Source organism: Schistocerca cancellata, chromosome 5 (assembly GCF_023864275.1).
Source record: "Schistocerca cancellata isolate TAMUIC-IGC-003103 chromosome 5, iqSchCanc2.1, whole genome shotgun sequence".
NCBI lineage: Eukaryota > Metazoa > Arthropoda > Insecta > Orthoptera > Acrididae > Schistocerca > Schistocerca cancellata.
Window position 1 is genome coordinate 126877904 of NC_064630.1, and position 288358 is coordinate 127166261.

At 42.1% G+C, this 288358-nt stretch overlaps 1 protein-coding gene across 1 annotated transcript; it reads right to left on the minus strand.

Annotated features, from left to right (window-relative positions):
- Positions 1-31683: 31683 nt before the first annotated feature.
- On the minus strand, positions 31684-167057 carry LOC126188390 (uncharacterized). Its single transcript, XM_049929991.1, has 7 exons — positions 166994-167057; positions 133286-133492; positions 133007-133200; positions 124812-125013; positions 106662-106918; positions 54616-54871; positions 31684-31857 (listed from the first exon to the last, which is right to left on the minus strand). Exons 2-7 carry the CDS (start codon positions 133475-133477, stop codon positions 31684-31686), a joined length of 1275 nt encoding a protein of 424 aa, XP_049785948.1. The 5' UTR covers positions 133478-133492; positions 166994-167057.
- Between the last annotated feature and the right edge of the window lie 121301 nt (positions 167058-288358).

Here is a 288358-nt window from a genome sequence, read left to right on the forward strand (position 1 = left end):
GATAGGATATTGGCATAGCTATCGGTGTATCACCTGTGTTTACCCTTTAATAGGGAATTCTCACAGCTGGATGGCTCACTGTGCTGTTAACATGTGAAACAAGCAAGCAACCATACCATGAGATGCACTTTTACTTCCTAAAGCCAACTGAGAGTTTGAAAGGGGTCAAATTGTGGCAGTGCGAATGATGAGATAATTCTTTCAGAGAAATGCCACACAAGTTGGAAGTGCTGAGTCAGCTGCACAATGATGTTGGTAACAGTGGTCATGTGAATATTCTCACAACTGTAGACAAGATTCTGGATGTCCACACAGCACAGACACCTGCCAGGATCATTGTAAGGGTAGCATTATACAGCTACCACAGCACAGTGTTGTGAAATGGTTATTAGCACTGGGACTACAGGCACGCATACCTACAGCCCATCTTCCACTCATGAAGTTCTTGCACCAGGAAGGTAATGTGTTGTTCCAACATGATGATGCTCCCACATGCACTGCCTGTGAAACTTGATATGCTCTGCAAGACGTGCAGCAGCTTCCCTGGCCAGAAAGAACTCTGGACTTGTCTCCAGTGAACGTGTGGGATGTGATGGAATGAGAGTGACTCGTACAACTCATCAACCAAAAACTGTCGCAGAACTACTTGAACATCTTGAGCAGGCACAGCATAACATAACCCACAACAGTATTTGCCATCTGTATGATCGACTGTGTGCCAGAGTTAGCACCTGCACTGTCTCCTGTTGAGACTACATCACATACTAATTAGAGTGTTTCTGTATGGGTTGATACCTGGTACCTCGGAACTGCTTGTGCTATTGATCCATAAATGTAATCATTTCACGTTCCCGATACGCACAGTGGCAGCAATAAATCTTGAGTGAATTGGATAGGTACCCAAGAATGTATGTCATAGGTATTGAGTCTTTACCATAGGGATCAAGGGAGAGGATGCTGTTTGGTGGCTGGTACCCTCTTTCTACAACACTACTGCACGCATGTATGTATGAACAGGGTTCTTTTTGTACATAAACAGAAGCTCAGAAGCTACTTAACATTAAGAGTCCATGTGTTGTGGTACATGCTCTTCATTAATAGTCCATGTTGGCCTCACTGCTGGTGAAGTACAAGTCCCGCTATGCAATGATGACAGATGCTGACTTTGAGTGCGAGTTGGTACACCAGCGACTTGGTAACTGTGCTAGTGACAGACTGAGACAGACTAGATGGTTGGTTGGTTTAAAGGCAGGAGAAGGGACCAAACTACAAGGTCATCAGTCCCTTGTTCCTAATAAAACAATGCCACAAGTGTGAGGATAATACTGACAAAACATATAACACAAAATGGAAAGAAAGGAAAAGTCAGAGAGACTGGAAAGCTAGTAACTGAGATTGACAGTCAGTGGTGGTGATCTAAACACTTGCTGTCAAGAGGAAATTAACAGCATGTTGCTTGAAAGAGTCTCTTGGTCTCCCTCCTGATAGGCATGCTTGATCCAGTGCCTACTATCAATCTTCTCGCTACATCTTTGCCGACCGGTGTGCGGGCAACAGCTTATGCCAGCACATTAGGCAGAGAGACTGCTGGCATATTTAACAAATGTTTTGTTCACCAAATTCCAGCACCATCCATGGCACAAATATTTTTATATAATCTCGACCACTACACAATCTCAAAGCACTGTGTGTGGAGCTTTATGTTGTTAAATCATACAGTTTTACCAATTTCTTGAACTTGTCTTCATTTGGAGGCTTGTTCAATGAATCAGAAAGCATTTCCCCTGTACACAAGTCTCATTATCTTTATCTGGAAACATCTTAAGTATTTATCATATGTGACGTATGCCATAAATTTATGTCCTTTGTTGCTGGAGTTCCATGGATCTCATTATCCATTTCATTTTCAATAAACATATCTGATTGTTCCTGGAAAATTTCTTCAGGTCCTTTAGTTTCTAAGTTTACTGGTACCTTGACATGTTCTTGGACATCTTCAGGATTCATATGTACACATACTTTTTCACCATTTGTTTCATTGTCACCACATTCAAAAATTTTACATCTCTGCTACTTATAACCTCTTTCTTTTTAGGAATTATGAATCTGTAAACTATGGAATCTTTGCAGTATTCAATAAAAATATGCTTTACATATTTGCAGTCTCATCATCTAAGTTGTTTGGGTACCTGTACCATGGCCTTACATACAAAAATTCTTAGATGATCTAGATCAGGGTTTTTTTCCAGTGCAAACTTCATGGAGTCTTGCTTGTTGCAGCTTTAGTGATATAATGCAATTGGTACTGCTTCTGCCAAGTAACATTTTGGTTATCCTGTATCCTTTAGCATGCTCCTTGCTTTCTCTACAATTGTTCTGTTGGCCCATTCTGTTAGTCCATTTTGAGCAGAACTATGGCAAATTGTAGTTTGATGTTTGATTCCTAATTCATTCAGTAGCTGTCTAAACTGTTTATTGACACATTTGGTACCATTGTTTGATCTGATCTGAGAACTTTTATTTTCTTCCTAGTCTGTCTTTCACCCATATCGTGAAAATCGTCAAATATTTCACTCAATTTGTACTTGGTTCCATGGACATAAACTTGGGCATACCTTGAAAAATCATCAGTCAAGGTAAGAAAATAAGAACAACTACCCCCTATATATTACTTTTCATTGGCCCACAAAGATCTGCGTTTATCAGACAAACACTCAAATCTTTTTTTTACTTGTTTTAAAATGTAATCTGGCTTTGCTATACAAATTTCACAATATTGTTACAACTATTACAATCCTTTGAGCCCTGTTGTCACACCTTTTAATAAGGCCATACTTTTCCTATTAAGATTATGGAGTCTTTGATGCCATAAAAAAAAACTTTTTGCAGAACTTGACTATTTCGAACTTTAAGAAAATCTAATTTATAAACACCCCTTATTTTATTTGCTGTGACTATCCCACTGCCACTCTGATACTGTACTTCTGTGTCATTTAAATAAGAAATTGACTTGTTGCCCTTATTCACCATTTCACAACTGAAAGCAAATTTGTAGTGACATTCTTCACATAATGTACATTATGTGCTGTAATATCTTGTGATTCTCCTTTAACATTTGAATTAAAGTTTATCTTTCCTATCAGTTCACACTGTAATTAACAACCATTCAATGTTGAAACACCAATGTGTGTTCTAGAAGAAACAGCATATAAAACTGATTGGTCTTTTGTAATATGCATAGATGCTCCAGAATCCAGGAAGCAGTCTATATTCTTGCCTTGAGTTTTATCATAAGAATAATATGCAGCAAGTGCTTGCCCCTTTTCTGAATCTTTTGAAAACTGATTTTCTTCCTTGTGTACTTTTTTTGTGTAGTTTGATGCAAAATGTCTCATTCTTTGGCATTTATAATACCGAACAAACTTATTTTTGGAATTTGAATACAAAGCTGCTTCCTTTTTGTTGCCAGGATATTCTTTCACATTCTTAACATCTTGCAATATATTAACTTTTATGGTTTCACCTGTAATTGGTATCCCCGAACTCTCTATGTCAGTTATAATGGGGAAGTACTTATCACTTAGTGCTGCTAGTAACAAGGTATCAATCCATTCTTCAGCAACATTGAATTCAGTATGTCTTATACTATTCAAAGTAAGATGATTATGTTTATGGATTCTTCAACGTTTTTACATTTGCCTAAATTTGTGGTGATAATCTCTCTTAGCAAATGTGCTTTCCTAAGTAAATATCTTCAAAAGCTCTTCTTAGATTGTTTCATACTTCCTTTGCTGTGCTGGCCTTTTATTATACATAATTTACAGGATTGACTAGAAGAGGTAATTTGGATTTTGTCTTACAAATTTATTTTCTTCACCAAACCCAAACAGTTACCCACGTAGAATGACACACATGGTTGCAGCAAAGTTGGTAGATCACATGGCTGCTTTCACTGATGACCCTGCCTTTGATGAGGTAGGAAGTGATTGTGATAGGACTGGAGTAGACACTTGTGAGAGGATGTTTGAGATAGGGCTTGCATTCAGGTCTAGTGCAGGGAGAAGTGCCATGGAGAAGAGTTATGAGCAGGGGTGAAACAGACAGATAAGGATATTGTGTAGATTAGATGGGTGGCAGAATACCTCAGCAGGAGAGGTGGGGCGGAAATTTCACATTTCAGGACAAGACAAGAGGTAGTCGAAATGTTGGCAGAGAACATGATTCATTTACTCCACAGTGGATAGTAAGTACCTAGAGAGTCAAGGCAGGGAGATCTGTCTCTTGACAAGGCTGGGAGGGTAATTTTGATCTGTGAAGGCATCAGTGAGACCTTCAGCATATGAGGAAATGGGCTGACCATCACCTCACATGCGACAACCACAGGTGGCTAGGCTGTATGGAAGCACTTCTAGGTGCAGAATGGGTGGCTGCCATTTAAATAGAGGTACTGTTGGTGGTTGGTAGATTTGATGTGGACAGAGGCACTGATGGAGACATCTATGAGGTGAAGGTCAACTTTGAGGAAGGTGGTTTGTTGGGTTGAGGAGGACAAGGTGAAGCAAAGGGGGCAAAAAGTGTTCATGTTCTGGGGGAATGTGGATTGGGCCTCCTCACTCACAGTGAAGGTCAAGAAGATTACAACATTGAATGTGACCCAGGTGAGAGGTTCGAGATTCTGCGTGACTAGGAAGGATTCCTCTATACAATCCATGAACTGTTTGGCAAATGGGTGCCCATGGCTGTATCGTGGATTTATTTGTAGGTGATGCTTACAAAGGAGAAGTAGATTTTTATCAGAATATAGTTGCTCATGGTGACCAAGGAGGAGATTGCAGTCAATCAGGCATTAAGAAAGGTGATGATTAATGATGGTGAGGCCATAAGAGTAGGGGTGATAGTATAGAGGGAATTGGCATCAGCAGTGGTGAGCAGGTTACTGTGTGGTAAAACGACTCGCACACACTCCACAGTTGCTGAGCTGAAGTGGGAAATATCCTCCCTACCCTTCCCATGGTAGTCATCTGCCATCCACCAAACCTATAAAATATATTTGTCCATCCTTATTACACCACTGCTCACAACCCCTTCGCACCATGACTATTCCTGTAACAGAACTACATGCAAGGCCTGCCCCATACATCCTTCCACTACCAACTACTCCAGTCCTGTCACAGGTGTCCCAAACCCCATCAAAGGCAGAGCCAACTGTGAAATCAACCAAGTGGTTCACTGATTATCCTGTAACCACTGTGCAGTACTCTCACTAACAAGCTGTCTGTCCACCCAAGTTGTTTACACACCATCTAACATGATGTCTTTGGTCTTTGGTTTAAACATCTGTGCTGTTTCCATTCCAAAGCCACCAACTTTTCTGAACTGTGTTTCTGAGAACTCTCCCTACAACATCTCTCATTCCTGTAACCCCCCCCCCCCCTCCCCCCAATCAACTTCTACCTGTCCTTGTCCGCAGCTGCCTCTATAGACTTCCTTACTCCTACTCTGGCCTCACACGTGCCTATTACACCCCCCCCCCCCCCCACCCAGTGCACCTGCAGAGTCCCTTCCTCTTCACTGGTTTTCTGCTTCTCCCTTGCTACCCTCTCCACCCCACCTATTCTCCCCTAGCACAGCCTTCTAATGTTACACATAGCAGCACACCACCCTGTCACTGTCATGTCCCTATACATTCCCACAGGCAGAATTATGGGCTCTTTCACCACTTCTACCCTGTTATTTGTCTCAGTCCCCATCCCACACTACTAATCTACCCCCACCATCTGCCCCAAGTGTGAGAGCAGCTACTGCAGTCTGGCCTTTACATCCAGAGATGACTGTGGCTATGGGTGTGTGAATTATACGATTATGAATATGAGCGCGCGCGCGCGCGCGCGCGCGCGTTCCAAAGATAACCATTAGTGTCTACTTTAGATGCTTGAAGAACTGTTCAGTTATCACATGTGCTTTGTCTGCCAAGACCAAGTCTCAACTCTTGATCGTATGCTTGAGTCGTCAGCAAAGAATACAGCCACTGAACTGCCCTTAAAACTCATTTGAACATCATTCATGTAAGTTAAGAATGAGATTGGGTCCAGTGTCCATTATTTTGGGACCCCAAACATTATGTTCACCCATTCTGGGGTTAGTTTCAAGTCTTTAATACAACCTGTTAATGTGGCAACCTGCCTCCCAGTATATTTATTCCACAGTGAAATTTATCATAAATATTTCTCTCTCTCTTTTAAACCAATTGCTCAGTACTGGAAATAATAATCTACATGAAGGTTTGATGTCATTTACTTTGGTCCAGAAAGGTGTTCATTATTTAGGAAACCACAATTTTAGTAACTTGCAAGCAACCATAAGGAGTTTATTTACTAATAAAATCCAGTTTAAGAGAATTATAAAGGATATATTGGTGGTCAACTACTGCTAATCCATTGATGATGTAGTGATATATGTATTATGTATTAATAATATCAAACTATTACATGAAATTTGATTTTTAGCCTATTTTCTTCACTTCATGGAACAGGATTACAGCACGTTACATCTTCAATGAAGTAGGTCATCCTTCATCTCTCTTTCTCACTGGTATAATTGCTTACATGTTTGACTAATCTGACTTCAGCCATTCTGTGGATATGATGTTTCCATTTCACACATCCTTGCTCTGTTTTTCATTTTTACAGTATATATCAAGTTGCTCTCCTATAGTACTGCTTTGCATTTGACCTCTGATGCTACATCTGTAACTTACCTAAAAAATTTCATTACAGTGAGTTCTTGTCTTCCTTAGTTATTATCTAAGGTTTGCTTCTATATGTTAGAATATGTTAGCCATTGTTTTTTAAAATGTTGACTTTGTAATCCTCCTTGTCTTCTCGGCTATTATTCTGTGTTTGGTGCTCAGTGTGACAGGTTAGTTCCTGTCTTGGTTCACAGAGCCCAGGTCATCTCAGTCTCTTGAGAGCTTTCCAGCTGAGTCAGTCCATCTTGAGCTCACCTTTCATTAGAATGGTTATAGTGGAAAACATGTGTGTTGTGCTACATGGTGAGTGATGATAATACCAAGGTAGCATTAAAGTCTATGGCCTTTTTGTCTTATGCAGGAAGTATTTCTCACAGGACTGATTTTATTTTATGGAAATATGATGTGAAACGTGTTTTTTTGATTGCCATCTAAGATTATGGTCGTTTTAGGATCTGTAAAGTAGGCCTTGATTTGGGGCAGGAGGGGGGTCTACTACATTTCTTGCAGTTGTGGCAGGTCATATACTGATCTGACCTTCAGGAACATGGGGGACCAGTGTACTGAGCATCAGCATCACACACACAACAGCAAAGCAAATCTGCTATTGCAGAAATTTGTCTTGGCACTGGTCATCCTATGGAACCATAACACTTGGATATTCTAACATGAACTTCCAGCTATTGGGATAATATTATTAATAAAGTGGTTGAAATTAAATTAGCAAGAAACTTTACAGAGATGGTGGTTTTTGCTTAAACTCTTCATGAACTTGTCAAAATATTGGTGGTTGTTGAAGATGCCACCTGGCTTAACACCATAAATTATTTGAATACTGTATATGCTGGGAGGAACTCATTTTACACTACTGACATCATTTTACAAAACTGTTGAGAGGGTCACGTATTCTACAATACTATCCCACCTTAGCAAAAATATCATCTTGATTACATTACAATTTGGATTTCAGAAGAGATGCTCAATGACATTTACATGCTGCCTCACCAAATTTTATAAGCATTAATTAAAAAAATAGCACCATCTGGCATTTTCTGGGACCTATCTAAGATACATGAATGTGTGAAGTTCAGTGTTCCCTTAGATAAGTTGAGATTTTATGGAACTGATTGTGCAGCCAGCCAATGGATAATCTCGTATCTAAGCAAAATAATGCAGAAAACTGTGGTTAACAATTCAGCTAACTTAACCAGTGAATATTTTTCTGACTGGGGAGAAATCACTGTGGGATTCCACAAGGCTCAATCTGATGTCCCCAATTGTTTGTCATTTTGTAAAAGATCTTTGTCTAATATACAATAAGCAGAATTAGTTCTTTTATGGATGACAATAGTATTGTAATCAATCCAAACACACACAGTAAATGGTAAATAATATTCGTTGAAGTATCACTGAGTAGATTTCTGCAAATGGTCCCATTTTCAGATTCAAAAAGACAACATATTTAGTTCTGCATATCTAGGGGTACCACACCAATGATAAGTGTATCACACAGTGAGAAAGTCATAAATAATGTGGATACTTCAAAACTCTTAAGTTTCAGTACTGATGAGAATTTTAACTGGAAAAAGGACATTTTTGGAACTCCTAAAACAACTTTGTTCAGCCATATTTGCACTTTGAATTACTGGAAATCTTGAGGAGAATCAAATAACTAAGTTGACATATTTTATGCATTTTCATTCAATAATGGAATAATGTTCTGGGGTAATTTTGCAAAAGAAAGTCTTCATTGGTCAAAAACTTGCTGTAGGAATAATATACACAATCACCTTGCAGATATCTGTTTAAGGAATTAGGAATCTTTACTACTGCTTCACAGTATATTTATTCCATCATGAAGTTTGTTGCAAATAATCCACTGCAATTCAAAAGGACTAATGATGTACATAATTACAATATAAGAAGAAAAAAATGACATTCATTACTCCACGTTAAGGTTGTCTTTAGCACAAATGAGTGTGCAATGTTGGTGCCAAAAACTCTGATCACTTACCCAAGGACATAAAATGTCTGATGGACAACAAAGTTAAATTGAAAAACAAAAAGGGATATTTTCTCCTTGATAGTGTTTTCTGTTTCCTGGAGGAACTACCTTTGTAATCTGTAAAATATGGTGTGTAGCCATTACTAACTCCCACATTTACATAGGAATGTGTAATGTGAATGTAAAATAACTTGTTTCACATATAACAATTAATTGTACAAATGATTCATGCAAACATGAAACTAATTAACTGACACAAACAGCTTTAAGCTGTATGGTGACAGTTTGTTGTTAATACAGTATACAGTTGAAGTTTCCACTATTTGCTTGTGTTTTCTTAGTGTATTCATGGACTCTTATCACATCCCTGAAGGCTCTCCTTCATGGTGGAATCTGCAGAATGTGATGAATGAACAGATGAATCAATGTATAAGATGTATGCACTATACCTATCTTACCACCACTTTAAACAGACTGTGTTAGACAAACGTATGAGTAGGATGTTGTTACCAAATGAATGTATGTTTCAGTTGAACCTTATAATATGTCTCAGAACATGTTATTAACTTTGAATTCTGTTATCACTCATTATTGAATTTCTGTAGTAAAATTTGCCCACTGCACAATATTTGTTTTAAAAGAAGTTTCACAATACTAAAAAGATACTTGAAAAGATACAAAAGGGCACTTGAAAATAGATCAATTCTGAAACTGTTTTATAGTAAATATATTTACTATCTTACCTAGACTTTTTGGACGCTTAAAATACATACATACTATTTGCAAAAAATTAAAATTAAATGTTTTAGGTTAGGAAACAAGTTTTACTCTCTAGGTATAAATAAAATATGCCCCATTGCTTACAGGCAACTGAAGTTTTGAACTGAATGATATATAGCTTCACAGTCATCATTTGCTACATTCCACATGTGGATTAGGTATTTCATCTTCTCTGTGGTGCATACATGTGTTGGCAACATTTTATTGTACAGCAAGTATCGCACAGTTGTTCTGAAACAATGAGAAATTTGTTTATTATTGTTCCTTATAGAAGAGACAATTTCAATTGGTTTGATAGAGTCAGACTGCTTCATCTTCAATAGGCTGCTGATAGAATAAAAGAGAACATAGGTTGAGACAATTGTTAGCAAGACTGTGAACAAACAAGCAAAGTAGTAAAATAAAACAAAATTTCGAACCCTGTCGTCAAATACTCTTTCACAATGGAGAATCAGTGAATGATGCCATCATTTAACAGAATTTGTATTTAATTTGGAAGAGAATTGCCCTTAGAGATTAGAAAAGGGCAATGGGCACACCCATTTATTATATACGAAAAACAAACAATCCACAATACTATTGTCCAATATTATGATCTTTGTTTTGTATGGATAGGGCCTTAAGAACATACATCTACACCACAATTCTCAACCATTCCCTTTTGTCTAATGCACTAGTTGGTCAGAACTGATATTCATTCTGCTTACATCATTTCGAATATTGACCTGCCATCATAATCATAATCATAATCATAATCATAATCATAATCATAATCATAATCATAATCATAATCATAATCATAATCATAATCATAATCATAATCATAATCATAATCATAATCATAATCATAATCATAATCATAATCATAATCATAATCATCATCTTCTCCTTCCCCTTCTCCTTCTCCTTCTTCCTGCTCTCCTACTCCTACACCTACTCACATTCCATCTATTTTGCTAGTGAATCCTATATTAGATAATCTAGCTATTTATTTTCATGTTTTATGGGTCATAATTTTAATTCTTTACAATTATGCAAAATTAATTTTAATCTAACTTTGTCGAAGTCCTATTTAGGGTAAATCCAAACAGGTTGCCCTGCCTAAAAAGTACCACCATCAGTATAAAGAAACTGCTGATGTAAGCACTCACAATATGGAGTCTGACAAAGAAGATGGGATGCTTACTAGACATCATAAAGAAGAACAAAGAACTGTACATTTCAGAGGCTTAACAATCTTTCATTAAAAAGTAAAACCATCTTTGAACTATGTGGTATTGTGTGTCACAGAACACTGGTGTAGATAAACAGAAATTCAATGCCAGTAATAACATTGGTTGAAAAACAGATTCTCACTGTAGAAATTCTTCGCTATGTGGATGAACATGTGTTTACATCAGAGAAGCAACATTTGAAACACTTACCTTAGTACAGTTTGTAACCTCCCCCTCTCTTACCGACCTTAATGACAGTGAAAAATGAAACCGCGTGTACCTAATGGGAGTTTTGGAAAAGCAATCGTCACCGAAGTTAACCTGTCGGTAAAGAGGGAGGAAAGGGTTACATCTAAATGAAAGGAAATGTGCTAATGAAACTGGTGGAAATTAATTTTGAAAAGGGGTAAAGTTAATAAAGAAAGTAAATGTGCAGCCGTTACGTTAACAATTAACTAGCGGTAATTAGGTATTTGAGATTTGGGGGAAATCACGGTCACCAGTCCTAAGGACAATTACTATAGTAACTGAAAAAGAAAGGTTATTACACATATAATTAGCACTAGAAGCGTGGCAACTGAAGGTTGACACGTGTAGTGTGAAAACTGAAAGTTTGTCAGAAGTAATAAATTTCGCTACACCCTGACTTAATTTAGCAAAAGAATTAATAAAACCGGAAAATCGAAAGTTAATTTAGTGACTGAAGTTAATAGTGAGCTTTCTTTCTGAAGCACATCGAAATTCAGTAAAATACGGTTAGTCTTGGACTACCTCAACAATCATTTCAAAAACTCCTTGAATCTACGCAATTTAGAAATAAGAGATATAACTTTGAACTTTAATTAAATGATTCCAAACAATTAACAATAGTAAAATTTAGTACGTACCAAGCTGAGCTGCAGTCACAGGTAAGCTAAAATATGGTAACAAAACTCGCACTCTTAATTTGTGCTTGTGTAATCTAAATAGTGTAGCCAGCTATAAATACTTTAACCGAATTTTGAAATTAAAGCAGTGAAAACAAGTTAGCTATATTACTTTAATGCTGGCGTTTGAATTTCAACGACACTCGGGTTCATTTCGGAAAAGGAAGGGACTCTGCTTGGTAATGCAATTGGGACAATGAGCAACAAACGTTCATGCTAAGTTGCTGTAATTATAGTGACGAAAATGGAACAGTTTGAAAAGCTGAGGTCTGCCATACAGTTCTAAAACTTTACGTGCGTCCAGTCTTCCTTGTCGGTTGATTGAAGGTTTGAAGCCGTCGGTCGAGGAGGTGGCGACAGTCACTCATTGTCGGCCGTCGCTGTTGCAGAAGCTGGATGTTGGCGCGCCTTCTTCTCGACACGGTCACCAGACGAAACGGGCTCTTGATGTGCGCTAGTTAATGTTTCCCGTCCGTGACACCATGTCAGAAACTATCATCGCAAGTCGAGCACAATTACATGCTGCCAAACCCCGAAAGCGCGGCAACTCGCGGGAGCGTCACACAACACACCTGCTCCACTCGCTACTCCCGCCAGACTCCCTCTGCTCAGCCCGCGCTCCACGCGGCAGAGTTCACACTCCCAAAGATCCTACACACTTTGATTCTTCACACGACCTATCGACGTAATCGTTCGATAGCAGTCTTCCCTAGGCAAGACCCAGCGTAAAAATACAAATAATATTTACGAAACAAACCAATTATACATCGACATAAATGTATAAATATATATATACAAACAGTAAAACAATTACAATATACAAAGAGACAGAAATGTCATATCTTGAGGTAACAAAGCAAAGAAAAAAAATAGTACAATAGATGGAAATAGGAGGCTATGCATTTCCGGCGTTACAAGTTAGTTATGATAGTCAAACAAGTATCAGTCATTGAATTATTGGGGCTTGACATCAGCAAGAAATTAATCATTTTGTGCATGTACCAGTTACCTAATGGTAGTGTATATAACAGAAGTGCTTGTGTAAGTCTCAACTACAAAAGTTCAGATAATTTTGTGTACAGTCATAGACATAACAAAAATTGTCACAGATGACACTAGTTGCCCCTTGTAGACATCCTTCACAGTTTAGCATGCCCTGCTGGTCAACAAGGATAACTACAATGACAGAACTAATGTAAAATGACCACTGACCACAAATACTGACAGGGGAAAGTGTGATGTACCTGTAGAAGATCTTCAACTCCAAGACCATGCTTGCCAAATAATAAGTGCTCATGGTCAACGGGTAGTGCCTCTGACTGGTAACCTTCCTATTCAAGGCCAGTTCATGGTTGACAGAGTATCAACACATTGTGATGGCAGTCATGTTTTTGGCCATTATAATGTGAAGTCTGAAATTATTTTTGGTCTTGACACATTCACTGTCTTTCAGTTCCAAATTCAGGATGCTATGCATCTCATTTCTGACTTCACCATGTTCCAGGCATAAGACAATCTTAGAGGCCCACATCACACTTAAGCTGATGGCCATTCTGGAAGTGTGTCATAGTTGGGCTGTCAAATTGCTCTGTTTCCAGCTGCCAAGAAGCAGCTGGACAGGATGCAGGGGCTGGGCATCACTGCACCCATTCCTTCCAGCCAGAGGGCTGTGTGTCTGTTTGTTATCCAGAAATCTATGGAAGTACTTTGTGTGGGGATATCAAATCCACCCTTAACACCCAATCAGTAGTGGATTCCTACCATATTTTCCACCTTTAGAAACACTTGTGAAACTGGTGGGTAGTGAGTATTTTTTTAAAAACTGATACTGCAGTGGCATAACTGTAGCTTTGGCTGGATTCTGCATCCCAAAATATTATGGTCGTCAACACTCCCTCCACATTGTGTGCCATTATACATTCTGCTATTCAGCACTGTGAGTGCATCCACAATTTTCCACAGCTTTTTAGAACAGTTAACACATCATATTCTGTGCTGGGCTAATTATCTTTATGACATCAGTGCCACAGGTTCCTCACAGCAACACCATCACACTAACCTTCAGATTCTGTTCACTGCATTGCAAGAGGTGGTCCTTCAGTGTAATCTTCATAAATTGAAATTTTTTCAGGTTGAAATCAAGTACCTGGTCCACCACCTTTCGAAGGATATCATCAAAACTCTGAAATTCTGCATAGTTGAGACTGATGACCTATCTAAACCATGAAACCTTAAGGCACTCCAATCTCTTTTGGGCAAAAGAGCTATTATTGGAAATTTCTTTTGAACGAGGCAAATGCCATTCATCAACAGAACAAGCTGCATAAAAGAGATGTCCTCCATTTGGTCTGCAGACTAACAGAGTATTCGCCCACATACAGTTACTACTGAAGGCATTGCCATACATCAGTAGCTTTATGGAAGGGAAATCACTTGTCCTCTCAATGGATGCATCCTAATGTGTTCTTGGCTCACAAAAATACTGATAGTTGGAAACACTCTGCTTTTCATGCCTCCTAAACATTGACAGCCACTCAGTACAATAATTCTCAGATGGGAAAGGGCACTTTAGCCATCATGAATGCAGTCTGGAACTTCCAAATAATCTTCTATGCGCCTGGTCTAATTTTGTGCTTAGTTTTTTGTATGTAAGTAATTTCCTAATTTATTTTGTCCATTACCAGTTAATATCTTTTGCTACAGATTATAAGGTGAAATCAATAATTGTTTCACAACTTAGATTCTATTGTTGACTTATAAACAAATATAAATTCTGTACTAATTATAAACATTTGGAAGAAGAACTACTAGGATTCTTAAAGTATTTATTTGTCTCTATTCAAAAACACATTAGGAAAGCCAGCCCTTAATTCCAAAATAATTACTGGGTTTGTCAGAAGTATTGTTTGTATAACTATATCTGTTAATTTCATTATTTAAACAAATGATTTGGCCTAATCTTGGTGGTAGAAGGAACTGTTAAAAAGAAGAAATTTTTTGATTTATACAGTTAATTGAATGAGACTCATTTTAATTTTAATTTCTGTAACTTAAACATCTAACAGTGTATAGTTTCAGTTCCTATTATTGCAGGGATATATAAAGGACCAAATTTTGGCCCTAAGACTTATTAATGAGGCTTATCAACATTTACCAATAGTAAACTGCCCATATAATTGTGCAATATTGGGGGGTTGTGAACAGTGATAGTAAAGAACTGTGAAACGAGATTGTGCAACTGTTGGCTACATCATTTACAGTTGTTAGTGTTGAACTTCCACCCCCTGTTTTTTGGCCAGTAAAACAATGCAATACGTTGACTCAGAGGACTGTCAACGAAGAAATACAGTAGGTGAATGTCACACACATGAAGGATACATTTCTAATAGTGGACTATGGCATGGTGCAAGTTATCTGGTAAGACTCTATGCTCTAAGAGATAGCTGATTTTGTGTACAATGGTTAACCCAAGTGACTGTTTTCCAAGCTTGGACAACACATGGGTCATTGTTTCTCTGGTTCTGCAGGCTCCTATCCTCCCTCTGCTACATTGTGGCCACTGGGGTATGAGCCACATGAAGGTCCTTGCATATCTTCGTCTACTGATCTGGCATTGATTTCCAACAGTGAAGATCATCCACATGTGGAAAAAGCATAGAAGAGCAGGTGGCGCCACTAAGAACTTTGTTCCATGGCCCACGCCGAGCCAGCCAAAGAGCTGCATCCTGATTGACTCTGTGGGCCTATTCTGTAATTCTGTGCAGTTGGTGACAGTTGAGACACAGTTCATTTATCCACACATCACACCCTAGTGCCCCACAACCATGGAAACATGCGGGTCCTCATCCTGGTCTTTGTGATTAAAGGATTTCCCCTGACAAACACATCCAATAATGGTCCACAGTTCGCATCAGTGTCGCTCAAGACTTCTGTGTCAGCAACAGTACTACCCATCTCATGTCCATACTGTTTCATCCTTAATTGAATAGGGAGGTGGAGTGTATGGTGTGCACCCTTAACATACAGTTAAAAAACTGCTTGGCAAACTAGTCAGCAGACTCATTGCTACCTTTGTTTTTCAGCACTTATAGGACCACACGACTGCATGGTAGAAGCCTGGCAGAGATCCTACATGGCTGGCAGATCCAGACACTGTTAAAGTTACTGTGCCCAATGCTGCAGCCCGAGTTGCACTTGTGCCTTTGCGACACATCCCTGGTGTCCATTTCAGTTAGTGGACTGAATGGACACCAGTTTTTTTGTTTTTAGGGCACAAAAACGACTAGAGTCCTATCAGAACGATAGAGCACGAACATGAAAAAGGAGTTAAAAGCAACTACACTTTAAGTCCAGTCGATGGAAGGAAAGACAGCTAAAAACAGAGATGTGGAGAAAGGTCCATAAAATTGCTGTAGAGACAACAGAAGTCCTGACCTATGGATTAAATGTCTTTCACCATATTGTTACGATGGATAAAAAGTAAAACACATTTGACAGCCTGTATGTCATTCGCTAAAATGGCGAACAACTCAGAAGACAAACATAAATGATAATGTAAGTAGTTAAAAACAGGGCATTCCATCAGGAAATGGTGAACCATCAAAGGTTGAGGACAATGGGTACAAAGTGGTGGGGGGGGATCATCACTTAACAAATGATGATAGCTAAAAAGAGTGTGACCCTTATGCAATCTAGTTAAAATGATCTCACAACAAGAGGGAGAGGTGGTCAGCCAAGTTGCTGGGAGTGGTTTCATTCCCTGGAGCTTGTTTCTGTGAAGCGAAGGCCAGTGGTGATACCAAAAATGGAAGATCTAGTGGGCCACGGTACAAGGACTGCAGCCTTGGAAGCAGTATCAGAGGGCACATTTATTGTCAGACCAATGTGACCAGGGATCCACTAACATCACAGTGGCTCCATCAACAGTGAACAAGTGAAAGTTTTCCTGAACCCACTGTGCTAAGGGATGGACAGTGTACAGTACACACAAGCTCTGAAGGGCACAGAGAGTCAGAGCAAATGACAGTTTAAAATCCTGTGTTGTTGGATGTACTGTTTGGCCTGATACTGGCAAAGAGCTCCACTGTAAATACTAAAAGCCAATACTGAAAACTGTTGGTGCCAGTGATGGAGGTACATCTAACATCACGATCGGCTTGAGAGCCATCGGTATACACAAAGGCACTATCGTGAAGTTCTGTGCAAAGGTTGAGGAACTTAAGGTGATAGAGCAAGTTTGGAGTAGTGTCATTAGGAAGTAATATAGTCCACACGAAGCCAAGGTGGTGAAGGGTTCACAGCCATTGGGAAAGTGGCAGGTAGCAGGGAGCTAAGCTGCTCGAGTAATACCCGAAACCAAACCCCAGGAGGTAACAGAAAAGACAGACTTGTCCCATACCGGGAGGTCATCAAAGATGGGGGTGTAGAATGGGTGGCCAGCCATGGCAGACACACTGCATGTGAATCTGTTGAGAAAATCACGGCAGTATGACAGTGGTAGTTTGGCATCTTCTGGATTCGGGCTCTCAACTGGGCTAGTCTAAAAGGCACCAGTGGCCATGTGGATGCCACGATGGTGGATTGTATTGAAATGGCGTCAGATGTATGGATGTGCAGATGCATAAACAAAACACCCATAGTCTAGCTTTAAATGGACAAGGAACCAGTACAAATGAAGGAGGGTTGTCTGATCCGCTCCCCAGGAAGTTCTGCTGAGGGCACAAAGAACACTGAGGGGCTGTGTACTGTGGACAGCCAAGTAGAGATATGTGGGGGAGACCAAGGAAGATTCCCATCAAGCATGAGCCTCAGGAATTTCATAGTTTCAATGAAAGGATGAGCAACACGGCCAAGACATAGAGGATGGAAGAAACCAATTGTGCCGCCAGAAATTCATGCAAACATTTTTGTCAGTGGAAAGGCGAAAGCCATTATCAATGCTACACGAGTAAAGATGATCGACACAATGCTGAAGATGTTGCTCAAGGAGGCAAGTCTGTGGAGAACTGTAACAGATGGAAAAATCCTCAATGAAAAGGTAGCCAGAGATGACAGCTGGGAGACAGGCATGATACGGTTATTGGTGATAGCAAAGATGATGGTGTACAGCACGGAACGCTAAGGCACACCATTTTCCTTGGTAAAGGTGTCTGACAAGGCAGAACCCACATGTACATTGAATTCTCAGTCTTTTTAAAATTCCTGAAGGAAACGGGGCAAGCAGCCTCTGAAGTCCGACATGTAGAGAGTATGGAGGATACCAGTCCTCCAGCACAGGTGTCTTAAGCTGGCTTCCTCCAAACTGAAAAACATGGCCACAGTCTGGTATTTCTAAAGAAAACCATTATGACATGTATTGACAAAGTGATAAGATGATCAACTGCAGAATGGCACGTTAGAAATCCGTGTTGTCCAGTGGTTATTAAATTGCAAGACTCAAGCCACCATACCAGCCGGGAATGAATTGTATGTTCCATCACCTTGCAGACACAGCTGGTGAGAGAAATGGAGGGATAGCTAGAAGGAAGGTATCTGTCCTTACTGGGCTTAGGTATGGGTATGGGTACGACAATGGCTTCATGCCAGCACCTGGGAAAAGTGCCCTCTGCCTAGATGTGATTGTATTTATGAAGAAGAAAGTACTTGCCCGTAAGAGAAAGGGTCTGCAACATCTGAATGCAAGCATATTCTGGCCCTCTGTGGAGAATCCAGATAAAGTTAGAGCATGATCTAGTCCCTCATAGTAAAGGTGGCATTGTAGCACTCACGATTCAGAGAAGGGTTTTGCCCAAACCTCCACCACTTGTTTTCCATGGAGGAAGGCTGAGTGATAGTGGGAGTAGTTCGAAATCTCCACAAAATAGCAGCCCAAGGTATTGGAGATGGCAGTAGGGTCCACTACGACATCTGCTATGGTCAGGCCAGAAATTGGGGAATAGAACTTGGTCTCAGAGAGCGCTCAGAGGTTGACTCCAATGACAGAAATGGGATTGGAAATGCTAAAAGAACTAGAGAATGAAATCCAGTTAGCTTTTTCACTGTCCTGAAGAATGAAATGACACTGCAAACACAACTGTCTAAAACAAATGCAGTTTGCCATTGTAGGATTACAGTTAAAAAGGCAGGCAGCACGTACCCATGCACAAATTATGTCGTGGCATGTTTCAGTCCACCAAGGGACCAGAAGATGGTATGGTAAAGGTTAAGTCTGAGGAATGGAATGTTCTGCAGCAGTAAGGATAATGTTTGTAAGGTATTTTACATGGTCATCACAACTTGGGAAATGTTGTTTGTTGAAGGTTGCCAGGGAGGAGTAAAGCCTCCAGTCGACCTTAGAAAGCTGCCACTTGGATGTGTACATTGATGAGGTAGGAATCAGCAAACAAATAGCACACAGGAAATGGTTGCTCAAGCACGTGTCAGAGAGAATGGACCACTCAAGACAACGGGTAAGCTGGACAGTGCAAAATGATAGGTCCAAATGGGAATAGGTGTCCGTGGAGTCTGAAAGGAGTGTGGGTGTTCCTGTGTTAAGACAAATGGGGTTAAGTTGCTTGAGAAGGTCAGCCGAAAGGACACCCCTCAGGCAGATTCCGGGTGAACTCCAGAGGGGATGGTGCACATAACAGTCGCCAAGCAGCAAAAAGGTGTGAGGGAGTTGCGCAGCAAGCTGGAGTAAGCCTGCCCTGGTGACACCGAAGGACAGAGGGATGTAAACAGTACAAAGGGGACAGAAGAAGTGAGGAAGGAAAAGATGGACTGCAATAGCTTGCTGGTCAGGGAGATGGTTTGACTATGAACATTATCCTGGGTGAGTAACAAGATTGCCCCATGAGATGGACTGCTGTCATCAGGAGGAAGGTCAAAGTGTACTAGTAAGAAATGCAAGATGTCAAAGCAGCCGTGAGGACACAATTTTGTTTCCTGGAGACAGAGAACAAGTGGACACTGCAGTTACAAGAGTAGCTATAATTACTCTTCATTGGATCTAAGTCTGTGAATGTTCCAGTGGAGCAGAGTCATGATGAGGAAACGGGAGGAGGGAAAAAATGGAGGAGTGTCACCTCAGCGGCTGCTGAGTGCCAGCCTTCGAAGACTCACTGCTAGAGGGCACAGAGGCTGGAGTATTCTGCTCTATGATATCTACAGAGGCGTTGGCAATCTCCCTCTGTCAGTCTGCAGAGTCCAGGGCAGAAAAATGGTGGGTGGTACGCACCTGCGACACAGCAGTTAGCCGAGTGAGGGAATCACATGGTGACTCCCAGACGGTGAAGGAGAAGATCATTTGCCTTTGTTTGATTTCTTGGAGTCTTTCCAGTTGTCAGAGGAAGACTCAGATGTTTGCTGGCTGGAAGGATGTAAAAAGTCTTCGGAGGAGTATTCCTTCTTTCCTTTCTGGCCTGCCAGTTGTGTAGCAGGTGACTTCGCCCTACGAGGCAAAAGTTTGCTGGCTTCATGCACAGTTGGAGGAGGAGGAGGAGGAGGAGCAGGAGGTGAGGATGCTACAATGAGCCAGTGGCAGATACATATGGAGGGTATGTACGGAGAGCGTGTGAGGTGCGCCCCTCCCCCGTTGGAGGGCTGCCTGCATTGCCACCCGTGCCGACCCCGCCAGTCAGCCCACACACTATTCGTTCATTTCTTTTGTCAATGAACTCGGCTGAATCAGTTATATTCTGAATATCTTTGGCTTCCCTCTGACAACCATGCCTCCATCCTTGCTACCCTCCCTATTTTCCTTTCCCTGTTGCTTCATAACCTGGGTTGTGAGTAACTGAATCTCTTTTCCCTTCTTCCCTTTCTTTCCCCTCTCTCCTCCCCGATGAAGGAACATTTGTTCCGAAAGCTAGGAACATAAAATTTTTGGTTCTGTTTTATGTGTATCTATCGGCTGTACTGAGCTGAGGTAAGTACTGGCCAGCCCCTCTATCTCTTTGGTAGTATTTGAAGCAGAGGTAGAATATGAGAAGGGGGAAAAAAGAAACAGAAAACAGTGGAGAGACTGTTCTGACGTCAGGCTACTGAAAATTCAGAACACATTTCCAAAATCGTCCCAGACGTGTTCTCCAAGGATGGGGAAAAAGAATAGCAAGAAGAGGACTTGCAGCATGGAAGGGATAAGATGCCGTGAAGGCTGGGTCCCCGTAGTAGCCAAGAAGAACCCATTAAAGAGTGGTAAGCCCCATGGAGGGATGGACACCAGTGACTGCGAGCAACACATGGTTGCTGAATGTTCACTATGGACACTGGCAGGATGTCAGTCTCCTGTAATCAGAATCAGCTGTGCCCTCCATGTGACCCCAACCCTCCATCGCCACAGGTGCAGGTGCAGGTGCAGGTGCAGGTGCAGAGTCTACCCCCAAGTACCACTCCTGTCCAGGGGCTTGATGAGCTGTTGGAACTGACAACACTAAGGCATAACTGTTGGGTGCACCAACTTGCAACCAATGTTTCATGGAGGATGCCTCAATGCAGCCCTTCCACAGGAGCAACTTTATGACCCCCCCCCCCCTCCCGGCCTTTTCCCCATCATCCTCACCCCTGGCCCTTGCCGCCAAAAGCATGTTTTCCATATTACCTGTGTGTACGGTGTTTTTGTCATGCCTAGCTCACCATCGTAGGGCCCTTCTGGCTATTTCCCTGCTGGGTCAGAAGCAGCTCACTCCACCCTCAAGAAAACAGTGACACTGCATTGGATGCTATGACATGACTGAAGCAAATGTCATTATGCATCTGCTACCACCACCACCACGACCGAAGCTACTGCAGTCACCTGGGCAGATCCTATAGCCTCCTTGGCCACCGCAGCACGTCACCAGCAACAGGCCCGCCAATATGGGCCTCTACCTTCTTCCACTGATGCCTGCAGCTATGGCTCAGCACATGGTGGGAGGGATATGGTGGTGCACCCACATATGCTGCTAACACAACTGCAGAGCTCATATTTGGTAAGAGACTGAAATTATGACATCTGCTTCACTGGCAGGACTAACTCTGTCAGCCACATGCCAATGTCCACTTTTTAACAGCATGCCTTGCTCTCTCTTATTTCAGTTGTATTCAGTGAAGTTTCTACCTGCCAAAGAGGACTGTTCTGCAATTCTGCTACAGCAAACTTCACCCTGTTATCAGACTCAGCCTGGACTGTTCTTTGCTTTGTTTCACTGTTTCTTGCACTTGTGTAACTATGGTGCTAAGTCAATGCTGTTATTTGTTCTGTGTCCTTGGTTGATGTAATGAAACTTTGGATACAAAAACAAGTTCACAGATAATCATGCTTTTACCAGTGACAGCAATCTCATCACTTCTGTGCTTTAATGAAAAATATTTTACTGCAGATAGCTTCACAAGATTACTATTGAAATATCATTATCACTGATATCACTACTATTTACATCTGAGGTGTTACACATGACTTGATTGTGAGAAAACCTTAGCTAACATTTTACAAACCATCACTGCTAGTACTGGACTGGACACACACATCCTTATGCAATGGTATAGGTCCTTACATACATTATACATATTCTGTTGTGCTTACTGCTAATAGCAGACACAATCACCCATCCAGTAAAATCAAATTAAGCAGATGAGGAGGATTTCTCTACAATCTGAGGCAAAAGAAAATATTTACATTTTGTAAACACTACAGCTCATGCCATCATTTCCAGCACCTTTACATTACTTAGATTAGGCACAGAGTATATGAATATAGACAGATGACAGCGATAATCAAACTTTATTATGAAACACACACACACACACACACACACACACACACACACACACACACACACACACACACTTAAATAAAGATGCTGTAACTTGTGAAACGGGAAAGCACTGGTAGATAGACACAATAAAAAACACACAAACACACACACAAATATCCAGCTTTCGCAATCCTCGGTTGCTTCATCAGGAAAGAGGGAAGGAGAGGGAAAGATGAAAGGATGTCGGTTTTAAGGGAGAGGGTAAGGAGTCATTCCAACCCCAGGAGCGGAAAGACATACCTTAGGGGGAAAAAGGGACACACACACACACACACACACACACACACACACACACACACACACACACACACACACACATCCATCCGCACATATACAGTCACAAGCAGACATGTGTAAAGGCAAAGCATTTGGGCAGAGATGTCAGTCAAGGCGGAAGTACAGACTCAAACATGTTGTTGAGTGACAAGTGATGTATGAGGGGCAGCAACTTGAAATTAGCGGAGGTTGAGGCAAGGTGGGTAACAGGACGAGAGGATATATTGAAGGGCAAGTTCCCATCTCCAGAGTTCTGACAGGTTGGTGTCAGTGGGAAGTATCCAGATAACCCGGACGGTGTAACACTGTGCCAAGATAAGCTGGCCTTGCATCATACTTAAAGTTCCCATCTCTGGCTGTAACCCTTCTTTCCATCAGTCCCTATACCAGTTCCAAACTGAACAATCCATAGCCCTCACCTGCCTAATCCTTCACCTACACATCAACTCAGCCAATGAACACACCCATCAACTCGTATCCCTAATCAAAGTCCTCAATCTTTCCTCTCCCACATCCACACCGGCTGTTCAGAGCTTCCTCCTACAGGCCAACCGCAAATTAGAACAGCATTCCACCCTCCAACTCAAAAAACTATCCAATCTCCTGGTTTCCCACCTCTGGAAAGGCAACTCACTCACCCTCCACAACCTTTCCAACAAACCTCAACCTCCTCTCATTGCACACAGACCCAGTCTCTCCCATCTACTCAATCTCCCACTTTCACCTCCACTCCCCCCAAAAACTCAAAATTCTAATCAACACAATCTGGAACCACAACACCCCAATTCAGTAGTTAACCTTTCCTCCAAACCCCTCTCCCAATCCGAAACCTGTGTCGTATCCAAAGGCCTCACCTTCAGCCCCACTCCCAGATTCAACCAAACAGCCCTTGTCGAAGATTTACTGCCCTACACCCATACTCTCTGCTGGAAAGATCACTTTGCCATGAAGAAAAATAATCCTAATCCTACTCCCAATGATCCAACTCCCAAAGACACTATCCAAATTGAACCCTACCTGGAACAGTTCCGTCCTCTGTCACAGCGGGACCCACCTCCTCTTCCTCAAAATCACCCTCTCCAAACCTTCCAGGAATTTCTGACTTCCAGCCTTGCCTCTCAATCTTTCTTGAAAAACCTTAATCCTACTCCCAATATCACCACAGCTGAAGCCCAGGCTATCCATGATCTGAAAGCTGACCGATCCATCGTTATTCTTCCGGCTGACAAGGGTTGCACGACCGTGGTACTTGATCGTCGGGAGTTTGTGGCTGAGGGACTGCGTCAGCTTTCAGACAATACTACACCATTACACCAACAACTTGAAAACAGCTTTCGCATCCCACAGCTACCCTCCCGACCTGGTACAGAAGCAAAAAACCAGAGTCACTTCCTCATCCCCTCAAACCCAGAAACTCCCACAGAAGAACCACAAAAGTGCCCCTCTTCTGACAGGATACTTTCCAGGACTGGATCAGACTCTGAATGTGGCTCTCCAGCAGGGATACAACTTCCTCAAATCCTGCCCTGAAATGAGATCCATCCTTCATGAAATCCTCCCCACTCCACCAAGAGTGTCTTTCCGCCATCCACCTAACCTTCGTAACCTCTTGGTTCATCTCTATGAAATCCCCCAACCACCTTCCCTACCCTCTGGCTCCTACCCTCATAACCGCCCCTGATTAAAGACCTGTCCCATGCACCTTCCCACCACCACCTACTCCTGTCTTGTAAGCCGGAAGGTGTACACGATCAAAGGCAGAGCCACGTGCAAAAGCACCCACATGATTTACCAACTGACATGCCTGCACTGTGAAGCCTTCTATGTGGGAATGACCAGCAACAAACTGTCCATTCACATGAACGGACACGGGCAGACAGTGTATGTTGGTAATGAGGATCACCCTGTGGTTAACATGCCTTGGTGCATGGCCAGCACATCTTGGCACAGTGTTACACCGTTTGGGTTATCTGGATACTTCCAACTGACACCAGCCTATCAGAACTCCGGAGATGGGAACTTGCCCTTCAATATATTCTCTCTTCCCATTACCTACCTGGCCTCAACCTCCACTAATTTCTAGTTGCCGCCCCTCGTACATCACCTGTCACTCAACATCATCTTTGCCTCTGTACTTCCGCCTCGAATGACATCTGCCCAAACGTTTTGCCTTTACATATGTCTGCCTTTTTTTGTTATGGTTTTACGTCACAAAACTGCTATGGTCATTAGCGCCTGGTCTGTTTCTTAGGAAAAGGTAAAATTAAACGAAACTGGAAACCAGCAGCAATGAGAATGAAACTAAAAAAATTGGAGAAACTAAAAACAGAAGGAAAGCCTAAAAAACCACTATAGAAGGGGGTTGGTTGTCCCCAAAGAGAGCTTCAAATGACTGACATCTAACTGGCACTAATAAACTCGAGAACACGATCGGCTGAGCACGTGTCATATGCTAAAATGGAAGATATATAAGGCGACAGCTGTAGACAGGTGTGTAACAGAGGAAAATAGGGGCACTCAATTAAAAGGTGTCTTACCGTCCACAGCCGAGAGCAGTGGGGACAGAGTGGGGGAGGATCGCCACTTAAAAGATGTCGATGGCTAAAAAGACAGTGCCCTATCCGGAGTTTAGTTAAAATTACCTCCTCCTGACGATGCGTTCGGGAGGAAGAGGTCCAAGCACAGGGAAGAGCTTTCACGTCCCGCAATTTATTATTGGGAAGTGTCGACCAATGTGCGTGCAATAAAAGAACAACATGACGACATAAAACACTCTGTAGATCGGCAAAGGGAATCATGCGAATAGCTGGCCGAAGAAGAGAGACTGTAGCCTTGGCCGCTATATCGGCCGCCTCATTTCCACAGATACCAACGTCTCCTGGGATCCAGAGGAATGCCACAGAGACGCCCCCCAAGTGGAGCAAGCGTAGGCAGTCCTGAATCTGGTGGACAGGGTAGAGAGCTTGGTAGTAGGGAGGAAGGGCGGCCTGCATACCCTAAATCCAAGGAGGCGTCAAAAAACATGTCATGGGCTGGATTAGCAGGCATGGAAGACAGATGGCTAGCATAACGACTCTGAAGGACTGCTTGCCGATTGGACAGCGGAGGTTCAGCAGTCTCAGCATAAAGGCTTTCCACAGGGCTGGTGTAAAAAGCTCCAGACACTAAACGTAATCCACGGTGGTGGATAGAGTCGAGACGCTGAAGATTAGACGGCCGGGCATAGGAGTAAACTATGCTTCCATAGTCCGATTTTGAGCGCACTAAGGCGCGATAGAGGCGGAGAAGGACCACTCTGTCCACACCCCAGGAGGTACCATTCAGGACACGGAGGGTGTTGAGGGATCGCAGACAGCGAGCCAAAAGATAGGAAAGGTGAGAGGACCAGCACAGTTTTCTTTCAAACATAAGACCCAAGAATTTAGCGACGTCCGAAAACGGAAGGTTGACAGGTCCTAGATGTAAGGAAGGTTTAAGAAACTCCGTACGATGCCAAAAATTAACACAAACGGTCTTACTGGGAGAAAAGCGGAAGCCGGTTCCGATGCTCCAAGAGCGGAGGCGATCGAGACATCCTTGAAGACATCGTTCAAGAAGGCTGGTATGTTGAGAGCTATAGTAGAACGCAAAATCGTCCACAAAGAGGGAGCCCGAGACATCAGGAAGGAGACAATCCATAATGGGATTTATGGCAATGGCAAACAGTACAACACTTAGCACAGAGCCCTGGGGTACCCTGTTTTCTTGGAAGAAAGTATGGGAGAGAGTAGTGTTCACCCACACTCTAAATGTGGGCTCTGCCATAAATTCGCGAAGGAAAAGGGGCAGCCGACCTCGAAAGCCCCAAGAGAACAGTGTGCGGAGGACGCCTGTCCTCCAACAGATATCGTATGCTCTCTCTCCAGATCAAAAAATATTGCTACTGTTTGGCGTTTCCGGAGAAAATTGTTCATGATATAAGTGGAGAGAGAAACAAGATGGTCAACTGCAGAACGATGCTTTCGGAAACCGCATTGGGCAGGTGTTAAAAGATGGTGGAACTCCAGCCACCAAGCTAAATGGCAATTCACCATACGCTCCAAAACCTTAGATACACTATTTGCGAGAGAAATGGGGCGATAGCTAGAGGGGAGATGTTTGTCCTTTCCAGGTTTTGGAACAGGGACGATGATAGCTTCCCGCCACCGTCTGGGAAAACTACTGTCCGTCCAAATTCGATTATAAAGGCAAAGGAGGTAACGCAGACTATGGTGTGGTAAATGCAGCAACATTTGGATGTGGATACCATCCAGTCCTGGGGCGGAACAGCGAGAAGAAGAGAGTGCATGTTCGAGTTTCCGCATGGAGAAAATAGTGTTGTAGCTTTCGCGATTTTGAGAGGAGAAGGCAAGAGGGTGCATTTCCGCAGCACGTTTCTTTGGGAGAAACGCTGGCGGGTAATTTGAAGAGCTCGAAATCACAGCAAAGTGTTGACCCAATGAGGTAGAAATTGCGACGGGGTCCACTAATGTATCATGCGCAACAGTGAGCCGAGAGACTGAGGAGAAACTAGATGTGCCAGATAACCGTCGAATCCGACTCCAAACTTCCGAGGAGGGAGTGAAGGTGTTAAATGAGCTAGTAAAGAAGTCCCAGCTTGCCTTCTTGCTATCGCGGATGATGTGACGACATTGCGCACAGAACTGTTTATAGCGGATACAGTTGGCCAATGTAGGATGATGTCTGAAAACGCGAAGAGCACGCCGCCGCTCACGTATTGCGTCATGGCATGCCTCATTCCACCAAGGAACTGGGGGGCTGGGGCAATTCGGAGGTGCAGGGTATTGAACGTTCCGCAGCTCAAAGAATAACGACTGTAATATGAGTGACCTCATTGTTGATGCTAGGAAAGTGACGGTCATTGAATGTCACTAGAGACGAAAAAAGTGTCCAATCGACTTGGGAAAACTTCCAGTGTCGTTGGCGCATATATGGCAGGTGTGGCTGCAATCTAAGGACACATGGAAAGTGATCACTTGAGTGTGTAACAGCAAGGCTGAACCATTCGAGGCTCCGAGCTAGTGGAACAGTACTGACTGAAAGGTCCAAATGAGAGAAATTTGTCGTGGAGGCAGACAAAAATGTAGGGTCCCCAGTGTTGAGGCAAACAAGATCCGCTTGGTGGAAGACGTCTATCAATAGTGCGCCGTGTGGACAAGGATGTGGAGATACCCAAAGCAGATGGTGGGCATTGAAGTCCCCAACCAGCAAACAAGGGGATGGAAGCTGACCAAGAAGATGAAGGAGATCAGCTCGTGCCATTGGTGTGGATGATGGAATGTATACAGTTCAAAGAGAAAAGGTATATCCAGAAAGGGAAAGACGGACAGCGACAGCTTGGAAGGAAGTGTTTAAGTGGATTGGGTGATAATGGAGAGTATCATTGAGAAGAATCATGAGTCCTCCATGTACTGGAGTGCCTTCAACAGAGGGGAGATCAAATCGGACTGACTGAAAATGGGGGAAAACAAAGCGGTCGTAGGGATGCAGCTTTGTTTCCTGAAGACAGAAGATGATTGGCAAGTAGGATCGTAAAAGTATCGACAATTTGTCCCGATTGGCTCGAATGCCACATATATTCCAATGGATAATGGATATAGGGTGGATAGAAAATGGAAGAATGTGACCAAGGTTGCCCTCAACTCAACAACAGCTCAGAGCTTGTGACTGACAGCATGGAACGGCAGTCAGCCGAAGGCAGAAGACCCTGATCCATAGGTTGTTCAGGAGCAGCTCCTGCCACCAGCGATCGGCCAGTTGATCGGCCGCCAGCAGTGTGCCTCGGCGACACAGAAGATGGCCGAGGGCGGCTACCGCCAGATGGTGCTGTGGATGAGACACGCCTTGGCGGAGGAGGAGATGAACTGGGTTTCTTATTAGCCTTCTTGGAAACAAGATGTTTAGATGAAGGAGTAACTGATGGTTGTGAATTTGGGGTACATAAAAAATCTTCACATGTAGGCTCTTTTTTGGAAGTCCGGGTGTCTAACTTTTGGGCTCAAGATTTAGCAGAACCCGATGAAGGGTGAGCCTTAGAGTGAGCAGGCAGAAGTGGGGAGGTTGAACGGCTGATCTGATGACTGTGGCACTAAAGGTGGTATCACAAGTCTGCGTGGCTGCCTCCTTTGTTGGCCGAGGAGAGGCAAGGACAGTGCTGTACTTACCTGTCTGAGGCACAGTGGGCTTTCGACTGGCGAACAATTTTCGAGCAGCAAAGGTCGACACCTTTTCATTCACTCTGATTTCCTGAATGAGCTTTTCGTCTTTAAAAATGGGGCAATCTCGAGAGGAAGCAGCGTGGTCACCCATACAGTTGGTGCAACGAGGGGCTGGAGGTGGACAAGCACCCTCATGGGCATCCTTGTCACACGTAACACATTTGGCCGGATTGGAACAGGACTGGCTGGTGTGATTGAACCCCTGACACCGATAGCAATGCGTAGGGTTTGGGATGTAAGGGCGAACGGAAATTATCTCATAGCCCGCTTTGATGTTCGATGGGAGTTGAACTCTGTCATATGTCAAGAAGACAGTACAGGTTGGAACGATGTTCGTGTCAACCCTTTTCATGACTATGAACAGCCGTTACGTCCTGGTCAGACAGGTAGTGTTGAATTTCCTCATCGGACAATCCATCAAGGGAGCGTGTATAAACGACCCCATGTGAGGAATTTCAAGTGTGGTGCACTTCCACCTGGACAGGGAAGGTGTGGAACAGTGAAGTACGCAGCAATTTTTGGGCTTGGAGGGCACTGACTGCTTCCAACAACAAGGTGCCATTTCATAATCTGGAACAAGACTTTACAGGACCTGCAATTGCGTCGACACCTTTCTGAATAATGAAAGGGATGACCGTGGAGAAGTTGTGACCTTCGTCAGACTGAGAAGCAACAAGGAACTGTGGCAACGACGGAAGAACTGTCTGTGGCTGAGACTCATTGATCTTACGCTTGTGAGCAGACATAATAGAAGATGAGGAAACCATTGTGGAAGAATCCCCCATGATTACCGGCGTCTCCGATGGAGCACTCCTCCCTTGTGGGGGCCCTCTCTGCGGGCACTCCTGCCTTAGGTGATTGTTCACACCTCAGGTCACACCACACGAGAAACGGACGGAAGGACCAATCGGCACTTTCAGAAGGTATCAGCTTGGGTAATCACCCCTCCCTGGGCCTGGCCGTTACCAGGGGGTACGTACATGTCCTACCTGTCTACCCGGGGTGGGGAATTACGCGTTACCCCATCACCGGCTACGCATGGAAATGCATGGGTCGGCCTTCAGACACACACAGGAAGGAAAAAAGAGAGAGGGAAAAACAAAGAAGGGGAAAGGAAAGAAGAGAGGTCTCAAACGCCGCAGCGGAGAAAGGGTAAAGAGAAGAGGTAAGGAAAAGAGAAGGACAAAGGAAGGACGAAAACTTGCAAGCAGAGAAAGTGAAGAATGTGTTACTTTTTCGAGTGTCTGTCTCCGGACATAAGCACAAAACACACTCCCCGAGGGGGAGAAAGGGAAGGAAAGAGGCAGAGGTGATTGGGGCGGGGGGGGGGATGCGGAAAAGGAAGGTATGCAGACCGGAAAGGATTGAGGGCTACATTAGCTCGGGGTCCCTTGCTCGCTATGCACGTATCCACAAAAGAGTTGTGGACCCCCTGGGGGGATATGTCTGCTTGTGACTGTATATGTGCAGATGGATGTGTGTGTGCGTGCGTGCGTGCATGAGCACGCGCGAGTGTATACCTGTCCCTTTTTCCCCCTAAGGTAAGTCTTTCCACTCCTGGGATTGAAATGACTCCTTACCCTCTCCCTTAAAACCCACATCCTTCCGTCGTTCCCTCTCCTTCCCTCTTTCCTGATGAACCAACCATGGGGTGTGAAAGCTTGATATTTATTTGTGTGTGTGTGTGTGTGTGTGTGTGTGTGTGTGTGTGTGTGTGTGTGTGTGTGTGTGTGTGTGTGTGTGTGTCTACCAGTGCTTTCCCGTTTGGTAAGTCACAGCATCTATTTTAATATATTTTTCCCATGTGGAATGTTTCTTTCTGTACCATCCTACAAAGTCTCCATATTTATATTTATTATTTTACTTGATTCTAACTCAAAAATTAATCAGTGTGAGTCAGCACCAACTATAAAATTATAAAATGGAAAAAGTAAATCTCAAAAAGACTAGGATGACTCAAAGTAAACACTGATGCAGTATAGTAATTCATTTTTAAGAAATAAATGTGTGAGGACATAGAACCACTAGCTCTGCCTGCCGCCCGCCCCCCCCCCCCCCCCCCCCCCCCGAAATAATATCACTGCCCTACCACAGCAAGAACAGCCCCGCACCTTTTCCAGATCTGTTTTCTGTACTTCTTACTCTATACTACACGCATTGTGTATATGCTGTGAGAATAATTGTAGTAAGTGACGGAAGTGTGAGTGATTATTATCATAACTACCATGCCTGCTCCCCACTATCCACAAGTGTATCACTAATAATTTTTTATGTTTGGAGCACAATAATTATGCACTTACTATGCCTTACACATTTTGGCTTTTGCCACTTTAATAGGCAGAAATAAGTAACATTGTTTGTGTACAATAAACCAAATGGCCCAATATGGACACTAAGTATCAACTTTACTTATACCACCATATCAAGTACTGTCTTATCAAGTACAAGAAATCTAGATACTTTGTATCCACAGTGCACAGATCCATTTGGCTTATTACACATCAATGACACTACAAACATCTGCCTTTGGAAATGGTGAAACCTCTAACGTGTCAGGCATAGTATGTGAATAAAAACTGTGTTCCAGACCTGTAAAAGTGTTTGAGTGCAATCAGTGGACGCGCCATTTGAGAGTGCACTTATGCAATTTGTAGTTGAAATAACATATAATAGTGGGTCATTAGATGAATTAAAATATGAAGCACTCACTTATCTCGCCACGATGATGTCTCTTTTGTAAAAACTTCTAAAATTAATCCCAACAACCAGGTCAGTTTTGTAGTTAGTTCGAAATTTAAAAGTGAAATCAATTTTTGCTGGCTGCTACAGTGTTCATACATTTCTGCCAATCCATAGAGTGCTGCATGTCTCACGGAAACCTATAAGGAAATGCGCACAAAAACGCAAGCACATTATAGTACAAGAAAGATACAAATATCCATCATACATAAGTAGTTTATCAAACTGAGTTATAAAATGAAGAAAACAGAATATATCATCAAAATCTGTTAACTCCTTTAGAAGTTAGCCAACATTGGTCACAATATGCATGTGGCCATACTTATGAACCTGCTGCTGCAACTTATAGTGAAACATCTCACCTTGCTGAAGTGATGTGTTACAAAAGCACTTTTTGAACTATGAATGATGGTAATCAATACAAAAAGTTTATTTTTGTAATGTATTAGATAATCTACTGTTTGGATGTATGTTTTATTTGTGTGTCATGAGATGGATGGATGCAGTGTATCTGCAAGCCAGGACAATGATAAACATCATAACATGCTCACGGTACCTGCTGGTGAGGTGGTTTATTCTGTGTCATTGGGTCCTGCCTTGGAGATGTGGTGTGAACCACAGAGGAAGAGAGGTGGTCACAATGCCTACCACGTCATTGGGACAAGACAGAAGTTGTTTTATTGATACACTCAACTGAAAACTGTTAAATAAGACAGACTATTTTTTGACTTTGTCCTTATCAATGTTTTTGCGATGTTCCAAATAATTCAACAACTTTGTAATGAACAGTTACTGTAAACGGGAGTACAGTACACAAGACACTATCAATGAGAGGCCTTGCTTTTATTTTAAAAGTTCAAAGTTGGACTTGTACTCTTAACTTCCATCACCATACACAACTCTCTTTCTATGTTTTTCTTTACAAAAAAATATGATGGAGGAAGAAGAGAGAGAGAGAGAGAGAGAGAGAGAGAGAGAGAGAGAGAGAGAGAGAGAGAGAGAGAGAGAAAGGGAAAAGACAGAACAGAGAGCATTAGGAATGTCGGGGAACTGGTGTTTCCATTCATTCAGCTCAGGTCCTTGTCAGCAGAAATTCGAGCATGCCTGGCTGCTGAGTACCATGCCCGATGTTTGAGCCACTGTTGCCTGTGTTTATTATTGGTGGCATGCAGACTGCCTGAAGAACATGGCCTGGAGGTGTGAGGGTGGCAGCTGCTAGGTCCCTTGTTTCCATATCCTGATGAATCAGTTTAAGTCATTCAATAACATCACCTTCTCATTTCGCTCTGATGAATATTGAATGTATGTGGCCCCCTGTGTATCACTTTAAATGGTGCCATGTAAGGAGGCATTAGAGATGGGTGAGCTAAACATGGGATGAGTTGGACAGGTACCTGTGGACAAAAATAGGTTTGTCCTGTGAGGCCTGGGAGTTTTTTTTTTTTTTTTTTTTTTTTTGTTGGGCGCAAAACTTCTATGGCCATTAGCGCCCAGCCCGTGACTTAAGACAGTAAAAAACCGAAATTTAAAACCAGCAGCAATGGGAACAAAGTCAGAAAATTGGAGAAACTAAAAATAGAAGACTGCTTAAAAATCCACTACAGAAAGGGGGTGATTGTCCCCAAAAAAAGCTTCAAATGACTGACGTCATTTCACTGTCACTAATAAACTGTAGAACGCGGTCGGCGGAGCGCGTGTCATCTGCTAAAATCGACGATAGATCAGGCGATAGCTGTAGACGGGAGCGTAACGGATTAAAATAGGGGCATTCAATTAAAAGGTGCCTTACCGTCCACAGCTGAGAGCAGTGGGGACAGAGTGGGGGAGGATCGCCGCTTAAAAGATGTCGATGGCTAAAACGACAATGCCCTATCCGGAGTCTAGCTAAAATTACCTCCTCCCGACGACGCATTCGGGAGGAAGAGGTCCAAGCGCAAGGAAGGGCTTTCACTTCCCGCAATTTATTATGGGGAAGTGTTGACCAATGGGCATGCCATAAATGAGCAACATGGCGACATAAATCGTTCCGAAGATCGGTGAAGGGAAGCGACTGAATAGCTGGCCGAGGAAGAGAGACTGCGGCCTTGGCCGCTATATCGGCCGCCTCATTCCCACAGATACCAGCGTGTCCCGGGAGCCAGAGGAACGCCACCGAGACGCCCCTCAGGTGAAGCAAGCGCAGACAGTCCTGAATCCGGTGGACCAGAGGGTGCACAGGGTAAAGAGCTTGGAGACTGAGGAGAGAGCTGAGAGAATCTGAGCAGATAACGTACTGTATCCGCTGATGGCGGCGGATGTAGTGGACAGCCTGGAGAACAGCGTAAAGCTCCGCAGTATAAACCGAACACTGGTCGGGAAGCCGAAAGCGATTTGGGGTGTCGCCAACAATATAGGCACTCCCTACACCTAACGATGTTTTCGAGCCGTCGGTGTAAATAAATGTGGTGTCCGTCATTTCTGCACATAGAGCAGCAAATGCCCGACGATAAACAAGTGTAGGGGTACCATCTTTGGGAAATTGACAAAGGTCACGGAGCAGGCAGATCCGGGGACGGAGCCAAGGCGGTGCTGTACCCCAAGTTGTCAGGAAGGTTTTAGGAAAGCGGAAGGAAAGAGAATGGAGCAGTTGACGGAAGCGGACTCCCGGGGGTAGTAGGGAGGAGGGGCGGCCTGCATACCCTACATCAAAGGAGGCGTCGAAAAAAAGGTCGTGGGCTGGATTAGCAGGCATGGAAGACAGACGGCTAGCATAACGACTCAGGAGGACTGCTCGCCGATTGGACAGCGGAGGTTCAGCAGTCTCAGCATAAAGGCTTTCCACAGGGCTAGTGTAAAAGGCTCCAGACACTAAACGTAATCCACGGTGGTGGATAGAGTCGAGACGCCGAAGAATAGACGGCCGAGCAGAGGAGTAGACTATGCTTCCATAATCCAATTTCGAGCGCACTAAGGCGCGATAGAGGCGGAGAAGGACCACTCGGTCCGCTCCCCAGGAGGTACCATTCAGGACACGGAGGGTGTTAAGTGATCGCAGACAGCGAGCCGAAAGATAGGAAACGTGGGAGGACCAGCATAGTTTTCTGTCAAACATAAGACCCAAGAATTTAGCGACGTCTGAAAACGGAAGGTTGACAGGACCTAGATGTAAGGAGGGCGGAAGAAACTCCGTACGTCGCCAAAAATTGACACAAACGGTCTTACTGGGTGAAAAACGGAAGCCAGTTTCGATGCTCCACGAGTGGAGGCGATCGAGACATCCTTGAAGACGTCGTTCAAGAAGGCTGGTCCGTTGAGAGCTGTAGTAGATCGCAAAATCGTCCACAAAGAGGGAGCCCGAGACATCAGGAGGGAGACAATCCATCATTGGATTTATGGCGATGGCAAACAGTACAACACTCAGCACGGATCCCTGGGGTACCCCGTTTTCTTGGGAGAAAGTACGGGAGAGAGTAGTGTTCACCCGCACCCGAAAAGTGCGCTCTGCCATAAATTCGCGAAGAAAAAGGGGCAGCCGACCTCGAAAGCCCCAAGAGAACAGTGTGCGGAGGATGCCTGTCCTCCAACAGGTATCGTATGCTCTCTCCAGATCAAAAAATATTGCTACCGTTGGGCGTTGCCGAAGAAAATTGTTCATGATATAAGTGGAGAGAGCGACAAGATGGTCAACTGCAGAACGATGCTTCCGAAATCCGCATTGGGCTGGTGTTAAAAGACTGCGGGATTCCAGCCACCAAGCTAAACGGTAATTCACCATACGCTCCAAAACCTTACAGACACTACTCGTGAGAGAAATGGGGCGATAGCTAGAGGGGAGATGTTTGTCCTTTCCAGGTTTCGGAACGGGAACGACAATAGCTTCCCGCCACCGTCTGGGAAAGGTGCTGCCGGTCCAAATTCGATTATAAAGGCGAAGGAGGTAACGCAGACTATGGGTGGATAAATGCAGCAACATTTGGACATGGATACCATCCGGTCCTGGGGCGGAGGAGCGAGAAGATGAGAGGGCATGTTGGAGTTCCCGCATGGAGAAAACAGTATTGTAGCTTTCGTGATTTTGGGAGGAGAAAGCAAGAGGTCGCACTTCCGCTGCACGTTTCTTTGGGAGAAACGCTGGCGGGTAATGTGAAGAGCTCGAAATCTCAGCAAAGTGCTGACCCAACGAGTTAGAAATTGCGACGGGGTCCACTAAGGTATCATGCGCGACAGTGAGCCCAGAAACCGGGGAGAAACTAGGCGCGCCTGAGAACCGTCGAAGCCGACTCCAAACTTCCGAGGAGGGAGTGAAGGTGTTAAATGAGCTAATAAAGAATTTCCAGCTTGCCTTCTTGCTATCGCGGATGACGCGACGGCATCGCGCACGGAGCTGCTTATAGCGGATACAGTTGGCCAAAGTAGGATGGTGACGGAAAATGCGAAGAGCACGTCGCCGCTCACGTATTGCGTCACGGCATGCCTCGTTCCACCAAGGAACTGGGGGGCGCCGGGGCAATTCGGAGGTGCGTGGTATTGAACGTTCCGCAGCTGTAAGGATAACGTCGGTAATGTGTGTGACCTCATCGTCGACGCTGGGAAAGCGACGGTCATCGAATGTCGCGAGAGACGAAAAAAGTGTCCAATCGGCTTGGGCAAACTTCCAGCGTCGCGGGCGCATATATGGCAGTTGAGGCTGCAGTCTGAGGACACATGGAAAGTGGTCACTCGAGTGTGTATCATCAAGGGCGAACCATTCGAAGCGCCGAGCTAGCGGAACAGTACCGACCGCAAGGTCCAAATGAGATAAGGTTGTCGTGGAGGCAGACAAAAATGTGGGGACCCCAGTGTTGAGGCAAACTAGATCCGCTTGGTGGAAGACGTCTAGCAATACGGAGCCACGTGGACAAGGGTGTGGAGATCCCCAAAGCGGGTGGTGGGCATTGAAGTCCCCAACCAGCAAATAGGGGGGTGGAAGCTGACCAAGAAGATGAAGGAGATCAGCTCGTGCCATTGGTGTGGACGATGGAATGTATACAGTACAAAGAGAGAACGTGTATCCGGAAAGTGAAAGACGGACGGCGACAGCTTGGAAGGAAGTGTTTAAGGGGATTGGGTGATAATGGAGAGTATCACGGAGAAGAATCAGGAGTCCTCCATGGGCTGGAGAGCCTTCAACAGAGGGGAGATCATATCGGACAGACTGAAAATGAGGGAGAACAAAGCGGTCATGGGGACGCAGCTTTGTTTCCTGAAGACAGAAGATGACCGGCGAGTAGGAGCGTAAGAGGACCGACAATTCATCCCGATTGGCTCGAATGCCGCGGATATTCCAGTGGATAATGGACATGGGGTGAAAAGAGAATGGAGGAATGTGACCAAAGTTGCTGTCAACTCAAAGACTGCTCGGAGCTAGCAACCGACAGCATGGAATGGCATTCAGCCGAAGGCAGAAGATCCTGATCCATAAGTTGGTCAGGAGCAGTCCCTGCCACCAGCGATCGGCCGGTTGACCGGCCACCAGCAGTGCGCCTCGGCGACACAGAAGATGGCCGAGGGCGATTTCCGCCAGGTGGTGCTGTAGAGGGGGCACGCCTTGGCGGAGAAGGAGAGGAACTGGGTTTCTTTGTAGCCTTCTTGGAAGAATGTTGTTTAGATGAAGGAGGAACCGATGGTTGTGAAGCTGCGGTCCGTAAAAACTCTTCACGAGTATGCTCTTTTTTCGAAGACTTGGCGTCCGACTTTTGGGCTCGAGATGTAGCAGAACCCGACGAAGGGTGAGCCATAGAGTGGGCAGGCGAAAGTGGTGAGGTTGAACGAGCGATCTTTGCGCTGGCCGATCTGACGACCGTGGTACTAAAGGTGAGGTCGCAAGTCTGCGTGGCCGCCTCCTTTGTTGGCCGAGGAGAAGCAAGGACAGTGCTGTATTTTCCTGTCTGAGGCACGGTGGGCTTGCGACTGGCGAATAATTTTCGAGCAGCAAAGGTCGACACCTTTTCCTTCACCCTTATTTCCTGGATGAGCTTCTCATCCTTAAAAACGGGGCAATCTCGAGAGGAAGCAGCGTGGTCACCCATACAGTTGATGCAGCGAGGGGATGGAGGTGGACAAGCACCCTCATGGGCATCCGTGCCACACGTAACACATTTGGCTGGATTGGAACAGGACTGGCTGGTGTGATTGAACCGCTGACATCGATAGCAACGCGTAGGGTTTGGGACGTAAGGGCGAACGGAAATTATCTCATAGCCTGCTTTGATTTTCGATGGGAGTTGAACTGTGTCAAATGTCAAGAAGACAGTGCGGGTTGGAATGATGTTCGTGTCAACCCGTTTCATTACTCTATGAACTGCCGTTACGCCCTGGTCAGACAGATAGTGCTGAATTTCTTCGTCAGACAATCCATCGAGGGAGCGTGTATAAACGACTCCACGCGAGGAATTCAAGGTACGGTGCGGTTCCACCCGGACAGGGAAGGTGTGGAGCAGAGAGGTACGCAGCAATTTTTGTGACTGGAGGGCACTGTGTGTTTCTAACAACAGGGTGCCATTCCGTAATCTGGAACAAGACTTTACAGGACCTGCAATTGCGTCGACTCCTTTCTGAATAATGAAAGGGTTGACCGTGGAGAAGTCGTGACCTTCATCAGACCGAGAAACAACAAGGAACTGTGGCAACGATGGAAGAATCGTCTGTGGCTGAGACTCAGTATGCTTACGTTTGTGACTAGACTTAGTGGAAGGTGAGGAAACCATTGCGGAAGAATCCCCCATGATTACCGGCGTCTCCGATGGCGCGCTCCTCCCTTGTGGGGGCCCTCTCTGAGGGCACTCCCGCCTTAGGTGATTGTTCACACCTCAGGTCACACCTCCCGACAAACGGACGGAGGGACCAATCGGCATTTTCGGAAGGTATCAGCTCGGGTAATCACCCCTCCCTGGGCCTGGCCGTTACCAGGGGGTACGTACGTGTCCTACCTGTCTACCCGGGGCGGGGAATTACGCGTTACCCCGTCACCGGCTACGCACGAAGGGCGTGGGTCGGCCTTCAGACACGCACAGGGAGGAAGAAAGAGAAAGGGAAAGGAAGGAAGAGAGGTCTCAAACGCCGCAGCGGAGAAAAGAGAAAGAGAAGAGGTAAGGAAAAGAGAAGGACAAAGGAAGGAAGAAGACAGAGAAGGACAAAGGAAGGAAGAAGACAGAGAAGGACAAAGGAAGGAAGAAGACAGAGAAGGACAAAGGAAGGAAGAAGACATAAAAGCAAGGAAGGCTAGAAATGCAGTACATTTACGAGCGTCCGTCTCCGGACGTAGGCACAAACCATACTCCCAGATGGGGAGAAAGGGAAGGAAAGAGCCAGAGGTGAGGGGAGGAGGGGCGAAGATAGGGATGGGGAAGGATGCGGAATGGGAAGGTATGCAGCCCGGAAAGGAAGGAAGGCCACATTAGCTCGGGGTCCCGTGCTCGCTACGCACGTATCCACAAAAGAGTTGTGGACCCCCTGGGGGGGAGGCCTGGGAGTGACTGGTTGGAGGAAGCCCATGGTCAAATGGAACTGTCTTGCAGACTCAGAAATCAACAGCACTGCAGAGACATAGATCGGCTTCTCCTAGATCAATTCAGTTGGTAGTTGTAATGCTTCACCATTAACCAACTGTGCTGGAATATGTTCCATATCTTCCTTCAAAGCTGACTATAACCGTAACAACACAATTGGTAAAGCCTCCATCCATGGAACCTAATTACACATCAGTGCCACCTTCAAGGTGTGGTAGCATCTTTTCACCTTCCCATTGCCAGTTGTGTTTCAGCGCATCATGTGAATGTGAGTGCAACCACACAGATGAAGTAACTCCTGGAATAATGTGGCCTTCAAATGTTGATCCTGTTTGTTGTTAGTTTTTGGGGTGTGCCAAATCTTGTAATTCAACTGCTGAGCAATGTCCTCGCCATGGTTGCGGTGGTGATGGTGAAGGGCTCAGGACATCTCGTGAAATTGTCCTTGATGTTAACCAAATAACAATAGCCATTCAAGTATGATAATGGCTTAACCAGATTCACAGATGTGCCCAAACTGTGGCATAGGTGTGACAATAGTTCGTCAGTCCAGACACATGCCTATCCATTTTGCATCTCTGGCAGACATTCAACTGGTGTGTCCTTTTATGACTCTCTTCACTGATTCTGGACCACACTACCTTCTTAGTAAGCTGCCATAGGGTAGCCTGTACTCCTGGGCGCAACAGATCATGGAACATAGTGAAAATGTTGCACCAAAAGGCCTGGATATGAAAGTGGACATCTTGCCATGTGAAACATTGCTTCACTTGCTTCAGGTTCAAACTGGATCATCCCTGCACTGCACACAGCTCCCTGTGAATAGCACTCCAACACCTTTGCATGTCTGTGGGTAACTGGGAAAAAGCCAAAGGTTGCCAAGCACTCTCAACAATTTGCCGTGGTGGCTTGTGCCAACCACGAGATCCATCACCCCCCTTACACCATGAATGTGGCAGTAGAACTGCCCAAGCAGCATATTTCTTCACTTTTCTGAACACTGTCACTTTGGATTGCTGTTCAGAAGAGATCTCCACACTCTCATACTCTTACAGATTTATGGACAGCCCTGCAGGATTCATAGTGTCAGTTCCCTCCAGCACTACATCAGACACTAGTTGAGTCCATGCCACATCTTGTGGTGGCACTTCTGTGTACTTGAGCGCACCCTACTGGATTAGGCAGGTGTACCAGTTTCTTTGACTCTGGAGTGTATAATTGTGTAATTGTGTAATTTTGTCCAGCAAAGAAAAACTGTAGAAAATTAGTCACACTACATATGTCAACAGGGTGCATAGATGTACTGAACTGTGTTATTGTGTTTAATATAGTTAATTTATTCTGACTGGGCTGTAAAAAGAATGAAGAAAAGTTCTTGTATTTAAACCATCTATTCTGTATGGTCATTTTGTACACACACATTTGCTACTAAGCCCATCATAGCATACAGTTCCGAAAATGAAATGAATATAAGCACAGTTTTTATCAGTCCTTTCCCACTAGCAACCCGTTTAAGGTTTAAATGCAGATCTGGTACTGAAAGGGCCATACTTTTCCTCTGTTAAATAATCGGAGTGTAAAAACACATGGTGTTTAATACCCAAATGCTAGCTCAAATGCTATGCAGGTCATCACTTTTGAACTCTGAAGGCTCATGGTTTTGGGATCACATGTTGAGTGAATTGAATAATGCATATACTCAAGCAGGACCACAGTTTGAATTTAATGATCATGACTTAGCATTAATTGATGACACATTAACACCTGATGTAGACAGAACTTATGATATGTATGGTATCATTAGCTTGTTTTCTGATGAAGGTAAGGATAATGAGGTATCTATATTAGTAGAAATTGGTAGCCAAAATCAGGAAATAACAACTGACTTAGATAATGAAACAGGTAGCGATTTCAGTAGTGTAACTTCAGATGTTGAACACTTAGTAGTTAAGGCAGATGTGCATGCAGAGGCATCACCCACAGATTATTTTGATGATGATTTTGATAAAGACATATATATATATATATATATATATATATATATATATATAACAAGAAAGATGATGAGACTTACCAAACGAAAGTGCTGGCAGGTCGATAGACACACAAACAAACACAAACACAAACACAAACATACACACAAAATTCTAGCTTTCGCAACCAACGGCTGCCTCATCAGGAAAGAGGGAAGGAGAGGGAAAGACAAAAGGATATGGGTTTTAAGGGAGAGGGTAAGGAGTCATTCCAATCCCGGGAGTGGAAAGACTTACCTTAGGGGGAAAAAAGGACAGGTATACACTCTTACACACACACATATCCATCCGCATATACACAGACACAAGCAGAGATTTGTAAAGGCAAAGAGTTTGGGCAGAGATGTCAGTCGGGGCGGAAGTACAGAGGCAAAGATGATGTTGAAAGACAGGTGAGGTATGAGCGGCGGCAAATTGAAATTAGAAATTAGTGGAGATTGAGGCCTGGCGGATAGCGAGAAGAGAGGATATGCTGAAGGGCAAGTTCCCATCTCCGGAGTTCTGACAGGTTGGTGTTAGTGGGAAGTATCCAGATAACCCGGACAGTGTAACACTGTGCCAAGATGTGCTGGCCGTGCTCCAAGGCATGTTTAGCCACAGGGTGATCCTCATTACCAACATACACTGTCTGCCTGTGTCCATTCATGCGAATGGACAGTTTGTTGCTGGTCATTCCCACATTGAAAGCTTCAGTGTAGGCAGGTCAGTTGGTAAATCACGTGGGTGCTTTCACACGTGGCTCTGCCTTTGATCGTGTACACGTTTCGGGTTACAGGACTGGAGTAGGTGGTGGTGGGAGGGTGCATGGGACAGGTTTTACACCGGGGGTGGTTACAGGGGTAGGAGCCAGAGGGTAGGGAAGGTGGTTTGGGGATTTCATGGGGATGAACTAAGAGGTTACGAAGGTTAGGTGGACGGCGGAAAGACACTCTTGGTGGAGTGGGGAGGATTTCATGAAGGATGGATCTCATTTCAGGGCAGAATTTGAGGAAGTCGTATCCCTGCTGGAGAGCAACATTCAGAATCTGATCCAGTCCCGGAAAGTATCCTGTCACAAGTGGGGCACTTTTGGGGTTCTTCTGTGGAAGGTTCCGGGTTTGAGGAGATGAAGAAGTGGCTCTGGTTATTTGCTTCTGTACCAGGTCGGGAGGGTAGTTACGGGATGCAAAAGCTGTTTTCAGGTTGTTGGTGTAATGGTTCAAGGATTCCGGACTGGAGCAGATTCGTTTCCCACGAAGACCTAGGCTGTAGGGAAGGGACCGTTTGATGTGGAATGGGTGGCAGCTGTCATAATGGAGGTACTGTTGCTTGTTGGTGGGTTTGATGTGGACGGACGTGTGAAGCTGGCCATTGGACAGGTGGAGGTCAACGTCAAGGAAAGTGGCATGGGATTTAGAGTAGGACCAGGTGAATCTGATAGAACCAAAGGAGTTGAGGTTGGAGAGGAAATTCTGGAGTTGTTCTTCACCGTGAGTCCAGATTATATATATATATATATATATATATATATATATATATATATATATATATAGAGAGAGAGAGAGAGAGAGAGAGAGAGAGAGAGAGAGAGAGAGAGAGAGAGAGAGAAAGGGGGGGGGGCATTTTGTCAGGAAATGGCGATCTATCAATTGTGATTGACAATGAGGACATAATGGTGGGGGCTCATGCCTAATAAATGACTATGGCTAAAATGACAGTACCCAATATGCAACCTAGATAAAATGGTTCATCAAGAGGGTTGAGAGGAGGTCGGCCAAACCACTGGGAGAGGTTTAATTCCTTGGAGCTCGTGCCCATGAAGAGAACACCAGTGGTGATGCTAAAGTGAGGCCACCTGCTGACAGATGGCAACAGAGAGATCATCTGATTGAATGGATGAGCTAGCAGACTAAGGTAGGAGGACTGCAGCCTTGACAGCAGTGTCAGCAGCCTCATTTCCCATCAGACCAATGTGACCAGCAACCCATATAAACATCACAGTGACTCCCTCAAGAACTAGCAAGTGGAAGTTTTCTTGGATCTGTTGCACTAATGGACAGACTGTGTACAGCACACAGAAGCTCTGAAGAGCACTGAGACAATCTGAGAATATGAAACAATTCGAAAGCTTGTGCTGCTGTGTTGCCAGATGTACTGCATGGCCTGATAGAGGGTAAAAAGCTTTGCTGTAAATATTGAGCAGTGTTCTGGAAGCCAATACGAAAAATGGTTGGTGCCAATGATGAAGGCATACTTGACACCAAGGTAAGTCTTCAAAGTAACACTACCCAAGCACCACTGGCCAATTCTGATGCACTTTGAATATGTTGCAGTCAATGTCAAAATATGAGAATTTTTTATATGTGCCCATATGGCTGCTGAAGTAGTGAAAAGCCTCACAAAGAAAATGCAGTTGTTATCTTTCTAAGCACATATCAGCAAAAGAGTAGGAGATATAAAGAAAATGCGGAAACATGATTTCTGTGGCTGCTGCTGTACTTTACAACCATACAATCACATCTTTAAAAAATTTATGTATTTTGAAATCCTCCCCCTCATCTCACAATGTCTGAAACAGTGGAAAGTTCTTGTGCGGTAATTCTGATGGTATATTTAACAACAAATGCAACCATATACGATATACTTACATCCCAAAGATGCAGTAGTCAGATATTAGTTGAAAGTATGCCTATATACTGCTATCTGTGCTCTCTATCTGCCATATGATGGTTGTCATAGATGGTGATAGTGTTGTTTGTAATTTCATAGTGCAGCCATAAAAGACAGGCTCCTGAAGAATTTAATAGAAACAGTAAGATCTCACTCTATATTGAATCAGGGAATAACCAAGATGGAGGTGGTGAGAGGCTATTTCCATTTTGTTTTTTCATGGTATTTATTTTATTTCTTTGATTTGTTTTGTTTCTTTGGTTGTTTGGTTTTGGATATTATGTTTGATATCTGCTTTGTTATTTGAAAGTATTTAGGTTGTGCATCAGTGCAAAGACAGTTTCCAACATAACATGCCAGAGTCTTCTAAAGTTAAATTTGCGAAATGTTTTTTGGATGGCGAAGCCCTTACATGGGCAAACCAAAACATTGATACAAATACTACGTCTTTTGCCAATTTTGAACGCCAATTATTGGCAAAGTTTTGGTCAGAAAACAAACAGGCAAGAATAAAATCTGAATTTCTTAACGGTAGAAATATCACACAGGTCTTGCAATTAGCATGCGAGAATTTTATGAAAAACAGTTAAAGACATTGTCACATTTGAGCAAACCTTTGGATGAACTGATACAGATTGATGCACTGAAACGGCGCCTACCACACCGTTTTCAGTGGGGACTTGTATATGGACCAGATGACAGTGTTGAATTTTTACGTCATGTAGACAAAATTGACCATGCATGGCAGAATGATGACAGACAGTACAATCAAAACCTCAGAAACACTCACAATAGGAATGGGGGGTCACAACAATATAATGGACACAGAAATAATAACTGGCATGGTAACCAAAACAGTAGCTACAACAGACACGAAAACCATCAAGAACAGGGAAACAGTAACCAGTTTCACAACAGCAATTCCAACAAGGAAAACAGGTAACCACCTCACTGGGAGGCTGTCAATTTGAGGTGAATAGTTATGGCATAAACCAGGCAGATAGGAGGTTAAAGAGACGGAAACATAAAATGTAAATAGGGACTACTACTTAGATGATACTAGTTATAAGCAAAACTTTTGGGATCACATGTTGAGTGAATTGAATAATGCATATACTCAAGCAGGACCACAGTTTGAATTTAATGATCATGACTTAGCATTAATTGATGACACAGTAACACCTGATGTAGACAGAACTTATAATATGTATGGTATCATTAGCTTGTTTTCTGATGAAGGTAAGGATAATGAGGTATCTATATTAGTAGAAATTGGTAGCCAAAATCAGGAAATAACACCTGACTTAGATAATGAAACAGGTAGCGATTTCAGTAGTGTAACTTCAGATGTTGAACACTTAGTAGTTAAGGCAGATGTGCATGCAGAGGCATCACCCATAGATTATTTTGATGATGATTTTGATAAAGATAGTGTTGTGAAGGATGTTGTATTTGATGATATATGTACACAAGAGAAATTAGATGGCATTATTTATGTTGAAGTTATTGATAATGGTGTTGCAGCTAAAAGTAACTCTGAATGCGAAATTGGTTCATGTGAAGATGTTAAGAGTGCAAACAATGTATTGATACCAATTTGTATAAAAGAAATCTTAAGTAAATCTACTAATAAGAAGGAACAAGTTAAGTTAATAGGTGAGAAGATTTTGGAATCTATTATCAGAGAAAATGAAGTTTGTTTAGAAAATAATAAGGACAGTGAAGTCATCAAATCAGATCCATCCATGAAAGATAATTTTAAGTATAATGAAAGAAAGGTATCTGTCTCGTGTATTTAATTCCAGTCATGATGACACTCACTCAATCTTGTGTTGATTCTGGCACTGAAACTTGTAGTGAAGAAGTATGTAACAACATTGATACAACTGAATTCGAAAGTGACTTGCTGGCAGAGAATGTGAATAGTGACCCAAATATTATCTTAGGTAGCCCTTATGTAGAAATAAGCATTAACAATTGGTCAGGTCTTTGTTTGATTGACACTGGCAGTCCCATTGGTAGTATCTCAGCCAAGTTGAGGAACAGGATAAAAGACACTGAAAGTTACATCAAATTTCCCATCATAGGTGTACAGATAGAAGGTGCCACTGGCAAGTTTAGTAAGTTAATAAATAAACAAGCTTTAATTACATTTTCTATTGGCAACATTAATTTTGAACATGGTTGTTTAGTTATTCCAGATCTCAATGAGCAAATGATTTTAGGGATGGACTGGATAGTTAAAGCAAAGGTGAGTTTAGATTGGCAAAATTCAGAATTACTGTTCACTGAACCAAAGGCCAGTATTCAAGAAAAAGTAGTGATCCAGTTAAATTCAAGTACAAGCAGTAGTAACCATATTAGGGAAATAGTTTATCCAGAGTGTAGCCATTACATGGAGGAAGAGGAAAATAGCGATCACAATAACCAGAATTTGGTTGATGATAGTTAGTCCCTAACCGTATCAGAAAAGGTAAAAGAAGCAAATGACTTGACTCAGTCTGAAAAGCAGGAATTAGAAAATTTTCTCTGGGAAAACTGTAACATTTTTTGAGATCAACCTGGTAGGGTCAAAGATTATGAATGTCATTTGAAGTTAAAGCCACATGAACCCTTTTTCATTAAGCCTTATGGGGTATACATCTGTAAAAGAAAAAAGTGGAGAGGGAAGTCCACAAAATGCAAAAATGGAGAATAATAGAGAGAAGTCACAGTCCATATAACAGCCCGATGGTCTGTATTTAAAAAAAGGATGGTGGTGTTAGGCTGGTATTGGATTCACGTCACCTGAATAAGTTTATAGAAAGAGAAACAGATCATCCTGAATCCATGGAGAAACTCCTGTACAAATTCAATGACACAAAATATTTTTCTAGCCTGGATTTGACCTCAGGTTTTCATCAAATCACATTAGCACAGGATTCAAGGCAGTACACAGCCTTTTTATATAATGGTAAAAGTTTTCATTATTGTGTTGTTCCGTTTGGGCTGAATGTGTCTGTAGCTGAGTTTATTCGAGATTTGGATCATGTGACTGGAAGTGAAATACTATCTAAACTAATTATTTACGTGGATGATATATTAATAACCAGCAAAACTTGGGAGGAACACCTTGATACTTTGTACAAATTAGCCAATAAGTTCAGACAAGGCGGTATGAACCTCAAATTAAGTGAATGCAAATTTGGAGTATCAGACTTGAAGTTTTTAGGCCATATAATTAACAGAGAAGGCATTCTACCTGACAGTGATAAAATTTCTGCAATTGTCCAGTTTCCATGTCCAAAGAACAAGAAACAGCTGAGGTCATTTTATGGTCTATGTAATTTTTATCGTAACTATGTCAGCACCCAAGCTTTAAATGCACCGTGTTTGAGAGAGCAATTAAAAAAGAACACCATATGGTGTTCTTTTTTGGAATGGACAGATCAGTGTCAAGCAGCATTCGATGAGATCAAACATCAACTAAATAACAGCCAATTACTCCACAGACCTGACCTTTCACTACCATTTTGCCTAATGACAGATAGTTCAGATTATGGATTGGGTGTACATTTGTTTCAACAGAAGGAAATTGATGGAAAAATAGAACATCTTTCAATCAGTTTTGCCAACCAAGGTCTGCAGAAACATGAATGTAATTATACAGTGACTGAGAAGGAACTACTTGCCATTGTATGGGGTTTCACTAAATACAGGAACTATCTAGCAGGCCATAAAATCATAGTTTTCATGGATCACAAAGCTCTATGTTATATTCAAGACTGTAAACTTTTCAATAGTAGATTAACCAGGTGGGCCATATTTTTACAACAATTTGATTATAGCATTCAGTATATAAAAGGGGATCAGAATATAATTGCTGATGCTTTGTCTAGATTACCTGTGGGGGCTGGTCAGGAAGAAGAACTATTGGATAACAAAGTGTTTAAAATAATGTACATGAGAGGGATTAAGGGTGAAAAGGAAATTACTAACATTTGCGGTCAGCTTAGGAGATACCAGAACCAGGATGATGATTTGAAACTTGTGAAAAGCCTTATTGGTAAAAAGGGTTATGAAAAGGTTGGCATCTATCATCAAAACTTTAAAGGTATTTTATTCAGGAGACATAACACTGACTCTGACATCTGGAAGGTTTGTTGGCCTATACAATGTGTTGATGTTTTAATTAAGTACACACATGAGAGCTATGGACACTGTGGAATCATGAAATGCACTGATAAACTTAAGGAAAATGTCTATTTTAATAATATGTTTAGAAGAGTAAGACAGGTTATACAAAAATGTGATTGGTGTCAAAGAGTAAAAGTCACAAATCAGAAATACCAAGGTTATTTACAAAGCATTGTGCCAAAAGGAAACTTGGAACTGATAGGAATTGATTTGTTTGGTCAATTGCCGAGAACTAAAGAGGGTTATACATATTTGTTTGTAATTGTTGACTTATTCACTAAACTAGTAAAATTGTATCCACTAAAGAAGGCAACAAGCAGGAAAATTTTAAACTGTTTCTGTAATTATTACTTCACACAGATTGGAAAACCAAAAGCCATACTTTCAGACAATGGGAGCCAATTTACATCTAACGTTTGGAAAGATTTAATGAAAGATGAAGACATTAAGCACGTTCTTATTTCCATATATTATCAGTCTAGCAACCCAACTGAGCACTATATGCGTGAAATAGGCAGGCTTTGTAGAACTTACTGCTCTGAAGATCATACAAATTGGTCAAGTTACATATGTGATTTTGAAGATGTTTTGAACACCTTACAACATACAACAACTCGCTTTATGCCTTATGAAGTCCATTTTAACAAACACCCACCAAACATCTTGTATGAATTGATCAATTTTCCTGTCTGTAATGAGTTAACACCGGATGAGAGAATGGAAATAGTAAAGAAAAATATTGAAACACACTGTGCCAAGAGAAAGCTTAAAAAGGATTCAAAAGGAAAGTTTACACTGTACAATGTAGGTCATCTAGTCTTAACCAAAAGTTATGAGAAATCCAAGGCAATCAATAGAGAGATCAAGAAATTTTTTGATATTTACATTGGTCCATTTGAAGTTTATGAAAAACCACATCCAAACGCCTACCGACTTATCTATCCCAAATCAAAAATGCTATTTGGTTTAAGAAGTGTCACTCAGTTGAAATCTTATCTGCGGGTAAGTTTGGATTTCTCCTGAAATATTACTGTATCTCATTGCTACCTATCAGAACCCCTCGGAGAGCATTAAAGATAAACACCAGTCCTAATTGACTAATTGTAAAGTGACCTGTTTCCAAATTACACACAAAATTAACCACTATTTCAGTATACATATAATTCGAAAACGATGCTTTGCTGATTAACATTGTTCTTATGTGAGAAACATAATGTAAATGTGAAATTAATACTGTAACTAATTGAAAGAAATGTAGCACATGGTCAGGATGTACCAGTAAACCTATCATTATAAAATTACTACAGCAAATTAAATACAACATATAAATAAAGCATGTTAATTGAATCTTCGATTTATGTTAGCACTAAAATTCAGGCGCTAGTTGATTTGTTATAAACAAATTTAGAAATGTAATTGTTACCTGTAACATAATTAGTCAGAAAATGTTATATTAACTCTTAACTAAGTTGAAAATAGGTTCACCTTGTTCAGCACTGAGATTGTAAATTTTTAGCAATGTGTAGCTCATATTCGGTTTAACTTTTAATTGTGGTTTTACATAAAATTGTAATTTTCATTGTCTGTAATTGTTAACAAAAGTATAAATAGAGGTCACGCAGGTGCCTTGGGGCACTCGTTTTTTGGCTAGGGTTGTGAGCAAATGTATTGTAGGCTCACTCGTTTGTTGATTGTTGTGAACTCTGTGTCATTTGATGTCAATTTAGGGTACACATGATGTAACCAGTACAGTTCACCAGGCTCAGACACCAGAATCCTGGAAATATATTGGTGTTAAAACTGCTCTGTACTTTGTAATTTATTTGGGAGTCTTCTGCAATCCTTTTCATAGGCTGCACAGCGACGAGACGAATCCAGGAATTTTACAACACCCCAAGAACTAAACAACTCTCACTGTTGGTAGAATTGACATGAAAATGACAGAACATCGACTGGGCACTCAAAAGTCAAAACATTTGCAACGTGGAGGTGGGAAAATATAAACATCTCACTCCCTTGCTCAGACCATCAAGCAGCTGAGTGTAAATACCACACGCAAAGAATTCAGCATTCAATGGGCCTCAACACAAACAGGAAAGCCATGGAGGAGGGAAGCTGTAAGCTGCTGTTGGGCTTTAAAATCATTATTGGTCTCCAGAAGTAAAGTTCCATTACATGAATAAGAGCAGGATCTCAGAGGGCCTGCAACTGCATCAACACCTTTCTGAATAACAAACAGATTAACAGCAGTAAGGCCTGACCACCTTCAGTACGTGATACCCAAAGGGCAGCTGGGAGATTCATTGAATCTTTAGTCTCATTCCATTTATGTTTAGTAGACTTAGACTGAGGTGGTGACTGGCTCTTTGCAAAAAGACCCCTCATGATTGCCAGTGTCTCTGATGGTCTGCTCCTTCCAACTCGCCAGTCTCCTATACAGAATTACCATTTGTTTTTTACTACATGGATGATGTCTGTTTTCTGTTACAGCACAACAGCATGCAGCACACCTGTGGTAGCTTTTCAGCTGCCTACAAGAATATGGAGGTGTTATTAATGTAACTAAGTGTGTATTGAGGAAAACTGAGTTTAAATTTCCTGTGATACTTTGTCTCCCAGGCAGGACTGTCACCACTGCCAGGGTGGGTTGAAGTAGTCCTACAGATGCCTTTTATACAACTTGGAACGGACTTCAGATATTCTTAGACATCTGCCACACGTGACTGCCATCCAAGAGCAACTGACAGTGTTCTTTGGCAGCTAGAGTACTGCAAGTAATTGTAATGTATCATGGACTACAGCTACTGAAGCAGGTTTCCAGGACATCAATAAACACCTAGAACAGGCAGTGCTGTTGAGACCCTGAAGATTGAATGCCCCTTGGCACTTATGGCAGATGATAAACTGCAGTGAGAATGACTCTGCAATTTAAAGTTGATGGCAAATAATACCCACTTGCCTTTCTCTCTAAGAATCTGCCATGGTATCAGCAAAAATTGAGTGCAATTGACCCAGTGTTGCTTGCTATTTATTCCACAAATGAACATTTCTGCCCATCACTGAAGGGAGACTTTTGTAGTTTCTATTGATCATGAGCCACTGGTGATCATTTCTCAGTATGACCTGATCTCAATTCACCCCATCAGTGCAGGCAGGTTGAGTACATTACACAGCTCTAAGCAATGTGTAGCACATAGCAGGGAAAGAGAACCTGGTTGCAGACTGCCTGTGTCTGAACTGTGCCAGTTTAAACTCTATTCATTGGACAAAGATATCATTAAAACAATAGAAGGCTGCCTTTTTCTTGCTGTCACATAAAGGAGCAGCAAACTGTGCCGCAGCTCTGGTGTTGCCAGCTCACGATGTGCTAGATGCTACTTGGTGTGACACAGAAAGAAGAAAGCGGTGACCCTACGTACTGGAACAATACTGTTGGGAAGTTTTTGACACACCACATAACTTGGCACATTCAGAAGTCCAGGTGACTGCCAACTTAGTGTCCACTAGAGTTGTGTGGATGAGAGTGCAGAAATACTGTGATGCATGCCTGACGTATCAGACAATAAGATCAGCAGGCATGCTTTTGCACCTGTTGTGCACTTTCTGATGTCAGCCATGTTTCCACACATGTTTGGACATCATAGACCCACTACCATACTCCACTAGACTTTGTTATTTTGTAGACTGCGATATCTCAATGAGCTGCGCTGAACCACATGGAAAGAAAAAGGGCAATGGAAACCGAGACCGACAGGCAGACGGGGGTGCATATGGGAGTGGATTATTATTTACAGCTGATTATCTTGTGTTCTTTGTTCAGCCTAAACTTGCTTAATAAAGTTATTATGTAATACTGAAACTGAACTAGAGAATAAGTTTGAGTTTCCATAAGTTAATTTCCTATCTTGAACTATTATTGAGGTTTTGTTCACAGACTCACATATGTCAAAAACAGTGCTAATGTCAAGAATAAAGACTTCTATTGAAGGGAAAAACTAAATGGAGCATAACAATTCATTTATATTCACAAAATACAATATTAAAGTGCAGCAGGTGATTTTGTAACTTGAGTTTAGACTGTGACTGCAAAATTTCAATCATTGGCCTGAAAAAAAAAGTAGTAGATCTTTAAATGAAAAAGTGAAAATATTGGATTAAACATAGAAGTACCTACACCATGATAAAGGGAAAGCTGTTTTTGGAAAGATTTTGCTACAAAAGTTTGCAGAAGGCACAACATGTCTGCCTGTGTCTATATGTGCGGATGGATATGTGCACACCACTTATTATGTAAATACACACCAATTTTGGGAGAAGGGTGGGAATGCCTGAATGAGGATACTGCTACCTACATTTCTAAGAAACAAAAACTAAATAAAACCTAGCATTTGAAAATTCTAGTAATCATGGTTGCTAACAAGAGCAATTTAGGATGAGCTGGGCAATTCACAACAACAATACGAGAAGCAAAAATAATTTTCATATACACTATGCATTTCTACTAAGGTTAGAAACAAAGTTTTACACTCCGGTGCACAAGTCTGATAGGCTGCAGCATACACCAGGCAGACAACTGAAAATCCTCAATATTATACAAAGTACAGTAAAAGGCTATTTCATTACTCACAGTTTACCAGAAGTTCTGGACTCAAGAGAATAATTTTCTCTAATTTTCATATTAAACAGGTTTTGCCTTAGCCAGTATACAAACAACTGATGAATGTTCCATGTGAAACTAAAAATGCTTTGTTCAAAGTATTAGACCTGAACATTAAGAGAAGAAGAAGCAGCAGCCTTTTTCAAAGCAAAGTTGTTTCTCATAACATCCACATTTGATGTAATTTAGAGGCAATTATCATTACGATTAGATTACCACTGGTTATAATTTGTTGTTGTACACACTATAATAGTCCACAGTGATTTCTCCCAGTTAATGAATAACTTTAGTTGTTCGACATCCTTCAAGGCTCTCCTTCATGATGGAATTTGTGGAATACGATATGTAAATGAATTAACAAATGAGATTTTGTCCAAAAAGTTTGTCTCCTTTTCTGTGAGTAGTGATCTGTCCTCATATTATAACCCATCCTGAATTTTCACCAGATAGTTGTCTTTATTTGAGGCCAGTGCTTATGTTTTGTTAGCCATGTAAGATGGACACCACTCAGTAACTACTATCCTTATCCCTGTGATTCCAGCCTCTTTACTAAAATATTAAGATTAATTGGGGCAAGTAAAAACTTCTGTTATGTAAGTCTCAGTGAATCCACTGTATACATGTTACCAACAAAATATACTGGTACTGTACTATAAATATACAGGGTGATTCGAAAAGAATACCACAACTTTAAAAATGTGTATTTAATGAAAGAAACATAATATAACCTTCTGTTATACATCATTACAAAGAGTATTTAAAAAGGTTTTTTTTTCACTCAAAAACAAGTTCAGAGATGTTCAATATGGCCCCCTCCAGACACTCTAGCAATATCAACCCGATACTCCAACTCGTTCCACACTCTCTGTAGCATATCAGGCGTAACAGTTTGGATAGCTGCTGTTATTTCTTGTTTCAAATCATCAATGGTGGCTGGGAGAGGTGGCCGAAACACCATTTCCTTAACATACCCCTATAAGAAAAAAATCGCAGGGGGTAAGATCAGGGCTTCTTGGAGGCCAGTGATGAAGTGCTCTGTCACGGGCTGCCTGGCAGTGCTTGAACCAATTTCAGACGATAAGGTTTCATAACTAACCTTTTTCGTAGGCCTCTCCATACAGTTGATTGTGGAATTTGCAGCTCTCTGCTAGCTCTGCGAGTCGATTTTCCTGGGCTGCGAACAAATGCTTGCTGTACGCATGCTACATTTTCATCACTCGTTCTCGGCCGTCCAGAACTTTTCCCTTTGCACAAACACCCATTATCTGTAAACTGTTTATACCAACGTTTAATACACCACCTATCAGGAGGTTTAACACCATACTTCGTTCGAAATGCACGCTGAACAACTGTCGTCGATTCACTTCTGCCGTACTCAATAACACAAAAAGCTTTCTGTTGAGCGGTCACCATCTTAGCATCAACTGACGCTGACGCCTAGTCAACAGTGCCTCAAGCGAACAAATGTACAACTAAATGAAACTTTATAGCTCCCTTAATTCGCCGACAGATAGTGCTTAGCTCTGCCTTTTGTCGTTGCAGAGTTTTAAATTCCTAAAGTTGTGGTATTCTTTTTTAATCACCCTGTATAATATAAATAGTTAAATGACATTTTAAATTATTCTCTGTGCAATGAGATTAGAGTTACAAAGCTGATTATCTTCATAGCGTTGCATTTATTTTTCTTAATGTCAAATAAGCTCACACTAACGTAAAAAAAAGAACTACACACTAACACAAAGTAAATCAACAAATGTTGATTACAAGATGAACACTTTTATATGGAAATTCATTAACATACATTAAAAAAAGTGTGCCTACAACTATTCAATAGTTTACTTAGGCACATAAACTTACACTGACATCGTATCTCCGATATGCCACTATATCAACTAAGTAAGCATCACTGATTACAATCATTTGACTGATTGTAAAATAATAAAAGGAAGATCTGACAATTTCATTCACAACTTCTTCACGAGAACTGGCATCTGGCATAGTACTATAAAACATTAGCAGTTGAAACAGATCTTTTCTAAGAAGTGGCCTCTTAATAAGGAACTCAGATATATGTGCTAAGCCAAATTTTTGCCCCAGAGGATCTGTCTGCAACCTGGAAAAAAACACAATTACAATACAATTTAATCCATTACAACTGAAGATGAAATGAATAATATAGGGAAAGACAGATTGTTACTTACTGTAAAGATGACATGTTAAGTTGCAAACAAATGCAACTAAAATATGCTTACACATAAAGTGTGTTTTGATTGTGCCTATCTGCAACTTAACATGTCATCTTTATGGTAAGTAGTAATCTATCTTTTCCTCTAATGTAAAAAGTTCCAACTTGGAGTTTCCATTATCTCATGAAAAATGTAATATTGGTTGTAAAGTGGTCTCTTAAGATCTAAGCTCATGTTTAATGGTAAACTCCTTTCACACAGGGAGAGCACAATGAAGGGGGAGTGGGAAGGACAAGAAAAAGGTGCCTAAAACAATGCTGCAAAATATATGACAGTACTATTCTCAGTAAATTCAAATGTAAGAGAGAATGAAAAATCACCAACATAGTCCAGTCAACAAAGGAAAAATAGGGGAAATGATTCATACAGTCGCAACATTTTCTATAGTGGTAAGCCGGCCGCGGTGGTCTAGCGGTTCTGGCGCTGCAGTCCGGAACCGCGGGACTGCTACGGTCGCAGGTTCGAATGCTGCCTCGGGCATGGGTGTGTGTGATGTCCTTAGGTTAGTTAGGTTTAAGTAGTTCTAAGTTCTAGGGGACTGATGACCTAAGATGTTGAGTCCCATAGTGCTCAGTGCCATTTTTCTATAGTGGTAATAGAGCGTGCCTCAGCAACATACTAAACATACCAGCCAGTGGTTCAGTTTTTTTTTCTTTTTCTTTTTGTGTGTTTGTGTGTGTGTGTGTGTGTGTGTGTGTGTGTGTGTGTGTGTGTGTGAGAGAGAGAGAGAGAGAGAGAGAGAGAGAGAGAGAGAGAGAGAGACAGACAGAGAGAGAGAAAGGGTACAAAAACATTATATTTGCCACAAAAAACATTTTGTTCATTATTTCTAAAAGAGTACTTGTTTCCATGATGCAGGGAACTGAAAAAGCACAAACTACCAAAAACAGTATTTTAATGGTATAAAACTGATGTTTATTGTTAAATGAAATGGGTTAAGAATGAATATTTTGTACCACATCTAAGTGCATTAGAATCATATTAAGGGATTCTGGAAGTGCAATGGGGTGAAGTGATGGGGAGTCACTGGTGGAGAGTAGAAGTGGGAATGAAAGTTGGCTGTGAGAATGTGGTCAAGCACTACCATCTTCCATAGGTCTGCAAACAGGAAGGCTGCCCCATGAAACTATAATTGTTTCGCAGAATTATGCCAAGCCTATTGCAAAATGCCTTATAAATCTGGGAAATGTTCATTTTTTGGCAAGAAGTGTAAACTCATCATAGATAACAGATATTAGTTACCAATAAATAGTAGTATAAGCAAAACATATGGACAATATACATGAATTGCTCATTGGTGAAGGGCACAAAATCCAACTTTTAAAGTTTTGGGATAAATACAATAAAATATTATTCCACTCTTGTGATGTAGTAAGAGACGTAATTGTTTGTGTGTGTCAAGTCTGAGAGCAACAATATTCACATTCTTGGTTTATTTCTGAATGAATATAGGCACATGGAAGCATGAAAATAAAAGTGTAATTGCAGATTGGTGTTGATAGGTTTACAATGTTTTGAAGTAATTGCACCTTTGACAACATCTCAACAGCTGTATTGGTTGTCAGGCTTCAGTGCTTACAATGTTACAATGGAATATGACTTCTGGTTTTATGTACACGACATGCAAGAATTTGATAAGCTTGACAATGGCTCAGAGCCAAACTTTGCTAACAGCAAGATTTTAATAAAGCATAATACAGCCTATGATGGCAAAAATTTCTTTTATTAAACAATTAGAGGCTGTGGATTCCCATGGAAACAAAATTCCTTTATGAAAGTAAAAGGTAACATCAATGAAGTAATTATTATTTTCTTCATACAACACATGGAATTATTTATTACTTTCTTATGCAGTATTTTTATACAGACCCACTATTGATAAAACAGTGGCACTATTGTCACAGATATCGAACAACAAAACATTTATTGAAACAAGTCACACTGTTAGAAGAGGCAGGTAGTGTGTTTTTTGCTGAAACAGCCATTCTAGCATTTCAGCAAAGAATGCTTCACTTGCCTCAGAAGTCGTGACATAACTATGAGCATTCTTGAAATCATACTGTTTGGTTTATTTGATTCTACTCATCCTTCCTCATAGCCCTTCCTCAACTGGTTCCTAACAGGACCATTTCTTGATTCAGACTAAGATAAATGGAATGTGTGATAGACTATGCTCCCAATAAAGGGACAAGCAACCCACCTTGCCAAGATGATCTGCAGAATACCAGAACACTGAGAAGGAGACGGGAGCAAACAGCACTTTTATGCATCTGGGAACATTCATCCTTGTTGATTCATCATTTAGAGTTGTTTTACTTAATGGTTAGACCACTAAGCATCCACATCAATGACATCAGTTCCCTCCACCATTTGTACTAAAACATCCCTTTCTGCATTACCAATTGTACCACGTTCTTTTCGGATGTAGATTCCGTCACAGCACCTACTATTTTCCTCGAAAGCACCAAAATCCCTATTGCAAGGCAGGAAGAAATGACATCTAATAGAGAAATGGTGCATAATTTGCTTGAATCTTTTATCTTGAGCTGAGCCAATGCAGAACTGAATAAATGAATGACTCCTATTTTTGCCTGGACATACATCTGAGTACAAGTGAAGTTTCTTTGTGTCTGGTTTGATCTCACTAATGAGATAGTACAATATGAATGACCACACATCATTGGCCCCTTTCTTGGTCTGCTCCTCATCATAAAGGCATACTTTGGAACTCTTCTCTTGGAGGTTGTGTGTAGTGAGTACATCCACACAGCTGCCTTTGGTAGAATACTACCTGGACAGGTATATGAGGTAAAGGTAAATTTTTCATGTAGTTGAAGGTAACGCAGATTTTTATCATTGGGCTGACACGATTCTAAGTACAATTTGAAAGAGGAATAAAATCTGCAACTTCTGCATCTGCGAATAGTTAGAACACTTGCTGCTGCTAATTTAACATTTTGGGATAAATGGGGAGACTTCATCTTTGTTTGAAGTTCTTCACAGATACTGCATACTGGGAGTCTACCAAATCTGTAGCCAAAGTTCCTATTGAAACAATGAACATATAATGTATATTTTACTTCAAGATTAGGATGTTCCTCACAAAAATCTCATGAATTTTTTTTAAGATTCAGCCTTGCATTCAAGTAATTTACTTCTTCACTCCCACAATGAGAGGTTTTGACAAGAAACTTGAGAACTTGGTCCCAAATTTCAGTGGAGATTTCCCACGATATACACGCTTCCGCTTTACTATGTGTAAATTAATGAATGCATTCCTGCAGACCTGCAGATGCTCCTGATGTCTAATTACAAAATATGTATATGCAGTGTTACATTCCACTTTTGGTTGTTTACTGTTTTGGTTAATGGGATACCATTCAATCAGTCTCTGTAGGTGTATATCCTGTTCATTTTTTGTTTCATAATTGCAAAAGCACAAAATAACCCCAGTCTTTCTCATCTTGTAATATATTGAAGTAGTGATGATTGCCCCTAAAATGAACATGAAAGTCACCTAGGTGAAATTTTTGTCCGACTTCAATTAAGTAATCTTAACTTCAGCATTAACAATTATTTGGATACCTTTCATGGAAGTTAAATGGCTGAACAGATAATACTTAAGTAAAAGTATAACTTACACCATAGCTGTAGGAAGGTCAAATACAGGCTGTACCAAAAAGAACCATCCGATTTCAAACATCTATATTTCTGAAACTAATAAACATATACAATGAATTTTGGTTTTTGGTGAACGGGAAACTCAAAAAGTTTTTTTTCACATCTTTTTATAGGTGTTCAATATGGTGACCTTGAGATGCATTGCATATGTCAATGCAGTATTGAAATTGTTCCCACACTGCAGCGAGCATATCTTGAGTTACAACTTCCACAGCTGCTGTTATGTGATGTCACAGTTCATTCTTTGTTGTTGGTAATGGAGGCACATAAACAGAGTCTTTTCTAAATCTCCACTAGAAACAATCATATACAGTCAGATTTGCTGACCTTGGAGGCCAGTAATGTAAGCCTGAACAGTTTCCTAATATTGTCACAATCCTCCGACTTAAATTTCCTGCACTTCCCTATGCCAGTGTGGTCCGGCCCCTTCCTATTGGTAAATGAAATCATTTGAATCAGTCTCCAATTGTGGGCAAAGAAAGTTCTCAAGCATATTGAGATATGTGCTCCCTGTAACAGTATTCTCGGCAAAGAAAAATGGACCATGTACCTGTTCCCATGAACTGTACGAAACATAACATTTTGGAGAGTCCCTCATGTTGTACAACTTCATGTCGTTGTTCCATACCCTATATTCTCACAATAAGATGGTTCACCTTTCCATTTAAATGGAGTATTGTCTCGTCATTAAACACTAAGCATGGAAGAAAACTCATCTCCCATCTTGCCAAGACGTAAATTACAGAACTCCACACAAAGGACTTGCAGTATTCGAATTTTGTATGGTTTGATGTGTAAACACTGATGCAACACATGCCAGAAGGACATCGGGGGTATTCTGAGCTGTCACGGTGTACAGCGAATGTATTTATGTGATTCCTTGTGAAACTATGGCAGAAGCATTCGACATCTGTTTTTTTTTTTTTTTTGTGGTTTTAGGGCGCACAACTTCAACGGTCATTAGCGCCCAGACTATCTTAGGAATGCACCGCGAGTCACAAGTTTAAAACAGCAACGAAACGGAAAACACGATAAAAGACAGACTGAGGCATAGGATTAAAAAAAAAGGAAAACAGCATAATCAAATGTCCTTAGAGAGGGTTGTCAAATTGATAAAATGAAGAACGCGAGCAGCTGCTCGTGGGTCATCCGCTAAAAGGGCTTCTAGAGTACATGGCAGGCCAAGATCAAGACGCAGTGCGTTAAAATCTGGACAGGACGTTAAAATGTGGCGGACCGTCAGCAATTGCCCACATGGACAGAACGGTGCCGGCGCAGCCGTCAGCAGATGGCGATGGCTGAACCGGCAGTGTCCAATTCGTAACCGGGCCAAAACTACCTCCTCCTGCCGAGAAGGGCGTGAGGAGGACGTCCAAGCCACGGGAAGAGGTTTCAAGGCCCGAAGCTTGTTGTCTGTAAGTGCAGCCCAATCGGCATGCCACAGCGATAAAATGCGCCGACAAATGACCCTGTTAAAATCTGACGAAGGGACACAACAAGAAGCTGTCCGAGGCTGGAGGACCGCAGCCTTGGCCGCGGCATCTGCAACTTCGTTCCCAGGGATGCCGACATGGCCAGGAACCCACATAAAGCTAACCGGAGAACCGACGTCCACCAGCCGCTGAAGAGAGCGTTGGATCCGATGCACGAAAGGGTGAACTGGGTACGGATCACTGAGGCTCTGGATAGCGCTCAGGGAATCGGAGCAGATGACATATGCAGAATGTCGGTGGCGGCAGATGTAAAGAACAGCCTGGTAGAGGGCAAAGAGCTCAGCTGTGAAGACCGAACAATGGCCATGAAGCCGGTATTTGAAACTTTGTGCCCCGACAATAAAAGAACACCCGACCCCGTCATTGGTCTTAGAGCCATCTGTATAAATGAAGGTCATATTAATGAACTTCAAACGAAGTTCGACAAAATGGGAGTGGTAGACTGAGCCGGGGGTAACCTCCTTCGGGAGCGAGCAGAGGTCAAGGTGGACGCGAACCTGAGCCTGGAGCCAAGGTGGCGTGTGGCTCTCGCCCACTCGAAAGGTTGCAGGGAGTGAAAAATTAACGTGTTGAAGGAGGCGACGAAAGCGAACTCCAGGGGGTAGCAGGGCAGAGACATACAACCCGTATTGACGGTCGAGAGAGTCATCAAAAAAGGAACGATAAGAGAGGTGGTCAGGCATTGCCAGTAGCCGACAGGCATACCGACAAAGCAGTATATCGCGCCGGTAGGTGAGTGGCAACTCATCAGCGTCAGCATGAAGACTCTCGACGGGACTAGTATAAAACGCGCCGATCGCAAGTTGTAAACCCCGATGTTGTATGGAGTTGAGGCGGCGTAAGATGGATGGCCGTGCAGAGGAGTATACGAAGCTCCCATAATCCAGCTTGGAGCGGACGATCGACCGATATAGGCGAAGTAGGACGGTTCGATCTGCTCCCCACGACATACCACTGAGAACACGGAGGACATTTAGAGAACGGGTACAACGGGCAGCCAAATATGACACATGTGGAGACCAACTAAGTTTCCTGTCAAATGTAAGACCTAAAAATTTTGTTGTCTCCACGAATGGGAGAGCAACGGGACCGAGTCGTAAGGACGGTGGGAGAAACTCTTTGTACCGCCAGAAGTTAATACAGACCGTCTTCTCGGCAGAAAAACGGAAGCCATTGGCGACACTCCAGGAGTAAAGACGGTCAAGAGAACGCTGAAGACAGCGCTCCAGGAAACACGTACGCTGCGCGCTGCAATAGATGGTAAAATCGTCCACGAAAAGGGAGCCTGATACATCAGCTGGGAGGCAATCCATTATTGGATTGATCGCTATGGCGAAGAGAGCGACACTCAAAACTGAGCCCTGTGGCACCCCATTCTCCTGGCGAAAGGTGTCTGACAGGACAGAACCCACACGTACCCTGAACTGTCGATCCATTAAAAAGGAACAAATAAAAAAAGAGGGAGGCGACCACGAAGGCACCATGTATGCATGGTGCGGAGAATGCCCGCCCTCCAACAGGTGTCGTAAGCCTTCTCCAAATCAAAGAACACAGCCGCGGTCAGGCGCTTCCGCAAGAAGTTATTCATAATGAAGGTCGACAAGGTAACCAGATGGTCAACAGCAGAACGGCGCCTACGAAATCCACATTGTACATTGGTAAGTAGGCGTCGAGACTCGAGCAGCCAAACCAATCGAGAGATAACCATTCGCTCCATCACTTTACAGACACAGCTGGTAAGCGAGATAGGTCGATAACTGGAAGGCAAGTGCTTGTCCTTCCCCGGCTTAGGAATCGGGACAACAATAGACTCGCGCCAGCATGCGGGAACATGTCCCTCAATCCAGATGCGATTGTAAGTACGAAGAAGAAAACCTTTACCCGCAGGAGAAAGGTTCTTCAGCATCTGAATGTGAATAGAATCAGGCCCTGGAGCGGAGGACCGTGATCGGCCAAGGGCGTTTTCGAGTTCCCGCATGGTGAATGGGGCATTATAACTTTCGCGATTCGAGGAGCGGAAGTTAGGTGGCCTAGCCTCCTCTGCCTGTTTGCGGGGGAGGAAGGCAGGGTGGTAATGAGCGGAGCTCGAAACCTCTGCGAAAAAGCGGCCAAAGGCATTGGAGACGGCCTCAGGGGCCACAAGGACGTCATTCGCGAACTTCAAGCCAGAAACTGGTGAGTGGACCTTAGTGCCAGATAGCCGGCGCAGGCTACCCCAGACAACAGAAGAAGGAGTAAAACTGTTGAAGGTGCTTGTGAAAGCAGCCCAGCTGGCTTTCTTGCTTTCTTTAATAATACGATGACACTGTGCACGTAATCGTTTATAATTGATACAATTCGCCACTGTAGGGTGGCGTTTAAAGGTGCGTAAAGCACGTCGACGAGCACGTAAAGCGTCTCTACACGCTGCGGTCCACCAGAGGACCAGTACGCGACGTGGAGAAGGAGGGTGAGGGATGGAATATTCAGCAGCAGTGAGAATGACTTCCGTCAGGTGAGCGACCTGACGATTGCAGCTTGTGAAGGTGTGATCCTGCAAGGTCGCCCTGGAAGAGAAGAGCCCCCAGTCTGCTTTGGAGATGGTCCAAGTAGATGAGCACAGAGAGGGGGTATGCTGCAGGAGATGGATAACACACGGGAAGTGGTCGCTCGAATATGTATCAGAAAGTGCATACCACTCAAACCGGTGTGCAAGTTGGGGAGGACATATAGAGAGGTCTAAATGGGAATAGGTGTGAGATGTGTGCGAAAGAAAAGTAGGGGCGCCAGTATTGAGGCAGACAAGATTGAGCTGGTTGAAAAGGTCTGCTAACAGGGAGCCCCTCGGGCAGGATGCTGGAGAGCCCCAAAGGGGATGGTGGGCATTGAAGTCTCCAGTTAACAAAAATGGTGCAGGTAGCTGAGCAATAAGTTGCATCATGTCTGCCCTGGTAACGGCAGACGACGATGGAGTGTAAACGGAACAAATGGAAAATGTAAAGGTGGGGAGAGTAATGCGGATGGCAACTGCCTGCAGGCCGATGTGCAACGGGATGGGATCGTAGTAAATATCATCCCGGACCAGCAACATAACCTCTCCATGAGCCGGGATACCTACCACAGGGGGTAGGTCAAAACGCACAGAGGCGTAGTGTGCCAAGGCAATTTGATCGCATGGGCGTAGCTTCGTTTCCTGGAGGGCTACGACGAGCGGACGGTGCAAGCAGAGCAGCAACTTCAAGTCCTTTCGGTTGGAGCGAATGTTGCAAATATTCCAGTGAATAAGTGCCATCGTAAGAAGAAAAGGAAGATGAAAGAAGGGGTCACCTCAAAGGCCGCTGAGGGCCTGACTTCGAGCGAGCACTGCCGCCGCTATCAGTAGATGGACTGTCATCGTCCATTGGGTCTATAGGTTCATCGGCCATCTCGGGAAGATGGCCGGGAGGGGAAGCTTCCACCGCCGGTGAACGGCCAGATGTTCGGCTACCAGCGGTGCGGATGACGGCCTGGGGCGGCAACCGCTGGGTGGCGCAGGAGAAGAAATGCGCCGTGGCGGAGAAGGAGAACTGTGCTTCCTATGAGCTTTCTTGGAAGGTCGTTTGGTGGAAGTACCGGTCGAAGGCTGGGAGGTCGAGAGACGTAGGAAGTCTGCACGGGACGGTTCCTTCTTGAAGGCCCGTGCATCTGACTATGGGGTCTTCGTCTTAGCAGAAGCAGATGAAGGGGCTGGTGTCTGTGGGGCGATGGGAGGAAGAGGAGACGTCGACTGCGCGATCTTAGCACTGGCCGAACGGACGACCGTGGTGCTGAAGGTCAGATCGCATGTCTGGGTTGCCACCTCCCTGGTAGTCCGAGGAGAGGCAAGGACAGTACTGTATTTCCCCGCTGGGAGCAGCGTGGGCTTCCTACTAGCCAATAGATTGTGAGCAGCCGAGGTGGACACTTTTTCTTTGACCCGAATTTCTTGGATACAGCGTTCTTCCTTATAGACAGGACAGTCGCGGGAGGATGCGGCATGGTCACCCTGACAGTTCACACAACGAGGAGACGGAGGTGGACAGTCACCCTCATGGGCATCCCTGCCACAAGTGACACATTTAGCCGCATTGGAACAAGACTGTCGAGTGTGATTGAAACGCTGACACTGGTAGCAGCGTGTAGATGTCGGAACATAGGGGCGAACAGAAATAACCTCGTAGCCCGCCTTGATGCGCGATGGCAGCTTAACACTATCAAAGGTCAAGAAAAGTGTCCGGGTCTGTACAAGGTCATTGTTGACCTTTTTCATGACCCTATGGACAGCCGTCACGCCCTGCTCAGTGAGGAAAGATTGAATCTCCTTGTCAGTCAATCCGTCGAGGGATCTAGTATAGACCACACCACGAGACGAATTCAGAGTTCGGTGAGCCTCCACCCGGACAGGGAATGTGTACAGGAGTGTGGCCCGAAGCAGTTTTTGTGCCTGAAAGGCGCTCTCAGTTTCTAGTAATAAGGTACCGTTACGCAACCTGGTACAAGATTTGACAGATCCGGCTATGGCATCTACGCCCTTCTGAATAACGAAAGGGTTGACAGAAGAAAAATCCTTTCCGTCCTCAGATCGAGAAACGACGAGGAACTGTGGGGCAGGCGGTAGGACTTTTGTCACTGTTGGCTGGTCATGTTTCTGTTTTTGGGCAGAAGTCGAGAGAGATGGAGTGAAATCCATTGCGGAGGAATCCCCCATGATTGCCAGCATCTCCGATGGCGCGCTCCTTCCTTGTGGGGACCCTCTCAGAGGGCACTCCCGCCTTAGGTGAATGTTTACACCTCAGGTCACACCTCCCGAGAAACAGACAGAGGGACCAATCGGCATGGTCAGAAGGTATCAGCTCAGGCAGTCACCCCTCCCTGGGCCTGGCCTTTACCAGGGGGTACGTGCGTGCCTTACATGTCTACCCAGGGTGGGGAATTACGCGTTACCCCGTCACCGGCTACGCATGCGAACGCGTGGGTCGGCCTTCAGGCACGCACAGGGAGGAAGAAAGAAGAGGAAAAAGAAGAGAGAGAGGGAGAAAGAGGACAGACTGTCTCAAACGCCGAGGCGGAGACCAGAGAAGGCAAGGAGAAGAAGGCAATGAGAAGGCAAGGAAAAGAAGGCAATGAGAAGGCAAGTAAAAGAAGGCAATGAGGAGGCAAGGAGAAGAAGTCAAGGGAAAGAGTAAGGAAGACAGTGAGGTGGAGAAGAGCAAAGAAAGGAACCAACCAAAGGAAGGAAGAAACGAGAAGTGAAAAACCAAAAAGACCACAATAATAGGTCGTGGAACCGTCCGTCTCCGGACGCAGGCGCTAACTACACCCGTGAGGGGGATGGACTCCTTTTAGTCGCCTCTTACGACAGGCAGGAATACCTCAGGCCTATTCTAATCCCCGGACCCGCAGGGGGGATTCGACATCTGTGTCAGACACTCTGGGATGACCCAGCAATTTGCCTTTACACAAATAACCTGTTTCTTGGAATTGTCCATGCCACTGTCTAATGCTCTGTGCCATAGGAGGATCCACACCATACCTAGTATGGAAGTCACACTGAATGTTATTACTGACCTGCACCATGCAAAACGTAGAGCACAAAATGCTTCCTGTTGTCTCCACACTATTTTTACTAGAACTGAAGGGGGCTCACACTGCTGCTACCTAGTGAGAACCATGTGAAACTCTAGAGTTAGCACTTTCCAACAGTATATTGTTCCCACACATATCTCAAATAACATAGTAATTATTATTTTTTTTTTTTTAATCAGTTGATTCTTTTTGTAACACCCGGTACTTTTCTGAGGAACTATCTATCCTGCATAGCTTTTATATGCAGTATCCTTTACCCTTGATCACTTTACTTTATTCCTAGTTTAATTTTCTTCTTTGAGATTATGTTTCTTTCCTGCCATAACTTCTTTATCCATGATGGAAATACGTTTATGAACACAACAAGAAAAAGGTCAATAATATGCACAGTACAACAACCACATATGATATACCATCAATGACAACACTCAATATCCATGTAAACAAAAGCAAGCAAGTATGCCAGTCTTGTCATCGAAAACATAGCAGTGCTCTCTGTATAGGTCAGTTGGCACTGATAGATATTTTGTGTTGAAATGCACGAACTGCAGGATTAAATTCCTCTCAACGCAGCATAACTAACATGAAGGCTGGGGTAATGGCAAAAGTGCTGCCAGAGTATTGTTCCTTTCAACACTGTAACATGCAGCTTCCTTCTTAGAATGCAAAAATTGTGCTAAAATGAATTTGTCAAAAACGTAGACTTTTGCCATTCAACAGCAATTGATTCATATGTGTATTTCTGTACACTGCTCTACACTACTAGATGGGGAATTGGTTCTTTGTCATCCTTTATGGCATTTGTGGCATTCTCATGGGAAAGACCAGTTCCCAAACCACAACTTTAGTCCACATTTCAATTTACTTACAGGCTATACCCCCAAGCATTCCCCACCCAGTATGAGTAGACAGAATTACACTCTGCTTGTGTTTATATAGTGGTGTTATTTCCAGTTTATTAACCATGGCAAAGAAGTGTTTATTTTCAAAATGTGATGACAGTAGCCTATGTAATGTTGATGGGAAAGGAATTGTATTGGTAAATATAGCACCTTACTGTTGGCTATTGTTGACAGCATATTTTAAAGCTGAGCACACTGATGTAACCACCTGGTGGTGAATTAAGGAATGGCAGGAAAGTTGTTGCACTTATTTCCCCATTAATTGGGTCACTATCAGACTGGAGGGCAGAGTGTGAGTTACCATGAACAGTTCAGTTCAGTGATAGAGTTGTTCTTATGAGAATTGACAGCAAACCAACATCGACAATGATAGTTCAGGTACTCACACCAATGTTGCAAGATGAAGAGGTAGAGAAAGTATAAGAGGATACTGAATGGGTAATTTAGTACATAAAGTGAGATGAAAATCTAATAGTCATAGGGAATTGGAATGCCTTGTTCGGAAAGGAGTAGAATAAAGGATTATGGGAGAATATGGGCTTGGTGGTAGGAATTACAGAGAAGAAAGACTAATTGAGTTCTGCAATAAATTTCAGCTAGTAATAGCAAGTATTCTGTTCACTGAAGTTTAAGAGAATAGTCAGAAAGAACTGGTGCACAAAGAAGTGGGATACAGAAACACTAAGGTATGGAGAGCTATGGTGGTAGTCCTCCGAGGCTATAGATGCTGCGATAAGGATTAGCCCAGTATGTATTTCAGTTGAGGAGGAATGGATATCATTAACAAGGACAATCACAGAAGTTGGTGGGGAAAAAAACATAGGTACAAACAGGGTAACTGCAAAGAAACCACAGATAACAAAAGTAATATTTCAGTTGACTGATGAAAGAAGGAAGTACAAAAATGTTCAGGGAAATTCAGGAGTACAGAAAAACAAGTCCCTTAGGAATGAAATAAATGGGAAGTGCATGAAAGCCAAGGTGAAATAGTTGCATGAAAAATGTGAAGAAATCAAATAAGACATGATTGTCAAAATGACTGACACAGCTTGTAAAAAAAGTCCAAACAACTTTAAATGCAGGTGTGGAACATTAAGAGTGTAGAGGAGAGAGTGGATAGGTGGAAAGAGTACAGTGAAGGATTCTATGAGGCAGACGACTTGTCTGGTGACTTGATAGAAGAAGAAACATGAGTCAATATGGAGGAGACAGGGGATCCAGTATTTAGAAGCAGAATTTGAAGAGGTTTAGAAGACCTAAGATTGAATAAGGCAGAAGGTATGGGTAACATTCCATCAGAATTTCTAAAAAATCAATGGGGGAAGTCACTACAAGATGACTATTCAGAGTGTAGAATGTACAAGACTTGCTATATGCCATCTGACATTTAGGAAAAAATCATCCACACAATTCCAAAGATTGCAAGAATTGCTGCACAATCAGCAAAACAGCTCATGGATTCAAGCTGCTAACAAGACTAATATACAGAAGCATGGAAAAGAAAATATAAGGATGTGTTAGATCACAATCAATCTGGCTTCAGGAAAGGCCATTCTGACATTGCTGTTGATAACAGAAGCAAGATTACAGAAAAATCAAGACACGTTCACGTTCATAGGATTTGTTGACTTAGAAAGAGCATTTGAGAGTGTCACTTGATGCAAGACATTCGAAATTCTGAGGAAAAACATGGCTAAGATTTAAGGAAAGATGGGTAATGCAAAATATGCACAAGAGCAAAGAGGGAACAATACAAGTGGAAGACCAAGAACAAAGTGCTCAGATTAAAAATGGTGTAAGACAAGGATGTAGTCTTTTGCCCTTACTATAGACATTGAAGAAACAATTATGGAGTCAAAAGAGGTTCAAAAGTATGATTAAAATTCAAGGTGAAAGGATACTGATGATAAGATTCGCAGTTCACATTGTTATCATCAGAGAAGGTAAAGAAGAACTATGGGATCTGCTGAATGGAATGAACAGTCTAATGAATACGGTATACAGACTGGATACCAACGATATGAGGGACCTTCCATGCCAGAGTATCTCTGTAAGGAAACTTCTAAAGCCACAGCAACTGCTGCATGACAGATAGAAAAGGAAAAGCAGCAGCATATGGCTACAGAAGACCAAATGCTAAATGACATGAATATGGACTACAGTAACACTTATTAGTGGAATTATAATCACATGAGATATGAAGCAAAGCTGGTAACTCGATTGAAAATTTCTTGTTTTGTTTTAGGGCACAAAAACAACTGGGGTCATATGCTCTCACATCAAAACAATACAGGATGGAGAAAAATTTTATCACAAAATTTAAACTCCAGAGAGCTGATGCCAGTAGGAACCAAACTTACTAATTTTGTGTATGTCAACAATGCAAAATTTTTAAACTACGGAAACTTGGCACTATGCATTCCGATTGGCTGTGGGATTGCCCTGTTGCCAGATGCTCTGGACATCATATGACTACAAATGCTTTGCCTGCCAGAGATCACGATGTATCCAATGTGGCCTGCATGCTCAGTGGTAGTTTTCTGCCCTTCCACTCTGGAGGCCGAATCTGCTGGGGTCCTGACAAACATTGTAGTTTCATTATAAGACATACCAGGAACAAGCCAGTGAACAACTGTTAGTTAGCATACAGAAAGTCTTTTACAAATTGTGTCTACTCTGAAAAGGGCCTTTTTTGTACCTAGGACATTGTTTACTTAAAGCAGATGCTTGAACTGGTGACACTCTGATGTGACACAAGCTTAGTAACATTGAATCGTGTTTTGCCGAACTCTTTCGAAGATTCATGGCATTGCCCTGATGCGATTGGTGGCATGTTGAATGTAATCCATTAATTCCTCTGTTTCTAGATGGTTCGTGGGTCTGTGTGGGTGAACTAGATCCTTGAAGAATCCCCACAGGAAGAAGTCTTGTTGCACGAGGTCTGGTGATAGAGGGAGCCATGCCCTATGAGCACCTTTGCCAATTACCCAGCCATTTAAGAGTTCATTTAAATATCCGCACACAGCACAGCTCATATGTGGATGCCCCATCATGCTGCAAGCACATGCATAGCCGTATGTACAAGGAAACATCTTCCAGCAGGACAGGTAGAGTTTCTTGAAAAAGTGAAGGTAATTTGCCCAAGTAATTTAAGGAGGTAGACAGACCAGCCCAACCAGATGGTCACCCACAATGCCTGCCCAAATGTTGAGTGAAAATCGTTCCTGGTGTCCATGGACATATGTGATGTAAGGATTTCCCTTGCTCAGTAATGAACATTTTGAGTGTTGTAAAGGTCATCCCGATGGTAGGTGCATTCGTCAGTAAACAACACAATGGCAAGGAAGTCAGGGTCTTGTGCAACATGTTGCAGAAACCACCATCAAAACCCTAGCCTGTGTTCATAGTCTGCCATAGGATTTAGGTCTTTGACAGAGTGGAAACTAAATGGATGCTGGCCATCATCCCTCAAAACCTCCCAGACTAACCGATGAGTGACCCCCATGTCATGTTCAACCACTTGGGCACTACTTGAAGGTACTTCCTTGAAGCACATGAGAACAGTCATCAGCATCAACCCATCATGTTCAAGGTCTTCCAGCATCACCATCATATTCCACTAACGAGACTGTTCTGCCAAGTCACCAATGAATTGCTGTAAACATTTGCAGGTGTGGGTGGCATCTTGCTGGGTACCGTTCCTCATACAACCATCAAGCTTCATGTGCATTACCATCAGCTAGTGTATAAACAAAAACCGTATCTCCTTGTTCTTCAAATGAATACTGTGCTGCCATGGTTACTACATGACTAAATCGCAGGTGATGCGTGTATGCTCTGAAGTGAAGTTCACATGTGAATGCCTCTGATGTGAGGTGGAGACAAACAACAAGAACTACTCAACACATGTGCATATCATGTTGGGGCAGTGACGGGGTGAGAGACATTTGTATATGTGAACCAACAACCATAGCACTGCCCATCAACCAATGAACAGCAACAGGGCAATCCCACAGCCAATCAGAGTACATGGCACCAAGTTTACATAGTTTAAAAATTGTGCATTGTTGACCTTCACATCAGTAATTTTGGTTCCTACTGGTATCAGCTATCCAGGATTAAAATTTCGTGACACTTTTTCTCCACCCTGCAGAACACGAAAACAGAGTTAAAAAACTACTAAACGTCAGTCCCATTAACATAAGAGAAGACAGCTAAAAACAGGGATGTGGAGAAAGTGCTACAAAAGACACCACACAGAAACAGAGGTCCAAACCTAATAATGAAATGGCCTTCACCATACTGCTTTGATGGATAAAAGTAAAATGCTGTCAACAGCCTGTGCCTCGTTTGCTCAAATGGCTGATAACTCTGATGGAAAACCCAAGTAGGAATGTAAATGATTAAAAGATGGGCATTCCGTCAGGAAGTGGTTAACAGTTTAAACTTGGTTGCAATGTGTACAAAGTGGTGGTGGTGGTGGTGGAGTTCCATTTATCAAATGACGATGGCTAAAAAGGCAGTGCCCAATATGCAACCTAGTTAAAATGACCTCCTCCTGGTGGGAGGGCCGAGAGGTCATCCAAGCCACCGAGAGAAGCTTAATAATCCCGAGCTTATTCCCATGAAGGGAGGTCCAATGGTGATGTGAAAGGGACACCACCTCCTAACCAACGGCAACAGAGAAATCGTTGCAGGGAAGATAGGAACTAGTGGGCTGAGGTACAAGAAATGCAGCCTTGGCAGCAGCATCAGCAGCCTCATTTCCTGGCAGACTGACATGACCAGGAGCCCACAAACTTCAAAGTGGCTCCATCAAGAGTGGGAAAGTGACAGTTTCCCTGGACCTGTTACCCTAAGGGATGGGCAATGTACAGAACACAGACTTTGAAGGGCACAGAGAGAGTGAGCAGAGGACACAATTGAAAAGATGGTGTCACTGGATGTACCCATGGCCTGATACAGGGCAAAGAGCTTGGCTGTAAATAGTGAGCAGTGTGCTGGAAGCTGATATCTAAAGACATGGGCGCCACTGACGAGGGCACACCTGACACCATTGTCAGTCAGAGAGCATTCAGTGTACACAAAGGTATTAGCGCAAAATTCTATACGAGGGTCGTGAAACTGAAGGCATTAGAGTGAGGTAGGAGTAGTGTCCTTAGGAAGTGAATAAAGGCCAAGGTTACCGTATTTACTCGAATCTAAGCCGCACCTGAAAAATGAGACTCGAAATCAAGGAAAAAAAATTTTCCCGAATCTAAGCCGCACCTGAAATATGAGACTCGAAATTCAAGGGGAGAGTAAAGTTTTAGGCCGCACCTCCAAATCAAAACAAAGTTGGTCCATTGTAATATGAGACACAATTTAGGTTGAATGAATGACGATACAGCTACAGTAGTTTGGTTCGCGTAGTAAGCTTAGCAATTAGGCTTTACCAGGTAGCCATTGCTATGCATCAGGCGCTCCGTCCATATTTATACGGGTACCCTTCCTTTTTGACGTGCTTCGTCTGGTTTGGATCGATTGCTTTTTTTTCTTTGATCTGATAAGTGCCGTTCTCTTTGTTATAGGTGTTTACGTCACTCTAAGCTGAAAATGCATTACTGTACTGTGTCACGCACTGTTTGTCGCATTCTGATAATCAGTGTTTACGGCCTGTCGCTGCTCGCGTCGTGGCTTGCTTTTGTGCGCACTACCGTCGCTTACAATTAAAAAAAGAAAAAGAGAGGAATCGTCTCATTAGCGAAACAATGGCAAGAGACTGCTATTTGTTGTTACTAACACTGCTGCTTTCTTTGACGATCAACAAGAACCAAATAATAGACTGCGTATGATAGAAGATGTTCTAAACGAGAGTTTAGCGAAAATTTTTCTCTGTTTGAAAATCTTTGCAGACGTCTTTAGTACATAACATTCTGCACAGAAATTAATCATCTTAGATTTAAAAATCTAGTCAATTAACGTGCTTCATTTCTGACTGTATCACTATTAGGCATAAGAATAATACGAATATAAACATGAAATGATATGTATATTCTTCGGCGTTTGCTGTTGTCTCACTCTAGTTTCGTAGTTTATTAAGCAGACAGGATTTAAATGAGATAGCAGCAAACACGAAAGAATACATGGCAAAATGTTTATATAAGTATTATTCTTATGGTGAAGAGAATACTGCATGTGATTCACAATTCATAAAAGTTCCTATTAGCAACCATCTCTTCTCATAGGTAGAAAAAATTCAGAACGTAGAGTTGGCCATATTGACAAACATCCCAAACAGTCTTGCCAGTTGGATTTTCGTAGTACAGTACATTGAAATGTTGCTACATTCGAAGACGAACAATACGGAATTTGTATTTACTTCGTTGGATAATGTATGAATATGAAGTGGTCGAAACTCGGGGCAGAGAAAAAATTTCGTCTTCCACCTTTTTTTTTATTTATTTACTGATGCAGAGGTTTTGGTGCCAGTATTTATCTTTGTGCCCGAAAAGCATGCATGTGAATCGCTACATATATTCGACGGCAGAAGTTAGTTGTGGCGGCACCTACCAACATTTTTCAGAACTTCTGCTTACTTTGCACTCGATTCTAAGCCGCAGGCGGTTTTTTGGATTACAAAAACTGGAAAAAAAGTGCGGCTTAGATTCGAGTAAATACGGTAACACAGGTCACTTCACGAAGCCAAGATGGTGAAGGGTTCACTCCCTGGCAAACTTGCAGGTAGTGAGAAGTTAAGCTCCTGAAGCAAGTGCCGAAAGCAGACACCAGAAGATAACAGAATAGGGACACCTCATATAGGTGATCAAAGGAATTATTGAAGGAGAAGGTATGAGATGGTGGCCATGTATGGCAGAAATTGCATACATACCTGCTGAGTAGAAAGACATGGCAGTAGGACAGTAGTACTTCAGCAGCTTCAGCATACAGACTCTCAACTGGGCTAGTGGCCAAATGGATGCCATGGTGGTGGATAGTATTGAGATGGCATAAGAGGAATGGACGTACAGATCCATAAACAAAGCACCCATAGTCGGGTTTCCAATGGACAAGGGATCAGTACAAACAGAGGAGGGTTGTTCGGTCAGCACCCTAGGAAGTACCTGTGAGGACACGTGGGTTGCCAGGTAAAACACGTGGGAGGACCCAAGAGTGTTTTCTGCCAAGCATGAGCCTCAGGAATTTCATAGTTTCAAGGAACGGAAAGGCAACAGGACCAAGATGTAAAGATGGTGGGAGTAACCATTTTCGCTGTCAGAAATTCATACAGACAGTTTTGTCAGTGGAAAACAGAAAGCCATTGTCGATGTTCCAGGAGTGAAGACGATCAAGACATCGCTGAAGATGCCGCTTGGTGAGACAGGTCCCTGGAGAACTGCAATAGATAGAAAAATTGTCAACATAAAGGGAGCCATAGATGTGGGAGACCAGCCATTAGAGAGTTAATGGAGATCGCAAAGATGACGATCAGGACAGAACCGTGAGGCACACTGTTTTCCTGGATAAAGGTGTCTGACAAGGCACAACTCACACGTACCTTGAAAACTCGGTCTTTTAAAAATTCCTGAAGGAAACAGGGCAGGCGGCCACGGAAGACCCACATATAAAGAGTATGGAAGATACCAGTTCTCCAGCAGGTGTCTTAGGCCTTCTCAAAATCTAAAAACACGCCCACTGTCTGTCAACTGCAGAACACCATGCTCGAAATCCACACTGTGCAGTCATTAGTAAATTGTGAGACTTGAGCCACCATACCAGCCAGGCATGAATCATACATTCCATCACATTGCAAATGCAGCTGGTGAGAGAGATAGGGCAGTAGCTAGAAGGAAGGCTTTTATCCTCAGCAGGCTTAGGTATGGGTATGACAGTGGTTTCACACCAACATCCAGGAAATGCGCCCTCTGCCCATATGCTGTTGTACTTGTTAAGCAGAAAGTGCTTGCCCAGAAGAGAAAGGAGCTGCAACATCTGAATGTGGACAGCGCCTGGCCCTGGGGCAGAGGATTGGGATGAACTGAGGGCATGACCAAGCTCTCTCATAGTAAAGGAGGCATTGTAGCACTCACCATTCTGAGAAAAGAAGGGTACCGCCCGAGACTACTCCACTTGTTTCCGATGGAGGAAGGCAGGGTGATAGTGGGAAAAGCCAGAAATTTCCCCAAAATGGTGGATCAAGGTGTTTGAGATAGCGATAGGGTCCACAGTAACATCGTCTGCTACTGTCAGGCCAGAAATTGGAGAATGGATCTTGGTCCCAGAGAGCCATCGGAAGTTGGTCCACACAACAGAGGAAGGGGTTGAACTCTTAAAAGAACTAGTGAATTTAATATAGCTAGCTTTCTTGCTATTCCAAATAATGTGATGACACTTTACTCGCATCTGTTCATAATGAATGCAGTTTGCCATCATAGGATGGTTAAAAATGTTGAGACCATGTCTCCATGTGCAAATTGCGTCACGGTATGTCTCAGTTCACCGAGGGACTGGGACATGGTGTGGTAAAAAGGAAATGCGAGGGATGGAATGTTCTGCAGCAGTAAGGATAACAATGGAGAGATATTCCACTTGGTCATCACAACTGGGGAAATCCTTTTCTTTGAAGGTCGCCAGGGAGGAGTAAAGCCCCCAGTCAGTCTAACCTGCCATTTGGATGTGCATGTAGGTTGGCTAGGAGTCAACAAATGGGTAGCACATGGGAAATGGTCATTCGAGTGGGTGTCAGAAAGAACTAACCACTTAGGACAATGGGTGAGCTGGGCAGTGCAGAAGCGTAGGTCCAAATGGGAACAGGTGTGCGAGAAGTCTAAAAGGAATGTGGGTGCTCCATTGTTAAGGCAGAAGAGGTTAAGTAGATTAAGAAGGTCAGCCAAAAGGTCGCCTCTGTGACAGGTTCTGGGAGAAGCCCAAACGGGATGATTTGCATTAAAGTCACAAAGTAGCAAAAATGGGAGAGATAGCTGCCCAATAAGCTTAAGGAAGTCTGCCCTGGTGACATCAAATCATGGAGGGACATAAATGGTACAGAGGGAAGGAATGAGGTGAGAAAGGAAAAGGCAAACTGCAACAGCTTGGAGGTGGGCAGTCAGGGAGATGGGCAGTCAGGGAGATGGGCAGTCAGGGAGATGGGCAGTCAGGGAGATGGGCAGTCAGGGAGATGGGCAGTCAGGGAGATGGGCAGTCAGGGAGATGGGCAGTCAGGGAGATGGGCAGTCAGGGAGATGGGCAGTCAGGGAGATGGGCAGTCAGGGAGATGGGCAGTCAGGGAGATGGGCAGTCAGGGAGATGGGCAGTCAGGGAGATGGGCAGTCAGGGAGATGGGCAGTCAGGGAGATGGGCAGTCAGGGAGATGGGCAGTCAGGGAGATGGGCAGTCAGGGAGATGGGCAGTCAGGGAGATGGGCAGTCAGGGAGATGGGCAGTCAGGGAGATGGGCAGTCAGGGAGATGGGCAGTCAGGGAGATGGGCAGTCAGGGAGATGGGCAGTCAGGGAGATGGGCAGTCAGGGAGATGGGCAGTCAGGGAGATGGGCAGTCAGGGAGATGGGCAGTCAGGGAGATGGGCAGTCAGGGAGATGGGCAGTCAGGGAGATGGGCAGTCAGGGAGATGGGCAGTCAGGGAGATGGGCAGTCAGGGAGATGGGCAGTCAGGGAGATGGGCAGTCAGGGAGATGGGCAGTCAGGGAGATGGGCAGTCAGGGAGATGGGCAGTCAGGGAGATGGGCAGTCAGGGAGATGGGCAGTCAGGGAGATGGGCAGTCAGGGAGATGGGCAGTCAGGGAGATGGGCAGTCAGGGAGATGGGCAGTCAGGGAGATGGGCAGTCAGGGAGATGGGCAGTCAGGGAGATGGGCAGTCAGGGAGATGGGCAGTCAGGGAGATGGGCAGTCAGGGAGATGGGCAGTCAGGGAGATGGGCAGTCAGGGAGATGGGCAGTCAGGGAGATGGGCAGTCAGGGAGATGGGCAGTCAGGGAGATGGGCAGTCAGGGAGATGGGCAGTCAGGGAGATGGGCAGTCAGGGAGATGGGTAGTCAGGGAGATGGGTTGACTACAAAGATCATTCCATATAAGGAGCAAGATGCCCCCATGAGATGGAATGCCGACCTCAGGGGGGAAGGTCAAAATGAACCAGGAAGAAATGTGAAAGACCAAAGTGTTTGTGAGGGGACAATTTTGTTTCCTGAAGGCAAAGTACAAGGGGACGCTGAGATGCTAAAAGCAGCTGTAAATCCTCTTTGTGAGACCCAAGCCTGTGAATGATCCATTGGAGGAGAGTCATGATGAGGAAGAGATGAAGATGTGCCACCTCAGTGGTTGCTGAGTGACAGCCTGCAAAGAGAGACTGCTACAGGGCACAGAAGCAGGAGGATCCTACTCCATGGTGTCCACATAAGCATCAGCTTGCTTGTGCTATTTGTCTGTGGAGTCCAATGCAGAAAAACAGTTGGTGGTGTGCACTGGTGATGCGGAGGCCGGCCGGGCTAAGGTATCACATGACAACACTGCCAAAGAGGATCCTGAAGTCAGTGAAGGAGAAGACCATTTGCCTTAGGTGGCTTCTTTGAGCCTTTCTTGTTAGGAGAGGAAGACTCGGGTGTTGTTTGGCTGGAGGGATGCAGGAAGTCCTCATGGGAATACTCTTCCTGTCCTTTTTGGCCTACCAGTTGTGCAGCTGGTGGCTTCAACCCTTGAGATGAGAGTCTGATGGCTTGTTGAATAGCTGGATGGGAGGATGGTGATGCTACCTTGACAATGGGTGATTACACAAGCTCAGAGATGAATCTGGGGTCACATGTCTGGGTGGCCATGTCCTCCAAGGAGCAAGGGGTAACAAGAACAGAAGTATAAGTGCCAGGTGGGAGAACGCAGGGTTTGCGACTAGCCAATAACTTGCGAGCAACTGGGTAAGACATTTTTTCCTTCCAGCAGATCTCTTGGACAACCTGCTCATCAAGATACACGGGACAATACTGAGAGGAATCAAAAGTAGAACCAGTCAACTCACAGCAATATCCAAGTGCAATGATATGAAGTGGATTAATCATAGAAGGCCAATTGTTAGTAAAGCAGGTCACACTTCAGTTCATTGGTGGTATACTTCAATCTATGAAGACTGCTTAAGAAACAAATGCATGTTTTATCCCAAAATACAGCATACGTGTGGGTCCCGTAGGAAGTAATAGCACTGGAGGTTGAATGTCTATTAAGAAGTGGGGCACAAATCATGACGTGAGAGCTTCACAGAGATGCTGAACTCTTGAGCTGGAAGACAGTGGAAGACAAAGAAATTAAAGCATCAAAGTCTACTTCAAAGTTCCTAGAAGCAATTTTGGGTGAGGTTACAGGAATATATCATACCTCCTACATAGCTCTCCTACAGGGATAGGAAAGGCTAGATTACACTAATTACAGTGACCTCAGAGGCACTTATTTTTCCTGCACTTCAAATACAAATTTAATCAGCAGCAGCTCTCATTAACAGTGGTTTGCAGGGTATAGATAATAATGTGAGCTCTGCTGAATGACCTAAATTACACCAGCGGCAATTTACAAAAGTTCTTGTTCTCTACATCATGTAACTAAAAATGGATAATTAAATATTATTCACTGACTGTACTCAGTAGTAACTCATTGACCAAGCATTAATGAAGTTTTAACAGACTTATTTTCCAATGCCAGCTGAAGAGAGACTGAATATAGCATTGTAGCCAAAACTGTATTTAAAGGCTCACATAGAAGTATTTTTACAACACTAAACAATAACATATTCACTGATAACATATAAGGTATAAACTGTAAGCAATGTTTGTATGTAGTTTATAAAGTTATCGAGTTTAACCACAGCAATTTGCGTAAATACTGGGTTCTATTTCTTGAGAAGATTTTTAAATGTACACTACTTCTTACTTCATAGTAAAAACATGCCAAAAACATTCTAAAATCTAAAATCTTAGTCTCTATATTTTTACCAGCTTGTTTTTCATGTAGAAGCATACATTTTGGACATAGAAATATAATGGTGTGGTGAAACAAGCGCTGTATCATTTGAGAGAGAGAGGTGAGCGAGTGTACTGGGACTTACCCCAGTTCACCACTAGAAGAGTCATGTCACCACAACATGTCTGTACATAGCACACAAGTATTGCACCATAATTTAAGAATGAAATTAAAAGTTAAAGTTGTTTTTCCAAATTTTGTCAGCACATATTAATGTTTAAACTGTCAAATCTCAGAATGATAATTTTAAGAAAAAACTAGTGGTGCTAAATAATAAAGCTAGTAACCAAAAAATTGGTCATAAAGTGCACATGTATGTCAAAATTAACTGGTACAAGTCTCAACATGATTAAAGAATTATTTTGGTCAGAAGCCATGTTTTTAAGGAAACTGAAGGCACTAAATACACACAGCAAAAAAAAGTTTTGCATCAACCCGGTTCCCAGAACTCAGGAAGATAGATGTTGACTGTGGATGTTGTATAGCAGACACAGTTCCCTTCGACTGTTCAGAGATGTCACTAAACCCACCCAGAGAAGTAAAGTAACATGCATGAGCAGCAAGTATTGAACGCTGATCACTTCCAGTCATTCCACCAGGAAGGAGGTACATGGCTCATGTTGTCTGTAGTTCAACCACACCTAGACTGTCAATACCACAGTTTGATTGTGTCCTCATTGTTACTTTGTGCCAGGAGAGGCTCTCAACAAGGAAAGTGTCCAGGCATCTCTGAGTGAAGCAAAGCAATGTTGTTCAGACATGGAGGAGATACAGACACAGGAACTGTCAATAACATGCCTCACTAGGGCTGCCCAAGGGCTACTACTGCAGTGGATGAACGCTACCTATGGATTACGGCTCAGAGGAAGCATGACAGCAATGCCACCATGTTGAATAATGCTTTTTGCAAAGCCACAGAATGTCTTGTTATGACTCAAACTGTGCACAATAGGCTACATGCTGCATGATGTGCAACTTTACTCCCAGTGTCCATGGCGTGGTCCATCTTTGCAACCACGACACCATACAGAGCGGTACAGGTGGGACCAACAACATGATGAATGGCATGCTCAGGATTGGCACCACATTCTCTTCACCGATGAGTGTCACATATGCCTTCAACCAGACCACTGTCAGAGACATGTTTGGAGGTATCCCATTCTGGATGAGTGCCTTAGACACATTGCCCAGCAAGTACAGCAAGGAGAGGTTCCCTGCTGTTTTGGGGTGGGATTAAGTGGGGCCGACATACGCTGCTGGAGGTCATGGAAGGCACTGTAATGGCTGTATGATAAGTGAATGCCATTCTCCGATCGATAGTGCAACCATATTAGCAGCATAGTGGTGAGTCATTTGCCTTCGTGGACATCAATTCGCACCCCCATCGTGCACATCATTCACAAGATTTCCTTCAGGATAACGACATCACTCGACTAGTGGCCAGCATGTTCTCCAGACATGAACCCCAGCAAACATGCCTGGGGTAGATTGAAAACAGCTGTTTATCGACAACGTGACCCACCTACCACTCTTAAGGATCTATGCTGAATTGCCATTGAGAAGTGGGGCAATCTGGACCAATAGTGCCTTGATGACCTTATGGATAGTATACCATGATGAATACAGGCATGCTTCAATGCAAGAGGACACGCTATTGGATATTAGAGATACCGGTGTGTATAGCAATCTGGACAACCACCTCTGAAGGTCTCACTGTATGGTGGTACAACATGCTGTTTGTGGTTTTCATGAGCAATAAAAAGGATGGAAATAATGTTTATGTTGATCTCTATTCCAATTTTCTGTTCAATTTCCGGAACTCTTGGAACTGAGGTGATTCAGAACTTTTACTGTGTGTATTGGACTTAGAAGTATGAAATTTTGTGTGAAGTTTCAGTTTAGTATAGAAACATTAATTATATAATAACCCCACTGAACTACCTCTAATAGTTTCGAGTAATTTGCTGAAAACTAAATTCGGAACAAAAACGTACTTAACTGTAGTAATGAAGTATCTGTTATATTAATGCTAGGAAGTTTTTGTTACAGCATGGGATGAAATATATTCAATAATAGAGCTATAACAAGTTTCAAGGCCTGGATGTAAGTAATAACAAATATAAGGTCTCTCTAAGTTGTTGTTCAGAGGTCATATTGTTCTGTCAGTTCTGTTCTAAAAATTATAGACAGCAAAGTTTGTTTGTAGGAGAGCTAAAACTACTACTGTGATTTTAACCAACTTAACTACATGCTGACAAAAATTATGAAGATTTAAATTGATTCATGACTGTGTTATAAAATATTGTGTACCCGAGAAAGCAGCCGTTTAGAGGCTGCTACCGTGAGCATAGAGCGGATAACATCACATGTTCCCTTGGTCATCTGCTGTGCCAGTATATAAATACGGCCCAAGAGGCAAGACTAGTCTTCACATTGCACCCAGCCACCGTAAGACCTGCGTCAGTCATACGCCAGAGTATGCGATGCCTTGGATGTTGTCACAGCCGGACCGCAACTAAACACATGTATTTGGTACAAATAGGAAGTGAAATCTTGAGGATTGTACACCATCCTGGATCTCTTAGATTTCACGGAAGTAACCGTTACTGTGCCACCCATAATGTTAACAAATCCCTGTGGCAAGTGGTGGCAATTATTTTCCACTTTTGTGGCAAACAATTATTTTTATTATCAGAAGTCAGTGTGAACGACAATTCAATAGGAACTTACCACAGAGGTCACCTCTGAACTGCTGATAGTGCTGTTTAGGCTAGAGAGATTTATTATTAGTATTAACATAATGAATATTACAATGTGGTGTGTGTCAAACTTTATGAAATACATTTATCAATTAGAAATCTTCATTTATAATCATAGTCCTGACCCCACTGAGCAAATAGAGAATAGAAACATTTCTTTCAGTGGACTGGACAAGAATGAGGATTTGCAGACTGGGGAACTACTGTCAGTATGTTCTCCACCACTTTCTGGCTGACCACAGAACAATATTCTAATATTTCCTCCTATTGCTTATGACTTATTATTATTATTATTATTATTATTATTATTATTTCTTTACTTTCTCAGACATTAAGTCTGGTTAAAAATGGGAAGTGACGCGGACCTTGGTCAAGCGTCACTTCCTTTTAACTGTACGGTATATGTTATATTGCATTTAGGAACTTTCGGATAATTGAACATGTATCAATAACTACGGATTTCTGTAATTGTATATATACGTTTGGATGTAGCTGTATTGCATTGATGTACTGGTGGATATTGTATGGTATGACTCCTGTAGTTGATAGTATAATTGGTATAATGTCAACTTTATCCTAATGCCACATGTCCTTGACTTCCTCAGCCAGTTTAATGTATTTTTCAATTTTTTCTCCTGTTTTCTTCTGTATATTTGTTGTATTTGGTATAGATATTACGATTAGTTGTGTTAATTTCTTCTTTTTATTGGTGAGTATGATGTCAGGTTTGTTATGTGGTGGTGTTTTATCTGTTATAATCGTTCTGTTCCAGTATTATTTGTATTCATCATTCTCCAGTACATTTTGTGGTGTATACTTGTATGTGGGAATGTGTTGTTTTATTAGTTTATGTTGTATGGCAAGTTGTTGATGTATTATTTTTGCTACATTGTCATGTCTTCTGGGGTATTCTGTATTTGCTAGTATTGTACATCCACTTGTGATGTGATCTACTGTTTCTATTTGTTGTTTGCAAAGTCTGCATTTATCTGTTATGGTATTGGGATCTTTAATAATATGCTTGCTGTAATATCTGGTGTTTATTGTTTGATCCTGTATTGCAATCATGAATCCTTCCGTCTCACTGTATATATTGCCTTTTCTTAGCCATGTGTTGGGTGTGTCTTGATCGATGTGTGGCTGTGTTAGATGATACGGGTGCTTGCTATGTAGCGTTTTCTTTTTCCAATTTACTTTCTTCGTATCTGTTGATGTTATGCGATCTAAAGGGTTGTAGAAGTGGTTACGAAATTGCAGTGGTGTAGCCGATGTATTTATATGAGTGATTGCTTTGTGTATTTTGCTAGTTTCTGCTCGTTCTATAAAGAACTTTCTTAAATTGTCTACCTGTCCATAATGTAGGTTTTTTATGTCGATGAATCCCCTTCCTCATTCCTTTCTACTTAATGTGAATCTTTCTGTTGCTGAATGTATGTGATGTATTCTATATTTGTGGAATTGTGAACATGTAAGTGTATTGAGTGCTTCTAGGTCTGTGTTACTCTATTTCACTACTCCAAATGAATAGGTCAATATTGGTATAGCATAAGTATGTATAGCTTTTGTCTTGTTTCTTGCTGTCAATTCTGTTTTCAGTATTTTTGTTAGTCTTTGTCTATATTTTTCTTTTAGTTCTTCTTTAATATTTGTTTTATCTATTCCTATTTTTTGTCTGTATCCTAGATATTTATAGGCACCTGTTTTTTCCATCGCTTCTACGCAGTCGCTGTGGTTATCCAATATGTAATCTTCTTGTTTAGTGTGTTTTCCCTTGACTATGCTATTTTTCTTACATTTGTCTGTTCCAAAAGCCATATTAATATCATTGCTGAATACTTCTGTTATCTTTAGTAATTGGTTGAGTTGTTGATTTGTTGCTGCCAGTAGTTTTAGATCATCCATGTATAGCAAATGTGTGATTTTGTGTGGTTATGTTCCAGTAATATTATATCCATAATTTGTATTATTTATCATGTTGGATAGTGGGTTCAAAGCAAGACAGAACCAGAAAGGACTTATTGAGTCTCCTTGGTATATTCCACACTTAATCTGTATTGGCTGTGATGTGATTATCTGAATTTGTTTGGATGTTAAGTGTGGTTTTCCAGTTTTTTATTACTGTGTTTAGAAACTGTATCAATTTAGGATCTACTTTGTATATTTCCAATATCTGAAGTAACCATGAGTGGGGTTCACTATCAAAGGCTTTTTGGTAATCAATGTATGCGTAGTGTAGGGACCTTTGTTTAGTTTTCGCTTGATATGTCACCTCTGCATCTATTACCAGTTGCTCTTTACATCCTCGTGCTCCTTTGCAGCAGCCTTTTTGTTCTTCATTTATAATTTTGTTCTGCGTTGTATGTGTCATTAATTTCTGTGTAATGACTGAAGTTAATATTTTGTAGATTGTTGGTAGCCATGTTATGGGGCGATATTTGGCTAGGTTTGCTGTGTCTGCTTGATCTTTAGGTTTCATATAAGTTATTCCATGTGTAAGTGTATCAGGGAATGTGTGTGGGTCTGCAATATAACTGTTAAATAATTTAGTTAGATGTGAATGTGTTGAGGTGAACTTCTTTACCCAGAAATTTGCTATTTTATCATTTCCAGGGGCTTTCCAATTGTGAGTAGAATTAATTGCTCGGGTGACTTCATGTTGCAAAATTATCACTTCAGGCATTTGTGGTATCATCTTGTATGAGTGTTTCTGCTTGTATCCACCGTGCATGCCTGTTATGTTGTACCAGGTTTGACCATATGTTGCTCCAGAAGTGTTCCATGTCTGTTATATTTGGTAGATTGTCTATTTTAATGTGTGTGTTATCTATTGTTTGGTAAAATCTCTTTTGGTTTGTGTTGAATGTTTGGTTTTGTTTCCTTCTATTTTCACTTTCTTAATATCTTCTAAGTTATTTGGCCAATGCTTCTAATTTCTGCTTCTTTTCATCTAATTGCTCTATTGCTTCTTCTTGTGAGATTTACCTAACCTTTTTCGTTTTTTGTCTGATATTTCATTTCTTATAAATTGTGTTAGCTGTCCGATGTCTCTTCTCAGTTTTTCTATTCTGATCTGTAGCCTGTGTTGCCATGCTGGTTTTGTGGGTTTCTTCTGTGTGTTGGTTTGTTCTGATCTCTGCCTAGTGTGTATATTTAGTGTAGTGAGTGCTCCTATATAAACCAGTAGTTGGAACTCTTCCATAGTTGCGTTTTCATTTATTTTGTTGTGTATGATTGTGTTGATAGTTTTTATTATTATTATTATTGACCTTTTTTTTTTTCTCAGACTTAAGTCTGGTTAAAAATGGAACGTGACGCGGACCTCGGTCAAGCGTGACTTCCTTGTAACTGTATGGTATATGTTTTATTGCATTTAGGAACTTTCGGGTAATTGAACATGTATCAATAATTACAGATTTTTGTAGTTGTATATATATATGTTTGGATGTAGCTGTATTGCATTGATGTACTGGTGGATATTGTATGGTATGACTCCTGTAGTTGATAGTATAATTGGGATAATGTCGACTCTATCCTGATGCCACATGTCCTTGACTTCCTCAGCCAGTTGGATGTATTTTTCAATTTTTTCTCCTGTTTTCTTCTGTATATTTGTTGTGTTGGGTATGGATATTTCAATTAGTTGTGTTAATTTCTTCTTTTTATTGGTGAGTATGATGTCAGGCTTGTTATGTGGTGGTGTTTTATCTGTTATAATCATTCTGTTCCAGTATAATTTGTATTCATCATTCTCCAGTACATTTTGTGGTGTGTACTTGTATGTGGGAACGTGTTGTTTTATTAGTTTATGTTGTATGGCAAGTTGTTGATGTATTATTTTTGCTACATTGTCATGTCTTCTGGGGTATTCTGTATTTGCTAGTATTGTACATCCGCTTGTGATGTGATCTACTGTTTGTATTTGTTGTTTGCAAAGTCTGCATTTATCTGTTGTGGTATTGGGATCTTTAATAATATGCTTGCTGTAATATCTGGTGTTTATTGTTTGATCCTGTACTGCAATCATGAATCGTTCCGTCTCACTGTATATATTGCCTTTTCTTAGCCATGTGTTGGATGCGTCTTGATCGATGTGTGGCTGTGTTAGATGATACGGGTGCTTGCCATGTAGTGTTTTCTTTTTCCAATTTACTTTCTTTGTATCTGTTGATGTTATGTGATCTAAAGGGTTGTAGAAGTGGTTATGAAATTGCAATGGTATAGCTGATGTATTTATATGAGTGATTGCCCTTTGTATCCTGCTAGTTTCTGCTCATTCTAGAAAGAATTTTCTTAAATTGTCTACCTGTCCATAATGTAGGTTTTTTATATCTGTAAATCCCCTTCCACCTTCCTTTCTGCTTAATGTGAATCTTTCTGTTGCTGAATGTATGTGATGTATTCTATATTTGTGGCATTGTGATCGTGTAAGTGTATTGAGTGCTTCTAGGTCTGTGTCACTCCATTTCACTACTCCAAATGAGTAGGTCAATACTGGTATAGCATAAGTATTTATAGCTTTTGTCTTGTTTCTTGCTGTCAATTCTGTTTTCAGTATTTTTGTTAGTCTTTGTCTATATTTTTCTTTTAGTTCTTCTTTAATATTTGTATTATCTATTCCTATTTTTTGTCTGTATCCTAGGTATTTATAGGCATCTGTTTTTCCATCGCTTCTATGCAGTCGCTGTGGTTATCCAATATGTAATAATCTTGTTTAGTGTGTTTGCCCTTGACTATGCTATTTTTCTTACATTTGTCTGTTCCAAAAGCCATTTTTATATCATTGCTGAATACTTCTGTTATCTTTAGTAATTGTTTGAGTTGTTGATTTGTTGCTGCCAGTAGTTTTAGATCATCCATGTATAGCAAATGTGTGATTTTGTGTGGGTATGTTCCAGTAATATTGTATCCATAATTTGTATTATTTAGCATGTTGGATAGTGGGTTCAGAGCAAGACAGAACCAGAAAGGACTTAATGAGTCTCCTTGGTATATTCCACGCTTAATCTGTATTGGCTGTGATGTGATGTTATCTGAATTTGTTTGGATGTTAAGTGTGGTTTTCCAGTTTTTTATTACTGTGTTTAGAAACTGTATCAATTTAGGATCTACTTTGTATATTTCCAATATCTGAAGTAACCATGAGTGGGGTACACTATCAAAGGCTTTTTGGTAATCAATGTATGCGTAGTGTAGGGACCTTTGTTTAGTTTTCGCTTGATATGTCACCTCTGCATCTATTATCAGTTGCTCTTTACATCCTCGTGCTCCTTTGCAGCAGCCTTTTTGTTCTTCATTTACAATTTTGTTCTGTGTTGTATGTGTCATTAATTTCTGTGTGATGACTGAAGTTAATATTTTGTATATTGTTGGTAGGCATGTTATGGGGTGATATTTAGCTGGGTTTGCTGTGTCTGCTTGATCTTTAGGTTTCAGATAGGTTATTCCATGTGCAAGTGTATCAGGGAATGTGTATGGGTCTGCAATGTAACTGTTAAATAATTTAGTTAGATGTGAATGTGTTGAGGTGAACTTCTTTAGCCAGTAATTTGATATTTTATCATTTCCAGGGGCTTTCCAATTGTGTGTAGAATTAATTGCTCGGGTGACTTCATGTTGCAAAATTATCACTTCAGGCATTTGTGGTATCATCTTGTATGTGTCTGTTTCTGCTTGTATCCACCGAGCATGCCTGTTATGTTGTACCGGGTTTGACCATATGTTGCTCCAGAAGTGTTCCATGTCTGTTATGTTTGGTGGATTGTCTATTTTAATGTGTGTGTTATCCATTGTTTGGTAAAATCTCTTTTGGTTTGTGTTGAATGTTTGGTTATGTTTCCTTCTATTTTCACTTTTTTTGGATCTTCTAAGTCGTTTGGCCAATGCTTGCAATTTCTGCTTTTTTTCATCTAATTGCTCTATTGCTTCTTGTTGTGAGATTTTACCTAACCTTTTTCGTTTTTTGTCTGATATTTCATTTCTTATAAATTGTGTTAGCTGTCCGATGTCTTTTCTCAGTTTTTCTATTCTGATCTGTAGCCTGTGTTGCCATGCTGGTTTTGTGGGTTTCTTCTGTGTGTTGGTTTGTTCTGATCTCTGCCTAGTGTGTATATTTAGTGTAGTGAGTGCTCCTATATAAACCAGTAGTTGTAACTCTTCCATAGTTGTGTTTTCATTTATTTTGTTGTTTATGATTGTGTTGATAGTTTTTATTGTTGTTTCGACTTGTGGGTTATTTGGCGGTCTATGCAGGAATGGTCTAATGTCTGTATTTGTGTCTTTGTATTCTATATATGTCAGCTGAAATTTCTCTTCTATATCTAACACATGTGTCTCTTCGTGTTCTATTTGTGCTTGTTCTGGTGGCTGTCTTAAGATTTCGTTTTCCTCTGATTGTTTAATTGATGCGTGTTGGTCTTAGTTTGTTTGCTCTGGGATGTTTGAGTCCATTACTGTGTTTTCTTCTTCTGATTGCACATTATTTTGTTCCAGTATTTGTTGTACTTGTTGTTTGATGTTTTCTATTTCTGACTGGGGTATCCTGTTATTTTTGATTATTACACGGATCTGATCAGCTAGTCGTTGTTCTGTTAAAAATTTTAATTCCGGGTATCTGGTAATAAATGTTGTGTATACTTGTGATCTGTATCCAGTTGTGTTGGTTCCTAGGTTTGTTGCTTGGTAATAACAGAACATGAGGTGTCGATTGACTTCATCTGACCATCTCATCCTCTGTCTTTGTTTTCCATCTAGGGTGGTTGCAGGAAGCATATCCTGCAAAACACCTCTATTTGGATTTAAATCATTTTCCAGTTGGCTAGCAGTGTCGTTACCATTGTGGGCGGGCATAGGGTTCAAGCGTCGTCCCCGACCATGACGGCACTTGTCCGAGGCTTCTTTAGTTCTGTCCTGAACCAAGCAATCACACTAAAAGGGGGGTTAGCCCTATTAGTGGTTTGTTCTTTTCATCGCCTTTTATGACTGGCAGAACATACCGGAGGCCTATTCTTTTCCCGGGCCTCCACGGGGTTTATTATTATTATTATTAACCCATGACCCCACAAGGTTTACGAAATCGTAAGACTAGATTTTTGAAAGATTTGTGTTAAAAAATGCAAACAATCTGTGGTGTAGTGGCACTACCATTTAGGATAGGAAAAGTCAGTTTTGATGCTATATTTCTGAGCGCGCAAGTTACAGCCAGGTGCGGGCCTGTTTACAGTGAGTTACGCTCACCAGCAGTTGCTAAGTAAAAGAGAGGCCACAGGGGCATAGAACTGCCAGAAAAAGTACACGCAGGGGTTTGCATGGCACAAGTCACAGGTAGAAGGGGACCACTGGCCAACCTAAGTGTTCCAAGTACGTGATGCGGAGCAATGCATTTAGCAAAACGGAGGCGCACAGCTGCAGATAAATAGGTGCCGGTTCACTAACAAAGCATTCAAGTGCGATAGCTCTCCTGGATGGCAAAGCGTGTCGCACCACTGGCTACACACAGCAGCAGATGGGGCGCCAGCATTCCAGTCAATGGTGGGTCACTGGTTCGACCCTCTGAGGCCGACGTGGGGTCTGTAGCCAGCCAGCAGTGAGGCACTCCACGGCTCGCTACCGCTGGCAGTAGTCTTGGCTCCCAACATGAACTGCAGACATCCAGGGTGAGGGCCGCAGATTCAGCTGCTGGATCATGCGTGCTTGTTGCCACCATGACTGAAGCCACGCCGGTGAGGATGCACAGTGTGGGCCACCTTGCAGTTGTCAGCAGGCAGCGCAGGACGAAGGCTGCCGAGTCAGCTGCTGGCGCAGCCTTGATGTCGTCATATCACCGCAGCCGTACAAGGCCAACACATTAGCAGAGCACTTGTTGGGTTGCTGAGGTGGCGTCCTCAGCACTATGGGACCCAGTGACTCAGATCGAGGGGAACGCGGCACTAGTTGGAAACAATAAAACACTTGGAAAGCTCAGACGAGTCTTAATACCGGGCCTTCTACCTCTTCCCACTACATTTGGTGTCAGAATAGTGGACGTCGTCTGTACAGTATGACGTTTAAGCCCACCACCTACATTACAGTCACAAGATGTGATGAGTTTTGATCAGTTTTTTTTTAGCATTGGAAGTTCTTTCTTTTTGTGTTTTTGAGTATGGCTCATGGCAGACCATTATAGATGTTTTGCATGGCAATAGCATTTTTTGTTGTCAGAGTAAGTGTTAGTGTATTTGGGGCAGTAAGAATCTTTTTTTTTTCTAATGGCATTTAATTACTTTTGCATTGATTTGAGTATGATCTTACTGAGTATGACGATACTGAGGTGTTAATTGTTTTGTTTCAGGATTAATGGGGAATGAAAGCAACACAATGGCAGAGTCAGGAATGCATGGTGTATCGGAATCAGAAGTGGTATGGATTTTGTTGGAAAAGGTAGTACAGTTGACAGCAGACAGTACACACCTGAACATGAAATAACATCTAGAAGTGAGGGGAAAACTGCATCTGATCAGTCATTGTTGCCTAGGATGCTGCAGCAGGAGATTGATCCAGCTACTGCGAGTTTTGATTATTCTGTTTTCTGGCAAGGCACCTGAGGATGTGCGTTCGTTTGTGAAGGACTTGGAAACTTCAGCTGTGATGAATGGTTCGTCACATGAACAGTTGTTACATTTAGCCAAGATTAGATTAAAAACGGGTGAAGTGAAGACATATGAAAGGTGTTCTGAGGCCTTAAGGAAGGCAGGACAGTTAAAGCAGTTGAAGGAGGGGCTTTTACAAAGGTACAAGAAGCAGAACAGCGCTTGGTACTTTAGGGAGAGGTTGAGTACAATGACAAAGAGACAGGGGGAGACTGTAGAGAAATTCGCAGACAGGATAGGAGAAATTAAGGAGTACACTTATGAGTTGGGTCAGTGGAAATGAAGCAAGTGGTGTTCTGTTGCAAGAGGCTGATCAAAGGGCTCTATTTTTGAGGGTTTACCAGTGCTTATGACGTGGAAAGTGCATGAAGGGACTCCGAAAGATTTGTATTCGGCCGTTCAGATGGCAATCCAATGTGACTGAAATAGACGTGGCAATTGGGGTACGTGATAGACAAACAGTGTTTGCATCATGTATAAAAAGTTATAAGTGTGGTTGTCCGGGACATGTGCAGAGGCAATGGACCCAGTCACCGAGGAATAGAGGAAGGGGAGGAAATCAGCAACATGAAGGATGGAAAAGTGGAGTTAGTAGAGATGGACAATCGTTAAACAGCAGAGGGGGCCCAAGACCCACCTAAGGGAGCTACCGTTTAATTTCAATGCTACAAATATGTATGCAGAGGTGAAATGTTCAGTGGCAGGATCCATAAAAAACTAAAATGTCTAAGATTTTGTTGGACACAGGGGCGCAAGTGTCAGTAGCTACTAAGAGTTTAATGGGACGTTATAGCTTGTGCGGAGAGGGGGATGAGGTGGTCACACCTTTGGGGTCAGTGAAAGTTGACTTCTGCATATAGAAAGTCCAATTTGATGCATGCATGTAGGTAGGTAGGTAGGTACTACCACAGGTAAGCGAGGGCTAGACATGATCCTAGTAGTAGATTTCTTGCATCAACATTATGCCAAAATTGATCTTGGACAACGAACTGTGGAACTTAGTGGAATGTTATTTCCCTAGGGGAAACTGTTGTCAATGCAGAGATGTCGCGAGGCACATTCAATGTAATGAACAAACCAACTGAACCGTGTACATTAGCATTAAGGCTTAATTTGCGCGCGTGCGAGCGCGTGGTGGCACCAGGAAGTCACTTTGGAGAAGTGTGGCATCAAATCTACCTGTGGGTATAGTATGTGTTATTGAACGAAACATAGTATTGTATGTGTAGAAGAGGGAAACAACAGGCGAGTAGTCCCCGTGAGCGTGGATAATTGCACTGTAGATGCGAATTTGAGAAAAGGAGTTTTAGTAGCAAATTTGGATGTACGAGATGACGAAGACTGGTGTTCGAGAGGTAGCTGTAGTGATCAACCACTAACTGCTGATAGAACAGCATTGCCCGACAAAATTAAGCATTATAAAGGAGAAAGAGAGCCTATGGAAGAATTATTGTGAGAATTTAACGATTTGTTTTTCCACAAGGGCCATTACCATCAACTCCATTAGTTCAACATAGGATACCAACAGGGAATGAAGCACCTGTTTACCATAAACCATACAGAATACCAAGGTATTTGCAGCCAATTGTGAAGGATTTCATTGATTAGCAGCTTGGGGACGATATTATAGAGCATAGTAACAGATGCTGGGGAGCGGGCATTGTCATTGTGCCTAAAAAATCTATGGATGGAACTAAGAAATACAGGTTCTGTTGTGACTACCCATACCTCAATAGTGAGACAGTAACAGACGCATACCCCATTCCAAACATATTGGAGACTTTGGATCACTTAGGACAGTGCCAGTACTTTTCTAGGATTTGACAAGTGGTTATCATCAGTTAGAGGTGGCTCCAGAGGATCATCCAAAAACTGCTTTCTCTACTCCTGGAGGCCGTTACCAGTACATTAGAATGACATTAGGTTTGAAAAATGCTCTGGCAACGTTTCAGAGGTTGCTAGATGGTGTGTTAAGGGGTTTGAAACCACGACAGTGTCTTATCTATTTGGATGACACAGTATTTTCAGGTAGTATGGAGCAGCATAGACAGCAGCTAAGGGAAGTCTTTATGAGGTTAAGAGCAGCTCGTTTGACGTTGAGCCTGGAGAAGTGTCATTTTGCATTAGAAGAAGTAAAATATTTGGGTCATTTTATCAGTAAGGATGAAGTGCAAACAGATCTGAGGTTGGTACAGGCTGCAAGGGATTTTTGGGAACCAAATACAATTAAGGAAGTGCAGTCATTCATCGTAATTTGCAATTTCTATTGGAAGTTCATGAAGGGTTCTGCAGATTTAGCACAGCCGTTGATGCAATTGTTACAGAAGGGTGTGAAATTTGAGTGGACAGAATAATGTCAGAAAGCGTTTGATAACCTGAAAGAAGTATTAACATGAAGTTTGGTTCTTGTGTTTCCAGATTTTGAAAAGGAGTTTATACTAGCATCCAATGCATCAAATCAAGCATTAGGGTGTGTTCTTAGTCAGGAAATTGATGGGAAAGAATATCCTGTAGCCAATGTGTTAAGGCAGTTGAATGCAGCAGAGGAATTGCTCAACAACAGAGAAGATGATGATTAGCGTAATCTATGGAATCACATATTTTAAATGTTATTTATATGAGAGAAGATTTCAGGTAGTGACAGATCATGCTGCATTGAAGTGGTTGTTGAGATTGAAGGCTCTGTCCTCTAGACTTGCTAGATGGGCTGTGAGGCTTAGTGAATTCAACTACGAGTTGGTGCACAAGCCTGGGAAGCAGCATGGTAATGCAGATACACTAAGTAGGAAGGTGGCAAAAATAGAAGTCATAGGTTATGACCTAGCGGTATGGCAAGAATTACAGGGTGCTGACAATGATTGTAAAGTGTATCAGACACAGCTACAATTTAATATATATGACAGTCTTCTGTGCAGGTGAACAAAGTTAGGACCAAGAGTAGAAGTGCCAGTGAAGCTGAGGGATGAGGTGTCCAAGGAAGTGCATGATCACGTGTTATCTGGTCATGGAGGGTGTAGAGCGACAAATAGGAGGGTGGCAGAGAGGTAGGAAAGTGGATGTCGATCAGTATGTCAAGAATTTTATACCATGTGTGCAGAGAGCAGATTTGAGTCAGAAACAGATACAGCTACAACAATTGCCGGAAGCGACATGTCCATTTTCTGTGTTGGGGACTGAGGTCTTAGGACCTTGCAGGTGAACACCATCAGGGAACAGATTCGTTCTGACAATAACAGACCATTTTTCGAGGTATGTGGAGATGGTGGCTATGCCAAATCAATGGGCAGCAATGGCCGTGCAAGCGTTAGTAAACAACTGGATTTTCCAAGTTTGGTGTACCAGAGAAAATAATTACCGACCAAGGAACCAACTTCATGTTGGATTTAATGAAGGAACTGTGTAAATTGTTGAACATAAAGTAGTTGAAGATGAGAGCATTGCATCCACAGGCCAATGTAAGGACAGAATGGGTACAGAGGACAATCGGGAAGATGCTGAATTTTTATCTGGATTCATCACCATCAGTGGGAGGAGTATTGAAGCATATTGTATGCACATATAATGCAAAAATTCATATAAATACCGGTTTGTCTTCATATGAGGTAGTGTACCGGCAAAAAATGCCAACACCTTTTGATTTGGTGAGGCTACAAAAGGAAAGATCAGTGAATCTGTACGTCAATTCGAGAGAACAATTCGGGAGGTTTGGAAACGGGTACAAAAGGCAAATACGAAGGCTATGGAAAGGCAGGAAGATGAAGTGAAGCGGAAAGGAAGTTTACTACAGTATAGAGTGGAGCAATGGGTAATGCTGTCCAGCCCCTATATGCAGAAAGAGAAAATCAAGAAGTTCCTCACGAGGTATCAAGGGCCATACCAAGTTGTTGAACCCACATCCCCCGTTAATGTTAAGCTTCAGCTGTCAACTGACAATGATAGTACACATTGGGCGGTTATGGCCATTTAAGGGCTGCCCAGATGTGATTCCAGGCATGTCACAGGAAGGAAAGAGGAAGAAAGAGAGAGAGAAGAGAGCTGCTAAGCACAGAGAAAACTACAAAGATAGAGTACAGGAAGAAGTACTGTATGCTTCACGATCCAGGAAGTAGTAGAGTATTTGTAGATTTTTTTGTTATGTTTCATTGGGTTTGCATAGATTAATTAGGCATTGTATTTTTGTATATGTATTTTCAAGTATAACCTGTGAGGGACAGCAGTCTTTTTGAAGAGGGAGGACAGGTGATGGTGATCCCTGTCCTCACATCACTGAAGTGGGCAGCGTTGAGCAAGTTTTTAGAAGTAAAAACTGAGGTGGTATTGCTGATCTCAGCAGTTAACAGCCGGTACGCCCAGATAGAAAGGGAGGAATTACAGAGCTGCAATAGAGGGAAGGTAATGGTATGTCCAACCAGGGACATGTGCACGGTGCAGTTATTTCTAGCCAGGAGGGAAGAAACAGACTGTCCAAGGGACATCATGGAGCCAAGATTGATATTGCAACTGGTCGAGATGCATTGAATCTTCTGCACTTACGAAAAATTAATAGTAGTAGCAAGTTGTTTTGAGTAGGGAGTATTTGCCGAAGCACAATGAGAGGAGCAGAATTTTAATCAATGGAAGAACTGTGTTTAACATAACAGGACCAACCTTCCACCTACCAGCATCAATTTCAGGCGTCACACAATTGAATGTTACACAGCCACAGCTGCACTGGCCAGAAGCCACTTTAGGGGTTTTGCCAAGGCAGAATCTGACCTTGTTAAATCAAACTCTGGAACCAGGTCTGTTGAGATCCATAAACCAGTTCATTTTTGAGCAAGAGGGGTACATATCAACCTAACAGCTTATGCAGCATGTCGCTCAGTATAGGGAAAGGCAACAGCAAATAACGATCGTTTTGAGCACCTCTGTGCAAAGTGTCTTCGCAGCCTTAATTTTGTTATGTGTTGTTTTCATTCCAAATCAGGTGGAGAGCCAATACCAAGAGAGAACCAAGTGTAATCCAAGTTCCAGTGGATTGGATACCGAGGGCGTGAGATGAGTAGGTAAGGGGTTGATCGAGCAGTGGTCATCCAGTAATGAATTTTTACGCTTTGTTTCACGTCGTGTTTTAAGGGGCACTAGACCATACTTAACTTTGCTAAAAGTAAGGATATATGTCATAGGTGCTGACCCAAACAAGTTAAGAGTTAGTGAAATGTCGACCCGGGGACCGGGTCTTTCTAAAGAGGGGAATAATGTGGCAGCACTACCGTTCGGGATAAAAAAAAGTCAGTTTTTGTGCAATACTTTTGAGCGTGCAAGTTACAGCCAGGTGTGGGCCTGTTTACAGTGAGTTACATACACCAGCAATTGTGAAGTAAAATAAAGGTCACAGGGGTATAGAACCACTGGGAAAAGTGCATGCAGCGGCTGGCATGGTGCAGGTCACAGGCAGAAGGGGCCTACTGATCAACCTAAGTGTTATGAGTAAGTGATGTGGAGTGGCGCGTTTAGCAAAACGGCGGCACACAGCCGCATATAAATAGGTTCCAGTTCACTAACAAAGCATTCAAGTGTGGCAGCTCTCCTTGACAGTGGGGCGTGTAACACCACAGGCTACACACAGCAGCAATGGGGCGCCAGGGTTCCAGCCCATAACGGGTCACTGATTCGCTCCTCTGAGGCCGGTGTGGGTTCCATAGCCAGCCAGTGGTGGGCCACTCCATGGCTCGCTACTGTGGGCAGTCATCTTGGCTCCCAACACATACCAAAGACATCCAGGGTGAGAGCCGCAGATTCAGCTGCAGGACCATGGGTGCTTGTTGTTGCCACAACCCAAGCCTTGCCAGCGAGGGCGCAAGATGTGGGCCACCTTGCAGTTGTCAGCGGATGGCGCTGAGGCAGTGCAGGATGAAGGCTGCCGAGTCGGCTGCTGGTACAGCCCTGACGTTGTCATATCACCGCAGCCGTGCAAGGCCGACACATTAGCAGAACGCTTGATGGGTCACTAAGGTGGCATCCTCAGCATTGCAGGACCCAGTGACCGAGGGGAACGCAGCACTGTAGTTGGAAACAATAAATCACTTGGAAAGCTCAGACGAGTCTTAATATGGTGCCTTCTACCTCTTTCCACTACAGTGTTTAATGAGACAGTGTTTTCGGGTAGTAATTTAGATTACTAAACAGCTAAAATGGTCACCCAGTACTAGTTACAGGTTGCCTATCTAACAGCTTCTATGTGTGACAAAAATTTGATGTTCAGTATTTTGTACATAGAAGAACCTCACTAATCAATCCCCTGTGGTATAAGGAGCATGGTCAGAACACAAAGACAGTTGAATTATCAGAAAAAACACTTATTATCCAGTATCATCACAGTTCAGTGCAGTACGACTGATTTTCAGCTGAAAATACTGCCAGAAGCATTGTTTCACATAAAAACAGTAACAAAATGAAAATGAAACGTTTATATTTTAAAAAATCTTATACGGAAGTGTGATGTATAGTAGTTCCTATACTGTAAAGTATATCCATCATACATAAGATATTGTTATTGTGAGTGAAAGTTTAACACCTGCACATACTGTATTATAGAACTGCATTGACACACTACTGATATGCATTTGTTTATATGTTTAAAATAAAGAAACCAAGGAGTGAAATATATTCTGCTCTTAAGCATGACAAAAAAGGCCTGTGAAGTTCGTTTGGTTTGCAGATAATCTTCATTTTTCCATGACATTGTGCTATTTCCTATTCAACAAAATGTCTATTAGACTAGACACAGAGGTTGGTTTGATGTGCTGAGGTGCTATATCAAGTGCATTTGCAGCAACAGTACGTAATACTTGAGCCATAGGTTCATTGTCATAATCACGTTTCTAATTCTCCATCAGTTGTTTGAGTTACTGTGTGAATGATTTGATCATCAGTTAATTATTCTTTCACTGTGCAGTCAGTGTCAGCTGTACTGATCCATTCACTTACATCACTGGGCTCAACATCTGGTTGTAAAGTTTGCAAATCCTTCAAAATCAATGGAGCATCTACATTCTGACTCATCATTTACTGCATGAGCTGTTTCATTTTGATTCACTTCACTCATTTTCTTCTCATGTTCAATTTTTATTTTCATTCATTTTTGGCCACAGTTTGTGCCAAGACTTTTCAAGCATTGATGCTGGAATTTGTTCCCAAGATTCCACAATCGCATAGATTACATCTTTTATATTTATTGATGTCATAGCTTTAAACAAACTACTTCCTTCTTGTGTCCTCTTTCGAATTCATTCAATCTATTTTCAACATCATCTCTTCAAGCACTCAGCTGTCTGATCAATGGGTTGGATTAGACATGTTAGACTGGCAGAAAGAAATTAAGCTTTTATTTCACCTTCATCAAGTTCGTGGTCAGATGGATGAGATGTTGCATTGTTATGTATAAATATGGCACCTTCATGGAGGTTTTGTTTGGTTTTGTTTTGGGTGTTTTGTAATGGTAGAGATGAATTGGTCATAAAATCATTCCTTAAAGAGGCTGGATTCCATCCAAGATGACTTAATTATGGTAACATACAGATAGTGACACCATATTAATGTTTTTGAACACCCTTAGTTTTTCTGCATTTCTGAATTTCTGATCACAAACAATAGCATCTTGTGACGCCATTAGTGTTATTACAGTGAGCTACATTTGCCAAGTTTCATACCTGTTACAGAGTAGTTTTGTGTTGGGAAAGTTCTTCTGTCATCTTAGCTGCCGTCTACTTCACATCTCCTGTGCAGCAAACTACATAAATTTAAGTATGAACTGTGTTTTTCTTACTTGTCACTTCTTTTTCTGTGTGTTTTTGCTTTCAGGAAGCTTTAATTTTTTAGTACTAGTAATAGTGTTCCATAGATTTCGTGTTTGTTTTGGATACAGTCCAGAGACAGTTAGTGCTTATTTTCATAGCTTCCAACAAGAAGTGTCTAGTAACCACAGTTTAGTCAGCTATCAGCCGCCTTTAGTGAATTAGCAGTGTAGTTAAAAGTTGATTGCTTAACTCTCTACAGTAAATTGTTGATTTCTTAGGACGGATAGGATGTGTGACTGATGTGTACAGATGCAGGAGGAGCTGGCCACTGTTCGCGAACAGTGGAACATGCTGATGGCCGCGGTCAGCTGTCTTCAGGCTGCTGCCTCACAGTGTAACAGCAGTGGGGAGTCTGGTGCATCGTATGGTACACCCCAGGTGTCACATGCTTCACCCACGGTCCCTGCTGTCGAGACAACTTCGCAGGTACTGGGCGCGGTTGGGCCACCCTCTCCCCAAGGGGAGTGGTGGGTTCAACGGCGTTCACATCGCACGAGGCAGAGGGTCAATGTGGAGGCTGGCCATGTGGCATCACCCACTCTGCCGCCTGTGGGTGGACATGTGGCTGCTCCTTCAGCAAGGTCTGAGCAGGCACATGGGGGGAGGGGTTTATTAGTGATTGGGAGCTCCAATGTTAGGCGGGTGATGGAGTCCCTTAGGGAAATAGTGGAAAGGTCTGGGAAGAAGGCCAATGTTCACTGTCTGCTTGCCAGGGGGGTCTCATCCGATATGTGGAGGAGGCCCTGCCGGCGGCGACAGAGAGCACTGGCTGCACCCGACTGCAAATTGTTGCTCATGTCGGCACCAATGACTCCTGCCGTCTGGGTTCAGAGGTCATCCTCAGTTCGTACAGGCGGTTGGCGGAATTGGTGAAGGCGGAAAGCCTCGCTCACGGTGTGGAATCTGAACTAACTATCTGTAGTGTCGTTCCCAGAACTGATCGCGGTCCTATGATTTGGAGCTGAGTGAAAGGCTTAAACCAGATGCTCAGATGATTCTGCGGAGATCTGGGGTGCAGATTTCTCGACCTCCTACTATCGGGTGGAGAAACGTAGGGTCCCCCTGAATAGGTAAGGCGTACACTACATGCAGGAAGGGGCTACAAGGGTAATGGAGTATGTGTGGAATGCTCATGTGGGTTTTTTAGGTTAGAGAATTCCCTCCCTAGGATTGACAAGATGCCTGCTGAGATGCGACAAGGTAGCAGTAAGCAAAACACAACAGGGAATGACAATATTAATGTGGTAATAGTAAACTGCAGGAGCCTCTATAGAAAGGTCCCAGAACTGCTCTCATTAATAAATGGTCACAACGCCCATATAGTACTAGGGACAGAAAGTTGGCTGAAACCAGATGTAAACAGTAATGAAATCCTAAACTCAGATTGGAATGTATACCGCAGAGACAGGCTGGACAGTGAAGGGGGAGGCATGTTTATAGCGATAAAAGGTGCAATAGTATCGAAGGAAATCGACGGTGATCCGAAATGTAAAATAATTTGGGTGAAGGTCATGGTTAAAGCAGGCTCAAACATGGTAATTGGATGTCTCTATAGGCCCCCTGGCTCAGCAGCTGTTGTGGCGGGACACCTGAAGGAAAATTTGGAAAACATTTTTGGTAGATTTCCCGACTATGTAATAGTTTTGGGTGGAGATTTTAATTTATCAGGTATAGGCTGGGGGACTCAAACGTTTATAACAGGCGGCAGGGACAAAGACTCCAGTGAAATTTTTTTAAGTGCTTTATCTGAAAACTACCTTGAGCAGTTAAACAGAGAACCAACTCCTGGCAATAACATATTAGACCTTCTGGTGACAAATGGACGTGAACTATTTGAAACAATTAACACAGAACAGGGAATCAGTGATCATAAAGTGATTACAGCATTGGTGATTTCAGCAGTAAATAGAAATATTACATAAGGTAGGAAGATTTTTCTGTTTAGCAAAACTGACAAAAAGCAGATTTCAGAGTACTTGACGGCTCAACACAAAAGTTTTATCTCAAGTACAGTTAGTGTTGAGAATCAGCAGACAAAGTTCAAAACCATCGTACAATATGCGTTAGGTGAGTATGTCCCAAGCAAGATCGTAAGAGATGGAAGAGAGCCACCATGGTACAACAACCGAGTTAGAAAACTGCTATGGAAGCAAAGGGAACTTCACAACAAACATAGCCAAAGCCTTGCAGACAAACAAAAATTACACAAAGCAAAATTTAGTGTGAGGAGGGCTATGTGAGAGGCATTCAACAAATTCGAAAGTAAAGTTATATGTAGTGACTTGGCAGAAAATCCTAATAAATTTTGGTCTTATGTCAAAGCTGTAAGTGGATCAAAACAAAATGTCCAGACACACTGTGACCAAAATGGTACTAAAACAGAGGATGATAGACTAAAGGCTGAAATACTAAATGTCTTTTTCCAAAGCTGTTTCACAGAGGAAGACTGCACTGTAGTTCCTTCTCTACATTGTCACACAGATGACAAAATGGTAGATATTGAAGTAGATGACAGAGGGATAGAAAAACAATGAAAATCGCTCAAAAGAGCAAAGGCTGCTGGACCTGATGGGATACCAGTGCGATTTTACACAGAGTACACAAAGGAACTTGCCCCCCCCCCCACCCCCCTTCTTGCAGCGGTGTACTGTAGGTCTCTAGAAGAGCATAGCATTCCAAGAGATTGGAAAAAAGCACAGGTCACCCCCGTTTCCAAGAAGGGACGTCAAACAGACGGGCAGAACTATAGATCTATATCTCTAATATCGATCAGTTGTAGAATTTTGGAAAACGTATTATGTTTGAGTATAAGGACTTTTCTGGAGAACAGAAATCTACTCTGTAGGAATCAGCATGGGTTTCAAAAAAGACGATCACGTGAAACCCAACTAGCACTATTCGTCCACGAGACTCGGGGGGCATAGACATGGGTTCCGAGGTAGATGCCAATGTTTGACTTCCACAAGGTGTTTGATACAGTTCCTCACAGTCTTTTTATGAACAAAGTAAGAGCATATAGACTATCAGACCAATTGTGTGATTGGATTGAAGAGTTCCTAGATAACAGAATGCAGCATGTCATTCTCAATGGAGAGAAGTCTTCCGAAGTAAGAGTGATTTCAGGTGTGCCGCAGGGGAGTGTTGTAGGACTGTTGCTATTCACAATATATATAAATGACGTGGATAACATCGGAAGTTCACTCAGGTTATTTGCAGATGATACTGTAGTATATTGAGAGGTTGTAACAATGGAAAATTGTACTGAAATGCAGGAGGATCTGCAACGAATTGACACACAATGCAGGGAATGGCAATTGAATCTCAATGTAGACAAGTGTACCGTATTTACTCGAATCTAAGCTGCACTCGAATCTAAGCCGCACCTGAAAAATGAGACTCGAAATCAAGGAAAAAAATTTTTCCCGAATCTAAGCCGCACCTGAAATTTGAGATTCGAAATTCAAGGGTAGAGAAAAGTTTTAGGCCGCACCTCCAAATAGAAATAAAGTTGGTCCATTGTAAGATGAGATACAATTTAGGTCGAATGAATGATGATACAGCTACAGTAGTTTGGTTCGAGTCATAAGCTTAGCAGTTAAGCTTTACCAGGTAGCCATTGCTATGCGTCAGGCGCTCCGTCCATATTTATACAGGTACCCTCCTTTATCATGTGCTTCGTCTGGGTTGAATTGATTGCTTATTTTTCTTTGATCTGATAAGTGCCGTTACTTTGTTATAGGTGTTTCGTCACTCTAAGCTGAAAATGCATTATTGTACTGTGCCACGCATTGTTTGTCGCATTCTGATAGTGAGTGTTTACGACCTGTCGCCGCTCGCGGCATGGCTTGCTTTTGTACGCACTACCGCCGCTTCCAATTGAAAATAAATAAATAAATAAATAAATAAAAATAAATAAATAAATAAATAAATAAAATCGTCTCATTAGCGAAACAATGGCAAGAGACTGCAATTTGTTGTTACTTAAACTGCTGCTTTCTTTGATAATGATCAACAAGAACCAAATAATAGACTGCGTGTGATAGAAGATGTTGTGAAGGAGAGTTTAGCGAAAATTTTTCTCCATTTGAATATCTTTCCAGATGCCTCTTTAGTACATTACCTTCTGCACAGAAATTAGAGTCATCTTAGATTTAAAAATCTAGTCAGTTGTCGTGCTTCACTTCTGACTGTATCTCTAATCGGCGTAAGAATAATACTAATATAAACATGGCATGATATGTATATTCTTCCGCGATTGCTGTTGTCTCACTCTAGTTTCGTAGTTTATTAGGCAGACAGGATTTAAATGAAGTAGCAGCAAACACAAAAGAATACATGGCAAAATGTTTATATTCGTATTATTCTTATGATGAAGAGAATACTGCATGTGATTCACAATTCATAAAAGTTCCTATTAGCAACCATCTCTTGTCACAGGTAGGAAAAAATTCAGAATGTAGAGTTGGCCATGTTGACAAACATCCCAAACAGTCTTGCCAGTCGGATTTTCGTAGTACATTGAAAGGCTGCTACATTCGAAGATGAACAATACGGAATTTGTATTTACTTCGTTGCATAATGTATGAAAATGCAGTGGTCGAAACTCGGGGCGGAGAAAAAAGCTCGTCTTCCACCTTTTTTCCTTTTTTTTTTAATTTATTTACTGACGCAGAGGTTTTGGCGCCAGTATTTATCTTTGTGCCTGCAAAGCATGCTTGTGTAGCGCTACATATATTCGACGGCAAAAGTTACTTGTGGCGGCACCTACCAACATTTTACAGAACTTCCGCTCACTTTGCACTCGATTCTAAGCCGCAGGCGGTTTTTTGGATTAAAAAAAACGGAAAAAAGCGTGGCTTAGATTCGAGTAAATACGGTAATGTGTTGCGAATAAGTAGAAAGAAAGATCCTTTATCATTTAGCTACAATATAGCAGGTCAGCAACTGGAAGCAGTTAATTCCATAAATTATCTGGAAGTACGCATTAGGAGTGACTTAAAATGGAATGACAATGTAAAATTAATCGTCGGTAAAGCAGATGCCAGACAGATTCATTGGAAGAATTCTAAGGAAATGCAGTCCGAAAACAAAAGAAGTAGGTTACAGTACACTTGTTTGCCCACTGCTTGAATACTACTCACCGGTGTTGGATCCGTACCAAATAGGGTTGATAGAAGAGAGAGAGAGGATCCAATGGAGAGCAATGTGCTTCATTACAGGATCATTTAGTAATCGCAAAAGCATTACAGAGATGATAGATAAACTCCAGTGGAAGACTCTGCAAGAGAGACGCTAAGTAACTTGATACGGGCTTTTGTTGAAGTACTAGAACATACCTTCACCAAGGAGTCAAGCAGTATATTGCTCCCTCCTACATATATCTCAAAAAGAGACCATGAGGATAAAATCAGACAGATTAGAACCCACACGGAGGCATACCGGCAATCTTTCTTTCCATGAACAATACGAGAGTGGAATAGAAGGGAGAACCGATAGAGGTACTCAAGGTACCCTCCGCCACACACCATGAGGTGGCTTGCGGATTATGGATGTAGATGTAGATGTAGATGTAGATGCAGATGTAGATGTAGATTGAAGCACAGTCACAAACCACTGTCTAAAACTTCAATTTCTAAGCATTTGAGTTTCCCTGCTACAGGCAGCATCACATGTTTATGTTTAGCTGATGCCATAATTGAGTGTTTTAGACTTCAGTGTGCAAGATGAACACTGTCACTAATTTATAAAACAAATGCATGCACATTAACACTTCCTGATTGAGCTAGTCACAAGTTATTTCATACTAAAACAGATTGAACTACTGCACCTCTAAAAGGTAAACTCCATGCTGATCCATATTGCAGATGAGTCATTTCGAAGACCAGACTAACACCAGAAATGATGTGTAGCAATCTGTTCTTTTCATAATACTGTCATTATTCCATCCTGGATTTTGCTTTGTTTGAGTTTGTATCACAAAATTTATTGCTATAGGGTTAGAAGTATCACAGTTGTGATTTATTGTACATTACTACCTCCCCCTGTTACCTCTTGTAAATGCTACATTATTCATTCATTCATTCATTCATTCACAGTAGCAACTTTTTCCCTTCTTCAAAATATACTAGCTGGCAAGGTGACAATTTTCCAGATAATTTTGTAATGTAAAATTTAGACTCTGTAAGCATAAATAGTTAACATCAGTGTAGTGAAGTTTTAGTACAAGACACTGAAGCATGTACACTAATTTATAAAAATTGTTTTTTTTAAATTTGAAACAAATTTCATATTCTTCAATTTAATTCAGTAACAGTGCCAACATTATCCTCCTCAAGGTTTTCACAATGTGATCCAAAGAGCACAATGCATGAATAGACACAGGGTAATTATGGGAGCTGAGGCAAATATGTCAGCTGAATTGTGCTCTGTGTACTCACAATAGACAAAAATAATTTTGATATAGACTCAACTTCCTAGACTAGTGCTCAGTTACCCATACTCAGGCAAAGCTCTTCAACAGTGTGCCATCTATAGGAACATGAAAATAGAATTCTCTACAAGTTCATAAGACAACATGTCTCTGTATCCACTTCTCCTACAAATTATTATGTAGATTCAAATTCCTGTTGGTCATATAGCAAATAGCAGTCTCCACTGTAACGCTGGATGACCAAAAAGTAGAATATTGTCAACAGTCTTGTGTCACTGAAGGTGTAGTTGTCTAAGAATACTGCAATCCTAACATACAAATACTGAACCACCAGTATGACGAACAATAGCTGTTTAACATAAATGAAAAAGTTATGGACAGTGGAGAGAGTGTACAACAAGTAGCAGTCCACAGACCTTACAATTTTACTTACCCACAAAATACGCAGCACAATCTACATTGGCTTGGTCTGCTGTTGTGAAAGGGCATCTGTGCTCTGCACTAACTCCAGACATGTTACATGAATTGACAAAGCAGGTAGTCTGAGAATATTTTGTACAATAGTTCCATTGGGAAAGACACCTTTCTCACATCAATGTATGTTGTTCGAATGGTTCAAATGGCTCTAAGCACTATGGAACTTAACATCTGAGGTCATCAGTCTCAGACTTAGAACTACTTAAACCTAACTAACCTAAGGACATTGCACACATCCATGCCCGAGGCAGGATTTGAACCTGCGACTGTAGCAGCAACGTGGTTCCGGACTGAAGCGCCTAGAACCGCTCTGCCACTACTGATGGCAGTATATGTTGTAAAGTAAGTTCTATTTCATTGTTTTAAATAAAAATGCCTGAAAAAAAGATGCTTTGTTTAGAATAAACATCTGCCCTCAAAATGGCATAAATATTAGGTTTAATTTTTTGAAATGTATTTTTCCACGTGAACTTTTATTACTGTGTTTCAGCTAAGTCCACCAAGAAATTTCCAGGAACTGCAATTTTACATCTGGAATACTTCATTAACTGATGTATTATTCTAACATCAGCATACATTTTTCATACAGAAATACTGGGGCTACAGACAAACACTGGGTTCCTGGAAAGATTACATTTCAAGATTTAGATACTCTAGAATTCTAATGACTATAATATTGAATAGGAATATTTTTTTAATTACACCATTTTCAGAGAAGATAAAATGTTCCTTATAAAGAATGAAGTGAGTGTTTTCAATTAAGCTATGTCATCCTAAAACAAATAATTATTAGTGGGCTGAAATTTTCAAGTGCATGTGATTTTGACAAATCACAAACTTTGAACATTTCTTTTCACGAACTGTTACTGTAAAACTGCTAACAGCTGCATGTAAATTATACACTCAGTAATGAGACTTAGAAAAAATGTGACTTTGAAAAGAACTTTGAGATTTCATGTATATATGGTATATGTATTTAACATGGAATGGAGACCCAAAAAGAAGAAGAAATATTTTTTATATTAGGGCTGATATGGCAAGTGGAGCTACACCACCCGGCTAGTTTCACAGTAACTGGCAGCTGCCATAACTTCATGGATCAAAAGCGTTTTCTGATCAAGTGATCTTCCTTAGAAGTAGTCAGTGGGGGTTGAATAAGGTAAACAGAGTAAACATTCGAACATTTCGAACTCTAAAATCACATCACCACCACCACCACCACCACCACCACCACCACCACCACCACCAGCACCACCACTATTACAGTAGTAGGTGCACTGATTTCATGAATGCTCCTTGCCACATGTCATTTTCATCCCTTTGGTTCGAAAGACTTTGATAGCATTTGCTTATTATTGTTTCACACTTTGGAAAGAGATCAAGGTTAAAAAAAAACATTTTGAAACCAAAGAGACAAAGGCCACAACAATTTTCATTTGATTAAACTGACTTCACCATTTTTTCTTAGGCCCCAGCTTCCTGAGACTAATCTGTCTTCTGGTTTGCTCTGGATAGGAATTGGAGGATTCATGTCACATTCATCATAACTAACCAGAAAACAAAATGCATAGAATTTATTGCGAATATAGTGAGGACTTCATTGTTCATTAGTTTTTAGTACACATTCAGCAAGTGTCACACCTTTCTTGCACAAAGCTTTCTCATAGTTAATTGTGTATATAAAATGTCTCCAGTTTCGTTTGATATCTATGGTGCCATCTATTTCATAGCTCTTTTATTTCTGATTGTCTAATTCCATTACGCACACTTCATTTATGGTCATATTGTTATTTTTAAACAGTTTTATTACCACTATGTTACAGTATCAAGCTATTTCTAATAAGACAGGCTGCAACAAGAAAATGAATCTCTTACCGTTCCAAGAATGCTTTCCACAGAAAAATGTACTTTCCCTCACAATTTCCTTCAGTGTACAAATGTGTCAAAAGCCGGAAAGCATTTAACTTCTCCTCATTATTTTCACTGCAAAGACATAATTCCAAACTACTTATTACTGGTGCAATACTATTTGGAATTAGCTTGTTCAGCTTCTTAATGAGATTAAAGACATCAATATTAACTACAAAATCATTTTCTGGAATTGGGCCAGCATGTAGTCGTAAATGCACAACCTGCAACAGAAATTCAGAAATGAAAGAATGCAAAGGAATTTGGTTCTGCTGTTGATAATACCGGTAGTTATTCCAGTATTCCTCACAACAGCACCCTGGTTAGATTAGCATTTCAGAGAGCAGATGTTCAAAGATGAACATACGAACAGTGCAATTAAAAACTCAAATAAAAATGAGGAAAATCACACAAAAATGATGATGATACCATAAAGGGGTGCTGAAGGGAGTTCTGTGTTAATGGAGTTTATTTCCAGAAGGTTGTATGTCTAGTATCTTAGACATATGTTACATTTGTGTGGATGAGCATTCACATCTATTAGTACTAACACAACATGAACTGAAAAGCAGTAAAACTGTGTATCACAAATTACAGGGTTATGCATGAACAATTAGTTACTGCAGGTAACTACACAAAGGGTGAATAATGTCAGTATTTGTTAATGAACGTGTTCCATTTAAAAGACTCATATTTTTGACACCATACGAGAGAAGGGACAACTGAAAAAGCTGGTGTTGTGAAACAGATGAATACTCAACTACATTAGCTAAATAAAGCTAATGGGTTGTACCATTCATCAATTGCTACTGGAAACAGTCTCGATGTTATGTGTACTATGTCAGAATGTTGAAAGCATATTGCATTATACACCTAAAAGACAAATTATTCTGAGGGATAAAGTTTGAGTAACTGTGACAATACTAACCATGCTTGTGATATATTTCTTGACACTTTCATTAATATTTAAAATAAATGTTACCCTCAAGTAATTAAAAGGGTGAAAACTGATGAGACACTATGCAAACAGAAAAAATTACACCGGTATACTGAAAGCACTGAGGCAAACTTATTACCACATACACCATACTAAAACCTGGTGATCCTTTTTCAAATTGGACAGAGTGCAGTATAAAAACTGTATAAGATGGAAATACAAGCAGCAAAGATGGAAGAGAAATATCTTCATTGAAAAGTCCAACAAGAAATGAAAAGCAAGCTAGAAGGGAAATGCAGAACTGCACGAATGATGCTAACTCATCTGATGTGTTAAATAAACTCCTTATATACTGTGCAAATCATGGAAAACCTGCCACCTCAGAAAGAGATAAAAATATTTTTTGAGATACTCTAGATTACATAACTGCTCTGACATATCTTATGTAAGTTATGTTTACTTGGTTATAGATTGAAGATCCTCAGTGGCACATGCAGAGCTGAAGTCCCATAATCTGAAACTGCTTCCGTTGGTAGTCAGAGTTCAATGACAAATGCAAGACATTTTGTGACAAAGCAAACTGGGATCTTTTTACTTCCTCTCATTTTGCCATCTGGCTCCTTAAATTCATTTTTTTTTTCAATTTTTCCTAATTACCATTAGCATGCACAAGTATAATTGGCATACCCATGGAGAGGAAGGTTGGCCCTCATGCTTAAGTAGTATAGCACCAGATATAATTTTGTGCTTAGTTTTGTGTATGTAATCAATTTCATAATTTATTTTGACTATTTCTAGTTAGTATCTTTTGCTATAGGGTGAATTCAGTAATTTTTTGTCACTTAAATTATATTGCTGGATTATAAACAAATTAAATTCTGTACTAATTATAAACATTTGGAGGAAGAACTACTAGGATTCTTAAAGTATTTATTTGGCTTCATTAGAAAACATATTAGCAAGACCAGTCCTTAATTAAGTCAAAAATAATTACCAGGTTTGCCGAAGTATTTTTTGTATAACTATATCTGTTAACTTCATTATTTAAACAAATAATTTGGCCTAAACTTTGTGACAGAAGGAACTGTTAAAAAGGAAGAATTCTTTGATGTATTCAGTTAATTGAATGAGGTATGTTTTGATTGTAATTTCTGTAACTTTAATATCAAACAATGTATAGTTTCAGTGCCTATTACTGTGATGATATATAAAGGCCCAATTTTTGGTCCCAAGACAGTCAGTCCATGTCTGATTTTCAGATGGGAAGTCTGAATCAGTTAGAGTAACAACAATGACAGTGTCTGTTCAATTTGTTTGAGAAATAGTGTCACACATACCTTATTATTCTGCAAGAGCTGTGAAGTGTGTGTGGTTAGGTATTTACTGCTCATAGATGTTGAACAGCAAACTATTGTAGCAGTATGCTGATGTTTGCCTGCAAACTGTCGGTGAGCCTTAACCTTTACAGTGAGTTGGCCATGTAACTGTAATATTGGGGAGATGTAAACAGCGAATGTAAAGAACTGTTGAATGCAACAGTGCAACTGTCTGCTGCATCATTTACAGTAGTCAGTGTTCAACTTGAGTGTGATGTGAGAGGTACTATTAACTGTGGAATTGGCAGGACAGCTTTTGGAGTGTAATTTCTTGGTGATCCAAAATCTCAGCATTGATGTAATATTTGGGACTAATTTCTTGTGCAAAAAGCAGTAGGAGGTTCAGCATTCTGTGTTGGATTCAATTATGTGGCAATAATACTTACCCCAGCTGTCTGTCTCATCTTGCTTGTTTCCTGAGGCAGTCAAACTCTTCTCCTATCCTATCTGTAGTTTATAAGTGAATCAGAAACATTCTATCTTCAACTTTGATGTATTTTGTACAGCAGGATGCTTTAGTGTATGATTATTTTAGAAAAGGTTTCTCCTATGTTATCTATATATATTATGTTGCATTAGTGATAAGTAATGGAATCATAAGAGGATGGAAGAAAAGGCAACAAAACAGCAGTAGTATTTGGTAAGAATCTATGAGATACTGTGTTTATTCTGGTTTTATGAAATATGATGAAAGTAAATTGATGACATGGTTAAAAAATTTCTGCCAAAGAGGTAAGGTAATCAGAAAATGAAAGGTGTTAGCATATGTGGAGCAAAAGATGCAGATTATCTGAAAACTATAATATATTAAAGTAATCAGCTCATGTGTGAAATTAGTGTTTAAAAACTACTTTACTAGATATGGAAGTTCTGATCATCATAGTTACTAGCTTGCCTCACAGATATGACCTACAAGACAATTACATCGTAAATCTGGAGCTTGGAAAAGTAAACAGACAGTTCTACAAAATATGCAAGGCCCATCAAAATGTAACATTTTTCAATCATCCTGATGAAAGAGATTTGTTTATGAAACATGGACTACATTATAATAATGCTGGCAAGTCATATGTTGGCAAAATGCTAGCAAAATTAATACAGAAAGATGACACTTGAAGAAAACCAATTTCCATGCAACCAGTTTCAACCAAGGAAATGGAAAAATGGGAAAACAATTTCAAAATCAAACACATAGTCACAGCCACAGCACCAGCTCAAACAGGAACATCACATCCAGGACATGAGATGGTGCCAGAACCAGCCTCAGAAGATACAGCAGAGATTGAAATTATTGTCAAGAAAAGTGTACCTACTCATCATCCAGATGCTCTCACACAGGGAAACTGATGAAAGGGGCCAATTCTTTCCGAATTTGGCCCAATACAATGAATCCAGAACAAGCACTCAACACTCAGGTGGATAATCCATTACTTTACAGTCAAATTGGTTTTAAAGACCCTCTACCTAATAATATATGCAGTAGCAATTTCATTATGCACTTGAACATCAGAGGTCTGTCTGAAGGAATGATCAGGAAGCTTTATGATACAGAAATTTTGCTAGAAAATGTGAAACAATCTGTGAAAGTAATATGTCTTTATGAAAATTGGCTACAATCTGAAAATATCAGTCTCCTGAATAAACTTTCGAGGCTATAAACTGGCTACCAACTTTTGTGGGACCAATGGGTATGGAGGCTCTTGCATATTAGTTCATTCCTTGGTAGACTATGAGATCAGACAGTATTTTAGCCATCTGAATGAAGAAGGTACATTTGAAAGTTGTTGTATAGAACTTAAAGAGTATAACATATTAATTATCAGGATATATCGCACCCCTAGCTACCATATAAGCTCTATTTTTAGGTAAGTTTGATACATTGCTACATAGAGTAAAAAGTGAAAAACTGTACAAGAAAATTGTTATATATGCTGACTTCAACATAGATGTAAGGAATGATGACAAATTGTCTTCACACTTAAAGAACCTGGTAGCCACAAATGGGCTAAATCTCAATTTTGATTGGTATACAAGAATTACAGCAACCTCTGCAACATTGTGTGTGTGTGTGTGTGTGTGTGTGTGTGTGTGTGTGTGTGTGTGTGTGTGTGTGTTTTATTGTCTCTATCAACATACCAACTCTTTCATTTGGTAAGTTACAGCATCTTTGTTTTTAGATATATTTTTCCCATGTTGAATGTTTCCCTCTATTATATTCAATATTGTAAGTAGTTATAATCATTATGTAAAGGAAAAGTTTCTTCTACATTTAGGAGTATCAGACCATAAAGCGCTATTTCTATCACTAGCGAAGCAAAATTCAGTCTGCACAACAAAAATATGTAGGAATTTCAGTCAAGAATATGTGGAAGTATTTTGTAAAAAACTAAGCCAAACCAAATGGACAGTCAGCAAACACACTTCCACAAGTGACAATTACAATAACTTTTTAACTGAATTCTTGGATATCATATTCATTGAATGCTTCCCTTTTCTAACAGCAAGGACCAGGTCACATAAAAGTAGATCATGGGTAACAAAAGGAATTTGAGTGTCTAGTGCTACTAAGATGGAACAGATTATGCAGGCAAAAGTAAATCGAAGCCATGAATTTCTTAAGTACGCAAGTACATACAAAAAAAAGAAAAAAAATTTGACAAACTAGTTAAACTAGCAAAACGTACTGTGAATAATAACTTCATTTCAAATGCAAAAAACAAATCAAAAGCTGTTTGGTCAGTTATAAGAAGCAAAGTTAGCAGTAGGGTAGAGAGAAAACGCCTTTCTAAAATAGAGATAAATGGGAGAGCTGTTACAGAACCCAGTGCCATTTGTTAATCATTCAATGACTTTTTCATAAACTGTAACAAATGTGGTGACTGTTCACCACCAAACACAAAGCCCAATATGACAGACAGTAATTGCCCATGTTTTAAGTTTACTCGTGTTTCCATCTCAGATGTCAACAAAATTATAATAACAATAATAATAGTAATAATAATAATAATAATAATAATAATAATAATAATAAGCTTCCTGCAACCACCCTAGAAGGAAAACAAAGACAGAGGATGAGATGGTCAGATGAAGTTAATCGACACCTCATGTTCTGTTATTACCAAGCAACAAACCTAGGAACCAACACAACTGGATACAGATCACAAGTATACACAACATTTATTACCAGATACCCGGAATTAAAATTTTTAACAGAACAACGACTAGCTGATCAGATCCGTGTAATAATAAAAAATAACAGGATACCCCAGTCAGAATTAGAAGACATCAAACAACAAGTACAACAAATACTGGAACAAAATAATGTGCAATCAGAAGAAGAAGAAAATACAGTAATGGACTCAAACATCCCAGAGCAAACAAACAAAGAACAACACGCATCAATTAAACAATCAGAGGAAAACGAAATCTTAAGACAGCCACCAGAACAAGCACAAATAGTACACGAAGAGACACACGTGTTAGATATAGAAGAGAAATTTCAGCTGACATATATAGAATACAAAGACACAAATACAGACATTAGACCATTCTTGCATAGACCACCAAATAACCCACAAGTCGAAACAACAATAAAAACTATCAACACAATCATACACAACAAAATATATGAAAACACAACTATGGAAGAGTTACAACTACTGGTTTATATAGAAGCACTCACTACACTAAATATACACACTAGGCAGAGATCAGAACAAACCAACACACAGAAGAAACCCACAAAACCAGCATGGCAACACAGGCTACAGATCAGAATAGAAAAACTGAGAAGAGACATCGGACAGCTAAAACAATTTATAAGAAATGAAATATCAGACAAAAAACGAAAAAGGTTAGGTAAAATCTCACAAGAAGAAGCAATAGAGCAATTAGATGAAAAAAAGCAGAAATTACAAGCATTAGCCAAACGACTTAGAAGATACAAAAAAAGTGGAAATAGAAGGAAACATAACCAAACATTCAACTCAAACCAAAAGAGATTTTACCAGACAATGGATAACACACACATTAAAATAGACAATCCACCAAACATAACAGACATGGAACAGTTCTGGAGCAACATATGGTCAAACCCGGTACAACATAACAGACATGCTCGGTGGATACAAGAAGAAACACACACATTCAAGATGATACCACAAATGCCTGAAGTGATAATTTTGCAACATGAAGTCACCCGAGCAATTAATTCTACACACAATTGGAAAGCCCCTGGAAATGATAAAATAGCAAATTTCTGGCTAAAGAAGTTCACCTCAACACATTCACATCTAACTAAATTATTTAACAGTTACATTGCAGACCCATACACATTCCCTGATACACTTGCACATGGAATAACCTATCTGAAACCTAAAGATCAAGCAGACACAGCAAACCCAGCTAAATATCGCCCCATAACATGCCTACCAACAATATACAAAATATTAACTTCAGCCATCACACAGAAATTAATGACACATACAACACAGAACAAAATTATAAATGAGGAACAAAAAGGCTGCTGCAAAGGAGCACGAGGATGTAAAGAGCAACTGATAATAGATACAGAGGTGACATATCAAGCTAAAACTAAACAAAGGTCCCTACACTACGCATACATTGATTACCAAAAAGCCTTTGATAGTGTACCCCACTCATGGTTACTACAGATATTGGAAATACACAAAGTAGATCCTAAATTGATACAGTTTTTAAACATAGTAATGAAAAACTGGAAAACCACACTTAATATCCAAACAAATTCAAATAATATCACATCACAGCAAATACAGATTAAGTGTGGGATATACCAAGGAGACTCAATAAGTCCTTTCTGGTTCTGTCTTCCTCTGAACCCACTATCCAACATGCTAAATAATATAAATTATGGATATAATATTACTGGAACATACCCACACAAAATCACACATTTGCTATACATGGATGATCTAAAACTACTGGCAGCAACCAATCAACAACTCAACCGATTACTAAAGATAACAGAAGTATTCAGCAATGATATAAATATGGCTTTTGGAACAGACAAATGTAAGGAAAGTAGCATGGTCAAGGGAAAACACACTAAACAAGAAGATTACATATTGGATAACCACAGCGACTGCATAGAAGCGATGGAAAAAACAGATGCCTATAAATATCTAGGATACAACAAAAAATAGGAATAGATAATATAAATATTAAAGAAGAACTAAAAGAGAAATATAGACAAAGACTAACAAAAATACTGAAAACAGAATCGACAGCAAGAAACAAGACAAAAGCTATAAATATTTATGCTATACCAATATTGACCTACTCATTTGAAGTAGTGAAATGGAGTAACACAGACCTAGAAGCACTCAATACACTTACACAATCACAATGCCACAAATATAGAATACATCACATACATTCAGCAACAGAAAGATTCACATTAAGCAGAAAGGAATGAGGAAGGGGATTCATCGACATAAAAAACCTACATTATGGACAGGTAGACAATTTAAGAAAATTCTTTCTAGAACAAGCAGAAACTAGCAAAATAGACAAAGCAATCACTCATATAAATACATTGGCTACACCATTGCAATTTCATAACCACTTCTACAACCCTTTAGATCAGATAACGTCAACAGATACGAAGAAAGTAAATTGGAAAAAGAAAACACTACGTAGCAAGCACCCGTATCATCTAACACAGCCACACATCGATCAAGCCGCATCCAACACATGGCTAAGAAAGGTAATATATACAGTGAGATGGAGGGATTCATGATTGCAATACAGGATCAAACAACCAGATATTACAGCAAGCATATTATTGAAGATCCCAATACCACAACAGATAAATGCAGACTTTGCATACAAATAGAAACAGTAGATCACATCACAAACGGATGTACAATACTAGCAAATACAGAATACACCAGAAGACATGACAATGTAGCAAAAATAATACATCAACAACTTGCCATACAACATAAACTAATAATACAACACGTTCCCATATACAAGTATGCACCACAAAATGTACTGGAGAATGATGAATACAAATTATACTGGAACAGAACCATTACAACAGATAAAACAACACCACATAACAAACCCGACATCATACTCACCAATAAAAAGAAGATATTAACACAACTAATCAAAATATCCGTACCCAATACAACAAATATACAGAAGAAAAGAGGAGAAAAAATTGGAAAATACATCCAACTGGCTGAGGAAGTCAAGGACATGTGGCATCAGGATAAAGTTGACATTATACCAATTATACTATCAACTACAGGAGTCATACCACACAATATCCACCGTTACATCAACGCAATACAGCCACATCCAAACGTATATATACAGCTACAGAAATCTGTAATTATTGATACATGTTTAATTACCCGAAAGTTCCTAAATGCAATGTAACATATATCATACAGTTAAAAGGAACTCACACTTGATGAAGGTCTGCATCACTTTCCATTTTTAACCAGACATAATGTCTGAGAAAGGAAAGAAATAATGATAAAAATTTATTGTCATTTGACTGATTACAGCAATAGAGAAAGTCAAGAGCATGTATTTCTACATAAACTACTATATCAATGTAAATTGGTTTACATAAAATAGGTACACGTTAGAATACAGTATTTTCATCTTCAAAAGAAAGTCATCAGTGGTGTAAAACAGATTGTTCAGTAGTAGCTTGTATAATTTAGCTTTAAAAATATTTACAGGCAGTTCTTTAAGTCAGCACTTAGTCGAAGAACTAGGTAGGAGTTCTGTAATTTTGATAATCTATGACATGGCACGTCTACAGATGTTCTGTTTCTAGTATTATGGTTATGAATATCACTTTTCAACACAAAATTAGAGACATTGTTTATAATGTACAATAAAACACCGTAGATGAATAAGTTTACTACGGTAAGACACTGCAATTTAATAAACACAGGTTTACAATGTTGTATTTTATCAGAATCCGTTATTATTCTTATTACTTTCTTCTGTAAAAGTAAAATATCATTTACATGACAGCTACTACCCCACAGTAGAATTCCATAAGAGATGATGCTTTGGAAGAAGGCAAAATATACTGATTTCACACAGTAATTGGGAACATGTCATTTAAATTCCTAATTAGATAAATAACTCTTAAAAGCCTAGCCTATATATATATATATATATATATATATATATATATATATATATATATAAAAAATAGGAATATAATGAGGGAAACATTCCACGTGGGAAAAATATATTCAAAAAGAAAGATGATGAGACTTACCGAACAAAAGCGCTGGCAGGTCGATAGACACAGGCAACCGTTGGTTGCGAAAGCCAGAATTTTGTGTGTATGTTTGTGTGTCTATCGACCTGCCAGCGCTTTTGTTCGGTAAGTCTCATCATCTTTCTTTTTGAATATATATATATATATATATATATATATATATATATATATATATATATATATATATATATATATAAACAAAGATGATGTGACTTACCAAATGAAAGTGCTGGCAGGTCGACAGACACACAAACAAACACAAACATACACACAAAATCCAAGCTTTCGCAACCAACGGTTGCCTCGTCAGGAAAGAGGGAAGGAGAAGGAAAGACAAAAGGATATGGGTTTTAAGGGAGAGGGTAAGGAGTCATTCCAATCCCGGGAGCGGAAAGACTTACCTTAGGGGGAAAAAAGGACAGGTATACACTCGCACACACACACATATCCATCCACACATACACAGACACAAGCAGACATTTGTAAAGGCAAAGAGTTTGGGCAGAGATGTCAGTCGGGACGGAAGTACAGAGGCAAAGATGATGTTGAAAGACAGGTGAGGTATGAGCGGCGGCAGATTGAAATTAGAAATTAGCGGAGATTGAGGCCTGGCGGATAGCGAGAAGAGAGGATATGCTGAAGGGCAAGTTCCCATCTCCGGAGTTCTGACAGGTTGGTGTTAGTGGGAAGTATCCAGATAACCCGGACGGTGTAACACTGTGCCAAGATGTGCTGGCTGTGCACCAGGGCATGTTTAGCCACAGGGTGATTCTCATTACCAACAAACACTGTCTGCCTGTGTCCATTCATGCGAATGGACAGTTTGTTGCTGGTCATTCCCACATAGAATGCATCACAGTGTAGGCAGGTCAGTTGGTAGATCACGTGGGTGCTTTCACACGTGGCTCTGCCTTTGATTGTGTACACCTTCCGGGTTACAGGACTGGAGTAGGTGGTGGTGGGAGGGTGCATGGGACAGGTTTTACACCGGGGGCGGTTACAAGGGTAGGAGCCAGAGGGTAGGGAAGGTGGTTTGGGGATTTCATAGGGATGAACCAAGAGGTTACGAAGGGGAGGATTTCATGAAGGATGGATCTCATTTCAGGGCAGGAAAATGAGATCCATCCTTCATGAAATCCTCCCCACTCCACCAAGAGTGTCTTTCCGCCGTCCACCTAACCTTCGTAACCTCTTGGTTCATCCCTATGAAATCCCCAAACCACCTTCCCTACCCTCTGGCTCCTACCCTTGTAACCGCCCCCGGTGTAAAACCTGTCCCATGCACCCTCCCACCACCACCTACTCCAGTCCTGTAACCCGGAAGGTGTACACAATCAAAGGCAGAGCCACGTGTGAAAGCACCCACGTGATCTACCAACTGACCTGCCTACACTGTGATGCATTCTATGTGGGAATGACCAGCAACAAACTGTCCATTCGCATGAATGGACACAGGCAGACAGTGTTTGTTGGTAATGAGGATCACCCTGTGGCTAAACATGCCCTGGTGCACGGCCAGCACATCTTGGCACAGTGTTACACCGTCCGGGTTATCTGGATACTTCCCACTAACACCAACCTGTCAGAACTCCGGAGATGGGAACTTGCCCTTCAGCATATCCTCTCTTCTCGCTATCCGCCAGGCCTCAATCTCCGCTAATTTCTAATTTCAATCTGCCGCCGCTCATACCTCACCTGTCTTTCAACATCATCTTTGCCTCTGTACTTCCGTCCCGACTGACATCTCTGCCCAAACTCTTTGCCTTTACAAATGTCTGCTTGTGTCTGTGTATGTGTGGATGGATATGTGTGTGTGTGCGAGTGTATACCTGTCCTTTTTTCCCCCTAAGGTAAGTCTTTCCGCTCCCGGGATTGGAATGACTCCTTACCCTCTCCCTTAAAACCCATATCCTTTTGTCTTTCCTTCTCCTTCCCTCTTTCCTGACGAGGCAACCGTTGGTTGCGAAAGCTTGGATTTTGTGTGTATGTTTGTGTTTGTTTGTGTGTCTGTCGACCTGCCAGCACTTTCATTTGGTAAGTCACATCATCTTTGTTTTTAAATATATTTTTCCTTCGTGGAATGTTTCTTTCTATTATAACCGTATATATATATATATATATATATATATATATATATATATATATATATATATATATATATATATATATATAATAGAGGGAAACATTCCACGTAGGAAAAATATATTTAAAAAGAAAGATGATGAGACTTACCAAACAAAAGCGCTGGCAGGTCGATAGACACACTAACAAACACAAACATACACACAAAAATCTAGCTTTCGCAACCAACGGTTGCCTCGTCAGGAAAGAGGGAAGGAGAAGGAAAGACAAAAGGATATGGGTTTTAAGGGAGAGGGTAAGGAGTCATTCCAATCCCGGGAGCGGAAAGACTTACCTTAGGGGGAAAAAAGGACAGGTATACACTCGCACACACACACACATATATCCATCCGCATATACACAGACACAAGCAGACATTTGTAAAGGCAAAGAGTTTGGGCAGAGAATATATATATATATATATATATATATATATATATATATATATATATATATATATATATATATATATATATATATATATATATATATATATATTTTTTTTTTTTAATGTGTGGTTCCCATGTCGATTTATTGTCAATAGTAACACCTAGAAATTTTACCGTTTCTAATTTTTGGTAGTTAGGAATCTCTTTGAGGCTAAAGTAAAGTGTCTGGGTTTTGCTTTCATTTAGTAAGAAGCCATTAACTTTGAACCATAATGAGGACTTAGAAAGGGTATATTTGGTCAGTGTTTTCAGTGTGCCTAGATCAGAGCTTTTATATAGAAACGTTGTGTCATCAGCATACAATATTGTGTGAGAATTTATAAGTGAGGGCAGGTCATTAATCATTAATATAAACAGTAAAGGTAAAAGCACTGACCCTTGAGGCACTTCGTACCCAACATTAACCAAATTTGATTTCTCCCTTCCAATACACACAACTTGTTGACAGTTCTCTAGAACATATTTATACTGTTGTCATCAAAACCATAGTAAACTAGCTTATTCGACACAGTGTCATGCTCTACACAGTCAAAGGCTCTGCTCAGGTCACAAAATGTAGTCAGGGCATAGTCCCTAGCCTCAAACACATTTAGGACTATTTTTAAGGGGAGTACATTGCATCTGTTGTGGATTTACCTTTCCTAAATCCAAACTGTTTATCACTAATTATATTTAGTTTACCCAAGTAGAAACTAACTTGCTCATACATAATTGTTTCTAAAATTTTTGAAAAACTGGATGTAGGTCTAACTAGCGGGACAGTTCTTTTCCCCTTTTTCATATATGGGCACAACTCTACAAATTTGTAGTACATCAGGGAACTTACTTTGAATGAGGCATTAGTTAACACAAAAAGTTGAAGGATAAATCACACAATCAACATCTTTTAACAAATTACATGACATATCATAGTAATCAATACTAACTGAAGGTTTGAAATTTTTCACTATTTTTGGATATTATTTGGGCTCACTTCTTTGAAAGTGAAGGTGCTTGGAGGAAGCTTTTCAAAGCAGCTGTCCATAATACTAAGTGCATTTTCAGGGGATTTGGTTATTGAAGTACTGATTTCTTCAATGGGCTGAATGCAATATTTGTTAAATTCTTCTGGGATAATGGCGATTTCCTCTTTCTGTTTAGTGTGTGCAATGGAGTTTATTACACTTCAGGCCTTTATGCATTTATTGTTAGATTTTTCAATGTTTACTATGTTATACAGTTTCTTTGCTTCATTTATTGTCTTCCTATACTTGTATTTAGCTTTAGCATACAATTTCTGATCTATTGGTTTTGTACAGAATAGAATACAGCACAACAGTATTTTTCAGTTGCCCTAACTGTGGAGTATACCATTCCTTCGTTTTTCTTTTCTTGTAATTACTACTAATATTCACTGTACACTTTTTCAGAGGGATGCTATTTTCAAATATATTTAAAAATATGGAGAAAAACTCGGTGAAAACAATATCAGCTGAACAGTGTTGAAGCCCAATAAAACGTGTGTCCCAACTGAAATAGGTGAGGGCATGTCTAAACCTATTAATCCTCTCTCTGCTCACTGGTCTAGTAATAACAATTTTAGTTTCTGGTTTGGTGCAGTCTGAAGTTACATTACTAAGACTAAGATATACTGCATCATGGTCTGAGTAAGGAAAACTAATTACACCAGTGGACAAACAAGTTCTCTTAATATTTGTAAATATGTTGTCTAGACAGGATGAGCCTCTGGTAGGTTTGCAGTTAACATAATACAGGTTAAATTGTCGAAGCACATTTTTGAGCTCTGTCACTGTTTTTCTGTCCTGCAGGGCATCAAAACTTGCTATCCTGCCACCATTTGGTGCAAGAGGTGTTTTTGCATATATTGCAATAGCAACTAAGTAGTGTGTAATCATCCAATACTTTGTACCCAAGCTCATCCTCTTTACACCAATGTTCACTTAAACATAGAATATTTACCATGTTTTCATTTGAAAATTTGTTCACTTTTAAGTTTTTATCTGTCATACCCTGAATATTGAGGTAGCTTACTTTAAACTCTAATTTAGGCATTTCTTTTTTTGAATATTCTGTTAGTTGTCATGACCTAATGTTACCACATAAAAGTTGACCAAGTTGTGTCCTTATGTTATTAGGACACCCAGCCTGGTCTATGCATGTAAGTTTTTTGTCATCTCAGTAGAAATGTAATCCAAACACATTACTGGTCTTTTTCCTTCTCTAGCTTATCCAATATTATTGCAAGAATTCTATCACTTAAAACACATCAACATTAAAATGTTGATCATGCCTGGTATGCCATTCTCTGCTGCAACTACTGGTGTTAATTAAGGAAACATTCTTAAAGTGCTTACAGATAGCTTTGTACTCCTTGTTGGTCTGCTCCACTTCCTTATTCACACATGACCACTGGGGCAAATCATGTTGATGAGGCACATTAACGACAATCATGTTGGTGTGGATTAACACTCTGAGAGTCTTCTTCAGTGTCTGAGTAGCTATCTTCCTTTCATTTCTGCTGATGTCGATTGCTCCGGCCATTACCACTACAAAGTCTCTGTCCATGAGGGCTGTACTTTCTTTCTTGATTGATGTCGAAATGTCTCATAAACCAGCTCCTGATTTAATGCTACCCTCTCTTTCAAATTCATTAAACACATGAGGTCTGCTTTCCATTAATATAGCTGCTAATCCTCTGGTGTAACTGTCTGAATAAATCTTGATTTTACATTTTTCTTTATATTTTACTTGGCTATTTGCTAAGTTTTGAATATCCTGCAACACCTTATCAGCTGAGTATGCTGATACAGTTTCTATGTCATCTGTGTTTTGAAGCGAATTATATTTGTTATTTAATGGTAACACAAAGTCCTGCCTATATTTATTGTTAATATGTTTGTAAGAGCTCCCTTCGATTTTACAGTTACCCATCTACTGCTAGGCTTGTTGTGAGCCGTTTTAGTCATAGCTTCACTTTCTGGCAATCCTTCCATGGGTTTGGAGATATTAAGACATACCTGATGATCACTATCTTCCAATAACGTCCCTAAAAAATTCAAAATCTGTGGGGTGAGATGAGGCCCCACTGAAATAATAGAAATAGTCCGTCACAGTATTGCATATCCACTCTCTTCCAAAATCAACCAATCTTTTGATGAGGGATGTTTCCCAGATCGATTAAAATATGCAGAAGTTCAGCGAGTACATAAAAAAGGCAAACAAGGTGAATTGGGCAACTATAGGCCACTCTCACTGTTACCAATTTTCTCAAAAATATTTGAAAGAGCTGCATGTGATCAGATTGAAAACCACAATTCATCAAACAGCATTATATTATGCAATCAAAATGGTTTCAGAAAAGGCCGCAGCATAATCCATGCAATAAATGAATTAGTCACAAAAGTCAGCTGATCTTTTGTGACCTGTACAAAGCCTTCGACACAGTAAATCATGACCTGCTTCTCCAAAAATTGGCACGCTATGGTTTACAAGGCAAATCTCTTAGCTGGATGTCATCATACTTTGAAAACAGGAAACAGAGAGTACTTATTAATATCAGCGGCAAGAAATTTCTCTCTGGCTGAAAACACAATCAGGTGTTCCACAGGGTTCAATATTAGGGCCTCTACTTTTTCCGTATTATATCAATAATATGCCATGCCAGGTTCAGTCAGATACTATCCTCTAAGCAGATGATGCAACAGCTGTAGTCTGTTGTAAAAATGAGGTAGACCTAATTTGTAATATTGAACAAACACTTTGGGAAGCAGAGACATGGGTCAAAAACAATAACTTGACATTAAATTTTACAAAAACAGAAGTTGTTCATTTCACCACAAAACAATCTGCACAGTCTATAAGTGAAATAAGGTATATGGACAAAAAATTAGAGACTGCAGACTGCGTCAAATTCCTTGGCGTATTAGTCAATAAAAACCTGTTATGGAGTCACCATGTGGACTACATACTGGGTCGACTGAATAGCTTTGTGTTATTACAAATATCTTTTATCGTTTTACTGATTTAGCTGTAAGAAAAACTGTATATAATGCATATTTTGTTTCAGTCATTACATATAGTATAATTTTCTGGGCGGTCTGGGAAAAAAAAAAAAAGGTTGCTTAGAGCTTTTAGACTACAAAACAGAATCATCCGAGCAATGGTGGGAGCAAAATCAAAGCAACATTGTAAACCTTTATTTGTAAAACTAGATCTAATGAGCATTCCAGACATATACATCTATGAAACTCTCACTTTCACAAAAAAAAAAAAAAAAAAAAAATCACAACTTTTTGAGGGTAGCTGCTTCTTGCATCAATATGATACTAGATATAGAACAAGCTACATGTTACCTACCCACCAATTAAAATCATATGAAAAAACCCCATACTGTATGGGCATGAAATTTGTAAATAAAATATGGAAAGGTATGGACGACCCAAATGTAAAAGGTACCAAAAGAGACCTGGAAAAATATCTGAAAGATAAATGTTGCTAATAATGAAATAGTAAAATAATGAATAATGTTAGGGTCTTAATGGTTAGGAAGCCTGTCTCTGCAGTAGGGATTTTTTTTTTTTTTTTTTGAGAATGCACTCCATTAGCTAATCAGGTCAAAAATTTAAGCAAAATAATGGAGCTGACAGACATGATTGAGTAATGAAAAAGATAAGTCTATATAAACAAATGCGGTGTAACTATATTGATGTTCTATTTTTGAACTAGGCAACATTGAGTACTGTATAGTGTGCAATTGTCTTTCAAATTGCAGATCATCAAAAATAATAGAACACTTCATTATCTTTCAAACAATGGAAAATCCAGCATGTAATGTAACAACATTATGAGAAGGAAAATTGCTGCTCACCATATAGCGGAGATGCTGAGTTGCAGATAGGCACAACAAAAAGACACAATTATAGCTTTCAGCCATTAAGGCTTTCATCAAAAACAGACACACATGCATGCACATGAGCAAGCGATGGCAGTCTCAGGCAACTGAAACCACACTGCCTCTCGGGTTGGCAGGAGCCAGCCGGCGACGGACCAAGAGTTGGGTGCCGGCTGGAGTCTTGTTGATACCAATTGTTTACTTTTTTCCAAATACTGTACAAAATATGTTTACTACAATTTTATCAGAAATGAGTCAGATGTATGGGCATTTAAGTTTCCATCAACCTGCAAGAACATGTTAAAAGTCTCTTGGGTAATACAGTGGAGTTAAAATTGAATTCAAAAGACTTTGTTGTTTAATTCCTTCTGCTCTATTAAGATTGTATTTGGAGGAACAAAATATTACTTAAAATATGTTCTTTCAGCTTCATTCCTCATTCCTCATACCTAACATCTCTCTCCATGGAATATGAGGGACTTTCTGACGTCTATACAAGGCCCAATATGATTCACATTCCTGCTCTAGCTGCCAAATATAATGTCATCCACCCAAGTGTTAACAATATTCCTTAACAGCATGTTTATTAGTAGATGCAGGTAATGTTCTTAGGCATGCTATCTATCAGATTCAAACTAAACTGATTGTAAAAATAAACACAAAAATGTTATTGTTAGAAACCTGGAAATTTTGAAAAAAGTTATTCACTAATCTAGACAAGATCATATAATATGAACAGTGTGCAAGTTTCTGAAATTTGAAATGCTATAACTATGTAGAAGAAAAATATTAAATGAAAAGTGTTTGCAGAGTTAGATATGGCATATTTGTTTCTTTATGTTGAGATGATTCTTATAATTTCATAATGATCTTGGTTGTTATGGTGTAATTCATGTGCTTTCCTAACTTTATAAAATAGAAATTTTGCCAACAGAACAGGTGGAAAATCCATCTTTCCCTACCAACTGTAGTACCTCTATCAATAACATGACAGACATATCCACCTTGGCAGACATCAATGATTATTGAAGAAAAAAGGTACTTACTCTACATAGAGATTGCACAAAAGCTGGAATACTGCTAATTACTTTGTATGCCAACAAGAAAGCATCATTCACTTTTTCATAAAGAAAATGATGTAGAACAATATCCACACACTGTGCAGGAAATCTGTTTATTGCCATTTTATGGCAAAGCTGCCTTAGAATTTCATAGATGTGTTCCTTTATATCACAATCCTTGTCATATCTAGAAAGAAAGGAAAACATACAAATCTTTACACTTTTTTTAATGCCACAATACAGTGTAATTTTACTGCAGGAGCTCCACTGTTTTGGATGCATGCTTCATAATTCTAGACAAACATTTACTTTTTAAAATGTCAAAGTTAATAAGGTAATTTATTTAACAGCACCAAATCTTACAAATATATGCCAAATTACAGAAAGTGACTTATTACCAATGCATAAGGTTTGAAAAAACATTGTTGGCACTCTGTAGGGACAGAGTAAATAGGTTGAACATAAGTTTTGCTGGAGTTATGCTGGAAAAAGCAAACTTTTAATGTTTCCTGGCATACCACCAATATCCTTCACTGTACATTTCATCAAATTTGATCACAGTAACATGAGTTAAGTACAAAAAATAAATTTGTAAATTTTGTTAAGAACGAACCTCATTACTGTACATAATACAATTGGATATGTGTTCAGATTTACTCATCAAATGGCAGCAGACGGAATCACACATAAAACTTGGGGAAATGTGCAAACTTTCACAGCCAGTAGCAGCTCCTGGCAGAAGGGCTGAAGGGAAACAAACATGGATGAAGGGAAACGAACATGGATGAAGGGAAACGAACATGGATGAAGGGAAACGAACATGGATGAAGGGAAACGAACATGGATGAAGGGAAACGAACATGGATGAAGGGAAACGAACATGGATGAAGGGAAACGAACATGGATGAAGGGAAACGAACATGGATGAAGGGAAACGAACATGGATGAAGGGAAACGAACATGGATGAAGGGAAACGAACATGGATGAAGGGAAACGAACATGGATGAAGGGAAACGAACATGGATGAAGGGAAACGAACATGGATGAAGGGAAACGAACATGGATGAAGGGAAACGAACATGGATGAAGGGAAACGAACATGGATGAAGGGAAAGGGCTGTAGGGGTTTAGGAAATGGGGAGAGTTTGCAAAATTCGCTCAGAAACCAAGGTCAGTGGAGAATTCCCGAACAGTATGAGAAGGGACAACCGATCTTTAAGGACTGCACAGGATGAGATCTGAAAACCAGAGAGCTTAAAAGTGGAAATAGGGTTATAAGTGAGACAAATTTCTGAAAACAATCATGCAGGTGTTAATAAGAGTGGAAAGCTAAGTGCATTATATGTGATAGACTGGTGTGAGGGGAAGGAGGGTGGATAGACAGGTTAGAAAATATAAGATAAACAAACTAAAAGGGAGTGAAGGAAAGAATTGTTACTAACAAGCAGTTGTGACACTAAATAAATGAACAAATTTAGACAAGGTGGATGCCAAGAACCAAGCACATGATGTAAAGCCAAATACCACCTTTGGAGATTTGAGAAATTGGTTTCAGGAGACAGAATCCAGATGGAATGTGTGGTGAAACAGGCACCGAGGCCATGACAGTAGATGTTTTAGAGCATTCTCTGCACCAAGTTATTGCGTGTTGCCAGTATACACTCTCCGTCTATGCTCATTCATTCCAAACGGTAACTTAATGGTAGTTATACCAATGCGGAAGGCCAAGCAGTTACGTAATAAGTGGTACAAGATCTGTCATTTCACAGGTGGTTGTCCCTTTGGTAGTATATGTTTTGCCATTTGAAGGGCTGGTATGGGTGGTGATTGGAGAATGCCCAGGACTTTTTACAGGAGGGCAACCACAGGGGTAGGAGATGTAAGGTACGGAAATAAGTGCAGAAGGGACATAGCATCTGAACAGACTATAGTTGGAACTGGGGATGGGGTAGATGGATGAAAAGCTATTCTATGTGAAGTGGGTAAAATGGACCTCATTTCAGGCCATTATTTTAGGTCAAAGGTCAAGACAGTACTGAGTGAGAAAAGGTGTACTGCCAAGCTGTTTTTTGGATGGACCAGCACACTTACAGTAATACACCACAACTCTCACCTCAGCCTTCATTTCAAGTAATTATTCGACCAGCCTACTTCAAAGGCAGATTTCCCTAGCCATCATATCCAACCTTGATTCTGCACTCCTCTTGTCACTCAATACTATCCTGACCTGAATGTACTAATCAGCAACTTCAAAGCCCATACTGGCCTAAAATCATGCACAGAAATGAGTTCCATTCACTTCAGCATTTTACCTACAACATCTAGAATAACTTTTTGCACTCCCTGCTCCCTCCCCAATCTTCACAATCTCCTGCTCACATTCTATACCTATTCCCCTGCCATGTGGGTCCTACCCCCTATGACTGTCCCTACTGCACAGCTTGCCCTATGCACCTTCCTACAACCACCTGTACCAGCCCTGTCACTGGCTTACCATATACAGCATGTCCATAGGCAAAGTTACAGTTTCAAAACGCTGTAGAAAGAGAACCACTACTCTTAATTACGTTAAATTTAAACAGCATATTACTGATGCAAGGGGAAATGTCATGGAACAAAAACTGACCAATGGATGGATGTACACACAAAGAGATGCATGGCACATTGCTGTCTCTCAGTTTGTGTCTGAGAGACCCAACATGACTGTCTCAATGAAGGACCATGCACTGCTTGTGAAGCTCTTGTATGCAAAGGTGACTGTGTGCTGGTAGCCCTGCAGAAGAGCTGGACACTCAATGTTGTGAAGAATGGCACTGGTTCAATGTCTGCTAAGGATATGGAGGAAATGGTTATAAACTTTGAAAAGACATGTCTTTTGAAGTGCAGTGTAGCAGAGAGAGGAAAGCAGTTGATATGACATCTGTTGAAGTGTCCTTAGTGTTGCAGGAGTGGTTGAGTGATGGTGTGCAAACATGCAATGCCCGGGGAGTACCTAATGTTGGACATGCCTGTAAGCGTGGTGCATAAAATCCTACAAAACATTCTGGATTGCTACCCATAGAAAATCGTCCGTGTTCAGAAGTTGATTCCTGGTGACCTGTCAATAAGACAAATGTTTACTCTAGATTTTCTTGGTGGCAAGTAAATGGACAATAAATGGCCATAGAACATTCGGGATAGACAAAGTTGATTTTCATCTTCAAGGACATTCCAATACACAGAACTGTAGAACATGGGGAAAAAAATCTGTATGCACATCAACTGATACCACTTCATTCTGCAAAGCTGACTGTGGTGCAGGTTGATGGCATCATTTACCACAGGGCAAAATGTTTTTGAGGAGATGAGTCTGTTACCTGTACCATCACTGGTCAACACTATGAGAGTCTTTTGTGCACCAACATGATTCTAGCCCTTCAACAACATGGATATGTGGGTAGGATTACTTTTATGCAAGATGGATCTCCTCTGTACATTTTGGAAATGCTAGAATTATCATCTGTCATTTTCCTATAGCCTGGCCATCCGGATCACCTGGTCTTAATCTGTTTTGACTTCTAGCTTTGGGGTTATCTGAGATATGTTGTGTTCAGTGCTCCAATTATGAACACAGCAAAATTGAAGACACGCCTTGTGCATCACATTCCAAACATGACCCTGAGACTCTCCAATCTGATGTGGAGCATGCTGTTTCTCGATTTCAACCAGTGGCAGAAAACTGTGGATAGCATTACTGTACATGTCCTGCATCAGCAGTCTCACGACACTTTGAAACCACTGTCATTTTATCTTTACATGTTTTTCGACACCAGGACATTTAAAAACTGATGTCTTTTGCTGCTCATCCAGTTTTTGATCTTAGAACAATTAAAACAATTTTTTTCCATCCAATGTGATATGTGGTGGATGGGTTTACCTAGCTAACTGTGCCATAACTGTTGACTGATGAACTTTTGCAGTCATGCACATTAAACAGTGCAGACAGTGTAATGCACAGTAAACCACAGTGATCATGTTCTGATACATCTGTCATTTGTAGCTGCCCACATTTATGTTAAGATGCTCACAGCTCCATTGGCTGGAAAATTTTTCATAATTTTGTTGTTCCGTGACCATTTCCTGAATGAATAATATGCTGTTCAAATCTGATGTCATTCCGTGCCGTGGTTCTCTTTCTATTCATTATGGACACCCTGTACTATCAAAGGGAGACCACATATGCAATGAGACTTATCATGTACTGGTCATTATGTTAACACTGCTCCATCTTCCAAACTGATGTATCAGTTAGTATGAATGGACATGAATAGATTGTGTAAGATGGCAAAAAACAATATCCTATTGCATAGCATGCTCTACATCATGACGAACATGATCTCAGTGCATATTTCACCACACGCACCATCTAGATTCTTCCTGCTGACACCAGTTTCTCAGAACTCTGCAAGGGAACAGGCATCAAACTGTGTGCTTGGTTCTCACCATCCAGTGGGCCAAAATGTATCTTAATTTCATAGCATTTCTTTCCGGTACCTATTTCTTTTCTTCATTTCATTTAGTTTTCTATGTCTTATATTCTAATCTGTCTATTCCCCCCCCCCCCCCTCCCCTTCCTTCACCTGCCCATCACATATAATGCACTTAGCTTTTCACTTTTATTAACTATTGTGTCATGTTTCTTTTTTTCCCCCCAGTAATAAGTGCCTTGCTTATAGCACTATCTTCCACTAATGACCAGTCTTTACTTCTCATCCCATTCGGTAAGTCCCCTGACTTGGGGTTCTGGTTAACTTATCTATAGCTCTTCCCATTTCCTTGCCAGTCCTCTTCCTTCAACACTCTTCCTTTCCCTTGAACACTTATGCCAAAAGGAGCCAGTTGCTGTGAAAGTTTGCACATTTCCCTAACTTCTGTGCGGCTTTTCTTCTGCCAGCACTTTGTGAGTACATTTTTTAAATCTGTCCAATTATATTACATTTTCAAAATCAATCATTTTCGTTGATATATTATCCCTTGCTGCCATCATTCCTTGTAACCCAATTTTCAGTCTTTGTTGTTGTTGATCTTTTTCAAACTACCATCTGTTTTCAATTTTTTGTGCACGTTCAGTCATTTGCTTACCTGTATTGCCTATTATTGATCTACTTTATGTTCCTATATTTTCTTGTAGTGAATTCCACATGCTTAAATGTGTCACTTTTTATTTATGAACTTTCATATAACTCAACAGTTTATTATCCACTGCATGTCATCAGCTTGATTGTCTTTTGCTGATTTAATTCCATATTTGACACCACTTTACTTCTTGCCACTTACCTTAGCATCTAAGTCATTCTTTCGTGCTTTGACTGTTGCTGTCACCACCTGCATTATTTTATGCCCCACAGAAGATTTTTTCTCCAACGACATCCTCTTTATTTGCCCTATTTTTAAGCTTTTGTCCATTGTCACGTCTTTCATAACTTTCTTAATTAACACAATAAATAGCAGTTTTTTCTTACTATAAATAGTCCACTTTTCTCATTCTCTCACTACCTCTTGTTAACCCTTGCCTGATCATGAGTTTTGTTCAATTTTTTCTGATTTTTCTACATTTTTTGATTTTTCTGGGCTTCTTGCTTGTTTGTCCTCCATTTTTTGCTCTCTGCTTCTCTTCACTACTCCCACAATCTCTTAATATTCTAAACCCTTATCCTTTGTCATGATGATGAATTCCATTACATTATACTCAATCTTTTCAGAAACATGCTTTTACACCAACTAAACTAAGATCCTACATTTAGTTTCTTGGACACTGCTTGTCCCTGGGAGTTATCCCCAAAGACCTAACATTGAAAGTCCCTATTTCTGGATGTAATCCCACTCTTCAAGAGACCCTTTTACAGTGTCAAATACAGCGATCTCTTGCACTTACCAGGTGTATCAGTGACCTACATACCACATCTGTCAATTTCCACTCCACCAGAGTTCTCTCCTCCTACAAAGTCCTGCTGTTATCTGCCCCTCACATTTCCTTGGATGGTATTATCCACCAAGCCAACTTTGAACTGCAACAACAGACCAGACTTCACCTCAAAAAGCTATCCTACTTTCTCCTGAACAACTGGGGCAGGGCAGGGTGGGGCAACAGCCACCGTGTGGGAAATACGGAAAATTCTTGCTGCGTGTCTGGGGAATGGTATGGATACTGAAACATCACCAGCTGCTGTGATATAGGGCCAGTTACTTCACATCGACACTGTGCCAGAGATGAGTTTGGCCCATGCAATAGATTTGCGGGTGACAATGTATGATCGGCTGCTTCTCTGTGCACATAAATACTATGGGGTTCTACAACCAAGCTTGGCAACCTCCATAACCCCCAGCCTTCACCATTGCCTCCACAAAAGTGAATTGTTCTCAAGCTCTCATCTGAGTCCCTCTCACCACCTGAATTACCTGTATTATGAGAATCAGCTCTAAACCAGCATTGAATCATGGTGCTTTGGCTAAAAGCCTACTTTTCTTCGCTTGTAATGTCAACTGGAATTATACCTTTTCAACTCAGTCTCAGAACCTTTCCAACAGTAAACCAGACATTGAATCCTGACTAACAGATCAGACCATGATCCCAACTTGATCCACCACCACTACCCCAAAATCACCATTTCCAAGCTTTCCAAGAATCCTTAACACCCAGCACTGTTTTACAACCCTTTCTCAGGTCCCTACCATATGACCATAACCTTTCCTCTTCAGAACTACAAAACACTCTTTGCTCCACAAAAACTGATGACTACATCATTAACTTCATGGCAGACAAGCGATCTATCACTGTGGTGCTTGACATGAGATTACATAAGTGAGGGTCTAGACCAGTTTTCTGACACTTCTACATACTGCATATGCCATGAAGATCTTATCTTTGTGGTACAGACTAATCTACCGTCCCTCCTCATAAACTAAGGCCCCTCGCAAGTACTAACATCTCAATTCATAGAATTTGTTTCCCACCCAAATCATGCACTATCAGCCTTCCTCCTATTATGTAAAAACCAAATAATCCTGGCTGTCCCATAGTTGCTGGTTTCCAAGCATCCACTGAATGTAAATCAGCCTTAGTTGATCAACATCTGCAACCTGTAGTACATGACTAATCGATACAGACTCTAACCATCCCTTCTAATTGCATTCTTAAATCCAAGAAATCAAGGAGGAGAAAATTATAACAGGGCACATATTAATACCAGAAACAATGCCAAACAAAAGTATGGAGTTGTAAAAGGAGATTGCTGGCACCATCACTAGGAATAAATACATCTGTAACATCATCAATGATTACTATAGTAGCTACTTCTGTATAACACAACATTGCTATACAACAAAGGAAGAAGAGCCTCCAGAAGAAAAGAAACACTGTTACTATCTTGAGGGGAATAGATAAATTAACAGGAATTTAGTATTTGGTGTCATACTTCCACATGATGGACCTGCACTTGCTAATGAAAAGAGAATTGTTAAAAATCAGTTCCTCTAAGAAGAATGTGGGTTAAATGTGGTGAATATGTGAACACTTAATGAAGTTTTAGTATAACATAAACAAACTCACATTTTATTATATTCTGGTAACAGACTTCAAGAAAGGGCTTTTTTATATATATAATCTTTATGCTGGAAAATCCATTGACTGATGGCTTGAGTTCAATAAAAGAAGCTGTCTTTTGTTGCAATAATTTATTTTATTTATTTAGGTATACTTGATAATTTAAAAAAGCAATACTAGAGGGTTCTTTATTGGTAACTATGAACAGAGTATATAGCACTACAGTATAGTCTGTAGAATGATAATGAGAATATATTGTTTCTTTACTTGAAGAGAAACAATTTTTTAATTTATTATCATATCTGCTGTGTCTTCTAATGTGGGAATCAGCACAGGAACACACAGATAAGGAGAGAAGTTACTGTGGCCACATTCAAAATGACCTGTACGTAAAACTTTAGGATTAATTTTTCCACTTTAATTCTAAAAATAAAATGAACTTAACTGAACTTGCTTCCTTCCCCTTTCTCCCATCTCTGTGCATGTGCGTGAGCATCATGCATCATGCAGCCAGCTTCAAGTGAGTAGTTACCTATCCTCATTTTTGTTTATCAGACAAAACTGAATTTTTTAAGGATTGTAACATATAAAACTCACCTAACTAACAGAAACATAATGTCAAAAACTCTTATGAGGAATCTTTCTACATCATCTGACTGGTCCAAAGAAAAACACAGGCAAAGAATGTTTGTCTCAACTAAAGACTTCATGAGTATAACACAAGAGTTACGTATTTCCAGTTCCTCACTTATTATTTCTTCTAACTGCTCCACAATAAATGTAAGTGTAACCTGAAATAAAGGAGTAAGATAGGTCATTCCTTCCTTAAAAATTTTCATAATGAATAACAAAAATGTAGAAGTTTGAATGACATACCAATTCATTTTGTACTGATAATGGAGTTTTAATAACAGCTGTAATTTCACTAAGAGCACATGCTATCCAAATTTTCTCCAGTGGCCCTCCTGCAGTTATAATCCTCCTGCTGATTAACTCTGATGCCAAATCTCTTGCAGCATTTAAGTCTTCAGAGACTAGAAAGGTGTTTTCTTTCCTCCTCTTAATCATTTTCAAAACCAAGGACTGAAAAATATACAAACAATAACTGATATCCTTAAAAAATACTCAGGTATTCAAAAAGGAAAATTTCTTTGAGTTACTTAAAAAATCAGGAAAAATGTTTTCACAATTGTTCATGGATTGCAGAACATAATGATCGGTATGTGTATGTAAGAACTAACTGGGAACAAACTAAGCTGTGCCAATGGTTAAGTGTCAATAATATGTGGCATAAATATTTACTTTTGAAATGATAACTTCACTCACAACAAATTTCATAATGCAACAACAAAATTAGCAAAGACTGTTTACATGAAGGAGGTGGTGATATGTAGTACAAGGTGTAGAAAACACTGTCTCATGACAAAATATTAATTTTTGGGTTCAATTTAGTTTTGAGTAAACAGGGAAAATTTGTGATACATACACAGATGCTGAGTCATGATAGACAACTCAACATCTCCACTATACAGTGAGTGGCAACTTTGCTTTTCACAATATTGTTACATTCAATCCTGGATTTTCCATTGATTTTTGAGTACTACATAGACATATCTGCATATTACAAGATGAGTGTATCATTTTAAATTATTGGTTCATGTGAGAGTTATGGATTGATGTCCCACAGGAGTGATTTTTCTATCTCCCTCTGCCTAGACAGAACACAGTTTATGATCACTTGCACTGGCAGTGACAGACAGACCAGTGAAACAAACGGGCAGTTCCAGTGGGTGACGACTGAATTCAAAAAGTGAATGACCAGTCAAAATCAAAGTCCACATGTTAGCAAAAGTCATTGTAAGTATGCACAAAACAGTCCTGGAAACAATACACACTGAAAAAGCAATACAAGTAGGGTCAATCATTCTGCTATTGATGGTGCAAAGGCTTTACAGAGAACAATAAGGAACTGAGGGACAAATGCAGGGTGGTAGTGTTTACCAGTGTTCTTGTGCCAATAGACGGAGGAGGAGGAGGAGGAGGAGGAGGAGGAGTGTAAGATGTAGAAGTTATTACAATAATAAAATTAATGAAATTTAACAAATTGAAACACAAATAACACTAAATTTTAGACTTGTTAAAAAGGAAAAGTGACACTATATGACTTTGAAACATTGTTGTGGTGATTTTAGATAAAAATATAACATAGGCAAGAACAAGCTTACAGAGCTAACAAAATAATATGATCGATAAAATAACTACAGAACAAGCCAAAAAGATTAAACAGTAGTCTGAAGTAATCAGTGCCCTTTGTTGTCATAGCTGCCAGAATGCAGAATGAGTAGTAATTTGAGGAACTTAACTGCCAGTGGCCTCTCTTACCCTTTGAAATACTATACCAAGAAAAGAATAAAACACTGTACCAACCAAGAAGATTATAGTCATTGATATGAACTACAGAAAAGGGAAGGGACCATCAAATACAAGAATACTGTGATCAGTGGAAGAAGATGGAATGAATATGTCATGCACTCCATACTAAATAATGAGAGAGCAAGATACACATACAAAAGGAATTCAATGATTAATGTAAAACATTATCAAATAACTGAAGTAGGCATTAGGTACAAAATCAAGCTGCCCATTGCGCACTCTTGCTGGCTCCCATTTTTTGGCTTTATAAATTTCCAGCTCTTCTAACAAATCAAGAGTATGGCCTTTTTATGTTCTGTGGAGAATACATATACACTCCTGGAAATGGAAAAAAGAACACATTGACACCAGTGTGTCAGACCCACCATACTTGCTCCGGACACTGCGAGAGGGCTGTACAAGCAATGATCACACGCACGGCACAGCGGACACACCAGGAACCGCGGTGTTGGCCGTCGAATGGCGCTAGCTGCGCAGCATTTGTGCACCGCCGCCGTCAGTGTCAGCCAGTTTGCCGTGGCATACGGAGCTCCATCGCAGTCTTTAACACTGCTAGCATGCCGCGACAGCGTGGACGTGAACCGTATGTGCAGTTGACGGACTTTGAGCGAGGGCGTATAGTGGGCATGCGGGAGGCTGGGTGGACGTACCGCCGAATTGCTCAACACGTGGGGCGTGAGGTCTCCACAGTACATCGATGTTGTCGCCAGTGGTCGGCGGAAGGTGCACGTGCCCGTCTACCTGGGACCGGACCGCAGCGACGCACGGATGCACGCCAAGACCGTAGGATCCTACGCAGTGCCGTAGGGGACCGCACCGCCACTTCCCAGCAAATTAGGGACACTGTTGCTCCTGGGGTATCGGCGAGGACCATTCGCAACCATCTCCATGAAGCAGGGCTACGGTCCCGCACACCGTTAGGCCGTCTTCCGCTCACGCCCCAACATCGTGCAGCCCGCCTCCAGTGGTGTCACGACAGGCGTGAATGGAGGGACGAATGGAGACGTGCCGTCTTCAGCGATGAGAGTCGCTTCTGCCTTGGTGCCAATGATGGTCGTATGCGTGTTTGGCGCCGTGCAGGTGAGCGCCACAATCAGGACTGCATACGACCGAGGCACACAGGGCCAACACCCGGCATCATGGTGTGGGGAGCGATCTCCTACACTGGCCGTACACCACTGGTGATCGTCGAGGGGACACTGAATAGTGCACGGTACATCCAAACCGTCATCGAATCCATCGTTCTACCATTCCTAGACCGGCAAGGGAACTTGCTGTTCCAACAGGACAATGCACGTCCGCATGTATCCCGTGCCACCCAACGTGCTCTAGAAGGTGTAAGTCAACTACCCTGGCCAGCAAGATCTCCGGATCTGTCCCCCATTGAGCATGTTTGGGACTGGATGAAGCGTCGTCTCACGCGGTCTGCACGTCCAGCACGAACGCTGGTCCAACTGAGGCGCCAGGTGGAAATGGCATGGCAAGCCGTTCCACAGGACTACATCCAGCATCTCTACGATCGTCTCCATGGGAGAATAGCAGCCTGCATTGCTGCGAAAGGTGGATATACACTGTACTAGTGCCGACATTGTGCATGCTCTGTTGCCTGTGTCTATGTGCCTGTGGTTCTGTCAGTGTGATCATGTGATGTATCTGACCCCAGGAATGTGTCAATAAAGTTTCCCCTTCCTGGGACAATGAATTCACGGTGTTCTTATTTCAATTTCCAGAAGTGTACTATTCTCAACACACACTGTAGTATGGTGAGTTTCTTCTAAATTGTACCCAAAGGCATTTTTGTTACGTACCTGTATGTGCTTCTTAAACCTTACAATGAAAGAGTAGCTCGTTTGGTCAACACAATACTTATGACAATTATTACAGTCAATCCTGTACACCACACAGTCATCATCAAATCTGTAATGTGCACTTTTCAGCTCCATCTTTCACCAAGTTTTTGGGTAGTGTTAACTTTAAAACCCCATCTAACTTCACATTTTTCAATACATTTACCGTACTTTTCCCTTTATATTGGGGTTTGTACAATTATAAAAAGCAATGAACATGAATGAACTAACAGTAGTGATATCTCATGTGTCTACAACAAACATTTTGTCTCTGCTATACCTCAGTTCATTTTGAACAGTAACATTGCTAACATAATGACTGGTGGCACTGCAGCTTAGTGTATAACAAATTTTAAATACATTTAACAAAGGTAAGCTGATTTTGCATGTATTTCTTGACAATGCCACTAGGGCTTCATTTTATTATAATATGTTGTAAAACACAAGTACCTCACCACATTTTAAGCCTGTTTCCACATCTCTGAAGTAATACTTTTTATTATGGCATATTTTATTGTTTCAAGATGTAAACTGTCCACTAGTTATATCTGGATTTCCCATGTTTTGCTGCAGATCTGAAGATGGCCATCACTGCAACCATGTAGTCTAAGGACTGAAAAACTTTATGATCACTGACGGAAATAAGAAATTGCAATAAGTTTACTAGTTCTAATCTGAGTGTGGCTGGATTTGCTCCAGCCCACACTAGTGAAGCCACACTCCTATTTGGGAACTTAATGTGCTCCACCCTTCATTAACCATCTGTGTTGGGGCACTATGTTAAGCACTTTCTGGAAATCTAGGACTATTTTATTGCGTGTTGCCCTTCATTCATGATTCACAGGATATCTTAAGACAACAACAAGCTGTGTGTCACAGAAGTGCTTTCTAAATCTGTGCTGATTTGTAGACAGAAGCTTTTCTGTCTTTATGAAATTTGTTATATTCATAGAACACACTCAAAAATTGTGCAGTAAACTGACATTAAGGATATTTGTCTGATTTTGCAGGTCCATTCTTCTATGTATTTATTAGGCAACTAGTTCTGAACCTTACAGGTTCATTTTCAAGCCTGACCTACTGAGGCTGCACTGACAGAGCCTGATCTTAATAACAACAATAAACACATGGTCTATAAATTTTTCATCCTGCAAACACTTATAGAGCATGTGTTGCCACTGAATGTTTATTAATAATATCATGCTGTCAGCACAGCCTCGGTAGGCCAGGCTTGAAAATCATCCTGTATCATTCAAAACTAGTCACCTAATAAATACTGTAACTGTTCACAGAACCATTAATAAATGCTTTAAGAAATTTAAATAATGTTGCTGATCCCTGTCAATGAAATGCTGAAACTCAAGACAACCTGCAATTTTTCCCAATCAGTTTTAACAATTGCCACCAAAAGAAAGCATATAACTAGATATTTGCAGGTGAAGAGGAGTGATAATATTTATTAATCCACCATCCTGTCAAGCACCATCTTAATGGCATCTGAAGGGTGTTGTCATTTGGCCTAGCAATTAGTTGTGTTGTTTCCTTAGGATGATTATATGACACTGCTATGCAAGTAGTTTCTTGTCATATGTTGTGGGCAGTTATTGAGCTAGCATCATTCTGTGTCGTAACATATGACCACTTCTTTGTCCTTAGGCACCAGCCAGTACATGCTTTGAATTCTGTCATTCATCCCATTGGAAAATTCTTTATCTCTAGCACCTATATTTGGATAATTTCTTGAGTCATAACAAAGCCTTTTACTAGATGATAGAAAGTTTGTGAAAAAAAGTCATTCTAAAAATTTGTACGAAGAAGCACCTGTTTCTAGAGAAACGTAACTGTGATTTTATGTAGCAAACACAGCATAATAATAGAAAGTGTCAGAGAATCATTACCGCAAAAGAAAAAGTGAACCTTTACAATGTTTTTTGTTACCTTTAGGAAACGATCTCTTTTCTTGTTTTGAATTTATATATATAAAACAAAGATGATGTGACTTACCAAACGAAAGCGCTGGCACGTTGATAGACACACAAACAAACACAAACATACACACCAAATTCTAGCTTTCGCAACCAACGGTTGCTTCGTCAGGAAAGAGTACCCTCTCCCTTAAAACCCAAATCCTTTCATCTTCATTTTTCTTCGTGGCAAAAAATGATCCTAATCCTACTCCTAATTATCCAACTCCCCAAGATACTATCCAAATTGAACCATGCCTGGAACAGTTCCGTCCTCCGTCACAGCGGGACCCACCTCCTCTTCCTCAAAATCACCCTCTCCTAACCTTCCAGGAATTTCTGACTTCCAGCCTTGCCTCTCAGTCCTTCTTAAAAAACCTTAATCCTACTCCCAACATCACCACTGCTGAAGCCCAGGCTATCCGTGATCTGAAGGCTGACCAATCCATCGTCATTCTTCCGGCGGACAAGGGTTCCACGACTGTGGTACTTGATCGTCGGGAGTACGTGGCTGAGGGACTGTGTCAGCTTTCAGACAACACTACTTACAAAGTTTGCCATGGTAATCCCATTCCTGATGTCCAGGCGGAGCTTCAAGGAATCCTCAGAACCTTAGGCCCCCTACAAAACCTTTCACCTGACTCCATCAACCTCCTGACCCCACCAACACTCCGCACCCCTACCTTCTACCTTCTTCCCAAAATTCACAAACCCAATCATCCCGGCCGTCCCATTGTAGCTGGTTACCAAGCCCCCACAGAACGCATCTCTGCCTACGTAGATCAACACCTTCAACCCAGTACATGCAGTCTCCCATCCTTCATCAAAGACACCAACCACTTTCTCGAACGCCTGGAATCCCTACCCAATCTCTTACCCCCGGAAACCATCCTTGTAACCATTGATGCCACTTCCTTATACACAAATATTCCGCATGTCCAGGGCCTCGCTGCGATGGAGCACTTCCTTTCACGCCGATCACCTGCCGCCCTACCTAAAACCTCTTTCCTCATTACCTTAGCCAGCTTCATCCTGACCCACAACTTCTTCACTTTTTAAGGCCAGACATACCAACAATTAAAGGGAACAGCCATGGGTACCAGGATGGCCCCCTCGTACGCCAACCTATTCATGGGTCGCTTAGAGGAAGCCTTCTTGGTTACCCAGGCCTGCCAACCCAAAGTTTGGTACAGATTTATTGATGACATTTTCATGATCTGGACTCACAGTGAAGAAGAACTCCAGAATTTCCTCTCCAACCTCAACTCCTTTGGTTCCATCAGATTCTACTGGTCCTACTCTAAATCCCATGCCACTTTCCTTGACGTTGACCTCCACCTGTCCAATGGCCAGCTTCACACGTCCGTCCACATCAAACCCACCAACAAGCAACAGTACCTCCATTATGACAGCTGCCACCCATTCCACATCAAACGGTCCCTTCCCTACAGCCTAGGTCTTCGTGGCAAACGAATCTGCTCCAGTCCGGAATCCTTGAATCATTACACCAACAACCTGAAAACAGCTTTTGCATCCCGTAACTACCCTCCCGACCTGGTACAGAAGCAAATAACCAGAGCCACTTCCTCATCTCCTCAAACCCGGAACCTTCCACAGAAGAACCCCAAAAGTGCCCCACTTGTGACAGGATACTTTCCGGGACTGGATCAGATTCTGAATGTGGCTCTCCAGCAGGGATACGACTTCCTCAAATCCTGCCCTGAAATGAGATCCATCCTTCATGAAATCCTCCCCACTCCACCAAGAGTGTCTTTCCGCCGTCCACCTAACCTTCGTAACCTCTTAGTTCATCCCCATGAAATCCCCAAACCACCTTCCGTACCCTCTGGTTCCTACCCCTGTAACCGCCCCCGGTGTAAAACCTGTCCCATGCACCCTCCCACCACCACCTATTCCAGTCCTGTAACTCTGAAGGTGTACACGATCAAAGGCAGAGCCACGTGTGAAAGCACCCACGTGATTTACCAACTGACCTGCCTACACTGTGAAGCGTTCTATGAGGGAATGACCAGCAAGAAACTGTCCATTCGCATGAATGGACACAGGCAGACATTGTTTGTTGGTAATGAGGATCACCCTGTGGCTAAACATGCCTTGGTGCACGGCCAGCACATCTTGGCACAGTGTTACACCGTCCGGGTTATCTGGATACTTCCCACTAACACCAACCTGTCAGAACTCCGGAGATGGGAACTTGCCCTTCAGCATATCCTCTCTTCTCGCTATCCGCCAGGCCTCAATCTCCGCTAATTTCTAATTTCAATCTGCCGCCGCTCATACCTCACCTGTCTTTCAACATCATCTTTGCCTCTGTACTTCCGTCCCGACTGACATCTCTGCCCAAACTCTTTGCCTTTACCAATGTCTGCTTGTGTCTGTGTATATGCGGATGGATGTGTGTGTGTGTGTGTGTGTGTGTGTGTGTGTGCGCGAGTGTATACCTGTCCTTTTTTCCCCCTAAGGTAAGTCTTTCCGCTCCCGGGATTGGAATGACTCCTTACCCTCTCCCTTAAAACCCATATCCTTTTGTCTTTCCTTCTCCTTCCCTCTTTCCTGACGAGGCAACCGTTGGTTGCGAAAGCTAGATTTTTGTGTGTATGTTTGTGTTTGTTAGTGTGTCTATCGACCTGCCAGCGCTTTTGTTTGGTAAGTCTCATCATCTTTCTTTTTAAATATATTTTTCCCACGTGGAATGTTTCCCTCTATTATATATATATATATATATATATATATATATATATATATATATATATATATATATATATAGAGAGAGAGAGAGAGAGAGAGAGAGAGAGCAGCAGGTTGTTCATTACATGCAAGAGAAATGCAATGAAGGTATAATAAATTAATAAAATAACAAAAAGGTTGTGATGACCATACCAGGAACAAATGACATATGAAAGGAAATTATGCATAATTAATTGAAATGTTATTTTTACATAATATTATGAGGTCTTTAAATATGTCTGCTTGTGTCTGTATATGTGTGGATGGATATGTGTGTGTGTGCGCGCGCGCGAGTGTGTACCCGTCCTTTTTTCCCCCTAAGGTAAGTCTTTCCACTCCCGGGACTGGAATGACTCCTTACCCTCTCCCTTAAAACCCACATCCTTTCGTCTTTCCCTCTCCTTCCCTCTTTCCTGATGAGGCAACAGTTTGTTGTGAAAGCTTGAATTTTGTGTGTATGTTTGTGTTCATTTGTGTGTCTGTTGACCTGCCAGCACTTTCATTTGGTACGTCACATCATCTTTGTGTGTATATGACTTTACAAACCTCTTTATTTGCATGAGAAAATGGACTAATATTTTATATAGTATTTTATGCAAAATATACAATATAACATAGACAAGTGTTTGTGAGTTAGTTAATCACTGAATATTTCAATCCAAGCAGACTTAGCAACATTAATGTCCAACTTTCCTCCATTATGGCTAACATGGGAGCAACTGTTTAAAGGAGTGGTGACTTAATAGACCTTACAAGGATCACAAGAAACTAAGAGGTAAGAAGTAGAACTTTAAAATATTTACAGATACTTGACTGTGTGAGTGTGTCAACGACCTAATATACAGAGCTTCTCTATGTAGACGACTCACCATAACCTCCTAATATTATGTAAAAATAACATTTCAATTAATTATGCATAATTTCCTTTCATATGTCATTTGTCCCTGGTATGGTCATCACAACCTTTTTGTTATTTTATTAATTTATTATACCTTCATTGCATTTCTCTTGCATGTAATGAACAACCTGCTGCTCCAGTTTCTGGAAACTTTCCTTGGTGTGTACAACTGACATTCTTTAATTTGTTCTTCATCTGTTGCCCGAACATTTACTTCTGGGACACCAAGTTTTCTTCCTGCTGCATAGTTTGTTGCTCTACTTCATGACTCATCATTAATTAAAAATTAATTTTGTGTTGTCTGCATGAACCACTTGCAATCTGCTAATTCTTAGATCCCATGTTTCTCAACAGTTTCATGGCTGTAATCTGCTTCCATTATCAATTGCTACAACTTATAGTTCTTACAGCACTGACAATGTAAGGCAATTGAATGACAAAACATTGTTCTCTCAGCTTCCTACAGCTGTATCGACAAAAATTGCATAACTTTGGATTATCACTGTAGTCAACCTTTAAAATTAATAGTGCCTAAGGGAAGTGCAGCTTTAGTGCCATCACTGAAGATTATGTTTCACCTTCCGTACCACATTTTCAAAGAGTTCTGTGGGAACATATTTTTGCTCACATCAGTTTGTCTCCTGGACTAAAGTCTAGATAGGAGCCACTGCTGGTGAGTGTGACGTTTGTCTAATGGTCACAGGCTGGAAAAATGCAGTTACACATACCTAATGTTCCAGTTTCACCTAGCAGATTTCACTTGTATACTGATATGAGAATGTGAGAATATGACAAAATAAATTCCTTCATATTTTGCTTCTAAATACACTGAAGAGCCAAAGAAACTGGCACACCTGCCTAATATCTTGTAGGATCTCTTTGAACACGTGGAAGTGCTGCAACACATTGCATGGACTCTACTAATGTCTGAAGTGGTGCTCGAGGGAATTGACACCATGAATCCTGCAGGGCTGTCCATAAATCCATAAGAGATTTCTTCTGAACAGCACATTACAAGGCATCCCAGATATGCTCAATAATGTTCTTGTCTGGGGAGTTTGGTGACCAGTGGAAATGTTTAAACTCAGAAGAGTGTTCCTGGACCCACTCTGTGGCAATTCTGGATGTGTGGGGTGTCTCGTTTTCCTGCTAGAATAGCCCAAGTACATCAAAATGCACAATGGACATGAATGGATGCAGGTGATCAGACAGGCTGCTTACATACATGTCCCCTGCCAGAGTCGTAGATAGACATATCAGGGGTACCGTATTACCCAAACTGCAGACACCCCACTCCATTACAGAGCCTCTACCAGCTTGAACAGCCCACTGATGACCTGCAGGGTCCATGGATTCATGAGGTTGTCTCCATACCCGTACATGTCCATCCTCTCAATAAAATTTGAAACGAGACTCGTCTGACCAGGCAACATGCTTTCAGTCAACAGTCCAATGTCTGTGTTGACAGGCCCAGGCAAGGTGTAAAGTTTCATGTCATGCAGTCATCAAGGGTACATGAGTTGGCCTTCAGCTCAAAAAGTCCATATCGATGATGTTTTTTGTTCACACGGTGACACTTAATGATAGCCCAGCACTGAAATCTACAGGAATTTGGAGAAGGGTTGCGCTTCTGTCATGCTGAACAATTCTCTTCAGTCATCGTTTGTCCCATTCTTGCAGGATCCTTTTCCAGCCATAGCAATGTCAGAAATTTGATGGTTTACAGGATTCCTGATATTCATGGTACACTTGTGAAATGGTCTTATGAGAAAAGCACCACTTCATTGCTACCTCGAAGATGCTGTGTCCCATCACTCATGCGCTGACTATAACACCACGTTCAAACTCACTTAAATCTTGATAACATGCAATTGTAGCAGTAATAACTGATCTAACAACTGCACCAAACACTTACTGTCTTATATAGGCATTGCTGACTGCAGCACCACTTTCTACCTGTTTACATACACTATGTGATTGAAAGTATCCGGACAACCCCAAAAACAAATGTTTTTCATATTAGGCGCATTGTGCTGCCACCTACTGCCATCTCAGCGAACTCCACTGTCGTTAGACATCGTGATAGAGCAGAATGAGGCACCCCGTGGAACTTACGGACTTCGAACATGGTCAGGTGATTAGTTGTCACTTGTGCCATATGTCTGTATGCAAGATTTCCACACTCCTAAACATCCCTAGGTCCACTGTTTCTAATGTGATAGTGAAGTGGAAACGTGAAGGAACACGTACAGCACAAATGCGTACATGCCGACCTCGTCTGTTGACTGACTCAGACCGCCAACAGTTGAAGAGGGTCATAATGTGTAATAGGCAGACGTCTATCCAGACCATCACACAGGAATTCTAAACTGCATCAGGATTCACTGCAAGTAATATGACAGTTAGGTGGGAGGTGAGAAAACTCGAATTTCATGATTGAGCAGCTGCTCAAAAGCCACACATCATGCTGGTAAATGCCAAACGACGCCTTGCTTGGTGTAAGGAGCATAAACATTGGATGGTTGAACAGTGGAAAAACATTGTGTGGAGTGGTGAATCACGATACACAGTGTGGCGATCTAATGGTGGGGTGTGGGTATGGCAAATGCCTGGTGAATATCTGCAAGCATGTCTAGTGTCAACAGTAGAATTCAGGAGGAGGTGGTGTTAAGGTGTGGTCATGTTTTTCATGGAGGAGGCTTGCACCCCTTGTTGTTTTGTGTGGCACTATCACAGCACAGGCCTACATTGATGTTTTAGGCACCTTTTCACTTCCCACTGTTGAAGAGAAAGTCGGGGATGGCAATTGCATCTTTCAACATGATTGAGCAACTGTTCATAATGTACAGCCTCTGGCAGAATGGTTACACGATGACAACAACAACAACAACAACCCTATAATGGACTGGCCTCTACAGAGTCCTAACCTGAATCCTATAGAACACTTTTGGGATGTTTTGTAACACGGACTTCGTGTCAGGCCTCACTGACCTACATTGAATCTCTCCTCAGTGCAGTGCTCCATGAAGAATAGGCTGCCATTCCCCAAGAAACTTTCCAGCACCTGATTAAACGTATGACTGTGAGAGTGGAAGCTGTCATCAAAGCTAAGGGTGGGCTGACACCATATCGATTCCAGCATTACCGATGGAGGGTGCCACGAACTTTTGTCATTTTCAACCAGGTGTCCTGATACTTTTGATCACATAGTGTACCTCTGTATTTGAATATGAATGCCTATACCAGTTTCTTTGGCACTTCAGTGTATATCAGAGATATCGTCTACCTGCTGCTCTCACTGACAGCATAAATCCAAAAGCCGACACCATTTTTCCACTCCCATGGCATCGTACCTCATGGCGAGCAACTACAACATTGCTTCATGAAATACTTGAGTATGCCACTGGCCCATATCTAGGCTTTTACTATCTCATGGAGAAATATATAGCACTGTTGAGTGTTTGTCCAATTTTGAAGTCAATTCAGTTTTGGTTATAAATACATTCATCTTAACAGCAGTTTAAGCACAGTTCATAAAAAGCCCAGGTACATAGTATACATTCACATGGTTGGCAGCAAGACAGAATTTGATGGCTATTGACTACTACACTATTGACAACTGCCTAGTACTCAGAAAAGCTGGTGTTACTGTTCCCCCTCCAACCATTCTTCAAAATAAATCTGCATGTGACATTAATTGGCAAAGCTTCATACGTATGTGTACAAGGCGCATAGAGAAAGTAAGTTTGACTATTTGTTTTAAACAAAGACAACATATTTACATGAAAAACTTTATTGGCAACAGATACAGTGATGTTTGAGCTATTTTTTGATATATTCACAAAAGAACTGAGACATTTGTCAAATTGTGGGATCAACATTTGTATTCCTGTATCATAGAAGTCTACTGCCTGTGAATGGAACCAGCTTGTGACAGTCATCTTCAGGTTGTTCTTGGAAAAATGCTGGCTAGAGGACAGGAATTTCTTTAAGTGCAAGAAAAGATGGAAATTGCTGAGGGCAATATCAGGACTGTGTGCTAGATGATTGAACAGCTCCCAGCCGAACTTCTACAATACAGTTGCTGTGTTCTGAGCCATACCGTATTTACTCGAATCTAAGCCGCACTTTTTTTCCGGTTTTTGTAATCCAAAAAACCGCCTGCGGCTTAGAATCGAGTGCAAAGTAAGCGGAAGTTCTTAAAAATGTTGGTAGGTGCCGTCACAAATAGCTTCCGCCATTGAATACATGTAGCGCTACACAGGCATGCTTTAAAGGCACAAAGATAAATACTGGCACCAAAACGTCTGCGTCAGTAAATAAATTAAAAAAAAAAAAAAGTGGAAGACAAACTTTTTTCGCCGCCCCGAGTTTCGACCACTGCATTTTCATACATTATCCAACGAAGTAAACACAAATTCCGTATTGTTCATCTTTGAATGTAGCAGCATTTCAATGTACTACGAAAATCCGACTGGCAAGACTATTTGCCATGTTTGTCAATATGGCCAATTCCACGTTCTGAATTTTTTCCTACCTGTGAGAAGAGATAGTTGCTAATAGGAGCTTTTATGAATTGTGAATCACATGCAGTATTCTCTTCACCATAAGAATAATTCGAATATAAACATTTTGCCATGTATTCTTTAGTGTTTGCTGCTATCTCATTTAAATCCTGTCTGTCTAATAACCTACGAACATAGTGTGAAACAGCAGCAAATGCGGAAGAATATACATATCATGCCATGTTTATATTCATATTATTCTTATGCCTAATAGTGATACAATCAGAAATGAAGCATAGCAATTGATTAGATTTTTAAATCTAAGATGACTAATTTCTGTGCAGAATGTAATGTACACAAGAGGCGTCTGCAAAGATTTTCAAAAGCAGAAAAATTGTAGCTAAACTCACGTTCAGCACATCTATCATACGCAGTCTATTATCTGGTTCTTGTTGATCATTACCAAAGAAAGCAGCAATGTCAGCAACAACAAATACCAGTCTCTTGCCATTGTTTCGCTAATGAGACAATTCCTCTCTTTTTTTATTGTAAGCGGCGGTAGTGCGCACAAAAGCAGGCCATGCCGCGAGCGGCGACAGGTCGTAAACACTCATTATCAGAATGCATCAAACAATGCATGATACAGTACAATGCATTTTCAGCTTAGTGACGTAAACACCTATAACAAAGAGAACGGCACTTCTCAGATCAAAGAAAAAAAAGCAACCGATTCAAACCAGACGAAGCACCTGAAAAAGGAAGGGTATCCGTACAAATACGGACGGAGCGCCTGATGCATAGCAATGACTACCTGGTAAAGCTTAACTGCTAAGCTTACGACTCCAACCAAACTGTAGCTGTATCATCATTCATTCGACCTAAATTGTGTCTCATATTACAATAGACCAACTTTGTTTCGATTTGGAGGTGCGGCCTAAAACTTTTCTCTCCCCTTGAATTTCGAGTCTCAGATTTCAGGTGCGGCTTAGATTCGGGAAATTTTTTTTTCCTGGATTTCGGGTCTCATTTTTCAGGTGCGGCTTAGATTCGAGTGCGGCTTAGATTCGAGTAAATACGGTATATGCACAAGCATTGTCATGGAGCAGCACACTACCTGCAGTAAGCATTCCACACCTCTTGTTCTGAATGGCATGTTGCTCTTGTTCTGAATGGCATGTTGCAGTTTCCGCATAGTTTCACAGGAACATGCAACTGAACTCGTGCTCATTCACTACCTTTTTTCACGTGGCTCATCTGCAAAGGGGGGTTGGTAGTAAACGGTTGCATTTGCGCCCCTACTATTGAGTCATATATTGGCTATCTTTTGAACAGCAGTGAATTGAACTATACATGTTCAGATTGAAAGTTATTTATTCAAAAGAAACACTAACTTTGTGGCCATGCATTTTTAAGTTCACAAATAAATCCAATCTGTACAAATAATAATCGGTGCAATTTGTACACTGTTGATCCCGCACCTACACACTTTCGTGTTGTTCCTTCACATACACTGGTGTCCATGCTTACACTCATGGCACTTTGCTGCTCCCAACTTACCACCACAATGGACCAATGACAAAAGCCCTTATTTCCCCACTCATATCCACAGTCCTGAGTCAGGTCACGTGACACTACATTAGTCAAAATAATCCCTAAACATGGCCACAATTCGTTTACAATTTTTCATAAGATTTAAATACTTAAATCTAAATACATTATATAATTTTACACATTTATCACCACACTTTTACAATTCGTTGCAATTAAAAGAAAACCAAAACACTATGCAACAGAACTACAACACCGATCAAAACACAAAACAAGTATTTTCCCGTCTGTTTTGCCCAATATATTATCTCTGCTGGTGTGCTTTAAATTTAAATTACGAACTACTTGAAAGAGCTCCATATTATCCTCTGTTACCTTACAAATAGTCAGCATTCACTTTTTCACCTCTTGGCACGAAGTCAATGAGCAGAATGCCCTTCCTGTCCCAGAACACTGTGCACATCGATTTCTGCACTGACACAGTCTGTCTGAATTTCATCTAGACTGGGTATCAACTGTGACATCAATGCATTTACTGCTGCTTTGTTTCCAGGGTCACATGAGAAATCCACATCTCATCGCTTGTGATGATACTGTCAGGGAACTTGTCACCATCGCCATGATACCACTGCAGAAATGTCAGTGCAGTACTAAAGCATTTCATTTTGTTTCTGGGTGTCAGTTTTCTGGCACCCACCTGGCACAATGTCTTTAACATCAGGCACTTAGCAACAATTTCATGCAACATGGATTATGATACCTGTAGAAAATGACTTGAGCTCCATAATCATGAGGCAACCATTTCCCAGGATGTGCTGCCGCATCAGCTCAAACAGGTGATCATTGATGAGGGATGGTCACCTACTGCGCTCTTCATCATGGACACTTTGATGACCTTCGGAAAAGGGCCTAAGCCAGCACCAGTTTGCACATGATGATCGGCCTGAAGACCTGACAAAACTGACTACAAATTTCAAGAGGTGCTATGTTTTGTGCATTAAGGAACCATATCACTGACCGAACCTCACAGGTGGTAGGAGAACAAGCAAGAGACACCACTTTGGGGCACTGCTGCTGCATTACTGGCACCAGGAAAGGACCTGTCCAGCCAGCATTTGATTGTCACATGCATGCACAATTTTCCCAGCTAAATGTGTATTTTAATGAAAACAATATCAGGAAACTTACTTTCTGGATGCACCTAGTAAGATTACCCCAATATTAATCTATTACACAATCTAAAAATGCTGACCTCAGAAGCAATATTTTAACCTACAAATGTAACTACTTAGACTAAGTGTATGAAAGGTGAAATGAAAGCTCTCAGATTTCAGTTCTCATAAAGACATTCTAATTCTTCAGTAGATACAGCAATGCTACAGTGGTTATGAAGAAATAAAACTACCACAGTAAAGTTCAGGACTTTTTAGAACCAAGAAGATTCAGAGAAGTTAAGGAATCTCCCACAATTCCTGTTCTCAGGATAAAAAGTATGCCAATAGAGGCCTCTTTGATTTCTCCTATTGACAAGAATAGTCTCATCACATCAGAAGCATTTACACCAAAGTTCATGAATAGGGTATTCCACTGAGACCAATTGTTGTCTCATCTAAGGATTGCCAAACACTTAACCACTCTCCTACAGCCATTTATAGGAAAAACTCAAATATATATTAAAGATTTTGGTCAATTTATCAAGAATTTAAAACCTTCAGCCTGAGTCCAAGTGGTATTATTATCAGTTTTGAAGACATATCACTGTTTACTCTGGTTCCTCTCAATGAGATGTCACATTTGGAAAGTATTTTTATGAAGGACATGTTAAATATCTTTGAATATTGTGTGACATCAACTTACTTCATTTTTTTATTATTTAGGACAACAAATTCTATGACCAGACTGGTCAGTGGATCATGCAGTGCAGTTCTAACAAATTTTCATATGGAAATATTTGAAGAAGCAGCCCTTCATATGGCAAATAAGAAATCCTTATGTTGGTTTTGCTGTGTGGATGATATTTTCATTATCTTGTGTGATAGAGAAAAATAGATCTGAATTTCTACATCTTCTGAATAACATTAATTATAATACAAAGACCACTATGGAAAAAGAGAAAGAAGATCAAATTTCATTTTTTGGATGTACATATACTTAGAAAACTTGATGGAACTTCGGGCATAATGTCTACTGAAAGCGCACTCACATGAACAGGTATCTTCACAGAAATTCCAATCACCATCCCAAGCAGAAAAAAAGAGAGTCATGAAAACACTGGTGGACTGTACTAAAGGAATCTGTGAACCACAGTACTTGGAAGACAAGCTTGATTATTTAAGAATGGCCTTCAGAAGAAAAAGGCAGAGATACATAGGGCACATACTAAAAGGATTAGAGTTTCCAATGAAAAAGAATCAACAAAAGGGAAAGGTCTCTCGCCATTTGGAAAAACTGTCACATCCCATCAGCAAAGTACACAGAAAACACAGTACTGACAGTGTTTAAACTAACAAGAAAGGTGTGTGAATATTTGGACACTGCAAGGACCTATGCCCACCACTTGCCACAACAGGAGTACCTAAAATACCTGGCACTTGCTGTTAAGCAAACTTAGAAACTGCAAAAAGAAGCCCTAAAAATCCTCTTTAGGAACACATGATCAAATGTCACTTGGACAAGATGGATAAATTAACAGAAGCAGATCATACACTATGACCAGGAAACCACCAAATTCCTTTCTCCAAAGGTGTGATTTTAGAAATATCTGATGATTACTACACTGGGATATACAGAGAGGCCACAAAAATGAAAAAGTACAACTTTAACAGAAAGGGGGAGGATTGAATTTAGACAAATTCTGGGCCTTAATGCTAAATAAGAAAAACAGCATCAACTCTTCCTCACTACAAGCTCCATAGCATACATCAGTGCAATTCTGCAATCTTAGGCAGTGGTGGTAACAATAATTGATATTACCTGTAGCATTACCTATGGGGGTCTTACTTAAATTATTTTTCTTTTACCTAATGTGATTTCTGTGTAATTTTGATCTTTGATGTAACATTGGTATAAATGTTTTACATTTTAGTTTCTTACAACACACCATGTATGAATCATTCCTGCCACAGATCCCATTGGATCCTAGTCCTCCAAAAAATTCATGTAATTTTAATTGATCTATTAACATAACATCAAAAATAATGTGCTGTAAAAATGTAAAAGTTAATACTGTAATTGTAATACTGATTTATGCATAGGGAACATAAGTTTGAAATCACATAAAGCTTGGAAGGAAGTTCCTCCACAGCATCTCCAGCTACACAGGAATAGGAAAGTGGATTTGGTGGTCAAACAGCAAAGCCCCTGTGTGGTATGAGTCAGTTGGCAGCTAGCAGGCAATGTGTGTGCATCTTGTGACTTGAAAGAGATGAGAAGAACTGCAAGATTATGTAACAACCTCGAAGTAATGTAGCTTATTACTCATGGCATACTTTTGTTAACTCTGTACTATGAAAATATGACACTAGGAAGAGAATTTTCAGGGCTTGTCCTACAGTAAGAGCCATGGATACTTTTACCGCTCTTTTTTGAACAGCACAGGAGATTGATGCTGCCACCACCTTCATTTCACATTACCAGATGAGTACTGCATAATTGCATGGGCATGTTATATGGTTCCATTTTCAATAATAATGTTGTGTTCAGTAAACTGTCTGGTGAGCCACCATATTTGATCGTTCGTAATTTACCTAGAAGGGTCTTATTCCAAGAGCTATGATGAACCCAAGTATCCTGTTTTACTGAACTCAAAAGCAATTTCTTAACAAAATTTAACAGACCTTGTGGAGCTGTAAAGTACCTAATTATTTAGTGAGCATAAATGTTAAAATACTCCATGCCGTTTTCATGAATGCATAGTTAAATTAATTGAAACAACAATGATTGCAATTTTATATGTAATGTAGTTAACAGTGTTTCCCATTTTGTTTGGTGACTAAAGTGTTCAGCCAAAATTAAAATCTAGCAATGAATTAGTTTTTGGGTGCCCATGCTAGTTGTTAAGCCAAATTTAAATGTCATAATGACGGTAATCAAAAATTAGCAAACGGATACAACTATTCAAACCATACTAGATCTTGAGCTTAATAATGTAATGTAGTGAATATTCCTCGAGAATGCAAATAATAATCAGTACAAAACAATTACTTCATAACTATTTCAGCAGTTTTAACTACCTGTAACCAAACTGACAAAAGAACCTCTTGTGCCTGTTAGTTGTGCTCCACCATTCGTTACTATTTACCTATAATTATCCTCGTCTTCCTACTCTAATGAATAGATGGTGTTATTGAGTGTCAGTTGTTGCCAAAATAGATTAATACTTCTCCTGTGTAGTTCAAGTCAAGTCACTGGAACATTACTTGCTAAACTGTCCTACTGTCCCGTCCTGTATCTTTCCAGCAAAAAGAAGTTTAGTATCAAGTCAATACACATAGTTAATTTACTTTATGAGATATGCTAGTACTGAGTACAACTTTGCATAATTTGGCTGGTGACTGTGTCTTGTTATGTAATTACAGTTTGCTTGATTAAAAACAGAATCTTGGTTCGATGCCATATGTTTTGCTATTGTTTCTTCTCAATAACAATCTTTCCAGAATCAAAAAATAGTCCAATACATTTCCATTACACAAAGTCACAGTAAGAAAAATCCTTTCACAGGTGTATCATTATCGGCACAGTACTAATATAATAAAGGCCAGTAGTGTTATATGGTCTGAAGATCTCACAAACCAACCGTCGTGTGGTAACATATGAATAGTTCAGCTTGGGTGACCTCATTTGATTCTAACTGCCTCTGATGGTGTCTCCAGCGCTGGAAGACACAGCATTAGGCAGAGAATTGTCTTAGACCATGATCTAATGCCCATAAACAAGTATAAGCAATACCCCTGTATTTTTCAAATTATGAATTTGGGAAAAATCTTATAACTGAACAAATAAGGTGTAACGCTAGTTTGTAGGCATACCAAAAATATTCTTACAACAAGTCATCTTCAAGGTTTTAGCTGCTGCATGACAATATACACACATCTTCAGTTTTCAATTACATCTGGGTTGAGAGACCGCAGTTAAAGCATCATTTGCAAATTGTTGCCCACTCTTGATACTGAGTCTTGCCAAAACTGTCCCCTTGATGCTTCAGTTCCTATCTCATTACATTGTTTTTCTAGACTAGTCTGTAAAATATTCCACCTGATTTACCATTAGTCTATTCTTTAGACAATTTACATTATGATCTACGTCAAACATTTTTATTCAAACATTCATAAACTGTATATATATAAACAACGATGTCAGTGAAGGCCAAAGTAATCCACACAAAAATTAAATAAGAGTGTTATTTCTAAATTGAAAATAACTGAGATGTATTTAAAAGTGTGACCATCACACCCCCAAATAGGCAAGTGTATTACAGGCCGCTTTCAGGATTTAGGCGAGCAAACCTGTCCCAGATTGAATCCATCTCAGAATTAATGGTAAGAGCTGGTTAGTCAGCCAGTCTGGATGGTTTTAGGCAATTTTTCACACATCCAACTAGGTGAATACCATGTCAGTACCCATGTGCCACCTCAGATGCAAGCTACACTAACATTTAGAAAACGTTTTCACACTTTAACATGCAATTTACTCCTGATGCAGACAGACTGTGTACACAAATTACATCTTGAGGAGGAGTGGGGGCATCATGTGCTGCATGCAGCCACCAACTGGAACTAACACTGCCAAAACCCATATAACAATGCTGAATCTACAGAGAAACAGGAAAAGGCAAGGAAGAAGATTTAAAAGTTTGACCATAAAAAAAATTATGAAAAGCTTTAAATGTAAGAAAATCAATTGCCACATTGTAGTATGTGTGTTTTGGTGCTACTGTGGCCCCTCAGATGTTAGTAAATGAGTTAAGTGAGACTTAGTGGACTGATGTTCAGCTGAGTTTATGAAGAAGTAATAGTAACGAGATAGGAATTAAGAATGTATACGCTTCTGAGCACAAGAAGTTTTAGGAATTATCTGTATATAGTGGATTGTGCACTGACAAACTGAATAAATGGAAGATGCATACAATTCAATTTTTCATAGATCCTAGACCATGGAGCAAGTTTTTGGCCTAGCCAAATGCAGTCAAATGAAGCAGATAGTATACATGATGTCCCATTTATCTTGCTCACCCAAAATAACTTTTTTCTGATGCATGAAATGAAAAATTGTTTCAACCAGTGTTCTTTGACATCAATGGGTAGTTCTTGGTGAGGGTCTACATTTTCTTTTATACTGACAGGTGTAGGTGATATGGGGTAGAGGCTAAATTTTTTAAATGGAAACATGTACATTTTATTGAAGAACACACACACACACACCCCTTCGCCAAGAGCTATTCAAAAATTTATCACAACATATCATTTTATTCACGAAACTAGTAACTATGGAAACAATAAATAATACATAAACACTCTAATTTAAATATCACATCAGTGCATTTGATTAACTATATCATTTAACCTCTTTGAACATTTTACAGGTCACCAAATTGAATGCAACAGTAGTGCATTGTACAGTAATTGGCTCTTATTATTGTACCGTGCTACACTACAGTGTGTATGACAAAGAAGTAACATGGCCATTTGTAGTAACTTTTACTGTGGTACAACCATTACATTAAAAACAGAACATTTACATAACATGCTCAAAATGGTGACCATTGGCATTCATACATATGGTCACATTGTGGATGAAGGACGCTATCTGTATCATGATACTACTTCCTCTGTGATGGCTGTACAAGCATCAATAATGTGTAGCTACTTGTCCTCTAGTGTTGTTGGAACATTCCGATAGATAGCATCTTTGACTGCTAACCACAGAAAAAAAAAAAAAAAAAAAAACATCCAGCAATGTAAGATCCGGAGATTGGGAATACCAACTAATTGGCCCACAATGTCCAAACCACATACCAGGGTATTTATAGTCCAGAAGTTGTCGTGCTCTTAAGACGTTATGTGCAGGGCATCCATCATGTCGATACTACATTTAACCATCCTCTGATTCAGAGGTACAGCATCCAGGAGAAGAACAGTGCTTTTTAAAAATTCGGCATATTGTCTGCCATTTTGGTTGTCATTTACAAAGAAAGGTCAGGTAATTGTATCTCCAATAATTGCATACCAAAATTAACATTGATGCTCTATTTCTCTGAGCCTTCAGATGGAACAATAATGCATATTTCTCATATTGAATATTCCTTTGTTGGAGAATGACGCCTCATTGGTAAAAAAAAAAAAAAAAAAAACAACATGAGAAGAGAAGAAATTAGAATGTTATTGCTGAGCCCACTGACAAAATTGAACCCTAATGTTGAAGTCATTTCCATGAAGTACCATGAAGTTTCATGGAGTTCTTGATGTAAATGAATGTTATAAGGATGAAATTTATGGTGTTGCAGAATGCTATGTGCAATTGTTTTTGAGATGCCAACTTCATGTTGAATTCACTGTGTGCTGACAAGAGTATTCACAGCTAGAGCAGTGAGCACAGCAACCTAAGCAGCTTTGTATGTTGATGTTCTATGATGATTTCAAGGTCTTGCATTTAAACTTCCCATTTCATATATATGAGAAATGGGACAACCGAACATCCAACAAAAAGGAAATGGATTGTCATGAAATTGTCTGCTGTATGGTAATTGCTCCTCAACAGAATTCCACCTGCCTACAGCAAATTACAGTATAGGTATGTGCAGTAAAATACCGATAATGTTCTCTAACAGTACTGACATTAAAATTCATTTTACCAAATTATTTCCTGTCAATTTACTTTCTCTGTAGGTCAGTGGAATTTCTACCTTATCATGCACGTACATACACAGTGTGTACTACCATCAAGCTGTTGCGAAGTTACTCTGATCCACAACTACACTGGTATGCAGTGTGCTGTATGCTTAAGCAACAACAAATGAGGTGCATGGGGGGAGAGGAGTACCTGTATTACACAAATCTGAAATCATAAACAAAACCATACCTCTATTACAGCATTACAATGGTTATGTAATGTGTACAATCAAGGCAGGAAACAGATCTGTTTCTTCACAACCTGTGTTCTCTTTATTGTTCAGACTGATACATTTTATTGACAAAAATGGTACACTGTGATACATTTCTGAATAGCTCTTTGAGAGGTTATGTGTATTCTTGAATAAAATGTACAAGCTTCCATTTAAAAAATTTAATTTCTACCCTGTATCTCCTACATCTGTGGGGATACATAAAACATATATCCCTAACAAGAACTGCCCAATGATGATAATAAATTTGGTTGAAACAATTTTTTTGTTAAATGCATCCGGAAAAACTTATTTTAGGTGAGCAGGCTAAATGGGATACCCTGTAAATATTACATTAACCCTCAATGGATGTGGCTATGTATAAAGTATGTCAACTACACTCCTGGAAATTGAAATAAGAACACCGTGAATTCATTGTCCCAGGAAGGGGAAACTTTATTGACACATTCCTGGGGTCAGATACATCACATGATCACACTGACAGAACCACAGGCACATAGACACAGGCAACAGAGCATGCACAATGTCAGCAATAGTACAGTGTATATCCACCTTTCGCAGCAATGCAGGCTGCTATTCTCCCATGGAGACGATCGTAGAGATGCTGGATGTAGTCCTGTGGAATGGCTTGCCATGCCATTTCCACCTGGCACCTCAGTTGGACCAGCGTTCGTGCTGGACGTGCAGACCGCGTGAGACAACGCTTCATCCAGTCCCAAACATGCTCAATGGGCGACAGATCTGGAGACCTTGCTGGCCAGGGTAGTTGACTTACACCTTCTAGAGCACGTTGGGTGGCATGGGATACATGCGGACGTGCATTGTCCTGTTGGAACAGTAAGTTCCCTTGCCGGTCTAGGAACGGTAGAACGATGGGTTCGATGACACTTTGGATGTACCGTGCACTATTCAATGTCCCTCGACGATCACCAGTGGTGTACGGCCAGTGTAGGAGATCGCTCCCCACACCATGATGCCGGGTGTTGGCCCTGTGTGCCTCGGTCGTATGCAGTCCTGATTGTGGCGCTCACCTGCACGGCGCCAAACACGCATACGACCATCATTGGCACCAAGGCAGAAGCGACTCATCGCTGAAGACGACACGTCTCCATTCGTCCCTCCATTCACGCCTGTCGCGACACCACTGGAGGCGGGCTGCACAATGTTGGGGCGTGAGCGGAAGACCGCCTAACGGTGTGCGGGACCGTAGCCCAGCTTCATGGAGACGGTTGCGAATGGTCCTCGTCGATACCCCAGGAGCAACAGTGTCCCTAATTTGCTGGGAAGTGGCGGTGCGGTCCCCTACGGCACTGCGTAGGATCCTACGGTCTTGGCGTGCATCCGTGCGTCGCTGCGGTCCGGTCCCAGGTCGACGGGCACGTGCACCTTCTGCCGACCACTGGCGACAACATCGATGTACTGTGGAAACCTCACGCCCCACGTGTTGAGCAATTCGGCGGTACGTCCACCCGGCCTCCCGCATGCCCACTATACGCCCTCGCTCAAAGTCCGTCAACTGCACATACGGTTCACGTCCATGCTGTCGCGGCATGCTACCAGTGTTAAAGACTGCGATGGAGCTCCGTATGCCACGGCAAACTGGCTGACACTGACAGCGGCGGTGCACAAATGCTGCGCAGCTAGCGCCATTCGACGGCCAACACCGCGGTTCCTGGTGTGTCCGCTGTGCCGTGCGTGTGATCATTGCTTGTACAGCCCTCTCGCAGTGTCCGGAGCAAGTATGGTGGGTCTGACACACCGGTGTCAATGTGTTCTTTTTTTCCATTTCCAGGAGTGTATAAATAAAATTTTTTATCACAATTGTGAGGCCATACCTATTCTTTCATTATTATTTCAGCTAACCCAGTAATAAATTGTGCTTTCACATGTCCAAGCAAGCAGTAGTAATATAAAATAGTGAGTTAGGTGAGGAAAAAAATGTGGTGTCACCGCCAGACACCACACTTGCTAGGTGGTAGCCTTTAAATTGGCCGTGGTCCGTTAGTACACGTCAGACCCACGTCTCACCACTATCAGTGATTGCAGACCGAGCGCCGCCACACGGCAGGTCTAGAGAGACTTCCTAGCACTCGCCACAGTTGTACAGCCAACTTTGCTAGTGATGGTTCACTGACAAATTACGCTCTCATTTGCCGAGATGATAGTTAGCATAGCCTTCAGCTACGTCACTTGCTACGACCTAGCAAGGCGCCATTACCAGTTATTATTGATGCTGTAAAACATGTACCGTCAAGAGCGATGTTCATCATTAATGGATTAAAGTTAAGTATTCCACCAGCTACATCCGTTTTTTCTAAATTCTAATTTCCATGTCCTGTTCCAGACCTCACGCCAGCCTGAGTGAGCTAAAACGCGTGCCTTTCGGCTTCCTCTAGTAACCTGGTGTTGGCTCACCTGCCAACCACAACATTGGCGACGAGGCAAAACCACGTTCTTAACTATACTGCCCTGATTTACTTGTGTAATGGCTTCGCCACCATCTCCAGATGTACTGTCCAAATTTTATCGCTTACAGAATCAGCAGACACAGGCCTTACTGGATGCCCTTTGACAGCTCTTCCAGGGTCAACGTGCAATGCAGAACGACGCGGCAGTCACCGCTCCACCGCTAATGCAGCCACAACATTCAGTTGCACCACCTTTTTGTCCTTTTGATACTGCACTGGAAAGCTGGACGGAGTGGTCATGCCAATTTGGATTCCATCTCGCCGCCTACAGAATTCAAGGTAACGAGCGGCAGCCATTTTTGTTGTCTTCGGTCGGCGTACAAACATACCGTGTGATAGTCAAATTATTTCCCCGACGCGACGTAGCAACTCTGTCCTACGATGAAATTTTGTCTGCATTAGATGCATATTTCAAAGAATCAGTCAATGTAGTTGCCAAACGGTATACCTTCTTTCGTACAAAATGTACGGCAGGTTAGACTAATCGGGAGTGGGTTGCAACCTCGCAAGGCCTTACTAGGGATTGTGCTTTTGAGTGTCAATGTGGACTCCCTTATTCAGATACTATGGTGCGTGATGCAATTGCACATAATGTTTCTGATGTTTGCATAAGGGAACAGATTTTGAAACTAGTCAATCCCTCCCTTCAGCAAGTGATGGACATATTGGATTGGCAGGACACACTTGACTTTGCTCAGGAATCATTTGAAACTTTGCCATCCATGTCAGGTTAACCGGCCTGCCGGGCAAGCTGCACGGAACAGTAAACAGCCGCTTCCGCCAGGCTCTCAGCCACGTGTACCGTGCCAGCAAGCAAATGCAGTGCTAAAATCATGCCTGCAGTGTGCTACTAGACATTCGCATGAGAATTGCCCGTCACACCAAGCTATTTGCTTTTACTGTAATAAAAAAGGACATGTTCAATGTGTTTGTCAGAAAAAGCTCAGATCAGAAACTCTAAATCATTCCAGGCTCTTTGCTTCACGCCGGAATCGGAATAGAACCAAGGATACTGAGGCTTGCGAAACTTTGCCCATGGAAATTCATATAGTCCATTCCACTCCGCCCAGTGCCACTCTCTCTAACAGTGACTGTGTTCGTGCCACAAATAGTGTGCGTCAACATCGCCGGAACTCCCGTCAAGTCGCAAGTGATTTTGTACCAGTGTCAGTTCACGTTGCACCAGACAGTCGCTCTTGTCAGCAGGACAATAAACTTTTTGTGGACTTGGACATTAATGGCAAAGGGATACTGTTCCAGCTCGATACCGGAGCTGCAGTTTCTCTGATCAATCATGACACGTACAAACAGCTGGGCACACCTCCGTTGCGTGCCGCAACTGTTAAGTTAACTAGCTATTCAGGTCAAGAGATCCCTGTGTTAGGACAGTGCAGCCTTCTTGCAACATACAAGGGACCAACAAAACTTGTGTCATTTTACGTCCTTTGTTCTTCTTCTGCAGTGAACTTGTTTGGTTTCGATTTATTTCAGTTGTTTAACTTGTCTATAGTAAATCAGGTCCTATCAGTGAACCAGACTGTGCCTTCAGACAGTGTTTCTCGTCTATGTGAAGAATTTGCAGACATTTTTGCACCGGGCCTCGGTTGCGCTAAGAACTATAAAGCATATTTGGAACTGAAAGTAAACGCGCAACCGAAATTTTTCAGAGCGTGCAATGTTCCCCACGCATTGCGTGATGAGGTCGCAAAAACATTACACGATTTGGAATCACAAGGTGTAATTGAATGTGTGCATGCTTCTCTCTGGGCATCATCCTTAGTAATTTTGCCAAAACCTTCGGGAAAATTTAGACTTTGTGTGGACTTCGGACTTCAAGGCAACAGTGAATCCACAACTAGTGACTGCAACTTTTCCTTTACCCTGCCCGGAAGATCTTTTTGACAAACTGTGCTCAGGTAAATATTTTTCGATGTTGGACCTAGCAAATGCGTACTTGCAAATACCGGTGGATGACTAATTCCAGCGCGTTTTGGTGGTTAACACACATCTTGGTTTGTATCGATTCAAACGACTGCCATTCGAGTGTGCATCCACCCCTGCATTGTTTCAGCAATATCTACAAACTGTTTGTGCGTTGGTCCCTACTGCAGCAAACTATCTGGACGATATTGTGATCTCCAGAAAGACAGAAGAAGAACATTTAGCCGATCACAGAACATTATTTCAGGTCTTGCGACAAAATGGTCTTCGCTTGCAAAAGGACAAATGTGTGCTTTTTGCTCGTGACTTGCCCTACCTGGGACATGTACTCAATGCCCAAGGCATACATCCCAGTCCCGAGCACCTCCGTGCCATACAAGACTTGCCTTCGCCACAGAATTTGAAGCAGCTACAGAGTGTGCTGGGAAAAATTAACTATTATCACAGATATGTGCCACATGCCTCTTCCATTTCAGCTCCGCTTCATCACTTACGCCGTAAAGGTGTTCCGTTTGTCTGGACGACGGAATGCGAATGCGCCTTTCGGCAGTTGAAATCGGCGTTGCTTTCCAATACTTGCCTTACGCCATTCGATCCCCAGAAGCCCCTTTTGTTGATGGTGGATGCGTCGGATTTCAGGATCGGTGCTGTGCTTGCGCACAAAGATTGATTGAACGATCGCCCTATTGCCTTTGCGTCCAAATTGCTCTCGTCTGCACAAAGAAATTATTCACAGATCGAGAAATGGTTCAAATGGCTCTGAGCACTATGGGACTCAACTGCTGTGGTCGTAAGTCCCCTAGAACTTAGAACTACTTAAACCCAACTAACCTAAGGACATCACGCACATCCATGTCCGAGGCAGGATTCAAACCTGCGACCGTAGCGGTCGTGCGGTTCCAGACTGTAGCGCCTTTAACCGCTCGGCCACTTCGGCCGGCTACAGATCGAGAAAGAACCATTGGCTCTCGTATTTGGTGTTACAAAGTTTCATGATTTCTTGTACGGTCGTCACTTCATCATCACAGACCACAAACCTTTCACATCGCTTTTTCATCCGACCAAGCCTGTACCTCCATGTACAGCGCAGAAATTCATTCGCTGGTCTATTTTCCTCTCACAGTACCGCTATGATATCTTGTATCGGTCCACTGCTAAGCACGGAAACGCTGATGCGTTGTCCCATTTGCCTGTTGCTGAGGATAGACCATTCAATTCCTCCGAACTTGCTTGCACGTTCATTGATTCGGAAACCAATGATGTGGTTGAATTGTTTCCGATTGATTTTCGTCATGTAGCTACAGCCACAGCTGCCGACCCTGTCCTTGCTACCATTTTGCGTTTTGTTGCTACGCAATGGCCCTTGTCAAAGTCACGGATTGGGGATCCGTTGGTTCGCCGTTTTTTTCCTCACCAGGAGAGACTTTTTGTACGACGTGGTGTTTTGCTGTTGCGTTCTGATAATGATCAGTCCAGAGTCATGGTCCCACATTCCTTACAGTCCTCTGTTTTACAGCTTGCTCATCAGCACTGTACTTGTTTCGGAATCGATGCCGCGATTATGAATATGTGGTCTTCTTGCATGGTGTGTGCCGAACAACAATCAGCACCACCATGGAAATTCTTTGCATGGCCAAAAGCCACTTCCCTTTGGCAACACTTACACATCGATTTTGCTGGTCCATTCTGGAATGCTCGATGGTTGGTTGTGGTAGATTCATTCAGTAATTTTTCTTTTGTTGTCCGGATATCTTCCACGACGTCATCTGCCACCATCCAAGTGTTATCTGCTATCTTTTGCATTGAAGGTCTTCCACAGACTATTGTTTCCAACAATGGCCCACAATTCATGTCCGCAGAATTTCAGTCATTCTGCAAGGCCAATGGTATTCAACATCTGACGTCCGCGCCGTTTTCGCCACAGTCAAACGGTGCCGCTGAACGATTGGTCAGGACTTTCAAGTCACAGATGTTGAAGTTGAAAGAGTCGCATTCTTGGAAGGACCTGTTATTGCTCTTTTTGTCCTCATATTGCTCTCCACCCCGAGATGGTCGCTCGCCGGCCGAGTTGCTCCATGGTCGCCCTCATCGAACCTTTATGTCTTTACTACATCTGCCGCATCAGGTTACTGTGCAGCGGCAGATGCCTGCTTTTGCCCCAGGCGACATTTTCTACTACCACCACTATCGACGTTCACGGCGTTGGCTCGAAGGGTGCATTCTTCGCTGCCTCAGCCGCGCTATGTATCTGGTTTTGGGGGCCTCTGGTGAGGTGCGTCGGCATCTCAATCAGCTGCGCCTCTGTCGTCGCACGGGATCTGCCGCTCCCCTTCTGCTTTCGGCGATGGTGCCATCCGGTCAGTGCCCTGGGGACCCATCTACTGGCTCGCCTCGGCCTCAGGTGTTACCGATGCTGCCTTCCATTTTGCCCCATGGTGAAGCGCTGCCGCCACCTGTTCTCCCTCCGGCGACGCCCGCAGTGGACGCATCGCTGCAACTGCTGGGCGTCTCCCTGGGTCACGCGCTGCCGATCGCTTCCCGTTACCAGTTGTCCTCCAACATGAAACTCTTGCCTGCTCCGGACTGTATGTCGTGTTCACCCGTCGGGTGCCCCGGCCCGATGGAGGTCGACCCTTTGCCCCTCCTGTCTCTCTGCGGGCACATACACCGCATGTTGGTGTGCACCCTGGAGCAGGTTTTCAGGCGTTTCCTAGCTCCCCGCGGTCCGAATGGCAGGGTGCGGGTGGCACAGCCTCGCCTGTTGTTAGGCTCCCCACCTTGTCGCATACGTCAACATGGGGTCCTCCCCATGGCGGGCGGAAGCCTTACGCCACAACCATCCGCCGATTTGTGGGGAAGGAATGTGGTGTCACTATCAGACACCACACTTGCTAGGTAGTAGCCTTTAAATCGGCCACGGTCCATTAGTATATGTCGGACCCGCATGTCACCACTATCAGTGATTGCAGACCGAGCGCCGCCACACGGCAGGTCTAGAGAGACTTCCTAGCACTCACCCGAGTTGTACAACCAACTTTGCTAGCAATAGTTCACTGACAAAATATGCTCTCATTTGCCGGGACGATAGTTAGCATAGCCTTCAGCTACGTCATTTACTACGACCTAGCAAGGTGCCATTACCAGTTACTATTGATACTGAATCATGTACCGTCAAGAGCGACGTTCGCCATTAATGGATTAAAGTTAAGTATTCCACCAGCTACATCCGTTTTTTCTAAATTGGAATTTCCTTGTCCTGTTCCAGACCACACGCCAGCCTGCGTGAGCTAAAACGCATGCCTTTCGGTTTCCTCTAGTAACCTGGTGTATGAGTTGTGCAAGAAAATGGTTATGAGCTAGCAGCACAATCCTATTATGGAGCAGCTGTACATGAGATAATTAGTAATCGAATAAGCAGTTGGCTGGGATCTGATGCAACTGCACTGTTTAATGCTTCATGTGGTCATTACCATGGGATAATAACTGTCCACGGCAACAGTAATGCAATGTTGAGTTTATTTCATTATTATTTAATTAAACAGTGTTTTAGCTCATACTATATAAGTTTATTTTATCACTGTTTATTTGGACTAAGACTAAACTTTGCTTTGTACCTTGGTAACAATTGCAGCTATTCTTTACATGTGTACAAAATATATTGTGCACCCACTTGTGTTATGGAAAACATCACACCTGCTTGAGGGTTAAGTTTGTGTGTGTCATCTCTTCAGTCAGGAAAGAGAACTAAAAAAATTCAGTTGCAAACAAACATAAATCACTTAAGCAATTGTCAATGGAAATTAGCACCAATTTATGTCGCCCCAGTAAGACAGACAAAAAAAAAAGATGAATGAAATACCAGTTTTTAATTTCAGATTTAAAACATTGATATTTCTCCTTTTTTTAATGAATAAAGACAAACTAAGATGTCATCAAGCCAGAAGAAGATTGTAATAGTCAGAAAGTAGTCATACCTAGGGAAGTTAAAACTTTTTAATAACACAATCACTCCATAAGTTTCATCTGTCACTGGTGTAAACAATGATTGCTGCAGTAAATGTAATTAATCTCTATCAGTTGTTTATTCATAGGTGGAATATTTGCTGACATTGATACAAACTATCAGAGAATTCTATTTCAATTGTCCCATCATCCTTAATTAAGGAAGCATCAGCTTTTTTTCTGAATAGCAGCTTCCTTTCTAGTTTACTAACAAGAGGAGGCCTCAATGTTTGGAATGCAGATTTACTGCTTACTTTGTACACTCTTAGTACTCCATTAGGACAGCAAAATGTGGAAGCAGTAGCGCGTACTTCTCAAGCGTTATTGAGAAAATCTCAAGATAATTTCGGTTGTCAAATATATACTCCTGTGTGTGGCCATTTTTACCATGAAGCGCCGGCAGCCAAGTGGTTAGTGTTAAAGCCCCATAATCTCTGGGTCACTGGATGAAGTCCTGCTAGTCAGTTTTTCTTTTTTTATTTGTAACACAGTCATTTTCTTTACTATTTATATTACAATTGATGTAATGGAAAAAAATACGTGTAATCTGATGATCTTTTATTAAATTTACAATGTTATTTGGCAGTCTACAAATTTTTATTATCACAAATGATATAATGTTCATAACTACCAAATAGTAAATGACCGAACGCATAAAGTGGTACTGAAAATGTATGCTTGTCCGTATCTTCAAAATTGTTCGTATTTAATTGAAAGAGAATGAGAAACTGCTTCTCGTGAAAACACTATTAAAATACACTCTATACTGCATGACCAATGATCGGCACCAATATTTAAGGAAATGCTGCATTATGCATGGTTTGCTTCCAAATTATTGACTGAAAGAGAGGTTTTTGAAAATGTTAATGAGGTTTGTTTTCCCATGGAAAACCTCAAAAGACCTTGCATGTGTGGAAACATAGCATTTATTCAATGCAGCTGGTGCCGTTTAACTTTGTTTTTCATGTTTTTATGAAAAATACCATTCCGCAACTTTTATTCGCAATGTCGAAAGTGACAATTAACTGTACATCTTTCGAAAGCTGTCTGTGCCGCTCAAAACTTGGAGGTAACAAGTCATTTTGGGCTCCTTCCAGGTATAAAGGATTTCTCAAATCACAGACAAGAATACATTTTCAGTATCACTTTGCGTTTGGCCGTTTAATAGTCGTTAGTTATGAATAGTATATTATTTGTGATGATAAAAATTTGTAGACTGCCAAATAACATTGTAAATTTAATAAGAGTTCATCCAATTACACATATTTTTCCCATTACATCAACTGTAATATAAATGGTAAAGAAAATGACTGTTAGAAATAAAAAAACTGACAACCGGGACTCAATCCAGCGACCCAGCGATTACGGGGCTTTAATGCTAACCACTCGGCTGCCACTCGGCGCTTCATGGTAAAAATGGCCACCACAGTTGTATATCTTTGACAACTGAAATTATCTTGCAATTTTCTGAATAATGCTTGAGAAGTACATGCTACTGCTTACACATTTTGTTGTCCTCGTGGAGTACTACGAGTGTACGAAGTTTGCAGCAAATCTGCGTTCCAAATGTCGTGGCTCCCCTTGTAAGTTAAACAACAATAGGGTCAGATACATCATTTGAGAATACTGTCAAACTTAAGACCTTGAGTGATGTAATAAATCTGGTTGTGGCAATTAGTTCTGAATGTTCATAGTGAGTCCAATGCAATAAATTTATAACTGTTTTCTGAAACAGTGATATGCAGTAAAACATTAAAACCTGTGGGCATTCATAACTTATTCTACACAAGGTGAGTGTTAAAGAAACAGAAAAAAGGAACTTCTGTTTGAAACTTCAAACTAAGAGCTCTTTCCACACAGATACTAACAATTTTGAGATTATGTGCCAGAACTTTAGATTTAGCTACGATGTATCACAAGACTTTTGGTAATTCAAACACAAATTTGATGACTGAGATTTAATTCTTTCAAAGTTAGTGTACATCTCATTCCCCATTAACTTAGACGCAGTACGCTAATAATTTTTTTTTTCTTTAAATGAAGACTCCAATCCCATTTTTGGAACTTCTGGTCTGTCATTAATGGATGAAAACTATTGAACATTCACAAACCTGTATGTCATGCAATTCAATACTTTCTTGGGAGCAGCTGCTGTCTTGTGATGATGAACTTTCATCAGAGAAGGTACGCTTTCTGGTGCATCTCCTCTGCAAAACCAAATGAGATAATTGAGTTTAGTGACTTGTCTCTTCAAAAGATCACTAACAGTTTTTGAGTGAACAAATTTGGGTATACAAACATGCAAATGTTTTATCACCTTATCACTCAGAAATTATGGTACATCATTTATTTGAGGTCTATCACTAGCTAAAGGATTACTCTAGACTGATCCATGCATTACAGTTTTCAGCTTTAAATACAAACAATGAAATGTTGATTTTGAGCTGTAATTTTCTTCAAACGTGTCCAACTAGAGATGAGAATATACATGACAATATATAGAGGAGTGTGGCAGAGGCAGTGGCAGTGGCACAGTTACCAGGCCAAAGTGGAAGCTCATAAACCTATACATAACAAGCAATAATAGCATGAACACTATCAATACAAGTAAGATTCACAGTCTTAAATCAAGTAATGCTATGTTATCAGTAAAGCAGTTTGGCAGCTATGTTTAGTGGGCAGCAGGAATAGCAATGAACACCAGGTGATGGGCTCAAGCCATGGTGGTGGTTTATGACAGCAGCACTATGCCACAGTGCACATCTATCATAGATAATGTGGCCTCTTCCATCTAGCCAGTGATGCACTACACTCCAGTGGGATACTGTCCTCAAATGCATTTCTATCTCTAGACAGATATCACCATCACACCTGACACTATGTGCCTCCTCTCTGGTATGTAGTGTGCGCACGCGCACGCACACGCGCACGCACACGCGCACGCACACGCGCACACGCAAATGATATAATGTTCATAACTACCAAATAGTAAATGACCGAACGCATAAAGTGGTACTGAAAATGTATGCTTGTCCGTATCTTCAAAATTGTTCGTATTTAATTGAAAGAGAATGAGAAACTGCTTCTCGTGAAAACACTATTAAAATACACTCTATACTGCATGACCATGCACGCACACGCACACAGAGAGAGAGAGAGAGAGAGAGAGAGAGAGAGAGAGAGAGAGAGAGAGAGAGAGAGAGAGAGAGAGAAATCTGATTTACTGAGGGAGGTCACAGTGGCCCTGATGCTTGGTTGTATGGCATCAGGAGTGAGGTAAGCCATCTCAATGTACTGCGAAGTTGGAGAGGAAGGAGATGAGTTGCATCTGATGCTGGGTCCTGGTGTGATGTGGCCCTAGCACCTCAGTTCCTAATCTCAGCTGAGATGGTGCTGGAGCTAATGGCCTAGGAGCTGCATTGTGAGCATCTGCTGGATCTGTGGTAGTTAATTGTGTGGCAGTGCCACTTGGAACACAACTGATTTTGCTATAGTGAACTCTTACATGAGATGGCGTTGAGTGGCCCCTTGCATAGATGATAATAAAGGCTGTGCTTTTCTTAAAGGTGTGCATTCACATCAGGATGCCAGGCCAGAAGTACACTGAATGTCAGTCTCCTTGTGGTCCCCATTCTAGGTGCAGCAAGTGGAAAAGTACTTGTGGCTGGTAGCCATGCAGGATCTCCACTGGGATATACAGACGACAGATATGGTTCAGTAAGTGCTAACAAGAAAAACTCCCTATCACATCCCTCTCAGATTTAGTGATAAGTGGGTCCAGTGGACAGCCTGTCAAAAACTGAACATAGATCAAACATGAAAACAGGAAGAAGGTGTACTGAACTGTGAAAATAAAGCAAAATAGGAACACTGAACAGTCCGAGCTCAGAAAGTACAACATTGAGCAAAAATGAAGAGCACGGCACCTTAGTTAAGTGGTCACACTGTTAGACTGCAAAGCAGGTGAGCCATATTCAAAGTTCCCTTATCCTAATTTTCTTTCACTATATTATGAACTGTCTGTCCAGTCATTTATGTGCATCTGTTGTATTCAAATTTATGTCTTTCATGGTGTAACGTCCGTTTGCAATAGTGAAGTGTAATAGCAGCCGAAAGTGGCTTTCAAATGGTAACCAAAAATTTTGATGACAAGGCAACAAATGAACAAAATCCTGCACCAGAAAATATCTGGCATGTCATATACAGCAAACAAACTACATGTGTCATATTATAGGAATCTCTTATCAAAGCACCTAATTGCACACCTGGTGAGGGAGAGAGAGAGAGAGATGCCTCCTTGCTCAATTTAGGTGTTCGTATGAATGTGATCACTCCCAAAGAAATGATGAAAATATAATAGTTGTAAAATTTAAAATTCTCCCAGGGAATCAACTGTTCAAAGATATTTTGGAATTGCAGCCAGTCATCATCAACTTCATTTCACAATATTTTGGCTGGACAACTGAGAGGCTGATGAGGCTATATTGTCTGACCTTCAAATATGATGATTAATGCAGTACTGTCATAAATTGTAAAACTAGGTTCACTGAATGGATTGGACTAAAAGTGAGTAAGTCAGCTTCAGTGTTTGCCTTACTAGAGTAAATAGGGGGCACTCTATTAAAATGTGTGCCACTGAGAAAGGAACAGCACAACTGTAGTAGGGTGTAGCAGATTGTTTAAGAATATTTTTATATGAGCAGTCAAGTATGCCTTATGTGGAGTCAGCAGGGAATTATAAATTCTTAGTGGAACATTTTGCATGAAGATAATCATGCACATAGTTTTAGGACCTTTTATGGTGCACAGATTGTTAGCAGCAGCTTCCTGATACCACTTGTTAATCCACAGCACTAGAAGTACCGTATTTACTCGAATTTAAGCCGCACTCGAATCTAAGCCGCACCTGAAAAATGAGACTCGAAATAAAGGAAAAAAAAATTTCCCGAATCTAAGCCGCACCTGAAATTTGAGACTCGAAATTCAAGGGGAGAGAAAAGTTTTAGGCCGCACCTCCAAATCGAAACAAAGTTGGTCCATTGTAATATGAGACACAATTTAGGTCGAATGAATGATGATACAGCTAGAGTAGTTTGGTTCGAGTCGTAAGCTTAGCAGTTAAGCTTTACCAGGTAGCCATTGCTATGCATCAGGCGCTCCGTCCGTATTTATATGGGTACCCTTCCTTTTTCACGTGCTTCGTCTGGTTTGAATCGATTGCTTATTTTGCTTTGATCTGGTAAGTGCCATTTTCTCTGTTTTAGGTGTTTACGTCATTCTAAGCTGAAAATGCATCACTGTACTGTGTCATGCATTGTTTGTCGCATTCTGATAGTGCGTGTTTATGGCCTGTCGCCGCTCGCGGCATGGCTTGCTTTTGTGCGCGCTACCGCCGCTTACAGCTAAAAAGAGGCGAATCGTCTCATTAGCAAAACAATGGCAAGAGACTGCTATTTGTTGTTACTTACACTGCTGCTTCCTTTGAGAATGATCAACAAGAACCAAATAATAGGCTGCGTATGATAGAACATGTTCTGAACGAGAGTTAGGCGAAAATTTTTCTCCGTTTGAAAATCTTTGCGGCCGCTTCTTTAGTACATCAAATTCTGCACAGAAATTAGAGTCATCTTAGATTTAAAAATCTAGTCAGTTGCCATGCTTCATTTCTGACTGTATCACTATTAGGCATAAGAATAATATGAATATAAACATGACACGATAAGTATATTCTTCCGCGTTTGCTGTTGTCTCACTCTAGTTTCGTAGTTTATTAGGCAGACAGGATTTAAATGAGATAGCAACAAACACGGAAGAATACATGGCAAAATGTTTATATTCGTATTATTCTTATGGTGAATGGTGAAGAGAATACTGCTTGTGATTCACATTTCATCAGGTTACTATTAGCACCCATCTCTTCTCACAGGTAGGAAAAAATTCAGAACGTAGAGTTCGCCGTATTGAAAAACATCCCAAACAGTCTTGCCAGTCGGATTTTCGTAGTACATTGAAATTCTACTACATTCGAAGATGAACAATACGGAATTTGTATTTACTTCGTTGGATAATGTATGAAAATGCAGTGGTCGAAACTCGGGGCGGAGGAAAAAAGCTCGTCTTCCACATTTTTTTAAAAATTTATTTACTGACACAGAAGTTTTGTGCCGACAAAGCATGCCTGTGTAGCGCTACATATATTCGACGGCAGAAGTTAGTTGTGGCGGCACCTACCAACATTTTTCAGAACTTCCGCTTGCTTTGCACTTTATTCTAAGCCACAGGCGGTTTTTTGGATTACAAAAACCGGAAAAAAAGTGCGGCTTAGATTCGAGTAAATACGGTAGTTGGGGTACGGTACTCTAAGTCAGGGTCAGGTATTTTTAATTCAAGGACATCCTCTTTATTGACCTCTTTGGCCAAATTATCTGTGAGTACATTAGCTGGGATTCTGACAGATAAACACAACTGGCCTTTGGAGCTCAATGAGAAGTAGGTGTCAGAAATAACAGTGGGAGTTTTCAATATACTGAGAGTGTCGCTGCAAATTAAGAAAGACCCATATAAGCAAGAGTATGTGTAACCAATAGCTTGCATAAGTAATACTACTGTTACAGTAAAGGTACTACAGTCCTGTGGTAGGGTGTTCTATTCACTGCTGCCTGTGTGTGTGTGTGTGTGTGTGTGTGTGTGTGTGTGTGTGTGTGTGTGTGTGTGTGTGTGTGTGACCTTGAAGCCAGTGTAACCACTGAAATATGATCCTTCAGTGTAAATGATTTCTGAACTAATTCATTCACCACCAAACAAATTAGTCATTGTAGCATAGAAGTGTGTTACATCTTTTAGACTGCATGATGGATACAGACAAAGATGTGAGCAAGTGACCCTTCAGGTGAGTGTTTGTAAGATGGTGTTCAGAATGGTCTCTCATATTTGTGAGATAATGGATTGTGGGCAGCCAGATGTTGGGACATGTTTGTGGATGTCATTTACTTTTATCCGAGAAGATATGGGGGTTTTACATGCTCTTTGAGGCTACATACATGGCCAGCACAGTTAAGTAATCGTTTGAGGCATAAAACCTGCAAGGAAATATTCCTTGTCTGTTAGAAAGCTACCTACAGGGTGCCTCAGAAGGACACCAACTGCAAGTCTGATCGCACAATGACAAACTGGTTCTTAAAGGATGGGCTGCCACTCCATAGGCTAGGCAACAGTAATCCAAGTGGGGTAGTATGACACGTTTATACAGAAGCAGAAGGGTGGAGAAATCACCCCCACCCCCCAAAAGAATATCCCTGAGGCAGTGTAGAGGATTAAAGTGTTTCCTGGCACTTCTTCTTCAACTGGTGTATGTTTCAAAATTGGGTTGGTTTAAAGGAGAGGGGGAGGACCTAACTGTGAGGTCATCGAACCCTTGTTCCCAGTAGAACAGTTACCCAAGGGAAAGAAGAAAACAAAGATGATGTTCAGCACAATAACAGGACAAAGGAAGAACCAGAAGAACAACAGAAGGACAACATACCCCATCATGGACAAAACAGGACAAGAAAACCAGAGAGGTGCAAGAAACAGGGAGAGGAGATTAAAAACAAGAAAGCAGATTACCATGGCTGGCTGACCATGAGAATAAAAAAGGAGAAGCCAGCCACTCTGCAACACACTAACACTCAGATCAAATGATACAACCCACTCTCACAAATAAAATGTAAAACTAAAGCTGCTGTTGAGGTGTTGTAGCCCAACACTGAAGGTAGGGTGCTGGGAAAGTTAGAAGTCAGCCGCAGAGCAGCTAAAAGTGGGCAGTCCAGCAAGAGGTGGACGACTGTCATTTTGAAGCCACAGCGATACTGAGGTGGGTCCTCACGACAGAGGAGGTAACCATGTGTCAACCACGTATGGCCAATGCGGGGTCGACAAAGGACAACTGATTCCCTGCAAGAAGCTCACAGGGGAGACTTCCACATTCGCAGTCTCTTTAATGACACACAGTTTGTTGTGCATACTGTTATGCCACTCAGTCTCCCATAGCCGAAAAACCCTGTGGCATAAATCAGAATGCAGGTCAGGTTCAGAGATGCCCATCTCCAGAAACGGTTTCCGCATAGCCTGTGGGGACAGCCTGTCGGCAAGTTCGTTGCCTGGGATGCTGAAGTGTCCTGGGGTCCACACAAACACCACTGAATGACGGGACTGGTCCACAGCATCAATGGCCTCCTGGACGGACACCACCAAAGGATGGGAAGGTTAGCACGGGTGTATAGCTTGTAGGCTGCTCAAGGAGCCAGTACACAGAAGAAAAGATTCCTCAGGGCATGAAAGGATATTATACTGAAGTGCAGGAGATATGGCCACCAGCTCTGCAGTGAATATATTGCAGCCATCAGGTAGGGAATACTGTTCAATATGGCCTCTGTGGACAAAGGTGAAGCAAACATTGCCATCAGCCATAGAGCCATCAGCCATAGAGCCATCAGCCATAGAGCCATCAGCCATAGAGCCATCAGCCATAGAGCCATCAGCCATAGAGCCATCAGCCATAGAGCCATCAGCCATAGAGCCATAGAGCCATCAGCCATAGAGCCATCAGCCATAGAGCCATCAGCCATAGAGCCATCAGCCATAGAGCCATCAGCCATAGAGCCATCAGCCATAGAGCCATCAGCCATAGAGCCATCAGCCATAGAGCCATCAGCCATAGAGCCATCAGCCATAGAGCCATCAGCCATAGAGCCATCAGCCATAGAGCCATCAGCCATAGAGCCATCAGCCATAGAGCCATCAGCCATAGAGCCATCAGCCATAGAGCCATCAGCCATAGAGCCATCAGTGTAAACCACTTCAGAGCCCCGGAACACTAAGAATATAGAGGAAGTGATAGAGAGTCACAGGGTTGACAGAGTCCTCAGGGCCATGCGAAAGGCTCGGGTGAAGCTTTGGCCTACAGCTACACCATGGAGGCATATGAGAAATGGACCTTGAGGAGCGGTGGTAAAGGGAAGGACTCCAGTTCAGACAGAAGCGATTGCATGTGAACCACAATCATTAGCTCTGACCTGGGCCGCCTATGCGGGAGGTGAACCGCCTTGGTTGGAAAAAGAAGACAGTAATTAGGATGTTCAGGAGAGCTATGAATGTGTGCAATGTAACTGGCGAGCAGTTGTGCGCATATGATCTTCAATGGAGGGACTCCAGCCTCCATCAATACACTTGTCACCAGACTATTCCTAAAAGATGCTGTCGTGAGTCTAACTCCACAATGGTGCAATGGGTCGAGCTAACACAATGCTGAGGGCGCTGCTGAACCATAAACCAGACTCCCATAGTCAAGGCGGGATTGAACAAGGGCTCTGTAGAGCTGCAGCAGCGTGGAACAATCTGCACCCCAGCTGGTGTTCCTCAAGCAGAGGAGGGCATTGAGGTCCTGCCAACACTTCCATTTAAGTTGACGAAGATGAGTAAGCCAAGTCAAATGAGCATCGAAAACCAGACCCAAGAATAGATATGTCTCTACTACAATGAGTGGATTGTCATTACCGTAAAGTGCTGCTTCCTGATAAACAGTATGACGCCGACAGAAACGCATGACACACGTCTTCATGGCGGAAAACTGGAATCCATGGGATAGAGCCCATGACTGCACCTTGTGGATGGCTCCCTGTAGGCAACACTCAGTAACACAAGTAATGGCAAAGCAGTACAAAATGCAGACGACATCTGCAAACAGAGAGGGTGAGACGGACAGCCCTACAGCTGCTGCTAGACCATTAATGGCCACTAAAAAGGAGGGACCCTCAATACAGATCCCTACAGGACCCCATTCTCCTGGATATGGGGGAAACTATGGGAGTTACCAACTTGGACACGGAAAGTACAGAGCGATAGGAAGTTTTGAATTAAAAACTCAGGAAAGGGGCCTTGGAGACCCCACTCATACAATGTGGAAAGGATATGATGTCGCCAGGTTGTGTCGTATGCTTTATGTAAGTGAAAAAAGACGGCAACCAGGTGTTGGCATCTGGAATAGCAGACTCAAGGGACACAGGATTATCAGTGGTAGAGCGACCCTGGCTGAAGCCGCCCTGGCATGAAGTCAGCAGGCCACGTGACTCCAGGACCCAACCCAACCGCCGACACATCATATGTTCCAGCAGCTTACAAAGAACGTTGGTGAGGCTGATGGGCCAATAGCTATCCACATCAAGTGGGTTTTACCAAGTTTGAGCACCAGAATGATGCTCTCCTGCCATTGCGATGGAAAGACACTATCGCACCAGATCTGGTTGAAGATGATGAGATGTCGCTTGTAGTCAGATGAGATATGTTTAATCATCTGGCTGTGGATCCAATCTGGCCCTGGAGCTGTGTCAGAGCAAGGTGCAAGGGTGCTGAATCAAATAGCTCTAAGCACTATGGGACTTAACATCCGAGGTCATTAGTCCCCTGCAAGGGCGATGAGGAGCCCCCACTCTGTAAATGAGGCGTTACAGGATTCACTGTGACATGTAGTGCGAGCCAACAGGCATCTCCCAGGGCACCGTTTGAGAGTGCGAAAGGCTGGGGAAATTCTCTGATGCAGAGGCTCGAGCAAAGTGCTCAGCAAAGCGCTCAGCAATCATGTAAGCGTTGGTAGATATAATCTGTCGGTAAACTGAGGACTACCTGCTATGTCACAGGGTGCTTCTACAGGCTGTTTCACAATGCAGTACCGGCCCTGCCGTGGCGCGTGCTTTAAATCTGTGGCGACACTGTGTACAGATACATCCCGGCTGTGTTGATTATTTGACAAATGCGTTAGGAGTATAACGAAAACAAAAGACAATAGCTTCTTCGAAACAAAACATTATAGAGTAAATAATATTAACATAAGAATGGAAGTCAGGATTCTACTACAAACATAGAACTGAATGTATTTATCTTGGAAAATCTTTTACTACCATGTAGTACATTTCTACCAAAAGAAACTTCATAGTGTATGAGGAGAGAGTCAGGCTTGAAAGGACACACAACATATTTAAAAAAAAAAAATATTGATTACCTGCTTACACACATCGTATTTTAGAGGTCATCATCAACATTGTCACTGTCATTACCACTGTCATCGTCATCACTTTCTAAATTAATAACTATAGCGTCTGTTACATCTTCCATAACCCCATCCTTAACCCAGTACTCTTAAGTTTCACCACGTGGAGGCAGTATGCACTCCAGTCATCTTGAGTTATCATTTCAAAACCTGTAACAATTGGGACAAGTGTTTGTACACGCTCTCTTTTGGTTACAACAAAATTTAGTTCGGAATAAAAAATGGAAGCTCAGAAAATTGCTACATACCTTCTTTCACCAACTGCAGCAACTTCATCATGCAAATATCTCCAAGAACATTTCTTCCTCTGATGAAATTCTTGAGCTTTGCCCATGCAATTTCAATTGGATTTAAGTCACAGTTGTATGGTGGGAGCCACAGCACAGTGTGTCCATGAGCTTCAAGTATTTTATTAATTTCAAATATTTTGTCTTCCGGCTTATGTTGCTTAATTAAATCAAATAATTTTGTTTTTCTCATTCTCAAATCAGCTTCCACCTTATTTTTTAATAACCATTCAATCATTTTGCTTTTATTCGAGGACCTAGTTGGAGCTTTGTTGTGCTCCTTGTTGCGATATGTAGCGTTGTCCATAACAATAACACAGTTCGGTGGCAGATTCGGAATTACTTTATTCGATATCCAATTAGAAAAATTTTCCTAGTTCATTTGCCCATGGTAGTCTCCTGTTGCACATCCCGCTTTATGAAAATCAACTGTGTGTTGGGTAAGAACCCATCTTTTGGTGCAATATTGACCACTATAATCCTATTGCTTCTGCTAACATTGTCCATAATGCCATCAATGCCAGGGCCCTGCCAACATTTTCTGTAAGTAATGTTATTGTCCACCCAAGTTTCATCAATATAAAAGAATTTTATGCCTAGCTCCCTTAATTTCCTCACTTGGATCAGGTACTTACATCGCCAGTCAATTATATCCCTTCTTTCTACGAGAATCTTTCTTTTACTTACAGATATTTTCCAGGTAAATCCCATTTCACGCAATATCTTGTGTAAAACATCTTTCTGCCAGGGAAAATGTATTTTTTGTTTCATGGCAGTAAGTAATTTCTGTAATGTCAGCACTATTTATTGGGTTATGTGAAAGTCCTCCATCGTTTGTTGAATGACAGATTTTGTGAAACTGTCTATAACGATGGGTTTCCTCCCTAAATTATTAGTTTTCCTTCGTGGCGATTTCAGTAAACCATGCGGCTTGTTTTCACGTTCCTTCCTTCTGCATCCTATTGTCGCGAGGCTGACGTTTGCATAAACTGCAGCCCTTTGATTGGGACTGTTAATATTAGCCAACAGTTCTTTTTGTGTCGCCTCCTTAACACAAGCTGTAATAATGTTAGAGATGATTGAACGCTCGTTACTCCGCAAATACCTCCTCTTCTTCGTATTTTGCACGTTTTCTTGCGATACAGGGCAATTATCCATCACTTAGGGATACTGAAGTATATCAGTGAGTACACAAAGTCAACTGACTGACACTGGCAACAAAGATCCCACAAACAGAAACGACGCATATCAGTATATCACTGCACGCCAAACTACACCGCTAGACAGGTAATGGGGCAACTGATTTTGGGTGGCCCTGTAGGCAAGTGGCAGGGTTCTTCCGGGAAAGGCCACTTCCCCCACCAAAGGTGCTCCTCACTCTCGAGTTTACAGACAGACTATAACACGCCATTTATGGTAACATCGGGAACACCTGTTGGGGCCTAGTACCCGAAAACACGTTTGATCTTTGTCCAGCCTTGGGAAGGTGATGTATGGCACCCAGTGGTCGAGACCTACCTCTCCCAACATTCCTGTTTCCGTCTTTTGATAAGCTTGCGTACATGAGCATGAGACCGTTTAAAGGCTGTGAAGTGTTCCAGGGAAGGGTGCTGCTTATGCCACTGTAAAGCTCACTGATGCTCCTTAATTGCTTCAGTTACTTCCGGCGACCACCAAGGGACTGTCTTATGCCAGGCCCACCTTAAAGAGAAAGGGATCACATTTACTGCTGCAGAAACAATTGTTGTAGTCACCTGCTCATCCATAACATCAATGTTACCATGTGGGGGAGATTCAACAGTGACAGCAGAGGTGAAAGTTTTCCAGTCCACCTTGTTTATAGCCCATCTGGGCAGGCGTGCATGGGCCTGATATGCTGGGGCAGTGATAGGATGATGGGGAAGGGGTCACTACCACATAAGTCGTCATGTGCTCTCCATTGGATAGATGGGAGAAGACCTGCACTGCAAATTGATAAATCAATGGGCGAGTAACTACCATGAGCCACACTGAAATGTGTGGCTGCCCCAGTATTTAAGAGGCAGAGGTCAAACAGATTTAAGACATCTCTGCCTCTGCCTCAGCCAGTATGCATGGTGCCACCCCACAAGGGGTTATGGGCGTTCAAATCTTCCAAAAGTAGGGAAGGTTTAGGGAGTTTATCAATCAGTGCAGCTAATACAATCAGGGGTACTGTACTCTCTGGAGGAAGGCATACATTGCAGATAGTATTTCCTGCGTAATCTTTATTCTGACAGCCACAGTGTCAAGATGAGTTTGAAGTGGCACAGTGTCACTACAGACTAAGTTTAGGATATAAACGCAAACTCCACCTGACAATCGATTATAGTCCCTACGGTTCCTGTAATAACCTTTATAGCTGCAGAGGGCAGGGGGTCCACATTGCCGGGAACCAGGTTTCCTGGAGGGCAATGCAGATAGCAGGTGCAAAGCTGAACAGATGCTGTAGCTCAGCCAGGTGGTGGATAAACTGACAATTCCACTGGAGGATTATGTGATTATGAGACTAGGAAGGAATGGAACATTCAATGAGGCAGTTTATGCCTCAGGGTCACATGCTGCCACTGACTTATTGCCTGAGCAGCCTACATCCATTGTGTCTGAGGGTCTGGCGAGATCTAGGTCCTCAGCGGATGCCAAAATCTCCACTCCATCCTCAGCCGCAGATCTTGTAAGTAGTGGTGGTATGAATACCACCGCTACTTCCTTGGTCTTAGGGGTTTACTCTTTTTGGATTTCTCTCACTGCTCCTTGGGTTTCCGTGGCTGGAAGGACTTCACTGGCTCAGTCTCCGGGACTGAGGATGAGCACGAAGCCCTACGACCAGCTGCTTTTGGGCTCTTCAGCCAGTGGCAGGTGTCTTCTTTCCCACTAGCAGAAACCTGGGAAGGGATCAACCCAAGGGACCCATTCCTAGCGAGAGAAGCCAAAGAAGACTTAGCTTCTCTGGCTTAGAAGTGGTGACAGACATCCCCAAAGGTTTGGGGGTGGGCGGGGGGTGTTGCTCCTGAAGTAGGTGGTGCGGGATCAACAGGGATGGAAATGCCCCACACCATCAATGGGGCAGGTGTAGTCTTCCATCTTTGTGAGGTTATTGGGATTTCCAGGGCTGATGGGGCCAGAACTATTGTAGCAGCAGCATAAGATGATGTCATACGTGTGTAGCCTCAGTGTAGGTCAGTCGGTCCAGGGTCTTGTACTCCATAATTTTCCTTTCTTTCGGGAGAATCCTGCAAGCAGGGCAAATGGTTCTCTCCACAGTTGACATAGATGGCAGGTGGGGCACATTGAGTATTGGGATGTGATGTGCATCCACAATCTTGACATGTGAACCTGGAAGTGCAGCGGAAAGACATACAGCCGAACTTCCAGTACTTAGCACCGTATCGGGGGAGGTATATAGGGCTTTACATCACAGTGGTAGACTATCACCTTGACCTTCTCGGGCAATGTATCAGCCTCAAAGGCCAAGATGAAGGTGCCGGTGGCAACCTGATTATTCGAAAGCCCCTGGTGAGCACTCCGGATGAAATGTACATCTTGCCACTCTAAATTGGTGCAGTGTTCATCGTCAGACTGTAAAAGAAGGTCCCTGTGAAATATGATACCCAGGACCATAGTTAAGATTTTATGGGGCATGATGGTTAGAGAAACATCCCCAGCAAGTAACACCCATGACTGAGCAGAGGATGCTGTTTTGATCAAGAAGGATGCTGTTTTGATCAAGACTGACCCAGATCTCATTCTGGGCAAGCCCTCCACCTCCCCAAACTTATCCTCTAAATGCTCAACAAAAGACTGAGGCTTCATCGTCATGAAAGATCCCCATCAGCCTGCTGCCATCCTTAGCCTGACATTCCTCCCATGGTGTGGCCAGGGAGGTGAACAATTTGGGGTCGTACTTCTGTGCATTGAATTAAGCTCGTGAACGCTTACAGACTGCTGGTGAGTCACCACTAGCAAGAGATGAACTACGCTTCATCGCATGTCATCCACCCTGAAGCCATCCACTCCGACCAGGGGCCCTCCCCATGGGCACCAGCCAGCCGCAGCAAAGGCCACCTGGCAGGATGGCCATTGCCGGGGCTCCTGATGCCCCAGGCGGATGGGCATCTACCCCTTGGCATATATGGGGAGTTAACAGTGCAGGCAACAGCAGAGTGATCCCTGTGTGGTCAGGGGACTAAAAACCAACAGCATACATTGTGTCCCACCACAACGGACTGACTACTGTGCCGGATATCAGGTGTAAAGAAGTCCATGGTCATCATCGACACCGGAAGCGACACTATAGTGCATGGTGGAAAACGCACCCAGGAAGGTGTCCTCGCCCAAGAGATGGAGAATGAACGGGACCGAAATGCAATGATGAGAAAGTGGGCCAAAGATATCAATGCACATTGGATATGATGCACCATGTAAGGTGCCCTTCCCCCAAGTGGCTTACTCTTCAGGAAAATTTTGAAGAATGGAGGTCAAACCCTACAGGGACCATCACAAAGGCCCAAATGTGAGAGACTCCTTTTAGTCACCTCTTACGACAGGCAGGAATACCTCTGTCCTATTCTAACCCCAGGACCCCCAGGGGAATGACAGTTGGGTTAGAGTGTGGTGCAGACCCCACAAAGCCCTGGACCCAAATTGTCAAAAAGGGCACTGTGCAGACTAATGGTGGCTATATAATGGTGTGGGCTGTGTTTACATGGAACGGACTGTGTCTTTCGGTCCAATTGAACCAATCAGTGACTGAAATGATTATCCAGAATGATTCTGTTTGGCTACTTTGAGATGATTGGCAGCCATTCATGGACTTCATGTTCTGAAACAATGAAGAAATTTTTACGGGTGACAATGTGTCATGTCACTGGGCAACAACTGTTTACAATTGGTTTGAACATTCTGGGCAATTTGAGAAAATAATTTGGCCACCATGACCACCCCTCATGAATCCCACAGAATATTTATGGGACATATTCAAGACGTCAGTTTTTGCACAAAATGCTGTGCCGGCAGCATTTTCACAATTATGGATGGCTATAGAGGCAGAATGGCTCAATATTTCTGCAGGAGTCTTCCAACGACTTACTGAGTGTATGCCATTTCAAGCTGCTGCACTGTGCTGGGTGAAAGGAGGTCCAACAATATTAGGAGGTATTCCATGACTTTTCTCAACTCTGTGTATAATAAATGATACTGGATGGTAGGTTTTTTTGACCTCTTCTGCTACCCTTCTTGTAGATGGATGTGATTTGTTCTCTTTTTCCACTACTGAGCATAGTTTGAGGTATCTATGGGAGAATACGAAAAAAAAAAAAAAGAAAAGCTCTAACTCAGTTGCAAATTCTGTATACAATTTGATAGGGATTCCATTGGGTCCTGGAGCATTGTTCAGTTTTAGTGATTTCACCTATTCCTCAATGTCACTGACACTAGTATCTATACGACTCACCTTTTCAGTGGTGTGTGAACTAAACTGGGGAAATATTGCAGGATTTTCATTGGCAAAGAAACATTTGAAAACTGAGTTAAGTATATATGCTTGTACTTTGTTACTCTGTTGCATGTTCTGTTTTTTCCATGAGTGTCTGAACATTAATTCTGGTGCCAATAACAGCATTTAGTAAGACCAGAATTTCTTTGAGTTTGAGAAATCCTTCAATAATGTTCTGGTATTGTAAATGTTAAGGCTTCATGCATAGCCACCTTGATAGCTGAACATGTTTCATTCATCATCTGATACATGAATTAAGTGTTTTTATTTGTATTCTGATATCAGTTGTGTGAAAAATCAATGAATGGTCAACAGGTACATTACCCTTTTGTAATTTATATCCCACACAGGACTTTGCATTATATTTACAAGGAATAATTCAATTAGTGATTTATCAAAAACAAACACCCCCCCCCTCACACACATGCAAAACACTGCCTCTGACCACTTAGGCTGGGTCTAAAAGTGGTTCATCCTTTTCATAGAAGGAGGTGTTAATGTCTAATGACTATACATTTAATTTACTGTATGCTATTGTGTTACACAGCATTAAGCCTTCAATAAGACTTTAATTAATTAGTTTGATGTAAAATAACTTAGCATTTAATTACCAGCTATTTTATTTGATTCAATTTCTCTTATCTTGTATTGTTGAATGACACACTGTCTATACTGTTCTTGAATTGCATTTGAAGGTTATATTAAAAACTCCAATAGTAAGTGTAAGGCTGCATGGAGGGTCATTAAAGCAGAATTAGGTACAGGTAGTCATAGTGTAAAAGTTACAATTGATGTTAATGTCACCCCAGATGAATTTAACCTCTTTTTTATCAATGCAGCGAACTCTAATCCCTCATCTCCTCATAAGAAGAGTTCAAAATCAAATTCACAATCTACTTATATAAAGCAGTTTTTACAAAACTTTGCTGATACTGTGCCAACTTGTAATTGGGGACGTGGAAATAAGTGATGTAATTAAATCAGTGGCAAAGTTAAGTGACTCCAGAGCAGAAGATATTTATGGCCTCTGAAATTTTGTGATTAAAAAGTAATCGACTTGATATCATTCCCTCTCTGCACACTCATAAACTGGATATTTGACAGTGGTATTTTCCCAGAATGTCTAAAGAAGACAGTAGTAATTCCATTACACAAAAAGGGTGATAAAACTGCACTAATAACTATCGTCCAATTTCTCTGATACCAATTTTTTCAAAAACAATAGAACATTGTATATAAAATCTAACTTGCATTTGTCAAAAAAACAATGTACAGACTAAGTCTCGATATGGTTTTAGAGCCCAGTTATCAACAATTAATGCTGTTGAAAATGTTGTGTCTATTGTGCAATCTTCTTTTGAATCCAAATTATCTGCCACACTAGTGGACTTAAGCAAAGCATTTGAGTCTGTAAACCATGCAATACTGCTGGAAAAACTATGGTGTTATGGCATTAGGGATCTGGAACTCTCCGTCATTAAATCGTATCTCGGTAACAGAAAGCAAACTGTAAGCTACAACGGTCAAAAGTCACAGTTACTGAATGTCACTAGAGGTGTACCCCAAGGATCAGTGCTTGGGCCATTACTGTTTATAACATTTATAAATGACCTGCCCAGCAATATGCCATGCAAATCTGTGCTTTATGCAGATGATACAACCTTCATCAATTTAGGGAAGGACATAAATAAACTGAAGGAGCAAAGTAAAGATTTTCTCAGATTATCCAATATGTGGTTCGAAGCCAATGAGTTAGCTATTAACTACGAAAAGGCTGTAAATATATCCTTCAGCTTATCAAATGCTGATATTGAGTACACTTCTACCAAACTTCTTGGCATATACTTATATATGAAATTAACCTGCCAGAGTCACATAGACAACATATCTCGAAAGCTTTCGCGAGTGATCTATCTACTGAAAAAATTATGCACCTGTGTTCCTGAAAGCCTGCCGATTAATTCCTATTATGCATTCTTTCATTGCCATATTAGCTATGGTATTCTTCTATTGGGTAATTCTCCATGGCCCAGGAAAATTTTTATTTGGCAGAAGAAAGCCGTCAGGAGCATATCTGGGATTACCAAAATCAACGTATCATGTAGGTCATACTTCAAAGAATTACAGATAATGACAGTCCCTTCTCTTTTTATATACAGCTACCTCTTGTGCATAAAAGAAAACTTTAACAGTTACAACCTTAGGCAGTCCTTTCATAATCATAACACTCGTCAAACATTTAAGATAGACATACCAACAACTCGACTCAGGAAAACACAAGACAGTTATGAATACATGGGAATAAGGCTTTTCAACACATTACCTGTGCAGGCTCTCTTAATATATTTAAAAGTAAGACTAAAAAATGGCTGAAAGAAAGCTTTTTACAGCGTTAAAGAATTTGAAACTCTTCAAAAATAGACCTGACTTACGAAACAACTTGCAACTCTGTACCTCTTCCTAAGCTTTTTTTGTCTCTGTAGTTCCACATTTAACTGTTAAACATGTGGAGAAATTCTTATGTATGAAATGTATTCTTTTATTATGCACATTCTTTAATATGCACACTTTAGTTATGTGGGATATCTTTATGTATCAAATGTATTTATTTATTCTGTATGTCCTTTTAAAATGTGTTCTTTAGCTTTGTGTGATACCTCACAATAGTTATATTTCTTAATATGTAAATTGTACATTACTCATGACGACATAGATTGCATGTAAATGCTTAAAGATGGATAAATAAATAAAATATATTGTATATTTCAATGATCATTTGTTCTTCTGCCACTGGCAGTTATTTTTATCAAATTAATTTCTTCATTTATATCTCTATATTGTTGTTACTTTATATCTTGTAGCATTTATAGGTGAAACCTTTGTTTTTGTAGCCCATTTTCTACAGTGTCAATCTCTGTGCATTTCCCACAGTCGTCAAATCACACTAAAAGGCCACCACACTAAGGAATGTCTATACATATGAACAGCAGGCTTACAACCACAGCCTTGACAGTTAATTCTATCAGTAAGTACAGAATATCAAAAAGATGAAGAGTCATAATTGAAATTTTTTGTCTAGTTAATCTCTTAGAATGTTTAGGTGAGAACAAAGGTATTTTTCCAAGAATTGTAAAATACTGAGAATGTAGTAGATGGTAGCTAACTGGGCTCACAGCATAATGAACAGTGAAGTCTTATGTGATGGACAGAGAGCTGAAGCTACCCCTGCGACAACGTATAGACCTAAAGTTGGTCTAATTCAGCCAAAGTTAGAAACTGCAGTTAAAATATTCAACCAAAACTTTTGTCCAAGAAAATAACCATTCAGTTATGTAATTCACAACATTTCCCACACATTTAATTATAGAAACTTTTCATCTATTTCATAGTTGGGTATTTCTCACCTTAGGAGTATGCAGAATCTCTTCTGGTATCTCAGACATTCCAAATCTAGGGCAGATCTTTAACAAGCAATGCTGCAACATGAAAAAGTTGTATAAGACAACAAAAAATATTTTATACTTGGACACGCATAATCAGTGGTTAGATAAGCACGACATTTTTACAATAAGTATGAAGTATGACCACTGGGATTAGAGACGTGCTGGGAGGTAATGACAATTTGTCACACTGTCAGTGGACATAATACGTAAGCACAAGAGATGCCCCAGCTGAGGGCAGGGCAAACACAGAGCTGGCAAGTGGCAGGAAGGCACCTTTTGGTGGATTTCCTGGAGTACTAGAATAGAAGTCATGACAATTAGCAATGCAGCAAAGGGTGTGCATATCAAAGATGGCTGAATTCCCAATATGTCAAGAAATGGGTACCTCAGAATGCTACAAATTACACTGCACAGTCACTTTAATAGTAATTATAAAAATTACAGAATTTATATTAGTGCAAGATAACAACAACATTACTTAAACCTTTGAAAATTCGTAAATACTTTTGGCAATAATTAAGAGTTAAAATGGTTAGATAACTGCTGAAGACACCTGCAATTATCACTGTATGTCGCATCACTAACTATTATACAAATAAATACAACAAAATGAACACAACATGTTGTACACAGAACAAGTGAGTGGGCAACCTGTAGTGTCCCCGTGCATGTGTATTCAAATCAATGGGCAATTACATCAGTATGGGCCAGCCACTAGAAGCAACCTGAAGGAAATGTGTACACGGCACAGTCTCTGCCACAGCGTCTACCAATGACTCGCACCTATACAAGTACGGAGCAGAACTGACTCACTTTCACTATATTCTTTTACATTGTATTGCTCACATCAGTTGTTCTGTGTATTGCTTATGTTGCACTTTCTGCATGAGTCTTGTCTTCTAGTGTATGGAGTTACATGAGGCTTGTTTCTGTAATTGTTAAGAGGTTTACAAATAAAGCCATATTTGTGTTACTTGGATTGGTTTTGTATATTACTTGGGTACTTCACAATTGGGTTCCATCCTCATCTCCAGTTTTGCAGAAATCAAGTAATACATAAAACTAATCCAAGTAAGACAGATATGGCTTTCTCTGTAAACCTCTGAACAATAATGGAAATAAGCCTTGCATGACTCCAGACATAACAAGACAAAAGAATCGTATAGAAGTTGCAATGTAAGTGATACACAGGGCAACTGATGTGAGCAGTACAAACTAAAATAACATAGTGAGAGTGAGTCAGCACTGCTCCACAGTTACATAGACAAGTTGCTGTTAGATGGTGCAGTGAAGACCATGCAGTGAGCACACTTCCTCCAAGCAGCCTCTAGTGGCCGGCCCGCACTGATACACTTGGCAGTTGATTTAAGTGCACACGTAGCAGGATATAACAAGGTTGATTTGAGGCATTAAGTGATAGAACGTGGGCAGGAATTGGCAGTGCGATACTTTAAATTTTGCAAGGACTTACAGGGTGTATACGGGGACAAGGAAAAAAAAAATCCCGGATTATTCCCGGATTTCTCCCGGATATCCCGTTTAAAAAATACGCTTTTTCCCGGGCGAAAATACACTTTTTCTGTTCTAAGTGACAGATTTTCCGTAGATTTTCCCTCGGAACTGTAAAACTTATCAATTCTTTGAATGGTTAACGTGTTATACAATCGCGTAGAACTTCCCGAAAAAAAAAGAAAAAAAAGACTGGCAGAGAAGTTTTGGAGAGACTTTTAATAAAAAATAAAAAAAAATAAAAGGAGAGAAGTGTTGGAAAGACTTTTGATTTGCAGCAACATATACATTGCATATTTTCTTATTACAAAAGTTTATATTCGAATTGCACCAAACAAAGCGCGTTAGTTTGCGGAGCGTTGAAACCGAGGTTGCGATGTCATTTTGTAAGCGAGTCATATCTCAAGCCACGAGATCTCGTCAGCCGATGACAGCAGCTATTCAGAGCATAGGACACGTGTTATAGTCAGCCAATAGCAAGATCACTGGTTAAATAGCGCGAACACGCAAGAGGAAAAGTTAACGGTTTACATTAATGTACACAGTACCGTATATCTACAATAAAAGCTAAGCTTTCACATATAATATTATGTCTCTAAGATTAACACGCTACAACAGAAGCTTAGCTTTCACATGTAATATTGATCTTTTTTGCGTGTGTTATACTTTAAGATACATCACAAAAATGTGCCAGTAAATTTAATATTATGACATAAATGTCTCGGCTCGAAATTCTTGTAAGTGGCTGGTCCTCAAACTGTTCAGTTTCGAACACTCTGTGATTTAGATATCCAACCCACTTTCTCACACGTAACATAATTCATCTTGCGTAAAAAGAAATTTACTTTGAAAGTAACCCTTTTCTAACCACTGTTTGCAATACTATCCGGAGACTTTTAGAAATAGGTTCGATTTACGTTTCCAGAGAGCGCCAGAAAACAGGCATTATTGTGCGTATCCAACTGCAGTGGTGTAGGAAGCCCGTATGTTCGTTTGTATAAAGCACTAAAAGAGCTTACATTACACCATAAAAGAAACAGGGCATCAGAGGGTACTCCAAAGAGCATCGGAATTTCGTAAACCATACTAAAATGCATAATTCGGCTTGAAGTGCGAATTGGCTTTTTCCAGATTCACAATGAAGTATGTCCCATCTGATACTAAGCTTTCCAGTGTGGCTTTTGGGATGTAAATTTTCTTGGAGTACCAGTACTCTACGATCTCATTTTTTGTTCTTTATTATGGCATAATGCCATGTATGGCAGAAGATGATAACGTGCACTTGAAATTCAGCGAAAAGTTGGAACTAGCCAATACTGTAGAATGAAACACTTCGTTTCAAATAAAATGATTGCCTCAGCGGAAAGATTAATAAAGCCAAATTTCTTTAGCAAACTTGCAAAAATAACTTCACTGTTCTGCAAGGCAATTAATGCTTGACTGCTACTAACTTGAAAATAAAATAAAATCAGAAAACTGAATTAATAATATATTTTTGCCCTCCATAATTATGTGAATGTATTTTAATTCACTTGATAGCTCCCTGCCACAGAAATCCGTTTTGTTTTCATTTGACTTGGGAGCTGTACACGAAGAGAAGCAGCGAAATCACTTAACGTAAACACGCGTCACGTGGAGGTTAACCCCCTCCCCACTACAACTCGGACAACTCTGTGCAAGCGTGAATCTGGCAGCTATGGCGCGCGAGAAAAATTTTTCTCGTTTGCATCTGGCTGCTTGCTACTGTGACCGACACAGTTAACAGTCAAACTTCAAGTAGCGGGAGAAGGTACTGCTTATACGCGAGTCAAATGCGCATGCGCAACAGACCGCTGGCAATTGGTCAAACGAACCTAATGTGAACAGTTGTAACGTCATGCTCATAGCAAGCAGTTTATTGTTACGAAGAATTACAGTCTGCGCCCTACGGCCTTTGACATATTTTTGCTATTTGCAAACGCTTGTGCGTGCACGGTTTTTTGTTGTTGTAAATTGCACATTTCCTTTGTCACTAAAGTTATTTTTTTCCCCTCTCGTTTATATTTTAAGCAGTATCATTCTCCAGTAGCAGCATACAATAACATTCTTTGCTAGAGAATCAATTCTGCAGCCAAAATTAAAAAAATTTAACTGAAAGCTAAAACAATGAAAAATTCCCGGAATTCCGAAAAATTCCCAGGTTTTTCCCGGTTTTCTCCCGGATGAAAAAATTCCCGGGTTTTTCCCGGATTTCCCGGTTGTCCCGGGTCGTATACACCCTGACTTAGTAAATTTTTATACTGAGTTGAGCTTGGAATCAGGAAGACAATTGGATTTTTTTTTAAAGTCTAATGATGCACAGTGCTGTACAAACATGTACAAGAATTTAGAGATGCTTACCATACTGCTGAACTGCAACTATACTTGAGTTAAGTATTGATTTATGAACAGTCTATGTGTTATAGTATTTTGTAATTACACTCATTTGAGGTGATTGGTTTAGCTGAGGGTATCTGCTTGTACTTTTATCACATTCACACGAACTTAACAACACTTATTCTGCAATTATTTAGGTTATGCTTTATTTGTATACTTCTGTAGGTTGTGACCTCAGTGCCTGTTTCACTCATGTGCCATCTGGATTCTACCCCAAACACCAGTTTCTAAGAGCTCCGCAGGTCGGGACTGGCACTACAACATGTCCTTTGTTCTCGCCATCCAACTGGCTTAATTTACATTAATTTCTAACAAAGAGATAGAGGGGCTGGCCAGTACTTACCTCAGCTCAGTACAGCCGATAGATACACATTAAACAGAACCGAAAATTTACATTCCTAGCTTTCGGAACAAATGTTCCTTCATCAGGGAGGAGAGAGGGGAAAGAAAGGGAAGAAGGGAAAGGAGATTCAGTTACTCACAACCCAGGCTATGAAGCAACAGGGAAAGGAAAATAGGGAGGGTAGCAAGGATGGAGGCATGGTTGTCAGAGGGAAGCCAAAGATATTCTACTGTAAGTACTGTGCCAGCTTCAAACCAAAGAGGATGCATACAGAAGTAAAGAGGTATATAGTATAAAGATAAACACAACTATGTAGGATGAAAAGATGCATGAATGGCTAAAGAGGAAAGGGAAAGAGGAGAAGACTGAAGAGTAAATGGGAGTGAGGTTGTTTAACGTAGGTTCAGTCCAGGGGGATGGCGGGATGAAAGGATGTGTTGGAGTGCAAGTTCCCATCTCCGCAGTTCAGAGGGACTGGTGTTGGGTGGGAGAAGCCAAATGGCACATACGGTGTAGCAGGTTCCTAGGTCCCTAGAATTATGCTGGAGGGCATGCTCCGCTACTGGGTATTGGGCATCTCCTAGGCGGACAGTTCGTAAATTCATTCATTCCGGAAACATGCATTCACCGTAGCCAAACTGCAATCCCACATACTTTTCCTCCGGTCCTGCTTAACCTTTGGAATTATCCCTAAAGGGCTTACCTTAAAAGTTCCCATCTCTGGGTGCAATTCCTCCTTCCACCAGTCTCTCCTGGACTTCCAGAACCTTCAATCCTTAGCCCTTACCCAACTTGTCCTGAATCTCTACACTACTTCATGTAACCACCACTCCCAACAGCTCTTATCTCTCTTCAAAGTCCTTCACCTCTCAAACCCTTGCTTGGAGAACACACTCAGGAACATCATCCTAGAAGCCAGCTGCAAACTTGAGTTCCATGCCACACACCACCTGAAAAAACTATCCACAGTGCTAGTGCAACACCTAAGAAGTGGGGTCCCTCTCCCTATCCCTCACAAACACCAACCACAACAGAACCTTCAACAAACCCCTCTCATAGCCAACAAACCTAGCCTAGCCACCCTACTCAATCTCCCCATCCCAGCACATACCCCACACAGACCAAATCTCAACTATAACCACAGTCAAATGCCACATATCACTAGTCCCAATTCAGTCCTAAACCTCTCATCCAGATCCCTCTCTCCTCCAGAGACATCTGTTCTATCAAAAGGCTTAACCTTTAGCCCCACGCCTAAATTCAACCACACTGCCCTGGTTAAAGATCTCCTCTCATTCACCCGGAACCTCAACTGGAAATATCACTTCACTACCCAAACACAGCCCCCAAATACTAGACCCAGGGTTGAACCCTGTCTAGAACAGTTCCGACTGCCTTCCCAAAGGGATCCTCCTCCCCTCCCCCAAAACCATCCCTTGCAGACATTTCAGGAATTCCTCACATCCAGTGTTGCCTCCCAGTCCTTCTTGAAGAACATCCCGACAACCCCCAACATCACCCCAGCTGAATCCCGTGCCATTAAGGAGCTGAAAATAGACTGCTCTATTGTCATCCTCCCGGCGGATAAAGGCTCCACAACTGTCGTACTTGACCGTGTGGAGTATGTGGCAGAAGGACTGTGTCAACTCTCCGACACCTCAACCTACAAAGCTGTTACCCAGGATCCCATTCCCTCCATCCAGACTGAGCTGCAAAAAATCCTAAAAATCCAAGGTCCCTCACAAGGCCTCACAACGGCTTTCATAGACTTACTCATTCCACCTGAGCCACGTACCCCTACCTTCTACCTATTACCCAAAATCCACAAAGAGAACCATCCTGGCCGTCCCATTGTAGCAGGCTTCAAAGCCCCAACCGAACGTATCTCAGCTCTGGTAGACCAGCACCTCCAACCTATCACCCGCAGACTCCCATCCTACATCAAAGACACAAACCACTTCCTAGAATGCCTCAAATCCATTCCCACTCCTCTCCCACCTGAAACCTTTCTTGTCACCATAGATGCTACATCCCTTTACACAAACATCCCACATACCCTGCCCTTGAGCACTACCTCTCCCAACGCCCACCCGAAGATCTTCCAAAAACCTCGTTCCTTATCACACTTACCAACTTCATCCTCACCCATAACTACTTCACTTTTGAAGGCCAGACCTACAAACAAATCAGGGGAACGGCCATGGGAACCAGGATGGCTCCGTCCTATGCCAACCTCTTCATGGGCTGCATGGAGGAGGCTTTCCTGAAGACCCAACAGCTGCTTCCCCTGGCCTGGTATAGGTTTATAGATGACATCTTTGTGGTCTGGACTCATGGTGAAGAAACACTCCTAAATTTCCTCCATAACCTCAACTCCTTTTCGAATCTGAATTTCACCTGGTCCTTCTCCAAAACCCAAGCCACCTTCCTGGATGTTGACCTTCATCTTGTTGAAGCTCACATCCACACCTCTGTCCATATCAAACCCACAAACAAACAACAGTACCTTCACTTCGATAGCTGCCATCCATTCCACATCAAACGCTCCCTTCCCTACAGCCTAGGTATTCGTGGCAAATGCATCTGCTCCAGTGATGAATCCCTCAACAATTACACCAATAACCTGACCAGTGCTTTCCTCTCCCGCAACTATCCTGCAGACCTTGTCCACAAACAGATCTCCTGAGCAATACATTCCTCCCCGTCCAACAACAATGTTCCTACCCCCAGACCACACAGAAGCATCCCCCTTGTCACCCAATATTATCCTGGCCTCGAAAACATCAACAAATTACTCCGCCAGGGATATGACTTTCTCAAGTCAACCCCTGAAATGAGATCATCCCTTGACAAAATTCTCCCCACACCACCCAGAGTTGCCTTTCGTCGCCCCCCTAACCTCCGTAACATCCTTGTTAAACCCTACACTATTCCCAGACTACCTTCTCTACCCAGCGGTTCCTACCCCTGTAACCAACCCCGCTGCAAAACCTGCCCCATGCATCCCCCCACAACCACCTGCTCCAGCCCCGCTACTGGTAAAACATACACAATTCAAGGCAGGGCCACGTGTGAAACTACACGTGTCATTTATCAACTGACATGCCTGCACTGCACAGCCTTTTACATCGGCATGACAACAACTAAACTGGCTGAGCGCATGAACGGACACAGACGAACTGTCCGCCTAGGAGATGCCCAATACCCAGTAGCGGAGCATGCCCTCCAGCATAATTCTAGGGACCTAGGAACCTGCTACACCGTATGTGCCATTTGGCTTCTCCCACCCAACACCAGTCCCTCTGAACTGCGGAGATGGGAACTTGCACTCCAACACATCCTTTCATCCCGCCATCCCCCTGGACTGAACCTACGTTAAACAACCTCACTCCCATTTACTCTTCAGTCTTCTCCTCTTTCCCTTTCCTCTTTAGCCATTCACGCATCTTTTCATCCTACATAGTTGTGTTTATCTTTATACTATATACCTCTTTACTTCTGTATGCATCCTCTTTGGTTTGAAGCTGGCACAGTACTTACAGTAGAATATCTTTGGCTTCCCTCTGACAACCATGCCTCCATCCTTGCTACCCTCCCTATTTTCCTTTCCCTGTTGCTTCATAGCCTGGGTTGTGAGTAACTGAATCTCCTTTCCCTTCTTCCCTTTCTTTCCACTCTCTCCTCCCTGATGAAGGAACATTTGTTCCGAAAGCTAGGAATGTAAATTTTCGGTTCTGTTTTATGTGTATCTATCGGCTGTACAGAGCTGAGGTAAGTACTGGCCAGCCCCTCTATCTCTTTGTTAGTATTTGTTTCACATCTTTATATGAGATTTTCTATTAATCATTTACATTAATTTCTTCAGTCTCACCATTTCTTCACAGTGTCTAATCCTTTATTCACTCTCTTTTAGCCTTCTACATCTTTCATTTTTTGACCTGTCTATTTATTGCTATCCTCCACCCACCTCTAGCACATACAATGCACTTAGCTTTTCACTCTCATTAGCTCGTTGGGGGGGGGGGGGGGGTGGTTTGGGGGATGAAAGGGACCAGACTGCTACGGTCATCGGTCCCTTTTTCCAAATACAAAGAACACCCACAGAGAATAAAAACGAGGAACAGAATAGATCACAGACGATACAGAACAAGAGAAACTGAGACAAAGACAAGACAAAACAAACTAAAACCACACAGAGTGTGACAGTGTTTGGCCTACCATAGAAATAAAAAAGGAAAAGCCAACCACTTAGAAACACATTAAAAGATCAGTTTAAAATCATAGGCCAAAGGCCAGAATCAACACAAAACAATAAAATAAAACAAACACTCATATTAAAGAATAAAAACTCCCTGCCCTAATAAAACGTAAAACTAAGGCAGCCATAACAGGGTCATCAGATAAAACGGCAGGGAGCATATTAGGCAGCGCAAATGTCTGCCTGACCACAGCTAAAAGGGGGCAGGCCAACAGAATGTGGGCCACCGTCAAAGCCGCCCCGCAGCGACATACAGGAGGGTCCTCCCGGCGCAGTAAATAACTGTGTGTTAGCCAGGAGTGGCCAATGCGGAGCCGACAAAGGATGACTGAGTCCCTGCGGTTGGCTCGCATGGAGGACCAACACACAGTCGTCGTCTCCTTAATGGCACGGAGTTTATTGGGTGTAATCCGATCGCGCCATTCAGCGTCCCAAAGCGCAAAAACTTTTCGGCGGAGGACTGCCCGCAAATCAGCCTCTGGGAGGCCAACATCCAGAGATGGTTTACTCGTGGCCTCTTTCGCCAGGCGGTCAACATGTTGGTTGGTTTAGGGGGGATTAAAGGGACCAGACTGCGACGGTCATCGGTCCCTTTTTCCAAAAAAAAGTAAAACCACCCAAAGAGAATAAAAAAAAAACGAACAACAGGAAAGACGTCAGACGACACAGGACAAGAAATACTCCTACAGAGATCAGACGAAACAAATTAAAATCACACAGAGTGTGACAGTGGTTGGCCGACCATAGAGATAAAAAGGAAAAGCCAACCACCGAGAACACATTAAAAACTCAGCGTAAAATCGTAGGCCAATGGCCAGAATCAACACAAAAGAACAGAACAAACACTCAGATGAAAGAATAAAAACTCCCTGCCCTAATAAAACGTAAAACTAAGGCAGCCATACCAGGGTCATCACATAAGAGGGCAGGGAGCGTATCAGGCAGCGCAAATGTCTGCCTGACCACAGCTAAAAGGGGGCAGGCCAACAAAATGTGGGCCACTGTCAAAGCCGCCCCGCAGCGACATACAGGAGGGTCCTCCCGGCGCAGTAAATAACTGTGTGTCAGGTGGGAGTGGCCAATGCGGAGCCGACAAAGGATGACAGAGTCCCTGCGGTTGGCTCGCAGGGAATACTGCCACACAGTCGTCGTCTCCTTGATTGCACGGAGTTTATTGGGCATGATCCGATTGCGCCATTCAGCGTCCCAAAGCGCAAAAACTTTTCGGCGGAGGACTGCCCGCAAATCAGTCTCTGGGAGGCCAACGTCCAGAGACTGTTTACTCGTGGCCTCTTTCGCCAGGCGGTCAACATGTTCATTGCCCGGGATACCGACATGACCGGGGGTCCACACAAAGACCACAGAGCGGCCGCAATGCGCAAGAGTATGCAGGGACTCATGGATAGCCATCACCAGACGAGAACGAGGAAAACACTGGTCGAGAGCTCGTAAACCGCTCAGGGAATCGCTACAGATAACGAAGGACTCACCTGAGCAGGAGCGGATATACTCTAGGGCACGAAAGATGGCTACTAGCTCAGCAGTGTAAACGCTGCAGCCAGCCGCCAAGGACCGTTGTTCGGAATGGTCCCCTAGAGTTAGCACATACCCGACACGACCAGCAACCGTCGAACCGTCAGTCTAAACAGTTCCAGAGCCCTGATACGTGGCCAGGATGGAATAAAAGCGGCGGCGGAAGGCCTCTGGAGGAACCGAGTCCTTCGAGCCCTGTGCCAAGTCGAGCCGAAGGCAAGGGCGAGGAACACACCACGGGGGTGTACGCAGAGGCGCCCGGAAAGGAGGTGGAACAGGGAAAAACCCAAGCCTGCAGAGAACCTCCTTGACGCGTACGGCGATCGGACAACCCGACCGGGGCCGACGGTCTGGTAGATGGACGACTGACTGCGGGAAAAGGACACGATAATTTGGGTGCCTGGGCAAACTTAGAACATGGGCAGCATAAGCGGCCAGCAAACGTCGGCGCCGGAACCGCAGTGGAGGTACACCTGCCTCCACTAGTACGCTGTCCACAGGGCTGGTGCGGAAAGCACCAGTGGCAAGGTGTATCCCGCTGTGGAGAATTGGGTCCAGCACCCGTAACGCAGATGGGGATGCTGAGCCATAAGCCAGGCTCCCATAATCCAGACGGGACTGGATTAACGCCTGGTAGAGCCGCAACAGGGTAGAGCGGTCGGCGCCCCAGCGGGTGTGGCTCAAACATCTCAGAGCGTTGAGATGCCGCCAACACGCCTGTTTTAGCTGCCGGATATGAGGCAGCCAAGTCAACCGGGCATCGAAAACCACCCCCGAAAACCTGTGGGTCTCCACCACAGCAAGGAGTTCGTCGGCAAGATAAAGCCGCGGCTCAGGATGGACTGTTCGGCGCCGGCAGAAATGCATAACGCGGGTCTTGGCTGCCGAAAACTGAAAGCCATGCGCTACAGCCCAAGACTGCGCCTTACGGATAGCGCCCTGTAGCTGACGTGCAACAGCTGCAATGCCAGTAGAGCTGTAATAAAGGCAGAAGTCGTCAGCATACAGAGAAGCAGAGACAGAAGTTCCCACGGCCGCAGCGAGCCCGTTAATGGCTATTAAAAACAGGCAGACACTTAAAACAGAACCCTGTGGCACACCGTTCTCCTGGACGTGGGTGGAACTATAGGAGGCTGCGACTTGCACACGGAACATACGATACGACAGGAAATTGCGGATAAAGAGTGGCAGAGGGCCCCGAAAACCCCATCCATGAAGCGTAGAAAGGATGTGATGACGCCATGTCGTATTGTACGCCTTCCGCATGTCGAAAAAGACAGCGACCAGGTGCTGACGGCGGGCAAAGGCAGTACGGATGGCCGACTCCAGGCTCACCAGATTGTCGGCGGCGGAGCGGCCTTTCCGGAACCCACCCTGAGACGGAGCCAGAAGGCCCCGAGACTCCAGTACCCAATTTAAGCGCCGGCTCACCATCCGTTCGAGAAGCTTACAAAGAATGTTGGTGAGGCTAATGGGGCGGTAGCTGTCCACCTCCAGAGGGGTCTTTCCAGGTTTCAAAACGGGGATGACAAGGCCTTCCCGCCATTGCGACGGAAACACCCCCTCGACCCAAAGACGATTGTAAAGATCGAGAAGGCGCCGCTGGTAGTCCACTGAAAGGTGTTTCAGCATCTGACAGTGGATGCCATCTGGCCCAGGAGCGGTATCAGGGCAAGCAGCTAGGGCACTGTGAAATTCCCACTCACTGAATGGAGCATTGTAAGATTCTGGGTGGTTGGTGCGAAACGAAAGGCTCCGACGTTCCATCCGCTCTTTAATGGAGCGGAAGGCCTGGGGGTAATTCGCAGAAGCGGAACTCATAGCAAAATGCTCTGCTAAGCGATTGGCAATGACGTCGGAGTCAGTACAAACTGCTCCATTCAGTGAGAGCGCAGGGACGCTGGCAGGGGTCCGATAGCCGTAGACGCATCGAATCTTGGCCCAGACCTGCGAAGGAGTGACATGAAGGCCAATGGTGGACACATACCACTCCCAGCACTCCTTCTTGCCTTGGCGGATAAGGAGGCGGGCCCGCGCACGCAGCCGTTTGAAGGTGATAAGGTGGTCTAAGGAGGGATGTCGCTTGTGACGCTGGAGCGCCCGCCGGCGATCTTTAATCGCTTCAGCGATCTCAGGCGACCACCAAGGCACAGCCTTCCATCGAGGGGACCCAGAAGATCGGGGAATGGCTGATTCGGCGGCAGTAACGATGCCGGTGGTGACCGATTCAACCACCGCATCAATGTCGTCATTAGAGAGAGACTCAAGAGCGGCAGTGGAGGAGAACAAGTCCCAGTCAGCCTTATTCATAGCCCATCTGCTAGGGTGCCCAGAAGAGTGACGCTGTGGTAGTGACAGAAAGATCGGAAAGTGGTCACTACCACACAGGTCGTCATGCACACTCCATTGGACAGACGGTAAGAGGCGAGGGCTACAGATTGAAAGGTCAATGGCGGAGTAGGTGCCATGCGCCACACTGAAGTGTGTGAAGGCACCATCATTTAAAATCGAGAGATCGAGCTGCGACAATAAATGCTCAACGATGGCGCCTCGACCTGTTGCCACTGACCCACCCCACAGAGGGTTATGGGCGTTGAAGTCGCCCAATAGCAAGAAAGGTGGCGGCAATTGGGCTATCAGCGCAGCCAGGACATGCTGCGAGACATTACCATCCGGTGGAAGGTAAAGACTGCAGACGGTAACAGCCTGTGGCGTCCACACCCAAACAGCGACAGCCTCTAAAGGTGTTTGGAGAGGGACAGACTCGCTGTGCAGAGTGTGAAGGACATAGAGGCAGACGCCACCCGACATCCTTTCAAATGCTGCCCGGTTCGCATTGCTGGAAACCAAGTTTCCTGAAGAGCAATGCAGAAGAAAGGGTGAAGGCTGATAAGTTGTTGGAGCTCAGCTAGATGGTGGAAAAAACCACCGCAGTTCCACTGGAGGATGATATTGTCCATGGCTGAGAAAGGCGTGAAAGGACTGGGAAGGCAATTTATGCCGCTTGTTCAATCACTGCCACCGATTCAGTACCCGTACGAGAGACATCCGTGGCGTCTGAGGGACCAGCGAGATCAAGGTCCTCAGCAGACGCTAGAATCTCGACTTCAGCCTCAGACGCAGAGCGCGAAAGGTGCGGTGGGGTTGGTGCCACCGCAAGTTCTTTGGCCTTAGAGGTCTTTCTCTTGGACTTCTCTCGCTGAACCTTGGGTTGCACCGGCTGGGAAGGCTTCACCGATTCAGTCTCCGGGACAGAGGAGGATCGTGAAGCCCTACGCCCGGCCGCTGGTGAGGACTTATGCCACTGGTGGCCGTCATCCTTCCCGCTGGGGGAACCCTGGGAAGGGAGGGTCCCAAGGGAACTCTTACGGGTGAGAGTAGCCGAAGAAGTTAGACGCTTCTCCGGCTGAGAAGCGGGGACGGACGTCCCAGACGGGTGGGAGGAGGTTGCTCCTGAGGTAGGTGGTGCAGGAGCAACCGGTTGGGTAGAGCCCCCCACGGGCAAGGGGGCAGGAGGAGTCTTACTGCATATTGAGCTGGCTGGAAGTCTCAAAACTGATGGGGCTAACACAGTTGTCGTAGCAGCTGCATAAGAAGATGTCATTCTCACAGGATGGAGTCTGTCATATTTCCTTTTGGCCTCAGTATAGGTCAGCCGGTCCAGGGTCTTATATTCCATGATTTTGCGCTCTTTCTGAAAGACATTGCAGTCAGGCGAGCAAGGTGAATGGTGCTCCCCGCAGTTGACACAGATGGGAGGCGGGGCACATGGAGTATCGGGATGAGACGGGCGTCCGCAATCTCGACATGTGATGCTGGAAGTGCAGCGGGAAGACATATGGCCGAACTTCCAGCACTTGAAGCACCGCATCGGGGGAGGGATATAGGGCCGGACGTCACATCGGTAGACCATCACCTTGACCTTTTCCGGTAACGTATCACCCTCGAAGGCCAAGATGAAGGCACCGGTAGCTATCTGATTTTCCTTCGGACCCCGATGAACGCGCCGGACGAAATGTACACCCCTGCGCTATAAGTTGGCGTGCAGCTCGTCATCAGACTGCAAAAGAAGGTCCTTATGGTAAATAACTCCCTGAACCATATTTAAACTCTTATGCGGCGTGATCGTAACAGCAACATCCCCCAACTTGTCACAAGCAAGCAACCGTCGTGACTGGGCAGAGGATGCCGTTTGGATCAGGACCGATCCAGAGCGCATTTTTGACAAGCCCTCCACCTCCCCAAACTTGTCCTCTAAATGCTCGACGAAGAACTGAGGCTTTGTGGAGAGAAAAGACTCCCCAGCAGCTCTCGTACAAACTAAGAATCGGGGCGAATAACTATTACCTCCATCCTGAGACTTACGCTCCTCCCACGGCATGGCCAGAGAGGGGAACATTTTTGGATTGTACTTTTCAGCATTAAATTGAGCCCGAGAACGCTTAGAGACTGCTGGCGGCTGGCCGCCAGCGAGAGATGATGTACCACGCTTCATTGCGGGTCATCCGCCCTGATGCCACCTACTCCGACCAAGGGCCCTCCCCACGGGCGCCACCCAGCCGCAGCAATAGCCACCTGGCAGGATGTCCATTGCCGGGAGTCCTGATGCCCCAGGGAGACGGGCATCTACTCCTTGGCATACGTGGGGAGTTAACGGCGCAGGCATCAGTAGAGCGATCCCTGTGTTGTCAGGGGCTACAACCAAGAGGGTACATGGCGGCCCCACCACAGCGGACTGGCTACCGTGCTGGATCTTAGGTGCAAAACTGTCCAAGGTCGTCGTCGCAGTTAAAAGAAACACTGCAGAGTGCAGCGTGGGAATCGCACCCAGGGACGTATCCTCGCCCAAGAGATGGAAAACGAGCGGGACACCATTGCAACAACAAAAAAGCCAGCTAAAGGTCTCAATGCATGATGGATACAGTGCACCATGTAAGGTGCCCTTCCCCAATTGGCTCGCTCTTCGGAATAATTTAGAAAGATTGAGGTCAAACCCGAGAGGGGACCATCACATAAGGCCGAAACATTTGAGACTCCTTTTAGTCGCCTCTTACGACAGGCAGGAATACCGCGGGCCTATTCTAACCCCCGAACCCGCAGGGGGGCATTAGCTCGTGTATGATATTTTAGCAGTAATCTCTGTCTTGCCTATTACCCTACCTTCCACATTTAAGCTCTCAGGTTTTCAAATCTGATCTGATTCAGTCCCAACAACAGTCTTTCCTTCTCATCCCATCTGTTAAGTTCTCCATGACTTGGGGTTGTGGGTGACTTTTCCGAACTCTACCCCTTTTTCTACACCTCACCAGTCCTTTTCTTTCACTCCTCTTCCTTCCTCTTCAACCCTTCTATGTTTACCTTATATTCAGGAAGATTGAATTTGCTCTGTCTGGCATCCTGGTTTCCGACAAAATTTTGGAGATGTAGTTTTTGTCTTTAAATGGAAAGAGATAAAAGTAACCAATATTGTAATTGCAATAGCAAAATTAAGATACTGAAAGTCTTGAGATGTTTATCGTGTCTCCAATTTTGTGATTTAAAAAATTATGGACGTAATAGCGCAAGACTATATGTTCTTATAAACCATATGTTTGTCAGTGTCTTTTTCCCTTCATCCTTGCAGATGACAATCATTACCTCTAGCCAAGAAAGGTTGTAAGTCTTGTTGTAATAATTACCATAAAAACTCTCTCATACCGATGATTTTGAAAGTTGTGGAATATTGTGTGCAGCTCCAAATCAATCAACATCTCTCTGAGTAATATTCTTAATGACTCATTATGGCTTCAGGTCAGGTTTGTCAACAGTAAAAGCAGCCAAAAACATTGTTTCATTTACACTACCAACATTTGAATGAAGATAAGCAGTTAATGATATCCTTGTGGATCTCCACAAGGTATTTGTCAGCCATGAAGCACTGCTAGAAAAACTCTACTACTGTGGTTTTATAGGATCATAGCTATCCCTGATCATATCATACCTGAGTCACAATACTAATTATGCAGTTCAACAATATGAGCTCAAATGCCTTGCATATCAAATAGAGTGTACCACAATTGTCTGCGTTTGGATCTTTACTATTCATAGTATGCAGTGTGTTCATTTCAACTTGAGACCAGTAAAAATCTTGAAATGATTCACTGTATAAAAAGATGTTCTAGGTGAAAAGTTATTTGGAAAGGTGACATTGTCTGTGCTACAACTACAACTGGGTACCTCCTACCCTCCCCACCTCCCGCCTGGGCAGTGTCAACTTTTATTTTCAAATGGGGTCAATTCATATGAAGTTATCCAATGTGGCTTGGTTGGTTGGTTGGTTGGTTTGGGGGGGATTAAAGGGACCAGACTGCGACGGTCATCGGTCCCTTTTTCCAAAAAAAAAGTAAAACCACCCAAAGAGAATAAAAAACGAACAACAGGAAAGACGTCAGACGACACAGGACAAGAAATACTCCTACAGAGATCAGACGAAACAAATTAAAATCACACAGAGTGTGACAGTGGTTGGCCGACCATAGAGATAAAAAGGAAAAGCCAACCACCGAGAACACATTAAAAACTCAGCGTAAAATCGTAGGCCAATGGCCAGAATCAACACAAAAGAACAGAACAAACACTCAGAGTAAATAATAAAAACCCCCTGCCCGAATAAAACGGAAAACTAAGTCAACCAGGGTCATCACATAAGAGGGCAGGGAGCGTATCAGGCAGCACAAATGTCTGCCTGACCACAGCTAAAAGGGGGCAGGCCAACAAAATGTGGGCCACTGTCAAAGCCGCCCCGCAGCGACATACAGGAGGGTCCTCCCGGCGCAGTAAATAACTGTGTGTCAGGTGGGAGTGGCCAATGCGGAGCCGACAAAGGACGACAGAGTCCCTGCGGTTGGCTCGCAGGGATGACCGCCACACAGTCGTCGTCTCCTTGATGGCACGGAGTTTATTGGGCATGATCCGATTGCGCCATTCAGCGTCCCAAAGCGCAAAAACTTTTCGGCGGAGGACTGCCCGCAAATCAGTCTCTGGGAGGCCAACGTCCAGAGACTGTTTACTCGTGGCCTCTTTCGCCAGGCGGTCAACATGTTCATTGCCCGGGATGCCGACATGACTGGGGGTCCACACAAAGACCACAGAGTGGCCGCAACGCGCAAGAGTATGCAGGGACTCATGGATAGCCATCACCAGATGAGAACGAGGAAAACACTGGTTGAGAGCTCGTAAACCGCTCAGGGAACCGCTACAGAGAACGAAGGACTCACCTGAGCAGGAGCGGATATACTCTAGGGCACGAAAGATGGCGACTAGCTCAGCGGTGTAAACGCTGCAGCCAGCCGCCAAGGACCGTTGTTCGGAATGGTCCCCTAGAGTTAGCGCATATCCGACACGACCAGCAACCATCGAACCGTCGGTGTAAACAATTCCAGAGCCCTGATACGTGGCCAGGATGGAATAAAAGCGGCGGCGGAAGGCCTCTGGAGGGACCGAGTCCTTCGAGCCCTGTGCCAAGTCGAGCCGAAGGCAAGGGCGAGGAACACACCACGGGGGTGTACGCAGAGGCACCCGGAAAGGAGGTGGAACTGGGAAAAACCCAAGCCCGCAGAGAAGCTCCTTGATGCGTACGGTGATCGGACAACCCGACCGGGGCCGACGGTCTGGCAGATGGACGACTGACTGCGGGAACAGGACACGATAATTTGGATGCCCGGGCAAGCTAAAAACATGGGCAGCATAAGCGGCCAGCAAACGTTGGCGTCGGAACCGCAGTGGAGGTACACCTGCCTCCACTAGGACGCTGTCCACAGGGCTGGTGCGGAAAGCACCAGTGGCAAGGCGTATCCCGCTGTGGAGAATTGGGTCCAGCACCCGTAACGCAGATGGGGATGCTGAGCCATAAGCTAGGCACCCATAATCCAGGCGAGACTGGATTAACGCCTGGTAGAGCCGCAACAGGGTAGATCGGTCGGCACCCCAGCGGGTGTGGCTCAAACAATGCAGGGCGTTGAGATGCCGCCAACACGCTTGTTTAAGCTGCCGGATATGAGGCAGCCAAGTCAACCGGGCATCAAAAAGGACACCCAAAAACCTGTGGGTCTCCACCACAGCAAGAAGTTCGTCGGCAAGATAAAGCCGCGGCTCAGGATGGACCGTTCGGCGCCGGCAGAAATGCATAACGCGGGTCTTGGCAGCCGAAAACTGAAAACCACGCGCTACAGCCCAAGACTGCGCCTTGCGGATTGCGCCCTGTAGCTGACGTTCAGCTGCTGCAATGCTAATAGAACTATAGTAAGGACAGAAGTCGTCAGCATACAGGGAAGCGGAGACAGAATTTCCTACTGCCGCAGCGAGACCGTTTATTGCAATTAAAAACAGGCAGACACTGAGGACAGAGCCCTGGGGTACCCCGTTCTCCTGGACGAGGGAGGAACTATACGAGGCCGCGACTTGCACGCGGAAGGTACGATACGACAGAAAATTTCTGATAAAGATCGGCAGAGGGCCCCGAAGACCCCATCCATGAAGCGTAGAAAGGATGTGATGACGCCATGTCGTATCGTACGCCTTCCGCATGTCGAAAAAGACAGCGACCAGGTGCTGACTGCGGGCAAAGGCTGTACGGATGGCCGACTCAAGGCTCACCAGATTGTCGGTGGCAGAGCGGCCTTTACGGAACCCACCCTGAGACAGAGCCAGAAGGCCCCGAGACTCCATCATCCAATTTAAGCGCCGGCTCACCATCCGTTCAAGCAACTTGCAAAGAACGTTGGTGAGACTAATGGGACGGTAGCTGTCCACCTCCAGAGGGTTCTTTCCAGGTTTCAAAATGGGGATGACAATACTTTCCCGCCATTGCGACGGAAACTCACCCTCGACCCAGAGACGATTGTAAAGGTCGAGGAGGCGTCGCTTGCAGTCCACTGAAAGGTGTTTCAGCATCTGACAGTGGATGCGATCTGGCCCGGGAGCGGTATCAGGGCAAGCGGCAAGAGCACTCTGAAATTCCCACTCACTGAATGGAGCGTTGTAGGGTTCAGAAGCGTTGGTGCGAAAAGAAAGGCTCCGACGTTCCATCCGCTCTTTAATGGAGCGGAAGGCCTGGGGGTAATTCGCAGAAGCGGAACTCATAGCAAAATGCTCTGCTAAGCAGTTTGCAATGACGTCGGAGTCAGTACAAACTGCTCCATTCAGTGAGAGCGCAGGGACGCTGGCAGGGGTCCGATAGCCGAAGACCCGTCGAATCTTGGCCCAGACCTACGATGGAGTGACATGGAGTCCAATGGTGGACACATACCGCTCCCAGCACTCCTCCTTGCCTTGGCGGATAAGGAGGCGGGCCCGCGCACGCAGCCGTTTGAAGGCGATAAGGTGGTCCATGGAGGTATGTCGCTTGTGACGCTGGAGCGCCCGCCGGCGATCTTTAATCGCTTCAGCGATCTCAGGCGACCACCAAGGCGCAGCCCTCCGCCGAGGGGACCCAGAAGAACGGGGAATGGCAGACTCGGCGGCAGTGACGATGCCGGCGGTGACCGATGTAACCACCGCATCAATGGCATCAGTTGAGAGAGGCTCAATAGCGGCAGTGGAGGAGAACAAGTCCCAGTCAGCCTTATTCATAGCCCATCTGCTAGGGCGCCCAGAAGAGTGACGCTGTGGTAGTGACAGAAAAATCGGAAAGTGGTCACTACCACACAGGTCGTCATGCAAACTCCAGTGGACAGATGGTAAGAGACTAGGGCTACAGATTGAAAGGTCAATGGCGGAGTAGGTGCCATGCGCCACACTGAAGTGTGTGGAGGCACCATCATTCAAAATCGAGAGATCGAGCTGCGACAATAAATGCTCAACGGTGGCGCCTCGACCTGTTGCCACTGACCCACCCCACAGAGGGTTATGGGTGTTAAAGTCGCCCAGTAATAAGAAAGGTGGCGGCAATTGGGCTATCAGCGCAGCCAGGACATGCTGCGCGACATCACCCTCCGGTGGAAGGTAAAGACTGCAGACGGTAAGAGCCTGCGGCGTCCACAACCTAACAGCGACAGCCTCTAAAGCTGATTGTAGAGGGACAGACTCGCTGTGAAGAGAGTTAAGGACATAGATGCAGACGCCACCAGACACCCTTTCATAAGCTGCTTGGTTCTTATAATAACCCCGATAGCCACGGAGGGCGGGGGTGCGCATTGCTAGAAACCAAGTTTCCTGCAGAGCAATGCAGAGGAAAGGGTGAAGGCTGATAAGTTGGCGGAGCTCAGCTAGATGGTGGAAGAAACCGCTGCAGTTCCACTGGAGGATGGTTTTGTCCATGGCTGAGAAAGGCGTGCCGGGACTGGGACGGCAGATTACGCCGCTGGGTCACCTGCTGCCTCCGATTGAGCACCCGTGCTAGTGCTATTGCTATTCACGGCGTCTGAGGGACCGGCGAGATCGAGGTCCTCAGCGGACGCCAGAATCTCCACCTCGTCCCCAGACGCAGAGCTAAAAGGTTGCGATGGGGTGGCTACCACCGCGCGTTCCTTGGGCTTAGAGCTGCTCTTCTTTGATTTCTCACGCTGCTCCTTGGGTTTAACTGGCTGGGAGGGCTTCACCGATTCAGTCTCCGGGACTGAGGAGGATCGGGAAGCCCTTCGACCTGCAGATTGTGGGCACTTACGCCACTGTCGATCGTCAGCCTTCCCACCGGTGGAAACCTGGGAAGGGAGGGACCCAAGGGACCCCTTGCAAGCGTGAGAAGCCGAAGAAGTTGGACACTTCTCCGGCTTAGAAGCGGGGACCGACGTCCCCGATGGGGGGGATGGTGTTGCTCCTGAGGTAGGTGGCACAGGAGCAACCCGGTGGGTAGAGCCCCCCACTGGCAAGGGGGCAGGAGGAGTTGTACCACTCGTCGATCCGGCCGGAAGGCGCGAAACTGATGGGGCTAGCATAGGTGTTGTAGCAGCGGCGTAGGAAGTTGTCATTCGCACTGGATGTAATCGGTCGTATTTCTGTTTGGCCTCAGTATAAGTCAGTCGGTCCAGGGTCTTATATTCCATGATTTTGCGCTCTTTCTGAAAGACATTGCAGTCAGGCGAGCAAGGTGAATGGTGCTCCCCGCAGTTGACACAGATGGGAGGCGGGGCACATGGAGTATCGGGATGAGACGGGCGTCCGCAATCTCGACATGTGATGCTGGAAGTGCAGCGGGAAGACATATGGCCGAACTTCCAGCACTTGAAGCACCGCATCGGGGGAGGGATATAGGGCTTGACGTCACATCGGTAGACCATCACCTTGACCTTTTCCGGTAACGTATCACCCTCGAAGGCCAAGATGAAGGCACCGGTAGCAACCTGATTGTCCCTCGGACCCCGATGAACGCGCCGGACGAAATGAACACCTCTACGTTCTAAGTTGGCGCGCAGCTCGTCATCAGACTGCAAAAGGAGGTCCCTATGGAAAATAACACCCTGGACCATATTTAAACTCTTATGTGGAGTAATAGTAACGTTAACATCCCCCAAGTTGTCACAAGCAAGTAACCTGCGTGACTGGGCGGAGGATGCCGTTTGGATCAGGACCGATCCAGAGCGCATTTTTGACAAGCCCTCCACCTCCCCAAACTTGTCCTCTAAATGCTCGACGAAGAACTGAGGCTTTGTGGAGAGAAAAGACTCCCCATCAGCTCTCGTGCAAACTAAGAATCGGGGCGAATAACTGTTACCTCCATCCTGGGACTTACGCTCTTCCCACGGCGTGGCCAGGGAGGGGAACTTTTCGGATCGTACTTCTGAGCATTAAATTGAGCCCGAGAACGCTTAGAGACTGCTGGCGGCTGGCCGCCAGCGAGAGATGATGTACCACGCTTCATTGCGGGTCATCCGCCCTGATGCCACCTACTCCGACCAAGGGCCCTCCCCACGGGTGCCACCCAGCCACAGCAAAGGCCACCTGGCAGGATGGCCATTGCCGGGAGTCCTGATACCCCAGGAGGATAGGCATCTACTCCTTGGCATACGTGGGGAGTTAACGGCGCAGGCATCAGTAGAGCGATCCCTGTGTTGTCAGGGGGCTACAACCAAGAGGGTACATGGCGGCCCCACCACAACGGACTGGCTACCGTGCTGGATCTTAGGTGCAAAAATGGCCAAGGTCGTCGTCGCAGTTAAAAGAAACACTGCAGAGTGCAGTGTGGTAATCGCCCAAGAGATCGAAAACGAGCGGGACACCATTGCAACGACGAGAAAGACGGCTAAAGGTCTAATTGCACGACGGATACAGTGCACCATGTAAGGCGCCCTTCCCCAATTGGCTCGCTCTTCGGAATAATTTAGAAAGATGGAGGTCAAACCCGAGAGGGGACCATCACATAAGGCCGAAACATGTGAGACTCCTTTTAGTCACCTCTTACGACAGGCAGGAATACCGCGGGCCTATTCTAACCCCCGAACACGCAGGGGGGTGGCTTGCTTGACCAGTTTTAAATATTTTGGTTTCTTATATGTGATTACCCTATAATTGAGAAGTTCAAAACAAATTTTTTAAATTACCTTGCACTGTCACTGAGTGGTGGCCATTTTTATTTGTAAGCACACAACAGTTTTTCAATTTGGAGACATTAGCATTCGTTTGAATGTCTCTGCACTGGATTTAGTTACAACATTGCAACTGGCATGACTGTTTTTAGGAAAGTCTCTACAGGATTGTTTATTGCCCAAAATACCTTAAATTAAAAAACAACCAGTGAAAATGACCTTCAAAGTTTGGTATGAAAATTTAGAGAATCCACTTTTTAGACCCAGAAATAACAACCATGGAGTGATTAGAACAACACACAAATGTTTCCTTGATTTTTTTATAACTTTTGAAATTTGAAAATCTTCATTTTTTGTAAAGTTTGAGGCTAGTTATCTCTGGTGGGACTGAATATAAAAAACTGATTTTGCACGCTTTGTTCACCTATACGATAGCAAAGTACTGTAAAAATTTCAAGCTGATATTTGACAGTGAAGAAAATTACGAATTTTTGAAAATGAGGAAATAATTCGCATTACATAAGAACTGACCTTATGGTTGTTGCCTATTTAAATGGTTTAGTGTTTCATTGTAATAAAATTTAGTTGTAACCTATATTTAGTTAACACTATCACCCTTTATTTATTTAATATTATTTATTTTAATAACAAAATATTAAACAGGAGATTTTGCTTTAGTTCTATGTTTAAAAAATTTGTACATTACTTCACGTTCAAAATGATAAAAGTAAAACAATAAAAATGTGAAATTTCTCTGTTGTTGAGAAGGCTACATTTTTGTGCACGAGTTTAGTCCTCAAGACAAGTGTGTACAGGAGCTCAGGGGACACAGTGACAAGTCCGTACAGGGGCCCAGTAGGCAGTGACAATTCTGTACGTCAAATGTGTGACCCCCCACTACATTTTCTGGGTGTGGCAGTGTTCAGAAACCTCTCCGAGTGCTTGTACATACTTCCCTGAAAGTGTAGAACATTTTGTGTGCTTTGTCGTGAGTGTAATTTTTAGTTAACTAAAATAATTTTAAAATTTAATAATAAATAAATCTGCAAAGCTAATTGCAATGCAATAAAATGGATGAGCAGTGTTCTGTTGGACAAACAGTAAGTGAAGAGAGCCACAAAACAGTTTACGGTTCAGTTTCAAAAACTTACAAAATTTTAATGACTTTGATGAAGATAGACAAACTTTGTTTAAATTACGAGTAAGTTGTTCTGCATAGTCAGTTTGTATCATGAAAAAAAAAAAAAAAAAAGAGATACAACCACATTTTTGGAAAAATGCTCTGATCCACTCAAAGTTCATAAAATGCCAGTTATTAAAGGGTTGAGGGGAAAAAAACTTGGATTAGAGGGAAATAAAACTTGAACATTTGTCTTTGTTAAGACTGAGTAAAACAGCTTCCTGAGTGAATCTTAATGTGATTGCTAGAAATATTCCCTGTGCCCAAACTGTTACTCAAAAATATTTATCCTACATCCAGAATCAGAATCATGTAACCTTATTAATGACTATGTTCCTAATGAGGAAACTGTCAGAAAATTTAATTTTGCTTTTTCTAATTTAGAGGTATCTCCTACTTCAAATATAAGAAAACTGGGCAGCAGAAAAAGAAATGCTGCTATTGAAAGCAAGATATAACAAATTTCAGACAAAATTAGGAAACACCTAGAATCAGGTTTTAGCAGTGCAGATACCAAAAGTATCTCTCAAAAATAAAATAAAAAAATAAATAAATAAAAAACTACCTTCAGAACCATCCAACATGAAATATTTGAGCTTAATTGAGAAATTAAAAAGGAAGTGTTCAGTGACACCTAGAGAGGAAGAAATGAAAAATTTTTAGTTTGAGCCATGACTCGTGATTAAGAGAACACATAGGTAATTGGTTCAAAAGTTTTGACAGTTTGCCTAGAGCAACCTGAAAATAAGTGAAAGAGTAAGGCATTCTACAAGTTTTAAGAAAGAAGAAAGGAGTAGGAAGAAGTGAAGAAACAACTGAAAAGACCCAGCAGTTTTTCAAAGACAATGAAAACAGTAGAATCTCCTCTGGCAGCAAAGATAGGAAAAGAGTAGTAGTAAATGGTGTGCAGTAACAAAGCAGAAATGACTACTGCTGTCAAATTTAAATAAACTTTATGTAGCTTTCAAAATGCTCATCCTGAATGCGAAATTGGAAGGTGAAAATAATAAGGTGACCTTTGCCCTAAGTGGTGCACTTTGGCTGACTCCTAAAGAACACACTGCATGTGTGTGTGTGTTTATATCACCAAAATGTCAAAATGATGACTGTGGGCGCAAAACTCAATGATGTTAACTGCAAAGATGTACTAGATTTAATGGTTTGTTACAATAACAATCATGATTGTACAATGAGTTTGTGTGATAAATTCCCTGGTAAAGAAACCACTATAACTGTTTAACAGATCTGAGGGGGAAATGTCCAACAATGTTACCTTCAAACAGTGGGTTATAACTGACATGTCTGAAATGATAACAGGAAGAGTACACTGACCCTTTAACTGATAACAAAAATTCTCAAAAGTCGCCACTGTGTTTCTAAAATTAAAAGCAAGTTTTTGAAGAGCAAAAAACACAACTTTATGAAACTGAATGCATAGACCTAGCTGATTCTGCAGGAAACTTAATACATGTGGTTCAGGATGAAATATGAGGATACCACCAAGCAACACTGCATCCATTTGTTTTGTACTTAAAAAATGAGAAAAGTGAAGTTTGCATTTCTTCAAGGTGCATGCTAAGAGATTACTTGGAGCACAACACTTCATTTGTCCATGAGTTTCAAAAGTAGGTAACAAATTACATAAAAGAAAAGTTGTTCAAGTTGAGAAACTTATATACTTTCAGATGTAAGTGGTAGACAACAACAAGAATTTTTCAAATCTTTACAACCATGCAGTAGATTTTTGCCTCTTGCCATGACAAAAATGCATGTAATGGAGTAGGAGATATAACAACACGTTAAATGAGTAAAGCAGCCTACAAAGAATGAGCACAGACCAAATTGTTACAATATAGCACTTTTATGCCTTTTGCAAGGATAATATTAAAGGCATCACCTATTTTCTCATCAAGAAAGAAGAAGTAGTTCATATAAAAGCAACACCTCAAACCAGATTTGTAAACTGTAATAGCAGTAAAAGGGAGAAGGCAATTCCAAAACTTTCTTGCATCACAGAAAACTTAATTTGATGCTATGTAACATCAGAAACTGAAATTTATGAGGATAATTGTGTCAGGGAAATGACACATCTGTATTTAACACTGAATGACATAGTGACGTGTGTATGATGGACAATAGTGGCTTGCACAGGTTGAAAGAATAAGTTTGGTAAAAAAATGATTTTTGTGCAATTTTACTACCCTGCTGGCTCAAGAATGTCATTCAAGGCATCTACTAGTGACAAAGTTTGTATACCAGTGAAAAATGTATTAAGGAAGCTTTCAGTGCTTGCACTTACCACAGAATCTGGGAGGTCTTATTCTATATCACATAAGCTGTCTGAAGAAATAACTGTTCTTAGTGATCACCACTAGGATTAGGAAGTACCACATCTCTAAATTGTGTTAAATGAAAATATTCATTTTAAATCGGTCAAGATAATATAAATGTTTAGTTCAGTCATTTTTAAAGTCTGTGCATATAATTAAGAACCTTAACTTTACTAATAATTGACTGCATCTAGCCAACATCACACACAAATCAGCAACAGCCGTCAGATAAATTTTTGTGTAATCTGAATTATTTCCTCATTTTCAGAAATTCATATCTTTTCTCACAGTAAAACTCAATGTTGAAAAATCAAATTTTAATGTTCAGTCCTACCAGAGGTAGGAAACCCAAACCTTAAAAAAAATATTTTCACATTTCAAAAAATTTATACAAAATTAAGGATACATCTGTCAGTGTTCTTGCTCTATATGAGGCTAGTAGTTCATGACATCTAACTAGAGGAAAAAAAAAAAATCACTCCTTGGTTGTTATTTTTGGGTCTAAAAAGTGGATTTTCTAAATTTTCAGTAGCAAACTTTGGAGATCATTTTCACTGTATTTTTAATTTAGGGTATTTTGGGCAATAAACACTGTTGTAGAGGAGGCTTTTTTCAAAACAATCATGTCAATTGTGATGTTGAAACTAAACCCTGTACAGAGATATTTGAATTATCGCTTATGTCTCCAAACTGAAAAACCATTATGTGCTTTCAAATTAGAATGGCTGGCAGTAGCAGTGGAAGGCAAAAATTAAAAAAAAAAAAAAAAACACTGTTTGAAATTCGGAATTATAGTTCAATAACATGAAAAACAAATATTTAAAAAATGGCCACAATCAACTTAATTTTTAATGGATTACTTCACTTGGATTGACACAATGGGAACTCCCCATTTTGACTGCATATTTGGATTCTCTGCCAAGAAATAAACACAGTTTATTCAAACAATTTTTTTTTCATTTGTGGTAGATGGCACTGTAGTCAACAGATACGAAATGTGACTGTTCTTCTATGATGTAACTGTCAACCTTTGTGTTAACAGTCGATTTTTATGTTTAAAATTTAAAATGTTGTTGTGAATTTGATTGTACAGGACAATATGGTTAGCTGTTTCAGTGTCTCATTAGAACACACATTTAGTGTGATCCACGAACAATGACATGGCTGTAATAGTTTTCTGTTCCCAGCGGGATGCTTGATGTTTGTGAGTCCCCTTGCTCGTCACCACTGGGATGACTGATTTCATTGAGCGGCCATGGAAGGTGCGCTGTCACTATAAGCTCATAGACATTTTACCTTATTACAATGGTTGTGGTTTATATTCCACCAGTAGCCACATAGCGGCCAGCACGAGAGTTACGTCAATTGGATGGAAACACACAGGGGTCATTCCACAGGAAGTGTCCTAGGGCTCCCAGCTATAACATCTTCAATTTTGATGAAATTTGTACAGGATCTACCTGAGGGCCCTAAACTAACTTATGCAAAGTTTCAGGCTCACCTGTAACTTGGTTGAGGTGCTAGGGCCGTTTTCCCGAAGACCACTTTTACAGAGACCTAAAAGTTGTGAATAAATCGTCAAGTTTGGCATTCCACTGTTCCTAATGTAAAAGAGCTAGAATCTTGCTCCTCGGTATAGTGGTACAACTTTTTGTGCTCTACACACAAATGTTGCAAGTAGAGTTCAGAAAGCAATACATTTGGCATAACCTCAGTTCAAAGTGGGCAACAAATCATGTTGCGAGAAATTTGCCCCATAGTTTAATGAGGCATAAGCAGTGGAGAAAGTGCACTATGGACCTAGTCTTTTGCCAAACAACTGTGTCTGGGTGTTTACTGTATCACAAATTTTGGCCTGGCTTGTGTGTTTAATTACTGTGCTACAATCCTGTAAATTTGCTAAAAACATGAATGTATCAAAATATACCAGTGTTCAAAGTCAAGTATCTCAAAATGGACACCTACCACATTACATTCATTAACACCATTCAACAGAGCACATTTCATTCTATTAGAAAAACTTATTTTCATTTTGGTCTCTCTTTGGGTAAGGTGCAAAAATGTTGCCTAAAATTTGGAATTTTGTTGATTATGTCTTCATTGTTTAAATATTCATTTTGCTGTTTATTCAGTGATTTTCAACCTGTTTGTGACAGGTTTGTTGCTAAATTTAACCATTTAACTTTACCAAAGACTGTTACATAATTTTTGGAAGCTGAATGCTTATTAATTTTATTTCTTTTCTTTATTCAGGACTCGGCAATTTGATTTTAGTGTCTGAAGCATATCAAGTTGTTGCTAAAATGGAAGAACATGATCAAGTTAATACATACAGTTTTGGAAATACTGATTCCCCATGCCATTTAACAACATACAGTGCCTTAAAAGGACTGAAAGCTAAGGGTAGAAAGTTAAAAGCTAAACAGGGAATATTGGCACAGCCCAAAGGTAAATGTGGGTAAAAACCTTCTGAGGATGTGAAGGCAAGAGTCATAGAATATTTTTATGATAGAGAGTTTAGTGGGATTTGTCCAGGAAAAAAGGACTGTATTACTGTTTGGATGGATGGAGAAAAGGTTAAAAACAGGAATACTTATTACTGAGCAACTTGAAAGAAATGTTTGTTGCATACCACAATAAAAATGGACCGGAAATTGGATTTTCCAAATTTTGTGAATTACGGCCAAAGTGATGTGAGACTGTAGGCACAGCTGGTTCACATTCAGTTTGTGTCTGCACAATACATCAAAATGTGAAACTAATGTTGGAATATAGCCCAATAAAAGAAGATTACAAAATTTTACTGAGCAGAATTGTCTAATTTGGAAACAAAGGATTGCACGCTTCATTGCTGTGAAGTATGTCCAGCAACATAAGCTCTAAATGAATATTTGGAAAGCACTTTTGCAGATATTGATCTTGAGGATACAATTCAGTTCAAACAATGGACTCACACGACAGACACACACTTGACACCAGAGAGATGACAGTTGAAGAATTCATTGAACTATTAGTTACAAAACTGTTGGCCCTTTCTACTCACCACTACATTGCAGATATCAGAGCAAGCATCTGCAGTTCACTAAAGGTGGTCTCAAACCAAGAGAATTGATCATATTAATGAATTTTGCAGAAAATTACTCCTTTATTGTCCAAGACGCAGTGCAGAGATTCCATTGGGAAAATAGTCAAGCTGCAATACATCAATTTGCCATTTACTACAAAGGTAATGAAGACCTAAGGAGTGTCAGCTACTGCATGATCAGTGATTGCCTCCAACATGACACAGTTACAGTGCATGTGTTGTTAACATACTTGATCAAATCCCTTAAGTGCATTTTTAAAGAAATTAAGCATCTTCATTATTTTAGAGACGATTCTGCAGCACAGTACAAAAATTTTAAGAGCTTCCTAAATCTTTGCCACCATCAAAATGATTTTGGCATTACTGCGGAATGGACTTTTTTCAGAACAAGCCATGGGAAATCTCCATGTGACAGAATTTGGGGCACAGTTAAACGTTGAGCAGCAAGAGCTAGCCTTCAACACTCAATTGACAACCAAATCTTAACACCAACTGATCTGTTTGAATATTGCAAAAAAGTACATGGCATTGAATTTATTTACATTAAATAAGAAATTATTGATCATGTAAAAATTGATCAAGAGAAATGTTTTGAGGATGGATGTATAGTGTCTGGTACAAGAGACCATCACCATTTTGTGCCAATTGATGAAAAGCAACTTAAGATTCAGAGTATCAAATGATACATTGTCCTTTACAGCAAATGTTAACCGTCATGCTAAAGTTGCTACTAAACATGTTGCCATTAATGAACTACAGCCTGGCCAGTATGTTGCTTGTGTTTATGATGGAAAATGGTGGATAGGAAATATCAGTGAGGTTTCATGTGAAGAAAAAGATGCCTTGACTAATTTCATGCATCCTCATGGAGCTACTCAATCATTTCATTGGCCTACTAGAAGAGAGACATGCTGGATCCCAGAACAGATAATTGCAGTCAAACCGGTCCCAGCTGCTTCAATGATGGCTCTAGCACCTCAACCAAGTTCCAGGTGATCCTGAAACTTTGCATAAGTTAATGTAGGGCCCTCAGGTACATCCTGTACAAATGTAATCAAAATTGAAGATGCTCAAGCTGGGATCATCATCTAAACTGGCACTTGACATGGAATAACCCACAGGGAAGTCAGTCACCGTGACGGTGGGATTCGAGGGTGGTCACCAAAATCAAGAATTCCAATGGTTTGGGTCTTACCACGATCAACACAATACAGAACAAGTAGTTTCTTTGCCAGAGATGTCACTGCCTATCCACTTCAATTTTAATATACAATCACACTTGCAACATGATTCAAGTATTGCCTTAACATCAATATCAACTTTTAGAACACAATGGTTTTCATTTACATCATGTATTGGGTCTTAACTGCAAAATCTGGCATACTTGTTATTTGTCATTTGCAGTGCCATCTACCACAAATGGGAAACAATGGTTTGAGTAAACTGAGTAAACCATATGTATTTTTTTGGTGCTTATTCTGAATATGCAATAGAAATGGGGGGGGGGTTTCTGATTTGAAAATACAAAGTTGATTCTGCCCACACAGGACAGCTAACTTTTCACCAAGAAAATTTTTTGTTTGATGGATCATTTGAGATATTTAGTTGTCTCAAGTGAAAATAAACATCCTGTATGTAAATGACTTGCCCAGTTCTATGTTGTGTAAATCCACACTTGTTACAACTGGATAAGTTGCAGGAAGACCAAAATGTCAAAGTAGGGACCATCTCAGGGAAGCAGTTAAATGGTTCCAAATCAATGAATCACTTATTAATCATGAAAAAAAAACTGTAAACATCCTCTTTAGTTTATGTATAAAGGTGATAGCAATTATTGTGAATGTGCTTCAGCTAAACTACTTGGGTCCATCTTCACTCAAAATTAACATCTAGCATACCGATTATATCTGTACTAAGCATGTGCAGTATATTTATTAGGTAAATTAAGGTCTTGTGTTTATGATAGGTTATTGCTGCAAAATAAGTTCTCATTTGACCAACAAAAGGAATCAGATGCATCTGTGGGGTGTTCAACATAACTCACCTAAAACAGACTGACACAGTTTCCGGACTTAACAAAACTCAAGATACATTACTAACAGTTATATATCTGAATGGTGCAAAAAGTGGCAGTTGACTCTAAATAACGAAAAGTGTGAGGTCATCCACATGAGTACTAAAAGGAAATCAAACTTCAGTTACACGATAAATCAGTCTAATCTAAAAGCCGTAAATTCAACTAAATACCTAGGTATTACAATTACAAGTAACTTTAATTGGAAAGAGCACATAGAAAATGTTGTGGGGAAAGCTAACCAAAGGCTGCATTTTATTGGCAGGACAGTTAGAAAATATAACAGACCTACTAAGGAGACTGCCTACACTATGCTTGTCCATCCTCTTGTAGAATACTGCTGCGCGGTGTGGGATCCTTACCAGGTAGGACTGGGAGTGCATCGAAAAAGTTCAAAGAAAGGCAGCACGTTTTGTATTAACGCGAAATATGGGAAAGAGTGTCACAGAAATGATACAGGATTTGGGATGGAAATCATTAAAAGAAGGCTTTTTTCGTTGCAACGGAATCTTCTCATGGAATTCCAATCACCAACTTTCTCCTCTGAATGCGAAAATATTTTGTTGACACCAACCTACATAGGGTGGAACAATCACCACGATAAAATAAGGGAAATCAAAGCTCATACGGAAAGAGAGGTGTTCATTCTTTCCACGCGCTATACGAAATTGGGAGAATTGTGAAGGTGATTCGATGCCAGGCACTTGAATGTGATTTGCAGAGTATCCATGTAGATGTAGATATGGGGGTAACGCTATTTAACATGTTACCAGTTCAAGCTCACAATGTGTCACTGAGGATGTTTAAAAGTGCTACAGAGAAATAGCTTACAGAAAAAGCACTTTATACAACATAAGAGTAAACGTCACACTAAAGATATGTACTAATATACAGGGCGAGTCACTAACTATTGCCACCTAGAATAACTTCCGAAGTACAACAGTAGCTGAAAAGTTTGTTGGACAAATGTTGCACAGGACAACAGGTGCCATAAGAGATGGTGCTTTGTTGCCAGGTGTGGTCACTTCAAAGACATGAATGTCAATTTTTTTTTAATGGGACGCTATAGTTTGGTACTCATTTTCTGATAGCGGCTATCGTGATGAATCCAATGATGTGTACCCGTAAGGTCTTTGAAGGTCAAAAAGGTGGCATGATCGTCCATTTGCAGGTGGTGTTCGAAGTGACTACCATTGGTATCAATGCAGTGGTGCACTCTTATCATGAATTGAGTGGTATTCCTTATCACTTCGGCACTTATTGAAGCACATGCTCTGACAATTCTCTCTCGCATCTCATGCAAATATTAAATGTTTGCCGAATACGGCGTATCCATCTAACGTGCCATTGACATGTAAACACCATTCAACAGTTTCGCAATACAACACTATTAGGAACGGTAAGACTAGTATCATCAAATCAAGTGAATTTGATTGATTTATTCCTTCGAAGAACAAGCCGATATGCTTCTCATTTACGGAGAATGCCAACGAAATTCAATGAGAGCTAGAGACTTATACGCTGAAAGATATCCTCAACATACTCACCCTACACGTTATACATTTAAATGTGTGTATGATAAATTGAGAACAACTGGAACTTTAACGCATTGGAAACATATCCGGCAAAGGAAAGTTACTAACGAGGAAACGGGAAATTGGTACCGTAACTTGGGGTGAATTGGTACAGAAAGTGAAATTTTTACTGAAAATTAATATCAAAATATTGTACTATAATTTTGAAATTTTAAATACAGCATCTCTAGTCCTTCCTACAGCAATGTGTTACATGAATGAAAATGCTGTACCATAACCCTGCTTCAAATTTTGATCTGAATTGTGTTCCAAATCGCCCCAAGACTTGGAGTGATTTGGAACACTGCATATTTTGAACAGTAGTTGCATTTGAAACATGTGGTGAGGTGAATTGGAACATGTGAAACACATCTAACAAGCATTTTAATAAGAAAAATGCATTTATACTACCTCAACTTTGTATTAATTATTTCCCATTAATATTTTTTATATTAGCGACCAGCTTTATTAACCATTAAATCTCTGAGCTTACAAATGCTTTTCTAACAAAATTATTTTACAAAAAACAAACCATATCATTCATTACTTAATACAACACTTTACATTACATGATGTCAATGCCTTCAAGAGTTTTAAATATCATTCTACCTCTTCGGAAAACAGCTCCTTGCACCTTCATCACAACTTGTGCTTTTGACACCACACACGTCTACATCATCAGGCAAAAAAGTATTCTTGTTTCTCACTAATTTTCTTCCTCGTGAAAATAACTTTAATGTCGTCATGCAGCTCCATAGCCTCAATCCTTCCTACACATAATTTTGAATGCTTAGCCTCTGTAACAGGAAGTCAGCTGTACACACACACAGCAATCCAAGCATTGAAGAAACAATCTTCCATGTCTGACATGAACCACTTCGGGTTTATGGATTCCTCACTTAATGCACTTACTAAGGTGCGAAAATAAATTTGCATGGCTACTTTGTCTCCCCTGCTTATCGATTTTGCACTCACAAACTGGGCATGTATATTTGCAACTTTCGTTCTCATGAACCTTAACATGCATGTTTAAATTATGTGAATCACGAAAACTTTGCAAACACACTGGTAACGAGATGGTGTTTCGTGGACCCATTTGACATGGGAAGCACGTGCTTGAAGGCTGATAAAACTGTCTTCACACAGTCATCTATCGTTTGATCCTGTAACTGACTACTGAGTACTGAGCGTGACCCGTGACACCTGGACTAGCAAAGGATCATGGTAGGTTGTCGCTAGAGCCATCTATCGGTAGGTCCGGTAGTTGAGCATCCCTCATTTCGCTAGCTTTAGACGCCTGACTGACCTTCAAAGACCTTACTGTTACACATCATTGGATTCGTCAAGATAGCCGCTATCAGAACATAAGTACCAAACTAAATCCTCATGTTAAAAAAGTTGACCATCATACCTCTGAAGCGACCCCACCTAGTAAAAAAACACCAACGTAATAATACGCCCCCCCCCCCCCCCGTCCCAAGCAACTTTTGTCCCTCAAACTTTTCAGCTCCTATCATACCTATTCTTGGTGACAATAGTGTGTCTCATCCTGTAGTTTCGTTTAGATCAAACTTACATACGTGTGAATATATTGAATACATCATTTGCAGTATGATACGCAATTTTGTATCTTGACAGACAATAATTATCTAACCCTTTAACACGCGAAGTGACTTCTCTGTAACGTATGCCATGAGATGGGATCTCTGGGACCCCCTATGTTTACACCGAGATTTAAAGCAATCATTTGAAATTTTTAATTTATGTTATATAATATTTATTTTTACAGTTATTTAAGTATTGTTTAAATGCTTTATCTTATTGTACTAAACAAGGCCTGCAGCATTTTACTATTTATCACACAAAAGCACAATTTTGTGTGGCTCTTTTAAACAGTACACATAAATGGGCTGTTAGAGTACTGGATTTTACGTTCTGAAAAATTATACAATCTCTGTAGCAAATAAATTTCCAAATAAAACTCAATTACTGGGTTTAAATTTGCGCATGAAAATTCCACCCGATACGTACAAAAAAGTCGGTCAAATTGACCTTCATTGCTGGGAACTGCATTTTTCTTATCACCACCCAGAACACATTCGATTTTATCAGACTATGTATTTTATTGAAGAAACAGACAACTTTCCTGAAGTTCTTTCTCTGAATGATATTCTTGTTTCATAGCAAAACTGTGAACACTGACTAATGTAAAATCGTCGTGTTTTACGATCTCTTATTGACAGCTTCCTCCATAGACTAACAATTTCATCTAACTCGGGAAAGTTAAAAATGGCACATTCGTGAGGACAAATTTCGAGTTCACGAGGTGCGGTCTCGGAGACTCCAACACCTATCAGAAAATACGTGTCAACAAACACAGAAGGCGATAACGCATCCGATAACAAAATATCGTAGGCTTTGCAATTTAAGGAGGGTCTGGGGAGTATAGAAGCATTCCACCACGACTGGCCTTGGGGGACGAATTCGAAAATTTTAGCGCAGTCAGAGACCACACCTCGTGAGGTAAGGGCTACAATATCTTTTGCACCTTGTATGTCATTTATGTCATATTTAAGGATGGATACTAAATCTATTGGAATGGTGTTGGCAGCAGTAACTAGAAATGTGTGGTGATACCGTTTCTGGAACTGTCCCCAATGTGCTGTACCTAGGTTCCAAGAAAACTTCATACGATTTTATTTTCCTTCTGTAATGAAACAAGGACATACTAACGCCCTGTATTTTGTGTGGCGCAAACATTTTTCCGATGTACTAGAGCTCCTCACTCGGAAATGTAGAAGTTAAACTCCCAGTTAACAGACTCAGGTTTTAACATTTTCGCGGAACAGTGTCGCTAATGTTGAGACAGATCAAGTAACGTTGGTTCGCTACACCAGAATAAAAAAGGCACGATTTGTTATTTTTATTCTCTAAACTGATGGAAACCACGCAAATATTTATACAAACAGCGCTTTAGGAAATACTGATTGCTGTTTACAACACTACTACAGTACGTAATACTTAGCTTGTTTGTCCTCCGAACTGCAATTGTTGCAAGTATTTGGCAGTTACAGTAAAAACACGTATGCTAACACTGCTCCACTGCACAGGCAATAAAATTAAGCTAATTATCCCGTACAAAGCAGCTTTTTTATCACTAAAATAGCCAAATTTAGCGTCTCTCGCAAGTGTTCGAAGTTTAAAGTGCCAGTGTTGCCAATATGCGCAGTATGAAATTAGACACGTGAGAAATTTTTAGAATGACAATATTAACACTGTAGGTTTAATTTCCGTACTAATAATACGCAAGGACGTTAAATATAGAGTCAATCTGTCGGTTGAAATGGGCAGTATCATAAGCTGAGTATTATAGTTTGGCTGGTATACGAAACAGGCACATTTATATTAGACAAATGTTTGTGTGATCTGTATACGAATACTTCCGGATTAGGATCAGCATTAAGTCTGAGTAAACGCATAACATAAGGTGATACGTGGATAGTAGGTTAGTTTGGGGCAGCACAGCAAGGCTAACAATATGGTATGATGAACTCTTAAGATATGTAAATACATAAAACTGCAAACAGTCACTTTTTTGAATAGTTATTTATTATTCCATGAATCGGTTTTCGAACCTTTTCAAGTTCATCTTGAGATGGTTTTCCGGAAGTTACATTTTCTAGCGTAACGCTGGCTCTGAGGGAAGAAGATGGAACATGCTTTAATATTTAGCCAAGAGTATTGTTTATCTGTCGGAATGGGTGCAAAATTTTAGTTTTGTACTTACTGCGACAGTAGAGGCGGCTTCTTTCTGTTAGTTTCGATCTGTCTGCTTCCATTGTAATGGCCAGTTGGTACATCACTTCACACTGGCAATCACAGTGGAAGCAGACGGACACTAATTAAAAAAAATAAAAAAAGAAGCCGCCCATACTGTCGCAGGAAATGCAAAATTTTAATTTTGTATCCACATCGACAGATAATACTCATGGCGATACATAAAAGCGTATTCCATCTTGTTGCAGAGCTAGCATTATGCTAAAAACATATGTAACATCCAGAAAACCACCTGAAGATGAACCTGAAAAGGTTCGAAACCCGGTTCATGGAATAATTAACTATCCAAAAAAGCGACTGGTTGCAGTTATATGTATTTTGGTTCCATTAAGTTACGGGTTTCAAAATATCCGTAATGCAGAAGCCCAGTCAGGACATTCAACTATCTGTTTAGGCCTACGGGATGAACCTGGGAATCTGGAGTACCACAAAGATTAATTTAGTCTTTACAGATTTCACTGTTTTATTTGCAAACCGAATGAGTAAAGATGTTTTATATGTAATTACACTCTAAACAAATACTATGGTATGGGCACGAGTTTTACAACCTTTAGTACCGGAATATTCAGTGTGGCACTTCCATTTGAAGACACCAAACAACACACCACTTGACACTGAATGGAGCTCTTCAAGAAGACGCCAGTTCCTCACCCGAGTGAAAACTGATTACGAGTTGAGTTGGTCACAGTCTAGTCGCGACTAGGTTGTTTTCTCAAAATATATTTTATCAGCGTCCCTGTTTGAGTGAAGGAATTTATCCCCCTACTCCACATCTGCGGTCAGCAAGTGAATGGGCTCCTGTAGTTGACTTTAATGTTTTCTACAGCCCTTCTGATCGCAAGCCCATCGACTGGGGCTAGCCCTCAGGCAGCGAACAAAAGTAAGCTAATATTCCAGATTACTTGCTATTTTAGATTCCTTTAATTTTTTTGCTGCTGTATTATCTAGAAGTTGACTGAAAAATTGGAAATGGCATCTTAAAAAAGAAAAAAAAATCGGTGCATGTAGACATGCTACCGATACGAAATAAATTATCACCAGATGCATAACGCGGCTATCAATTCCTTAAGAAGTTCCTATGTTATGTAGAAAGTTTCAAACTTGGACAACCGCAGTTTTAATGAAGTTGCATGGAGACCTCTCATATTTTATAAATGGTAAGACGCCTCTCAAATACAGTGAAATAAGATAAGCGCGAGTGCGGAAAACATTTACAGTATTAAGTGAAACCTACATAAATGTAGATACTATAAGTAAATTTAAAGAAAACGCAGTTGATACGATCATGTATCCACTAGCCGTCAGAGGTGTCCATAGCAAGCGAGTATATTCGCTGAAAAATTAAACTTTTATACTCACTGCCTCAGCAAGCTCAAAACAGTTTGTCGCAGCTGCTGTTGCCGTAGTTCGCCCTCTAATGCGCGAAGTTACCGCAAGTGCCGGGGCAGTTCAATTTTGCGCCGCGGGAGGCAGCACAAGGGCTAGCTGCCCGTTCACCTGTTGACATGGCCCGTATTAGACTGCGAAAGTTCTTCAGTGAATCTTTTGTTAAAACTAGGGTCGCGTTACAACTTCTAAAAAAGATACGCAAACAGTAACCCAGCACTCTTTCAAAGTTTTTACAAAACGTCTTTTATAAAAGATATTTGACGAACATCTTTTACAGAGAAAGACGGGTCTATCAGGTTTGTTCTCCGCTCTTTCTTCACCGGTGCATTTCAAAAGCTGCGATTGTTTTGGAACAGAATTGCAATGAACTTTTATTTCAGCGCTGCTTTCAGATAGCAGTTTCTTGAATAGTATCGAGAAATCACACAGACAATTTTTCATCGGTACCTGCATTTCAGAGAAACTAACTATCTTGAACCGAAAGCTGATTTCCATTTGCATTTATTTGTACAGTTCATCAAGTTGCTCGACTACACTCTTCCCCTGACCGCGAGACATACAGAGCTAGAAGGGACTGCGCGGAGCTGCAGGCTTGCAATACGCTCGCGAAAAGGATGGAAATCTATGTTCAAATATTTTGAGTTTCTCCCGTCAGTGTCCCATTTCCCCGTCTGCAAATCAGTGTTCATGCAAAATCAAATGTACGGCAGCAGTCGATATTCGCAAGGATCCCTCTGTCTGACGGTTTAGGCTATCCTTCTCCGTCACGTTGTGCACAGCGTCCATGTTTTTTTTTTTTTTTTTTTTTTGTTTTCTTTTTTTTTTTTTTTTTGAAGCAATAACATCCTACTCCGCAATCCAGTTGTAAGCAATTTTTTTCTGAAAAAGTGGGATAACCGATTCGAGGATATTATGTTGAAATTAGGCCTTCACGAAAATCGGCCAGCGAAATATATCATGCGAAATTCCAGTTTATAGAACGCTCTTTGCCCAACGCTCACTAGTCAGCCAGCTCTGAGCTGCCATTGTTTTAAAAATAGCAAGTGACGTGTTCTTACGCAATGGTAAACGTCACACCGCAATTTTGTTACCAATATGTCGTTTTCACAATTAAAAAGGAAAAGGAAAGACGTTGAAAGTAAATTGAGCTTCACAGTTCACCCCATACAAGTCACGCGGTGCACATATCGAAAAAAAAACCCTCATAATTTCTCATGCGATGAAGAAGAGATACTCTATGGATATTAATAAATAAGAACACATGCAAGCACCCTCTACGGTTCCCCGTGTTCTGTTATCCGCCCACACTAAATAGAATTTAACTGAATATAATCAACCTCTTTAGTTTATCGTTGGTAAAGCATGCAATCTTAAGTTCCAAACTTGTCAAAACATAACTCCTTTTAATGCCAAAGCGCGCAGATACTTTGAATTTATAAAAATGCACAACGTTTTGTAATCATGCCACACCTGCTTTTTTCCTACGATATCACTGATCATTTTTAAATCTGATTGACGTCTACTTTCGAATTTTCAGGTATTTGCCACTGCTTCACCTGAGCACAATATAAGGGATATTTTTCTCTTTTTCCGTACTTATACTGTACATATGGCAACCCAAACTTTTTCATTTCCTATTATGTAAACTATTTAAATTTCCTTTATTCATACACTTACAATAAACGCTTCAGACCCACGACAAAATGGATTTAATGTAGAAGTCGAAACCTGTCGAGCACTGGCATAAAAAAATGAAACGTCCCCTTAGAAAAATTAATGAATTTCTGTGCTGATAAACCTCTACGTTATTTCATTTTCAAACAGCTGAGCAAAACTGAACGTACTCAGACATTAGTCTCTTTACTTATTCTGATCATCACTAAACTCACACACAACATTTTTAGCGCAACGCAATCTGACTTTCAAAAATCCCTACAAAAGAATGGCCCTGACTAACAATAACCTATACCTTTCATGAATCACTTACCTCACAAAAATCTTCGTTACTCGAACTACTGCAATACAGCGTGCGCCAATACTGCCAGCTGAATAAAAGATTCTAACTACTGAAGGCACTAACTACTGATAGGCATAGTTAGCAAATGAAAGATTTTGATAGAGAACAAACAATGTAATTACCTTAATAGTGTTCAAAAGTCATATATATCAGTTCATGACATCCAGTCTTACAAATTTACTGTCTCTGATGGACACACGTCCAGATCATCCGCTCTCAGAACTCCGCCATCTCTCCCCCCACATCCACCACTGCTGGCGGCTCACCTAAACTGCTCAACGCTACGCGCTGTTAACAGCCAACTGCCCAACACTACAATACCGACTATTCCAACAATGCCAACCAGCCACAGACTTCACACAGCACAGTCAGTGATTTTCATATAGAGCGCTACGTGGCGTTACCAACATAAAAACCTAAACAGCCTACTTACAGAAAGTTAATAACTGGAGCGGTGGTTAATTAATAATTAAAAACTTAAAATCTATCTTTGATATTGCATGCATTTCAAAGATGCGCGAAATCGTATCCTGCTTTCTAAAATACAGGGGCTGTACAAATATACGGGCGCACCTTCAGAAGTGCATGCTTCAACATAAATGCAGATGCTGGGGAAGGCTGCAAGCTGCACTGTTGTACTTGACCACGAACGGAACCTGTAGAATGTCCTCAATACACGGGATAGCGATATGCACATAAACAGAGGGCGGTAGTATGGCGCGCACACAGAGTATAAAAGTACAGTGCATTGGTGGAACTGTCAAAAGCCGGGACTGGCGACAGGCATGCACCCGTTTAAATGCTACCCTACCTATCAACTCGTCCAAGTTCTGGTCAGCCTTCCGTCGCCTTACCGGAACTAAACCCTCCCCCTACTATCCTCTGCTCCATGATGATCACCCCTTCCCTGACACCCTTAGTAAGGCCAATCACTTTGCCTCATACCTCTCCAATGTGTTTTCCATCCCCGATGATCCCCAGTTCGATTACTCCCTCTTCCCCGATGTCCGCGATCGAACTGACACCTCTGTCTCTCCCCTCACACCTGGTTTCCAGTACTTGGACAACATTGCACACATGGAACTCAATGCCCCTATCACTACACAGGATCTCATTGCTACACTCCGCACGAAACGCAACACCGCTCCTGGTCATGATCGTGTCACCTACCGTCATCTTCATGAAGCTCCTGTCTCTTTCCTCTCCACCCTGGCCAAGCTCTACAATGTAGTCATGTCCACCGGCTACTACCCCGACCTGTGGAAAACCTCCCGTATCCTGATGTTCCTTAAACCTGGCAAACCGCCGTCCCCCGTCTCCTCCTACTGTCCCATCAGCTTTACCTCGGTCTTCAGCAAGGTCCTGGAATCTATCCTCACCCGCCGCATCCACCAGCATCTCCACCAGCACCGCCTTCTTCCCGTTACCCAGTGTCGCTTTCGGCCGTCCTTCTCTTCCGAAGACCTTCTCCTTCACCTCACTCATCTCCTTTCTGAACAGCTTAATTCCCGTTGCTCCGCAATCTTCCTCTCCCTGGACCTCGAACGTGCTTACGACCGTGTATGGCATTCCGGTCTCCTCTTCAAGCTCCAAACCTTCGCCCTTCCCATTAACTACGTCCGTCTGATCGGCTACTTTCTCTCCCACCATCCTTCCTACATCACCATCCATAACACGGATTCCTACACCTTTTTTCCCTCCGCCGGTGTGCCCCAAGGCTCCGTCCTCTCCCCCCTTCTGTACCTTTTGTATACGGCGGACATGCCGCTGCCGTCACCCCCCCCCCATCCACCTTCTCCAGTTTGCCGATGACACCACCTTCCTTGCCCTTGCCCCCACCCTGCAGTGCTCCCAACACCTTCTGCAATCCCATCTTCACTGGTTCACTGCTTGGTGCAACCAGTGGTTGCTCAAGGTCAATCCCTCCAAAACCCAGGCGATCTTTGTAGGCAAAACCACCCCTTCCTTCCGCCTCCTTGATTTCTATCTCACCCTCTATGGCCGTCCTATCGCCATCACCCCCACCCTCAAGTACCTTGGCGTCACCCTCGACCGTCGCCTCTCCTGGACCCCCCATCTCTGGACAATCCAAGCCAAGGCACGCTCTCGACTCCGTCTCCTCAAGCTTCTTTCTGGCCGTACATAGGGTCTGGACCCCTCCACCATCCTTCACACCTATAAATCCCTCATCTGTCCTATCCTTTGTTACGCCCATCCAGCCTGGATCTCTGCCCCCCCCCCCCTACCTTTTATAAATCCCTTCAAATCCTTGAACGCTATGCTCTCCGCCTCGCCTATCGCATCCGTCTCCCCTCCCCCACGCGGATCCTGTACGATCTCATTCCGTTCCCCCACCTCCTCCTTTTCCTTGAAAGGATTCGGACCCTGTACACATCCCACAAACTCGATCCTCCTCACCCGCTTGTCTCGCCCATCCTCTCCCACCCCCGCCCGCTGCCGTGCCTGTATTCCCACTTCCCACCCGGTCTCCATCTCTCCACCCTCCTTACCCTCTCCCAAGGTGGCTTCCGCCAGCTCCCCCTCCCTGATGATGTCCTCCTCCCCTCCATCTACCCCTCCTATCAACTTTGATCCTCCCCCCCACTTCCTGTGTCCTTTCCTTTGGGCACCCTCCCTCCCTTGTCTTTCCTTTTCCCGCGCCCCCTTCCTCCACCCCTCTTCCCCCGGGCTTTCCCCTCCCCCTTCCTCCCTTCCCCTTTCCCCCTGCCCATGGCATCTGCTCTCCCCTCTCCCTCTCCCACCCCCACACTCCTCCTCTCTTGGCAGGTCCCCGGACTCGTACACGGTTAGTAAACATTCGCGTGCCGGAGATCAACGCCTCATGTTTCTGTGTGTGCCGTCGTTTTGTGCTTAAGGGGATTCGTTCTGTGCCCCTACGTTCACGTGTGACAATTTTCGTCTCTGTATGTGTCCAAGTGTCTGAACAATTTTATATTGGACTCTACGCCCGTAAACGGCACCTTGTATTTTAAAAAGTGTTTGTCTCCGTTTATATGTCCACCATCTTTTTTCTCTAATTGTCTTCATTTGTATCTTTGTGTGTCTCTGAGGCCAAAGAGCGGCGTAGTATGCTGCTGCAGGCCTGCCTGTAAACAGGTTTCGAAATAACAATAAAGAAAAAAAAAGTGGAGCTGTCATTTGTACTCAGGTGATTCATATGAAACGGTGTCCGACGTGATTATGGCTGCATGATGGGAATTGACAGATTAGATTTAGATTAGCTTAGATTACATTAATTATTCATTCCATAGACCCACAAAAGAGGGGATCCTCCTGAGTGTGGAACATGTCAGATAAACACATTACAAAAATGTAATTAGAAAACTTGAATTTTAATGATCTACAGTCAATAAACAGTAAAATTACGTACATGAATCAAAAATTAAACTTCTAATATTTACAGGTTTCATACTTACATCTGCTTTCATTAAATCCATCATTCACACAGTAGCTAGTTACTTGGCTATTACAACCAAGTATTGTCAAAAATTAAAGCAAATTATTCATTTCAATGATCCTCAGTTAAGAACAGTCAAATTATGTACGTGATTCAAAATTAAACTTCCACTATTTACAGACTTAAGACTTACATCTGCTTTCCATACATCCATCCTTCATACAGTAGGTAGTTACTTGGCTGTTACAACCAAGTATAGTCAAAAATTAAAGTATAATAACTTTTCAGTAAAATGGCCTACTGCACTTGTAGAGAAATTCGTGGATGGAATAGAAGGAGTTGGCCACCACAAATTCTTTTAAATTAAGTTTAAATTGTGCCTTGTCTGAAACTAAACTCTTAATGACTGCTGTCAACTTATTGAAAATATGCGTTGCTGAATACTGGACTCCTTTCTGGGCAAGAGGAAGTGATTTTAAATCTTTATGTATATTATTTTTATTCCTAGTATCGATACTGTGTACTAAGCAGTTAGTTGGAAAAAGAGATGTATTATTTAGAACAAACTTCATTAAGGAATAAATATTCTGAGAAGCTGTGGTTAATATGCCCAATTCTTTGAATAGGTTTCAACATGATGTTCTTGAATTTACACTACACATTACATTTATTATACGCTTCTGTACACTAAAAATTTTTTTCTCGGTTTGTGGAGTTACCCCAAAATATGATACCATATGACATAATGGAGTGAAAAAAGCAAAATATGCCAGTTTTTTAATATTTATATCTCCTATGTCCTCCCCCCATGAACCATGGACCTTGCCGTTGGTGGGGAGGCTTGTGTGCCTCAATGATACAGATAGCCGTACCGTAGGTGCAACCACAACGGAGGGATATCTGTTGAGAGGCCAGACAAACGTGTGGTTCCTGAAGAGGGGCAGCAGCCTTTTCAGCGGTTGCAGGGGCAACAGTCTGGATGATTGACTGATCTGGCCTTGTAACACTAACCAAAATGGCCTTGCTGTTCTGGTACTGCGAACGGCTGAAAGCAAGGGGAAACTACAGCCGTAATTTTTCCCGAGGGCATGCAGCTTTACTGTATGATTAAATGATGAAGGCGTCCTCTTGGGTAAAATATTCCGGAGGTAAAATAGCCCCCATTGGGATCTATGGGCAGGGAATACTCAGGAGGACGTTGTTATCAGGAGAAAGAAAACTGGCGTTCTACGGATCGGAGCGTGGAATGTCAGATCCCTTAATCGGGCAGGCAGGTTAGAAAATTTAAAAAGAGAAATGGATAGGTTAAAGTTAGATATAGTGGGACTTAGTGAAGTTCGGTGGCAGGAGGAACAAGACTTCTGGTCAGGTGAATACAGTGTTATAAATACAAAATCAAATAGGGGTAATGCAGGAGTAGGTTTAATAATGAATAAAAAAATAGGTGTACGGGTAAGCTACTACAAACAGCATAGTGAACGCATTACTGTGGCCAAGATAGACACGAAGCCCACGCCTACTACAGTAGTACAAGTTTATATGCCAACTAGCTCTGCAGATACGAAGAAATTGATGAAATATATGCTGAGATAAAAGAAATTATTCGGGTAGTGAAGGGAGACGAAAATTTAATAGTCATGGGTGAGTGGAATTCGTCAGTAGGAAAAGGGAGAGAAGGAAACATAGTAGGTGAATATGGATTTGGGCTAAGAAATGAAAGAGGAAGCCGCCTGGTAGAATTTTGCGCAGAGCATAGCTTAATCATAGCTAATACTTGGTTTAAGAATCATGAAAGAAGGTTGTATACATGGAAGAACCCTGGAGATAATAGAAGGTTTCAGATAGATTATATAATGGTAAGACTGAGATTTAGGAACCAGGTTTTAAATTGTAAGACATTTCCAGGGGCAGATGTGGACTCTGACCACAATCTATAGTTTATGAACTGTGATTAAAACTGAAGAAACTGCAAAAAGGTGGGAATTTAAGGAGATGGGACCTGGATAAACTGAAAGAACCAGAGATTGTACAGAGTTTCAGGGAGAGCATAAGGGAACAATTGACAGGACTGAGGGAAAGAAGTACAGTAGAAGAAGAATGGGTAGCTTTGAGGGATGAAATAGTTAAGGCAGCAGAGGATCAAATAGGTAAAAAGACGAGAGCTGGTAGAAACCCTTGGGTAACAGAAGATTAATATTAAATTTAATTGATGAAAGGAGAAAACATAAAAATGCAGTAAATGAAGCAGGCAAAAAGGAATACAAACGTCTCAAAAATGAGATCGACAGGAAGTCCAAAATGGCTAAGCAGGCATGGCTAGAGGACTAATGTAAGGATGTAGAGGCTTATCTCACTAGGGGTAAGATAGATACTGCCTACAGGAAAATTAAAGAGACCTTTGGAGAAAGGAGAACCACTTGCATGAATATCAAGAGCTTTGATGGAAACCCAGTTCTAAGCAAAGAAAGGAAAGCAGAAAGGTGGAAAGAGTATATAGAGGGCCTATACAAGGGCGATGTACTTGAGGACAATATTATGGAAATGGATGAGGTTGTAGATGAAGATGAAATGGGAGATATGATATTGCGTGAAGAATTTGACAGAGCACTGAAAGACCTGAGTCGAAACAAGGCCCCGGGAGTAGACAACATTCCATTAGAACTACTGACAACCTTGGGAGAGCCAGTCCTGACAAAACTCTACCATCTGGTGAGCAAGATGTATGAGACAGGCGAAATACCCTCAGACTTCAAAAAGAATATAATAATCCCAATCCCAAAGAAAGCAGGTGTTGACAGATGTGAAAATTACCGAACAATCAGTTTAATAAGTCACAGCTGCAAAATACTAGCGCGAATTCTTTACAGACGAATGGAAAAACTGATAGAAGCCGACCTTGGGGAAGATCAGTTTGGATTCCGTAGAAATGTTGGAACACGTGAGGCAATACTGACATTACGACTTATCTTAGAAGAAAGATTAAGGAAAGGCAAACCTACGTTTCTAGTATTTGTAGACTTAGAGAAAGCTTTTGACAATGTTGATTGGAATACTCTCTTTCTAATTCTGAAGGTGGCAGGGGTAAAATACAGGGAGCGAAAGGCTATTTACAATTTGTACAGAAAGCAGATGGCAGTTATAAGAGTCGAGGGGTATGAAGGGGAAGCAGTGGTTGGGAAGGGAGTGAGACAGGGTTGTTGCCTATCCCCAATGTTATTCAATGTGTATAAGCAAAGGACTTGGAAGAGCAGTTGAATGGAATGGACAGTGTCTTGAAAGGAGGGTATAAGATGAACATCAACAAAAACAAAACGAGGATGATGGAATGTAGTCGAATTAAGTCGGGTGATGCTGAGGGAATTAGTTTAGGAAATGAGACACTTAAAGTAGTAAAGGAGTTTTGCTATTTGGGGAGCAAAATAACTGATTATGGTCGAAGTAGAAAGGATTTAAAATGTAGACTGGCAATGGCAAGTAAAGCGTTTCTGAAGAAGAGGAATTTGTTAACATCGAGTATTGATTTAAGTGTCAGGAAGTTGTTTCTCAGAGTATTTGTATGGAGTGTAGCCATGTATGGAAATGAAACGTGGACGATAAATAGCTTAGACAAGAAGAGAATAGAAGCTTTCGAAATGTGGTGCTACAGAATAATGCTGAAGATTTGATGGGTTGAACACATAACTAATGAGGAGGTATTGAATAGAATTGGGGAGAAAAGGAGTTTGTGGCACAACTTGACTAAAACAAGGGATCGGTTGGTAGGGCATATTCTGAGAGATCAAGGGATCACCAATTTAGTACTGGAGGGCAGCGTGGAGGGTAAAAATCGTAGAGGGAGACCAAGAGATGAATACACTAAGCAGATTCAGAAGGATGTAGGCTGCTGTAGGTACTGGGAGATGAAGAAGCTTGCACAGGATAGAGTAGCATGGAGAGCTGCATCAAACCAGTCTCAGGACTGAAGACCACAACAACATCTCCTATGTCTGATATCATTCGCATTGCAAACACAGACTTGTTTAGGCGCTTCAGCAGTTCGTTAGTATGTCGCTCCCAACTGAATTTATTATCAAGTTGTAATCCCAAGAATTTTACACTCTCAGCTTCTCCTCTTTCCAAGTCATTATATTTTATACTTTCCTGAATGCAGAATAGTAATTGGAGCTAGACATATGGGAAATTCCATTTCGGAAATGGTTAGGGAATTCAATATTCCGACATCCACAGTTTCAAGAGTGTGCCAAGAATACTAGATTTCAGACATTACCTCTCACCGGAAGAACAGAGTGGCCGAGCGAGAGCAGCGGCGTTTGGGTATAGTTCTCAGTGCTGATAGACAAGTAGCACTAAAGAAATAACCGTAGAGATCAATGTGGGACTATGACGAACGTTTAAATTAGGACAGTACGGTGAAAGCAGCAGGCGACCGACGCGACTGCCTTTGCTAACAGCACGACACCGCGTCCGGCGCCTCTCCTAGACTCCTGACCATATCGGTAAATATGTAAATGTTGTGTGACTAGGGCTTCCCGTCGGGTAGACCGTTCGCCGAATGCAAGTCTTTCGATTTGGCTCCACTTCGGGGACTTCCGCGTCGATGGCGATGAAATGATGATGATTAGGACAACACAACACCCAGTCCCTGAGGGGAGAAAATCTCCGACCCAGCCGGGAATCGAACCCGGGCCCTTAGGATTGACATTCTGTCGCACTGACCCCTCAGCTGCCGGGAGCGGACACCATATCGGCTGAACCCTAGACAACTGGAGAACCGTGGTCTGGTTTGATGTGTCCCTATTTTAGTTGGTGAGAGCTGATGGTTGGGTTCGAGTGTGACGCACACCCCACGAAGCCATGGAACTAAGTTGCCAACAGAGCACAATGCAAGCTGGTGGCGGCCCCGTAATGGTGTGAGCTGTGTTTACGCGGAATGGACTGGGTCCTCTGGTCTAACTGAACCGATCATTGACTAGAAATGATTACATTCGGCTGCTCGGAGACTATTTTCATACATTCGTGGACTTCTTGTTCCGAAACAATGATGGGATTTTTATGGATGGCAATGCTCCATGTCAACAGGCCACAATTGTTTGCGATTAGTTTGAAAGACACACTCGACAGTCTGAGCGGATGATTTGTCCACCCAGATCGCACAACATGAATCCCACCGAACATTCATGTGACATAATCGAAATGTCAGTTCTTGCACAAAATCCTATACTGGCAACACTTTCGCAATTATGGATGGCTGTAGAGGCGGCATGGTTCAATATTTCTGCAGGGGAGTTGTAACATTACGAGTCAAGATAGCTGTAACGGAAACTGAATAGCGTAAAGTTATCATTAAAAACGCACGCCGCGCGATTTAATTGAATAGCGTAAAGTTATCATTAAAAACGCACGCCGCGCGATTTGTGACGATTTGGTTGGTCATAATAGTAGTAACATGCTTTTGAATACAATTAAAATATAACGGCGATACCTGTTTAGTGTTATTGGAAATAATATGCAGTAAATTAATGAGTAAGGTAGCCGATCCTATAAGAAGAGGTGAAATTGGGCATATTAAGGTGTTTTGCTTTATGTCGACTAAGCCGATTATACGGCGTCTTTTTTTTCGTTTACTCTTAGAAAGAAAACAAATAAGTAACGAAGTGCTAATTGTGCGTTGTGAAAAATATAGGGGCGAATTTTAAATAGCTACAGTGTATAATCAGACTAACAAATGGACATTCAGTTACGCGAAATAGCGGACAGCGAAGGGTGGTCATTAAATTGAGTACACCGACAGGGCGGTCAATTCCGGGATAAGTCTATTCGCATCTCACGAGGGACGCGGTATTGAGACCGGTTTTTTTCTTATTATATCACGGAGAGCGGGCTTCAATTTATAAAAAGGAGAAAAGCTGTATCATTATCATTGACTGTTGGTGTTAAGCAACCAAAACTGTTCATCAAAGGGTTTCGGTGAATGAGTGGTGAATGCGAAATGAAACTGTGAACGAAGTTATGTTAAATAAAGCAGAAGAGACATGACAGTTTGGTCGTATCTGTTATTATTCCATCAACCGTAACATTTCTTCTCGTTGTACGAAGCCTTTATAGACGACCGTTATGACAATTTGCTTTGAAGGGATCTCGTTACGAGTTAAGTTTTGGGGACCTGGTCAACAGGGGATAGTTCGTAGATCTTAACTACTGCAGCTATTCTGGAATCAGGTGCTACCGTGACCGTTGTGTGTTGTCAATGGCTTAAGGTCATCATATCTGATGCTCTAAGATCGACGCGCCTTTCCTCTTGGTATAACGGTGTCTCACGGTAACAACGACAACGCCGACGGCGAAGGAAGATACGGTAGAGAGTTCGAGCGACTTGTGATGTCCATGCCATTTCGAGTTGCTGCACTATTTCGGGCAAAAGCAGGTCCGACACGATATTAGGAGGTGTCCCATGAGTTTTGACATCTCAGTGTACTTCGCAGGCTTCAGTCGCGGTCAGAACAGCGTTCTGTGTAGCTGTGACTACATTATGTCCGAGCTAAGTTAAATCTAATATGGGCAAATTGTTGGCGTTCGTATATTGGGTGCTTTTCGTAACCAAGGTAGCCGAAATGTCTGCTGTTTCAGGAGTCACGCTATCAAAGATTTACACCGCATACAGGGAAAGCGGAAACACATCATCCGCCCAGACACAATGCGAACGGAAGCGTGTGTTGAGCGACCTAGGCAGACGGTCGTTGTAGTGCATTGAGACAAAGTAACGTGACGGCAGTTGCAAAAGTCATTGTAGGACTGAATTTCGCAGTCGTAGCATCGAAACAGCACTAACGGAGCACCATAAGCGAGGAACTGGAGGGCGCGTTGGTTCAAAAATGGTTCAAATGGCTCTGAGCACTATGGGACTTAACATCTATGGTCATCAGTCCCCTAGAACTTAGAACTACTTAAACCTAACTAACCTAAGGACAGCACACAACACCCAGCCATCACGAGGCAGAGAAAATCCCTGACCCCGCCGGGAATCGAACCCGGGAACCCGGGAGGGCGCGTTGGAATTCCAAAACAACTCATCAGTGATGCAAATACCCATTACAGGAGAAGTGGTGGGGAAGCTATAAAACCTGGACTATAGAGCAATGGAAGTATGTCATTTGGTCGGATGAGTCTACTTTCATCCTGTTTCGAGCTTCTGGCCGAATTTACGTCCGAACAGTGGAACAGGGCGTGGTTCGGTGACTATTTGTGCAGTCATATCGTGGTACTCCATAGCTAGCATGTAACTCGCTTTACTGTCAAGGATTATGTGACTATTCTGGCGGATAAGATCCTTCACATGGTACAGTGTTTGTTCCCAGTGACGATGCTGTGTCCCAAGAAGACAGGGCCCCAGTTCACCTTGGATCATCCAGGACTGGTTTTGTGAACACGAGGATGAATTGTCATATTTCCCATGGTCACCACAGACACCAGACCTCAATACTATTGAGCCTTTGTCTTCTACTTTAGAGAGAAGAGTGCGCGATCACTATCCACCTCCATCACCGTTACTGCACTCGCCACTATTTTGCAGGAAGAATGGTATAAGATTCCCTTGGAAACCATAGACATTACGTATTTATCCGTTTCGAGACGCCTGGAAGCTGTTTTTAATGTCGTCGGTTTTGCTGTACCGTACTAGGCATAGTAATATACACTACTGGTCATTAAAATTGATACACCACGAAGTTGTGCTACAGACGCGAAATTTCACCGACAGGAAGAAGATGCTGTGATATGCAAATGATCAGCTTTTCAGACCATTCACACAAGGTTGGCGCCGGTGGCGACACCTACAACGTGCTGACATGAGGAAAGTTTCCAACCGATTTCTCATACACAAACAGCAGTTGACCGGCGTTGCCTGGTGAAACGTTGTTGTGATGCCTCGTGGAAGGAGGAGAAATGCGTACCATCACGTTTCCGACTTCGATACAGGTCGGTTTGTAGCATATCGCGATTGCGATTTATCGTATCGCGACATTGCTGCTCGCATTAGTCGAGGTCCAATGACTGTTAGCACAATATGGAATCGGTGGGTTCAGGAGGGTAATACGGAACGCCGTGCTGGATCCCAACGGCCTCGTATCACTAGCAGTCGAGATGACAGGCATCTTATCCGCATGGCTGTAACGGATCGTGCAGCCATGTCTCGATCCCTGAGTCAACAGATGGGGATGTTTGCAAGACAACAACCATCTGCACGAACTGTTCGACGACGTTTGCAGCAGCATGGACTATCAGCTCGGGGACCATGCCTGCGGTTACCCTTGACGCTGCATCACAGACAGGAGCGCCTGCGATGGTGTACTCAACGACGAACCTGGGTGTACGAATGGCAAAACATCATTTTTTCAGATGAATCAAGGTTCTGTTTACAGCATCATGATGGTCTCCGTGTTTGGCGACATCGCGGTGAACACACTTGGAAGCGTGTATTCGTCATCGCCATACTGGCGTATCACCCGGCGTGATGGTATGCATTGCCATTGGTTACACGTCTCGGTCACCTCTAGTGGACGTTACATTTCAGATGTGTTACGACCCGTGACTCTACCCTTCATTCGATCCCTGCGAACCCCAGCAGGATAATGCACGACCGCATGTTGCAGGTCCTGTACGGGTCTTTCTGGATACAGAAAATATTCGACTGCTGCCCTGGTCAGCACATTCTCCAGATCTCTCACCAATTGAAAACGTCTGGTCGATGGTGACAGAGCAACTGGCTCGTCACAATACGCCAGTCACTACTCTTGATGAACTGTGGTATCGTGTTGAAGCTGCATGGGCAGCTGTTCCTGTACACGCCAGAGGTGGTTGTTCTGGGTACTGATTTCTCAGGATCTATGCACCCAAACTGTGTGAAAATGTAATCATATGTCAGTTCTAGTATAATATATTTGTCCAATGTACACCCGTTTATCATCTGCATTTCTTCTTGGTGTAGCAATTTTAATGGCCGGTAGTGTATTGTATTTTGGGTGCATACAATTTTTTTCTACCCTCTGCATGTTTTAAGAACCGTGTGACGGGTAGCCAAGACCCTAAGACACAGTGCATCTTCAGTTTTTACCGACGTGTTTCATACCAAAGTAACTATATGTAGTCCCATCAACCCCATAGGTAAAAGAAACCACCCTGAACAAAACACAGATGATTTTTCGACATGAACGTTAATCATGAACAGCTAACTATCACGTACCTCACTCGCGCTGTTAATTCAGGACATTGTAACACCTGAAATACTCACTTCCGGCCAAGGTTTCGCTATCTCAGAGTACTGATGGGAAAAATTTGCATTTTCTTGTAGTTGCACAGAATGTTTAAAATTCTTTCAATAAATACAATGTATTCGAATAAATTCGCTGAATGCGAATAGCTTGGCGTCGATTGTATTACCTGCTGATGTTCTGCCTGTTGGTAAGATAGGAAAACTTTTGCCGTACCGGGACACGAACCCGTATTTTCTGCTTATCGCGAGCGGTCGCCTTACCATTTTTTTAATTATTTTTTTTTGAAGCTTGGACCTTCAACTTTCCACCATTAGGCTATCCATCCACACCTTCCAGACCGATGCAAACTTCCATATGTCACAATGTCTAGATCCCTGCACCTTAGTCTCTTACCTTCATCACTGAATTCGTGCGAAATGAGGCAAATACTATTTCGAGTCCCGGTCCCGCACAAATTTTCGTATGTCACCAACAAGTAGAACATCCGTACCTAACATAGCTGACGCCAATTTATTCGTATTCAGCGAATTTATTTCGACTTAATTTCGAACGACTGTCAGTTATCGTCAACGTAAACAATACATTGGGTTTAGTGTCCTATCTGTGGTGTATGGCATACCAAGCTTCCAAATGCTTCGGGTCCAATCGTCAGTCCTAGGACTTAGCACTTTCTCACCTCTGACAATGTTTGTTGATGTGAAAAATCCCGAGCTGCACCGTGGTTCGGAGTCCACCTTACACTGTAGTCCTCTCCTAAGCGACTGGTTGGAGGAAGACAACAGTATATCATCTCCAGTAGGTACTATTTCTACTAAAACACTGTGGAGTGTGGGTTGATGACAGCTGTACTTACTTTACGTATAGTTTTGGTCGTAAAGATTGGAGGCCCCTTTGATAAACGGACTCTAGGTTAGTTCGTGATAAATGACCTTGAAATATGCATTAAATTCTCAAACACAGCAATACAGAGATATATATATAGCACGCGGCATGTTTTTCTGATAACCGCAGTGGCATACACTGCTGTATTTTGAAATAAAACGTACAGAGTGAAGCATCTAACTTTTCACCCGCAAATGACTTTTCACTCGTCAAAGATGTTTGTAATCTTTTTTTCACCTGGATCAGTGACCGAGGGTTAATAAAACACGTTTTCGCAACCTTATCAATCACCAAGATAAAGACGACAACTTTTTAGTGGAACTATAGTAGTTTTTGCGCCAGAACAGCAGATCTGTATGAGACAAATTCAGTGATAAATCCCTTTCGTATGTCTGACAAGAAATTACTGAGTATGAATACATCGTACATGGGCGCTTTAGTGCTGTTGTTGCAGACTTTTGAGTGACGGGCCGCTCGGAGGTCGACACCACACACTACGGAACCCTGCGCTGCCGAGGTAAGAGATACAGTTGCGTTTTGTCCTTTGGAGTGGTTAGTGAAGTGCAGAAAAATCAACACAGATCAGCGCATTTACATTCCTTTGGCAACGAAAATATTTAAAGTGCATGGCAGAGAGTGCTTGCTATTGTACCACATATTACGCTGTCTTCCCCAATTCATTTGCGTATGGAATGCGATACAATGATTGCTTAAACGTCTCTGTGCGCCCTGTATTTAGCCTGTTTTGTGTTTGCAGTCCATACCGATGCGATATCTAGAGCACTGTAGTATATTCCTACATTCATCACTAAATACTGGACCTTGAAGGTATTGCCGGCTGGCGTGACCGAGCGGTTCTAGGCGCTTCAGTCTGGAACCGCGCGATCGCTACGGTCGCAGGTTCGAATCCTGCCTCGGACATGGATGTGTGTGATGTCCTTAGGTTAGTTAGGTTTAAGTAGTTCTAAGTTCTAGGGGACTGATGACCTCAGATGTTAAGTCCCTTAGTGCTCAGAGCCATTTGAAACTTGAAGATTTTAAAGTAATACTTCGCGCGTTAATTGGCGTCTGTCTTCAGACACCACCCAGTTTTATATCTTTCGGCCACCCCATGACGCTCTCCTGCGAATCTTACGAACATTTGTTGTGCCCTTCTTGGCCTATGTTCATCATCCACGTTAGTCCTGTTTGATGTAGGTTCCGTACACTTGAGAAATGTTCCACTATGGGCCACAGAAGTGCTTCATAAACAATAAGTCACTATAAGTCTAGGTGAAGACAGATTACAAGTATTTTTGGGTATTTTCACAGCCCTACTGTGCGTTGGTTTCGCGTTTAGGCCCCGAGATAATTGGTGTTACTGTCTCTGGAGTTTTGTGCCTCATGTATTCGTACCCTTTTTTTTATATAATTCTAGGTAGACTTTGCTGTCTTGTATAACGACATTTCAAAAATGAGAAAAATTACAATTTTTTTCAAAATTATATTCTAGTTTTGAGACACTCATTTGGACTTCATGAACTGTATCAAGTGCACTCCCTTCGAAACAATACATGGCTCTCTTGGTTATGGACATACATCGCACACGTGAAGTTAGGAACACGATATCGAACGAAAAGTGTCGCTACTCAACTCTTGAATAAAGTTCACTTCATAAAAGTATCGATACCTTGAGGTATCGATAATGGTATTTGATAAGAGGAGTATACTCCGTCGGCTCCAATCCTCCATCTCTGTTTTTAGAATCTATCTATACTAAAGACAGAGAAGGTAGATTTTCAATCTTAAATAGAATAATACTAGTTTAAAATGAAGCAAGGTTTTTGTTATCATTACACATTATAATTTATAAAAATGTTGTATATGAAACGTGAAGTTTCATAACAGATTATCAGAGAAACAGCTGCATGATAGTCGAAAGTACCTAACCAAGTTTATCATTCTCCTGATATAATTAATTTTCCTTGAGACTTGAACCCGGTCGTGGCACAAATTTTAATTCATTTATTCAACTTCTATCATTCTCATTCTTCCTCCGTACCGTAACTCATAAATACAGGGTGGCGCAGGGGAACGGGAAATTTTGAACGTTACAGTTGGCAGCACTGTAGCGCCGGCAGATGTTCGAAACTTTGCACAATTGATGTGAACGCATTGCCATTTAGTAATCATGGAGAATTGGACTGGTGCGGAACGTGCAGTAGCTGTGAGAGCGTTTTACAAAAATGGTGATAGTGCGACTGCCGCGCAGAGAACATTTCGACGGACGTCATGGACGTGTCCTATCTGCGCATGCGATTACAACGTGGGTGCATAATTTTGAAGAAACAGGATCTGCCTTGAAAAAGAAACCTCCAGGTGGCATTCCAACGGTACCTACACCAGAGAACATTGCAGCTACTAGAGGTGCAATCGAGAGAAGTCCTTGCCGCTCCGTTCGACAGCATGCATCTTCGCTAGGGATTAAGCGACGAAGCTTACAAAGAATACTGCACGAATTAGACTTCCACCCCTATAAGTTGCAGATTGTGCAACACTTACATGAACGAGACCCAGCGTCACGTATGAAGTTTAGTAGCCAGATATTGGCTAAAAGCCGGCCGGAGTGGCCGAGCGGTTAAAGGCGCTACAGTCTGGAACCGCACGACCGCTACGGTCGCAGGTTCGAATCCTGCCTCGGGCGTGGATGTGTGTGATGTCCTTAGGTTAGTTAGGTTTAAGTAGTTCTAAGTTCTAGGGGACTTATGACCACAGCAGTTGAGTCCCATAGTGCTCAGAGCCATTTGAACCATTTTTTATTGGCTAAAATCAACGAGGACGCGAATTTCCTTGGTAACTTATGGATATCAGACGAAGCCCATTTCTACCTGAACGGATTCGTGAACAAACAGAATTTTCGTTACTGGGCACAGGACAATCCTTGTGAGTTTCACCAGCGACCACTACATACCGCCAAGGTCACAATATGGTGTGCTGTATCATGTCATGGTGTTATCGGCCCTTATTTTTTTGAACGTGAGGATGGTAGTGCAGTGACAGTAACATCCGCTCGATATGTTGAAATGCTTCAAACATTCTTTACACCGAGACTGTACGAGCTTAATCTTAACGTCGAAAACATGTGGTTTCAGCAGGACGGAGCCACGTCACACACTGCTCGACAATCGATGGCAGCAGTTCGTCAATTGTTTGGAAGACGCATTATTTCACGTAACGATGACATTGCATGGCCTGCGAGATCCCCTGATCTTAGTGTGTGCGACTTGTTCCTGTGGGGATATCTTATTAAAGGCAAGGTGTACCGTACACGTCCTGCAACCATCCATGAACTGAAGGAGAACATTGAAAACGAAATCACTGCCATTCCCCAAGATTTGCTACACCGCACATTCCAGAGTTTTCATAACAGGCTGTTAGAGTGTGAACGCCGAATGGGAGCACATCTTTCCGATGTCATCATTAAAAAGTAAAGAGACACTTTTGGACATAGTGATTGTAAAGACATACTGAATAATGGCATACTGAATACATTCACTTTCGTTAATAAATTACTAGTTTTATGAATTTATTTATGGAAATGACGTTATTTCGAAATTTCCCGTTTCCCTGCGCCACCCTGTGATATTGTATCCAGTAGTTTCGCTGTTAATATGCTACGCAGCTTTGAAACAGCGCTTCCTGCCTTTGAAAATAAATGCTCGGAGTACACTGATGTACCTGCGATTGTCTTCTACTGGTTGGCTGGCTCTTACAGCTGGGGAATAAAACTTTCATGTCTTCCCATTATTCTGAGGGATTAGCCCACAGTGATGATACTGGTGTTGTCAGATAAAGGTTCATTCACTAGGGCATCCGTATAAATTTTTCCAGCCTGAGGCAAAATTCTAAGACTACCGTTTCTGATGTACATGAGTTAGTTTCGAGACATGTCTTGCTGGTTCATGAAAAAAACTTATTATATCCCACAGAATTATAGGTAATCCACTCATTGTATGAATAACAACTCTGTAATCCAGATCTGTACCCCCACCCCTCCCCCTTTCTCACTCGTGGGGATGCTTACTCTCATTCCATCGTTTAGATCTGCCAGAACATGCTCGAAAGAGGCGACTCCTCCACCTCTTTTCATTTGTTTGCTATGTTCCAGTATCTCATGATGACTATAAAAGTCAGATACTGGTTTAAAAAGTACTGAAACCGAGTAGCGCGACGGTCAAAATTTTGGATAAATAATAAGAATGTAATAAATCATTACTTCGATCATTCAATACGTTACCTGGTATAAAGTACTGACGTAAGTAAAAGTATCGCTTGAGAAATATCGAGTAAAAAGTGTTTGTATCTAGATAAAACTACTCGATACCAATGGTGTGGATACTTCTTTCGTGTTCCTACGTGAAGTTCAGAATTGTGGGTTCACTATTTGCGTGCCCATTCGGGCACTGTGAAATTTGTAGCGGCACTGATAGTGAGACAAAATTTCATCCTTAATCTTTAGAATGACACCAAGAGGGCCTCAGTTTGTGTTTCTTTAGCTGATTGAAGGAAGTTTGAATTTACTTCGACTGAAACTGTCCCAGATTTGAGCACTTGAACCACACGCGACATCGATGTAAAAAAAAGAAGTATACGTGTTGGTACAAGACTGCCGTAACATTGATTGTAATCCGCTTTAATAGGAGTATTGTCAGATCTACAGGATGGTTATAATTAAACTTCCGCTACTTGAGCCGGTGTAGGCGGAGAACTATTTACCACATGGGTAGCCAACTTTATAGCAATGATGTTCAGACTGTGCGCTGCAGGGTTTGCGTTGTTAGTAGTGTTACTGTCATGACTTGCGGTTAGGTGCAGCTGCTGGTACGGCGATGTAAGTTTGAAACACAAACATCATTGTGAACTACAGTGGCAGACAGTCAACATGGATCTGGAGAAGGTGAGCAGGGTTTTACTCGTAAAACTGTTCTACCAAAGTAACAGCAATAATGCTACTGCTCATCGCGAGAATCGATGCATTAAAGGAAATCGGAGAGGTCCTCGTTCGGCACCGGGGTTGAAGAACATGATTCGGAAATTCGAATTAACTGGCGATTTGGGAACTGATCCTGAGAGAGGCCGACGGCCAATTGCGCCACAGATTCTTATAGACGTTTCTGTTTCCATGGTTGAGAATGCTGGACCAAATGTTCACAGTGCATGAACTATGTCATGACAGCTGAGCGTTCCATGGACCACTGTTCAAAAAATGCTGTGAACAGCTGTGAAATGGCATCTCTAGTGCGGTTCCACGTTGTCATGGGCGTATTTTGGTCGTCACATGGAGCAACGTTTGTAACGTAAAAAGTAAACATAGTATGCAGTTATCTTTTGGTTCAAAAAATCGATTTCTTTTTAATTGCATTTTAGGATCCTTAAAAGTGTTTAGAATCCACCCCTCAAAGGGTTTTTCCGAATACGGAACACGGAACAGAAATGTTTGTTATTCGCCGTTGAACAAAAAAAAAAAAAAAAAAGAAATGCACCTGCCTGAAATCGGCCTTTTTCACTCACCAGTTTTTTTCCGGAATTTCGACTTTGTAGCCACGAAAAATCATTCAATGTGCTTGGCCATGACTAAAAGTGATAAAGTGATCAAGCAGCTTACGACGTACAGTGGCTTGGCAATCCGACGGCATTCCAATTCGGTGGAACAGATGACGAAGGCAATTTGGGCAACGTATTTCCACAAGTGTTCGACGGATAACCACCCGCAAACACCAAAACTGTCCGGCTGGGGAAACTAGTTGGTGCAAGTGGCGCATTGCAGAGGCTACCGGACATCTGGACGAACATCAACAAGACCAGCCGTTCTCCAAAGAAGTTCAAAAAGTGATTCATCTGATCTACGAGTCCCTTTCGGAGGAAGAGTTATTGTACCGGTGCTTGGGAGGAAACACACAAAATTCAAGTTAAAGTTTGAACGCGTGTGTTTGGAAGTTAGCCCTCAAGCATTTGCATTCAGGTGCGAATACTTTGGGGATTGCGACTTTCTTGGCAGTGAGCAGCTTCAACGAAGGGTATTCAGCAATTCTGAAGACCATGACAGCGATGGACGTCACCCTGGGACTCTATTCGGCGCAGTTCGCCAAGCATTCGGACGACCACCGGATTCAAGCGGCCGAAAACTGCTTGTCACCGGCCGTACGAGCGGCTCTGGAGCAGCGCAGGATGGCCCAGATCGAGCAGAATTCCCTCTATGAGGAAGAGGAAGGACTAGTTTATGGACCTGGAATAGCAGATTGAACGTAAGTTGCATAATATTGCATTTATATGTAGTAAAACTTCAAACGCGTTTTTCTCGAAATGACTCTTTTTTTATCGCGCGCTTTGGTAACTTCAAATCTACCGAACCGATTGGCATGATTCTTTGTTTACGACCAAGCTAACTAAATTGTCTAGGAGTTGTACCACTTTTATTCCGATCCATCAACTATAAATATTGTTATTTGGCCGACGAAATCGAAAAATCAATGAAAAATACCTATTTTTTTTCAAATGGCCACCATTTTGTTTTCTATGGTCCAAAAAACTTAAGCGAGGTACAACTCCTAAAGAATCTTATATACTTTGCTAACTTCAACTCAAATCCGATTTCAGGCAAGCCGGCTGACCTGTGACATACCACGCGTGGAGGTCTACATCGAAATTTTGTTTCGTTCCTACGGGACTTCCGCCTTTGCTCTTCAACATTTCCGGTTGAAAAAATTCCAGTTTGTAGAGAAAATATCAAAAAACATTTTGATCAAATTTGACATTGATATCTATAACACATCCCGAGAAAAAAAATCTGAAAGAACATTCTGTTCTGAGGCCAAAGATAGTAAACCGCCCCTTAATAAATGCTATCCTCTGATGTGAAAATTAAAATGCGTTTCTTTCAATGGTTTATTCGAAATTTCTCTCCCACATGACCTTACAAATGTATTCACGAAGTTTCATTGTCGTATGATCGCTCGTTTTTCATGGGGGCTCTTTCAAGCAGCGGAAGTTTAATTATAACCACCCACTACTCTTTTAACTTAAATCTGGGCGTACAGTGAATGTACAGTTGTACGATTTTTAGTCCTTCGCAGTCGCACTACGCAACAAGTAGATTGCAATGGCAGCGTCCACGCTTTTAGCGTGTGCAATTTGGCGGCGCGGTGGGGTCACTTGCCCACTCCTAGGATCTGGGTACAGGCTTTTTATTCGTCACAGATTGCTGCTGTTGTGGTCTTCAGTCCTGAGACTGGTTTGATGCAGCTCTCCATGCTACTCTATCCTGTGCAAGCTTCTTCATCTCCCAGTACCTACTGCAGCCTACATCCTTCTGAATCTGCTTAGTGTATTCATCTCTTGGTCTCCCTCTACGATTTTTACCCTCCACGCTGCCCTCCAGTACTAAATTGGTGATCCCTTGATCTCTCAGAATATGTCCTACCAACCGATCCCTTGTTTTAGTCAAGTTGTGCCACAAACTCCTCTTCTCCCCAATTCTATTCAATACCTCCTCATTAGTTATGTGATCTACCCCTCTAATCTTCAGCATTCTTCTGTAGCACCACATTTCGAAAGCTTCTATTCTCTTCTTGTCTAAGCTATTTATCGTCCATGTTTCACTTCCATACATGGCTACACTTCTTACAAATACTTTCAGAAACAACTTCCTGACACTTGAATCAATACTCGATGTTACCAAATTTCTCTTCTTCAGAAACGTTTTCCTTGCCATTGCCAGTCTACATTTTATATCCTCTTTACTTCGACCATTATCAGTTATTTTGCTCCCAAAATAGCAAACCTCCTTTACTGCTTTAAGTGTCTCATTTCCTAATCTAATTCCCTCAGCATCACCCGACTTAATCCGACTACATTCCATTATCCTCGTTTTGCTTTTCTTGATGTTCATCTTATACCCTCCTTTCAAGGCACAGTCCATTCCGTTCAACTGCTCTTCCAAGTCCTTTGCTGTCTCTGACAGAATTACAATGTCATCGGCGAACCTCAAAGTTTTTATTTCTTCTCCATGGATTTTAATACCTACTCCGAATTTTTCTTTTTTTCCCTTTACTGCTTGCTCAATATACAGACTGAATAACATTGGGAAGAGACTACAACCCTGTCTCACTCCCTTCCCAACCACTGCTTCCCTTTCTTGTCCCTCTACTCTTATAACTGCCATCTGGTTTCTGTACAAATTGTAAATAGCCTTTCGCTCCCTGTATTTTACCCCTGCCACCTTCAGAATTAGAAAGAGAGTATTCCAGTCAACATTATCAAAAGCTTTCTCTAAATCTACAAATGCTAGAAACGTAGGTTTGCCTTTCCTTAATCTGTTTTCTAAGATAAGTCGTAGAGTCAGTACTGCCTCACGTGTTCCAACTTTTCTACGGAATGCAAACTGATATTCCCCGAGGTCGGCTTCTACCACTTTTTCCATTCGTCTGTAAAAAATTCGCGTTAGTATTTTGCAGCTGTGACTTATTAAACTGATAGTTCGGTAATTTTCACCTCTGTCAACACCTGCTTTCTTTGGGATTGGAATTATTGTATTCTTCTTGAAGGCTGAGGGAATTTCGCCTGTCTCATACATCTTGCTCACCAGATGGTAGAGTTTTGTCAGGACTGGCTCTCCCAAGGTTGTCAGTAGTTCTAATGGAATGTTGTCTACTCCCGGGACCTTGTTTCGACTTAGATCTTTCAGTGCTCTGTCAAACTCTACACGCAGTATCATATCTCCCATTTCATCTTCATCTACATCCTCTTCCATTTCCATAGTAGTGTCCTCACGAACATCGCCCCTGTACGGACCCTCTATATACTCCTTCCACCTTTCTGCTTTCACTTCTTAGCTTAGAACTGGTTTTCCTTCTGAGCTCTTGATATTCATGCAAGTGGTTCCCTTTTCTCCAAAGGTCTCTTAAGTTTTTCTGTAGGCGGTATCTATCTTACCCCTAGTGAGATAAGCCTCTACATCCTTAGATTTGTCCTCTAGCCATGCCTGCTTAGTCATTTTGGACTTCCTGTCGATCTCATTTTTGAGACGTTTGTATTCCTTTTTGCCTGCTTCATTTGTTGCATTTTTATATTTTCTCCTTTCGTCAGTTGAATTCAATATTTCTTCTGTCACCCAAGGATTTCTACTAGCCCTTGTCTTTTTACCTATTTGATCCTCTGCTGCCTTCACTACTTCATCCCTCAAAGCTACCCATTCTTCTTCTACTATATTTCTTTCAGCCATTCCTGTCAATTGTTCCCTTATGCTCTCCCTGAAATTCTGTAAAACCTCTGGTTTAGTCAGTTTATCGAGGTCCCATCACCTTAAATTCCCACATAATTGCAGTTTCTTCAGTATAATCTACAGTTCATAACCAATAGATTATGGTCAGAGTCCACATCTGCCCCTGCAAATGTCTTAAAATTTTAAACCTGGTTCCTAAATCTCTGTCTTACCATTATATAATCTATCTGAAACCTTCTATTATCTCCAGGGTTCTTCCATGTATATAACCTTCTTTCATGATTCTTGAACCATGTGTTAGCTATGATTAAGTTATGTTCTGTGCAAAATTCTACCAGGCGGCTTCCTCTTTCATTTCTTAGTCCCAATCCGTATTCACCTTCTACGTTCCCTTCTCTTCCTTTTCCTACTGTCGAATTCCAGTCACCCATGACTATTATATTTTCATCTCCATTCACTACCTGAATAATTTCTTTTACATCATACATTTCATCAATTTCTTCATCATCTGCAGAGCTATTTGGCATATAAACTTGTAGTACTGTAGTAGACCTGGGCTTTGTGTCTATCTTGGCCACAATAATGCGTTCACTATGTTGTTTGTTGTAGCTTACCCGCACTCCTATTTTTTTATTCATTATTAAACCTACTCCTGCATTACCCCTATTTGATTTTCTATTAATAACCCTGTATTCACCTGACCAAATGTCTTGTTCACAGATATCTCACGGGTTTCTAATAATGATTGTCTACGAAACTGCAGATTCACTTCAACGATCACTAATTATCTTTTTTCTTTTTTTTTTTTTTTTTTTTTTTGTAGTTGCGTTGTTCACGCGAAATTATGCCTGTTCTTGGTGCTGTTCCACAGTCAAGATGGATGTGCGGATGCAAACCTTCGCAGAGCAGTGCCAGAGTAATGTCCTCGGTCTTTCCTCTGTCTCTTCCTCTTACAGCCCTAATCGAGCGGCATGAAGGGACTAATGCAACAGCCTGACGCGTGGGTTCCCAACAGCACAGAATCGCGGTAACAGCATACGTGTCCGTCATTCGTTCCCAGTTTACTCAATGACGCACCCTCCCCTTACTGCACAACGGAATCACAATAGTAGTTTTACAATTTTTCTGCGGTCGTAGAGAACTATTGACGGCTAGCTAATTTTACACTCAGTTTTACGCGGCAGAGCTTTTGCATTAGATCCACAAGAACATGGCCAAGTAGGTGTGTGTATCTATGTTTACCTGTGGGTCCAAATGGATAAGGCGAAAACGCCTCTTCTGCGCTAGAAGAAAGGGAGAGAGAAAAAGTGTAAAATTTCAAGATCGAAAGCATCTTCTCTCTCGGAAATGGGGCACTGCCAACTTTACGGAGTGTAACACAGCGCCATACGCACTCATAGAGCTACTAAATTCTGATGTCCACTTTGCTCAGCTCCACAACAGTGTGACAAGGACCACCTTCATTAGTCCTAGGCTGTTAAAAGTGGATTCTACCAGCCATATACTGGCTGTGGGATACACGCACCTAGACAACCCAATAAATGTAGCTTTCAAAACACGGTTTGTTCAACTTTAACTTAAAAAAAAAGAAAATTGGAAGTAATGGACTAAACCCACTACCGTGGTCAGATGTGAAGTTTTGCAAGAAAAACAGTGTCTTAGATGATAACAAATCTGAACAACCTTTCTTCAAATTTTATTCTTTGTTTCCCTACTTTGGAAAATATTAATGTGACATTTTTGTTGGTGATTTGTTGATATCCAACAGGATTTTCTCAATCGATCTGACTTATTTTTTCCACTCTAGATTTTTAATTTTCAGTTTCAATCTAACATTATGAAAAATACGATAAACCTTTTTGTGATTATTTTTTCTTGATTTCATAACTCGTTGGAACCCCTGGACGTAACATCAGATCGTAGACTGCCGCTGATTGATTAACTGTAAGGATGGGACAAGCTCGCACCTGCCTTCGTAAGTGCAGGCACCTTAACCTGCGCCTAAAGCTTTCGCAAAACAAGTCACACGGCGGAGGAAAAGATCGTTTAAATGTTATTCGCAATTGTAGGCGTTGCAGGCGACTCCCGGGATGGAACAGGAGCTACCTCTGTAACATATATGCAACAAATTTGCAGCAGTAACGGCTAAATCTAACCTGCCTAACACTATGTGTGTATTGTATGAGTGTCAGTTTCACTGTCATTTAAGCTCTCAACAGATCGTTACATGAAAAACTTAAAACTAACATTTGGATAAACTATCTGCCTGCGTATTTGAATGAGAATTTTCAAGTGATACAGAATCTGATTCGTGCAACGGAATTTACTGGACTAGAGTACATGACATGTTGTGGTGTGACAGTGTTACGGCACTAAGTTTTGCACCACGTCTTTAGATGACTGCCTTTTCCCATGTGGTTTACAGCAATGCGCAGCAGCATGCAGCAGCAGCGCCTAAAGCTTACTGTTACTAAGAATGAATTTAATAAAAAGGAGTTAGCTATGGACCTGTTAACGACTAAATAACTTTTGAGAAGGAATTTCATCGATTAAGTCTATTTAAAACTTCAGAAACATCATGAACAAGTATTAATAATGACAATGGCAAATGACATGTGTTAATAATGGCTGAGTGCCAGATTAACAAATTATTTCAATTTCAAAATTGCATTAACATTTAGTAACCACAGCATATTATTTAGGTGTGGAGAATAATTATTATTGTTTGGAGGATAAGGAGGCTTCTTTCACTGACAAGCAAAACATAGGATTGTTGCAAACTCGGACTAACAATCCGGAGCCTAACTCTGCAATTGCTTTTGAGCTATGCTTGCGAATTTTACCTTGAATTCGATCTTCAAGCGTAGTTAAGGCATCTAAAGCTCTCCTGGCTATATAAATGAAATCAGGCCTTAAGTGTGGTAAGATCTGCCATCACCGACGTGAGGGCAGCGTGACACGTCTTCTGTCTCCGAGCTCTCGACCGATACTACTGCTTCCACTTAGTGATGGGGAGCTCGTGAATGAGTCGTTCAAATGAACGCTTCATTCCAGTGAAGCGTGAACTGACTACTCATTTTCAATGAACTGGTACTTCAAACTCTTCACAGATATCACACTCCACACTTTTTTCTAGTTCACTCACTCTCTTCCCCTCTCCCTCTCCCACTACATCGGCGCGTCTACGGGTAGCCTACCGTTGGCAGCGCTTGCAGACAAATGAATATTAAAGATACAAACGAAGAGGCTGATTGTTTGTTAATAACACTGAAAGAGGGATTTTACCTGAAATCGTACCAATGATTACAGGTGACAGTTTACGTTTTGAATCTGGAGGGTTATTATTCTCAACAAAAATAAAATCTACAGGAAAACTTCTGAATAATTACTTAACGTAGGTATATAGACTTTGACAGTGGTAAACATACTCATTCTATTTTGGATTAAATTTTAAAAGGAACATAAAATTGGACTGCATTTCGTTGGTAGTCCTAGTTTTCAGTCCATGAATACAACAAATAATGTTTCATTTGGCAGATAAAGACTTTCTTGGGCGCTTCCTGAGAAAATGTCGAGCAAAATTAACTGTAATACTTTCTTTATATGTGACAGGCTTCTCTGTTTATCTTTCCTTTGTCCCCTTCGACCATGCTCTATTAAACTCAAACGCTATAAGAACGCAAAACGTTGCGTGCACGTTACTGCATAGTTCGGCTATCTGTTGGTAAAATTATGAAGTATTACGAAGCTTTATCGTACGAGCGAGCCGAAGCGAGCGCAGCCGCAGCTGAGCGGCGAACTGGGCAACTTCGCCAGGCTTCCGTACTTCATGAATGAACTACTTCATTTGAACGCTTCACGGCAAAGAGTGATATGAATGAAGTAGTTCACGGGAATGAACGAGTTCGACCCATCTCTACTTCCACTCTCGCAGACAGACCTCGTCTCACAACAATGCTTAGAATCGCACTCTCATGTTTCGCCCTCATATTGTTACCATCGATATCTGAGTGCTTACACAATGCAAGAATAGCTTTAAGTTGGACGTCTCGCTTCCCGAGCACGGGGTCCCGGGTTCGATTCCCGGCGGTGTCAGGGATTTTCACCTGCCTCGAGATGACTGGGTGTTTGTGTTGTCCTCATCATTTCATCATCATCCAGGAAAGTGGCGAAATTGGACTGAGCAAAGATTGGGTAATTGTACGGGCGCTGATAACCACGCAGTTGAGCGCCCCACAAACCAAACATCATCATCATCATCATCATCTTGGACGTATTCTTTAATGTAATGGAGAGCTATGACACACTTCTTACACCTCATCATTCATTTGGACAAAGTTTTGTACAATAAGAAACAGAACAGTGACACTGAAGTAAAACCTGCAACAGAGCAGCCACAATGGCTCTCTCACATACAACTGTCAGATAACGTTGGCTTCTACCAAAAACAAACAACTACTGGCCGAAGCCTTCCTGCCTTACCGATTCAGGACCAGGGGGCTCATTGGCCAATTTGCAGTCAACACACTATTCTTTGAATATATCACTGAAATATTCGCACTCTTGGACAAATTCATGCTGATATCTACGGTTCACGTTGCGTGAAAATATGTCATGCAACTAAGTGCATATACATTCGACTTGCAAGCGGATCCCGTCCTTTTTGGATATTCAAGCGTAGTCGTACCACCTCTCACAGGGGAAATCAACGGCTGGAACGCGGTTTTCGAAGGGTGAAAATTAAAAAGATAAATAAAAAAATAAAGAAATAGGCGAGCATGAAAGCAGCGAGTGTCTAAAATTGTAAGCGTTTTCAAATGCGATTTGCTTACGAAACTTGTTTTATTGTTTAACTTGAAAAATGCTTGTAGCGTCATGTGTTTTGATTCTGGGTAGTGCAATAACTAACCAGACCTAACATCCTCTGATTTTTTCTTGTGGGGTTATTTAAAAAATATTGTTTATGAAAGACAGCCCACAACCCGAAACGATATGGAGCAACGCATTCGAAGAGCGTATGCAGCCATACCACGGGATATGCTGCTCAAAACTGTGGAAAACTTTTGCAGACGATTGACTTTATGCATTGAAGCAAATGGGGATAATTTGGAACAATTTCTTCGTGGCTAATTTCATTAATTAAGCACCCCAAATTGTGAGAGGCGAGGGGACTCACACTAATGAAGCACCCCAACATGTGAGAGGCAAGGGACTCACACTAATGAAGCACCCATGGGAACATCATTCTGTTACGTCCATGTCGTTGTTCTTGGGTAACACTAAAAGTAGGATACAGTACATTTTGTACAAAAATAGCTTAATTTGGCGCAAAGAAAGAATTGGTGCAAATTTTTTTATCGATTTGATGTGTATTTCTCGGATGATTCTAAATAACTCAGAGTTCTTCCATAATTTTACGTTTTTCTCGATTTCAACACCATCTGTCAATGGTTTAAAAATGTTTCAGACGAAACTTGATTACTTTTTTATGAATAATCCGAATCTGCAATAAAAAATGGGTGTTTCCATGTAAGAGTTAAAAGTTGCCCCATGGCCCACCCAAGGGAGCAGGGGTTGGGGGTCACGTGCAGTATCATTTGATGTCCCCCTTTGAGCTTACGAACTTATCTTACCCACTATTTTTACCCGATGTATAGTTTTCGAGATAATCTCATCCGAAACTTCAGATGGACCACCCTGTATACCTTGCACTCGGGCGCCCCAAGCGGTGGCTCGTGTCGTTTGGGCTTTAAACCAGCCCTGGTCACGCAGGTTTAAGAAAAAATCATCTTTCATATTACCAAAACAACGCACAAGATTTCAACGCAAAATTCTAAATAAGTCTCGTTGTTTTTCTATGAGAAATGAGCAATGCCTGCAAAGTTGCTGCGGGTTCTCGTGGAGGAAGCTGAGTTTACTTCTACTTCTTTATTAGAAACCTGTACCGAAAGCCACCTATCATAGCCATACTACAACAATCATTTTTAAGTAGCTACAGATGAATTTCAGCCTGAAAAACTATCAGTAGCTTTAGGTCCAAATCATGCATCTCAATAACCGTCTGTCAGTGCTTATTTTTGATTTTTCGTGAGACGAAGTCGTGTAAATAAATCTGATATACACTCCTGGAAATTGAAATAAGAACACCGTGAATTCATTGTCCCAGGAAGGGGAAACTTTATTGACACATTCCTGGAGTCAGATACATCACATGATCACACTGACAGAACCATACGCACATAGACACAGGCAACAGAGCATGCACAATGTCGGCACTAGTACAGTGTATATCCACCTTTCGCAGCAATGCAGGCTGCTATTCTCCCATGGAGACGATCGTAGAGATGCTGGATGTAGTCCTGTGGAACGGCTTGCCATGCCATTTCCACCTGGCGCCTCAGTTGGACCAGCGTTCGTGCTGGACGTGCAGACCGCGTGTGACGACGCTTCATCCAGTCCCAAACATGCTCAATGGGGGACAGATCCGGAGATCTTGCTGGCCAGGGTAGTTGACTTACACCTTCTAGAGCACGTTGGGTGGCACGGGATACATGCGGACGTGCATTGTCCTGTTGGAAGAGCAAGTTCCCTTGCCGGTCTAGGAATGGTAGAACGATGGGTTCGATGACGGTTTGGATGTACCGTGCACTATTCAGTGTCCCCTCGACGATCACCAGTGGTGTACGGCCAGTGTAGGAGATCGCTCCCCACACCATGATGCCGGTGTTGGCCCTGTGTGCCTCGGTCGTATGCAGTCCTGATTGTGACGCTCACCTGCACGGCGCCAAACACGCATACGACCATCATTGGCACCAAGGCAGAAGCGACTCTCATCGCTGAAGACGACACGTCTCCAATCGTCCCTCCATTCACGCCTGTCGCGGCACCACTGGAGGCGGGCTGCACGATGTTGGGGCGTGAGCGGTAGACGGCCTAACGGTGTGCGGGACCGTAGCCCAGCTTCATGGAGACGGTTGCGAATGGTCCTCGCCGATACCCCAGGAGCAACAGTGTCCCTAATTTGCTGGGAAGTGGCGGTGCGGTCTCCTACGGCACTGCGTAGGATCCTACGGTCTTGGCGTGCATCCGTGCGTCGCTGCGGTCCGGTCCCAGGTCGACGGGCACGTGCACCTTCCGCCGACCACTGGCGACAACATCGATGTACTGTGGAGACCTCACGCCCCACGTGTTGAGCAATTCGGCGGTACGTCCACCCGGCCTCCCGCATGCCCACTATACGCCCTCGCTCAAAGTCCGTCAACTGCACATACGGTTCACGTCCACGCTGTCGCGGCATGCTACCAGTGTTAAAGACTGCGATGGAGCTCCGTATGCCACGGCAAACTGGCTGACACTGACGGCGGCGGTGCACAAATGCTGCGCAGCTAGCGCCATTCGACGGCCAACACCGCGGTTCCTGGTGTGTCCGCTGTGCCGTGCGTGTGGTCATTGCTTGTACAGCCCTCTCGCAGTGTCCGGAGCAAGTATGGTGGGTCTGACACACCGGTGTCAATGTGTTCTTTTTTCCATTTCCAGGAGTGTATATATGTAAACAATATTTATAAATTTTGGGACATAAAAATATTGAGGAGAAGTCATGGGAAAGGTTTCTACAATTGAAAAAAAAGTGCGTAAGGAATATTTGACTAGGAATTCACTTCTAGGGAGTTAAGCCGGCTGGTGCAAGTCTTTTTGTTCGACGCCACTACGGCGACTTGCGCATCGAAAACAATGTTGATGAGGATAAAACACACACCCTGTTCTGAGCAGAGTAAAATCCTCGACCCAGCCCGTATTCGAACCTGGAGCCCCGTGTTTGAGAGTCAACACTATAAAGCACAAGACAACGGTCTACTAACGTCACATCTGTAGATGTGCCGGGTATGACGGCCGAATTTTGGGGTTGGTTCAGCTTATGGAACGAATACAGTCGCGATATGAGAGCGGTCGTTACAGAAAGGTTTGTAAGTTAACAGACTTCCAATGTGGGGTATAATTGGTGCAAGATCCACAAGTCATAGCATTCCCAGAGCTTCAGTACTGACAAGGGAACCTCCCCATCGCACCCCCCTCATATCTAGTTATAAGTTGGCACAGTGGATAGGCCTTGAAAAACTGAACACTGATCAATCGAGAAAACGGAAAGAAGTTGTGTGGAACTATGAAAAAAAATAAGCAAAATATACAAACTGAGTAGTCCATGCACAAGATATGCAACATCAAGGAGAGTGTGAGCTCGGGTGCGCCGTGGTCCCATGGTTAGCGTGAGCAGCTGCGGAACGAGAGGTCCATGGTTCAAGTCTTCCCTCGAGTGAAAAGATTAATTTTTTATTTTCAGACAACTATTATCTGTCCGTCCGTCAGTCCGATGCGAGGTAACTGCGCCGTAGTATGGGGACGCTACACCTAAACAAACATCGAAACACACGACGTCAGTCGACTACAGCGCACGGAAGAGAGAGTATTCCTGCTAACGAGGCTCCCTGGCTGGCAGTTGACTGTTCGCTACTTTCGACGAGAGTGCATGAAATACGTGAGGTGTATTCCGTGGGCAATATGAATCCAGCAAATATAGCTCGCGACTTCAATAACACGGTCAATGAATATTTTCCGAACTGTAAGGAATCGGAAAGTTCCTTAAGGGATCGAACGATTGTCAAACATCTGTAAGATTCCAGAATGAGATTTTCACTCTGCAGCGGAGTGTGCGCTGATATGAAACTTTCTGGCAGATTAAAACTGTGTGCCCGACCGAGACTCTAACTCGGGACCTTTGCCTTTCTCGGGCAAGTGCTCTACCACCTGAGCTACCGAAGCACGACTCACGCCCGATCCTCACAGTTTTACTTCTGCCAGTATCTCGTCTCCTTCCTTTCAAACTTTACAGAAGCTCTCCTGTGAACCTTGCAGAACTAGCACTCCTGAAAGAAAGGATACTGCGGAGACATGGCTTAGCCACAGCCTGGGGGATGTTTCCAGAATGAGATTTTCACTCTGCAGAGTAAAGCTGTGAGGACCAGGCGTGAGTCGTGCTTCGGTAGCTCAGATGGTAGAGCACTTGCCCGCGAAAGGCAAAGGTCCCGAGTTCGAGTCTCGGTCGGACACACAGGTTTAATCTACCAGGAAGTTTCATTTGTATGATTATCGGGCAAGGTAGAAGAATCTTATTACCCATTCGCCAAGTGTACAAGTTAGGTGGGTCGACAACATATTCCTGTCATGTGACGCACATGCCGTCACCAGTGTCGTATAGAATATATCAGACGTGTTTTCCTGTGGAGGAACCGGTTGACCTATGACCTTGCGATCAAATGTTTTCGGTTTCCATTGGAGAGGCACGTCCTTTCGCCTACTAATCGCACGATTTTGCGGTGCGGTCGCAAAACACAGACACTAAACTTATTACAGTGAACAGAGACTCAATGAACGAACGGACAGATCATAACTTTGCGGAAATAAACTTTTCAGTCGATGGTAGACTAGAACCAAGGACCTCTCGTTCAGCAGCTGCTCACGCTAACCACGGGACCACGGGGCTCCTGAGCTCACACTCTCCTTGATGTTGCCTATCTTGTGCATGGACTACTCAGTTTGTATGTTATGCTTATTTTATCATAGTTCCACACAACTTCTTCCCGTTTTCTCGATTGATATGTGTTTTTCAAGGCCTATCCACTGTGCCAACTTATAACTAAATCTGAGGGGAGGGGAGGTTCCCTTGTGAGGAGACAATGTTTCCACCGGACCATCGACTATCTACTCTCACATCGCTGCCGGTATGAGTGTGGGGCGTTGGAAACCCAGTCCTACCAAGATTTTACGGAGACAAAAACAACGTATAGGCTTCAGGAGTCGCCAATCGTTTCCCAGTGCCTACCCGTTTCTCTTGGCCACTCAGTGTACTAACCTGAGAGCCACAAGTAGAAGTTCAAGTGGAGATATGATTTTCCTAGCCTGGGACTCCACACTTGTCAGAGTGCCAGGTAAAGCGAGGTGAAGGACCACATTCAGGCCCTAGACGGGCCAGTAGGTCACAAACGATCGCCATGTTATCCTTTACCTGTGGCATCATTGGAAGTGGTTTGGAGGGTTATGTGGTTAGCAAAGCGCTCTCCCGACCGTCGTCGAGTTTCTTAACCTTGGAGCCGCTGCTACTTGGAAAAGGGAAGGGAGGAAGATTGGGTTTAACGTTTCGTCGACATCGAGATCAATAGAGCTTGAATTGTGTGAAGGATGAGGAAATCGGCCGTGCCAAGGAACCATCCCAGCATTCACCTGGGGCGACGTAGGGAAAGCACAGAAAACCTACATCCGGATGGTCGGAGGCGGGTTTGAACCGCCGTCCTCCCAAATGCGAGTCCAGTGTGCTAACCACTGCGACACCTCGGTTGGTGCTGCTAATTGGTCCTAATTGGTAGAGTAGCTCCTCGGTTGGTCTCCCAAGGCTGCGTACCACCATAGCAATCCTCTCATCAAGGAAAAACCCTGGTCCTCCGCATGGCAGTCAGTCATGCTGATCGCCCAACTAGAGAGGCGAACTTTGTCAGAACGTGGTCATTCGTTTCTGAAGTCATTCCAAAGTAACGATAGCAACTATTCTTCTTCTTATTATTATTATTTAGATCGTCCCATATATTATGAAATTCAGTATGTTCTTCTCTCTTTTTATCTCATGTGTTCATTCATTCCTTCGTTCTTTTCCACCATTTCAACCAGCACCTAGTCCAAAGAGCGTTGTCATAACACAGCTCTGTCTGCTAAATATGGGACGAATACACAAGCTTAAGTCACACGACTCTTGTCATACCCGTCACACCCTGTATGTATGTACTCAAACACGTAGAGCGCTTGTGGGACAGAGGGGTGAACTAGACCAGGAACTAACCGGAAGTGCAGACATACCAACATGATCCAGCACCCTTCACGAACTCCCAAATCTGCCCCTCCCCCAATAAAACTACATTTCTGTATTTTTTCTACACAAGTTTAGCTATATTTATATCTGAACAATCATATATGTATATCTGTGTGAGTGTACGAGGTGTGTGAGAGTAATAAGACTGATTTTTTACTTAACAAAGCTTTTTTTTCAAGCAACAGTATCGTGCCCTTCAAAGTAGTTCCCTTTGGCAGCTATATAACGACGGAATCGTTTTTCTCAGACTTCGCAGCACTGCTGAAAGGCTTCAACTGATAGGCCCTTTACCATTGTCAGTCACATTCTTTTAAATGTTCTCTAGCTTCCCAAAAAGACGTCCTTTGAAGACATTTCCCAATTGTGGGGAAAAAATAGTCACAAGGACTCAGATTAGGTGAATAGGGGGGCCGTGTAACAACAGGGCTGCCTTTTGAGGCCGAAAATTCCGTGCTGGAAGTGGCCGTGTGACATGGGGCGTTGTCATGATGCAGCAACCGCTTACCTGCAATGCAAGGTTTCACTCGTTTCTCCATTTTCCTGAGTCTTTCAAGGACAATTTGTCCTGGAGAATCAAATTCCTTATACTCTATATTCCTACTGTCAAAGAGGTTAATCAGCATTGTTTCGAGCTTTGGTTTGCTCATTCCACCTTTTTTTAGTCGAGGGGATGTCTCATTGTGCCACTCTACACTTAACCGTTTTGTCTCACGATCGTACTCAGAAGTCCAGGATTCATCACTTACGATCACACAACTGAACCATTACTACTTTCAATAAGATTAACACACACATTTATTCTATTGTCCTTCTGCTCAATAATGAGGTTTTTCGCCACCATTTTGGCACAAATCTTTCGAATGCGCAAGTATTCGGTAAAAATCTGGTGAAATTGTTTAACAGGCCACCCAACACCATTTTTGTTAAACATCAGTCTGATCTCACAAGAGCAAGGACACTTTCGACACTTTCGGTTTTTGAAGCTGAAAGTCTCCCTGAGTTAGGTTCATTTTCAACGTGTCCTCGAACTTCCAAAAATGATTTGCGCCAGCGGAAAACTTATGATATTGATAAGGAATGTTCGACATAGGCTTTTCGAACGTCGTATTGGTGGATTTCCCAAGTTTAACACAAAACTTGAGAGAATAGCATTGCTCTAAATTCCGCTGTTCCATTTTCATAACACACAATTTCACTGACGGCGCTCTCAAAAATCTCATGAGGGTTGTACGGCGCTGAAACTCAGACTGAGAATCTGGAAGGGACGAACACACAGATCTACACGGGTAGAACAACACAGCATCGCCAGATCGCTCGCAGTGTTGTCAATCTCATTACTTTTCTCACACACCTCATATATTAAAAATTCTGCAAACAACAAATTAAATTTATCAGTGAAGTAAATAAATTACAACTTTCTATAGAAAAAAGGGTTGTACTGATTATGGAAACTGGTTTTAGGAACCGATATACACTGAAGCGCCAAAGAAACTGGTACACCTGCCTAATATCGTGCAGGGGCTACGCGAGCACGCAGAAGTGCCGCAACACGACGTGGCATCAACTTGACTAATGTCTGAAGTAGTGCTGGAGGCAACTGACACCATGAATCCTGCAAGGCTGCCCATAAATCCGTAAGAGTACGAGGGGTGGAAATCTCTTCTGAACAGCAGGTTGCAAGACATGCCAGATATGCTCAATAATGTTCATGTGTGGGGAATTTGATGGCCAGCGGACGTGTTTATATTCAGAAGAGTGTTCCTGGAGCCGTTCCGCAGCAATTATGGACGTGTGGGGTGTCACATCGACCTGATGGAACTGCCCAAGTCAGACAGAATGCACAATGGACATGAATGGATGCAGGTGATCAGAAAGGATGCTTACGCACGTGTCACCTGTCAGAGTGGTATCTAGACGTATCAGGAGTCCCATATCACTCCAGCTGCACACGCTCCACAGAGCCTTCAGAGCCTTCACCAGCTTCAACAGTGTCCTGCTGACATGCAGGGTCCATGGAATCATGACGTTGTCTCCATACCTGTACACGTCCATCTGCTCGATGCAATTTGAAACGAGACTCGTCCGACCAGGCAACATGTTTCCTGTCATCAACAGTCCAATGTCAGTGTTAACGGGCCCAGGCGAGGCTAAAGCTTTGTGTTGTACAGTCATCAAGGGTACACGAGTGGGTCTTCGGCTCCGAAGCCCCATATCGATAATGTTTCATTGAATGGTTCGTTGTTGATGGCCCAGCACTGAAATCTCCAGCAGTTTGCGAAAGGGTTGCACTTCTGTCACGCTGAACGATTCTCTTCAGTCGTCGTTGGTCCCGTTCTTCAAATGGCTCTCAGCACTATGGGACTTAACATTTGAGGTCATCAGTCCCCTAGAACTTAGAACTACTTAAACCTAACTAACCTAAGGACATCACACACATCCATGACCGAGGCAGGATTCGAACCTGCGACCGTAGCGGTCACGCGATTCCAGACTGAAGCGCCTAGAACCGCTCGGTCACTGCGGACGGCGGTCCGTTCTTCCAAGATCTTTTTCCGACCGCAGAGATTTCGGAGATTTGATGTTTTTGCTGGGCTCCTGATATTCACAGCACACTCGTGAAATGGTCGTACCGGGAAACCCCCACCTCATCGCTACCTCTGAGATGCTGTCCAATCGCTCGTAGGCCAACTATAACACCACATTCAATCTTACTTATATCTTGATACCCTGTCATTGTAGCAGCAGTTACAGATCTAACAACTGCGCTAGACCGTTGTTGTCTTATATAGATGTTGCCGACCGCAGTGCCATTTTCTGCCTGTTTACATACCTCTATATTTGACTATGCATGCCTATACCAGTTTCTTTGGCACTTCAGTGTAAGAATCCTACTAGGTGGCTCATCCCACAACTTGGCTAGGATAAAGATATCAAAAAACCTGTTACGACACAGAATAGTAAGGGATAGAAATTAAAGAAATATATTAAAACTCATTCTCAATTCCACAGGCAAACTCAAATCACGCCGGAGACACAAGCGTAAGTAGGAAGCCAGCCAGTATGCCGCAAATGGGTCAGGTCGTCGACACATCACAACACCATCTGTCGAGTAAAGATACACATTCAGTAGAAATGAGACTGCTACAGAAAACTACAAGAAATGAGACAAGCATTTTCGTTCCCTTGTAAGACATGTTGCAAGGAACTCTATCTCATTGAGATGAGCATATAACGAGGAAGTGACGCAGCTGTTAACAGGGAATGTAGCAGAATAAAGAAGACACATTTGAGAATTATGAACTGAGCCTTGTGCCATAGCTTCATGCCACTTCCTATTAAATACCCATGCTCTCTTCACGACTTGATCGTTTGGACCGATGGCATTCACAGTACAAGCACTCAGTTCCATGACTACGATATTGTAGTGAATATGTGTCCTAGATAGATTCTAGTTGCTCCAGCCCATCTTTGAAGTAGCTGAAGAAGTACTGAAGATGATGATCTTCACCTGACGAACTTCGTACTGCTCGCCGTCTACCATCTGCTGATGGAGAAACTGACTTCTTCCGTCTACACCACATCGCAGGGTGCTGTCAGCACTGACTTCGATGTGGACGCCAGCAGCAGTGTCCGTTGGAGTCCATGTTCCTGTTCAACGCTCAAGTGATTCCGGGAGCTGAAACTTATCAGCTGTAGGGAGGAGATCAACCGACCACACGACTACTGACACCAGATGCGTCCCAGAGGGACCGAGGACACTCCAAAAGCTGTCCCCTGACCACGGGTCAACGGCTGCGCCTGCTCGCCAGCAACCCGCTAGAGCACCGAGGTCGCAGTACTTCACCTAGGTGTGCAGGTGCTGACTCGACGGATGTCAGCTGAATGAGCAACAGCCAAGGCTGGTGCAGGAAAACGACGACTTGTAAACACAGAATACATGACTGAACTCCAATGTTTTACTAGCATCGTTGATGCATTACAGCTTCTTAGTAGCTATCCTGACTTCATGCAGGGGTGCATCCGGCCGGTCCTCTGTAAACCATTAGCAATTTCGCAGCACGTAAATTCACCAACAGCAAAGGGGATGCACAGCGCTGTATCAGAAAAAAATTTGATAATCACATCAGTATACCAGAGGAAAAATTTTCAAAAACAAACTGGTTGATGAGTATCAGATCAATCAGATTGGTGTCACATACTGTTCTCAGAAAGAAGCTGAAAATGTACAGACCTGCAGAGAAGAAGCATTGGCTTGGATCCCTATCTTGTCCATATTGCGCTGTGTCAGGTGAGCATTTGGCATATACCTGAGATGGTACCGAATGTCTCCCCATGACGTACTGGATACATAATTCTCCATAAGATTGGTTGGTTGGTTGATTTGGGGGAGGGAATCAAATAGTAGGGTCATTGGGCCCATCTTGTTAGGGAAGGATGGGGAAGAAAGTTGGCCATGGCCTTTCAAAGGAATCATCCCAGCATTTGCCTGAAGCGATTTAGGGAAGTCATAGAAAACCTAAATCAGGATGGCCAGACGTGGGTTTGAACCGTCATCCTCCCAAATGCGAGTCCAGTGTGCCCATCACTGCGTCACCTCGCTCAGTCTTCATAAGATCATGCAAAACAAAAGAAAACAAAATCATACAACACGTAATGGTTCACCAAATTAAATTAGGAGGAGTGGTCCAGATAAGCATGAAACATGGGTACCGCATCTCACACAGACGTTTTGATAATGTAATCCAACAAACTACGGAAAGGAACTAAGAGTCACGATGATAACATGATTTATTGCTAAAAGACATCAAATACTTTATCCACTAAATCAAAAACACAACCAGTTATGAAGGGAACAAAGGGTCGGAAAGATGTACAATGGATAGGTGAATAACTACATATTGGGGACGATATAAGGCTGCATTCGTGAATCTGACCAAAAGTTGCAGAATAAATCAACGAGCTGAAGATATGTCCCGGAAAAGCATGAAAAATCAGCAGTACTGTCACCTAAGTGCTTAGAGGGTGGAGCTAGTTGACTGAAAATTAGATCATCAAAACAAAACCTTGGTGCACTCACCTCATTTTGTTGAATGCAAATACGGTCTTACAACTCTTATTAATGTACGAAAACAGAGGATTGTTGCAGTAATGGCTAAGAATTTGTGGTGTCCCATAACACTTCCATAGGAAAGGCCATGCCACACCCTTAGGCTCTTCAAAGTATGGAGGATAACCGCACGAATGAAATACAAAAGTCATACATAGCTTAGATGGATTTTGTAAAAACAGTACACCGACGAGAGGTGTCTTTTTGTACGGCGACAAGTGAGATAGGGCGCCACCTGTGTGTGCAGCCTGAGCCGCGAGTGGGCGTCTTTGCTTGCTGATGGAACACGCTATTCGAAGCTGTCGCCAGCTGATGGTGTTTTGGAGGGGCTGCCATAGAATATGCAAGCAGATCACTCCAATGTCAACAGTAGTAAAGCCACGAAAGAGAGTGGTTGATTTTGGGTGAAGGTCCAGATAAAAATTGTTGTTGTAAGGTTGTGAATTGTAATTGTGTAAGTTTATGGAAGAAAATACAGCATTTAAAGCAGAGTAACTGTCGAAACTAATTTATGTAGTTAAAGATAGCTCTCTTTTAGTGAAGCACTCGCACTTCGGAAAAGAGGTTATCGAGCATGGCAAGACGTCAAGTTGGAACTGACTAGCAGGTTCAGGTCATAACTATTATTAAAGGCGACCGCCAATCAACTGTTAACGTATTGTCCATTCAGCATGCTAAACGCAAGGTGGCATACACCTGGTATCAAGTTCGGCGAAGCACAGCAGCGCCAGAGAATGTGATAAGCATTGCAAATTCCAAGTTCAGCCGCAGCGTCTGAGTTCTGCTCTAAGTTAAAAACATTTCGCCCTGAATTTCTAATGTACTCTAAGACACCCTAAGAAGAACTCCTTACGATGATGCCCAGAGAAGAAGTGCTGCTTATTCTCCTCTACAGAACTTAGCTGCTTCTGCCAACAGCTGAATCTCATCGGCCAGTTGCAACAGACGTGAGTTCCAACCAATGGTAATTTAATACTCATACTAACAAACGCCCTATTTTCACGTATTCTGCCAAGGATAACCAGTTAAGCAAAGTTCTCCCTTCGAGAAGGATAGAGGACAGAAAATCCCCCCCCCCCCCCCCACAATGTAACCGATTTCCAGCTACAGCCAATGAGAAGATGTGCATGTACACTCATGCAGGGACCTTCTCCTGCAACAAAATAGTTGCTGTGAGTCAATCAGAGATCTTCTTACCGAATTTTGAACAAAAATTCTAGCTGGCCTCATTAGGGCCTAACGCCTGTTTCCCACACTAGCCGTGTTGTATTTTCCCATGTCCTTCAGATTTTTTTTTAAAGGCACTACATGCACAACGAAACTTTGGTTGTCATCCCCACTGCCTTCGGCAAACTGAGACATTGTCTTTCAGCAGAAACATTTCTATGACCCATGTGGTCCCTCTAGTGACTCTCGCGTTTCAACAGCAAGCTAAAAGCCCCATCACTGTACCAAAAGGAAATCAAATAGAGCTCATTAGCTCTGCAATCATTGGAAAGTCTAATTATTGCTTGCAGTTCTCATATAGCGCTAGTGATTTGATTAGATTTACTAGTCATGTTTGCATATCGGATTATTAATCAGGTTACACAAGAGTTTTGGGAAAAAACCCTTCATCGTTTTCAAAATGGATATTAGTGCAATTACGATGAGACTGATCTGTAGCACAGATACATCAAAGAGCTTTCTGTTTGGGCTATGAGTACTATTTTTCATTTCTACTTTATATGATCAGTGTTTGATGTACTTCATGGCATAAATCATGAGTAGACATGGTTAACCTGGTGTCAAGGCTATAAAACTTGAAATTCACATACATACTTAACCACAAGTCTCCTCACAATCATTCTTGCTCACTGGTGTAAGGAAGGGAAGCAAAAGCTCAAAAACATTCCATACGCACTTACTACGTTTTTCTAATAGTTATGATAGAAGTTAACGCTTCGAGAAACTCAAACACACGTGGATGTCTTGTTTCTCAAATTTACTCATACTTGATGTAAATTGGACAGTTACTTATTACACATTCGTACCTACTGTATTAATATTGCATATCAGTTTTTACGGTTTCTAACAAACAATTCAACAAAACTAGACATATTTACACAGAATGGGCATGTGCTTAGTGAGACTGAACAGTTTAAATTTCTAGGTGTTCAGATAGATAATAAACTGTCGTGGAAAGCCCATTTTCAGGATCTTGTTGAAAGTCTTAATGCTGCCATTTTTGCTATTACAAAAATATCTGAAGTAAGTGATAGTTTGACGAGAAAAATAGTCCACTTTGCTTATTTTAATTCGTTATGACATGTTATATCTTGGGGTAACTCTTCTCATTTTCAAACGGTATTTTTTGCCCAGAAATGAGTGGTTTGGGCAACAAATGGTGTAAGTTTGCAAACATCTTGTCGACTCCTGTTCATTAATCTGGTTGTTCTGACATTGGCCTCTCAATACATATTTTCTTTAATGTAGTTTCTTGTTAAGAATATCAACATATTCCCAAGAACTAACAGCTTTCACTCAGTTAATACTAGGCAGAAATCATGTCTGCATTTAGATTGTATTTACTTGAATCTTGCGCAGAAAAGCGTGCAGTATTCTACCGCATCCATTTTCAGTAAGCTGCTACAAGAATTCAAAAATCTTGGTAGTAATCCACGCGCTTTCAAATCGAAACTGAAGTTTTCTCTATTCAATCCTTCGATTCTCTCGAGGAGTTCCTTGAAAAATTCAACTAATTCCTGTATTGCACTGTTGATTGCGTTTATATAAACATATAGTTGCCGTCTTTTTAAGATTCATGAACATTTTATGTTATCTATTATTACTTTCTTCTGATACATTCCCTAACTATGGAGATTTGTTCATTAAGTTGGTCCCATGGAACTATGTGTGTAAAATAATAAATAAATATATTATTCACCATTTTAGAAAATTATCCCTTCAACATGGTTCATGGTACTTACACTGTATATATTTATGTATAGACACATAAATACACTGACATATTATGTATTCGTAAAACTGACATTCAAAACACTAGAAAATAAATCTGTACACCATTTGGGTACATGACGACATGCAAATACAAATTGGAAAATCTTCAAACATAATTATGCATACAATATGGCTACATTAGTATATGTATGTACACAGATACCAATGTTGACAGTGAAAGTGAAGAAGATATAACACTGACATGCTCAAAATAAATCAGAATCACTTTTATATATGACAGCTTATATCAAAACAACATAAAGTTGCAAATATATACAAGTTGCAATACAACTGATGGTGCATGTCAGGCCCATTCTATTAATTAATAACTCTGAATAGGCCTACAGGCCAGTCTCTGAAAACACATTTGTCGAGGAATACATATATATTCACACAAAAGAATTAAATACGTCCATGTAAAAAAACAAACAAAAAGACAAAAAATTAATACCCTTTACACTTATCACTGTGGACTGTCTTGACTGATAATTTGACATACAAAATGACATATTTTCAGAACAATTAACTTTCACAGAATTTCTACAGTTCTTCTAGCACAAGTGTAGCACACCAAATAAGTTTGAATTAAGAGTTCCTTCAATTAACTAGTGACATGTCGCGATTTTAGTTAACAGGATGGTTAATGTTCATGTTTATAATTTGTTCCAAATCAATAATTTGGTCACTCTTATCTCTATTGTTCTCAAAGTCTGTCATCATAAAGTTCACAACTTCCAGCTCCCGCATATGATCAATCTACTAATAGTCTTAGTGAGTAACGTGAAAAGTCTGTATTCTTGACTCACAAAAACTGATACTGTGGTGAGTGGCATGGCAATGTTCACCCTCACACACAAGCAACCGAAGAGAACCTATTAAATGAATGTAATTACATTTGTGTCACTTCTTTCATGGGTTACTTGTAGACCAATGAAAGAGATGAAGATAAGTGTTACATGTGATGTTCACTGACATAGCTGACGTAGCGTGCCCTTGTGTGGGCAACACTATTGTAAGTAAAGTTTTAGTTTTAGCGCAGATCCCACACAAGTTCGTGGATGTCCCAGGTTGGCTCAAAACCTCCCTGGTATTTACTGATGTGGCCACGGATAAGTAGATCTGCGAAAAATAGATTCTTGATCTGATCATCAGCTGCCATTATGAATGTTCTAAGCAGGATTAGCAGACCCTAATCTGTTGTGGAGGTGCAGTTAATTAACTGTGGGTCGCCCTGCTGCAACAGAAACTGGTTCTCTGTTAGTAGCCGTGATGTCCAGCTCTGCTTCCGTGTAGCATTTGCCATATGCCATCACGTCCTCGAGAGTGGCCAGCTACCCCAGCTGGTAAGACGCAATGGAACCCGTGGCTCCTCTTGCTGCACTGTGGCAGTGTGTCAAGGCCAACTCGGCGCCTTCCGACAGCTGCCTCCTCAATCACGCATCACGTCATCTCGTCCTTTCTTTGTCAGCTGTGTCGAAAAGAAGAAAGGAAGTATGGATTTAATGTCCCGTCGACATCGAGATCATTGTGTCAAGGATGGAGATGGAAATAGGCGGTGCACCTTCAAAGGAATCATTCTGGCGTTTTCTTGGGGCGTAAATCATGGGAAACCTAAACATGGACGGCCAGTCGTGGATTTGAACCGTCGTGTTCCCGAATGAGAGTCCAGTGTGGGCTGTGTCGATTGTTTGCCCTCAGAAATTACGCTAACGTCAACGTAACGTCCTGCGACGTCACGAAAGGTTCGCACCAGTGTGGCTTTGTTTGTTTTCAGTTTGTTTGACAACTGACAAAGGAACTACCGGAAGCGCAAAGATGCCTAAATTCAATTTAAGAAGTTTGGCAGTGATTGCGGTAGCACTTGATGAAGAAGAAGAAATGCAGCAGAGAAGGATGTGGGTTATAAATATGTTGAAACGTAGAGTCAGCGACAGAGAGTTCCATACACTATACAAGCAGCTGGAAGACGAGGAACAGTCCTTCTTCAAGTATTTTAGAATGTCGAAACAGCAGTTTTTTTCTTGCTAAATAAGATCCAGTCCACGATTACAAAAAAGGCCTCGAGGTTCAGACAACCAATATCACCACGGCAGAAGTTGATGGTGTGTTTATGGTAACATCAGTTGGACATTTCCATGAAAGTGTATTTGCTGTCACTTCTGTTACACGCAGTTTGTCGTAAACTACTTGTATTAAACATATTTTTAAATTTTGTCACCACATAGACTTAAATTACTGTAAAGTTTTAGTTAATGCTATTCCACACGTGAAACTGTGAACAAAATACAAGTAACTGCGTCTGTTTCTTTTTTTTCCCACTCTGTGTATTAATACAGTTTTAGTTCTCAAGAAGCGCTTTGCGAAAAATAAGTGGTGTTATACAATAGCTCTTGTTGTAAGTTTATAAATTTTGGCCTTTTGAACCAATATGGGATAGTTTCATGTGTAAGTCCCACACTGTACTTGATGTAATACTTGTTAACTCTGTGAAGGCCACTATTACACTCGCTAAGGCTCCACCATCTGTACTAGAAATTTGTCTGCGTTTGTAAGTGAATGCCTTGGTTGGGTGAATGTAAAGAAGCAGATACTTCTTCATACCTGTTACAAAAAGTTTTGCTATTGATACAACTTTCTAGCTATAGGTCTTTCCACAGTGCAACTGCACTATAGATAAACTGTGACAACAGATGGGAAGCATGGAACTTCAAAACTTTTGAAAATTCAATTTGTATACTAATGAACATGCATGTTCTGTCATATATAGCAAATTGTGAAAAGTTGTGTACATTGTAAGTTATGCTAGATCAGTTTTCTATATGGCTGTTTATTCATGACTAATGTTTTTCAGGTACTTGGCAACTAGTGACTCCTTTGTGACAATGGCGTTCAGCTTCCAACTTGGACATTCAACTGTCCATTATATAATGAAAGACGCCTGCCAGGCTATAATTGATACAATACTGCCTGAAGTAATTCCAACTCCAACAGAAGAAGACTGGCAATGCATAGCACAACAGTTTTGGGATGTCTGGAACTTTCCAAATTGAATAGGTGCAATTGACGGAAAACATACTGCGATTGTGGCTACTACAAACAGGGGATCCAAGTTTTTTAATTAAAAACAAACATATTCTATTGTTCTTCTTGCACTAGTTGATGCGAACTATAAGTTCATAATCGTAGACATTGGGTCTTACGGTAAGAATAGATATGGGGGCATATTTGCCCATTCCAAGTGGGGGAAAGCTTTGGAACTTGGCAAACTGTAAGTGCCAGAAGATAAGAGACTTCCTGGTACTGATGTTGCAGTGCCACATGTGATTTTTGGTGATGAAGCCTTCCCATTAAAACATTATTTATTAAGACCGTATCCAAAAAGTCAAGCAAGTGGAGGTATTAGCATGACTGCTTTTAATGCCAGGCTATCCAGAGCTCATCGAGTATCTGAAAATGCATTTGGGAAATTAGCTCAGAAATTTAGAATTTTTGTTTTTTAGGAGAATTAAATCAATACCAGAGAATGTGGACAGGATAGTTATGACGACATGTATTTCACATAACTGCATTAAAGAAAATGTTCCTGCACAACTTGGAGCAGCAAATGGCACCCTCATGCTGCAGGAACTAGGTGGACATGGTGGTTCCGCTACATCATCTGCTTTTATTGTGAGGGAACAGTTCAAAGATTTTTTAATTCCCCTACTAGTGGACTCCCATGGGAGTAATTTAAATTTGTGTTCAAAAAGTTTCCAAACAACTTCCCCTCTTTGTTTTTTAAAAAAAGTCTGTAATTCCACTATATGTTACAGTGAGTGACTGCCTGTGTTTGTGTGTCAATTATTCTGGATCTTTTTCTTTGTAGCAGATAACTTGAAGTGCTCAGCTGCGAGTAATTAAAGATAAAGTTTGGGGAAAAGGAGTGTCATGTATTCAACCACTTAATACTCTGGTAGCTTCCTACTTCATTGGGACAGTGATAACTGAACAATAAAGAAATTGAAATAGTACAGTTTTGTGTTTTATTCATAAGTAAGTGGCCACATACAATTATTCCCCATCTGTAACCTGGAAATTAGGCTTGAGCAGTACAATTTTCCATATATGTTTTGCTTTGAATTGGAGTGAAAAAGTAATATCATTAGGGGCATATACATTCTCACTATGAAAAGGAATTCATACCACAAGAAAAAATTTATTGTCACAGTAAGCTATTAACATGATTAATAAGTATGTCTTCATCTCTCAAGTTATTCCACTCTCCCCAAACTCTATCCATCAAAAAAAGAGCCTAGCCTAGCTTGAAAGAAAATCCCTTTTTAAAATGATGTTAAGTCACTATTGACTTGGATTTTTGGTTCTCTAAAATACTAGTCATCAGCATAAATAAGTCACAAACACAATAGAAAATACTTTGGGTGTAAAGAATAGGTGATCATGTCAAAAATTTGGTTGGTAAGACAGAATTACATTTTCAAAAGACTTTTTATTTAATTCAATTTATACATACAATCAACATTACAGGTTGTAACAAACAATACTGTTCAAGGTGAATTACCATTTATACTTTCCAGTACTTGCTCCCTTTCTAGGACAGACACTATTCCATAAATTTCATCTTTAGCTTGTATCTGTCACATTGGGTAGAATGCGACAGATACTGGCACTTATCCCTGAAAGAAAACTGTCAATATGATTTTCCTTTGGCTGTGTTGTCAGAATATAATTCTGCCATTCTTCTCTTTATGCCTTTTGCACTACGCTTTTGCACATTAATTGTCTCTGGCCTCGAATGATTGTCAATTTCACTGCCCAGAATATACGATGAAGACACATCCTTGTTTTCTTCCTTGTCTGAACAAATGTCAACAGTCACTTTAGTAACTGTTTCCCACTCCTGCATGTATGGGTGCAGGAAAGCCATAACCTCCTCATACTTCCAACGCTTCTTGGGTGTGACACCTTGGACACTCTTCGTCTTTTTATTAACACATTTTCTAAATTGGTCTCTCAGTGACACCCATTGTCGCTTGCATTCAGGGCCTGAAATCAGAGAACATATACAATCATTAATAGAATGCACGGAGTAGTCAAAAGCTTTTTTAAAAATGACTTAAGGGACACTCCAAATTTTTAATGGGAACACCAACTAACGTTTGCTTTCTTTTATTTTTACAGATTTCTAGGAATATGAGGTAGTTTTGATTTGCTATGCTATTAATTTTCGACAGCACTTTTGCAAATGAAATGAGTTATTTCCTAACAACACCGTAACATAACTTTTGCTATATTTTATAGTATTGTTGCCAACAAAGGAATGCAGTTGGTAGGTGTCTATAAAAACATATTGTTGTTCAAAATTTTTCATATATAAACACACACTACAAAAATTTCAATTATAGCCTATACACAGCTGAAGAAACTTTGTAAGCCTAATGTAGTAATGCATAAAACTACAAACAAACGTATTTGCATCCTGTAGACTATATTTGGCTCCAAATATATATTAAAATAGGACAAACAGAGATTCTATAAATGCTAGCTACCAGAAAGATTGCCTATGTATTTCATTGTCAGATAGCTTCATTTTTACAAATGAATTAATGCAGTCAGTGACTGTATATTCTGTGATCCCTTTAAAGGTTGAAACATCCCCTTAGAACAATTTCTGAATTACTGTGCTGATAAACCTCTTACACTATTTGCTTTTCAAACAGCTGAGCAAAACTGAACGTACTCAAACATTCACTAAAGTGACACACAATATTTTTAGCGCAACGCAATCTGACTTTAAGAAATCCGTACAAAGGAATGGCCCTGATTAACATTAACCTGTACCTTTCACAAATCACTTACCTCACAAAAATCTTGGTTACTCGAACTACTGCAATACAGCGAGCGCCACTACTGCCAGCTAAATAAAAGATTCTAAAGGCACTAACTACTGATAGGCATCGTTAGCAAATGAAAGATTTTAATAGAGAACAAACAATGTATTTACCTTAATAGTCATAATATATATAGCAGTTCATGACAAATTATAAAACTCCGCCATCTCTCTCCCCACATCCACCACTGCTGGCGGCTCACCTCCAACTGCGCAACGCTACGCGCTGTTCACATCCAGCTGCCGCTGCCCAACACTTTTTCGAAGAATGTGGATCATAAAATAATTATTTAATAGATCTGTTGACAGAAAGTGTTCACATTAGCAAATGCATCTAAGTTTATTTTATAAAACTAATGCTACAACACAGCTAGAAACCAGATATTAAACAAAATGAGCAATCTCCGCAAGACTCTTCGATGGTGAATGTGCACTTGCACAGTCGCAACCGATGGCTGCTGGCCGTCTCTACATGGACTACTGTGGGTCTACACCTTTGCTGACTAACCAGTACCATTATTTCTACAAGGACTGCAGTGGGTCTGCACCTCTGGTGGCCCACCAATACCGTATTCTCTACCGGGACTACAGTGGGTCTGCTCTGTGATGACCTACCTACCAATCTTCTTCAAAACGTCGAATGACTCTGCTGTGGGTTTGCTCTGTTGTGGCCCATTACCTGTCAGCATGTCACTATGTAAGTCGGCTGTTTATGTTTTCTTATTGGCAACGTTACGTAGCGCTCTATATGAAAATCACTGGCTGTGCTGTGTGCAGTCTGTGGCTAGTTTGCATTGTTGTCTGCCATTGTAGTGTTGGGCAGCGGCAGCTGGATGTGAACAGCGCGTAGCGTTGCGCAGTTGGAGGTGAGCCGCCAGCAGTGGTGGATGTGGGGAGAGAGATGGCGGAGTTTTATAATTTGTCATGAACTGCTATATATATTATGACTATTAAGGTAAATACATTGTTTGTTCTCTACAAAAATCTTTCATTTGCTAACTATGCCTATCAGTAGTTAGTGCCTTCCGTAGTTTGAATCTTTTAGCTGGCAGTAGTGGCGCTCGCTGTATTGCAGTAGTTCGAGTAATGAAGATTTTTGTGAGGTAAGTGATTTGTGAAAGGTATAGGTTAATGTTAGTCAGGGCCATTGTTTTGTAGGGATTATTAAAAGTCAGATTGCGTTGCGCTAAAAATATTGTGTGTCAGTTTAAGCTCAGCCCTGTACAATTTTTCTAAGGGGACGTTTCAAGGTTTATTGATAACTATCCAGTAACAGGAAATAATGAAGTCTTTCAGAAATGTGTTTGTCTCAAATCACAATTAATACCCCACAAATGTGCCTTTTATACATTAAAAGTGTTTCTTCCTTCTGTTAAAAACAGCAATAACACTTTCGTAATTTAAAACATGCGCATATGTGCAGCCCCATGTCCATTTTCCTTCACCGGAAATTACCAGCTTTTCTATACGGCGTGTTTTTTACAGAAATATTAACAGAGTGGAATGTTTCGAAATTACGTGAACAGTGATTTTATGAAGCATGTCATTTGCTTTTCGGAAGTGTACATTGTACAGCATAAAAATTTCTGCTAAATTACCGAATACTACGCTCAGAAAAATACTGGAAATATTCAGCACAAAAAATCTGACAAACTATCTGCTGTTCTAAACAGGATCCACGTGCAGTACACAATTTAACAGGTCTTGAAATGCTAGGTTCAAGTCAATACAACAAAAATTCGGCTAATTAACACTGTGAATTTATGTCGCTGGCGTTTGTAAAGCTTTTTTTTAAAAAAGGTCGTATATGACGTTTTTACCATGGCCCACTGCATACGGTAGTCCACTCGTAGATATTTGTCGTTGTACTGAAAACTTTCGCACATACATGTAAGTACCATTCAAAATTCCTTACTAGGAAGTGTTTCAGTTACCTGGACGCCCCATCTCTAATCCAGTTTCCTTCCACAGTGATTCTTTCCGAAGGCAATTACTGTATCTACGATCGCTCATAATGTACAGCTCTGAGTGTGAACGAACTAATCCTATTAAATACTCCTCGAAGTCCATTGTCTGGACAAAAAACGAAATAAAATAAAATAACAAGCACAGGAAGTTACATGTAATTACAATAAATAACAAAGCGAAACTTTGAGCAATAAAAAAATGATACTTACATAACCAAATCGTTCATACTTCTCTTCTCTATAACCTCACTGCTTCCAAATATTTACATGGTTCGAGCAAACAGGGAGGTAGTCCTTCACAAGAACCAGAGATGTACATCACGTCGACTCGCCATCGTGAACGGGAAACATTTTCCAAAAGAATGCGTGACGGTGACGTTACGGAGACGTCCAGGCCTGTGATGTCCTGTGTGGACAGCGCCATTAGAAACGCAGGAGAGAATGTTTTGACGTGACGGACATGATGGAGACCAATGGAGACGTTCCGTTAAGTGTGAATCGACCTTCACTTGTCACCATTCACACGCGCCACTACACCACAAGAGTACACTACAGATAACGTCTCTGGCTGTCAGAAACTACACGCTGTTAAGTCTGTGCTAATAAACTCGGGAACAAATAAGGAGCAAGCATAGGTGTAGCCAGAATACCAAAATCACTGTAAAACCATGAACGATATTGTGTCTAATACGACGAGAGACTGGAACAAGTGTGAATATCAGAAAGGTCTCCTTCTGACTGGTCTGAAGCAGCCAGTTACGATTTTCACTCCTGTGCAAACTTTGGTTGGTTGGTTGATTTAGGGGAGAGGACCAAACAGTGAGGTCGTCGGTCCCATCGGATCTGGGAAGGGCGGGGAAGGAAGTCGGCCGTGTTCATTCAAAGGAACCATTTGCCTGAAGTAATTTAGAGCCAACCTCTTCATCTCACAGCGACACCTACTCCCAAAGTCCTCACTTATTAGTTGGATGTATTCCAAACTTTGTCATCCCCTACAGTTTTTGGCTTCTATAGCTCATTATAGGTCGATGGAAATTATTCCCTGATGTCTTAACATATGGCCTATCATCTTGTACCTTCTTCTAATTATTTTTTCCATATAATCCTTTCCTCGTCAATCCTGTGAAAAACTTTATCTCTAATACTATCAGTTCATCTAATTTTTAGCATCTTTTTATAACACTACATCATTCTTTACTGGTTTTCCCAAAGGCAAAGGTTTACTACCACACAATACTCTGCCGCAGACGTACATTCTCAGATGTTTCTTCCTCAACTTAATGCCTGTGTCCAGTACTAGCAGACGTCTTTTTGCCTCAGCTAGTCTCCTTCTGTCTTTATTTCATATTTCACGAATTATTTTGCTTTCCACGTAGCAGAATTTCTTCAATTTGTCTACGATACAGTTTCTAACTTTTGTTTTTTTTGTTTCTAACTTCATTTCTACTATGCCTCCAAACTTCCTTTGGTTTATTCTCAATCCATGTTCTACGATCTTTGGATGTTCGTTTAACAGATACTTCACTTTGACATAGGACTTCAATATCCGCACATCTTATTAGTGATATCCTTTTGCCTTTTATTTACATCCCACTTCAAAATCTTTCTTTTATCTCCTCCATTGCTTTTTCAATAAACAGATGGAACTAAGAGGATAATTCTGTTTCGCTAAATTACACCTTTTTAATTTCCAGTACTACTGCAAAAAGGTAGGAATATAAGGAGTTGGTACCTGTATAAACTGAAAGAACTGCGGGTTGTAGAGAGTTTCGGATTTCTAAAGGGTTCTGATACTGAGAAGGCTATCTACACTTAAAGTGAAAATGTGCTTCATTCATTAGATAAAAAATTGCAGGCAGCTGGTATAATTTGTGATCTGTCAAAGGCATTCGACTGTGTAAATCATAATATCCTTTAGTGCAATATTTGAGAGAGCGCCCTGTCGCTGATCATCCGTTTTGTAATCCTTTTTGGTATTAGGTTTTGTTCGACACCATAAACTATTAAGATTGATTGTGATTGCGTTGAGTGTTGTAATTGCAAGTTAAGATTAGCACGGGCTTGACTGTGTTTTTGTATCACAGAAGTGACAATATATCGAAATTTTCACTCAGAAACTATCTTTCAATTAATCGTTTAGTCAAACTCATACCATAACACATTTGATGCAACCTGTAGATACAATTTAGTGCGACTGGTTCTACTGCAGCTTGTCCAGTCGAGCAACAGTGATTTGTTCCTTACAGGGTAGGCGTGTTTTCGAGATCGAGAAGATGTGAGGTTTACTGCAAGGTGTGTCGGACATTTTCTGTTGGGGGAACGTATTTATAACAGAGCCCTTTCTAACATAAATTCCTGCGACTGCAGTGGATGATGGTGATGGCTGTAAGGCAGCGAATGGTAAAATTCTAAGGAAATCTGGAACTTTCAATTTCTTTATTGTTGCTATTTACAATCATGGTTATTGCGAACTATGAGAAGGAAGTTTTACAAGAAAAAAGAACATTTTCCTTCTGCTTACACAAGCAAATAGAATCACGTTTCTGAAGCGTTGCCAAGGTAGCTGAAGTTGTGTGGTAGTTTTGATTCACTCCCTCTGCTGACGTGGTGTGGTGCCAGTGGAGTGGTTACTGGCGACGTCTCTAGGACCCTCAGTTGCCGTTCAGCTGTCTCAGGACGGCGTAATAGGAGAAGGCGGTGTTCATCAGCTGCAATTGGACCAGAACCACGTGTGAGCTACATCAGAGACGAGTTTGCTTAACACTTGGCGATTTACACTGTGTCCACGATAGGGACATGAACCGTTACGAGTCATAGTTTGCAAGTTTCCCTTTGAAACACGATAGAAGGTTTACAAACCTATTAATTATTTAATACGTTCCACATAGGCCGTGATGGTGCCAAAGTTAGAGTCCACCAACTCGTGGATCAGGGGCTGAAATTGAGCCTAGCAAAAGAAAAACAGAAATGCTTAACTCCGTTTTTAAAAGTTCCTTTACAAAAGAAAACGTAGGAGGATAGCCCAAATTTAATCGGTTCACCACTGAATAGAAGAGTGAAATAAATGTTAGTGTCATTGGTGTTGAGAAGCAGACGTAATCATTAAAACCTAAAGCAACTTCAAGGACCGATGGAATATATGTCAGATTCTGTAATGAACCTGCGGCTGACTTAACGCCTCATTTAACTATAATCTATCATAGATCCCCCAAACAAAAAAACTTTCCTTTTAATTTGAAGAAAGCACAGGTCACACCACTTTATTAGAAGGGCGGTAGACGCGATCCACAAAACTGCCGTCCAATATCGTTGACATCGATTGGTTGTAGAGTATTAGAACATAATCTGAGCTCAAACATAATGTGATATCTCTGAGAAAATGACTTCCTTCACGCTAAACAGCATGAATTCGGAAAACATCGATCCTGTGAAAGCCGAATCGAACTTTTTTCAGGTGACGTACTGGAAGCTTTGTCTCAAAGCAGTCAGATAGAACCAGAATTTCTTGATTTCCGAAAAACGTTTGACTCAGTACCACATCCAAGCTTATTATCAAAAGCACGATCGTAAGGCGTATCAAGCGAAACTGGTGACTGGACTGAGGATTGTTTTGTAGGGAGGAGGCAACATACTATCTTGAATGAAGAGTCATCGTCAGATGTAGAAGTAATTTCGGGTGTGCCCCAGGGAAGTGTGTTGCGACCCTTGCTGTATGTTAACGATTTTGCGGACAATATTAACATTAACCTTAGGCTTTTCTCAGATGGTGCAGTTATCTATAATCAAGTACTGTCCGAAAGACGCCGCATAAACATTCAGTCACATATTGATAAGATTTCAAAGTGATGCAATAATTGGCCACTTGCTTTAAAGGCCAGGAAATGTAAAATAGTGCGCTTTACAAAATGACTGTAGTATCAATGAGTCATTGTTCAAATCAGTCGACTGCTACAAATACCTGGATATAACTCTTTGTAGGAATATGAAGTGAAATGATCACATAGGTTCAGACGTGGGTAAAGCAGGTAGCAGACTTCGGTTTACTGGTGGAATGGTTGGGAAATGCTATCAGTCTACAAAGGACAATGCTTACACATGACTCACGCGACCCATCCTGGAATATTATTCAAGGGACTCGTATCAAATAGGATTAACAGGGCGTATTGAACGTATACAGCACGAATGGTCACAGGTTTGTGGGAAAGTGTCACAGAGATGCTGAAGAAAATGAACTGGCAGACTGTTGAAGATAGACGCAAACTATACCGAGAAAGCCTACTTGCGAAGTTCCAAGAACCGGCTTTAAATGATGACTCTTCGTATCTCTCCCGTAGGTTTCTTGAGGACAATATTAATTACAGCACGCACTAGTACATTAAAAAAATCACTATTCCCTAATAACTGGTACAATTCGACGGACTCTCTGCCATATACTTCACAGTGATACGCAAAGTATATATGTAGATGTAAATGTAGAACGTCTCATTGCAGCCTTTACACTCTGCAGCTGTGATTTATTAACATGCCCGCGTCGACTGAATGTACCCTTACTCGCAGCTGAAAGATTTCTTATTTATTTATTTATTTATTTTTAATGATGCCGAGCGACCGGTTGCTTCTGATGAGTCTCCGTTCCAACGTGAAAGCTGTGGTATGAAAGTAGTCGCCTACTCACACGTTATGCAAATGCGATGTGCTCTGGGAAAGTGAAGTCTACGATTTGTACTTTCCGCCCTCATTGCAGTTGCGTTTGATGCCAAAACCGTAAAGCCTCGTTATCTGTTGGCTTGTTAACAATGAGACGGCTGATATCTGCCGCAAGGACCCCGCTACCCACGATGCACTTGCGCAAAGGGCTGCTCCCCTGTACCCCGCCCTCATGCACTTGAGTCCAAGTAACTCTTAAGGCTGACCATTGCAATGAAGGCAGGAATGGTACTGATATTTTATAAAATTACTGAAATGTTAACAGTAAGAAGAAAAGTGTTGCAATAAAAACTGAATAGTTTTCCCAATGCTACCTAAAATCGAGGTAAATGGTGAAAACATGCTTTTTATGTCAGTGAATTGTACCCTCTTTAAAATTGGAGAATTAAGTACCTCATGTGTTGACTACTGGAGGGAGAGAAGTGTAGCACACGTTCAAAATGTTTCAAAAGGCTCGAAGCACTATGGGACTTAACAACCGAGGTCATCAGTCCCATAGACTTAGAACTACTTAAACCTAACTAACCTAAGGACATTACAAGGCAGGACTCGAACCTGCGACCGTACCAGCAGCGCTGTTCCGGACTGAAGCGCCTAGAACCGCTCGGCCACAGCGGCCGGCTGCAGCAGAGGAAAGTAACTTTTTTTTATTTTTTAATCTTAAGATGAAATCGCAATATCGCGACACAGCGGAATAAGTAGAAGTCATACAAAATTATACTCATCCTTCTGTACACGTATTCAATGTGAATGGTTGTCTCAAACAACCAATATACACTTCAGCGGAACTGTGCAGACCATGGTATTATTACTGGAGCTATATTCCGAACAGGGCAGTGTTGTCGACGTATTTATATAAGCATTGTGTTCATTACGTTGAATCGTACCATGTACCATATATCAATCAATAAAGGCAGTTTCACAAATATGGTAAAGATCAAAAGTCTGTAGGTCTAGCGGCGACGCGGTTCTTTCCGTTCCTTGACGACGAACCTGCACCTACCTGTGAACATTGTCTCAGCAGATCATCAGTAGGAAAGCCGAGTGAAACCTACTGTACTTCGACGTGAACCAGACTGCAATTTAAGTCACTAATCTACGTTTCGGGAGAAACACGAAATGAAAGTTTGGAAATTTTGTCCTCAATTAATATATTCTGAAACTTAGGTGATCACGTACCACTGCCAAGCCCGCGCTAGTCTTAACACAGTCACTCACAATCCCTTTCACTCACGTTAGCAAGTTTATGGTTTGCATTTCCCGAAAACGTAATAGCTACAAAAATACAGATTGTTTTTGATTGAGAATGCTCGCCAAATATTAAGTCTGTCGGTACCAAATGCAGTCACAGTTTTTAGCCACCGACCTGCTCAATACGCCACGCGGAGTATGTGTCTTTTCTCGTCACAAAATTCACTTAAAAATTCCGAAATTTCTACACGCCCATCGGAATACCTATGTCGTCACTTTCTAACACTTTTGATGTATGAAACACTGCTAGATCCGGCAACTTATCATTTCCATCGGAACTACTACTGCACAAGTCCCATCTCTTTCATGGCTAGCCTCCTTCTCTAGAACACTCTAAGTTAGGGCTTCCCAACCTTTTCAGCTGGCGGACCCCTTCTTCAGTCGAAAATCCATTGCGGACCCCTAGTCAGTCAAGAGCACAGTAACTTCAAATTTCAGAGCGAAACCCATGGGAACTGAAAGCTTCTTAATGCAAAAAAATGGTTCAAATGGCTCTGAGCACTATGGGACTTAACGTCTGTGGTCATCAGTCCCCTAGAACTTAGAACTACTTAAACCTAACTAACCTAAGGACATCACACACATCCATGCCCGAGGCAGGATTCGAACCTGCGACCGTAGCAGTCCCGCGGTTCCGGACTGCGCGCCTAGAACCACTAGACCACCGCGGCCGGCGCTTCTTAATGCAGGTGCCATGTTCACAATGACCCCCCTCCCCCCGGAGTATCAATAGTTTTTGGTTTAGAGATGAATGAAAACAACTTGAAATTAACGATCCAATTTGAATTCCCACTGTGTCCAGACACTTACTAGTGGGTTTACTCCCTTTGTTCAACACACTAAAGCCTGATTAAAATTACTTGGTAACTGAAATTTCACACAATGGAGCTTTCTTCCTCCAAGAGCAATCAACTTTACGTCCAAACTGTTCGCTGTTGACAAACTGTCACTTAGGGTCTGTTCACTTCCACTATTTGGCTACTGTTGTGTAAGGAGCATACATATTTCGTAACAGTCGTATGTGTGTGTGGTTTTTCGTGAAATCCGAAGAAAAATGTTCAAATGTATGTAAAGTCTTCCTTTGGTCGTCCTCCCTCCTTATTCATTTCAACTGGAAACTTCCCTTTTGTGAAGGCGATGAAGAAACTGCAGCCTTCTTCAATGATCCTGACTTCAGTCACCGATCCATGTTAGAAGTAATAAACTGGTCAAAAATCGACTTATGAAACAGGTAGTGCACTGACAAGGCAAGTTTAACATTTAATGATGCCTGGGGCCGCATACGTGCCAGCGAGCGCTGTGATTGGTCGACAAAGCTCGCTCCGCGCATGCGTAGAAAGTTTCAGCGCATCTAGCGCTGTGAGCCAGCGCACAAACGACCCCCGTACTGTTGCTAAACAGTCGATCAGAGAAGCCGCATTCTCCGGCACTAAACTGTGTATACGTTCTCACTTAGGAACCGCAAAGGCTGCTTGGGGATACGACCGAAGTAAAAGTACACATGTTTTTCACACGAAAAAAACAATAGTGATGAATTTGATTTTCACATTTTTATTCAATAATTTTACTCATTATTTTACACGATTTGGTGAAAGGTGGCCGCGGACCCCCTAGAAAGAGCCGGCGGACCCCTAAGGGGTCCGCGGACCGCACGTTGGGAAGCCCTCCTCTAAGTCTTCTCTACCAGCAGAGAAAAGCGCGCGAAGAATATTGCTTTACCATTGGTCAGTTTACTTAACAGCCAATAGCAAAACAACATTCTCCTGCGTCAGTCCGCGCTTTTCATCCATAACCAATCGCAAAATAGTAAACCTCGCGACTGCACTTTTTACCGACGTAATTATCTAATATACTGAAGTTTTGTTTATGCATAAAGTTATTTACTATTGTTATTTATACCTGAATTAACTTTCCCTTTACCATAAACTTACTTTACAAATCTATTCTACAAAAATCCCCTATGTCCATATCCATAATTCTTCGAAATGTTCCCACACTAAATCCTACTACATAACTCGTTAAACAATTATCTTCATATTAACCTTAAATCACACTCACGCATCATTCATACTGCTAAAACACATTTATAACATTTTACATACACAAAAAGACATAATAACACTTTATGAAAATACTAGAACAGTTTATGAAAAACATTCTATTACTTTAGTGCACTCTACTGGTCACAATCGAAACTAAATTCACAGTCCCCCTATCCAATATTGTCCTCTATCGGCTGATACATAAACTACGTGCGCGTCCAGTCTTGCGTCACCATCTGTCACTCTCCAGCTCTGAGACACATCCCCCACTTAACCGCCTCCAAGGCAGGATCGTTATACGGCGCTACGCCTTAGTCAGAGACCAAACCCACATACACTTAGAGACATTTATTTTATTTGGGTTAACGTCAGAAGTACAGCCTTTTTTTTTTTTTTTTTTTTTTTTTTTTTTTTTTTTTTTTTTTTTTTTTTTTTTAGAAAAGAAAAAGAAGAAATCAGCTACTCGTCCAAAGCACAAGCAATGCTCTCCACTGGTTGGTCTCTTGTTCCCAAGCAGCCCCCCACCCCTCAAGTTGCGGAGCACCTGGCCTGTAGGGGTACTTGAATTGGACTTGTCGTCCAGTTCATGTGCGGAGGAGCGGTTGATTTGTCTGTATGAGAACGGGTGTGACTGGTTGTTCTATAGTCCTCTGGCATCTTGGCGTTGTCTCTTCAGTTCGACTGGGTGTAGGCTCGCCTGACCTTCGATCACCCAGAACTGGAGGAGTGCTTTCGTGCTTCGGGGATAGTAAGGTCCATGCTGGTTTCACAATTCCAATAGACACCCTGACAATTTTTCCATTTTGTGAGATGTCTATAGTATGGACATAACTCGCAGTACTTGATAGGGCACAGTATAAGGAGGTTGTAAGGGAGCCCGTACGGCGTCTGTGCGCGACAACACGTGCGAGCAATCCACAAGAGCTTTGTGCACGAACACCAAATGTTCACCATGGCGGAATGCCGGTGGCCGTCTCATGCTTGTTACATGGTCACGAATGCGCTGTACCAGCAGTGGTATCTACGTTTGTGGTTGTAGTGGTGGTATTGTGAGATAGTCCACAGGAATTCTCAATGGTTCTCCATAAACCATCTCCGCCACTGATGCGCGTATAACAGCCTTACACGCAGTCCGTAAACCTAGAAGTACTAGTGGCAGCGCCTCTGTTCAGCTCTCTCGGTGACACGTGAGGGCCGCCTTCAGTGTTCTGTGCCACCTTTCCACCATTTCGTTGCTTGTCGGGTGATAACTGGTTTTGTGATGACGCTGGAATACACATAGTCTAGCCAGTTCAATGAACAGATTAGACTCGAATTGTCGACCTTGATCCATTATAATACGTAGGGGGCATCCGAAACGTGCTAACCAATGTGCAACAAATGCCTTTGTTATTGTCTTGGCTGCTACATCTGTCACTGGTATAGCCTCTGCCCATCTTATGCATCGTCTACTGCCGTGAGCAAGTATTTATAACTCTCTGATGGTGGAAGTGGGCCCACTATGTCGAGGTGAACGTGACCAAAACTTGCTGGCGAACCTGAAAAATTTCCGACCTCTGCATGAACATGTCGTCCTACTTTACAACACTGGCATTGAAGGCACGAACGACTCCAATTCCTGACATCCTTTTTAATCGACGGCTACAAAAGCTGCTCGGTTACAAACTTGAGAGTGGTGTTAGTACCTGTGTGTGCTAAGTTGTGGACACTGTCAAAAGCCATTTTGCGTAATCGCTGTGTAATGTATGGCCGTGGTCTCAGTGATACGTCGCACCATGTTTTGGTCTTGTTTCCTGGCACTTCTATTTGTTCCAGCCGCAGTCCTGTGTGTCGATCTGTTAGCAAGCCTTGCAACTCTTGATCTATCTCTTGTGTTGTGGCGAGGTCGTCGTGATTTAAGATACTGACTAAGCTGCATACTCGAGAAAATCGGCGATTATGTTTTCTGCGGCACCAATATATCGTATGTCCATAGTGATTTGGCTGACGAACTCTACGTGCCGGCCGCGGTGGCCGTGCGGTTCTAGGCGCTGCAGTCCGGAACCGCGGGACTGCTACGGTCGCAGGTTCGTATCCTGCCTCGGGTATGGATGTGTGTGATGTCCTTAGGTTAGTTAGGTTTAAGTAGTTCCAAGTTTTAGGGGACTGATGACCTAAGATGTTAAGTCCCATAGTGCTCAGAGCCATTTGAACCATTTGAACTCTACGTGTCGGAAATGCCGTGGCGAACATTTGTCGTTGTTGTTGTGGAATACTGACATGATAGGTTTAGGATTTGTGGAAATTGTCATTGGTCGGGCTTCAATGTAAGGCCGAAAATGTCTCACACTCTCAAATATCGCCAATAACTCCCTATAATAAGCACTCCATTTTGTCTGTCTGTGCAGTAGCTTCTTTGAAAAAAAAAAAAAAAAACTCAAAGGCTGCCAATGTCCATTCACTTCTTGGTGTCGTGCTGCTCCAATTGCGGACTGGCTGGCGTCGACCACAATATTCAGTAGTTGCACCCGGGACGGGATGGGCCAGCAACACTCGGTCTTTGAGGCTGGTTTGTAATTGGCTGGAAGCGTTACTCGTTTCTGGTGTCCATTGTAGTAGTTTCTTACCCTTGGCATTCTTACCCGCAAGCGCGTCCGCTAGTGGTACCTGAATGGCAGCTATTACCGGCAAATGACCACGGTAAAAGTTTGCCATGCCTAAAAATCGTGTAAGTTGCTTATAGTCCGTTGGCTTTGATAGATTACGCAATGTGGCAATCTTCTCAGGCAAAGGTCGGATCCCTTTGGCCGAGACTCTGTGGCCTAGGAAAGTTACCTCCCTTTTGCGAATGGCGGACTTGTCTTCGTTTAGCACCACTCCATAGTTACACAACCTCTGTAGCACTTCACGTATATGCTTGTCGTGAACTTGTGCATCAGTTGAATATATTAATATGTCATCTAAATACACAGAGAAAAATGGCAAGCCTTGTAGCACTTCGTCAATGACTCTCTGCCAGGTTTTGGCTGCATTTTTAAGACCAAATGGCATAAACAAAAACTCAAACAGGCCGAAAGGTGTAATAACGGCTGTCTTTGCACCATCGGTATGGGCACTGGGATCTGATTGTAAGCTTTCCGCCAATCCAGCACTGAGAAAACTTTTCCTCCGGACAGAGAATAGGTAAATTCTTGGATATTAGGTATCGGGTATTTATCTCGGACTGTTCTTGCGTTCAGCCTACGGTAATCGCCACAGGGGCGCCACGTGGCATTCTTTTTACGCACTAGGTGTAAAGGGGAAGCCCATGGGCTGTCTGACCTTTGTATAACACCAGCACGGAGCATATCCTCAAATCGCCTTAGTCTCAGCCAACCGTTCTGGAGCTATTCTACGTACTCGTTGTGAACCGGTGGACCTGGTGTCATGCGTATACGTAGGTTGGAACTTAAATAGTGGCAACACTGCTGTGGAGACACTATGCAGTGGAATCTACTATTGTCGCTGATAGCACACGTTGTTGACATACCTAACCTTACCTCCGAGAAAATGGACTCACCCGTCCCACGTCACCAGCGTGCGCACAATCGAGGGAAACACAAGTCACTTGTAAGCGAGAGGTCTAACGTAACGGGTCACTATGTTTTCGAAACAGGAACAACGGAGTTGGAACAAAATTGAATGTGCCAGAGGTCGTACAGCACGTCAGTGTCATCAAGGTTTTCAAGAGGCGTGCGGGGAATCGGCATTGCTGTACAGAATAGTGGCACGTTGGGTAAAAGCCTTCAACGAAGGTCGGCAAACTGTGGCAGACATGCATCGGGCTGGTCGTCCTAGCGTCTCTGAAGAAGAAGTGCATGCTGTTGCCGCTTTAGTCGACAGTGATCGACGCCATACGATTCGTGAGCTCGCCCACGAAACCTGATTAGCCATACGACTGTGCTTCGCATCCTGAAGGGACGCCTGGGCATGCGAAAAACTGCATCATGATGGGTTCCGCATGAACTGACGGAAATGCAGAAATGGATGCGTTACGCTGCTCAGACGCACTTGGAGCGCTATGAGCGCGAAAGAGACGCTTTCTTTCGCCGTATCGTAATACTGGCTGAGACATGGGCCACATTGGAAGAGCAAAACTGAGAAGCCAATACAACGAATGGCGTCATTATGGGTCGTCGCGAAAGTCGAAAGTGCGTCATAGCCCCAGTATGGTGAAAGTTACGGTGATTCTCGTATCCGACTGTGATGGTGTTATCCAAACGCATTACGTTCCTCACGGCAGACAGTCAATGCACAGTATTAATGTTCGTTTTTGGAGCTTCACCTATGACCAGCTTTGCGAAAGAAGCAGCGACACTTTCTGCGCAACCCACCCATCATTTTGCGCGACAATGCGCGGGCGCATACAGCGCAAGCTGTGGCTGCTCAGTTCGGTCGATGGGACTGGGAAGTACTGTACCATCCACCGTACTCCCCAGACTTAAGTCCTTGTGACTTTGATTTGATTCCGAAGATGAAGGAACCAATTGGTGGCATTCGCTTCAAAACTGTTCCAGAGATTCGATAGGCACCATCGCACCATCAACAAAAAAATGGCTCTGAGCACTATGCGACTTAACTTCTCAGGTCATCAGTCGCCTAGAACTTAGAACTAATTAAACCTAACTAACCTAAGGACATCACACACATCCATGCCCGAGGCAGAATTCGAACCTGCGACCGTAGCGGTCGCTCGGTTCCAGACTGCAGCGCCTAGAACCGCAAGGCCACTCCGGCCGGCTGCATCATCAACAGATCAGGCTCTGCTAACGGTATACATATTGCTGACAAAGGGTTCGACACAACGCTGGTGACTACTTTGAAGGACAGTTACAGGTGCAAACATATAAATCTTTTGTATGGGTTGTGAATAAATAGTTGCCACTATTTAAGTTCAAACCCTCGTACAATGCACTGTATTATGCTTAACATTGCTTGGCTGTATGAGGGACTGACTGTTTACTTGCATCGTTAATTACTCCTATTATATGGTCCACAGAACCTCTCTGAACTACCTTTAGATTGTCACATTGTGTCCCACTTATAAGGCAGGCATTTGGCAAGTCTACAGCCAGTGCAAAGTGCGACAGGAAATTAGCACCTAATATGGGTTGCGTAATGTCTGCCACCACGAAACTCCAGTTGTGTGGAGTAGGAAAACCAACGTCTATCGTCATATTTGCACCCATACGTTTTTATGCTGGATTTCTTCACGGCTAACAACTGTAAGGGCTCCTGCATTCCGTGACTGGAAGGGTGCTGACCTGTGAACCAGTGTCTGTTAAAAATCTTAAGCCCGAAATTTTACCAATCACGTGTAACCTATGCAAATGTCTTGCCGCGACTCATGGGCCTTACCTTTGCCGTGTGTTCATCTGTGCGTTG

What these genes read in the sequence shown, in the direction of transcription:
- LOC126188390 (XM_049929991.1), bottom strand. Translation starts at nt 133,477, where the DNA reads ATGATTAAGAGGAGGAAAGAAAACACCTTTCTAGTCTCTGAAGACTTA. An exon ending in TTGTGCAATCTCTATGTAGA is followed by an intron (nt 106,919 to 124,811) that starts GTAAGTACCTTT and finishes TTTCTGTTGCAG; the next exon opens with GTTGTGCATTTACGACTACA. An exon ending in ATCGGAGATACGATGTCAGT is followed by an intron (nt 31,858 to 54,615) that starts GTAAGTTTATGT and finishes ATTTCCTTATAG; the next exon opens with GTTTCCGTGAGACATGCAGC.